A 288,358-nucleotide genomic window follows, 5' to 3' on the forward strand; every position below is an offset into this window, starting at 1 on the left:
ATTCACAATACAGTGTTTATAATGAACAAAATAACCATGACAACAGTTAGACAAAGAATTTCACATTCTGATGCTTTGTGGTAACTTTCTCTTTAATGTTTCTTCTTCTACGATTATATATCTATGACCATATCACCTTGACTGTCAGTGTTTAACGTTTTGTGTTGTTTGTTTGTTTGTTGAGAAGTCGGTAGGTGAGAATGTTGGGGTGGGGGTGTCAATAATCAAAAGTTCATGCTGGATGTGATTTCCAAACGCGGAAATACTCCCGACATAATCAACACCCCCATAGCTGCGGTTATCTTGTTGGTAAACCATTAACCTAATTAAAGGTACAAAGCGAACTTGGGGCAGTCTACCCATGAACCTTTGCGTTTTTAGCATGTGTTGTTATCGTCGCTTGGGACTCAATTCCCGCGCGTGCGCAGACGACGACCCCGCTTTATTATTTGAACAGATCAAATGCCAGATTCTTTGAGAAAGTCCGCTGCGTTCTATATTTCTTGTCAGCATTGTTTCTTATTGAAGTGTATAGTTAGCCATGCCGTATCAACCACTCTGGTACTCTCAATTGCATACTCATTTGTAACGGGAAAAGTTCAAAACAGCGAATATACACGACATCTGAAGGAATAATAAATACGGCTCTTTTACTTTCTTAGCTCTAATATCAATACTTGTGATAGGGAACATGGGAAATTGTTGTTGTTGTTGTTGTCCAGTGCCGTAGATGAAATCGGAGATAATGCTAACGTGGCGCTCTTGGAAATCGAAAACCAATTACTAGTACTTCGCTAACGTTTAAAAACGCTGGAATCGAATCAGCGACAGGTACTTATCCGATTACTGTAAAATACTTTATTTTAGCATAGATCCTCTATGATTTTAGCTGGAATTAATTTTGCAGAAAAGACCTTTAGGGTGTTTTGTATAGAACTTATTTTCACTGGTTTTATACAAATTGAATGTAAAATATAGAAAATAGGATATTCGCTGGATTTTATTTTCACTGAATCATTCCTTCAGCGAAAAAAGCGAAAATTAATTCCAGGCGAAAATAAAGAATGTCACAGTGTTCACTATCACGACCACGAACCCATTCCCCCGTTCAATAAATTTATCTGGAAGTAACCAATGCTTTAAGAAAGTTTTGTATAATATTTGGTCCATTTTCTAAAGTTTCAGTTTTGCATTTTGGGGGCTGTCTTAAAATAATACCATCAGGAGAGGTATACCAAAATTGACTTCAATCGGTGATGTATGGCAACTTATGTTGCCCTCAAGTCTGAAAATTGAAAGATTGGGTCGGTCGGTCGGATTTTTTTTTTTTAAACTCGTGAAAACTAAGAGTATCGTAAATAGCCGAGGTATATGGGAAAAAACGCGACCCTATATTTCATATTTTTCGGTCGGTCGCTGAGAGCAACAACAACAATTTTTGTTTGGCCTTATTGTCTGTCGATTCTAATCGTTATTCATGAGTACAGTTGTATTGTCATTTGAGGGCATCCGGTCACGTGGAATGGAATATACCCCACAGTCTATGCAAATCATGCCGTCATTCAACTCTAATGGCTGACAAGATCGTTGGTTACACGACAAAGATGAAGCGCACAACTTCAATACATACAGTACTGTTGGCCCGGGACTGTTGTGCCACGGTGTTGTGTTTACGCTCTCTCGTGTTCGCTTTACACTATTCTGTCCACTTCCTTGTATCCAAGAAACGAAGTTAGTTCCGCTCGTTTAGCGCCCCAACTGAAGTGTCTGGTTATAGCAAGAGCTTTGTATACAACAGTGTCAAAACAGGCGCCGTACTGCAGTCTTTGCCCCTGAGACCACTGGCATTCAAATCACCACGCGATTTTAACAAGAAACCCCGAATTCGAGATGACAAAACAATTATTAACTGTATGCTTTCGGGTACTAGTATATCCACAGTCCCTCTGAAGGCATATACCCGTCTGTTGCAGTCAATAGACACCTTTCATAAGTCAAGCGCCCTCAAACCCACTTCCTGTTTCAGAATGACTGAAAGCGAGGTTAGTAGGTATAAAAAAAAACTCCACTGTCTCAATAGACACACAGCAGCTATACAGGAAGTACTGTTTTAAAGGTAAGAAACGCCCTGAAGTTTGATTTTACTTCTATTTTGACCTAGTACTATACTGAAAGATGATGCACTATGTTTATGAAGTTTTCATGACTGGTTTGTGTGGGGTTTTTTTTCAAAAAGTCATACGAAAAAAAAAAAAACGTATCTGTAGACCCAATTTTGGATAATATCTTAGTTTTTATATTGGAAAATACATGCATATAACCGATACATTTTGTATTTAAGAGGAATTTAGGTATCTCTTTCTCTTTGCTTGTGCAGTCATTCTGAAACAGGAAGTGTTTGAGGGCGCTCGACTTATGAAAGGGGTCTATGGTTTATTGTGATCAAAGACACTAGAAAGAGTGAGTTTCCGTTCACTGCGAGATCTCGCGTAATGCGTGAAAGACATGGATCGAACGTCTGTCGCAAAAATCGAATGATTTGATTTTGAACTTAATTTTCTCTTCTTTTTTTCATAGCCCATTGACGAAATGAGGAATGTGGCGTCGGGATATCATTACTTCATCAAAATTGTCCATCATCAAATGTGTGAAGCTCATTAGGCTTGCAAATATTCAAGCTATTCTTGGTCAAATTTCACTTTTTATGGGAGATTTAGTTAAACATTAAAACTGACCATGCGTTTTTCTCCAAGAATGTCATTGTATTGTCATTGTATAGCAAAAATTAATTCCAAGCGAAAATAAAGTATTTTAGTGCCATCTAAGTCCAAGGTCACTTGTTTGAATTCAAACCCCAGATTGAATAAATGTGATCATCAAACTAATTGTCACACACACACGCACGCACGCACACATACTTGTATTGCAATATGTTCCGAGGACTTCATTGGATTAACTTTTAATATAGTTGAATTAACTTTTAATATAGTTGCGATATGAACTCGATTAAAACGCGTTCCTATATAGGGTTGCGTTTTAATTGGAGTTTAATTAAACTCAATTACAATGCAATACAATGGAGAATTGCATTTTAATTAGGTTTAATTAAACAAGAGTTGAATATCCCGTGACTGAACATAGAAATGTTTGCGAAGCTTAGGTTTAGTATCGGGGTAAGGTATGGTACAATTATATTAATATTAATATAACGTGAACCATACCTTCCCCCGATACTAAACCTAAGCTACGCAAAACGTATTAATAATCGAATTAACTATTAATATAAATTATGTTTTCCGAGGACTATGAAAAAGGTCCTCGGAAGGTGTGTATGTCCTCGGAAGTAGGTATATATCTGTATTTTTGTCCTCGCAACATATAGCAATCCACACACACGCACGCACGCATACACACACCCACACACACACATACTTGTATTGCAATATGTTCCGAGGACTTCATTGGATTAACTTTTAATATAGTTGAATTAACTTTTAATATAGTTGCGATATGAACTCGATTAAAACGCGTTCCTATATAGGGTTGCGTTTTAATTGGAGTTTAATTAAACTCAATTACAATGCAATACAATGGAGAATTGCATTTTAATTAAGTTTAATTAAACAAGAGTTGAATATCCGGTGACTGAACATAGAAATGTTTGCGAAGCTTAGGTTTAGTATCGGGGTAAGGTATGGTACAATTATATTAATATTAATATAACGTGAACCATACCTTCCCCCGATACTAAACCTAAGCTACGCAAAACGTATTAATAATCGAATTAACTATTAATATAAATTATGTTTTCCGAGGACTATGAAAAAGATCCTCGGAAGGTGTGTATGTCCTCGGAAGTAGGTATATATCTGTATTTTTGTCCTCGCAACATATAGCAATCCAACACACACACACACACACACACACACACACACACACACACACCAAAACATCCATGGAAATGGCTTATTAAAAAATTATATAAGTTCCACTTTTTTATGAAATATTGTTTTGTCCCAAATAATATTTGTCAGGCGTTCCTAACAATTCGGGAATTTCATAAGTGCCCATTTTATAACTACATATAATCCCTTCATTATTTGTACCCAAACGAAATTTTGATAGATGACGCAAACTTTTTACCACTGGATCCAATAGTAAATGGCTTATTTCCGTGGTTGTAACTGTAGTCGCTGTTGGTAACTGTAACTGCAGTTCTCTACGGGAGATCTCTACTCATTGATACTCAAGATCGAGTATGTGCAAAAGAAAGTGCATCATACTTACATATAGGTACGCGGGCAAATCCCCGAATCAGGCCCAAAGTACAAAAACCAGTTAACTCACAGCGAGTCTACTTATTGTTTCGGTGGCCCGTGCTTTGGGTGCCTTGAAAACAGTGTCGCTTACTGTGAACAGCCCGATATCCGCGAATAGGTGAGTTCAGGTAGTATAATTCCCAACTCAAATCGGTGATTGTTACTTCAGTTTGAACACAATCCCTCCACTGTGACCTAAGGTCGCATTTGAGCATTCGGTCTGCCTGTTACATGGAGGTGCATGGTTTGTTGTTGGGTCGTAGTATATTTGCATACTAGTACTTCATCATGTCCAATCTGCCGTATCTGTTCCTGTGTGTGCTGTTCAACTCTTCATGTGGACTACCTTATGATATGAAAATCAGATTTGATTTGATTAATATATGCTTTGCTCTACGTGTACCAGTGGCGGGAGGCAGAGGGGGACAGAGTGGGTGATCGCCCCCTCGAAAACTATGTTGGGGCCCCTCCAAAATCAAGCTGAAACCCTTTGTGTCAGAAAAATACGCCCCTCAAAATGCAGGAATTAGCGTTTCAGAGGGTCTAGATCTCCACATTTTTAAGTGGGAGCATGCCCCCGAACCCCTTAGTGAGGTCGCGTCTTCGGCGCAAAGTTGGTGAGCAGATCTCGCCCCTCATGCAACATTTCGTGCCGCCGCCTCAGTACACGTGACTTTATTGTCGGTGACTCAGTGTCATGTTGTTACAGAGGGGAGAATAAATATCACAATCAAACAACATGTCATAACGCCCACGTGAAAACACGCCCAGAAGCACTAGTAGACTGCGTCTCTCTTTCTGTCGTAAATATAATTTGTATATTCGGGTTTTAAAGCCAACATTAAGTTATATTTGTATTAAGGTCACATGATCGACATTTACTGGAAGTAGTTGGTAAATTTGTCAAAAAACAATAGTGCTCAGACAAATATAATATTTGTGTTATTGGTCCAGCGACGGCGTTTATTGTTATGTTAATACAATTTAAACGATTAATACTTTCGGCGCAACAGAGGCATTCCAACCTAATTTTCATTTTTTGCTCTTTTTGGGTCGACAAAACAAACACTTTCGTTATTTTTGTTTAACCTGAATGTGCAACATCGTTGAAATGTGCACTTCCTAATGAATAGGATCAATATTGACAACTTACGACAGACTGTGATATTGATATATGATAATAACATTATCTTTCCTTATGTATCAATAATAATTTTAGAAACATGGGAAATAACAGTTCACGTCAGTATAAACAGTTGAAAGCCGAGAATCGCTTCCTTCAGCAACGATTAACAAGTCTGGAGTCGAATAAACTACATGTAGTTCAAATTCTCAACGACTCTCTTAGTTTGATGACAATATTGCGAGAAAATCTTGGTACAGAGGGCCAAGAACAACAGATGGAAATCATACAAGCATGTCTTGCATCGCTATACGAGAGCATCCAAAAGTTGGTAACGTTGGCAACACGAGGGAATCAGCGAGACTGGTTAGCAAATCGATATTGATGACCGAAAACCAGTGCATGCATCAACGGCTAACATTACTGGGAAGCAAGCTACAGCAAATAGTGGGTACTCTGAACGACTCACTTAGTTTGTTGAGAATAGTGCGAGACAACCTTAGTGAAGAGGACCAAGAACAGCAGTTGGAAACTATACAAGCGTGTCTTTTATCTTTAAATGATGAAATTCAAAGAGATGAAGACGGATCGAATGGTAGCAAATCCCAAGCCTCTCGTCGAGAGACACGTGCTCCCCCTGTGGGGGAGGAGAAATGCGTGGTGTGCCTTGATCGAGAGAGAACCGTACAGACACGTCCATGTAATCACGTAGTTATGTGTGATGTGTGTGCATCGCTGCAATACGACGAGAATGGAACCTGCCCTGTTGATAGAACTCCGATAGAATCCATGAGTAATATTAGGGAAGCTGTGGACATAAACAATATTAATGTCTCAGTGATATGAACCCTTTCATGGACCAAGGATGTTTTCATTTTTTAATTTACGGACAAACTTTTAATTAGTTGCTTCAGCTTTTTTTTGACCCCCCCCCCAAAAAAAAATAAACGTTCCAATCTGCCGTGTGCGGTCATTCACGCGTGTATTTTTATACGTCACTGAAACACGAAACTGGTAAAGTCGGGACTTCTTTTTTGTTTTACAAAAAGAAATAATTAATTGTTGTAAGTCTTTTTAGCGTGAACGCGAAAACTAATGTGACCGCGAAAGAAATCCCGACTGGACGCATCTGCGGGCATTTGACTGCTATTAATTATTCATGATGCATTGATTATTCATGAGTGGGTGTGTTAAAATAAACATGACCTTTAAAAGTTTGGTCACTCTGATTCGTTGTCAATGCTAGTCAACAACTTTTAATTAGCATAATCACCGGAGTGATTCCGCTCCGGTTTTCACTCCAATGCAGGGGGTCGCCTGAAGATTCGTCCAGTCGGGATTTCTTTCGCAGTCACGCTAGTTTTCGCGATCACGCTAAAAAGGCTAAATTGACAATTTTTTTTGGTAAAACAAACTAGTAGCTTCGCGGTAAGTGGCTTTCGCGGTAAGTGGGTTTCGTAGAAGAGTAGGGCTTTATCGCAGTAACTCATCTGGTCGTTTCATCGTTGTTGAGGATTAAAGTTTTATGTTTCTTGCGCTATTCTGGGAATACCATCCTCAAAGACTATTAATTTCCAAGAAACATTATCATTATGATCTTATTGCAAAGGATACTAGTAGTTGAATATTGTTTATTGAAATAAATAATCCCCATAACCGTTTTCCATTTTAGATAAATTATAGTATGTAACAAATATATAACTCAGTCTAGTAGTTTAGGCGACACTATAGGCACGACCATGAGGGCGCTGTTCATGGGATGACGTCATAACGATGACGTCATATCGGGATAGGATGACGTCATCCCATCACAATATGACGTCATTATGGGATGACGTCATCCCATTCCAATATGACGTCATCGTTATGACGTCATCCCATGGACAGCGCCCTCATGGTCGTACCTATAGTGTCGCCTTAGACGGCGCTCACACGCACATGGTCGTACCTATAGTGTCGCCTTAGACGGCGCTCACACGCACACACACACACACACACACACACACACGCTAATCAGTACACGGCATTTTTGAAAACTAACAGAGTTTATTACACAAAAGATCGTTAAAACTACTAAGATTAGTGACATGGAATATACATTCATGGCGTGGTTGAGTTTTTTTTAACGCACGAAAAAAAAAACATACGATGTGAGTAAGGAAAATAGTTGCATAGCGTGTAAATGTTTAGCGATTAATGATTAAATATTTCTTAATACCTCGAAAAATACGTATATACATGTAAATGTGTGGCGTGGTTAAATTTATTTTAACGCCACGAAAAATACATACATAAAAGTACATAAACGATTCGATTTAAAACACGGAAGAGTAAAAAGTCAACAGTGAACAATCAAAAATAATTAATTCTATATATACATATGTTGTTCATATTTCTTACTTCTTATTTGCTTTTTTTTTCGAGTAAATTATTTTTAACGGCACGAAAACAATATGAGTACATAAACGATTCGATTAAAACACAGAAACGAGAAAAGTCAAAAATAGTAAACATTGATCAATAAAAAAATAATTCATTCTATATACATATGTTGTTAATTCTTACTTCCTTTCAATGAGTCAGACAGTTTGTACACTTTTTTTTTCTTATTCCATCCCTCTAATCAGAATCGCTCATCTGTCGTAGAAGAAAAAGAGAGAGAAAGAGAATAATTAAAAACCGATAGTTATATAAAGAGGGTTATGTGTTGGAAATTTAAAAGTATAAGTCACCCCGTAAAAATGCGGTCATAAACCCGCTAAAATGCACAGTATGCAAAATCGGTTGATCGACGTACAGTTTGGTTTTCAAAAAAAATGGCGGACTATGCTACTATGAGTTAAAATATATATTTACCTGATCGTTTCACAGAATAACTTTGACATACATAATCATCACACGGAATGTGTTTACGCTGTAACGTAGCGATTTTCGTTTTCCCACGACGAAGAAGATCTACGCAACAAGTCATACAGAACGTATTGGCCACACATGGCTTGAAAGTATTCGATGATTGTAGATTCACGTACGAGAAATCTTTTAAATTCCGTGACATGACTACCGTACGAGTAAAAATAGTCATCGGTGTTTGAGCGATGTGTATTACTCCAAAGTACACTCCAGTTGCCAGTTTGAACTAAATCACACGATTAAGTTTAAGGCATAGGGATTATTTATAACTCGCGTGTCATAAGTGTTCCCAACGTGAAATAGACCTCCCACGTAGATGATAAACAACAGATGTTGGTGTATTTGTATATTTATGTTATCTAAAACATGAACACTCGCAAGCAGGGATATTGAATAGGATTTCAAGTTTAAAGCGTTACCCATATGCATGGATTTCGACCTGCGTGTATTGAATCGCGCCTGGACATAACAAACATCGAGCAAACAAACCTAATCTCGTTTATGGCGATTAGTTGTATACTGTTCCTTTCGTGGCAGTGTGAATTACTACAGAGTTGAAATTCACCATGAATGAAAGTCGAAATACTCGCATATTTCTAACATCAGTCATTTATAACAGGACTTGACATTCTGTTGACCCCAGGCGCTATCAGTCAATTCACTTATTTTTATCGATTAGACTTTGCTAAAATACTACCATCATTTTCGACATATAACAAAAACACATGGCCCACAGCGGAGGGATTTGGTCTCCCAAATAAACGAAATAAAACACGTGTGTATGGACATTATCGAAGCGTTCAATCCCATCGTTTTTTCAGATTTGATAATAGACCTCCTGCCAAAATAATCTCGTAAATAAAATGACGCGTTCCCCATGCCAATGTTACGATTATACTCCAAATTGACTCTTTTGGGGATAAACACTGGGTCAACTTGATTCAGTCAACATGAATCTGACCCAAGCAGTATGATGATTCCAGTCCGTCCCCAATTCACTTGTCTGAAAAAGGCACACCCCAAGAGTGTATGACGCCTTGTCTCAATTCAGGCCAAATCAAAGACAGTGCACGCCGTCGATCTATATCTGTGATCGGTGTAAACAAGAAACATTCCACCACTCTGATCGTTTCTATATCATCGGTAATTCAGTGTACCGCTCGAATGTAATGCATCAATCATTAGTTTATTTTTGAAGATTTATTTTACAATGACTGGAAAACCGACCGAAATCGCGAAATTTTAGGATTCAATCTTTACTCAGTCAACCATCAAAACTATTCAGTTCATTCTCTTCACTAAGTCAACCTCAAAACATTGAGAGCCATAGCCGATGCTTCAAAAAACGAGTTTCTCTTCAAATGGTTCAAAACCAAATTAAATGAAGCACTATGATTCGTCACAAATTACGCTGACATTCTTAGCAGCCTGGAAAAAGAAATCACTCAACTAACCTCACCACGATCAACGACAAAAAAGAAACATTATAGGCGATCTCCTGTTCGAGGTAACGGGCTTGGCTTGGCTACAAAGAGACAATTGAAGTTACTAGCTCGCCAAATTGACCACTTTGAAACGAGACATCTAACCGATCATCATCATCAAGACATCGGCTCAGATATTGTATGCCTCAGCAAAACAACCGATTGACGAATTTCTAGACTCAAATTCCAACAAGAACAATCTTGACATGATACTTAAACTACGTTCCTTGCAAGAACGTGTGGACGTCAACACAACATTTCGGGAGACCCACGAGATGAAAGACACAATTTTAGTATATCTGTTAATTACTGTTGATAGAACACATTTTATGAATGAATTGGTTTTCCGATTTGAAAAACATTGAGTACGTATTCATGCGTTAATTAATAATATTCAACCCATTGAATTTGTGCCTCACCCCCAAAAAAAGTCAGAACAGCATTACTAGACATCTCCATATTTCTAAGACAAAATTAACCAAATTTCGAAATTATACATATTTTAATACCAAACTTGCTATTTTTACCATCAAACTACTGAATCACTGTACATATTATTACGTATACCATTGACAAATTCAGACTCCGCTTATAAATTATACTCGATTATGTCTTTACCAATCATTACTCCGCTTATCGTTCACGATTCGATTGACCACATTCTGAATAATTTGTACATACAGATTTTTGCGATATACATGTACTTATTGTTTTCAATACAAAACTTACTGCTTATTTGATCCCTCAATCAAAAGCTGTTTTACTTGGGATTGACGTTTCCACGTTTCCACGTTAAACTGATGTGACGACATGTCGGTCATCAACGATTTTCAGAAAAGGGTGACTGTCGAAAAGTAGGACACCACTTATTTAAAATAAACAGTTATATTGGAGAGAATGAGATGAAATTTTATTATTATCATTGTAGATTCAATAAGCAAACGGGAAGCGGGTCAAGAAATCGTAAATGTTTCATATTATAGAGATGGTGCGTAGTTCGTTCTTTGACGGTAAACACGTACGCATTGCATACAGAGCCTTTTCAATGGCGAACATCGACCAGTAATAATAGCATACACTTTGTATGCTAATTCATGTTTAATAAAATGCGCTAAGTTTTGATTATTGCCAAGATGTACAGGGAGCACTCGCTTATCCATTAGGCAGATTTCATTATACAATTATAATATCCTGACCGTATTGTTTACACTCTCGTAAATCGACTGTTTGACGTGTCTGGGGCACCCAGTGGACGAGGAATGCATGCGTGCACGTTACATTTCGTCAACACTTTCATTGACAATAGTATCATTTGCAATATGGTGTAATATCAATCGACGATCCTCTGAATACTGAATGTATGTATGTATGCACGTTGTAGTTCGAATGATTAGATATTTCTTTTATTTTGCCATTTTTGTCGATTCTTTCATTATGAACAGTGTTGACTTGCTCTCGAAATAAATACTTTTACACCGATGTTACCGTTTGTAATGTTTATAGTGTGTACGTGAAAGATATTCGCCTTTGAAATAATAATTAAAGACACAACTATATAGTCTTCAAATCAGCTGGGTGTTATTATTGAAGTAACGCATGAGGCGTGATATTGTTGTAATGGGGGTCTGATCGCGTTTCATAACTCCTGTATTGAATAATGCCATGAATCAAATTGTTCTAACAACATGGTAAACACGGGTCAGCAGTAAGTAGCTATTTTATCGGCGAGGAAAGATCTGCTTCTTGATTGCGATTATGATTATGTCTAATATAATGTATAATAATCTATTACTCTACGTACACAACTTGAAGCGGGCTTTTCAATTCAACTCACTGCGGCCGTACACAACATGGCTAGTTCCCCCTTCGAAAGAGTGAGTGCGTGTGTTGTGTTAGCAACACTATCTGTGACCACTGAGCTTGTCAAATATTTACAAAGCACGATGTGATAACTGAGGTGGTAAACTGACCATGATGTCAATATCCAACCACCTAATTTGCACAATAATAATTAAAATTGAAACCGTATTCATGCGAGGGATCTTGGTTGGAAATATAACGAAGTAACAAAAAACCAGCAAAGTGAAACAATAATAAAATCACAAACATGTGAATGTAAAGCAAAAAAAAAAATATGTTGTGGTTGGTTTAGGCATTTGGCATTTTAGGATTTTTTTTTCTTGTCGTAACCTGAAACAGATGTGGACGAATTTTCCTAGCTCAATGATTGTTTTGTCATTTTAACTTTTTTAGTATACCTGTTAGGTGTTCATCATCTGTTCATCATACAGAAAAATTAAAACAGAATTTGCATATGAAAAATATCTCACCACAATCAAAAATCTAAATCATAGTGCTGTGCTAAGGCGAAACTCGGAATAAGGGTTCATACTTTTTAAATCGAAAGGGGTAGACAAAATAACCTTATAGCTGAAGACTGAATTTGCTCAGTTTGTGACAACTAGAAAATTGAGAACAAAAAACAATATCTTCTCAATTGTAATGTATACAAGGAGAAACAAAAAAATCATGATTAAAATATTAAATACAATAAAATCAACTTTAGGACAGATGATGAACACCTAACAGGTATACTAAAAAGTTAAAATGACAAAACAATCATTAAGCTAGGAAAATTCGTCCACATCTGTTTCAGGTTACGACAAGAAAAAAAATCCTAAAATGCCAAATGCCTAAACCAACCACCACATATATTTTTTTTTTTGCTTTACATTCACATGTTTGTGATTTTATTATTGTTTCACTTTGCTGGTTTTTTGTTACTTCGTTATATTTCCAACCAAGATCCCTCGCATGAATACGGTTTCAATTTTAATTATTATTGTGCAAATTAGGTGGTTGGATATTGACATCATGGTCAGTTTACCACCTCAGTTATCACATCGTGCTTTGTAAATATTTGACAAGCTCAGTGGTCACAGATAGTGTTGCTAACACAACACACGCACTCACTCTTTCGAAGGGGGAACTAGCCATGTTGTGTACGGCCGCAGTGAGTTGAATTGAAAAGCCCGCTTCAAGTTGTGTACGTAGAGTAATAGATTATTATACATTATATTAGACATAATCATAATCGCAATCAAGAAGCAGATCTTTCCTCGCCGATAAAATAGCTACTTACTGCTGACCCGTGTTTACCATGTTGTTAGAACAATTTGATTCATGGCATTATTCAATACAGGAGTTATGAAACGCGATCAGACCCCCATTACAACAATATCACGCCTCATGCGTTACTTCAATAATAACACCCAGCTGATTTGAAGACTATATAGTTGTGTCTTCAATTATTATTTCAAAGGCGAATATCTTTCACGTACACACTATAAACATTACAAACGGTAACATCGGTGTAAAAGTATTTATTTCGAGAGCAAGTCAACACTGTTCATAATGAAAGAATCGACAAAAATGGCGAAATAAAAGAAATATCTAATCATTCGAACTACAACGTGCATACATACATACATACAGTATTCAGAGGATCGTCGATTGATATTACACCATATTGCAAATGATACTATTGTCAATGAAAGTGTTGACGAAATGTAACGTGCACGCATGCATTCCTCGTCCACTGGGTGCCCCAGACACGTCAAACAGTCGATTTACGAGAGTGTAAACAATACGGTCAGGATATTATAATTGTATAATGAAATCTGCCTAATGGATAAGCGAGTGCTCCCTGTACATCTTGGCAATAATCAAAACTTAGCGCATTTTATTAAACATGAATTAGCATACAAAGTGTATGCTATTATTACTGGTCGATGTTCGCCATTGAAAAGGCTCTGTATGCAATGCGTACGTGTTTACCGTCAAAGAACGAACTACGCACCATCTCTATAATATGAAACATTTACGATTTCTTGACCCGCTTCCCGTTTGCTTATTGAATCTACAATGATAATAATAAAATTTCATCTCATTCTCTCCAATATAACTGTTTATTTTAAATAAGTGGTGTCCTACTTTTCGACAGTCACCCTTTTCTGAAAATCGTTGATGACTGACATGTCGTCATATCAGTTTAACGTGGAAACGTCAATCCCAAGTAAAACAGCTTTTGATTGAGGGATCAAATAAGCAGTAAGTTTTGGAGTGAAAACAAGAAGTACATGTATATCGCAAAAATCTGTATGTACAAATTATTCAGAATGTGGTCAATCGAATCGTGAATGATAAGCGGAGTAATGATTGGTAAAGACATAATCGAGTATAATTTATAAGCGGAGTCTGAATTTGTCAATGGTATACGTAATAATATGTACAGTGATTCAGTAGTTTGATGGTAAAAATAGCAAGTTTGGTATTAAAATATGTATAATTTCGAAATTTGGTTAATTTTGTCTTAGAAATATGGAGATGTCTAGTAATGCTGTTCTGATTTTTTTTGGGGGTGAGGCACAAATTCAATGGGTTGAATATTATTAATTAACGCATGAATACGTACTCAATGTTTTTCAAATCGGAAAACCAATTCATTCATAAAATGTGTTCTATCAACAGTAATTAACAGATATACTAAAATTGTGTCTTTCATCTCGTGGGTCTCCCGAAATGTTGTGTTGACGTCCACACGTTCTTGCAAGGAACGTAGTTTAAGTATCATGTCAAGATTGTTCTTGTTGGAATTTGAGTCTAGAAATTCGTCAATCGGTTGTTTTGCTGAGGCATACAATATCTGAGCCGATGTCTTGATGATGATGATCGGTTAGATGTCTCGTTTCAAAGTGGTCAATTTGGCGAGCTAGTAATGTCGGGGATGGGTTCGAATGATCATTTATTTCCATTCAATATTGCTTTAGTTACATTTATTGCGTGTTACGCGACTCTTCGCTTACGAGTACATTGATATTTCGCTGCCTCGATTAAAGCGGACACTAACTATTTGGAGACCCTAAATCTCAAGGCATTTTCGAATAGCAAAACTGGGTATAAAACCATACCACGAACTACAGTCGCTCTCCTACAACGAGACGGCTATAAAAGTCCCATTGACTTGCTCATCGTTGATGAGATTTCTGATAATCTTGACAATAACGTTACTGGTGACCTACGTAACATACCACACTTACGAAACCTACCTCTAGCGCATCCAATCACAAGTGACACCACACTGACTATAGATGTACTTATTGGTGCGGATCGGTATTGGGACTACGTAGGAAACCACATTATAAGGGGAACCAGTCCTGTAGCAGTTTCCTCTGCCTTTGGTTATTTACTTTCGGGACCAGTCTATTCAACTAAGAGAAGAGGCCATAATACGAATACATTTCATATTTCCTCGATCAAAACACCAGACCCCGAGCTCGATAAACTTGTCGCCAACTACTGGGACCTCGAAACGGTAGGCATCCATGACACCATCAAAGTAAGCGAAACCAAAGCCACCCATGATGAACAACATCGCCAATTTGTTGATAATTGCTTGTCCAGCAAGGACGGAAGGTATATCGCTAAGTTACCATGGCGACCAGATCATGATATTTTGCCGACAAACTTACAGTCAGCCACCTCACGCACCAGAAATATGATCAACAAATTGCCAAGCGAACTTGTGAAAGTTTACGACACCATCATACAAGATCAACTTAAGCAGGGCTTCATCGAGGAAGTCACCGACGACGATCGAGAAATCGGACACTACCTGCCTCATCGATCGGTCTCGAAGGACAGCGAGTCCACTCCGATCAGAATCGTAAATGATTGTTCAGCAACTTCAAAACGGGATCAACCCAGTTTAAATCAATGTTTAGTCTCCGGACCGCCACTGCACAACTCGCTGACGTCGATACTAATTCGATTTCGCTCAAACCCAATAGCTATGACGGTAGACATTGAGAAGGCATTTCTGCAGATACAGCTGGATGAATCCGACAGAAAATTCACTAAATTTCTGTGGTTAAGCGACCCGACTGACATTGCTAGTCCCTTCAAGACGTACCAATTTAAGGCAATATTGTTCGGCGCAACCAGTTCACCTTTTATTTTAAACGCGGCACTGCGACATCTGACCGATTCATATTCCGATAATCCTACTGCAATTAATTTGCAAAAGAATTTATATGTGGACGACGTGGTTACTGGCTGTGAAACACCAATGCAAGCTTTGCAGTTTTACGAACAATCCACTGAAATGCTCGCTACACGTAAGTTTAACTTACGATCATGGAGTACAAATGACACCCTCTTAAAGAAAACTACGAAAATCGACGGCCGTTCAAGTGACAAAGAAACAGTCTCAATTCTCGGTATTCTATGGAATTCCAGTTCCGATTATCTTCAGGTAAAGAAAATGAAATCTCCCGATTTTGGAAAGTTTACTACCAAACGAGACGTCACCTCTTACAGCGCGAGTTTATACGATCCATTGGGATTGTATTCTCCGGTTCACGTCCGAGCAAAACTACTTATTCAAGCCCTATGGTTAAACAACAGTGATTGGGACCAAGCCATCGATTCTAAATTTCTCCTACAATGGCAAGGCATCGCAGCGGATCTCTATCAAGTAACAAAGAACAGCGAAATTCCACGTAAGTACTTTACAATACAACCTCAGAATGTCGAAATTCATGTTTTCGCAGACGCCTCAGAACGTGCTTACGGTGCTTCAGTATACTTGGTCTCTGAACACGAATCTACACTTGTTATCGCGAAGACACGTGTCACTCCCATTGGTGAACAAGCGTTGACATTACCACGACTCGAGTTGATGGGAGCATTGATCGGAACACGGCTTGGCCAGTTTGTATCTGAATCCCTTAAAGATAATTTCAATATTACCAAACGCCTTCTGTGGTCGGACAATCAGATAACACTACACTGGTTGAACGGGCGAGGGAGACAAGATGTCTTTACTAAAAACCGCGTTTTGGAAATCACATCCCACCACCAAGAGTACCGCTACGTACCCACTTCACAGAACCCAGCTGATCTCTTAACCAGGGGAATTTCTCCGCGTCAACTGAGTGAGTCTCGTATTTGGTGGTTTGGCCCCGATTGGTTAACTAATAGCGCATTATGGCCGAAATGTGAATTGTTTCCTATCGAAATAACTGAAAGTGTCAACGAGCAATTGGATCCTGCGACTGCGCCAAAATGTCTCACAGAAACTGCGATACATCATATGTCAACTGTCACTAAGCCAACTTTGCTGCAAACAGAATTCGGTGACATACTACCCGCTACAAATATGTGTGATACTCCAGTGAATACTGACAATTTTCCGCGCCAAGTTGGATTCAGTATTGACAGTATATTTCAAGTCAATAATTATCGCGATCTCTCTCATTTATTACGAATTACGGCTCTTGTACTATACTACGTTTCGTACATAATATTAAAGCAAAGCTAACTCGACGGCCATTGAACATTTCTAGTCTCCATGGAAACGCACCAACTGCGTCCGAGATCAATGACGCTGAGCACAGGTGGTTGAAAGCTGTTCAACACATTCACTACTCGGACGAAATACTCTATTTACAGCGCCAGGCGAAACAAGTTGGACCACTTTGTAATCAACTCAAGTTATTTCTCGATGATGACGGGATTCTACGAGCAGGAGGCCGACTCCAGAACACATCCCTTCCCTATGATAGTATCCATCCAATTTTACTACCAGGGAAACACGCTTTCACGTCAGCGGTCATACGTGATACCCACCGTCGTTTACAACATGCAGGACCAAATGCAACCGCAACCAGTATACGCGAACGCTATTGGATTATATCCATTCGCCGATATGTGAACATAGAACTCAATAAATGTGTGGTGTGTAAGCGAGTAGATGGGCCAGCCTATTCCAAACCGATCCCCGCTCCACTTCCTACTTTCCGAGTTCAAGAAGCAGACCCCTTTTCCGTGTGCGGTATCGACTATACAGGACATTTATTCGCCCTATCCTATCTCAAAATCAGTTGTGAAAGCCTATATTTGTCTGTTTACGTGTGCGATAACACGAGCAGTTCACTTGGAGCTTGTGCCAGACTTAACAACAACATCATTTATTCAAGCCCTCCGACGTTTTTCAGCTAGACGTAGTACTCCTAAATTAATTGTTTCGGACAATGCCACTACGTTTGTATCGGCCGCCAATGAACTCAAAACCCTGATGTCCGATCCTGCAGTTCAGCGATACCTGACAAATCAACTGGAAATTTACTCCCAAGCGATCTCCTTGGAATGGGGGATTTTTCGAGCGTATGATAGCCATCACTAAGACTAGTCTAAAGAAAATTCTCGGTCGCGCCTGTGTAACTTATATCGAAATGGAAACGATTGTGACGGAGATCGAGTCAGCAATCAACGATCGTCCCCTTACACATCTTTCTACTGACGACAACGATTTAAATCCACTTACGCCCTCCCACCTGGTCAACGGAAGAAATATTTGCTGTTTACCAAGGCAAACAGTCATCAATCCTAACTCCAATTTCGCCACAGATCACCAGTCAGCCAACTGGCGCTATGCGTATTTAACTACCTTGCTAACCGCATTTTGGAAAAGATGGGCTAACGAATATATCGTTTCACTGCGAGAACGACACCTTAATCAACACAGAGGAGTTAAAATCAACACTGTACGGGTCGGCGACATAGTACTTATTCACAACGATGTGCGTAAGCGGGTACATTGGCGTATGGGCCGTGTGACAAAGTTGTTACCGGGAGCCGACGGTATAGTTCGTGCTGTGGAACTTGCAACCAAAAACGGTTCCACAAATCGATCTATAACTCGACTGATTCCATTAGAATTGTCTACTGAATCTGAGACCGAATCACATCTAACCCGAGATTTGATGATTTCGAAACCCAATATGAATATTGATCAACGAGATGAACAAGCCGGAAGAAGGTCACACACAAGCAGTCCCGCCGGGGACGGTGACCAAAGACCACACGCAAGTAGCTCCAATGGGAGCGGTGGTGAATCCATCCAGCCACGACGATCGAAAAGGGCGACGGCTCGCATAGCTGAACGAAGAATTGAAAATCTGATCCAGCGTGATCTTGTGTGACATTAATAATAATAACTTTTATTTCATAATCGACTTTATGATGTACTTTCGTTCAAACTGCTTTGTATGTAAATTATATATTTGCGTTATTCATGCACATTGTCATTATCTTTATCGCTTTATTATCACGGAAATGAAACGTGTCTCATTCGAAAATTATGCTAGACGCATCTTTCGCGGCGGGAGTATGTCGGGGATGGGTTCGAATGATCATTTATTTCCATTCAATATTGCTTTAGTTACATTTATTGCGTGTTAACTCTTCGCTTACGAGTACATTGATATTTCGTGCGTCCGTGTTGGCGCCTGAGCGTTGTTACATTGTTTAAAATTTCTAGTTGGTCGCGTGCCGGTCGCGTGCGGCACTCTCTCTTTTCTGTCTCATCTTAGCAGCAGTGTATTTTTGACGTGTACGTTTCACCGCTGAATAAAGATCCATTGACAATAGATCTGCTTCCTATCTATTTCGGGAAACCATCTAGTGTTTTGTGGGACACACTCAAGCTTATATATTTTCTCAACCACAAGTAACTTCAATTGTCTCTTTGTAGCCAAGCCAAGCCCGTTACCTCGAACAGGAGATCGCCTATAATGTTTCTTTTTTGTCGTTGATCGTGGTGAGGTTAGTTGAGTGATTTCTTTTTCCAGGCTGCTAAGGATGTCAGCGTAATTTGTGACGAATCATAGTGCTTCATTTAATTTGGTTTTGAACCATTTACGTGTTTTATTTCGTTTATTTGGGAAACCAAATCCCTCCGCTGTGGGCCATGTGTTTTTGTTATATGTCGAAAATGATGGTAGTATTTTAGCAAAGTCTAATCGATAAAAATAAGTGAATTGACTGATAGCGCCTGGGGTTATAAATGACTGATGTTAGAAATATGCGAGTATTTCGACTTTCATTCATGGTGAATTTCAACTCTGTAGTAATTCACACTGCCACGAAAGGAACAGTATACAACTAATCGCCATAAACGAGATTAGGTTTGTTTGCTCGATGTTTGTTATGTCCAGGCGCGATTCAATACACGCAGGTCGAAATCCATGCATATGGGTAACGCTTTAAACTTGAAATCCTATTCAATATCCCTGCTTGCGAGTGTTCATGTTTTAGATAACATAAATATACAAATACACCAACATCTGTTGTTTATCATCTACGTGGGAGGTCTATTTCACGTTGGGAACACTTATGACACGCGAGTTATAAATAATCCCTATGCCTTAAACTTAATCGTGTGATTTAGTTCAAACTGGCAACTGGAGTGTACTTTGGAGTAATACACATCGCTCAAACACCGATGACTATTTTTACTCGTACGGTAGTCATGTCACGGAATTTAAAAGTTTTCTCGTACGTGAATCAACAATCGTCGAATACTTTCAAGCCATGTGTGGCCAATACGTTCTGTATGACTTGTTGCGTAGATCTTCTTCGTCGTGGGAAAACGAAAATCGCTACGTTACAGCGTAAACACATTCCGTGTGATGATTATGTATGTCAAAGTTATTCTGTGAAACGATCAGGTAAATATATATTTTAACTCATAGTAGCATAGTCCGCCATTTTTTTGAAAACCAAACTGTACGTCGATCAACCGATTTTGCATACTGTGCATTTTAGCGGGTTTATGACCGCATTTTTACGGGGTGACTTATACTTTTAAATTTCCAACACATAACCCTCTTTATATAACTATCGGTTTTTAATTATTCTCTTTCTCTCTCTTTTTCTTCTACGACAGATGAGCGATTCTGATTAGAGGGATGGAATAAGAAAAAAAAAGTGTACTAACTGTCTGACTCATTGAAAGGAAGTAAGAATTAACAACATATGTATATAGAATGAATTATTTTTTTATTGATCAATGTTTACTATTTTTGACTTTTCTCGTTTCTGTGTTTTAATCGAATCGTTTATGTACTCATATTGTTTTCGTGCCGTTAAAAATAATTTACTCGAAAAAAAAAGCAAATAAGAAGTAAGAAATATGAACAACATATGTATATATAGAATTAATTATTTTTGATTGTTCACTGTTGACTTTTTACTCTTCCGTGTTTTAAATCGAATCGTTTATGTACTTTTATGTATGTATTTTTCGTGGCGTTAAAATAAATTTAACCACGCCACACATTTACATGTATATACGTATTTTTCGAGGTATTAAGAAATATTTAATCATTAATCGCTAAACATTTACACGCTATGCAACTATTTTCCTTACTCACATCGTATGTTTTTTTTTCGTGCGTTAAAAAAAACTCAACCACGCCATGAATGTATATTCCATGTCACTAATCTTAGTAGTTTTAACGATCTTTTGTGTAATAAACTCTGTTAGTTTTCAAAAATGCCGTGTACTGATTAGCGTGTGTGTGTGTGTGCGTGTGAGCGCCGTCTAAGGCGACACTATAGGTACGACCATGTGCGTGTGAGCGCCGTCTAAGGCGACACTATAGGTACGACCATGAGGGCGCTGTCCATGGGATGACGTCATAACGATGACGTCATATTGGAATGGGATGACGTCATCCCCATGATGACGTCATATTGTGATGGGATGACGTCATCCTATCCCAATATGACGTCATCGTTATGACGTCATCCCATGAACAGCGCCCTCATGGTCGTGCCTATAGTGTCGCCTAAACTACTCAGTCTCGTCAATACAATAAAGAAATATATACATTATTACTAATGCATGGCAATACAACTAATTAAATTGAAAGAAATTGCAATATAAAATATTCCGTCAGTAACACTTCTCAAGGGTGTATTTCACGGGCAGTATTATTTACGAAAATATTTGTTTATAATGTTATAAATTGGCTTGGCAATTTCCACCCTAATTAGATATAATGTGTACATATTTTAATAAATAAAATTAAAGATACACTAACAAAAATGAAATATTAATTATTGGCGATCCGCTCTGCTAGGATTGCCCTTATAATCACTTTTAATGTTTTGTGTGTGATTTCCAGTGTTTTCACGTATTATTTCTTCTGTGATTTTTTTGGCTTGGCCGATTTTGCTCAAACTTGGCAGGTAGGTCACACCTTCACCCTAGTTATTAGGAAAAATCTGAAAAAATGGCCCACCGTTGCCATAGCAACAGGTAAAAAACTGTTTGTTTGTTTTTGGATAGCTTCGTGCCAAATGTATCTCCTCCTACAAATTTGGGATAAAACACGCGGCCGTCCCTCAGCAAATAATGAAGCAAAGGTATTTTCGATGCGGAAATCGCGAAACTCGCCCTTTTTACGCAAACTGGGAAGTTCGAATTACTAAACGAAGTACAGGACGACGAAGATGGAATATCCAAGAATAAACACATACCAAAAATTATATCTCAAAGGTGAATATTCGTGGTGTATTTTAAGTCTAACCGGACCATACGTGCTAATGTGCTAGTACTCTAATTATCCAAACATATTTTAGTATAAGGTACTAGTAGTAATAAGCACAGTCCCTCAAAGGTGTTGAGGGACTGTGGTATAAGGCAGTAAAAAGAAGTCCCGACTTTGCCAGTCTACTTAAACACATCAACTAATAAAAATTCATGGAATGTTGGTTGACCTAAAAACATGCCATTAATGTTAAGAATACAATTCGTACTACTCTCGAGAACTATTTTCTCATATAAATTGTTATTTTTTCGGGATTTTGTTTTTTATTCAGCATCTTGTTTTATGTTAGTTCAGATATGGGACCAAGTTCAGATTATGTCCATTTATTGTTCTGTTCACTTGCAACCCGTTACCTTAATACGCAACTCTTATTATTATGCCTAACTAATACAGGGAGCCTGTTTTTAGCGGCCAAACTGAGTGGAACTCTGCCTAAGTTGTGATAGATTAACATTTCAACAGTTTCAGCAAATTTTTAAGTTGATACCCGATAAAACACACTGAGTAGAATGTCAACCAGTCTTTCGATTGTCCAATATGTCTGACTATGTCGACCTTTTTCCTTGATGAATTCGATTGATTGTATTCAAGGTACTGGGAATTGTTCGGTGCATGCGTACTGTGGGGTCATAACCTCTGAATCAATATGGCGGATACATTGATTAATGTGAGTGGACCGAATCTCAACTCAATCTATCTCAATTAAATGTCTACAGTCAGTGCAAGCACTTAGTAACATGTTATTTGAAAAATATCACAAACTACGGAGCAAATATGACATGGAAAGTCATGATTTCCCATCTAAAGAATAGCGTACTAGTATTGTTAACGGGCATTGACATTTCAGTCAAAGATAACATTACAAATGTTGCCGCTCTTCGATAATAATTTTAAGATGATGCCAGAGTCGCCGTGTTTTGATGATTTGATTGGTGGAAACGTAGCAAAGTAACAGCCTTTACATTAAGCAAAGAAACGATAATCGTTTGCTAAGTATTCCCCTCCGAGTAGGTACAAGAATTTATATGTAAAGACATAAACACAGTTTTGTTACTATAAAACAGTAATGCTCATTTCGGAGAAAAAGAGGGCGCAACATGAGTTCAAATATTAGTTTCCAGAAAATTATCAGTACGATAACATCAGGATTTTTTTCAGTGCATATTGTTTCTAATAATTTAAAAGCTCTTGTGAGTTTGAACTTCGGCGACTTGTAGGCTCGTTCGAAGCTACTCATGACGCAGACGACCGCCGGCCCCGTCGTGTATACACACATTTTTTTCACAATATTTTGAATACAATCAAACATTCACCTGCCTATTTACCTGAGTAGTGGTACGTTACGTAGATATTTAGGGACTATTTTAGTGATTATAAGACGACTAGCTACGAACGAGGATAAACAAAAATAGCGGATATGATGAAGTAATCTGATAAAATGTCACATTTCACTGATTATTGTGACTGACTTCCAGGCGAATATTCAGCGGCCTTGAATCAATATGAAGTTGACGGAATGAAAATTATCTCCAAATATCAATTAAATTACACATACTCATGAAAACATACAGTGACTAATATACGTTACCAGAAAAGAGACGCGATATAATGCACTCAGACACCTAAACTTGCTTTAACGATCACTACACTATATAGATTTCCATCGCTAAGTTTTGTCGATTTTTTCTTAATTCTCGGAAAAAGTAGAATAATAATAATAATAATAATAATAACCCTGTTAAATAAATTAACAGAGGTTTCAAAGTGAACAAGTTATTACAATAATGCAATAACAATAAATGGATTCGAGAATAAATATAATTGTTATTTATGGCGATTTGGTTCTCCGTGAACAAAATCCAATAGGAACACTGCACTTAACAGCAACATTTTATCTTCAAGTTCTGCTCCGGGTTGAAAAAGTAGTTCCCACTTCGACGATAAATTTTCGGGCAGGATCACCACCTCGCTGTCACTTGACCAGGTCATAGTGATGTTACCAACGTGTCGGCGGTTAGATTTACGAAAAACATCGAACGACAACGGTTGAGAACAATTGCAGTAATTTGTTGTTAACCGAAACGCGACGACATCTCGTACATCTGATATTTCCCAGTCTATGCCGCAGCAATCAGTCTGGTCGATGTGTCCACCCATGTTGTCCAATGGACTCTCAACTCCCACCGTTAGAGGGCAGCATCCAAACAAGTTCCATCCAAATAAAGAGATACCACAAAACTGTTTCATACGTTGACGTTTTATCCTGAGAACAATTGCTCTGTTAGAGGCGTCCACGACTACAATGTCCCGTTGAGAGCCTAAACGTTTGTCATCGGACGCCACGAACAGCCGACCGTCGTCGCTGACGATTACAAATCGATTTGGCGGGTCCTTTGATGTTCTATGTGCCGTCGTTCGTATTTGTTGCACGACCAAACTATCGGAGTTAACCAGACGTTGCAAGCCAGGCGAAGTAAAGTTCTTAGTACATTCCGTGTGCTCATCACCTCTGCAATTTACACATGGTTGTGTTGTCACTACCGCGTCTTCGGTCTTCGTCGGCAGCGGCGGCGCTACTTTATTAGTTTTGATCGGTGGTAAGGGCGGAAGCGGCCGGGGGTACGGAGAAGCTGTCTTAAAAATGGCCCGTCCATTCCTTTCTTTGCGTTGAATTTTGTTCGCTGTGTCCTTCGTTGCAATCAGCGCCATTTTTGCAGTTTTTCTAAAGACGAAGATCTGCGAGCGTGGAACAACTTGTTTCCAAAATATAGATGGAATGTTCACATGAGAACGCGTACATAGAAACAAAGGCGCGACGTGTTCGTAAATACGTTCTTTTTTCTGGAATCCCATAGGACGCCCTCTCTGACGCGCTTATGTACTTCGCTCCCGACTCTGCCATACAACAAACAGGAAGTCGGCAATACCCGGTCCTTCACGTACAACGAGTCGAGTATATTGCTAGCTAGAGTTTAAATTAAAATTAACCAAAAATGATTAGGAGCACTCATGCGAGATATTGAAATTGAGTAGTAACCTCGACATAGGAAGTAAAGAAAGCAAATAACACCGAATAAACGGCAAGGTAAAGACTATGTCTAATTATAGTAAACACGTACTGCGTGCGTGACTCGAACCGGCGCTCGCGTACGGCACCTAATCGCCTAGCTTCACGCCACTACACGTCTTCCCCTCGGCCACCGGGCATCCCCAAAAAAGGATGCTTAATAACCGAGCTTATTACGTGCAGAGAACATGAAACCCGTCCACGCGATCCGCGCCACACAGCGTGATTGCGTTCGTCTCAGATCACAAGCGCCTAAACGATGTAAACAAATGTATGTGTCTAAAAAGCAAAATTTGTACAAGATAAGCAAAGAGTAGCGTATGTTAGCCGCTCGTACCCCCCCCCCCCACTGAACTTTGTCTACCCTGTTAGGTGGGGACATTCATGATTACAACCTCCAACGCCTACGGTGACTTATACCTATACGACCTTTCAAGAAAAAACGGCTTTTTTACAAATAAAAAAATAATTTACAAGCAACAATCTCAAGAATGTGCACTTCGGCTATAAAACAAACACAATAGCTATCTTAAACATCAAAAAATAGCAGAATACGATGCGCTGAACAGAAAATATTCTCTCGAATGTGCTACTTTTGGTTTTATGTGCCCTTTCAGCTATTTGAAAAGTAATGTGTTTAACACGACGCAAATCACGATTACGCGAACAGTTGTTGTCCAATTTCATTATTTTTTTTCAAAGATTTGACTCAAGATGAATTAAAAACAAAATGTAAAATCGTTTTTAAGTATCAGTATATTTCATGACTAATTGAACTGTGAAAACAGAGTACTCTAATTTATAACAGAATTCTTCTCCACCACTTTGTAAAAGAACTAAACAATTCTGAAGCTACTAGTATGTATTTTACATTATTGTTGAGAACATTGTAGTCTTCCTTCTCTCATAAAAATGTGTTGGCTAACTGTTTTTGTTTTCTAGTAGCAGTAAAAATAGCAGACCAATCGATTTTGTTTATTTAGCAGTCACGTGGCGTAATTAACATTGACGTTAGTGTTATCATAATTTTTGGATAGAGTTTTGCGAGGGCTACAATAACATGTAAAAATTGTTAGTTATTTATCATTATTATTTTTTTTATCAAGCTTTTTCTGTTTTGCCCAACATCCTTTAAAGAACAGTTTTGTAGAATCTCTTAAGTTGACGTGGTAATTTCGCCCCTGGTCTTGATTTAAGGGGAAAAGAAAGCTATAAAATTGCCACGGCTGGGCTGGTCTACTCGGAAATATTCAGGGAGAAGTAACCCATTTGAATGGTACATGTATTACGTGTAATACCATTTTTACGTAGGTATCTGGGTAATTCTTGACAACTTACAACTTGCTCAATTTCAAACACACGAGATATGTACACATCTGGTATAGTTTATTTGCGTCAGCGAAATGCCCAACAAATATTTATTTCATTTAGGTTTCCACGGGCAAGAAGCTTAAAGCGCGGTAGTCGTCGCGCTGCGCATGTTCGACATTTGTGTTGATAAACATTGATTTTCCCACAATCCAATGCGCTCTTCAAATGGAAATCACAAGCCTAGTATAAGGTTTGACCTGGTCGTGACTTGCACTGATTACCGCCGGTGATTCCTTCGACACCTTCCAATCACATGAAAATTACCTAATTAAAGCTTCGAAACGTGTCACTTCGTACTCGTTGATCTGCGCAACAGTCAAAGTCGCCATCTTTGTTTATATGAGACCCATATATCTCGCACATGTGCAGCGCGACGACTACCGCGCTTTAATTACAGAAACCAGAAGGCCATGAACAAAAGTAAAAAATCACGATGACATTACAATACCAACAATGATTGACTTATGACCAGGTAGTTTTGCTAAAAATATTAAAGGGCGGTGGTCGTCGCGCCGCGTCCTGTTCGATATGGGATTCATAGCGACGTATACAACTTTTGTAAAATACATTGTTTATTTACTTGATATTCGAACACGCGACCACCGCCCTTTAAGAACAGTGAAACCAGTAATAATGTGGATAAAATAGGCTATATGCCCACGGTATAAACGAACGCTTTTTAATATTTATTTGAAATTTTAAAATACAAAAATACTGAAAAACAGAGATGATGAGATGGTACATAAAATAGAAATTCGGAAATTATATATGAACATTTGTAAACATTATTTAAGCGTTTATGCACACAAATAAAATCAGTGACTTCGGGGGTTACAGCAAAAATATTAAAATGCTTACACAGATTGACATACTGGCTAGATACTGTCGTTATACACAACAGTTATATCTTCTAAACAATTGACACTATAACGCAGTCTGCGATTGTATGTTTGCTTTTAAACTCTGTACTCCACTGATTTTCTGCATATCAATTTATTGATATTATTATTTTTTAATTTAATGTGTTGGCATTAATTCAAATTGTTTTGTGTAAATGTACGGTAATCCAGCTTTTAAATCTCCGTTCCTGGTGTGCCCAGGCGCGACCCACAACGATTATATTGGTTTTAATATTCATTTGCGGGTTTCCTTTGCCCGTGATATTACTAGTATAGTGTCCGACTAGTCAATAACGTGTAGCCTCGTTCGACAACAGTTAAACAGAACCAAACTATAATCTTCGAATACGCGGTGTTTTACATCAAACATAATTTCTCATCCATGTATTGATATGCTACAACGATATTTGGATGACGAATTTAGTGATTATCGCATAAGTACGAACGAAAATGGTGTGTTAATTAACGTATTCGGGCAAAAAATCGTGCGTATACTGTAAAATACTTTATTTTCAGTAAAAATAAAATCAAGCGAATTTACCTTTTTCCCCTGATTTTACATTCAACTCACCAAAAATCAGTGAAAATAAATTCCATACAAAATACCCAAAAAGTCTTTTCAGCGAAAATTAATTCCAGTGAAAATAAATTATTTCACAGTCAGTCTATTCGCCACTATGACCGAGGGAAGCGATTTTTCATTCAGCAAAGGGAAATAAAGAAAAAGCAAACCACGATTAATGGAAGTAATGGAGGTAGCTCGTATAGTTTAACAACGAAAATACTATGATAATACGAAACATAGAATATTAACGCGATAGCTCCATGACAACTGAAAGTGTTTTGACATAGTAAGTAAGAACAATGAAAATGCTTGTTTGTTCAATATTAATAATCTGGAACGAGGGTTATGTTGTGCTCTTCAATGTACGTAATCAGTTTGTGTGCTCTTTTTTCGGTGATGTCAATGAGTTTGTTCATTGTCGATTTGCCTCCCGGGAGATCCCAGTACGTTTTGTCGAGATAGAGAGAATGTAACATCTTACATCGGAAATTCCCAGATTTCAATATAGAGATTGGTTCCACTGGGATTCTGAAACAAATAATAAATCAAAATAAATCGTTGCACAGTAAAAAAAAAGTACTATCCGTGTAGTTGTAGTGTCTTTAGTTAATCATGAATGGATCGCGAAATGTAATCCCACGATCTGCTGTTGAAAAAGCATCATGTCATAATGGCCAAAGAGGGCGCACAACTTTCACTTACTCGTCAATTCCTTCCAATAGTCTGTAATTTAGATGGTCAACACTTCCGTTAACGTTGATGGCGTTGTCGATGTAAACAAGTCGAGTGTCGTCATATGTATGGGTGAAAATGTGTACTAAATGCTGCCGATTGATATCAACACACTCATTCTCGTGAACACCATTGGTGAAGCAAAGCTCGCCTTCGTCTCGGTCGTAACCACAACAGCTCCTGTCGATGCGATCGTGGTTCTGGGGAACAGACACGGTGACAATTAGCACCTGGTAAGCATATCAGTCCTGCACAAAATCTTAAACTTAAAAATGTTTGTTTTTTTTTCGAGAAAGTAGGTACATACGTGACTCGTGCATAGAAATAACTGACAACTCTATCTAACACGTAACACAAATCGATGCAATCAAATTATTTTGTCTTCTTCATTGATATCAATTGTTATCAACTGAATCTATGTATGTACACTGATGAAATACAATTATACTTATCATTATTACTATTACTACGTAGTTATCATAAGTATTCCAAGTAACATCACACACACACGGCAACTAATTCCTGTGTTATGCAAAAAACGGCATCACATGACATACCTGCAGCAGGAAGTCGTAAGCAGCCAGTCTTCCCCACTCAATATGGCGAACATGATTCGAATTGCATTCCTCTTTTCGTCTTGACTCCTCTTCATTGTCTTTTGCATTGCATCGGGAAGCCAACTGTGTCTGGTAATCCAACCACCATAACGACATCGAATTTTGATCTGGTTGAAGCGAGCCCGAGTGACTGATGTGTTTATCCCACCAAACAAACGGTCGACTCTTTCCATCGGAAAACCGATTTCCGAAATTCTCGTATGCCTTTTCGCTAGTATTGCCGCCAAATGTACGAGCGACTACTGGTAAAGACCGGTTAAATCCTAGAACTCGATCTAAATGGAACGCATAAACTTCGTTGATGTCAGATGCGCTTTTCTGCATCGCGCACTCGTCGACACAGTCCTTGAAACTGTCGATGACTCTCCCCGATGTGTCGCGGAAAATTACTTCCTTCAATCGTGGGTGGCTGAACACAGAGAAAACGTGGGAGACGTTTTCATGAGACATCAGCTCCATCCGCAGCACGTCGTCTTTGCTTAGCCACTGCGGAAGATATTTAGCAAACCGCAAGTTTGGATTGTCCAATTTCTTAATGGCTTCCCAGAATTCTTTATCTTCGGCGGTGAGATCACGTGGTGGAATTTCTCCTAATTTTGTCGTTGGTGGCGTTGTTTGACGTAACGGATTGTACTTGTTCTCTACGCTCTCACCATATATAACGAAGGGCTTCCCTTGAAGTTCTTCTGGAATTGATAAGCAATTGTCAACGTTTCCGTTGTAATTACTAACTTTTATTTTCACCACACCACTAACACTATTATAGCGCACTTGAAGTAATATAATGCATACGAAAATTGCAATCACTACCAAGAGCCCGGCTTGTTTTTGGTGTAACGATGTCCAGGTCATTGTTGTTGCTATGGTGATGGAGTCAAAGTTCAACCAACTGTCAACAATACGTGTCACCTGAGATTCATCTGAATCAGAGAAGAAATTAAACATAGTAATACTACCAGACTTTATCTGACAAAATCACAAACACGCGTACTATTATGTGAAAATTAAAACGATTGTATGCATAGAAAATATCTCGCCACATACTAGTAGTGAGATCTCGTTAGAAACGAGAGAACAACGAGACTTGTTTTTGACCCACAATCACTGATCTCCGTAACCACGGTATTTGGAACAATCGACGCGACGAAAAGGGACAATGCTACTATTAGTGAGGGGCAAAGACAAGTCTCGTAACTCTGTCTCTCAACGAGAGCTCGGCGGCCATTACACTCGTGTGTCACTCTGATCACGTGACGCATAAATAATGCCGCGTATGCGGAGGTTCGCATATACAAAAAATACGTTTCTTTCTGAATTTGAAAATAAAATAAAACAATAACTACAAGTTCCATGCGATTTACACGCTATGAATTAGTAGTTATTTTATAATACTAATAACCACAATTTTGGAATTACTGAGTTTTCAAGTTGTTACAAACTTTTCAAACTTGAAAACATGTCAAGATACAGAATTCAAGTTTCAGTCAGACCATGGAGGTAAAAAAGTCTTTCAGACATACCATTGTATAAAAGCGCTACAGTCATCACGTGATCGAGTTTCGTGTATTTTAAAAGGTTACCAGAAGATTTCATTTAGATGTTAGTAATCAAGGTAACACATGTGTACGTCGCTATGGTTCGCGCACGACGCGACGGAGAGACGACTGTAGGGCTTCAACAGTGAGAGCGCACTCGCTATTTTACAGATTTATTACAACTGCGTGTCGAAAATAGCGTTTACTAGTATATTGTTGTGTAGCGGATGGGGAATCACTCACGGACAGGGACGCACAAACACCGATGCTAACAGAGCGTAAATTCGAGTCAAAAACCCATATGATCGGACTACGATCTATCCAGTTTACCCTGCAAATTTAATTATATGCTAATTTCACTGGTGTCATACTGTTGCATTTGCTACTTGGCATGACGTCGTATATTTTTAAAATAACAATGGGTTATTACCAACGTCGTAATAAACGATCTAATCAAATGACTAAAAAGGGTAATTGACCTTCGACCTGTATTGTTCATGCATTGGTCATGAGTGACACTTACGAAGTGACCTTGACCACCTTGCTCCATGCCTTGACATAACTATATTTTGAGCACCTTACAGTAATTTAAATTGTGGGACATTTTAAATTGTAAAAAAAAAAAACTTACTAAAAAAAAATGTTTTAGGTGACATTTAAGCGTTGCAAAATCATGAAGGTCACGGTGACCCCAACCCCCGTTATTATCCTGGCTGCGCTACTGTGACTTAGCCTCTGTGTCCGGCGAACAGTTTGCGACGCACCGATGAGCGTGGAAGATCGACAATCATATGTCGGTCCCACCATGGAGCTCCATGGTCCCACGATCACCATCAAACACGGGGTCGATCAGGACGTTTAATGACAGCATAGAGCTCCATGGTAACAGGCGGTATTCGGGTAGGCTGGTTACCGTGGTATTGGTATAGAATGTTGTAATAACCTTTGAATGAAAACGGAAAATGGCACAGGGACACTTGAGTCTGTGCGTAGTACATATGCTGTCCGACTCGGAGGTGAACATCGTACCATGGAAGATAGTACTTTCCATGGTGGTGCGGAAGTGTACGTAACACGGCGAAGATATAGGTAGATAATATGGGCGACTATCTAGGGTGGCAGATGTTAAGAAAAAAAATTACAGCAACATCGCCCTGATTTAATTTAACTATGAAAAATAATAATGGAGCTCCATTTTTTCTACCCCCCCCCCGTGTTTGTAATCGTCACCCCTTACTACGAATAGAGAGTTGGGTCGGTGAAAATTTGAATACAATGCGACTGGTGCGTCCATTCATTTTCGAGTTTCGTAAACAACTTTTATATTCTCGCGTTGTAAGACCCGCACGGTAAGACCGATTAGTTTTATACTAGTATATATATGATATGTGTTTATCGTGGAGACATCGGTGACCACAATATGAACGACCGCTGTTCCGTTCTGTCTCATCACAGTCCCTGTCTGATCACGGAGGGACTGTGGTCTGATATACCATGGAGCTAGAAAGCGAGCTCCATGTATATACATAGCGAGCGTGTGTGTTGTATCTCAGACTAGGTTGTATGTTGCATGTTGTGTGTTTGTATATGGCCGCGTAAGGGGTCCGAGACACTACTACTTGTATCTGGACGGCTACACGAGCAGATAAAATGTGTCAATGTACTACATGTTTTGAGTAACCGAAATATAAGCAGAGTCATAGACTAAAACAGTTTCACAAACATCATAGGTAACTCACCACAGTGTCGGAAGTCCGGTGCACATCGACAAATACACAAAGAAGACGGACGCTATGACAAGTTCGGGACTCATTCACTGTATGTACGTTTCACACATAATGGTCGATACCATTATGAGAGAGGGTATCACATAACCAGCTCAAATTCTTCATATTCCGAACAGCGGAGACTTGGTACATTATAATGATAATAAAAAGTCAAAAACATAACATTATCGTATTTAATACGTTATAATTTGCATGATTCGAGAATTCTGTAACGCGCTTCTTTCACCAGAAAATCGATAAGTCTTGTCGCTAGTATTCTTCCGCAGCTCATCATTACATTATTAAGTATGCGTGTTTAACTGTCACCGCATTGAAATGACTGTAGTTGTCAAACAAATGAAGTGAAAAATTGAAAGTTATAGAATTCAGAGAATATGTGCTACTGTCATTTATTTCATGACCTATCGGCTCACCCGTGTTGTACTGACAGGCCAGTACTCCTACCACCGGCCGCGACCACCCTGGAAAACCCATGACGGGCGCCCCTATTAAACTCTTGCGTTCTAGTGGATCGCAATAAATATAACTATACATCACAATCCCTCTATAGAGGGACTGTGTGTACACATATAATATACTAGTAGTAGTCGTAATTTGGTTGCCAAGGTATACTCGCACATACGGTCCGGTATTCAGACATTGACCCCCATACTAGTAGTCTGTATTTTCAGATATACCAATGAAATTAATCACTACCATTAGTACGTGCTAGGTGCCTTGTACTTTTTAGCCATAATTCGCTCAATGTAATGTCAGTGGAACTAAACCAAATATATTCGCTATATGCTGGAGAACGTGATTTAAATTATTGGATTTAAATTTTATTACAGTGTGGGCGGTGTTTTCTAAAACATATCACACGAAAAATACTAGTCCTTCAATAACATCTGTAATATTGTATGATAAGTATTGCCCCTCCGATAGAGGTACAAAAAATAGTGACCCTCCCTATCGGCAAATGTTGTGGAAAAATGTGATTATTTGTCAATCATGGTAATAGGGTTCAGTTATTAGTGTGATAGGTATTTTTGATGGTTAAAAACCTTTCACTTAGGTAACCGGGATTCGGTCGTTTCCACGCTAGGTTGACAAAAGACACACACAAGCTTCATTCATGTTCCAAACGATTCTCTGCCAAGTCCCTCGTTTTTCAACCGAGACAGCATTAAATCACTCTTTATTTCTTGTCACTCCTTAACCAATTACAATCAGTATAAGGGACTCCAAGGCCTTGCCTTCCAACAAACAACCAATCACATGAAAGTTTTACACATCATAATCAATTAATTACTCGTCAAGCTGTCTAGAGAAAACATTTCTATACATTGTCAACGCTAACTAATATTGATGGGGTAATAATCTCGCACTAACATTCCACAAAGATACCACCTTAGTTAGAATCGCAAACAAAATTGGTTTAGGATTACAGCTACTGTATTGTATCTTAAAAACTGCAGGCTCATAAGATGTTTTTGGTTGATTTCGACTAGCTCGCCATCTGGCCTTGTCATTAACCTTTATCAGTATATGTCATGGCAACCACTGTCAAACTGACTGAAATATAAATCATGACATTAGTATCAGTATTATCGGCACTATCAATATCATTGCTAAACTACTAATACCCAAATAACTGTTTTATCTAGTGTGTGGCTGTACGTCTTCCGGATCGTCAGCACAGTATTGGCTGAATGGTTTCAAAGCTATCATTATCAAGTGACTAAAACGTTACACTGTCTTCATCATTGGAATCGCCAAGGTCAGCGTCTTGAGGTTTGTAATACTAGTACATTGTACGTCCCGAAAACCCCACCGAAAACACTGTTCATAACTAAACTACCCCCGTGCGACTATATAATTTATAACGGTTGTTGTCATCGGTAAAAAGTTAAATTAACAATTTTAAAACAAAAGTAGTCCTCCGGTGACACACGTGGTGGTTGAGAACAAAGGTGAGTTCTGTCCTGTTGTACAAAAGGGGTCAGCAAGTCCAAAAATAGAGTGAATCAAACATCAAATATCTATCACATCATCATCACCATTATCATGACTGACATGTGATTGTCACCTGCCTGTCAAATATGCAAGATTACGGATCTATTGTCTATATATCAGAGGTCAGATGACTTGTTATAATGTTCTTCCAGTGATTGACACCTGTATGAGTCGTTATTAAGCGTCGTCTATTGCGATCCATGTAAGTACATGTAAATGTGAGATTGCGAAAAATGTTCACGATTCTCTTTCGCTATTTCTCGTGCGCTCGTACTGTGCACGTAATAAATTGGGTTATTAAGCAACCTTTTTGAGAGATACCGGTGGCCGGGTTCAAGTTGTCGATCCGGCCGGGGTGTTTGGGGGAGATACCCGGTTCGAGGATCAGGGAAACGTTCTGTGCCGTGACGTACTAGTGGCGATTGGGTGAGTATCAATCTCCTTCCCATAGGTATTTGCGCTTTACGCAATGATAAGTATTTAAACGCGTATTGAACTGTTCCGAGTTCGGATGTTTTCGTTTTTTTTACTTACTCCAGTACCCATGGTAGATGTTTGTCAGTTTATCTGACATATTATGCCTTGCCAATCACATTGATTTTCGCATTTAATGATTTATAGGCGCCGTAAACAGTTATATCACTCGGATCAATCATCATCAGTGGTTAGGTGAGAACCAATAAATCACGTCAATCCACGATAAGCGTCAATGTAATCTCAGAAACAGTCCATCTATCATGATAGAGGAACTGTGTCATATAACAATAATTGTTACCTAAGGTGTAATCGGGGGTGTAATGTACTCTGTTAACATGGACGTACACAAGTTGATCCATATTGTCCATCAACAAGAACACTTTATTATTTAGTTATAATTCAGTAAATATTATAAATATAGCCGACGAACTGGCAGAACTAATTGAGATGCACCGTGAGCACATTGACTGTGAATTTTACCGTGACAGCCCTGGTCCCTTATACAAGTACTGTTCCTATATCAGACTGTATTGAGATTGTATTGGGGGGTCACTAGAACCCCCTAGAACCATGGAAGGCGATAGAAGAATGCTCTGTCTGTGCACTTCTCTGCTGGGCATTTCAACGTGAAACTGGAGGGCGCTATTCAGAACTCACTCCACCGTAAGATTGCGTTGTTTCATAACAAACGGACGCTAATTTCTTACTTGTGGTTAGAAAAGAAATTCGCGCACAGAGATAATACGACACAGATTAGACTGGGTGGGTAGAGGTCGATGTGAGCAAAATTGATGAAGGACAGCATATGATTTTGTTTAATCTTTTTAACAGCAACTTCAAATTTTGTCATGTTGCAAAAAATGAATTAAAAATAAATAAAAAAGTTTCTGGCCAATTTGTTGACATGACGTGATGATGTAAAATTGTCAACTAAAAAACATAAAAAAAAACTGTGACGCGAATGTTTTAACTGCAGCATGTCGTGACCAAAAATAAATATTTTTTTTTTTCTGTTTTTCTATATTTTTCAAAAAGTTTACAAAAAATCATAAAAATGGGCAAAATGTTCCCACCAACATTTCTGGGTTAATTGATTGCATCCAATGGGTTAAGAAGTGATAGTCGTGTCGCGTTCTGTTCGATATGGGACCCATAGCAACACATACAACACATGGTAAATACATCGTTTGTTTACTCAAAATTCAAACTAGCCTGATATGTAGGCGTGAGTGGCGCCCTCGCAGAACGGCATTAGATCCTCGACCTTGTCAGCCTAAATTCGAACATGCTCCACGCGACGACTGTAGCGCTTAAAACAAACTTAAGCTGGGGTCAATAGGATAATAGTCTGTTTGCAATTGTTGCAATGCAATCGTTGCCATAGCAATCATTGCCGTAGCTGCATACATGTGTAACAGAGGTTTATGTTAGTCATATATCTTGTTGGATGCCTTCATTATAGCACTGGTTGCATGTTACTATCTGAAATAGCGCTTAATACATACAGCTATGAATATTAATCAGGTCACATGATCAAAAATGGCCATTTGATGTTATGCATAACTAATCATGCCTCTATCATAGCACTATTTGCATGTCCTTATCTGCAACAGTGCTGGAGGTATTACTGTTATGCATAATACACAAAGAAAGTAATTAATATGCATGTATTTCCTATTTGATAACAATCGGTTAAACTGTAAATAAAACATGTACATGACTTATTCCAGGGCACCTACGTACAAAGTTTCATTGAAATCTGATAAGTGGTTTTTGAGATATTAGTAGATAAACATTGTCGAAGAGCATCTATATACCAAGTTTTATTGAATTATGTTGAGTGGTTTTTGAGATACATGTATTATTGGGGAAAAATGCAAATTGATTAATTTCGTATTGTGCTCGAGCATTTACGTAACAAGTTTCATTGAAACGCAATGATACTTTTTGTGATATCGATTAAAAAGCTGAAAAATAGCTGATTATTATGTAAATTAGCTAATTAATATTCACTGATTTTAACCAAAAATCTGAGGTCTGTGCATGGATCCAGAACATCTATGTATCTAGTGTCACTGAAATCCATTGGGTAGTTCCTGAGAGAATGGTAGAAAATACATACAGACACACTATCGTTGCACACAGAATTCAAAAACAACAAATGAAATTATATTTAAAGAATATTTTATTGTTTGTTTGTTAAATATTAACAGTAAAAGTAATATGTTAATAGCTAGTTTACTATGTAACACTACTGTGGGGTGTCCACTTTTTTACACATTATGTTAAGGCCTTAAACAAATTTGATATTTCTGATGTGATCTTTTTCTTCCACTTATTTCACCACTGCGTAGTGCCCTCTGTTGATGAATTGATTAAATTTGCCAAATTTTTGCCTCACCACCCATTTTTAAGAAAGAAGTTTAACAATTTTTTTCTGCGCATGGCCTAAAATATTCCATATTTTTAGATGATGGTAATATACATCAGTTTTTCACACACCAAAACCAATTCAACATAGTAAAAATTGTGATATATTATTACTGTAAAAGGATTAATTATTCACTGGGTTTTAATTTTGCTTATTTCGCTGACGGGAAAATGCGCTAAATTAAAACCCAGTGAACATGTAAAATTTAGCATAGAACACATTATCTAAATGATAAAACCATGAATTTAAAACCTGCTGAGTATGCCTGAAATGGTAAATCAGTGAAATTTAAACCCAGTGAAAATTTGTCATTTTACAGTATTATACAAGATAATCATGCCTCTATCAAAAAAGTTATTCAAGAAAATGAAGAAAACATTTTTTTGATGGGAAAATTATGGTGATTAAAAGTCTATTAACTATTGTACTGTAAACTACATTTTAAAATTATAACTACTAGTATTCACCATTTTAGCGAATTCTCTTTAATACATAGGGCAGCACTTTAAATCCATATCAAACACTGTGTAGTTTACACGACAACTGTGCTGTTTAAATGTACACTTGCGTGTCACAGTAATCATTCTAAAAGTATAGCTTCAGATTTTTGTTCTCAAGTTAGGCTTCACAAAGACTTTTTGTTTCACCAACTATAATTCAAAGTGGCTGCCAATTTGGCCTTCAACTCTACGAGAAAAATATAATTATTGGAAAATACTTTATTTTAGCTGGAATAAATTTTCAGTGAAAATATTTTCTTGGTGTTTTGTATGGATTTTATTTTTACTGATTGTTTACGAGTTGAATGTAAAATATAGGAAAAAAGGTATATTTGCTGGATTTTATTTTCACTGAATCATTCCTTCAGCGAAAATAGAGAAAATTAATTCCAGTCAAAAATAAAGTATTTTACAGTACATAGAAAGGAAGTCAATTTTTATTTTTTCAACCTAACGAATGAATTATACTGAATAACGTGGCCAAGTTGTTGCACGTGACTGTCTTTGGTACATGGCGTCTGTTGGAGCATATCTACTTATCAAGAGTGCTGTATCGTTTGTTGTTGTGTATATTTCAACGATGGTTGGACCCTTGTACAATGATTAATACGAAATGACGACTTGACATTAAAAAGCACTGCCTCTGAAATGAGACAATTATTTACTTAAACAAAACAACAAAAACAAAACTTAAACAAAAGACAGTATTGATAACTTGAGTAACACATGGTCCTCAGACTCAGAACATACATGCAAAAAACACGCTATTATGTTTTCAGTTGTACTTTTCAGAAGAATAAATTGAATTTACTACAACTATCTAGGCACCATAAACGATCACTAATTGAAACTACTAGGACAAGTTTAGCATTATTATTGATTTAAAGTCTGAAAGAAATTAACATCAATGCATATAACTACCAAAATTTAATGAAATTTATAACAAAGTTATTAAAACATCATAAAATTGACATCAACACTTTCCATTTCTTTGATTATTGCTTAACTTTTTCACCGCCAGTTCTCTGTTTTCATCACAAATTCACAAAATAGTCTTTTTTTATAGTCTGCATTTTCCTTCAAAAGATTGAGACAAAAATAGCCACATTTTTTGTGTAAAAACTAAAAATTACTAAAATTTTGTCTGTTGGCTCCAAAATTAGGGTTCATTTCCAGAAATATTGAATACAAGAAAAAAGTGCAGAAAAATTAGGGCAAGAAAGTTTGATAGTAAAAATGAAATAAGTGTTTATGTTGGTTGCATATAAAAAAAAAAAAATGAAGAGAAAAAAAATGGATATTTTCTTGTATCTACATGTTGTTTGAACACCAGACAGTTCTGCAATTGTGCAAGAGGACAGGATGGTACATTGAATTGAACATTGTTTTACATCTGGTATGTAGTCGAGCTATTGATCCAATATTGGTAGTTAGCCAGCTGTCGCATTTCTACTCCTTGACGAATCGCTGCATCGGTTGTGGTCTGATTGGTCGTGTCTTCTGTTGTAACAGGCACTTCCCCTTTGTTTTCATTGATGCTCGAACCATGTTGAGTACAGACTGGCTGGATCACACCACTCATGTAGGCGGTATGCTGAGATGGCATGTCTACCGGTGACGTGTAGCCAGGTGTGCTGGCGACTGGTGGTGATGACATGTTGTTGCTTGCAGTCAGCCAGGATGCTGGATAAGGTGGAAATGGTGGTGTGCTAGATTCCATTGCTGCTGAAGAAATAAATAAACAAGTCATTGTCAATGACACGTCCCCGTTCCGTTCATATTTGAGTGACATATACATTCAAAGCAGATCATGACCGAAATGCACCTGCATATGTACAACACATTGTACTAAATCTGAACAAGTCATGAATGACACTGCCTTCGCTAGTTGTCATTCTAAAGTTGCATGGACATAAATTGGCAAACATGATTTCTATGGCATTTTCAAGTTTATAGCACTCTCCATCCAGGTCAGCATTATTCTCAGCAAGGAAACCAGATAGCACCAAACCAGTGCAACAGGTAAAATGACAAGGAAGTATACAAATCAGATCTGCAAATATGTAGAGTCAGTGTTGTGCCTGTTTGGATAAACTAGTTTGTGGCCCTGGATTAGTTTCAATATCTCTAATAAGGACAAGATTACTTCTCATACGACAATGATACAAATAAAGTGCAAAAATCCAGAAAAATATTATCAAGTTTTTATTATCATACATTAATATTAACAAATCGTGTGAAATTTTATGCACAGAGAAACACATATTTATGCTTTGGTTGACAGAACTTCTCAAAGTAAAAAAAAGAGGACCTGCGAAACTTTATACAATTGTCAGACACGCAGTGAATAGTACCGGTATGTTTTTGTAATACATGTAGTTCCAGTGGCTTTGCTTTCTGAGAAAAAAAATCTGGCTCTGCACCTGAAAAAAAAAAAAAAAAAAGAACATTTAGCCCAAAGTAAGCAGAGGTTGTAGCATATGTGCTCCCATTGGCTGTTAGATTTAATTAAAAAAGATATTTGAGTCTTTTTAGTACGAAAAAATATTACTTAATAAATTTATACCAGCCAGAAAGAAATTGCAGTTCACACTGTACTATTTTAAACATGTTCTACCAAAGTCTAGGATGAACTAATTCAACAGTCTGTTTCCACTCTACTAAGTTGTCAAATTAATATTTACGGGATTCTGCAAAAATAAAATATTAAGAATGTGCAAAAAGCCAGAGTACTTATGTTTTCAATGTCATTAAAATCTGACCAGGGATTTGCCGAAAATTTCACCTGAGCTGAACCAAATGGATGCCAAGTTATCAAAAGAAATAAAAAAAAACTATTGAGAAAAATACAAAAAAATACATTTAATATAAAAGCAGATAGAAGTGCATAAAAAACTAATCAGCAGAGGTAGTGATCATGTAGGCACGGTTACTAAAAGAGACGGTTAGGAAACGCTATTGTTAAAAGGTGTGAATCTGCCTAATCCCTCAAGGATGCGTGTCGCGCTGTGCACGCCCTCTATTGCTTGAGATTTCAAGGCCCACCATTTTGTTTCATTTTTGTGTCGATCACTTGATGTTCCGCGAATTTGAAATTTAAAGCTTGTTTTCGATAGAATATCCACGTTTAGTGAACAAGCTCTACGAAGAACCACACGTACATTTCGGATGAGTACTCTTTGTGACTGTGAAAACATTCAGAATCGAGAATCGTCATTTATCGTTTTCACTGTTGTCATGAGAGTAAGCTTGGGTCCCGGTAGAAAAAGTGACAAAAATTCTAACCCCTAAGTCACTATTTTAAAATACATTATATTATAAAAAATACTACCAAATGAATTTTTAGTATACTACTGTGCGTACTTATGAAGGTTGTGTGCGATTTGGGGGCTTATTAGAGTAAATTTTATAGTTTTTCTTTCGCGTCACTGTATCAGCCATTTTGTTTAAAGTCGTAACACTTTTTTTGTAGACGCCGTAGAAATTGTTGAAAATGTATTCAACATTTTCCGCCAGTTTCATAAAATGCCTGTTTAATTGTTCTTGTCCGTCCTTGTTTCAGTTTTTTGGAAAATTTTTCATGTTGCAATATTCAGCGTGCCGTTAAATGTGGTTTTAGTCAACGCTACAATTTTTGAACACATTGAACTGTCGGTACAACTTTCTAGCAGTCTCTTCGCCAAATCAATTTTTCGAACCCTTTTTAACCGTTCTTAATTTCATTGGAACTGCCTGTTGTTGCATATTTGGTCTGCTTACATGCATTTTGTAGAGCATGGGCGGGTCATTTCAGTTATCTTATCGCATATTTTGTTTATTTCCAACAAAATGTACGTGGTATCATGGCTCCTCATTAAAACTTTCGCCTGGCTGAAATATAAACACTTGTATGGTTTCTTTGACGTCTTTTTTTCTGATCATGTTTTGTTGGTTTTTTTATTTCAGTTTTCTGCCGATCTTGTTATTTAGAAACGAAAATGCCATACAAGACAGGCAAATTTGTATTGAGTTTAAACCGAGCGACAGGTTTTGTCAGGATTCACTGTAACAACTTACACTTTAGTATTACTGAAAGTATCGACAGAGACACAATAAAATGGCGTGCAGTTGTTGATTGTAATGAACTCTGGGGAAAATGACGTCATAATTGCGTGATTTCCTGTCTACATTTTATGTTAATGATTTATCACAGATTAGTACGTCTTTTGTTTCAAATGTTTACCCGCGACACGCATCCAATGAAAAGAACATGGTTCGTTTCCTAACCGTCTCTTTTAGTAACAGTGATGTAGGTAACCTAAGTGTATATCAAATTTCCTTTGAACTGGATTGCATTGTCTCAGATTGGCTGCTAATTTGCATATTAATTTGCATATTAATTTGCATACTAATTAACATATTGTAGTTGATTAAAATAATATACAAAATAATATCCGGAGTTTTGAAAAAAAAAATATGACTATTAAGTCAACATCATTAAAATTGAGGATTACGTGAATTTGACCCCCTCCCTAAAATTGTTTCACATATCCCTTAAAAACATGGCCGCCGTTAAATTCATCTCAATCGAGGTCCGTAATTTGTTTTCCTGCTCATAATGGAGATAAATTATGGTAGCTAAACATTGAAATTGCCACCCTGACTTCAGTACCGAAATAAATAGCTGATTGGGAAAATGTGTCTCTGTTGACAGAGGTTCGATTTACCGATAAACTTCAACACCGCATGGAGCATGGAGGTCCCGGTCACGAGTGTAGTAACGCACTCGGGTATCATATTTACTTCAAAGGTAATTTAAAAGTGATGATAGATTCATTGATATTGAATTACAGTACTTTTCAATTTCATCATTGCTTTCAAGCAGTCACGGTTGGCCGAACTTGACTTGTGTTTTCTCGATAATTCTTGTCTAATATGTCGTCACGAAACCAAGTTTCAATCTGCTAGCAGTTGCCAATGAACACCGGAAATAGCAATCGTACATAACAGAATCACAATCAGCGTGTTCTAAACTTTTACGTTTTTATTATTCCAGCATTTTATATGCCAAACGTTATTCCCAAGCCTCCTAAATGACGAGATAAACTTTCGATTTACACGTTTCATAACCAGTTCTTAAACTAATAGCAGGACTGTTTTTCTGGCAAAGTGTGACACTGTGCGATCGCTAGTTTCTCACTGAAGTCAGGACACAAAAGGATAAATCAAAGTTCATAATAAATACCATAAGCACAGTTTCTTACCTTTGAATTTAATCTATGTAAGCCTTGTCCAAACTTAAAGAAAGATACAGTCCCGGAATACAATATCCTCAGACGAAATCGACGGCGATTTCCTCAGCAGTTAGACTGGCGCATGCGCAATACGGTATGCCAGTTCTCTTGCGAGATGTCGTTAGAACTCGGATTTTTCCAGCAAATTTCGGCACTTGTACGAGTAAAATGTTGAAAATCACAGAAACACACAATGAAACTTTGGCGAATCAAAAAAATACTTGGCGTGCATATGTATGGCATTGAGAATTACATTTGCACCAACTTGGAAAAAAATTGGACAGAGCATATCAAAGTTATAAGAGGTAAAAGACGGACGCACGGACGGACGGACGGACGGAACCCAATCTATAAGCCTTCGGCAGACTTCGTCTGCGAAGGCTAACAAAATCCATCCATGCATGACTGAGATCCGGTTCCGGAATTGTGAAAATACGTGATTTTGATGCATTTTCGGCCTTAAAATGGCCATCATTCAGCTATTGTTAAGCGGATCATGAAACAAATGCACATATCTATTTGTGACATGATGTACCATGTGTGTATGAAGTTTGAACTTGATCAATCCAGACATGTCTTGGATACGAATCCAGAACTGAATTCTTTAAAACAAAATGGCCGCCAGTCGGCCATTTCAAACTTGATCTGAAAAAAAAAAAATGATGTGCATCAAGGTCCTATTATGTTTAATGTATGTACCAAATTTGAATGAAATCCGTCCATGCATAACTAAGATCCGGGTCCGGAATGGTGAAAATATGTGATTTCAATGCATTTTCGGCCTTAAAGCGGCCGCCATTTGGCTATCGTTAATGAGATCATGAAACAAATGCACATACATATTTGTAACATGATGTACCTTGTGTGTGTGAAGTTTGAACTTGATCAATCCAAGCATGTCTCAGATACGGATCCAGAACTGAATTCTTTAAAACAAAATGGCCGCCAGTCGGCCATTTCAAACCCGATCCAAAAAAAAAAAAATGACGTGCATCAAGGTCCTATTATGTTTAATGTATGTACCAAATTTAAACAAAATCCGTCCATGCATAACTGAGATCCGGGTCCGGAATGGTGAAAATGTGCCATTTTGATGCATTTTCGGCCTTAAAATGGCCGCTACTCGGCAATCGTTAATCGGATCATAAAAAAAATGCATATGCATATGTCCCATATAATGTGTGATGTATGAGTGAAGTTTGAACTTAATCGGTCCATGCATGTTCAAGATACAGGTGATCACGGACGCACGCACGGACGCACACAGGGCAAACCATAAGTCCCCGTTTTCGGACTACGTCCGAACGGGGACTAACAAGCAATGAGAATGCACATTCCCTGTTCTGTATTAAATGCAAAATCCATCACCTTAGCGATTCACAATTATGGAGATTATTTGTGGCTATTGTGATGTATTCTGTTGTTACAGGACCTTGATGCATATCATTTTATTTTTCAGATTGGATTCAAAATGGCCAACTGGCAGCTAATTTGTTTTAATGAAGGCGGTTCTAGAACCATACCTCCGACATGCTTTGACTGATGTTTAAATTTTATATACTTATTATACATTATGTCCTAGATATACAGATGTATTGATTTGATGATCCAGTTCAAAATGGCCGAATGGTGGCCTTTCTTGTGTTAAATTTAGTGCATTAGGCAATTCAAAAAAACCTGAAGTGCACTTTATACAGCGCCCTCACCTCCCCTCCCCTCCCACACACACTACAAGCTTGTATAAAACATGTATGTCTTTAATGTAAAGTCACATGGACATTTTAATCCTGAAATGACGTCCTGAATGTAGTTTGAGCACTGGGCTAACTTGTATCTTTATTGCTGCTAGTGTGTATGCAGTGAGCTGCCTTGTGAAGAATCTAAGTTGTATCAGAGGTACATTACTTGGGGTTTGCAACTACGGTGACATGATACCAAGATCCCGTTACAATCTTGCTCTCGCATAAGCGTTCCAACTCAGAAAAATGCGAATGCGCATGCCCGAGGTAACTCGGATACTGGGATGTCCAGGTGGATCAAAATAGCTGCCCACGATATGACGGATTACGAGAACTATATTTCCTTTACATTTTCGATGTATTACATTTTTCACTACGATCGTGGCAAGAAAATTTGTATTTTTTGCATTACAAACCTTTAACATTGATATATATCATGTCAGAAGTTCGTAGCCTCAGTCTCGCTATCTACGAGAAGAGACTTGAATGGGATCTTGACATGATGTCACCATACAGTACTATGCGAGTTGCAAACCCCAAGTAATGTACCTCTGGTTGTATATACAGGCTATGCTGGGGATGTCCATAACTTGCGAATCCATAACTGGGGCCAGCAATTTTGCAATGTAACGCCGAAAACTGACAACTTTTTTACTATCTTTCATCATAGCTATTGTCATGAAAATTATTCTTCTGTCGTTGACTTGACCTCTATGATGAAACACTAGTAGTGATGTCATTCTTAGCCAATCAGTAAAGCAGATGCTTAAAGGTCAAATATGATTGACAGACTGTTATCAGCTTTTATTCAAATTCATGTTTCATGATTGGCTCAAGAATTAAAACATGAATAGTAGTAATCCCGCGCCCGTTTGTCGCGCGCTCATCTCACGCGACCAGTGTTTTAGCGTAAAGGTGAACAAGTCGATTTCCGTTTCGAAAATAAATATAACGTACATTTGTCTTACGCTAACGCCTAAAGCCATGTAAAGCAATCACATTATGACAAATTCTGAAACATTAAATAGCGTGTTCCATTTTGTCTCAAATGATACTTTTGGAAATGCGACAATGTTCATGTTCGGAAATCTACATGGAACATTTTCATTCCACGTGTTCCAATAATTATTATGATGTACATTTCCCATAGTTGCGAATATTTTCTGTCATGAAAAATAGAATATTTAGTTGTTTAAATTTACCTTGTTTTGTCCGCCATTGTTGTACTGGTTCGTAAGCCATAGTATTTCCGTTCAATATGAGAAGTTGCTGGTGTTGCTGTGCCACTGCTGACCCAATCGCCGCCGCAGGTGAGAAACCTGAATTTGGAGCCACGGACGAACTAGGCGCTGGCCTTGGTGTATATACGTTTTCCGGAGGGTGGTTCTCTGGCCGAGTTACTGGCAATGCAGGCAATGGCCCGGTCCTGGAAATTCCGATTCTTCGATCCGTCGCCTGTCTTCTGCGAAGAGCCACTTGTTTCTTCATGACGTCTTGTCTCATCTTGGTCAGATTGCAGTCTTGGCAGGTACAATTGCGGTAGCAGCAGACTGGTTTGTGGTCTTTAATTCGGATGACTATGCCATGATTTCGACATCGAGCACATTTTGGTTTCGGCTTTCTTGTGACTGGCGAACGTTCCGCCGGCGGTGTTGAAATTGTCAACGCATCAGCACCTTCGTAGTCCGACGTCTCGTTTGAAGACATTGGTGACAATCCGAAAGTAATGAATCTTTAAAAACAATTATTTAGGTACAATTTTTCAAATACGGACAACAGTCGCGACACTAGTGTAAGCTGTGGTATCATGTAAATGCGTTAATCTGGTTTCGCGCGCCCGCGCCGATTTCAGAAGCATGATTGGTTGACACCATTCCAGGCGAACTGATACATAGTAGCAATTTTTTGGTGACGTCAGAGTATTTTTACTTTTTGTTTACTCTTGTCAAGTTGCTGTTGAGTAATGCACGCGTCACTCGAAAACTACAGATTATAATTTCTGACTATAACATCAGTATTATCTGCACAAAACGCATCCGTCTAACTAAACATACCAAAATATGTTCGAGCAGTTTGGGGACCACATAAATATTCGCTATGGATGGCCGAACAGTGACGTTTCCGTTCTGGAAATAACACCTTTTTAGAGCATGGTGTATAATTTCTGAACATTTTTCTTTTAATTTTCTTTATTTTAAAGCGGGGAAGTCGTCATCCGCGCATGAGGTAGACGGCCAGCGTGTCGTTGTTTACAAACAAGAGTTTACCCACGAGACTGTTGAGGTGACTCTGAATAATCCGAGGTCTGATTACTCTAGAGTTGAAATCCTCGCATATTAATTAACTGACATGCAACCAGTGCTACAATGAAAGCATCCGTAGAAAGATATGACTAATGTATCAAATGACTATATATGGTCATGTGAACTCAATAATATGCATAACTGTAATATCTAAAGTACTGTTGCATATAGGGAAATGCCATTGATGCTAAAATATCAAGTATATGGTCATTAATTCATTAAATATTTATAATTGTTAAACCACATTTACTTGGAGTCACCCTATTCCTTGAATTGATATAGTCCGTATAGAATTCAACTGCGAGCAGTTAACCTTATACTAGTAACTTTCATTTAACCTTGGTTCGTGTTCGCAATTTAAGGTCTCGCGCCACTAATTAGCCTATCAGCGTTCGTTCAAATCTTATGGTTGTTGTTTAAAAGCCGACTGCGCTTTACCTGAGAGGCGGTGTATGAGGGCGTACTTCAATTACTAGTTTTAGGAGTTTGAGTTTTTTACTGACCAAAATTCTGTGACATACATATGGCTTCAACAAATTAAAACAATATTTTAATACCCAACATTGTCGCACCGCGCATGTGACATTTGAGTTGATAAACACTGATTTCCCACAATCCAACATGCTCTTCTAATGGAAACTAGTTTTGACTTGGGCGTGACATGCACTAATTACCACTTGGTGACTACGTTGATGCCTTCCAATCACCAGAGAAAGTACCTAGTTGAAGCTTTGGTTATGGCGCCACGCACATGCATGTTTAAACTCACCTGTTTGACTCTCGTTTTTTCTTGAAAATAGTTTAAGAACGTTTAACTGTCCTCGATTATCTTTTTCATTACATCAAATCTGTCCAAATAAATTTCACGTTAGTACAATAGTATATGTACAGAGGTGGCGCCAATAACGATGTCAGCCCTAGTGGGGGGGGGGGGGGTTGTCGGGAATTACCACGGTAATTTTATAGAGCGCCGTTTTTGATACAGATGGTGTCAACTTCCTGGAAATGACGGACGCAAATATCCCACACCATCGTCATCTTTACTGTATTAGTGTCACACAGTATAGATATTGCACTTACACGGTATACAAATGTATTAAAGCGCGGCAGTCGTCGCGCTGCGCATGTGCGACATTTGTGTTGATAAACATTGATTTTCTGGCTGGTACATAACGCAGGTCGGGTCGCATCGGGTCGGGTCGGGTCACAATTTAAACAGGCCCTCGAGAGTAATAAACTATTCTATGAAAAAAATGTTGTAATTTCATTATTAATCATACAATTTTCCTCACATATAATTGTCGTTATAAATACATGAAAATAAACTGACGATCTGTTCTTCAAATGAATAAAAAGCTTCATAACCACGGGATTTATTACGTCGATTAGAATTATAATATACTGTATTAAACGACCAAGTTCTTTTGGGAGTTTTGCGTGAGCGACATCGCATCATGTCAGAAAGATATCAAGAAGCGTTTGTTGCGTATGTTATTTTAATAATCCGTAAAAGTAAATTAGGTAATTGCTTAGGTAATCTTCTATTAAAAGATGATGTCTAATAGAGAAAGTATGGTATGGCTGTTTTTACGATTTGATTATTACTGCTTATTTATTTATTTACTTCTTCTGTAATTCTAGTTTATTGTTTTACTTTTGACATAAGCTTATTAGGGTCCAAGTCAATTTGAACCCTATTGTTTTTGTTCAAGTTTTTCTTTCTTCTTCCGCCGTTTTTGTGTCGACCTAGAACTTGAACACCGTTGCACTTAGACTTCTGAAACTTCTCATGCAAATTGGGGACCATGAGAACTGGTGTACCTAACTTTCAGAATTTTGATTGGTTGATTGGTTTGGCCACCATCTTGGACTTGGAAATAAACCGGAAGTGACTATTTCGCCACTTTCTATAGGTCTAGGTGATTTGATTTTTTATGACATGTACTACATTTTATGTGTACTTGACACAGTCAGCTGGAGCACACGTGATAATAAAATAGATACGATATTTACTATATGGGGGCCGCCATCTTGAATGACGCATACAACTAAATAAGAGACAAGTTGTGAAACGCGTTTTTCAGATTCCTACAAATCAGGACAAAAATACCAATCTTTCACAAAAATACGGTCCGTTGGGGTTATATTAGGTCAACCGATAACAAAATTCGGCCTAATTCGTCGTTTTTGTGTGGAAAAATCCCTTGCATACGAACACCTAATTACGCGAAGAACCTAGAACACTAAGCCGGGGTATTTGAAACCTAAATTGTCATCTAATCGTTAGGCCGTCACTGATTGGCTGCTGAGCTGGAATGCCAATTTTTAGTTTCAAATACCCCCAGGTGGTCTATGGTACAGCCATGGTTCAACTATGTATTATTAATTCACGCAGTTGCGAAAACCTTTCAGATTTTGCTGGGTTGCATCCGGGTAGCACGTGATATCACTGAACCTCACGGCGTGTATTGGTTGGCGATAGTTATTGTGCTCTGACTGATGGATTCACTCGGACGTAAACTACGCCCGACACAATGCCGTACCACGATTACTAAATTTGTCTGCATAAACCCAAGGACTCAATTCAATGTTTCTGCTCGGACTCGGAGCTATTTTTTTTAATTCCGACTCAAGCTAGATATAGCGTTTCCGAAGGCATCCATGGTGATGTTAGAGCTAAGAAAGTAAAACATGACCCATATAAGCTAAGCCAAAAAAAAAGTGTAATTCCAAATTACCTAATTACTGTGAAATACTTTATTTTCGCTCGGAATTTAATTTCACTATTTTCGCTGAAGGAGTGATTCAGTGAAAATAAAATCCAGCTAATATAAAAGTATTTTATAGCACACTTTTGTCGCTCCACGGTCAGAAGCAGTCAACGAACGCGTTACATTATTATGTGTATTGTTTTAGAACTCGTCTTCACATTCAGTTGTCTACGATTACATTTGAAGACATTCTAAATGTTTAGAGTATGTTGTTAGATGTTAGTTTTTACCTCCTACTCGTTCATTTAAACAGTGCCTTCCCTATACAAAATCGAATGTCTGTCCATTGTCTTTTCTCGCCACCACTTCCCACAGCCTTTTATGGATATTGCGCCCCTACTGAAAATATCTGTTAACCAACAGTTTTTTTTATTTTTTGCGATGAATCTAAAATAAGTAACAATATAATTAACGTTTTGAGCAAAAGTTAATTAATTTTATATACCCATGTAACTACACATCACTGGTGGTGTACCCATGGCATAAAGACAAAACACAGTGCTATTTTCGCCCAACCTTCCGTGGATAAATATAGCTAGTAATACTAGTATAATAAAATAATAAAGACAAAATACAGTACTAGTTTCACCCAACATTGGTAGTTCAACAATTTGGATGTCAATAATCACTGTTTAGATAAGAACGACATACTATCAAATAACTCAACTAAAACACACAAAGAGATAGCACGTGAGAAACCCAAATGTTGTCAAGTGCGCCGTCAGAGGTGAATTGGGCAATACATTTCTTTTTGTTTAGTTCAATAATTTTAAAGATTCTGAAGTCAATGCGATTATGCCCGATTAGCTACCCAAATCTAACACCTAATAGCTAGTCCAATCAGTGAGCAGCTAGTTCGTTGACAGTTTTTTTTTTTTAGGATTGTTCCATAAGCACTAATCTGACATGTAGGCTTGACTTCAACTGAAGCACCGCGGAGGGCGCAACTCACGCGACCTCGGCAGGCTACATGAGCACTGGTCACAATCGTGTGCACAGGCTAAGTAGCATTGACTACCAAATCAGCTAGATGCAAACAACCCCTTAACAAATTACTGAACCAAACAAGGTGAACACTGTTTTGTACACAATCAGTACTGAGGGTGTATGTTAATTATATTTAACTACTACATGTAGTATATCTGTGCTATGTTTATAGAAGAACCTTCCCAAATAAAAGAAATTCTAACAAGCAGCCTTTCGGCTGAGATAGCTCCGCTGTTAGCAATGCATATAATAATTAAAGAACAGAAGATATCATTAGAAAATGAACAATATGTATAGTATCAAAGCAATCGGACGTGCTGTTTTCAACAAGAATTCGAAAATATCGCTTTTCACCAAAAAATGACAAAAATATTCATAAAAAAATAGATAATTGAATATATCATCAGAAAATGAACAAATCTGAGAGAGGTCTACCTGTAGTACCTATATGTAGTTTTTAACAAGAAGTCGAAAATATCACTTTTACCAAAAATGACAAAAATATTCACCAAAATAAGAGAATTGAAGATATCATCACGAAATGAACAAATCTGAGAGAGGTCCACATGTAGTACCAATATATGTAATATCAAAGCAGTCAGACTTGAGGTTTTCAAGAAGAAGTCGAAAATATCACTTTTCACCAAAAATGACAAAAATATTTACCAAAATAAGAAAATTGAAGACATCATCATGAAATGAACAAATCTGAGAGAGGTCTACCTGTAGTACCTATTTATGTAATATCAAAGCAATCAGACTTGCGGTTTTCAACAAGAAGTCGAAAATATCACTTTCTACTAAAATATTCATCAAAATAAGAGAATTTAAAGATATCGTCACAAAATGAACAAGTCTGAGAGAGGTCCACATGTAGTACCTATATATGCATATCAAAGCAATCAGATTTGCGGTTTTTAACAAGAAGTCGAAAACATCACTTTTCATCAAAAATGACAAAAATATTCACCAAAATAAGAAAATTGAAGACATCATCATGAAATGAACAAATCTCAGAGAGGTCTACCTGTAGTACCTATTTATGTAATATCAAAGCAATCAGACTTGCGGTTTTCAACAAGAATTCGAAAATATCGCTTTTCACCAAAAATGACAAAAATATGTTTTAACTGCAGCATGTCGTGACTAAAAAGAAATATATTTTTTCTATTTTCCTATATTTTTCAAAAAAAAATAACTAAAAATGTTCCCGCCAACATTTCTGGGTTGATTGATTGCATCCAATGGGTTAATGAGCGGTGGTCGCCGGGCCGCTTCCTGTTCGATATGGGACCCATAGCAACACATAAAGCATGTGTAAAATACATCGTTTGTTTACAAAAAATTCAAACTAGCCTGACATGTAGGCATGAGTGGCGCCCTCGCAGAACGGCATTAGATTCTTGACCTTGTCAGCCTAAATTCGAACATGCTCCACGCGACGACTGTAGTGCTTAAAAAAAACTTAAGCTGGGATCAATAAGATAATAGTCTGTTTGCAATTGTTGCAATGCAATCGTTGCCATAGCAATCATTGCCGTAGCTGCATACATGTGTAACAGAGGTTTATGTTAGTCATATATCTTGTTGGATGCCTTCATTATAGCACTGGTTGCATGCTACTATCTGAAACAGTGCTTAATACATACAGCTATATGCAGTGTGAGAGCTTAAAGTTTATTATTTATGCAAATTAGGTAATTAATATGCACAATTATTGAACCCAAAACTAATCAGGTCTCTGCATAGTCCTTGAGTATCTATCTATGTACCATGTTTCATTGAAATGTTATGCTTACTATTAATTTATTATGCAAATTAAGTAATTAATATGTACTGATATTACCCTAAAAACTACCAGGTCTGTGCAGTGTCCTATGACATCTAGGTACCAAGTTTCATTGAAATGTGATGATTGTTAGTTGAGATATTTTTGAGGTATATTTACTAAGTATTATGCAAATTAGGTAATTAACATGCACAGATTTTCACCCAAAACTAATCAAAACCTGGCATTAGTTCAGAGCATCTAGGAACCAAGTTTCATCAAAATCCAATGAGTGGTTCTCTAGATATCAGTGGAACAGTCGTGGAACAGCTAAAAATTAGCTAATTATCATGCAAATTAGGTAATTAGTATGCACAGATTTTTACCCAAAAATAAACAAATCTGCACATAAGTTCAGAGCATCTATGTATCAAGTTACATCAAAATTCAATGAGTGGTTCTTTAGATATCAGTGGAAAAGTCAGGGAACAGCAAAAAATGAGCTAATTTCTACCAAAACCTAATGAAATCTGCGCATTGGCCCAGAGCATCTATGCACCAAGTTTCATCAAAAACTGATGTATGGTTCTTGAGATATCGGTAGAACAGACGAACACGCACATGCACAAACAGATATACTAACTGCAACGACTCCCATTGTAAAGAGCAAAAAATGGCCATCTGATGTTCTGCATAACTAGTCATGCCTCTATCATAGCACTAATTGCATGTCCTTAGTGCTGGAGATATTATTGTTATGCGGTATTTCTTCCTATTTGATGAGTGGTACTCAAGGTATCTGTGGAACATATAATCAGTTAAACTAAATAAAACATGTATATGACTTATCCCAGAGCCCCTTATGTACCAAGTTTCATTGAAATCTGATGAGTGGTTCTTGAGATATTAGTAGAAAAGCTAAAAAATACATAATTATTATGCAAATTACGTGATTAATATGAATGGATATTAAATAAAAATAATGTGCATTGTCGAAGAGCATCTATGTACCAAGTTTTATTGAAATTGAAGTGGTTTTTGAGATATTATGGAAAAAACTTCAAATTGGTTAATTATTATCCATCTATTCAAACCGAAAACATTCACTGATTTTAACCAAAAATCTGAAGTCTGTGGATGGATCCAGAACATCTATGGGTCACTGAAATCCATTGGGTAGTTCCTGAGAGAATGGTAGAAAATACATACAGACACAATATCTTTGCACACAGGATTCAAAAACAACAAATGAAATTATATTTAAAGAATACTTTATTGTTTGATTGTTAAATATTAACAGTAAAAGTAATACGTCAATAGCTAGTTTACTATGTAACACTACTGTGGGGTGTCCACTTTCTTACACATTATGTTAAGGCCTTAAACAAATTTGATATTTCTGATGTGATCTTTTTCTTCCACTTATTTCACCACTGCGTAGTGCCCTCTGTTGATGAATTGATTAAATTTGCCAAATTTTTGCCTCACCACCCAATTTTAAGAAAGAAGTTTGACAATTTTTTTTTCTGCGCATGGCCTAAAATATTCCATATTTTTAGATGATGGTAATATACATCAGTTTTTCACACACCATCTCCCACTTCGTCTACTATTAAAGCTCAAAACCAATTCAACATAGTAAAAATTGTAATATATTATTACTGTAAAAGGATTAACTGGGTTTTAATTTTGCTTATTTCGCTGACTGGAAAATACGCTAAATTAAAATCCAGTGAATATGTAAAATTGAGCATAGAACACATTATCTAAATGATAAAACCGTGAATTTAAACCCCACTGAATATGCCTGAAATGGTAACTCAGCGAAATTTAAACCCAGTGAAAATTAGTCATTTTACAGTACATGCAAAAAACACGCTATTATGTTTTCAATTGTACATTTCAGAAGAATAAATTGAATTTACTACAACTATCTAGGCACCATAAACGATCACTAATTGAAACTACTAGGACAAGTTTAGCATTATTATTGATTTAAAGTCTGAAAGAAATTAACATCAATACCTACCAAAATTTAATGAATAACATTACAAAATTAATAACAAAGTTATTAAAACATTATGAATTTGACATCAACACTTTCCATTTCTTTGATTATTGCTTAACTTTTTCACCGCCAGTTCCCTGTTTTCATCACAAATTCACAAAATACTATAGTAGTCTTTTTTTATAGTCTGCATTTCCCTTCAAAAGATTGAGACAAAAATAGCCACATTTTGTGAGTAAAAACTGAAAAATTACTAAAATTTTGCCTGTTGGCTCCAAAATTAGGGTTCATTTCCAGAAATATTGAATTCTCGGAGGCGGACATCCGGGCATTTTCTACCGCCTGGCAACCCTCGCAGTGAAAACAAAGACCAAAAACTCGCAGAAAACGGTACTTTGCGATGGTTGTTGAGAGTCCCCTGAACAGTGTAACAAGATTAGCCCTACGTGTGTAACATATATGAATTTGGTTGTTCAGGATTACTTCAAAGTTGAGTTTGTGTTGTTTTCTCGAGTTTTCACCGGCTCCACCGGCGTTCCACAGCAGCGCGCACAAAGCCCATAGAAATACGTGGTACAGTGGTGCGCGTCTTAGCAACGTAGAACGTCCGTGACGTAGCTCCGCCCCGAGGATATAAGGAAAAAGTGCTAAAAAATTCGTGCAAGATAGTGAAGAAGTATTTATGTTGGTTGCAAAAAAAAATAAAAAAAATGAAGAGAAAAAAAATGGATATTTTTCTGTATCTACACTCCACTCATGTAGGCGGTATGCTGAGATGGCATGTCTACTGGTGATGTGTAGCCTGGTGTGCTGGCGACTGGTGGTGATGGCATGTTGTTGCTTGCAGTCAGCCAGGATGCTGGGTAAGGTGGAAATGGTGGTGTGCTGGAATCCATTGCTGCTGAAGAAATAAATAAACAAGCAATGAGAATGCACATTCCCCGTTCTCAGGGGTTTTTCCAGAAAAAAACTGCAAGAGGGAGCACTGCAATTCAGCGGCGCCACCAAGTGGGGGAGATAGAGTTCTGCTAACCAGGGTGTGGAGTTTTTCATAATCCGAAGTTAAAATTGAGCATTTTATGGGTTCCTTGGGGCAAAAATTACCAGGGGCGGATCTAGGATTCTGGAATAGGGGGCGGCCGATAAGTTGGAGTATTTGTGGTTCGTTTTTAGCTCCGCTGTCGACTTTGTCGAGCGGAGCTTATCATATGAGTGATTGTCCGTCGTCGTCCGTCGTCGTCGTCGTCCGTCGTCGTCGTCCGTCGTCGTCCGTCGTCCGTGTCAATGTTTTACTTTTTCGACTTCTTCTTGAAAACTACAAGCCTGAATGCTTTGATACTTGGTGTATATGTACCTTGGGTAGACCTCTCTCAGATTTGTTCATTTAATGATATCTTCAATTCTCTAATTTTGGTGAATATTGTTGTCATTTTTAGTAAAAAGTGATATTTTCGACTTCTTGTTGAAAACCGCAAGTGCAATTGCTTTGATATTACATATATAGGTACTACATGTGGACCTCTCTCAGATTTGTTCATTTTGTAATGATATCTTTAATTCTCTAATTTTGGTGAATATTTTTGTCATTTTTGGTAAAAAGTGATATTTTCGACTTCTTGTTGAAAACCGCAAGTCCAATTGCTTTGATATATTATACATATAGGTACTACATGTGGACCTCTCTCAGATTTGTTCATTTTCTAATGATATCTTCTGTTCTTTAATTGCCATGTGCATTGCTAACAGCGGAGCTATCTCAGCCGACAGGCTGCTTGTTTTTTCTATCCAATCATGGACAGAAATAACCGAAAAGGAAAAAAAACACATCCAAGACGAGAAAATGGTTTGGTTCGAGTGTAAATATGTGCGTACAATTGGCAGGTACAATTGCGGTAGCAGCAGACTGGTTTGTGGTCTTTAATTCGGATGACTATGCCATGATTTCGACATCGAGCACATTTTGGTTTCGGCTTTCTTGTGACTGGCGAACGTTCCGCCGGCGGTGTTGAAATTGCCAACTCATCAGCACCTTCGTAGTCCGAAGTCTCGTTTGAAGACATTGGGGACAATCCGAAAGTAATGAATCTTTAAAACAATTACACTGACAACTTAACAGTGGCGACACTGGCGTAAGCTGTGGTATCATGTAAATGTGTTAATCTGGTTTCGCGCGCCCGCGCCTATTTCAGAAACGTGATTGGTCGACAGCTTCTAGACAAACTGATACAGAGTAGCAATTTTTTGGTGACGTCAGATTATTTTTACTTTTTGTTTACCTTTGTCAAGTTGCTGTTGAGTAATGCACGCGTCACTCGAAGATTATAATTTCTGACTACATAATCAGTATTATCTGCACAAAACGCTTCTAACTAAACATGATGCCAAACTCTGTTCTTGCAGTTTGGGGACCACAGAAATGTTCGCTATGAATGGCCGATCAGTGGACAAGTCTCTGTTAAATATGCACTTCATTTTTTTTCCAGATCTGAAAATCATAAGTGGATCTTTTTCAAGATTTTCATCCAAAATTACCTCTCCCAACAACACTAAGAGAACAACTGAGCATGCTCAGAATAAATAATTATTCACTTTTTTCTTAAGAACAATTCTGTAACAGATTTCAATAAAACGTGACACATAGATGCTCTTGGATACTGACAGTTTTGGGTTGAAATCAATGTATCTTAATGACCTAATGTGTATATTAATTGTCCAACAATCGAAAACTTTTCCTCCAATATTTCAACCGGTCATCAGACTTATCGAACATTGGTACATAGGTGCTTACTAATTTGCATAAATTAACCAATTTATATGTGTTCCATTGGTCACAACACGGTTGTGGTGCCTCTGGATAATCCCAGATCTGATTACTCCAGAGTTGAAATCCACGCATGATCATGTGACCTCAATAATATGCATAACTGTAATATAGTATAATAGTACTGTTGCAGATAGGGAAATTCCATTGATGCTAAAATATCAAGTATATGGTCATTATTTCATTAAATATTTATAATTGTTAAACCACATTTACTTGGAGCCACCCTAATCAGTAGCGAATTAATATAGTCCGTATAGAACTCGACTGCGAGCAGTTAACCTTATACTAGTAATCTTCTTTAACATTGGTTCGTGTATCAGTGTTCGTTCAAATCTTAAGGTTGTTGCTAGCCAATGGATTTCGTTTCACTGCGTTTTACCTGAAAGGCGGTGTGTGAGGGCATACTTCAATTACTAGTACGTCAGCTGTTAGATTTTTGGCTGCTTTTCTGAGAATATTGATGGTGACAAATCTGTGTGTTTTACATTCATTTTTTAGTAGTTTGAACTGGCCCACATGTGTTTTATTGACCAGAATTCTGTTACATACATGTGGTTTCAACATTTTGGTCTGTTTTTGGAAAAAAAATCGCTCATTAACGTTGTCGCACCGCGCATGCGACATTTGAGTTATTAAACATTGATTTTCACACAATCCAACGTGCTCTTCTAATGCGTGCGTGTGTTGAATTGCAGCGTTCAATTGTTAAGTCATTGACCTCGGATCTCAGTATTTACGCAGATAGTGGCGATGGCGCAATAAATAGGACGTGTCTGTGGTAGGTATAGTTCTTGATTGTTCACTGTTTTTGCTTTTTTTTCCCTTGTGAGGGGATGTTTCTTTGTTCTTTGCAGTCACTGATGTGCAAACACAAAATATTGCTACATACACGTTATATGTTACGGGGACACCTTGTAATATATAGAAAATTGTAGTCCATGGTAATTATTCATTATAACCAGACAAAGTACGGGCAAACTATCCTTTCTCAATGATAGTTAACATAGCTGCGGATTGCGTGTGAAACTCAGCCTGAGATATCAGTATTTTATCATGTCATATTATTCATGGCTGGCATGAATTGGGTCAGTATGAACGGTACGTAAATCGACATTTCAATTAGCGATACAATACTTAGCTTTAATTAAATAAAACATAACAGAAAATGATAATTGTGAATGTTGAGAAATATGTTGAAAGAAAGCGAACAGTGCGCGTTATTATTTGATTAATATTAATTCTGCAACCGGAATTATCGAATGGCATTAAGACTGAGAAATCAAGTCATAGTATTCAATTTGGTCATTTTTGTCATTTTTGCTTTATATTATCTTGTACTTTATTTATATTTTGCGTGACATGTCAAATTGAAGTTGAAGTTCATTCTACTAAAAGGGACTACTTGGTATAAATAAAATAAACTGAACTCGCCTGAATACAGAGTGTCTACTTATAAACCCATTACATTATATTACAGTTCTATACAATCTGCTTTATTTCATTTTACTTTTGTCGTACGTATTTTTGTTCGTGTCACGGTACCATATGCTGCCATGCCGCTTTGTTGATGTGTCTTTGTTGTCACAGTCCCTGTGGCGGTGTACATGCCTCATTGAGTTGGCCTACTGAACCACGCGCGGAAAAGTACTAGTATATGTGTGACCACGCCACCAACGGCGAGCAATGTCTAAGACAGCCTGAGTGAGGCCTTACCATTAAATACTTTCATAAATCTGGCCACTGATACTTGTGAAGTTTGATACATGTCGTAGAATAGGGAAATGTTTGTTTTTCTGTTTAAGAAGCATTATATAATACCTTTTGAACATATATCTTGTTGTATTGAATAACCTTAATACAAAAAAAAAAAATTAAAACTCATCATTTTTCAATTTTTCTTTGGACGAGAAACAAAACCGTTTAAAGACCAGATAATATAAGACTTTAGTTTCTCCAGGCTTGATAATTTTAAGTGCATTAGTGCAGATAGGCACAATTTTTGTGTGTGCATACTTGTGTGTTTGTTTCAATCAAATACCCGACCTGACCTCCAACCTCCGGAGACTCGCCGTGCTACAGTTTGCAACCATGTATAGCAATAGTCTGTTAGTTTGTTGCGAACGAGGGTGTCAATATATGGAGTTGTCTAGTCAGACCTGAGGAGAGGGTTATATTACGTAAACCCAGTTAATTATTTATAGAGTAGGCGCGACTGACGATACAGTGTGTTGAATGATGTGTTTGGTTTTCATACAGTCCGCGGGGAGATTTGATGTGTGAAGTACTATACGAACAGCCTGACAAGTCACCGAGAACCGAAAGAACTTCGGCAGCCGGTTCGGCACACTGGGTTAGCGGAAGTTGTACTCGTATTTAAAGCAGCACCGGCGACTGAATAGTACGAGGTCATGAAATGAAATCATGTACAGAACAGTGTACGTATAAAGATCGACGTTAATTGTCTCAGTATTGGAATAAAAGGAAATATTCGTCCAACTATTCGTAACGTCGGCGATTAATGAAAAATATCTACCTGATCAAAGGTGAGTCAGTTTTCGCATGGGGTCAAATCGGGGTCAACTACGGCGTTCAGTCGAACAAAAAGGGTGCCCCGTTCGATGACTGTAATTGGGCATTCGTTTCTGCATACAACATGCATCATACAAGTTACAGCAAACTGCAATTGAAAGGTTTTCATTACTAGAACAGACTTATAATATCTTTAAGTTATCGAGTAAAATTTACTATTATTTGATCTCGTTAGATCCGCTGTCAATCTTGTCGAGTGGAGCTTATGATATGAGTGATTGTCCGTCGTCCGCGTCAACTTTTTACTTTTTTGACTTCTTCTTTGAAACTACAAGTCTGAATGCTTTGATATTTTGTGTATATGTACCTTGAGTAGACATCTCTTAGATTTGTTCATTTCATGATGATATCGTCAATTTTCTAATTTTGGTGGATATTTTTGTCATTTTTGGTAAAAAGTGATATTTTCGACTTCTTGTTAAAAACCGCAAGTCCGATTGCTTTGATATTAGATATATAGGTACTACATGTGGGTCTCTCTCAGATTTGTTCATTTTGTGATGATATCTTTAATTCTCTAATTTTAATGATTTTGTTTGTCTTTATTGGTAAAAAGTGATATTTTCGACTTCTTGGAAAAACCAGAAGTCCGATTGCTTTGATATTAGATATATAGGTACTACATGTGGACATGACATATCTTCGGTTCTTTAATTGAAATGTGTATTGCTAACAGCGAAGCTATCTCAGCCGACAGGCTGCTTGTTTAAATTCCCAATGTTGTTCTGGATAGTAGCGATAATATGCATTTACCAGCACTTTTATTAGCAAACTTTACCTGTAATGTTATGCAAATATTGCATGAATTGTTAAAATGTCATGATGCACTTAGACCTCGTGGGTCAGCATACGGTTCATTTTTATAGCGATAAAATCCGACTTGTGATATAAACTTTGACATCATGATTAATCTTATCTTATCTGCCCAAGTCAACATAAGAGTACACGGGGTTGGCAGGATAACCGGGTTAAAAGTCGCTTTATTCATGTTGATCAAAAAGGTACAAGACAATAACAACGCAGCACATACTAGTAGTCGATATGCATGTAACATACACTTTGCAACGCAGTGCACACATTGTATTTGCCATGTTATAATTGGGTCAATGTAATATCTAAATAAAAAAAAATGAATTGCCACATCAGTGTATTACGTCACAGTCCCTCTATCTATGATGTAGTAACCATAGCAAGTAATTATGAAACACCAGTTTTCATCTCAGGTGTACATTAAATAGCACAACATAAAGGGTTGGGCATTTAAAATAACATATAGGGAGATGGAAGCGTATGGCCAGGGTAATACTTTTCACAGTGTCTTATCTGTACGTTTTTATTTATCTTGAATGTCCTTCTTTCATGCATTTTCTTTCTCTGTGTCTAACTTGCAACTTTTTTTTAAAGAAATTTTCCAGCCACCCCTAAATATAAGAAAAAGGCAACACAAATAGCCGGTAGCAATAAACAGTGTCCCATTTTGCGTCACGGTGGTCTACACGAAAACACATAACAGGGGACGAGATATTTTACCGTGTACACTGGATATTTCAGCCATATTTTGTGGAACTATGAACAAAATACCAGTCAATACTTGATTTTGCTCGTTTACCTGGGAGCAATACTAAAACCGATTAATAACATACATTATTGAACATGACCAACTCAGATCTGGTAAATCGATTACCATACTTCCGGGTTTTTGTCATTTACATATTCTCGGCAGACGCGAGATCTCGAAATGCGTCTGCGTCAACTTGAAAATGTACTGTACATTTTGCGTCGTCGTCTTTAATAGTACTAGAAAATATGCGTCTGCGTCAACTTGAAATAAAAAGTGCAAAGTCTCCTAGGGGGACTCATTTTGCGTCGATAACTTAAAAAGTGCAAGTTGCGTCGTCTACTAGGGGACCCGTTTGCGTCGACATCTTTGAAAATGAAAAGTCGTCGTCATCTAGAAATTAAGTGTTAGTGGCGACTACTACAACTCGTTTTGCGACAACTGCTAATTATTTAGCGACGACTGTGAATAAGTTTATAGCCATGTATACCGGGTGTATATAGTACCACATTGGTTTCCATGCATGTGTCATAGTGTTGTGTTGGTTGTGATATGTTAAGAGGCGCGCGATGCGTGTCTGTGGGTTGTTGTGGGGTGGTCGCTGGCTATCAAGTTAAGGAGAGTTGTCAAAACTGTGTTGTCAAAAAGATCGAACCGATTTATTGCCCGTGTGTGATTGAAATTGGTTAAACAACTCCAGAAGTTTAAACTTTTTAGTCTGACGGGGTTCACAAAAAAATGTTCTATTCGGCAGCCCTGCCAGTAAACTATTACGACGTACGAAAGCGTGAAGTCCTCATCACACGCGCCCTATATACACTGGGGTACATACCATACTATTTTTTGAAATATACACTCTTGCTTCCGCTAGGAAAGGGGGACGATTTTTTTCTCGCACGTTTTGGATGAATCCATTTCGAAATCGTCATGGTTTACCTAGTTACAACTTTATATATTTTTATATTTTCAGCGCCCTCTATTGTTTTCAGTTTGATCTGTGGTCGCCCGTCTATATATTCTATTCTAACAATGACGCCCCAAAATCGCGTCTCCACAAAAGGGTGTTTCATTGGGACTCGTCACATGCAAAAATACAAGAAAACATTATATGAAAGTTTTCATAGCACAAAAAATTGAGAGTATCAAAATATAATGAACAAAACAAAACAAAACAAAAAGGAAAAGTACTTCACAGGGGTATGAATAAAAACACAGAAAAGCTTTTAAAGCGAGGGAGTCGTCACCTGCGCATGCACCAGATGGCCATAGCGTGTCATTGTTCACAAACAAGCGTCTACCTATGAGCCTTTGCGTTCAGCGAGTGTTGTTATTGTTGCTTGGGACTCAATTCCCGCGCGTGCACAGGTGACGACCCTCCCGCTTTAAAACAATGGATATTAGAAGTTCTCTTCAGATCTAACGGTAAGGAGCTCTATAGTTTACCAGAACCGTAACTAAAAGTTTCATGCCCTATATTGAGATTAGCTTTGAGGACATGGCAATCTGCCCGACTTGCTGATTACTGATGTATATCTTTCAGTATCTCTCATTCAGTCGTTTTCTGTTTTTGTTTCAGAAAGATGGGGAATCGACGGAAATTGGTTTTAATGATACTACTGTCAGTGTTGACGCTTCTAGTATTGATGTATATACAAACACGCCCTCACAGTATCACTGTGGTGAAGGCTGGTAGCAGAATACAAATATCGCACATTGGTGGCGATCAGAGCAATGATAATGCTCTCAATGATAGACATGGGTTGAACTTGAATGACGCAACAAACGAGAGATTCGCCATGACAACATTTGTAGCAGATGTGCCTGAGCGGGAAAAAAGCAATAATGACGCCTTAATAGCCGACAGTGGCGATAAGCTCGTAGAAATAGTCGGTAGAAACGTTACGAAAGATGATCGTACAACAGAGCCGAACGTTGTGGGTAAGCCGACTCGCTCGCAACATACATCACGTGATGAGTATGACATCAGAGCACGTGATGATAACGCAGTTCCTTCATTGGATAATAACACTTACCATGTGTCCAAACCTGGTATACTGTTGGATGAGGTCGTCAAAGATTCTAACGATTTCGAAAAACAAGTCGATATGATAGGAACTCGGCACCATGACGTCATAACGACCGTCGACGGTGCTCTAAATGTCAATATAGCAGGTGGACAAATCAATCCCGATCAAAACCTCCACCAAGACACCCCAGATAAGGAAGAAGATGGCGGTCAGCAAGGAAACGACTTACATGTTTTGGACGTTGGGGAGATGGACAATGGCCAACAAACAGAAGACCATTTTAGAAAACAAGCTTCAAGAGAATTTTTGGACCCGGATGTTAATAACGATCACGTTGCCAGGGAGATTGTTGATTTAGATGAGTACAAAGAGAGGAGAGAAAATCAACAGAACAGACGCACGTATGATTGGACGGTTCATATTCCTCGGTCACGTGGGTTCGCAGAGCCAGCTCGCACAGCCCTGTACAATAAGATTGAAGAAGATAGTGTGACGGAAACTGTACCAACTGCCCCACCTGCTCCGAAGTGGCTGAACTCCATTACGGAAGGCGAATTTAAAACGCTCGTTAACGAGTTCGGAAATGATGATCTTCGTTTTGGGGATGACTTTCCAGGGTGGTTTAGCCGTACAGATATCATTCGTATGGAGAAGCTGTCAACCAATGACGTCATTGATGCCTTTGAGAAAGAACATCACCCGCGACTGCGTTTATTGATATTCAATAACACGGGTAGTGATCCCATCCAGGTGTTCGACGCTTGCACGGACCAGTGCGCCGTACAGAAGAGCATCGAAGACTGGTACGAGATTGTCGCGTTTCACTTAGATCGGGTGCTCGGGCTAAACCGGTCATTGCCGACGGTGGCTCGCATAATTACCGCCAAGCCTGGTTCAATTTTGTCGGCGGACAAACGCTTCAGCGATGGGTTGCCACGGCCCGTTATTTGGTGGGACCCTGATATCCAACACGGTGGAGAGTTCATGTTTGATCAGAATTCGCTTGATTTAAGCTGGACGGACTACCAGAGAGAGTTGCGGTATAAATGTAACTCACAGACAAAAACGTTGCGTGATTATCATTGCCGAACCAAGATTAAGAACATCGAGTGGAGTAAACTTGCGATGTTTGATTTTCTGTTGCAGGTAGTGATCACGATTTGTGTCAATCGGCAATATAATTGCACGCAAATGCGCATGCGCATAGTTCATTCCAATATATGCGCGCGCGCATTTGTGTAGTTCATTATTTTAACAAAAGAATACTATATTTGTGTGCACAATGTTTAATACACTGTGAATCTCCACTCTTGGAAAAAAATCGTGAACATGGCCAAAACATTATCATGCAAGTATTTCAGGCTGAGTCGTCCTCCGTGTTCCAGAGTTTCGCATAATTATAGCACTTGCTGCTACATTGAAACAAGACGTTTTTATTTGTAATTGAAGAACTATGATTAGTTGTCGGGGTGGGAGGTATTGGGTATACTAGTTCAGAATTTGTTAAGGTGTTCGAGTAAAATTTACTTTTTTGCTTATTATAATATCTTAAATCTCCAAATGTCAGATTCACGATCGGCTTGATAGGAACTGTTGCGGATATGACGACGATGAGGGCGAACGATGCATGGTTAATGGGATGCATGACGAATGTGATGATGTTGACAAGCAGTACTTGGTCCACATCATGGCTCACAGATACGATGCTACCAGGCTTGTCTTCATCGACAATGCTGGACACATGAAACGAAGCAAAGACCATTTAAATTTCAGACTTTTAAAAGGAATACAAGAGTAAGAATTCAGTTTAAAGCGGGAGGGTTGTCACCTGCGCACGCGCGGGAATTGAGTCCCAAGCGACGATAACAACACACGCTAAAAATGCAAAGGCTCATGGGTAGACGCCTGTTTGTAAACATTGACACGCTATGGCCATCTGACGCATGCGCAGTCGACGATTCCCCCGCTTTAATATACCTCAGATACAAATGGCTGCCCAGGTCTCGCTGACAGTGAGAGAACCATGAGACTTGTTTTTATCCTTCAAATAGTTTTCTAGTCTCTCCGTCATCGTGCTTAACTGTTCCCTTGATCTATGTAAATACGGTATTTGGAACAGCAGACGCGAAGACGAATGAGAGCACTATCTGAGGGGTTGAACAAATCTCACGGCTCGCTCTCGCTTTTAACGAGATCTCGGCGTTCATTTGCATCTATTAATTATTTATTGTGATTTTGTAATAGCAAAATTATCTGTTATTGCAGCAAATCAGCTGACCATTCGACAGCCAGCCAAGTTTCTTCTGTTCTATGCATGGTCACTTTGTTGAGTGACCGTGTTCCAAGTTAAGCTTTGGTGTTATTCGGGAACATGCGGTTCCACTCGCTACACGCCACTCAACACACGCCTCGCTACGTTGCTAGTCAGTATTTATGCACACGTCACGCATCTACTGAGCATCTCGAAAAATAAAATACTCCTCGCTCATTCGCCAGTTTTGAATTCCCTGCAATCACGTGATCTCAGACGATTCAATTAATTTCACGTTTACGGCATTTTCATTCAACCAATCAAATCCCCCCCCCCCTTACAAGTGTGGCAGCTAGTGGAGTTGTACACAGCGAGTGGTACGTCGAGAATATTCTAGGATAGTTTGATGCGAGACTGTTTATAGATGATGATCACACACATTCTGTGCAAATGTGTACAATTTAATTCTACCTCGCATTGTTTTTTTTACTTCAATTTTTAGATTTCCGGATAACTCTATACATATTCTAAGATCTGGCAAGTTTAGAGAAATGATGAAGCGTTCACTCACTATTGATCGTTGGTTCTGGATTGCAGTCGGAGGAGAAGAAGGAGTTGGCACAATTATTGATAATCTTGAGGAACGAGTGAAGGCCTTGTTAGACTATATTGATTCGGATGAAAATATACAGATAGTGCCTGATTACTGAGGTTGGGAGCATGGCTTCGAAATAGTACTACGGGGCTGACCTTTGCTGTACCTGGCTTCATTGACAGTTTATACCGAGCACAAGACAATAATGAACTTTCAATGACTCGTTGCCCTAACCTTAAAAGGTCTGATTATTTCAAACATTTGAAGAATACGGCATTTCGCCGTTACCGTATAATATGCATGCTAAAGTAGTGTATACGTACTACTTTAAAGCGGAGGGGTCGTCACCTGCGCACGCGTGAGAATTGAGTCCCAAGCGACGCAACGCTAAAACGCGAAGGCTCATGGGTAGACGCTTGTTTGTAAACAGCGACATGCGATGGCCATCTATCGCATGCGCAGGTGACGACTCCTCAACTTTAACATTTTAATGCAACAAATCGTCAAAAACATTCCAGGAAAAAGTTTATTGGAGCTTCCAAATACGTCAAGTTGAAATAACCATCAATATTCTCAATAAAATCACGACATAGTTTACGTGGAAGCCAAGTGAGGGCGTCTTTTATACCCAGTCACTGCTTGAGCTGTAGCGTGAAAGTTTACTAAGAAGTAGATTTCTTCAACTAATTGCCAAGAATTTTAATAAAATGTGCAATATTTTGAATGGGTTTCCACACCCAAAATAGAACGTTTACGATACTGAGATGTGATTTATGTTCCATGTGGCATCGTGCTTCAATGCAAAGCAACTATATATCCAACTGTGATATATAAAAACGATTTCCAAGTTCTTTGTAAAAAAAAGTTTATTTCATTTCCAGCGTAAGCGGGCGCACAAGGTATGGGTCACTATACTTCATGTTTATCAGTATGTACTGGAGGCGATATGGAGAAACGTATTTAACAAACATTTGGCCTGTATCGTTGCACACTAATTGTTCATATCAAAATACTTTGTCGAGTATTCACAATAAATCACATTTTCGTTTTCTAATTTATTTGGATATTTTTGTGTTATATTCACCCGCCAAATCAGTATGTGATTACTTCTCATAGTTCGCAAAATGGAAGCCTCATCAACACATTCCGGCACTACAGTTCTTGAAAATCTTGCTTTCGTATTTATTTCATGAATATGCATTACTATTTTATAGCGTCACGACTGTGTATTCGTCTTAACATACTCTGAGATACAATATATAGTAAACAAGCAACCTCTAGGCTGAGACAGCTCCGCTGTTAGCAATGCACATTTCAATTAAAGAACTGAAGGTATTATTAGAAAATGAACAATATGTATATTACTAAAGCAATCAGACTTGCGGTTTTTAACAAGAAGTCGAAAATATCACTTTTTACCAAAAATGTATAAAATATTCATCACAATTAGAGAATTGAAGAAATGAACAAATCTGACCGAGGACTACTCCAAGAACTTATGTTTCAAAATATAAAACATTTGGTCTAACGGTTTTAAAGATGAAGACAAAAATGTAAAAAGTTGACGACAGACTACATGCTACAGACGCTGGACGACGACGGACAATCAGTAATATGAAGAGCTCCGCGTCATCGACTTTGTCGACAGCGGATCTAACAAAAATATATGTTTAAATGTAAAGGCTGTCACTTTGCTGAATGTCTACGAATCAAGTAATCAAAACACGTCGACTTCTGTGGGTTGCAGATATAGCAAGTCATGTTTGCACCATATTTTGCGATATGCTTAATTTCGCATTTCCATTGTTCACGTTTTATTTACGTATTAAAGTTATTGCAGGTGTATGACGTCATTTTTATGATCAACTCATGAATATTCATGACACATTGAACGTGATAAGGTTCCCGTCGCGCAATTCTAGTTCCGTTCGGCGTATAGACTCCGCAGAGCGTGGACGTTATCAACACGCCCATCCTCATTTGACACCAACGTTTCATTATGCGATTTGCCAAAGTCATCAAGTTCGTGACCGACAAGATAGAAACACACGGTTCCTGTTTAAGTCAATTTTCAATTAATGTTCAGTGAAACTCGCAAAGCAACGGACACTAATCGGCGTTAATGGAATGTCGAAATGCAACCTGATGATTGAATTTAATCATGAAACGATGCCGACAAACGTTAATCGTATATCACTTAGGGCTCCCTGTTTTACGACATTGGAGTGTGTTCTATTGACACTGACATCGATAAGTCAGGTTGGAAAACCTGTCCTGTTTTTATTTTTTGGTCTTACGTATGTCTATTTCTGAACGGGAATAAGAAGTTGAATTCATTGAAGTCACTAATTTATAACTAAACCTATCCGATCGAAGGTGAGTTCGTTCTCTTAAAACAAATGCTATTGAACCCTTAATGGAAATTTAACGGTCTTTACTCGATTATAACAACTGTGATCTTTGAAATATAGAAATTCTTGCGCTAAGACAATTTTAGTCAATCATACTAAAGTACAATTATTTCCACGCGTATTTGTTATATGTTACTTGTTTTGTGCTTTAAATGATCCGTAAGTGCGAACCGGTGTCACAGAGCATTAAGGTGTTTTTATACACAAAACAATACACATTATAAAACAAAATACTATAACAAAATATTTATGTGTAGCTAATAGACCATTTTCCGTACACTGCGAGAATCACGCGTTATGCGTGAAATCGAACGTAAAAACAGGACAAACAAAGGTCACAGCGTCGTAGTGGCGTCAAACATCGCGTGGGATTCAACAAACGCTTAATAATGTGCTGTCCACATTTGATGATAGGCAATTTCGATTAAGTGAGGGTATTCGAAAGCAATATTCCTCTGTCGAAGATCGGCCGGTCGATGTGAGCTACGAAATAAAGAAATTCGAGTTCAAAATCAAATCGTTCGATTTTTGCGGCAGACGTTCGACGCGCGTCTTTCATGCACTCGCGAGATCTCGCAGTTGAACGGAAAATCACCTATTATTATTGTGTTATTTACTTTGTCATATAAATGAACTAAAGAGCAAACTGCGATTTTCAGCTCGCATAAAAATTTCAGATTTAAAAGCTGAGTCCGAGATTATGCTGCCTCGCCTGCTCACATCTGGATCGGCTGATATAAAATGGATTTCCAATTATTTAATCTAATCTCTAATCTGATTTTATTTCAAAAATTCAATTGGCGTCCTAACCATGTAGCTCCATTCGCCTGAAGTTTGAACAGTCGTCGTTAATAATATTGTTGGTAAAGATATACATAATTCCTATAAATCGCGCCCTCTAGTGACGGGACGCTTCCGTGACGTAAACATACATACATCGGTGAAGCAAATGTCGTTCTAATCGACAACTGTGTTTGGTTATGTAGTCGTTCGTCTTCTAGAATATAGTAAAATCTGTTACAAACATAAGCTGTAATGGTGGACGACATGGGCACTTTCAACGGCCTTCTGTCATCCGTATATCCTCGGGACGGAGCTACGTCACAAGACGTTCCGCGTTGCTAAGACGCGCACCACTGTACCACGTATTTCTACGTGATCTGCGCGCGCTGCTGTGGTACGTCCAGCGAAGAGACTGTGAAAATAGCTAAATTCGAGAAAGCAACACAAACTCAATTTTGAAGTAATCCTAAACAACCAAATTTATATATGTTGCACATGCAGATGTTCTCTTGTTACACTGTTCAGGGGAGTTTCAACAACCATCCCAAAGTACCGTTTCTGAAAGTTTTCGGTCTTTGTTTTCACCGTGATTGTTGCCAGGCGGTGAAAATGCCCGGATGTCCGCTCCTGAGGATAGGTTGTTGAGCACTCGGGCATTTCTGAGAAGTGCAAACTTTGAAAATGCATTCTATCAGAACATTCGGATTAATTTACATGACTGTATAAATTTAGGAAAAAGTATAATCTTCATATAATTTACTGTAGCGAAGATTTTATAAAAAAATAAAAATAAAACACAGTAATAACCTATAAATCGAGTGTACAGGTCACCAGGATCTACGATTTCTGATACATGTTTAGAAAAGTGCAGTCACGTGGTGATTGCAAACATGATTCCTGAAAAACTCACACCCAAACAAAATTTGTAGAACAGTTTGTGCAAACAAAAATTTGACGGGATTTGACGTGTTTCAAAATATCCATGAACAGTTTCGGCAGTTTGTTAGAAAAATTACACAAAACAAAGCCTGGAATTAATTTGCAGCAATTAGTTTTTTTTTTAATCACAGAAATAAAATACTAGTAGTCGAGGCTATATTGTAAAACCATTTATTTTCACTGGAATTTAATTTTACTATTTTGATGTTTTGAGCAATTTCTGACTGGGTTTTGAATTCACGAACGTCACTAAGTTTTATTGTTATAATTTTATATTATCACATGAATTTTATTTAGCGGTTTTACTTATCTGTAAAAACTGTGACTAAAAATACCTTTACAGTATATTATAATTACTGTACCACCATCAAGGAAGATATGTTTTTGCCGGTATACGTCTGTTGTTTTGTTTGTTTGTTTGTTTGTTTGTTTGTCTGTCTGTCTGTCTGTCTGCAGGATAAAAAAGTGATAGATGGATTCTCATGATATTTTCAGAAGTGGCTGCCCTTGGAAAACTAAACTCTTATCGATTGGGATCTTGTTGTCTTAGAAACAAAAATGTTTTAATTTTATTTATAGCAACTAGTGGTTTTATATATTTTGAGTTTGGCGGACCAATTTGAAGTTTAATGAACCAATTGTTTTATAAAGCATGGTATGACTCAACTCACGTCATAAACTTGTCTGTCTTGTTTGTCGGAGTATATGGTAGTAGGAATATAGGTTTGTCGGGATATATGTTTGTCGGAATATAGGGGTATCGGAATATAGAGTTGTCGGAATATAGAGCTGTCTTAACCTTTTTAAGTAGCTGTGTTCATTTTTTCTACCGTTTCACAACTTTCATAAACATTTCTTTTGTATTTAGTTCAACTCTTCTAATTCAGTCATGTTTCTCTCTCTCTTTTTTTAGAAAACACATGTTGAGGAAAGATGGTAAATCTACGTAGACGGATGTTATTCGTTGCATTCGCCATGTTGGTGCCTTTGCTGTTCACTGTGTTGAACATTGATAAGGGAATAGAAATAACGCACATCGGGGTTGGTCAGAATAGTGATATTGCCCTCAATGGCAGATACGGCGAGTTTAGGGATGACACTATGAAAGTTGGATTTGACATTGCTGGACACACAAACAGAATTGCTGCAGATGCACCTGGGTACGAACACAGCACCAGTGACAATCGCGCAGCAGTTGACAGGGTGGACAAGCTAACACGAAACAGACAAGCCAACAGTAGCAATGCCACAATTATGAAAAGGGGGCATGCGATGGTTCCGAGTGTTGTGGGTGAGTCTGAACACTCGCAGCACACGTCACTAAAGCAGCTGGACGTCAGAGCATTTGATGATGATACAATTATTCCTTCATTAGTCGATAACTCTTCTTACATGACCAATCAGGAATCATTATCGCATGAGATCACAAATAGTTCTAATGCTTTCAAAAAACAGGTTGATCCGAGAGGAAATCCTGGCATAACCCTCATTCGGAATGTTGATTTGCCAAGTGGGCAAAACAATCTGAAACAAAATCAAGATATTCACAGAAAGAAAGAGAATGGCGGTGGTCATGGATACAAGAGAAAAAATGATACAAGTAGAGAAGTTTTTGGCGTTGGAAAAGTAGACAATAATCTCCATGCAGAAGAACACGCTTCTAGGGCGGAATTGTTGGACTCGGGTGTGAATAACGATCACACCGCCAGACAAATTGATAATTTACATGAGTATAATAAAGAAAGGTGGGGAAAACAACAGAAAGGTCGTGTGTACAGATTAAGTGAAACTCAACCGTATTCCGTGAATTGGTGGGACTTGATTACAGAGGGCGAATTCAAAATCCTCGTTGATGAGTTCGCAAATAAGGATCTTCGTTTTGGAGATGAGTATCCAGAGTGGTTTAGTCGTACAGATATAATTTGCATGGAAAAGCTGTCTACAAATGATGTCATTGATGCTTTTGTGAAAAAAGATCACCCACGACTGCGTTTGTTGGTATTCAATAACACGGGTAGTGACCGACTATTGTCGTTTAAAAGATGCACGGACCAGTGCGGTATACAGAAGAGTACGAGGGACTGGTTCGAGATTGTTTCATTTCACCTGGATCGTGTGATCGGCTTGAAACGAGCATTGCCGGCAGTGGCTCGCATTATCACCGCCAAACCAGGTTCGGGCTTGTCGATGGACACACGTTTCAGCGATGGGTTGCCACGACCCGTTATTTGGTGGGACCCTGATATCAAGCATGGCGGAGAGTTCATGTTTGATCAGAATTCGCTTGATTTAAGCTGGACGGACTACCAGAGAGAGTTGCGGTATAAATGTAACTCACAGACAAAAACGTTGCGTGATTATCATTGCCGAACCAAGATTATGAACATCGAGTGGAGTAAACTGGCGATGTTTGATTTTATTTTGCAGGTAAGAAATATTTTATTTGGAGATGCAGTCTTTGGTAACTTGATGATGTAAAGCGCGGTGGTCGTCGCGCAGCGCGTGTTCGAATTTCATTTAAATAAACAATGTATTTTACACGCGTTGTATACGTCGCTATGAGTCCCATATCGAACAGGACGCGGCACGACGACTGTCACCCTTTAAAAACATGTTGGTAACATTTAACAACGTATCAGATATATTGTAACCGACGGACGTGTAACATTTCTGGCTCCACTCATACCAAATACACAAATACATGTACTTTAAAGCGGGAGGGTCATCACCTGCGCACGCGCGGGAATTGAGTCCCAAGCGATGATAACAACACGCGCTAAAAACTCATGGGTAGACGCTTGTTTGTAAACAATGACACGCGAGGACCACCTGACGCATGCGTAGGTGACGACTCCCCCCCGCTTCAAAGCGTTTACTCATGAGCGCGTGCGCAGGTGACCCGCTTTAATTAATTTATCCGGAATAACATAAATTTGTGTCAAACCAGAAATGACATATAATGCAACTCTGCAATCTATTTGTCAATATAACTCCTATTTTCAGATTCACGATCGATTAGACAGAAACTGTTGTGGATATGACAGAGATGAAGGTGAAAATTGCGATTGGAGGCACGACGGTTGTGATGACATAAACAAACAGTTCCTGGTCCATATCATGGTTCATAAATATAGTGTATCAAGATTAGTCTTCATCGACAATGCTGGCAACCACAAACGAAGTAGGGACCATTTGAATTATAGACATTTAAAAGGAATAACAGAGTAAGAAATCTCCTTTAATGTACTAGCATTAAAGGGCGGTAGTCGTCGTGCCACGCATGCGCGAGATATATGGGTCTCATATAAACAACGATAGCGACTTTGATTGTTGCGCAGAACAACGAGTACAAACGTTACCAAGCTTTAAAGTGTACACTTTAATTCGGTATTTTTTAGGTGATTGGAAAGTATCCAAAGAGTCACCGGCGGTAATTAGTGCAATTCGCGCCCAGATCTCATACTTGTGATTTCCTCTAGAAGAGCACATTGGATTGTGGGAAAATCGATGTTTATCAACACAAATGTCGCACATGCGCAGTGCGACGACCACAGTCTACTAGACTAGGCTGAGCACCCTAGAAACAAACAACACGCAGAACATATGATTTTTGCACACGATTGTACTTGGAAACAATTCTGTCCACCTGCAGTGACAAGATCCAGGGTGGAAATCTAATTTACATGCACGTAATATTAACATAGAACACAGGTTTTGAACTCGAAACTACGTATTAAAGTGCACGTCGCTGATGTATGTAGACACACGCCCAGTTGCTCCATAATGCACCCCCAAAAAGACAGCTTAGATCCTGAATTGTTCGAGTTACGTACATAGGGTTACGAACATAGTTACGTACATATAGTTACGTACATATAGTTACGTACATAGATTTACGACATAGAGTTACGTGCATAGATCTAGAGTTACGGACACATAGTTACGGACATAGAGTTACGGACATAGAGTTACGTACATAGAGTTACGTACATAGAGTTACGGACATACAGTTACCAACATAGAGTTACCAACATAGAGTTACGTACTGTACATAGAGTTACGGACACAGAGTTACGTACAGTTACGTACATAAAGTTACGTACATAGAGTTACGTACATAGAATTACGTACATAGAGTTACGTACATAGTGTTACGGACATAGAGTTACGTACATAGAGTTACGTACACATAGTTACGGACATAGAGTTACGTACATAGAGTTACCAACATAGAGTTACCAACAGAGAGTTACGTACTGTACATAGAGTTACGGACACAGCGTTACGTACAGTTACGTATATAAAGTTACGTACATAGAGTTACGGACATAGGTTTACGTACATAGAGTTACGTACATAGAGTTACGAACATAGTTACGTACATAGAGTTACGTACATAGAGATACCAACATAGAGTTACGTACTGTATATAGAGTTACGGACATATAGTTACATACATAGAGTTACGGACATAGAGTTACGTACATGGAGTTACGGACATAGAGTTAATACATAGAGTTACCAACATAGAGTTACGTACTGTACATAGAGTTACGGACATAGACTTACGTACATAGAGTTACGTACATAGAGTTACATACATAGAGTTACGGACACAGAGTTACGTACACAGAGTTACGAACATACAGTTACGTACATAGAGTTACGTACATAGAGATACCAACATAGAGTTACGTACTGTACCTAGAGTTACGGACATAGAGTTACATACACAGAGATACCAACATAGAGTTACGTACATAGAGATACCAACATAGAGTTACGGACAAAGAGTTACGGACATATAGTTGCGGACATAGAGTTAATACATAGAGTTACCAACATAGAGTTACGTACTGTACATAGAGTTACGGACATAGAGTTACCTACATAGAGTTACGGACACAGAGTTACGTACATACAGTTACGAAAATATCGACTTACACAAATTTCGAGTTAAGGGCAACATAAATTTGTTGCTTTGCTTAAAGGGCGGTGGTCGTCGCGCTGCGCATGTGCGACATTTTGTTGATTTTCCCACAATCCAATGCGCTCTTCTAATGGAAATCACAAGTATGAAGTTTGACCTGGACGCGACTTACACTAATTACACTAAAGACTCCCTCGATACCTTTCAATCACCTAAAACACGCCCAGTTAAAGCTTAGTAACGTCTCAGTTTGTACTCGTTGTTCTGCGCAACAGTCAAAGTCGCCATCTTTGTTTATATGAGAATTTATATATCTCGCGCATGCGTGGCGCGACGACAACCGCCCTTCCGTTTTACGTTTCTCGAACTCGAAGTTCAGTAACAGTTAATTGAAATTTTCCCCAGTGGGCACATCAAAGGAAACCTTCTACTTCATATCCGACCTTTCCTGCACATACCATAAGGATGAAACAGTCGTAATCCAAGTGTGACAACAAATTACGATGATGAGAATTATCAGGGTGTGATTGATCGATGCATAAAACTCCCCCACTATGTTTGATTTCGGCCACGACAATGAGCGAGATGATATTGTGTCTTCTTTTCAGTCGCCAATTTTTGATTTCAGATGTTGTTCGCCCTTGATTTCCAATCAACACATCTTACCATATAATGGCTGTATTTAAAGATGCCAGTTGGATGAGATCACCTTTTAATCTAAAAAGTCGCATTTTGGTGATTATTTCAAATTCCTAATAATGAATCTAAATTACTTTCTTGATTCGAAACATTTGGAAATGTACATAATTTTAATAAAGCAGAAATTTATCATACCAAATACGAATCATTTGTTTATTTGGTGTCAGGAATTCTGGCATCAAGAGGTATGAATTAAATAAAACATAGTTGAACTTTGGTGACCTTGCCCTTTGTTATATAATATTATTCCCTTTATCATTGTATGTTTCAGTATGAATATGCATTGTCAAAATTAATTTTGAATACAAACAAGTTTTTCATTTGATAACTTTGAACTAAACAAAATTTCTATTAGCTTCAGATCTTGATAAAAGTTTGGCACCCAATTCATAAGAGTGCTTATATTGATTTTCTGACATCTTGTTTTCTGTAAATATTTTATAAATAGGTTTGCAAATGTGTATCAAACTGCAAAAAGAATGAGTTGGTTTTGAAACCCAGTATAGTATTCCCATGGTATGGGATACATTACCAAGGATATTATTACAAGATAAATGATTTGCTTCATTGGACACATACAACAATGCATATTTCCACTGAGATCAGTGACCTTTGAATGTGTATCACCAGTGATCAGTCAAGTAGAAACTGTCAAAATATATTATCAGATTTTTTCAATTTGTGCATGATATTTCTATACAGGACATCTGTCGTTCATACTCAAGGAAGACTTTATACTGATGAATAAGGTGACCAAGTTTGATAAAGTTTGGAATAGAATTAGTAAAGTTATTGTGCACACAATAACAATTATTAACGACGACGACAACACCGGAAAGAAATTTTCCCCTTAATATACATTTCCCTTCAATCTTTGATGTTACGGGCAAGGTAACAAAATGCATGTCATGTCTGCAGTAAATGGGGTTATATTTTACGTACATCCAGGACAGGAGTATATAAAATGATTCACATAAAAACAAAACAAAGAAAGACGTGCAAATATAATAAGTTCCTTATGCAAAGTTATTTCTAGTCTTACAGCCAGTCCACAGAAATTCATAGATATGACAGGCATATATTGCAGTGATTTTTTTTTTTTTTTTTTTAAGATTTCCGGAGAACTCTATAAATATTCTAAGATCTGGCAAGTTTAGAGAAATGATGAAGCGTTCACTCACTATTGACCGTTGGTTCTGGATTGCAGTCGGTGGAGAAGACGGAGTTGACACAATTATTGATATTCTTGAGGAACGAGTGAAGGCCTTGTTAGACTATATTGATTCGAATGAAAATATACAGATAGTGTCTGATTACTGAGGTTGGGAGAAGGAAGTAACATCATTTATAGTCACCAAATTAAATTTGATTATCCAACAAAGATTGTTTTTTTGCTTTTCTGTTAACCTAGATAACAATTACTATAGTGGCACAGTCAGCTGGTATGCATGCAATAAGATTAATTCATTGATATTTACTATACTGGGGCCAACATCTTGAATATGGCTTAAATCTTTAAGAAACAAGTTGATAAACAGGTTTTCCTACAAAATCTCACACAGCCAAACAATTTTCTTGAATAACATTAAAGCTATCGCTAATGAAATATGACCATAATCCTTAGCAACACCTCACTTTACAGGAAGAATTTGCATTTTCCTTTAAGCCAAGATTCTTGTTCAACTGTAAGGCCGCCCACAAATTGCCTCCTGATTTGGATGACGATTTTGGTTTCTCCCGTATATTGAGTATCAGCAAATTAATTTCATTTAATATCATTTTACGATACGTAACTGTACATCATTATGTTAAGTATCGATACTACTAATAATTAATTGTAGACATATTTTTGATACAAAATAGAACATGGTTCCCATCAAGAAATGTTTGAAATAAGTTTTAAAAAAAAATGAAAATGGCCACCAGTCCGCCAATAAGATCAGATGACGCAAACTATCACATGACCCATGCCGAGGACTTTCAGAAGCTGATGCTATGCTCTCTGACAAGGACAAGTTGAGTTCTTGGTTTGGGTTAAACTGTGAATAGAAATATTCATGTATCTTGCACATATACTTTACTTGAACCAAAAATAGACAACATGTAACAACTATGTACAAAATATGAGAAAAAGTTTTTTTTTATTATTATTATTTTGGCATGGATTACAAGTGGAAAATAACTCAGTATACAGTTTTTTAACAAAGTATGAGGGGAGAATGTTATTAGTTAATAAAATTCTCTGTTATTTGGAAACCTTTGTTACATTAAAATACAATAAAAAGTTGCCCAAACTTGGAAAGAGGAGCGAGTTGAGACCCATATTGCTAAAAAAAATGAACATTTAAAAAAAAAAAAATTCTCAAACACATGACCTAGTTTCGAATGTTCTTTTAAAATAAATTTTGCATAAAATTAACATACATGACATATACACAAATAAATACTATTTGCATAAAATTAGCATGCATAATTGTCATTGGCTAATCTGGATTTGCATGTATAATGCAAATGATTATCTTCATAATTTAAAAAACAAACAAGTTTATGGCGATGACAGTTATTACAAAGATGTCATTCAGCAACAAAGACAAAATTCAAATTAGACAATGACAAAGTACCGATAGTAAATATAAATTTCTGTTCATATTGAATTTGATTTGGATTGTATTGTCCATTTCACTTCCAGTGACAAGTCAGAACAACATGGCTGGAAGTCAGCTATTCCTCCACATTTCCTAGAAACAGCCCCCCCCCCTCCCTTGATCCCAAAGAAGATTATCAGTTTTAAAGTCCTTAGAAAATTAAGTCTTTCTCTGCTGACAAAACTCTTCTATTTAAATTTATAAAATTCAAAGCTTTTAACATTTCAAAACCACATATAAGGGGAAAACATTTGCTGACTTAGGGTGCCTTGTTCACCAACCAGTGACAATTGGCCGATTGTCATTTGAATAATTTATGCAACATCGGTCTCAACCAATAATAATATAATATGCTGTACACCTGTCTAGTTTGATATTACATAGCTTCAATCATAAAATGGATTTACAAAAATGGCAAACTGTTCTTTTTTTTTTAAATAAAATATTACAAACATGATTTATTTGCCAGCAGTATCAGTAACATCTTCCCACTCGTCCTCAGACTAAAACTCAATATAGTTAAAATTTCATTAGAACGCATTAATTTCAAACATCAGACACTGAAAGCAGTAATAAAAAGACAGTTGCAACATTCATCAAATATAGCAATGAATGAATTAAAAAAATTCACAGATAGTGGATTCGACAACTTGTCCAGTTCAGTAAAAAACTAATAACTGTACTAGAGTGATTACAAGGATTCAAATTAAAATACCATAAAAAATGATAATAGTGTTTTAGATCTTGAAACTACGATCCAACAAAGGGATCTTAAAAATTACAATACTGATTAAAATCTAAATGAGCACTTTTCCAAATATTACAATACTGTTGAACTATGACCTTCTCACCCACTGATCACAGAGAATTAAAAACAAAATACATTATCTAGAAGGAAAAAGGTCAAAGTTAAAGTTGAACTGCCAGTCTGTACAAAATAGTTTTCACAAGAAAAGTTTTACTACAAATTAATCCTTCAAGGCAAGTCTTTTTGCTTCTGATTTGTCATGGGTCAGATGCAAAGCAGAGACGTTTCATTTTATTCAGAACATTACAATACTTTGTACAAGAAACACTTTTTTTTTAAAAAACTACCAAAATGTCCGAGTAATACTCGTTACGTAACTAGAACAGAATTAGTGATGAAATGAAATATTATCTACATGAAACATGAACTATGACTGGTGGTCAACCAAACAGCAAATGTGATTGGCTAATGAAATCACCAATCACATTCCATGTTACATAAGTTAAAACTAATAACCACATAAAAATAATTTACATATTAACTTTTGCCAACAAATGGCAAGGTAATAAGACACCATGATACCAGACCAACCACCCACTGTCCCTCAAACTACACATTGCTACCTAAAACTAATAAATAATGTAACAAAAATGGGCCGGCTAGGTCTTGCTTTTCATCTTTTTATCAATATACTGGTTTCTGTCACTGTTTACAATATTGTTTTTTATTTCTAATGCTTTGTCTTCAAAGGAGGAAGAACAGGTACTTCCTGCAACAAAAACAAAGAAATGCAACAATATTGGTAAAGTGCTTTTATGTAAAAATAGAAAAAAGTTAATGACAATGATTATTACTACAAGCAAAACTAGACACACAAACTTTGAACTTGGCCAAGTATTTATATTAAATCAGAATATATAGTAAAATAAAAACAGTTGAATAAATATTTTTTGACTTATTGCACTAACAAGCCAGAGATAACATAACCGACGACAGACACGGCGGACAGAAACTTTCCTTTCCTATACCTTACCCTTCCTCATTTATGATTCGGGCAAGGTAAAGGTGAATGTTTCGACAAGAATACCTAATGTATTCACAAAATCATTGCAGTTATCGCAACCACTGTCACATAGTGGGGATTGAACTAACCCTGCACTGCTTAAGTGCAGACTTTGCCGTGTTCTTGTGATAACCTCATTATTATACATCGTTTTTCTACTTGTAGTACTAATTTAATGAGAGATGGCAGCTTAAAACATTTTACGCTGTGCAAAGGTTTACGGTCACCCTATAGCGATTATGTGTGTAATGTAAATAAAGAAAATTGTTGGAATGCCAGGTCAAAGATGACTGTTAGTGAAGTTTTGGAATGAATGCAAATTTTCACAGAACAGTGAATTCTGTTGTTTTCAATTCCCACTTCTCAGAGACGGAGATACATCACAGAACATTTAATGTTATTTAAAGGCGCACCACTGTACCATGTATTTCCATGGGCTCTGCTCAAGCTGCTGTGGAACACTGGTTGAAAAGCCGTCGAAAATAGCTAAATTCAAGAAAACAGCACTAACTCAACTTTGAGGTAACCCTGAGCAACCAGATTTATGTTGCACATGTGGGGGTAATTTTGTTACACTGTTCAGGAGAGTCTCAACAACTATCCCAATGTACTGTTTTCTGAGATTTTTTCGGCTTTTGCTTTCATCTGTGATGGTTGCCTAAAATACCTGGATGTCCGCCCCAAGAATACTGACATTGTCGTTATAAGAAACTCCTACAGCGGGAAATTTAGAAATAGATTTTGTGGAACCAAAATATGCAAAACATAGTTGCACAACTCTCTCATTCTAAAAATAATAGCTATTAAAACTCACCACCACCGTCACTGTTATCTTCTATTTGTTGAACTTCTAGTATTTTCTGTTTTGTCGTCTCCATCTGGTGAAAAAAAGACCATTTGTTGAATTGATAGATAATGAACAAACAAAAAACTCACTATCAGGGCTTGTGATTGGGTGATGAAGTCACTATCAGGGCTTGTGATTGGGTGATGAAGTCACTATCAGGACTTGTGATTGGGTGATGAAGTCACTATCAGGACTTGTGATTGGGTGATGAAGTCACTATCAGGACTTGTGATTGGGTGATGAAGTCACTATCAGGACTTGTGATTGGGTGATGAAGTCACTATCAGGACTTGTGATTGGGTGATGAAGTCACTATCAGGACTTGTGATTGGGTGATGAAGTCACTATCATGACTTGTGATTGGGTGATGAAGTCACTATCAGGACTTGTGATTGGGTGATGAAGTCACTATCAGGACTTGTGATTGGGTGATGAAGTCACTATCAGGACTTGTGATTGGGTGATGAAGTCACTATCAGGACTTGTGATTGGGTGATGAAGTCACTATCATGACTTGTGATTGGGTGATGAAGTCACTATCATGACTTGTGATTGGGTGATGAAGTCACTATCAGGGCTTGTGATTGGGTGATGAAGTCACTATCACGTCTTATGATTAGGTGATGAAGTCACTATCACGTCTTATGATTAGGTGATGAAGTCACTATCACGTCTTGTGATTGGGTGATGAAGTCACTATCAGGTCTTGTGATTGGGTGATGAAGTCACTATCAGGACTTGTGATTGGGTGATGAAGTCACTATTAGGACTTTTGATTGGGTGATGTAGTCCCAATTTCATGACTTGCGATCTGGTTAAATTATCATTTGACTATCTTGCTTATTAGTAGAATAACAATTAGAGGTGGTACGTACTTCGTACCTCGTGCTCAATCGTCGTTTCAACAACTTCTACTGTTCTTATAGACGGTTGTCCAGTTTTCTCATCAATGTACTCTTCAGTTTTTCGTGTTATTTTCTCGTCAATGACCTTTGACCGTTCTTTTCGCGTTGTTTCTCCGTCTCTGGCATTTATTACGAGTTTCATGTCTCTTTTATCACCTAATGAGATGGAAAATAAGTCAGTTATTTATTTTCATAATTGTACCTTTCATCGCTGCATCCCAAACTCTTTACTTTTTAAAATTTTAAACAAAGTTAGAGAAATTGTCGTCTGATCAAATAATTTATGAATACACAATCAAATCACATGTTGGGTCAGGGTAAATCGAGAATTTGAGTAGTGAAAATTTCTTTTCGATCTTCAGGAGTCTGTCGAGTGAAATCTTGTTTTCTCAATCGTCAAAACTATCACCAAGGACGTCACATTTTCAGGTTCTAATTAAAAATACTCTGGTTATCTCAGAAGAATATGTTATTTAATACAACAAGGACACTGATGTTTTTACAAGCACAAATGACAGAAAGATCACACAGAACTGACAGTTTTGTGTTCACATCGAGATATTCAGTTGCCACAAAATTGTGTTCAACATGCCAACTAGCCAGGAACATTTGTAATAGGTGATTTTCCGAACAATTGCGAGATCTCGCGAGATGCATGAAAGACGCGCGTCGAACATCTGCTGCAGAAATCGAACGATTTGATTTTCAACTCGAATTTCTTTATTTCGTAGCTCACATCGACCGGCCGATCTTCGACAGAGGAATATTGCTTCCGAATACCCTCACTTAATCGAAATTGCCTATCATCAAATGTGGACAGCACATTATTAAGCGTTTGTTGAATCCCACGCGATGTTTGACGCCACTACGACGCTGTGACCTTTGTTTGTCCTGTTTTTACGTTCGATTTCACGCATAACGCGTGATTCTCGCAGTGAACGGAAAATGGTCAATTATTTGTTATCTTTTGAGCATAGAACTGTAAAACTCAAGAAAACATATTGGCCTTTGTCTGAAATAATTGAACACCTTTTAGGACACTTTGAAAGAATATCATCAAATTTCTGGTGTCAGGTGAGCATCTGAGTTTACTAGAAGAATTGAATCTCATTATGGCTCGGTGGGCAGGCACACGAATCATTATGACATCAACAGAGCCAAAAATAAATAGACCAATGTCCAGAGATGAATGCCTGCGAACTGAAATTAACCAATGCAAAATAGACGAATGTCTGTGAATTGAAATGTACCAATGAGAAATAGACAAATGCCTGAGAACTGAAATCCAGCGAATATACTTTTTTTCCTATATTTCATATTAAACTCATCAAAAATCAGTGAAAATAAATTCCAAGCAAAACGCCCAAAAAGCCTTTTCAGCGAAAATTAATTCCAGCGAAAATAAAGTATTCCACAGTAGACAAATGCATGCGAACTGAAATTAACCAATGCGAAATAGACGAATGCCTGCAAACTGAAATTAACCAATGCGAAAAAGACGAATGCCTGCGAACTGAAATTAACCAATGCGAAATAGACGAATGCCTGCGAACTGAAATTAACCAATGCGAAATAGACGAATGTCTGCGAACTGAAATGTACCAATGAGAAATAGACAAATGCCGGCGAACTGAAATTAACCAATGCGAAATAGACGAATGCCTGCAAACTGAAATTAACCAATGCGAAATAGACGAATGCCTGCGAACTGAAATTAACCAATGCGAAATAGCGAATGCCTGCGAACTAAAATTAACCAATGCGAAATAGACGAATGCCTGCGAACTGAAATTAACTAATGCGAAATAGACGAATGCCTGCGAACTGAAATTAACCAATGCGAAATAGACTAATGCCTACAAACTGAAATTAACCGATGCGAAATAGACGAATGCCTGCGAACTGAAATTAACCAATGCAAAATAGACGAATGCCTGCAAACTGAAATTAACCAATGCAAAATAGACGAATGCCTGCGACTTGAAATGTACCAATGCGAAATAGACAAATGCCTGCGAACTGAAATTAACCAATACGAAATAGACGAATGCCTGCGAATTGAAATGTACCAATGCGAAATAGACAAATGCCTGCGAATTGAAATGTACCAATGCGAAATAGACAAATGCCTGTGAAAATCCAAGCAACAATACCCAACTATAATTCAAACAATCAATGTCAAAAGGCAATATTTACAAATCCGAGAACACACAGGGGACGCATAAACAAAACAAACAACACACTGTCAAATCGGTGAGAGAAATACATGGACCTCAAGGCACAAACCAAGAGGTGATGTCAGGTGTTTCGAAAAGAGTGAGCATATCCTGCTCCACATGTGGCAATCGCCATATATCTCTCTGAGTCACAATCGTGAATTTTAGGTCATGTGACTTAACACTCGTAAATTAAGTTACCTGAGTTTTTGCCATCAAGCATGGGTTCTGGTGTTTTTCTACCAGTACCAAAACTATTCAAACTAGATTGACTACTTTTTTTAATAATTTCTTGTGACTTCGCTATCACCATCTGTGCCTTCATAGCGTCCTCGTCAAGAGATTTCATCCTATATAGAGATTTAAACAAAAAGCATTTCAATAAAAAAAATATTGTAATTGTATAATGAAAATCTAATACAAGTGAAATCTGCACAGTGAAAACAATCTCCAGTCTGTAAAATGAAACCGAAAACATGATACGAATGAAAAAAAAAAATGCATTAATGTCAGGAACAAATTATGGCAGACTGAACCTAATATTTCATTTCTGGAACATCATTATGTAAATGCAACAGAATCAAAGTAGTCGGTGATAAAGGTATGAACCATGCATGGTGATCTACAATGAATATCTTTATCCTCGTCAATTCAACATCAACATCAAGCATCAACCAAACTTGTTCCGACCAATAGAATCACATACATTGGTAACCATTGAAAGGTGGATTGGGGCAACACAAATGAACGATGTTATTGTATATTTTGAAAATCAGGGTACTTGTGTAGAATCGTTTAATTAAGCCATGGATCTAACTGAGACGAGTAATGGTAAAAACTGGCAATGAGTACATTTCAAACAATTGCACGAGATAACTGGTCGGAAAACAATAATATGTAAATTACTTCCAATACTTGACTACGACCTAATAATAACAATGAGTCTTTTTTTTTTTTAGTTTTGATTATTTTTGTTTCACTTTTTTAAAAAATTTTACTTCTGGCCTATAACACCCAGCACTTCAATATTTGCTAACAATTCTTAGAACTTCTTATGCTTTTGCACAGAAGTAACATAGCAGTTTTACGAACAATCAAAACTGGAGGGAATAGAACTGGATAAACATTGTAATAATATTTTTGTTTTCCGACCAGTTATTCTAGAAAGTTGGTTTGAAATGCATTCGCTGCCAGTTTTTATAATTGTTCAACATGATTGGAACCACAGTTGTAAAGGTCCACAAAATATGACCCTGGAGCCGCTAAATCACAGCTAGGTTATAGACCCATTAAAGACGGCAAAAACAGGCAACACATAAAGCCTCTATATATAAAAAAAAAAACAGATGAACACAAATCATTATTTTCACAGATTCACTCATTTATAGGTTAGCGAATTTTAACAGCCATGTCATTTTATAGATTGTTACTCAATGATTGATTAGCAAGAGCAAATGACAATTTAAGCTCCCATAAGTTAGTGATTATTTAACACATCACATGACCAATAAACACAGTCACATGAGTGAAACAGTAGTTAGTGATTTGCAGTTTTACCTAGCAGCTCTCCATGCAGCTTTCTTTTCAGCTTGTAAGGCCCTCATTTCCGCAGGAGACAGCGACCTTTCACATTCTTCAGAGGTCACTGACGTCATACTACTATTACTCGGACTGACTGCACCTTCGTGTTTCAAGCGCTCAAAATACCTTTTTTCTGCTTTAGCCGTTCGCACTTCACTTGGCGTACTAGAGATTGAGCTAAAGCTACAAGAAATCAACGGTGCAGAGTTAGAAGCGGCAACGACTAGGACTGTTGCGCACACAAACATTGATTTACCACCTAGGCAGAATTGTTAGACACAAACTTATGCAAGAAATTTTCAGCAATCAAAGAGCAGTGGTCGTATTTTACACACGTTGTATACATCACATGGACGCTGTAACGAACATGAAACATTGCATCGACAAATAACTTTTAAATTCCAGAAGCCATGTCACGAATGTTACTGATTTCATGCATCAGAATAAAAAAAAGATTTCTTTGCTTGTATCAGAAGTGCATCTTTAATAGCTGTACAAAATTATTAAACATTCCATGTATGGTATACTGGATTATTAAAGATCAACTTATATTAATTTGGCTGCAGATACATTTGTCCTACTAATAGAACAAATACAGTTGAGCACATAATGTTTCAATTGAAGTTACTTGCAATTTATGCTGCAAAAAAAATTAAAAGTACAATAATTGGTGCAGGTTTCACACTACAGTAAGAATTTGTATTAAGATGCATCCATCCACCAAAATAATTCTCTTTATTTGAAAAAAAAAAAAAACTTTTTGCAGGGGATGGCAAACTTTTATTTCGAGGTGTTATTTAATATACAAGAATATATACCCAAGCCTGGAGTTTCTGATTAGAATTTTAGTGAAAACATGATGTTTTGAAATCGCGGACTGATAAAATTAGAGTGAGTAGTCAGCTAGTTCAACTTCATAGTTTCAATAGTATAGTAGTTTAATCAGCATTATTTTGGGAAATTTCATGACTGTGGGTTGTATTGATTTAAAAAAACTAGACAAATGATTCCTTTTAATTTATGAAAATTTGGAGTACTTGTGAGGAATCTATACATGTAAAATATCCCTACTTTCAAGTTTTACATTGTCATTTATGGGCAGTTTGATTGTACCATAATTGTGATACTTTTAGACATTTCACTTTGCTGGTTTAGTCGTTTTGATATTCAATTTGACGCTAAGTTTAAAGCAAAACTAAAATCTTATCACCCAGCAGTGCTCTTTAACAATATAGTGTAAGGTAAACTGAAAACTGTCTTCGAGAGTACCTTATCTACAAGGAACCAAGAATACACACCCATCACATGACTTGAATGCCAGTAGCTGATTGGCTCTTACCTAGTTATAGATGCATTAAGGCTATCTCCAGATCTATTAAAGGAGTTGTCTTCATTCCTCTCACTGGGTGTCACTGGCGATTCTATATCCCTCTGATATCGTAAGAGTTCTTCCTGAGACATTGACATCATTTTTTTATCTTCCTCTTCTCTCATTTTCGCGAGATCCTCTTGGCTGACTAATGCTATTTTTTTGGCTGAGATACAAAATCAGATTTAATAAGATTAGATCGCTGAGATACAAAATCAGATTTAATAAGATTAGATCGCTGAGATACAAAATCAGATTTAATAAGATTAGATCGCCGAGATACAAAATCAGATTTAATAAGATTAGATCGCCGAGATACAAAATCAGATTTAATAAGATTAGATCGCCGAGATACAAAATCAGATTTAATAAGATTAGATCGCTGAGATACAAAATCAGATTTAATAAGATTAGACCGCTGAGATACAAAATCAGATTTAATAAGATTAGATCGCTGAGATACAAAATCAGATTTAATAAGATTAGATCGCTGAGATACAAAATCAGATTTAATAAGATTAGATCGCTGAGATACAAAATCAGATTTAATAAGATTAGATCGCTGAGATACAAAATCAGATTTAATAAGATTAGATCGCCGAGATACAAAATCAGATTTAATAAGATTAGATCGCTGAGATACAAAATCAGATTTAACAAGATTAGATCTCTCCCATGATGTGGAAAAATGTGCAGTTACAGTCTGGTTCACACACACTGCCAGAATAAGACATATTTTATCATATTAGTTTTGTTGACTCAAATTAATCTTTAATGCATGTATTCAAAAGTATTATAAAATAAATGTTAAACTTTGAAAAACAATTTAAAATTTTTGTTCTGGGTGTGGTAAAACTTTTTTTGGGGCCTCATAAGATTTCCTAAATATTTGACGTTTTGATTCTCGTCAAAATAATTAATCTGTTGGTGCCATATGAGGATGTATAATCTAAACTTGTATGTTCTTTTTAAACTGTTATTGCGTAAGAAATCCATTTACAGAAATATTAGCTTTCACAGTTTAAGCACCGTTATCAAAATCTGTCACCTTCAAAAAACAAAACTGCAGGGCTTTCCTGAAGATTTGGATCAGAAGACTCCATTCACAAAAGTCGGTGGCTGAATGATATTATTTCTCACACAATAGTCAGCCAAAAAGTCATAATGGACAAGAGTAGACAACTTATTATAACTGTGTTCATAGGAAAACTTTGATGTCAAATATGACCACCAAATATTCTTAGCTTTGTACATTTTTAATATTTTCACTACCAGACTTTCTTGCCCAATTTTTTTCGGCAGTTTTTTTCTTTTATTCTTCAATATTTCTGGAAATGAACCCTTATTTTGGAACAAACACACAAGTCAATTTTCAGTTTTCACTCAAAAAATTTTGATTTTCTGATGAAAAAATAGAAAAAGTGGTGAAAAGGTTTACACTGATCGAATACAAAACAGCTGTGAAGATGAAGTGCATTATGGGATAGCAATGCTGAATTATAATAACCTTACCTTGTGTGTCAAGTGACTCTGGATGAACTTGTTGTTCTATTTTTTTCTCAAAATGTTTTTGTTTTTGTCTGAATGAAAATTTTTCTGGTATTGGGTCATTTTTGTTGTCAATTGGAGGCTGCAAAAAATTTACAATAAAAATAAGCATGAGTGTTGGAAGTCATTCTTGTGTTTTGTGCATATTTATTATTTTTTTCAAAGGAAAGAAATTCCTGATTTTGCATGTACATGTACTACGGCTAGGCATAATTAGAAATATTACATGGTACAAATTAATGTGTTCCCAGTATACAGGCTATACCAGACTGAATCTGATTAAAATCATAATCATAACTTTTCATTGGCCGGACAAAACTAATATCACAAGATTTAGCAAATCAGGGAAGAGCTTATTTTGTTACGACTTATCGCTTATTACTACAACTGACCAAATACTCAAGTATCAGTGACCAGAGACCAGAACTTGCATTCTAGAAAGAAAGGCTCTAATTGGTTTGCATAGCTATTTGGTCAGATGTAGTGTAATTTCACAATCAGTGAAAAACGTGAAATTTTCAGTCAAATTTTCTCTGGGATCCTACAACACAGAGTGTCAGTGACTTTCAAAAAATTTGGTTTTTATACAGAATACCATAGGACATTTTTATCAGTGAAAATTAAATTGGTTTACAGTATTCAAAAGTGACACATACTGTTGAAAAAAAAACTGAAAGCAACTGGACCTGCCACTTGCACACGATTTTAATCAGATTGTACCACACTTTACAATGGCAGACACATCTGGTGCTAGCACTACGAATTGCACCTCGTTATGTTGGGAAGGGCTAACAATAATCAGCCATAATACAATTATTTTTCAAAAAATAGAAATATGCCCGACTTTTACCACGCATAAATACTAGCACAAGCTTTAGTTTGTGTTGACCTTTTCTCATGATATAATGTATACCAAACAGAGTGAAAACATAGCACATGAGACACAGAGTATCAGTGGAGGAGTTACCACGGTGACGCAGGCCACTCGTGTTAATCATTGATAATTATACCCCAAGAAAGGTTTCAGTGTTTTTACTGCATCAATCAATAATTTTCCCAGAGATAACTTTTAGTTGCTGAGTCTAGGAAATATTGTAAACATTTCATTGCGAAATTTGATACCAGCAAAAATACAAGTACAAAGTCTGTCGTAGATATCCTCATGCATTTTCACGCTATTTCAATGATGAAAAATGTAACTATGGCAGTCACAGATCCTACATCAAACCCTCTCTTTCTCCCCCCCTCCCTTAACACTCCCCATTCTTGACAGAACAGCAAGTAGAAAATCATTGTAAAGATAATTATACACAGATATGCAATATATATCAATAACAATTTGTTTGCAACTGTCGTTGGCTTGAGACATGGCTACTGAACAAATACAGCATGCATTTAGTTAGTATGTAGCATGCAAACAAATAAAAAACAAAAATGTGTTATTTAAAACCAAACGAACACATGCAACAAAAACAAAACATATGAATGTTGGTTATGCAATAACTGTAAAATAAAAATGTCTTATTCCTGTCATAGGACTAAATGGCAACTGAAATTAACCTTGAACTTGTCCTGAATGTCACTACTAACCAGTTTGGAGGAGAGCGTGTCAAGGATGTGAATATTTAACTTAGAAAGGCGAGAGATGTGTCCACAACAGATAAGAGATAAGATTTAGATTTAAAGATAGGATTTAGGTGATTAATTAATGTTAGGAATGATCTCCACCAGTTCACATCACACTGTCAGATATATAGTTAAATTAGACTATTAATTGGAGGGATTCAAATTAATTCAGAAATTATAATACTATAATTTGAAGCCATGTAAATAAACCAAATAAAACGAAATGTACATTTTTATGTTCATGATGATTGAAAATGAATCTTTCTAATAGCATTCAAAATCCATGTATTACTTCATTATTAACAAACCAAAAAAAAAAATTATAATTTATTTATGGTTATATAATAAATATTACTATACTGAAATAGAAACATTAACTTTTCTATATGGTTGTAACATTGCTATATCTCACTGTATCTTATCTATTAAATCCAAATACATAAGTTTTAAAAATGATATGGTATTAACTGGTTTTTGATTTTACATTTTGGACATGTTACGTGCCGTACTGTTTCTGATATACTTTTTTTAACCATGTCATTTTTCACAATTAACCTACATAAATGTATTCTTTTTTTTTTTTTTTTTTAAATTTCAACCAAAACATTTACTGTAATGAGAAATTGTATTCATTTGGTCTGAATTAAACAATGATAATAATAATCGAAAAAAATAAACAAAAATGTGCAAAATATTTTTAGAAGTTTCAAGCATTTCTCAGTCAGTCAATTAGATGTTTGAATAAGTATTACAAAATATTTGGGCCCTGCATTCTAAGAGTATAGTTCTCAGGAAAGTTGTACTTTACACTTTTTCAGCGATTTTCATACTGACAATAAAAATGAAAATGTTGAGAAAGTAAGATGTTAAGAATAAGCGCAACCCACAAGAAAAACAAAACCTTATAAAATAATAATAAATCAAAGACCAAAAAAGCAATTGAGACAGAATCACCAGCACCAAAAGAAAAAAAGAAATTTAAAACCAAAAGAAACAGCTGCTAATAATCACCACCACCACGTTACAACGAGCTGTTATCACAGAGTACATATAGTGAGCAAAGACGCTATTGATATCGTTACCTCTGGTGAAATAGGAGGGCTAAGTGATGACAATGTTGAGGCGGTGGACAGACGACTAATGCGCAAAGCTTCTTTACGAGCGTACTCTGGATCGTCTTTCCAATATCCCGCGTATGAGGTACCGACCGGTCCCAGCAGCGGCCTGGCCGGTTTTGGCATGACGGGAGGTCCTTGTTTTCTCTGTATGCAGATGAGTGATGAGGAGTGAAGTAACCAATGTATGAGATGATTTGTTGACAATGAACCAGAAAAATGCTTATAAAGGAGAAAATGTAAGCCAAATGGAGCAGCGATTTTAGAAAGAATGCCAGTGACCCACCCTATGTATATCATATCTTGTTGTACGAACAACTAATAATTTTTTGACATTATTTGTTTTGAATTTAACATGAACAAAATATAATAAAGATGCATATTTTTAAAATTAAAACAAAATTCAATAAATCGGATAAAAGCAATAAAGACCCACACTCAGACAAGATAATAATAATTTTGTTGAAAAAGCAAACAAGTCAAATCAGTACATCTTAATACCTAACTTCTCATTGGCTGCACAAGACTAATATCACAAAATTTAGCCAATCAGTGAATAGCAAAGTACTTTAAAATAAGGAGAATCAATCCCATCCATTTCAAACTCAAACATTACAAAAGAAAAACATCAGCGTCTCCAAAAACAGCAAATCCTCAAAACAATTTGATGTAAGATTCTCCAAAAATGTTCAAAGAGGGCGCTATTGAATTAGTCTATACATAGCTTCACATGCTTGATTTTAATAATGGGGGAGGGGAAGTTATTGGTATAGTACTAAAGTTACAGGTATGTTGTACCTCTGAATATTGAGGGAAATTGATGTTATCCGTCCTTATGAAAATATGGAATAACACAGCATTATTAGACATGTAATTAGTGTAACAGTTTTTGAAACAAGACGGATATTATTTTTTATAATTACAATTACTATATATTAGATACACACAGTGATATTAAACAGGTTAGAAATGATAATGTTTATGACAATTACTGAATTTGGATTCAGTTCAAAATCGAAACGACCTCTGCTTGGCAGCACACCACTGCAAACAATGCATATTAATTAGCATAATTTGAAATCAATGTAGTTTTTTTTTTAGGTTACCTTGGCAAGTGGATCTTCTGTTCTTCGATGGTAAGTTCCATCCTGGTCAGAAAAAAGAAAGCGAGTAAGAAAGATGAAGAGAAACTAACAATGACTGCACTTCAATATACCGGTATACTGTATACTTTTGCTTGGAATTAATTTTCACTATTTTCGCTGAAGGAATGATTCCGTGAAAATAAAATCCAGCGAATACACCTTTTTTCCTATATTTTACATTCAACTTGTTGTAAATCAGTGAAAATAAATTCCATACAAAACACCTAAAATGTCTTTTCAGCGAAAATTAATTCCAGCTAAAATAAAGTATTCTACAGTAGTAGCCAGACCATAGGCTTTTGAAAATAACCTGGGGGCTAATAATGACTTTCCTAAGCACTCTAAAATAAATGGTTCCCTAACTGCATTATTAAAATCTCTTCAAGATTGGATGAATTGGGAGAGTGATAATCAGCTTCTCGGAGTCTTGTTATGGGTGAGTGATAGGCGAGGAGTGATCACTTGTCTTAAAAAAACAAGGCCTGCCATGCATGTAACACCTTATCGACATCTATTAATTTCCATGCACAATTATTTGAATAATGATCCATTTTTGACCAAATATCCATATATATATATACACAAACAATGTCAGTTGCAAGGGTCCCATATACAGATGAGTCAAAATATATATTATATATGTTGAAAAAAACTGTTAACAAACTGCTCTCTGATTGGTCTGACTGTTAAGGGCTGGGTAGCCAATCATACGCAACTTTGTAAAAAGCTTCGTAATGACTCGCACCATATCGTCAACATGATGTGCTGCCACAATTGTAGCGCTTTAAAATGAAAACTTTTGAATCACAATAAACAAGTCATTGTCAATGACACGTCCCCGTTCCGTTCATATTTGAGTGACATATACATTCAAAGCAGATCATGACCGAAATGCACCTGCATATGTACAACACATTGTACTAAATCTGAACAAAATCCATCCATGCATGACTGAGATCCGGTTCCGGAATTGTGAAAATACGTGATTTTGATGCATTTTCGGCCTTAAAATGGCCATCATTCAGCTATTGTTAAACAGATCATGAAACAAATGCACATATCTATTTGTGACATGATGTACCATGTGTGTGTGAAGTTTGAACTTGATCAATCCAGACATGTCTCGGATACGGATCCAGAACTGAATTCTTTAAAACAAAATGGCCGCCAGTCGGCCATTTCGAACTTGATCCGGAAAAAAAAATGACGTGCATCAAGGTCCTATTATGTTTAATGTATGTACCAAATTTGAACGAAATCTGTCCATGCATAACTGAGATCCGGGTCCGGAATGGTGAAAACGTGCGATTTCAATGCATTTTCGGCCTTAACGCGGCCGCCATTTGGCTATCATTAATGAGATCATGAAACAAATGCACATACATATTTGTGACATGATGTACCTTGTGTGTGTGAAGTTTGAACTCGATCAATCCAAACATATCTCAGATACAGATCCAGAACAGAATTCTTTAAAACAAAATGGCCGCCAGTCGGCCATTTCGAACCCGATCCAAAAAAAAAATGACGTGCATCAAGGTCCTATTATGTTTAATGTATGTACCAAATTTGAACAAAATCCGTCCATGCATAACTGAGATCCGGGTCCGGAATGGTGAAAATGTGTGATTTTGATGCATTTTCGGCCTTAAAATGGCCGCTATTCGGCTATCGTTAATCGGATCATGAAAAAAATGCATATGCATATGTCCCATATAATGTGTGATGTATGAGTGAAGTTTGAACTTAATCGGTCCATGCATGTTCGAGATACAGGTGATCACGGACGCACGCACGCACAGACGCACACAGGGCAAAAATAAGTCCCCGTTTTCGGACTACGTCCGAACAGGGACTAAAAATGCACTCAACCTAATACTCACCAAATTCTCAGCGCTACTTCTATCGTCAAATTTCACAATCATTCCTCGGTCTGCCAATGCTTGGTGAAATGCATCCTGGGAAAGAGTGGAAACGCAACATCAAATGAAAAAAAACTTTTAGTTCAAACTTTTGACCTTTAACCCAAAGTAAACTTTGGTTTCCATTCACAATATACCCAAACTTTCTAAACTGTCTGAAAATGGGTCATTTACTCAGTATTTAAAATAAAGGCTACAGTGACTAAGCGTCAGACTGTAATGTAAAATATTGTCAATAATCTATCACCAGAATGGAGCAAAAACAATGGCTTGTAACACAGTTACCGGTACTAGAACTTGAAGTGCTTGAAATAAGCGCCATTTGAAACAAAGTTGCTCAAATTTAACCACAAATAAGCGCCACCGTGACATGAAAGTGTAACAAAGTGGCGCCTAATTGAAGGCAAATACGGTAAACATGAATCATTGTTTTAAACGAAAATATCAAAGAAATTATAATAACTAAATAAAGAGAAGCAAAATGTTATTGCATAACAATTTTTATTGAACAACTCATTGAGTTCCAGAGTAGAACAATATTTCACCTCCAGTCAAATTTTATTCATTTCTTTTCACAGTAATGTAGTATACCTCCAAGCCCCACCCTTCTCCGACTATGTCTCCCTCACACGATTTATTTCATATGTTTTTATATCACAGTCCATCTTTAAAATAACAGCGAAATTATGCAACATCCCATAATAGTTTAGCCTACCCCTTCTTTTTCTATCTTGATTGTATCTTCTTCTCTTTGACGTCGAAGCGCTTCCTACAATTCAAAATGAAAATAAAGTTTGAAAGTACGAACAAACAGGACACAACACGCAGTACAACTAAAGCTGCAAGACAATTGACCTTCGACCCTTTCACCGCTATTGTCCACTTTCATCAATCTTCTCAAACAAAACAAATATGAAAGTTCAAAATTGAAGCAAATGTACATTTCAGCAAAATATTAGAATGATCATATTCAATCAGCTGGATGCATAACTGAATAAATCTTAATTCAGGAAATCATGAATAAGTGAATTATCTGGACGAGAAAGGGTTAAAAGTTCAATGCACGCAGCTGTGCACAGAATATACAGCATCACGAGTGCTGACGCAGAGGAACACGGCCAAGACTGTCTATCTGGGAAAGAGGTTATTTGGTACGTTCATACACCTCATATCCCATTCGGTGTTGTGTACAGCATACCAATCACAGAGACGACCAAATATGGTCACAAATACAAAATCTTACTAGAAATAAAACTCGCGTTATTGTAGAATAGTACTCAGTTCTTGAAACAGATCAAATGTGCATGACAAGCACAAGCGACAAGGACAATTTTCACAGTGCATTGGCAGTGCTTTGTTGTTGTTTTTTTGCGATTTCTCAGAATCACAAAACGTTCATTGTCTGAACAAACCCTGTACAACATTATTTCAACTCCACAACGTTTATAAATATGTCAGTCTCGTAGGTTTGTGCGAGTTAAATACCTTCATGAATAATTCGGTCATGCTTTGTGACATCACTTGAAACGAACTCCATTTCAGCTGTAATTTATTTTAACTGAGTTGGTTAATTTTTTTAAAGCGGGAAAAGGAATTTTCACTAGATTTTATTTTCGCTTCAGAAATAAATTTCAAGTGAAAAAAAGTGAGTATTCTATAGTATTTGAGGGTCAGCGTATTTTCCCCATTATTTACGAGAATCTGTTAAAAGTTCAGTGACCTTTAGTTATTTTGCTGCTTTTGAATTCGAGATGAGTTTCTGAGATGCAAATCTGCCGACGATAGTACGCAAGTCTTCTTGTATAACTATCTATCACATACAGGAAATCCACAGAAAAATCTCTACATTCACATTGACATAGTGAGGTTATTAAAACCTTTTTGAAGCATATTAACCCTTAACGCTGGTCAATGTAAAAGTACATGAACTGGGAAAATTTGGGTTAATTCGTGCCCAGTGAAAAACTGATTGGAAAATACATTTTCATTATTTTGATGTACGCTAGGAGCTACCAATAGTGAGCACAGGGTTACACTGAATACACAGTGAAGTGCAATTGATACGATAGACTGTTTCTCTGTGATACACAATATAACAGGTCATTTCCCATAACCCTTGACCTAGAGGTCGTACTTCCTTGTCACGCAAGAAAACAATTTTAAAGCTTTATACCAAATTTTTTCAAAACAATCTTGTATGTTTTCAGCTCAGAAACAAATAATGGTGGAAAAAAATTCTGAGAAAATAAATTTATACGGGCAAACATTTTGTTGTAAGAAAAAATTACGACGAAGTTGAAGGCGAAGAGAGTTTAACATGGAACCATATACCAGAAAGTGTTCCAGGATGTTTGACCTCTGCATCATGGAAGGAAATGAAACCCAAAATATATATTATGAGGTGACAACAGTACAAACAAAACCACAAGTTGGTCAAAACATGGAGTCAATAATGAAATTTGGTCCAAAATAAATTTTGAAAAAAAAATTTTTGCACGGCATTCAAACATTAAAAGTACAAATTTGATACGGAAGCCAACAATGTCAAGTGGTACATATGATTTAATTTGTTGATTGAAATGTGAACTTTCGTTTGTTCACAAATGATTAACGATTAACACCGTCACAGCGCCATTTGCATACACTGCGCGAGGCACAATGTTGGCGAGAAGTTGCTTTGTTTGTAGTGACATCACAGCATGTCATTTATTTACATGATAGTAGACCTATCAGGGAGGAGTAACGTGCAAGATGCCTAATATTTACAAAACACTTTTAATCAATGTAAACAAATACTACTCTCTGATTTTGACGATGAACTCGTAAACACAAATATCAAATAAATGTCATTTCGTTGTATTTTACCTTCACGTAAGTCTGTGTGTAATATACGTAGTAAAAGAAGGAAAAATTACGTCAGATCATGTTATTGAAATACGAACGACACCAACACTATACCAATGACTAAATTAAAAAAATAGTTGCATTCCTTATGACAGCTACTAAGATTGGGAGAGGGTACTACTGATGATGAGTGTAGTTTTGAAAGCACTCAGGATTGAGAGTTTCTGGAATCACAAAGGAGGTAATTTGCATGTCCAAATTGGTTTGGTACAACATACGGTGCACTCACATGCAATACTGCAAGTCTATCTGGGATACATCACAGTTTGGAAGGTTAGAAAAGGGAGTAGGGGTGGGAAGGTAGGTGAGAGGAGGGATGCAGCAACTGTTCATCATGTGGCAGCATGTATTCTGAGGAGAAAGGGAGATTTTCTTGCATCATCAAAAATCATGCATGCATCAGTCAAGTGCTATAGTTTTAGCAATATGGAAATTGGTTCATACCAAGTATAGAATTGGTTCATACCAAATATAGAATTGGTTCATACCAAATATAGAATTGGTTCATACCAAATATGGGAATTGGTTCATACCAAATATGGGAATTGGTTCATACCAAATATGGGAATTGGTTCATACCAAATATGGGAATTGGTTCTTACCAAATATGGGAATTGGTTCGTACCAAATATGGGAATTAGTTCGTACCAAATATGGGAATTGGTTCATACCAAATATGGGAATTGGTTCATACCAAATATGGTAATTGGTTCATACCAAATATGGGATTGGCTCATACCAAATATGGGAATTGGTTCATACCAAATATGGGAATTGGTTCGTACCAAATATGGGAATTGGTTCGTACCAAATATGGGAATTGGTTCATACCAAATATAGAATTGGCTCATACCAAACATAGAATTGGTTCATATCAAATATGGGAATTGGTTCATACCAATTATAGAATTGGCTCATACCAAATATGGAATTGGCTCATACCAAATATGGAATTGGCTCATACCAAATATGGATTTGGCTCATACCAAATATAGAATTGGTTCATACCAAATATAGAATTGGCTCATACCAAATATAGAATTGGCTCATACCAAATATAGAATTGGCTCATACCAAATATAGAATTGGCTCATACCAAATATAGAATTGGCTCATACCAAATATAGAATTAGCTTATACCAAATATGGGAATTGGCTCATGCCAAACATGGAATTGACTCATACCAAACATGGAATTGGCTCATACCATATATAGAATTGGCTCATACCATATATAGAATTGGCTCATACCAAATATGGCATTGGTTCACACCATATATGGCATTGGTTCACACCAAATATGGGAATTGGCTCATACCAAATATGGGAATTGGCTCATACCAAATATAGAATTGGCTCATACCAAATATGGGAATTGGTTCATACCAAATATGGAAATTGGTTCATACCAAATATGGAAATTGGTTCATACCAAATATGTGAATTGGTTCATACCAAATATGTGAATTGGTTCATACCAAATATGGGGAATTGGTTCATACCAAATATGGGAATTGGTTCATACCAAATATGGGAATTGGCTCATATCAAATATGGGAATTGGCTCATATCAAATATGGGAATTGGTTCATACCAAATATGGGAATTGGCTCATACCAAATATGGAATTGGCTCATACCAAATATAGAATTAGCTCATACCAAATATGGGAATTGGCTCATGCCAAACATGGAATTGGCTCATGCCAAACATGGAATTGGCTCATACCAAACATGGAATTGGCTCATACCAAATATAGAATTGGCTCATACCAAATATGGCATTGTCTCATACCAAATATGGGAATTGGCTCATACCAAATATGGGAATTGGCTCATACCAAATATAGAATTGGCTCATACCAAATATGGGAATTGGTTCATACCAAATATGGGAATTGGTTCATACCAAATATGGGAATTGGCTCATACCAAATATAGTATTGGCTCATACCAAATATGGGAATTGGTTCATACCAAATATGGGAATTGGTTCATACCAAATATAGGAATTGGCTCATACCAAACATGGGAATTGGCTCATACCAAATGTGGAATTGGGTAATAACAAACATGAGACATGTACCTATATAAAACAAATCATTTGACGAGTTGATGCTAACCATTTGGGGCAAACATGATCTGGTTTTAAAAAATTCTTCTTTCCCATTTTCCATGAAAACTTTATTTTTTTATTTTCAAAATGCTTTCCAGAAAACCCTGAATACTTCCAAAAGCTAAAGAGAAAAGACAGCTCTTACCAATTTTTTGAGATCTTCTCTTTCCCAAGTAGCAGACACCTCCCTCTGGAAGTCAGCATCCTATTTATAGAATAGCATGCAAATTATCAATTATACATGCAAATTACAACCTTTCACCTCTATCCCATGATTCCAAGTAAAGATGGCTGAAGTGCATGGTGTATTAAAGCCATATTGGAAATGAGAGTGTGCTCTAGAGTGAAAATACAGCGTGAGCTAAAAAGTAAATAAAAACTTTGCAACATCACATGCAAGACAAATATCACTGAACAAGCCCCAATTCACTGACACCTAGCACATGCTGAAAAAATATTTAAAAAATGTCATTTATAATTTTGGCCAGTACCAGGAGCCATGTAGCTGTTACTGTAGTGAACATAATCATCATGATTATAAGCCTGGCCATGGCGCCGCCACCTTTCCAACTCGATTTCTGGAGGAAAGAAACAGCATGCAAATAAATGCTTGGCTGTGGATAGGAAAAACAAATTTGGAGCAGCCGTGATTAGTTTTCTGTATATAAAAGTTCGCAACTTTGCAAATATGGGAGTATGGGAAAATCACGACATTTTGTAGTAGACTGGGGTTTTCTGACATTTCGTCTTGCGAATGTTCAAAAATTATCAAAACACAAAAACTGATCAGGGGTTTATCCTGTGTGTCAAAACTTAGATTTTTATTTTGTCTAATTCTATGAAAAATATGGACCAGGGACAGACTGTAATTTAAACAATTTGTATTCTATACTGAGTGGAACTATTACAACGTCAATTTCTCATGTCGGCGATAATTTCATGGTATTCGTGGCGAATTCCGACTCCCAAAAATAACAAATATTTGTCTTTCGTGTTCATTTTTCTTGCTTTAACTTAAATATACATGTATACACTGGTACCTTAAGCAGATGAAACAGCCAAAATATTTGAAAACTTGACCTACACAGAATTGGAGTTTGCATAATGTGTGAATGAAATTCTTTGCACGTTTCTCGTCATCAAGTTGGTTGGAAAAAAAAGATATCATTAACGATTTATTCATGGTGAATGAAAAAGAAATCATGGTGTCAAAAAAATTGCTTTGCTTACTTCACACCTGGGCAATCACATGGACATAAAAATATATCATGGCTACTGACAGTTTTGTTTTTAATATTGTCCAAAGTGACGTCTCCACATACGCAAGATATTTATTCTTGTACAAGTGTTTGCATTATTGAGGCTTGCTCACTCAAAGCAAAAAAAATCAAATGATTCAGTATGATAATATTTGCCCCCAATGCCAGAAAATAACAACATGCAAACCCAGTCAAATGAACGGCTACAAATGAGAAAATAAAAATAAAAATAAATGCATTCAAAAAAAGAGTTTCCACTAAATGTTCTCAGTCAAGGTGGTGCTCAGTACATGCAAATATTCATATTAAAACATTGGGGTCCAAAAAATGACACTCCAAGCGTTATAGCCAGTATAATGCACTACGGCCGTCGAGTCTGCACGTTGTATCAAGCCTTGAACAATGATAAGCATTACCAGTTATAATAGGCAAGAAACAAGCAAATAATTCAGTTTGTGACGATAGTAATACTTGAATTTTGTGTATTTCTTAATAATTTTTACAGAATTCCTGGAAATATTCCGCAAGCTCAAATGAATGATCTTGTCTTGGAGGAAATTTCATTTTAGTTTTTGCAGAGTCTTAACATAACATGAATTCCCTTTTCTTGCAATGTTGTACGTGTGATGCATTTCAGTTGAGAGATTGCGAATAATTTTGCCGGCAGATGGCCAAGAGAACCACTTTTTGTCCGAGTAAAGAAAGAAATAGGATGGGTCAATCAGCAGAAGAACAGTAAATGGAATGTCTGAGAGTAGGTTGGAGCAAACCTTATTCATTTGAGTGAAGAAATATCTCTTGAAAGAGGATGGGTCATCCTATTTTTTGTGCAGGAGAACAGCTAGCATAACAGTGGATGGACATCAGAGATATTTTCATGCATGAAAAGAGAGAGGAGGGTGAAGCAAAACCAAACTTACCTGTTTCATAACGTGGAGATCTTCCTGTGATGTGTCTCTGTCTATTGAGCATATACTTTCTTGGCTTGTTCTGGTTGTTAATGGGTTGGAAATGACTCCAGCAGTACCGTGTAACTCAGCGACTTTGATGGGATCATACCCATCACATACTAAAACAATAAGTTTCTCTCCTGCACTGCGAAGTGAACGAACAGCTTCTGCGTGTGTGGCACCGAGTAAACTTTGATTATTCACCTGCAAATTGATTTAAGAAGTCATAAGATAATGTCATTTGTGTTTGGGTCACATGATAGCATTCAGGTCACATGGTAATGTTAAGATAATGTCATTTGTGTTTGGGTCACATGATAGCATTTAGGTCACATGGTAATGTTCAGGTCGTTTGGTCACGCTCAGCTCATAAGAAAACTGAATTAGTAATTGTTTCTTACCTCTAAAATTCTCATTCCTACTTTCAATCGTCCGTCTCGGCCTGCAGCTCCCTGTGAATTGACCTGCGAACGGTAAAATGCATGCATGATCATGCTGCTCAAAACAGAAGACACTATTTTTTTTTTTTGCATCACTGGCATCCAGCGAATCATGTAAAACGATTATTTGCACTTTCCCGCAGTGATGTACATGTGTGACATTGTTCAATAAAGTACAAAATCAACAATATGGGAAAATGGTTTGTTACTTCGTTACTATAGAAACGCAAGAGATGACAAGTACGTGTATGTACTGCATATGCGCAGCTGACTCTACAAAGGTCACAAAGGTCAAGCAGATATTTACTCCAGCGCATGTCGAGAGTTTATCGTATAGAAAGTTAACACTGTTCATATCATCAATGCAGTTTTGATACTCTAAACGCATTCATTATTGACTAGCTTTCTTCATCTTTGCTGATACGTGTAATCCATGTGAACATAACATCAGAACTCATTGTTTCCCTGCCAAGTTTGTGAAATTAAAACCCAGTGAAATTGCTCAATACATCGAAATAGTGAAATCAAATGTCACTGAATATAAATGGTTTATGGTATATGGGTCGTTCACCAATAAAAAAAAAAAGATTTGCTATGTTCTAAAAAACTTCATGATCAGTCACAGTCTATTTGAGCAATATACATTAACATCATGAACACTCTGTCATTTCCGTGATCACAGAAACACTTTGCTGTTATTGAGCACAAATGATTGGAAAGGTATAGTAACTACCTTTGATATAAAGATACCCTCGTCACTCTTGTCTAATGGGTTGCCAGGGTGACCTTTACTGTTGCCAGGGTGACCTTTACTGCCGCCACGGATACTAATTCCTAATTTGTCGCCTGGAGTCTTGTGAATATACACTTCCTATAGAAATAAACAAGCATTCATTATCATTCACATTTGTAGTACTATGCATTGAAACAAAATTTCTAGTCAGAATAGTCTTCTAAGATTGTTTGTCCTCGTACTAGTATATTACTCTAACATGACAAAGAAACCGAAAATATGCCATACGGGAGTGTCTGCTCAAGTTATGCAATGCGTCCATATCTACCATGCCTTGTATTTAGCTATTTATATGTTTTTAAAATATAAAACTTGTTACAAATATGGCAATTCAGCAATAGTATAGAGCAAAGCGCATTTTACCTCTAGTCCTTCCGGTGGTGGGTCGTGTCTTACTCGCAACACTATCCTTTGTCTGTTCTCGAGCAGTGCGGACACGGCAAACTGATGTGTCGCTGCCCTCATATCTTTGTTATTCACCTAGTAAACAAAAACAACAACAATTCAACATTTTTATGTTATATTTTATTTTTAGGAGCCAGCCAATCATAATTATTATCTTGGTATGCAATGACAAACTTAATCAACCCTCTGAACGTCAAAGCAAACTTTCATAATATTTCACAGAATAAAGACCTCAGCAGTTGATGCGTTAAAATGATCCAAATATGAATATTTCTGATGAATATTTCTAAAAGTAAATTTACTTACCTCAAGTATTCTGTCGCCTATCCTGAGTGGCGTCTTAGCAGCAGCACCATCAGGCACAATCTGTTGATAAAAAAAAAATGTATAATCACACTGTTACAGGTACAGTAGGAAATAGCAGAAAGAGAAATTTTTATTGAAAAATACTGTATTTGCTCTACTGTAAAATACTTAAACAATAAGCTTCTGCATAATAATTTTCGCTATTTTCGCTGAAGGAATGATTCAGTGAAATTAAATCCAGCGAAAATACTTTTTTTCCTATATTTTACATTCAACTCAGTGAAAATAAATTCTATATGAAACACCAAAAAAGTCTTTTCAGTGAAAATTAATTCCAGCTAAAATAAAGTATTTTACAGTATTAGTTGCCCAAAGTTGTTTCTGTGGTCAAAGTAAGTAATATATTGATGACTCACTACACAGCATATGTGTTTTTTGGATTTATAAGCGCATCTAATAGAGTAAATACGGTAAGCAAACATAGAACTACATTTACATACAATCGGTTTCAAAAAAGTACACAGAATGACAGGCTTGACTCTCCGTGAATAACGGCCAATAATTATCTTCCAACATTGTTTTGTAATTTAAGCAGAACAAAGTGCATTTGAAAGTTGAAAAGTCACATGTTCAAAATTAACAGGTACATGTGTATGTATTATGCTTTTCAAGATGGCCGACGTCACACAACAAGAATTGCAAAAATGAGCTCCCCAAGCTACTGTTAAAAAAATCCTGCTAAACTTTGCTACAGGTTCACATAATAGTTGAAAAAAATTCTCTGAAAATGTTGAAATGTAAATAATTATGAACAGATAAATCTACACAAGACAAAATGTGTCAATGTGCAAATCTAAACAAAGCAGAAAACAGATCAGTCATCTGTGAGAAAAAAAATACACGGTTGATGTTTCATACCTTTGATATAAATATTCCTGGCTCATCTTGACCGAACGGATGACTTGAGTGGTCGCTACCGCCAACGATACTTAACCCAAGTGGACCGCCTTGTCGAACTAACACAACCTCCTGCGTGAGTAAAATAAAACATTGAAAAATAAAGCTGATCACCACAGAAAGACAGTTCGCGGACTCATCATTAGCGTTTGCAAAGATACGTTGTCAGAAAATATTCTTGCAGTGGGAGCGATAAGATTACCTCTTCTTCGAAAACTGGCGTCTCAGGTTTCTCATCTTCATCCTCCTCGTCCTCCTCTTCCTCATCATCACCATTTTCGATATGATTCACCATGGCAACCTCAACTGGTTGTGATTGTTTAACTGGTGGGGAAACAATAATATTAATGGTAAACGAAAAAAGAACATCAACATATGATGATCAAGCACAATCATCAATATATATAAATGTTTAGCTAAGCTCATGCAATTGCATGTTTACTGCATAGAAATGTTGCATACTGTAATATATTAAGAATGACAATTATGCTAGGGAGTCAGTAGTTCATTGTAGTATGTTATGAATGACAATTGTGCTGGGGAGTCCGTAGATTTTGGGAGTACGGGCAGTCTGGAATAAAGCTTGGACGTGGCCACACGTGTTGCAACAGTGTTTGTCTTTATTGACTCACAAACATTACACATACCACAGAAAATGGTTCCCTCTTTTCATTACAAATTTTATTTATAGTCTGCACTTTGTCACAAAAAGACAAAAAAAGCCCAATTTTTTGTGTAAAAACTGAAAATTGACTCAAATTTTGTCTGTTGGCTCCAAACTAAGAGTTCATTTGAAGAATATATAAGAAAATAGTGCAGAAAAATTAGGGTAAGAACCTCTGGTGGTGGAACAGTAAATCAACCGATCAATTAACAATTTTTCAGCTGGGGCGATGTGCAAAAAAATTTGGCCGAGAAAGTCCGGTAGTGAAAAGATTAAAGTTAACAGCTATATAAAGCATGTATAAATGCGAAAGCGCTGCATGTTGGGAAGGATTATGTAATAAATTAGGTTCACAACATTAACGTAATGTATAAGGATGCATACATAATGAGCCGTCATGTCAGCAAGACTGCACAAACCACACAAGACAATAACTCACCTTGAATTTCGGGTTCTTTGACTTCAACAGACTCCCTCAATATCGTCAACGATATTTGATTTGATGATGTCAGTAAGGAAACGACTTGATCGTGCCTGGCATCGGTCACATCAACGGAATTGATCTATCACAAGAAATTGAGAAAATTGCTCCGATTTAAAAAAAAAAATCGACAGTTTCATGCACTGGACACCACAACTTTCATAGTGATTGCTTGGAATTAGATTAACATATTTGGAAAAACTAAAAAAATTTAAAAATTACTTATTTTAAAGCGGGGGGAGTTGTCACCTGCATATGCGTCAGATGGCCATAGCATGTCATTGTTTACAAACAAGCGTCTGCCCATGAGCCTTTGCGTTTTTAGCGTGTGTTATCGTCGCTTGAGACTCAATTCCCACACGTGCACAGGTGACAACCCTCCCGCATTAACAATGGAAACATCTATGGTTTTGTCAAACATAGCTATCTTGTCTTTTGCTTAGCAGTTTGCGTCTACAAAACAAAGTTATCACCGTGAACAACGTTGTTTATACCTGTCATTTTATTTCACAGTCAAAGTGGCAATTTTTGCAAAAGGGCATACTGTAGAATACTTTATTTTCGCTTGGAACTTATTTTCGCTGAAGGAATGATTCAGTAAAAATAAAATCCAGCGAATATAGCTTTTTCCCTATATTTTACATTTAACTTGTCAAAAATCAGTGAAAATAAATTCCATACAAAACACTCAAAATGTCTTTTCAGCGAAACTTAATTCCAGCTAAAATAAAGTATTTTACAGTAGTACATATCAGATCTGACTTAGATGTACCCAATTATGATTTCTAGTAAAGATCTAAACACATTATGGTTTTTATGGTTGGAAAGAGAGGCATATATAAATGCGCGTAATGAGCCATTTCCAAGCATATCTGAGAAATATAGCTGCATGTTTACACAAGCAGGAAGAAAACAACATCATGCCCTTATTTGGAAAAATGTCGAACATTGGAGAACTGTGAGAATGATTGGACACTGATGAACTGGAAATAGAAATGTAACAAGCAATCAGTTAGGCTATACTTACTGCAATTATTTTGTCTCCTATTTGAAGTATGCCCTCAGTGTCAGCTTTACCACCTTCTGCAATTCTTGATATATAGATAGCCTGCAGAAACAAAAATAAATAAGATTCATTCACAAAATAATCGCAAATGTGTAAGGATGGCCGCAGAAACGTGAATACCAGAAATAAGATTCATTCACAAAATAATCGCAAATGTGTAAGGATGGCCGCAGAAACGTGAATACCAGAAATAAGATTCATTCACAAAATAATCGCAAATGTGTAAGGATGGCCGCAGAAACGTGAATACCAGAAATAAGATTCATTCACAAAATAATCGCAAATGTGTAAGGATGGCCGCAGAAACGTGAATACCAGAAATAAGATTCATTCACAAAATAATCGCAAATGTGTAAGGATGGCCGCAGAAACGTGAATACCAGAAATAAGATTCATTCACAAAATAATCGCAAATGTGTCAGGATGGCCGCAGAAACGTGAATACCAGAAATAAGATTCATCCGAGTTACCAATATAGCGTTACTACAATCACATGCGTGTCTCATTTACACTCAAAATAATCATAAATGTATTTAATGTAACAGTTAAAGAACCCGTGTCTCATCATTAGAATCATCTCCTTACAGCAAATATTAGGGCTTGCTCTGTCACGAATTTGACCGACAGTTTGTGAATACCAATTCTGCACTTTGCTGTAACACAACTGCTTGGCTGGCTTAGCAATGAGATTTGAACTCCTAATCTTCCACATGCAAAGGCCAAACACTCTACACTATGAAGTTCCCCAACAGATATTATATACACTTCAAAAATCACCAAAAATACATTTTTGGAAGATCAACTCTGAAATCTATACAGGCCAACTATATCTACAGATATATACAAGTTTAATAGCAATTGACTAAATATTAAAGGAGTTATCGTGCCTACAAGAAAGCTTACGATGACAACGATACTGGATGACAGAAATGTTACCACTACTATGACAAAAAAGTATTGGTGGATTGGGATGTTTTCATTTCATTTCAAGACGAGTAAATTAACATTAGATGTAAAGTAAATTAAATTAGTAAATGTCTTAACAATGTTGACCTATGATACTTTATTACGGTAACAATATATTCCAGTTACTACTCTAACTTGATATCACTTACTTCATCATTTCCCCTGAACGGCGTTGATCCAGTGCCTCCAGCAATACTGAAACCCAAACCACCTTTCTCATCACGATTCAGCGTGATGGTTAATTTCTAGAAAAATAACATAAAGATTATTTAGATATTACTTTTAATTAATCCTGTGACTTTGTCTTGATTGATTGATTACCTTATTAAATCTGGAATTCAGGTAACAAATATTTATTTGACAAAAATTAAAAAATTTAAATCGTGTTTGAGCAGAACAATATAGATTGAGGACAAGAAACACAAACTTATATAACAAAATATGAGTATGAAGTAAGAGTATTAATTTATCAGAGAGAAAATGATCAACAGGCACAAGTAAACTAAGTTACTGTAAAAGCATTTATATTTCACTGGCAATTCAAATTTTAAATTCAAAAATTTTCTACTTAAAAACTTTGTTTTATTGTAATTTGACATTTTTTACATGGATCTAATTAAAATTTCACTTATCAGTAAAAACTAAATTAAAATTTAGTGAATAATTAAATATTTAAATCAACCATAGTCAAATTTTTGTCATGACTAAAATAAAACTTCATATGCAAATATGCCGTTAGTTTTTCAAAACACTTTCTGAATTCTAACATTTCTACAACGGATGGTGCAGATAATTTGTAAAATAACTCACGTCCATTACAACCTGCACCTCTGGTTCCGGTGCAAATGAAACTTGACTTTTTTTCTCAACAGGTGGCTACAAGTTGAACAAAAAACATCCCGATCAGTTAGACTTTGCTTCATAACATAGACTCAATGGAGGATGCATAAATTTACATCCGTATCATTAATATCCGACTTACTTATGACCATGACCAACACCAATCCATTCAAAAGTGCAGTTTTTCGACAAACAATTTCATTCTCACTGTTTCTGTAACTTTAACTTATTTTAGCTTAATATATACTTTATATTTATCACATAATTTTAAAATATTCAAATTTAGACTCTGAATTTGACAAAAGCTGTGCTGCGGCTATACGATATACGAGAGGAGGAAACTTTATCTGTAGCACTCTCGTTCATAGTATTTTTCTGCTGTACTTCCAATGTACTCTGGAAAAATACTTGTCTAACATTAAAGTTATTGATTACGGTAAAACTTGAATAAACTAATGTCGCTAGACTCACCGGTTCTTCAGAGGGTGTGTAAACTTCCCGAGACACAGCCATTCTGACGGTGTTACCACTCTTTCGAAGTGCATCAACAGCAATCAGATGGTCGGCATTTAACAAATTTACATTATTTACCTGAAAAATAACAATCATAATAAAAGGTTAAACACATCCTTTACTTTAACATAACATGCAACATGCATGTTTTCACAAATACTATTTGAACTGTCAAAATATCTTAACCTTTACACCACCAATCCACAAAATAGTCATGTTTATACAGTCTGCACTTTCCTTCAGACAATTGGGACAAAAATAGCGAAATATTTTGAGTAAAAAATGAAAATTTACTCAAATTTTGACTGTTTAATTCCAAAATTAGGGTTAATTCCCAGAAATAATGAAGAAAATAGATAGCTGAGATAGCTCCGCTGTTAGCAATGTACATTTCAATTAAAGAACTGAAGATATCATCAGAAAATGAACAATATGTATCGTATCAAAGCAATCGGACTTGCTGTTTTCAATAAGAATTCGAAAACGGCGCTTTTTACTAAAAATTACAAAAATATTCACCAAAATTAGAGGTACATATACACCAAGTATCAAAGCATTGATGCTTGTAGTTTTCAAGAAGAAGTCAAAAAAGTAAAAAGTTTACACGGACGACGGATGCCAGACGATGGACAATCACTCATATAAGCTCTGCTCGACAAAGTCAACAGCAGAGCTAAATAAAGTGCCGAAAAATTTGGGTGAGAAAGTCTATTAGTGAAAAGGTTTTTCTGGCATTAATTGTTTAATCAGTGAAACACAAACAAGAAAGCAGTAATTCAGCTTGGTTTATCCGTTTGTTAAATTGAACAGCATATGAATAAATTTTTCAAGTCATACTCACAGAAATCAGTTTATCTCCCATCCTCACACCAGCTTTAGCTGCGGGACCATCTTCGGCAACTCTGGATATAAATATACTCTAAAGACGAGAATAAATAAAACTAAAATTAGGAAATACTCAAAATATATGATAAGTGTGGGTTTGAAATTTTTGTATTTTGCAGGTAAAATCTGATCCAATGTTGTTAATGATGGTTATTGTGTACTTAACCAACACTAACTTTGACTCGAGTGTATCTGATAACAGTGTACTGATCACTGTCAACAGTACTCTGGCAGTTACAGTAAAGTTTCACATTCAGGTAACAGGACACATAACTATGCTATGCTATTCACCGTACATGAGTACACTGATTAAATTCCAAAAATGAAAATTCACATCACGATTAGTTTCATTCCCAATAACAAAGCAGGAACAAAATTCATGTCATTCACAGTCCAGTCATGTGATGTTCATTTGTCAGGATAACAAAGAGTTGAGTGAAGTACTGTAAAGGGGGTAATTATTCACTGGGTTTTAATTTAGCTTATTTCGCTGAATGGAAAAATGCGCTAAATTAAAACACAGTGAATATGTGAAATTTAGCATAGAACACATTATCTAAATGACAAAACCGTGAATTTAAAACCCACTGAATATGCCTGAAATGGTAAATCAGTGAAATTTAAACCCAGTGAAAATTAGTCATTTTACAGTACCAGTCATCACAGAGAGAGCACATATTCGGTTGTTTGTAAACAAACAAACAATGCACTTCACACACGCTGTAAACGCCACGATGCCCATATAAGATACAACGCAATGCAATAAACTCGCTAGCATTATCATCCCTCAAGAGAACAAGCACTGGCATTATAAACAGCGCCCTCTATTGCCAGCTATCACACTCACCTCGTCATCTCCTTTGAATGGTGTTGACCCTTTGCCACCAGCTATGCTGATTCCCAGGCCACCAGCTTGCCGATGAATATTGATAATAACCTACAGAAATAAACACGGTGGTCAGAATTTGGGTTTTCATTTTAAAAGATAACTCTACCAATTGCCAAATTTGGTTCGGTTTACCTACCAGAGGTATACAGCAACATTACTACAATAAACACTGTATGACGACGAACATTTTTTTTAAACAAGTTATGATAACTGTTGAACTTGCAAATACAAATTTTATCAATTGGATGCTTGTGAATGTGGATGAAATTTCATGAAAGTAAGAAAGACACTTTCGTTTGAAGAATGGCCGTGAATGTTGTGGAAACATACAATGGATCAGTCGCTACAGCAAAATGTTAAAATTTCTTCATTTTGCCCGACTTGCGAAAAACACACAAATCTACCTCTCTCGACATTAAAAGTTTTACAGTTTTCTCTCACACAATTAATGCGCAATGTTCTTTTTAAGATTTAGTAAAATACTCATGTCGATATACACATAGAGGTTTTCAGACATGTATGTTTGACAATGAGATTACAGCGTACACGGAAGTCCAAATTGTTCTCAATTTGAACCAGAACACACATACTGTGTGGATGGTTATTTGATCTAGTCTGCGATCTGAAAGTTAAACCTTGTTATAAATTAACATAAAGTAAGTATAGCTCTGAACTTGACGACACCATTTTATTGCCAGTTTATCGCCTTTTCTGCATAATATCACAGTAGGTCATCAAGATAGTAAAGGATGTGAATATAATTCCATCCTCATTTCAGCAGCAAAGTCCCATTGCAGAAAATCAGCAACTTCCAGTGGGTCTAATAACCAACCAGCTGTTCCCAGTAATGTACATGTGCGTAGATTTCAGTAATATCATCAACATTACCCATTTTGGAAAACGCATAAAAAACATTTGGCAACTACTCTATAATAATAGTGCAATCTATTTCTATACTATGCTAGTTCTAGTACTAGACTTGGTGAATGACACAGTTACATATGGCTGGACATGAAGGTTAACCCAGATCCAAGGCCAACAGACAATATGTAAATGTTACCCACATATTATTTAAATATATGCAAATGATATGCAGATTTATGCAAACATTTGTAAGTAATCATATGTATGTGAATTATATGTAAATGAAATTTATACTTATGCAAACGATGATACGTTAATTAATCAAATGCAAATATATGTAATAATTTAAGTTAGTAGCATGTATGCAAATCATATGCAGATTTATGTAAATTATTTATGCATAGGTCTTGGATCATTTTACTGAAAACATATAATTATGAATTGTTGTATACGCAACATGTCTTTTGCTAATTACTGAAATGAAATGAATGACAATGGAGTGCATGATGACGGCAATAATGAAAAGATATCATAATATGGATGTGACAATGAATTTGAATTCGAAAGCAGACAGATAGGCAATTTTAGCATCAACTTTTAAAGTGACAATAGATGTGATTTTTGTTTGTTTAAATAAAACAACATAAAGATGAGAAAATCTTAAGATATTTTGTTTTAGACACAAGACTAAAGTCATATAAAATGCGATGTGAAAACTAAGGGTCGAGTAGTCAGCCATTTGGTGGAAAAAAATTATGATGCACGACTCGCTATTGTGACACATTGGAACTTTACTGCTCTGACTGAAAGCATCTGTTGGACAGCAGTGTGTCATTACAGGTGCTATACTGGCACCATATTTGGAAAATCAGCCATAGTACATTAAGAGATAGAATCAAATGCAATTGCTGGAAACGATAGTAGTCATGGAAACCATCAAAAATGTCCACGATCCGTAAGCAAAGGTGACACAAATTAGGCTAGGGTTAATTTAATTTTCTTATTTCTCGGGTTTCCATGACCACTTTCCAAGGGTTCTTGTTTTCGGCAATTCCTTTGTACGCTTAGATAGAGAGACCATACACAGATTTTCAAATTCGTATAATAATTATGCGACCCATTTTGATCATATTTGGATGATTACATTCGATTACAAAACTAATCAGACCTTAAAATTCTTTCATCGTACATTACTGAATCCATATTAAGTTGAAAAATTGGTTATTGAGACAAGATTTTGTGCAGACATACAGCTGTCCAAGATAAGCTCCTGTCTGTGTTCTGTATATTAAAATGAGCAGCAAATGGGGAAACAAGTTCTTCAGGATGAGAGGTAACTCACCACGCTACATTGTACAGTCTACATTCCCCAAGTGACAGAAGGAAATATGACAAATGCTACCAAATATGGAAACGGCTGATTAACCCCTAGAACGACCAAAGTCAAATTTTTACACAAACAAACCTGCTTTTTTATTTCAAAATTTTTAATCAAGATCTGTAGGTAATTGATGCAACATCGAAATTATAGAATGTCACTTAAAATTATGAAGAATTATGGACAAAAACTTGGGTGGAAAAAAATGTTGGCATATAATGAATTAAACAGTAAAACATCAGAATATGTGGCACTACTTCCACAAATACTAAACCTATCAGATGTACTAACAAATTCTGACACAGAACAGGTTTTGCAACATAATTAGTTATAGCAAATGTTTGGGAATGAAACAGTGAAGCTGATTGGTTGATATTTTCTAATGCATGACATATTAGCTGCAGTCAGCCAATGGGAGACAGTGAATAAATGCAAAATAAACCTGAATAAATGAATAAATAAAAACAAAAGTTTAAGCCATTGCAGGATGAGATGAAATAAAGCCACCACCGTTATGATGAAAAATAGTGCAAAATGATAACAGAAAAAGAGAGATACCTCGTCACTGTGGACATCGTACTTGGGAAATTGAGGGGTTAGTTTACGTCGCAAGGCTGATTTAGTCCCAGGGGAAGCCGGGGTTGTGGTGGTGACGGATGGATTATTCTGTATAGCAAAATGAACAATGGACAAGAGAAAAAAAAACACAGCCATGTAGCATGCGGTTGTAAACAAGACGAGATGGTTGCCATGACAACTGGATTACTCAAATGGAAGAATAAAATATAAGCGGGTAGATGTAGCAAGATGCAGAATAAAAAGCCTGTTTAATTACTATACAGAACAGACACGAGAAAGACAGAAAGTATTTGGGGATGAATTAGCTGCTAAATGTAGAAACGCAAGCTACTGCTTCACCTCCCATATGGGACGCCCTCTAGTGACACACAATTACTTTTATTTTTAATAACACAGAATATATACAAGAACTCTGCCAAGAGTAATGTTTACGTTAAACTATCGACAGTCGTCACAAGAAACGAGTTTTAATTTACAGTGAATACAGACGTACATTGTACGTAACTCATACTGACCACGACTTGATATGATGTGATGGGAAACAACGACTGTGAAGATTTAAGGTCTTTAAAAGTATGCACACTATTAACATATTGGTTCGTTGCCATTTTTATCTGCAACTTTTCCAGGTCAGGTCGGGTGGGGTTGATGAATCTGGATTTCCAACATAGTATGAGAAATACAACAAAAAATCATCCTCATTTTTAACATCATTCAATGAAGTAATTGAGGAAAAGTAGAAATACAAAAAGGGCCCTCATAGCTTGAATTTCCATATCAGATGATTGAACTCATCAACAGGAGGTGGGATGCAGATATTAAATGGAACAGCCACAATATGGGGGGGGGGTTAGTAAGAACACGAAGAAGTGGAGTAAAGTCTGCTTTTTGTAAAGCATGCAGATCTATATTAGATTTCACAATGTTTTTACTGTATTAAGTACAAAAACTACTGAAGATGATTTCAATTTTTCACGAATAAATTTTCTAATGAAACAACAATTTGGGGGGGGGGGGCAAGCGCAATTTATTTTCACAGGTATATCACAAGTAAAATGAAAACAATACTACCTTTCTTTTTGTTGAGCCCTTCAGCGAAATGCTAACTGCTTTTGTTTTTAATTTGTTTTAAGGTAGTAAGTCAAAGCGTCTTTCACAAAATTTCATGGGCACTTCAAATCACTAAAGTTGCCAGTTTACTAAATGAAAATAAAGTTTTCTACAGTAATCATGTGAAATCAAACCTCTGCATGCATTTCTACTGCATGATCACAAGCAGCCAAAGCTTTGCTAAGAAATAATTGGCTTAACCAGTCACATGACAGTCATGTGACAGTCACATGATTGACGTACACATAACACAAAACAAATACATTTTGTTTTTAACTGATCAAAATAATAACTGTAAAAGTGAAGATGTTAAAACGAGATATGATTCAATGATTTACAAGATTATGAAATGATTAGAACGATGATTATGATGAAAAAGAGAGTATTTGAACAACATACATTTATCAAATTTTTTTAATTAATTTTTAAATTAATTATTTGGACAAAAACATTTTTGTTAAAATATAAATTTATGTTATGTTTGGCACTCCAAGATAATTTAAATTTAATGTGGTTACTATAGCAACTTACAGTCTCTTCTTCTGATGACGAGGGTTTCTCTGGTTGAGTCTGTGGCCGTGGTGCTACCTGTGATAGGATTGATATCATATTATCGTCAGGTTCAGATGCCAAATTAATTCGTTTATTTTTTAAATGATGCGGCGTATCTCTCCTCCGTAGCCTGTTCAGTTCTGGTTTCTCATCGAGTTCTGCAGCGAATCCCACTCGCTTGCCACTGGGCTGTGAACGAAAGGTGAAATCAGTAAATCATTGGATGTTTAATGATCCAGAAGAGAGATAATCTTGTCAACCGCTACAGAGATTGCAGAAAAAATAGTTGTGCATTATTCAAATTCTGTTGAAACTGCAAAAAGTTAATTTATACGTGTACATGCTATTCTGGTATATAATTACATCCTCTTTAAATCAGTACCCATCAACCCCCCCCCCCCCTGAAACTCCCTCCTCCCAAAATAATGAGGATGAATGTCTACTTCATGTTCATTTTCATCGTCACTTTCTTGGTTTTCTTCATGTTCATCTTTCTCCTCGTCCATTTTATGATGTAAATCCATGGTAACGGAACATGTGGGGGATGTGGCTCTTGCATGCGTCTCGCTGGCTGATGATTGGTCGCTGGCTCTTGATGATGTACTGAGTCGGTGTTCCTGAAATATACGTGACAAGGAGATTCAGTGCTGGCCTTAAAAATTGCAAAGATGCTCACTGAACCAAAAAGTTCATTACTCAAACACTTTTTTTTTAGTATTGAAAACGATTAGCTAATTTGTAATTTTATTATTTGTCTAACTTGGGATAGGAATAGTTTGCCTAAATTTGGCTATTGTTTCATTTTTCAATTCATGTGATGCATCTTAATTAGACCAGGTCTGATTACGGTATATCGAAGACAAAGCACCATAATTATAGTTTTATATCCCAGTCTAGCTTCTCATTGATTTATGAAAGGCTGCTTTAAGCCATCAAGATTTTCCAATGAGTGACAAATTGGATTCACATTGAGACTATAAAAGTCGCTAATTACATCGTTCATCATCATCGTCATCGTCCAACTGCTGATGTTTGACAAGTATTTTCTTAAAAGGTTGAACTAGAACGACAGTTGGGTAGAACAGCGATAGAATAAAGGTGAATTATTTTGTTACAAATTCTCAATACACACACCACTCTCACTCAAAATAATGCGTTAGCTGAACAGTGCTCTCACCCAGACTAAGCTCATCAATCAAAGAAATGCTTACATGATCTGTAAATTGCAAACTTGATCTGTAATTCATTTTTGCAATGTTTTTTTTTTACAGTCAGTACAATAGTAGAATATGCAACGACTGAACACACAAGATATATTACATGTATTATTTACTCAAAACATTTTTTTCCCCCACTAATTAGTTAAATTTGCTAAAACCTCATGGCGAAGCCGAAACATACTGGACTAGACTGCCAAATTTCTGAAGTAGTAAGTCATTACCACAATCATTCAAGAAATGGTCAGTCAGGCTACTGTGAAGTACTGTAAAGAAGTTAATTATTCACTGGGTTTTAATTTTGCTTATTTCGTTGACTGAAAAATGTGCTAAATTAAAACCCAGTGAATATGTACAATTTAGCATAGAACACATTATCTAAATGATAAAACCGTGAATTTAAAATGCACTGAATATGCCTGAAATGCTAAAATCAGCGAAATTAAACCCAGTGAAAATTAGTCATTTTACAGTACTTTATGTTCACCCAGAATATATTTACCGGTATGCTGAATTAACAAGAAAAATAAATAAAATCCAATCATGGTTTCCTACAGTTTAAATGGACCAATTGACTGTTGATAAATAATCTAATAGTGCAAGCCCTTTATAATGTGTAATGCAAGACGTCTATGGTCAAAATAAGTCATGTCTCATTGATGATGGAGATACAATTAACATAATTGCTGGTTTATGTGCGTTTCTATCAAAGCAAATTTATCAAGCCAATCAACACATCCCTTGCTGAAGCCATTTTTTTCTCCATTCAATTCCGTGTAGAATTGCAAACAGTTTTAAGAGGAGTATCCCACAGTATTTGGGCTTATAAAACTGTTTAATACCACTTGATGTACATCGTTACTTTTATACATGTATAGGAGAAATTAAAACTAAAAAGTAAATCAACGCAGCCTTTTCTCATGCTTTATGTGACAACGCAGCAACTGTTAATGTTTTTTACTGGAAATGGTAATTCAAGCTTGGCAGTACCATCATGCTTTAACCTTTTCACCACTAGAATTTTTCTTGCCCAAATTTTCCTGTACTTTTTGTCTTATATTCTTTAATATTTCTGGAAAAGAACCCTAATTTTGGAGCCAACTGGCAAAATTTAAGTCAATTTTCTGTTTTTGCTCAAAATATTTGGCTATTTTGGTCTCAATCTTCTGAAGGAAAGTGCAGACTATAAATGAAACTATTTTGTGAATTTGTGATACAGACAGGGAACTGGTGGTGAAAAGGTTAAAAGTTATTAACAAAACTTAGTTGAGAGCCCTCAACCTTGTGTAACTAGGGCCAAAAATCAAATCAGAAAATTGCGGTGTTGGCGAATTATACTAATGGGGACAGAGTATTTGTGCAATTTGATAGCACCCTAAGATGGTGACAACTCAATCACAATCAACTCCATGAAACTGCTTGGTAATGTTTTGGCTCTTGGCAAAAAAGATATCTTGCAAATCATGTAGCTGTTGCATTTACCACTGAACTTGACATATATCAAAGGCTTCAAACTAAATTTTACTAACAAAGCAACTTCAAAGGCATTCAGAAGAACTCTACAACGCTTTCACAGTATTATTAGAACAAGAAAGCCGCCAGTGATGGCAGATTACCCTGTTGCACTTGTCTAAATCTGCAATAGTGCTTCAGATATAATATTTATGCATTTTAATGAGGTCAAATGACCATATATGGTCATGATATATGCTAATGAGGTCAAATGACTATATATGGTCATGACATATGCCAATGAGGTCAAATGACCATATATGGTCATGACATATGCTAATTAGATCCAGTGTGCAATGTCTTTAATATAACACTATGAGATATCTGTAATAGTGTTCCAGATATGACTTTATACAAACAGACAGACGTAGGTAACCACTATATCCTGCTACCCGCTTTTACTGCTTGGGAATAATTAAGGACAATGATCATTGCCACCGTAAGTATTTGATTTTGTAAAAATAACACATTTAACCTAAATGTGGATGTTGCCACACATCACATGGGACCCACACTGAATGTGCATGGTTGCGATGACCAGTGTCCTTCAAACAAGATTCATGCATCGGAATAAGATGAACTTCATTTGAAAAGCGTTAGTTTAAAAGTGATGTGCAGTGCAATGTGCAGAAAAATAGCAAATTAATTCATTAACCAACAAAAATTTAGTTGTGAATGTTGCATTATTTCTTCGAGGTGTGATGGAGGGTGAAATGTGAGGGGCAAAGAATGTAGAATTACCTCTTTACTGAATCCATCTTTATGCGTCGGACTGTCTATTGCTTTCCCGCGCAACTTGGCATGACGTGCCTTGAGTTCTCTGGGGTGAGGTGTGTCATGGCGGACAAAATTACTCTGTTTCAAAATGTGAAAAAATTAAATTAAATATACACAATGGAAATTAAATGAAAATTATAAGAAAGAAATTAAATAAATGCTTTTTTTTTTCAACAGTCTTTATACAGTCCAACTCCTCCCTCCCCCCTAATCGTAATTTTGAAACACCTCCTACTAGGACGAGTCATGTGATTTGCGGAAATGCATGCATTCATATATTTACACAGCCAGTCTCGGGTTACCATGGCAACAAAATGTTGTTTGTTCCCTGCGTTATTTTTTTCAAAACGAGTACTTGATAAAACATAGCAAGTGCTTATTAATCTTTTTCATCTTTAATATTCTGTAATTTCTTTGTTAATTTTGAATGAAATGAACATAATTTTCTAACGGCCACATGTACGAATCAACGTTTTGAAGTAGGGAGGTTTATTTTGCGAAAAATTTATAAATTTGGGGGGGGGGTCAAAGTTTATCACAATCATGAAGAGCAACACAATTGTTTGCCCCTTTGAGTAAATAATGGAATAGTCTGAAGCAAATACGACATAATGGGACTATTCCAAATGTGGCAATAGCTGAGCTAATTCAGCTCTTATTAAAACAATAACTGTAACAGCCGTATATACCGGTCGTAACTTGGGTAGTATGGTAGCCATTGTGTTAGTAAGGACAGGAAACAAACATTATTGCGGGCACACAGAGACTGGCCGTAGTGTGTACGTGGTGTGGTGTAAACAAAATACGATACTGAGCGGCTCGTATCACATACCAATTTGTTACTGTCAATTTCTCCACCATCTGTGAATTGCACCCTATCGGCACCATGATCAGACCAGCTGAGCCGACTGTCGCCACCAATGCTGTCCCGCAAAAGATTCTCTGTAACGTATATAAACAACAAATCGCATAAAATTAGTACGATTACAAACGATGAAAAAAAAACACAAATAATAATAATGATAATTAAATATATGCGCCATTGATATGGAATGATAGATTTCTTACAGTAACACATGTCCATTATAAACCACACACTGAACAACCTGATGTAAGCAACCTTCTCGCTAATTTAAACAAAAAGGCACACTCACTAAAATGACAGAAACCTATATGATAATATGCAAGTACAGTGACCACACATCTGTTTAAATACACGGCATCCAACAAAAGTAGTTTCAATTAAAATTATAAAATAATTGAATGACCCCTCCCCCATTCTAGGTAGCTACAAAAAACTAAATTGTGTTTGAGGACGTTGTACATAATTACTTGCGTCAGTCTGCTATTTCTAAGAAAAACGATTTACATCATCTCAACTTTCCAGGGTGCATGTACAGGCTACGGTACTGACATTAGTTTAAATGACAACCTTACGATTTTCTCCTGAGTGAATACAGGCAGTAAATATTTAGTGCCTTGCCCGAGGATACATGGCGTAGCTTAAGATTGTGAAATGACTGTTAGTCTAGGAGCGGTATAATATCGCACAGCAAAATAACTCAGCAAATCATTTTGGTAAAAAAAGGCAGCCATATTATAGGTCTGATTTGGGGAAAAGTTTACACAGCAGTGGTAAATAATTATTTAAATACTGATGACTTAACTATTTAAATGTACTAAACCTTATATCAACTAATTGGAACGACCATGGATAGCAATGCCAGTATATATATTAATATGAATTTTTAAAAGCATAAACAAAAAAAATTAAAATAAAATAAAATAAAAATGCAGTGAAGCCAAATAATGTTGGGTCTTCTACTGGCTTGCTACGTCACCTGTGGTATGCTGTTCTAATGGCTCGTGCAAAACGATTTCCTGTTTGGCATCGTCATCCGAGTGATAAGATGGGGGGCCTTGTGAAAAGAAACAAAAGCAGGGTGAAGACGTTTCCACCCAGTTTTGATAACCGAGTAATTATTATCGTTCTCTAGAAGAAGTTAGCCATGAATAATTAGAATAGATCAATTTCATGCTAGAGAAGATACAGTATAGTATTGCAAACCTCTTAATAGTTGATTTGAGAAAGGTTTCAAAATTATTGATTGGATAAGTGCTTACCAATTAGTAAGGTTAAGTCTTAACGATATTTACATCCGTTATGATTAGTTATTGTTAGTAACGTAGCAGTACATAGCGAGTCTTAACTGTAGCTTGAAAGACTAGCGGACAATGACATTTCCCAATGACCACTTCGTAGGTCACTTTCAAGCACCCATAACGTTTCGGTATTCATGCTGACGTCAGCTTCATTGCAGAGGTAGGAGCAACACCAAATGCACTCGTAACCGATTTTATTTATACACCAATTTATTACACCCAGTATACAAATTTACAAAAGATGTTTGTGCTTTGATCAAATTTGAATTAAAAACTGTTTCGTCCATGCTCTCACAATACGATGAGTAGAACTGTACAATCTCGCAAATATGCAAAATACAGCGTAGTTCTGGGAAGTAAATTGAAAGCTACATGATATGGTAGAAACTATCTACGAGAGAAAAGAGATTACAGTTTTCAAAAGAAAAAAAAGGAGAGAAGTTCTGGAAATACATTTTATCGTAACTAGAGATGATTTTGAAATTGTTTTGAATGCTGAAATCGGAACCAGTGAAAGCTACAAACCGAAAAGAAATGATGCGGGTCTCAAAAATCCAGTCTAAAATGATATGATCATTACCGATCAGCCCACATAGCCACCCTGAACTATGTATTTGATTAACCGTAGATATGTGCATGAGAAGCTTTCACTGGCACTGGTTGGCAAGATTACGTAAATGTCATACATTTCAACAAAAATTGCAGTTCTGGGACACCATACTCTATAACCTCAATGAAGTATATAAATATATGGTTCCAAGATGGCAGTCATCACTGCACATGCAAATACCCATATCCTAGAATGCACCTGGCATATCCAGATCAGCCAACATGCAGAGTAGCCACATGAATAGTGCCCTCTAGTGTTGGGCATCTCAGACAGTTTTTTCCACTTACCCATACTCTCAGACGGTCCTCTCTGTGGCAGTAAAAAACAAGTCAAAACTTTCTTCTTTGAACCTTCTAATTCTTCTGTTTGGAAGTTTAGCATTGGCTGAGCCTGAGTTACAAACATAAAATGAATTAACTAACTCGCGATAAAGGGTCGCAAAATACAACTCTTTTGATTACACAATTACTGAAAATATATTTTTGACGCAAAAAACAAAAAAAATCGTGAAACAAAAGATCGTGATTCGCAATTTAAGGACATGTGCAAGGACTTGTGAAATTTACAGTGAGCGAGTCTCATAAAATTACAATGAATATTGATCGAAATTTACATAGAATACGGTGACATTTACTATGAAGCCTCGCCTTGACGCCCTTCAAAATGCTCAGATATTTCTTCACAATTTTAACAAATTCGTCCTTGAACTTGGCTGTCCACAAAATACTCAAGTAAGCTATGTTGCATAATACAACAAGTGTTATTTACAGTACCGTCATATCTGGCATGTTTAACATAACTAGTCATTTTTTCACCAAAAAGGCTATACTCAATGGTATTTAGAAGCCACTCATACCTTACACCATTGGGTGCTATATTATACAGTTCAGCCAATCATGTAGTCTGATACAAACAAACTGTGACCACAGCAAAACAGTTCATGTCAACGACGACAACGAGAACGACAGACATAAAGCATACCTGGTTTTCTGATAACCACAATGCCTTGAGATTACACTGCGCAATTCTCAGCGGTAGATATTCTATTCGGTTTCCAGATAAGTCGAGAACGTGCAGCTCTTTTAAACTTCCTATTTCTGACGGAATTTCAGTCAACATGTTTTCCCTTAAAGACAACACTCCTAATTTGTGACATCGCCCCAGCTGAAAAATAAAATGTGATTAATCAGTTTACCATTTCACCACCAGACTTTCTCGCCTTAATTTTTCTGCACTTATTTCCTATATATACTTTAATAGTTCTTGAAATGAGCCCTCATTTTTGAAGCCAACCGACAAAATTTGAGTCAATTCTCATTTTTTACTATTTGGTCCTAATCTTCTGAAGTAAGAGCAGACTATAAACTATTTTGTGAATTTGTGATGAAAAAGGGAACCGGCGGGGAAAAGTGCAGAGAATGTCATATACACAATGGAGCCATGAAGTCAGAGCTAACTAAAGTTTTCTAATTATGGTAATAAGAGAATTTTTAAATAAGAATTTAATAAGAGAATTAACCCTTTTAAACACCATAATTTTATGTTTAAGTTATTTGATCCAAAATTAACATAATTTCCATTTTGCCAACAATTTTGATCAAAACAAAACAAAACAAAAATGATGAGCGTTTATTTTTGTAAAAGATGAAAAACAGTTTACTTTGAAATTAAATTTGCATTCCAATTTAGAAAATACGTGAAACACAAGAAAGCTGAAAACATAAAACGTGTTGAAATGAAGCCGTTTAGCTAAAAATTTGATTATTAAAAGTAGACATATCCTGGCCTCACTTTCCACACATTTCATTTTGGGAGTACTGGAGGTTCCTATCCCTCAGACAACCACATCTACGATCTACCGTAACTGACAGTCAAGTGCAAAAAAAAGACTTCTAACTTAGTCTTTATTCTTATTTACTCATCTAACTTCATTTGTGAAACCAATCAAGTTAATATTCTGCATTTCTCATCCACAATCTTGACATGTTATGGTGTATATATTCAATTTATAGTTTGCGTTTTTTCACATAAAATGTTGACAAAAATTTCAAATTTTTTGATCAAAAATTTGAAGCAATGTCACATTTTGCCTGTTTGGTCACAAATTAAGATTGAATTCAGTGAAAATTATGAACAAATTTACCTGAATTCGAGAGGGAATAAAATTTGGCGCTTAAGGGGTTAAAGGTCAAAGTGCGTTCATTGCAAGATTGAAGCATGTTAAAGAGTGCATAGATGTTCTATTGGTAAGCTTCTTAAGAATAGTATGGTAAGACTATTGGTTGCTATGGAGACAGCATGTACAATGAATGTCATTCTATTCTTGGGGTGGAGCTACGTCACAGACGTTTCCATGTTGCTTAGATGTGCACCACTGTACCATGTCTTTCCATGGGCTCTGTGTGAACTGTTGTGAAATGACAGTCGAGAAGCTGGTGAAAGGACGAGAAAACAGCACAAAATTCAACTTTGCGATAATTCTGAACAACCAAATTGATACATATTACAAATGTAGGGGTAGCCTTGTTACACTGTTCAGGGGAGTCTTAACAACTATCCCAAAGTACAGTTTTCGGTTACGGTTTACATCAAAGATGGTTGCCAGATGACGAAAATGCTCGGATGTTCACTCTGGAGAATTAATGACTAAACTACAATACCTCAATCGGGACTGATTTGAGTCGATTTCTGTCAACATTCAAGTTATTTAATTTTTTCAGGAGCCCTATAGTGGCTGGCAGTTCTTGTAAAAGATTCTCCGTTAAAATTAACTCTTGTAGACACTCACAGCTGGAAGAAAGAAAAAAAAATACAAAGAAAAGTTAGTTGTCTGCAATTTTCAATAAAATTTTGGGGGTACTTGCCTCTGGGTATATACTCCCCCCCCCCCTCTCCCCCCCCCCCCAATGAGTCACAATGTGCATTGAATTTACTAAGAAACCCAGATTTGTTTATTACGTTGTTAGTTACACTTATGTTGATGCTATTTTCCATCAATGATTCACAAGGAGACTGTAACTGCATACAATTGACACCGGGTTGAGCATCTTTGTCAGCCATAATTCATTTATTTATGCAGCCATCGTCTCACTTCTATACCTTGGTAGATTTTAGTCAGCAAGTACGCATTGAATAGCTCTTTCTGGCGTTTTGATATGCAAATTTGATTGGGTCTATCCAATCATATCTTTCTATTTAATTTAATCAAAGTCCAATACGCGACATCACAGTAGAATCATGCACGGGTCCATAGAGAGTATGTTTACATTGAAGTTGCGATTTGATTTGATGAGATTTGTCACGTTTGAGGAGAGAGTCGTACATTCTACTCTCTTTCAGCATACTGTAGAATACTTTATTTTCGCTTGGAATTTATTTTCGCTATTTTCGCTGAAGGGATGATTCCGTGAAAATAAAATCCAGCGAATATACTTTTTTTCCTATATTTCACATTAAACTCATCAAAAATCAGTGAAAATAAATTCCATACAAAACATCCAAAAAGCCTTTTCAGCGAAAATTAATTCCAGCGAAAATAAAGTATTCCACAGTATATACATTTGTAATAATAATAATAATATAATCTTTATTGCATAATCCTATTCTTATTTGGATATCGATATAGAACAAAGAAAATTACAATAAAGATGAACAACTACGTTAGTGGATGTAAAACAGAATAAAAACTTTACCTTCCTATTGCCGCCGTCAAGGCAACAAGTCTGTTCTGGTCAATTTTCAATATCGTCATTTGTTTAAGATTGCCTGTATGAAAAAAAATACAAAAAATTGATCAATTAATCAAACAATAATCAATCACTCAATCAATATCCAAGACTATCGTGCTTGCTCTATTAGTAGTGCACTCCAATATAAGTGGATGCTATAATTGCATACTGGATCATTCAAATATTACATCTTTCGGCCGTTGATACACGACTGTCATTTACGTAATTGAATACGCTACTAATACGGTATGCAGAAATCATTTTGTGGCAATGCTTTATTCAGAAGCACATCTCCAATGGCGGCACACATGAACCAAAAATACATTAATACTAAATACTAAACATTATGACCATACATACCTTGGTCATTTACATAAGCTTATGCAATACTAATAGAGCAAATACGGCACTGTAATCATTACATTTTTGCTTGTACTAATTATAAATTAAGAGTGGTCATAAAAAACTGACCGACTTCTTGTCATGATTTCAGGACCCCCCCCCTCCCCACTCCCCGATTCCAGAAAATTTGTTCAATCATCATGAAATGAAAGCTAGAAAGAATAATAGAATTTAAAAACTACTTTTTTTTTTCAGTATCAGCTGTAATGTCTATTGTTATTGGTTACTATCGGCAACAGCGAATGTTGCCAGCAAATAGATATGTGTAACGAAGTTTCAACTTTCCCGTTACTTACCGATTCCCTCAGGTAGTCTTTCTATACAGTTCTGTGAAAGATGGAGGTCTGTCAGATTTCCTAAGCCGCCAATCTCCTCTGGTAGGCTTTCCAGTCGGTTCTCAGAAACATCTAAACACATTAGCTTTGACAAATTACCAATTTCCTGCAAGCAAAACGAGAGGAAGAACGCTGCATTAAAAACAAACGCCATGCAAATACCAAAGGGCATTTCCACTAGCAGCTTGGATTTCCATTCTTAGTTTTAAATTAATAAAATAATTATCCTGAGCTGGATAATGTTTTTAAATCAGGACTTGGTTGCGTCTAATAACAGCAGACGCTTGTGGTGCGCGTAAAACTCAGTTTTACATATTTGTGACATACATAATGTACCGCTTAAAAGTGCACTTATAATGACAGAGGACATAAATAAAAAATTGCATTAACTGTGAAATTGGATTGTTATAGTAAGGGGGAGTCGTCACCTACGCATGCGTCAGATGGCCATAGTGTGTCATTGTTTACAAACAAGCGTCTACCCACGAGTCTTTGTGTTTTTAGCATTCATGTGTTGTTATCGTCGCTTGGGACTCAATTCCAGCATATGCGCAGGTGACGAGCCTCTCGCTTTAAAATACGCCTTAATATGACCATAGACACGCATATAACATAATGTCACTCATAACAAATACAGTGATGTTTAAATCAGTTCTTTTAACTGAAATTAATTTTCCCTAAATTTGGACGAGTTGAATATAAACACAGGAAAACAAGAATTTTCACTGGTATTTATTTTAACTGATTCATCCTCTTAGCGAAAATAAATTCCAAGCGAAAAAAAATGACTTTACAATACATTGAATCCCTAGAATATGACTTATTTTAATCGCCACTGTCATGTACGTAATTCCACGCATTAATAAAGTAAATACAATACAATACAATATTGTATACTGTATGACAAATATGACTTATGACAAAACTGTATTTCACATAATCAAATATTATTATTATTGATTACTATTAGAGCAAATATAGTAATTACAATGTCTGCCAAGTACCTTAAAATGACTACCGGTAATTTTCACTGGGTCTAAATTTCGCTGATTTACCATTTCAGGCATAATCAGTGTGTTTTAAATTCACGGTTTCGTCATTTAGATAATGTGTTCTATGCTAAATTTTACATATTCACTGGGTTTTAATTTAGCGCATTTTCCAGTCAGCGAAATAAGCTAAATTAAAACCCAGTGAATAATTACCCCCTTTACAGTATGCATTTATTTACAAAAGAAAAATTAAGGTCTATTCATTATGCTTTTAATTGAATGCACACGTTTTAGGAAAGAAAATCCAAGGTTTTCTCTATTCTGCAATGATGTTTGCAGACTCTGTGGCTTCATAGGAAAGTCTACGAATGTTCGGAAGAGTAAATGTCACGTTCTTCAGCTGATTATTATTGCAGTGAAGGCTATGAACAACAAGGTTGCGAGATTTATTCATATCACCAGTGGTTTTGACAAACCAGGGAGAAGAAAACAACATATTTGTAATTATAGCTGTCTGAATAATATTCTGCTTAATAAATTGAGTAGTTGACAGTTACGTTAATATGCGAACACAGTGGACTGGTTAAAAATATCCATTGTAATAATCTACACAACGAAGTGGCGGCAATGCGTACATAGACGATACTTTTCCGTGCAATAGAGCGTGTTAATACATTGACCCCAAGATATCATTTATTGAAAAAATCAATCTTATACAGATTCAGCAAATCAATAATGTATACGCTCCAAACTGACACTGCCCTCTGTGCCTTTAGTAGGCTAGTCTAATAATAGTCTAAGGTAGCCTTGACCTTGAAATAAAATGCTTCAAAGCATATTAATGAAGTTCTACACCTTCATTGAGAATATGACAGCGCTGTGCTCTCGCTGTCGCTCGCAAATGTCGTAAATTACGAAATTTGTACAAGATTTACGAACAAAATAAATATCTATTAGTAAAATTTACGAACACATTTTGTACAAAATACCCTCGCAAATCGCCCTCATTTAATTGTCAAGACTCGACTGTGATCATCACGCGTGTTACGGTTTGAGTGATTGCCATTTTAAAGTTAAACAATGTCCCGTTACTTCTAAGATTGCAACAATTGTTACATGGTGATCGCGATCAACACGGAACTGCCACTGAATGTATTTTTCCACTCTAAAGTTATTTTGGTGTCATCGCACATGCGTAGTTTAGTCGACGTGTGTTTCAAGATACCCCGCGACATTACTCTCAGTATGGAACGGTTTCATGTCGCCCTTATCAAACACGTGATTTGTTTATTTATTGAAAATGGAGACTACGTCAAAAAGGAGCAGACAACTGCTCGACGAGTATTTTTCACGACGAGATGGAGAAACCGCTAAATCGTGTTCAGAACCAGAAACATATAGGTGTCCTAACCCTGACAGCACCAAGAAACGGAAAGTTGATCGTACTGCAGCACGATTTCAGAAATAATGGAAGGTTAGCTGCGGTTCCGTAGCGCTTTGGTGCGACATACAATCTAATTTTGCCCTACCAATTTCATTCGGACGTCTTGTTTTTATTTTTGTTGTTGTATGTCGAACCATGGAGCTCTTTTTTTAGCTCCATGGTCGAACATGGGCCGGCCAGTGTCTGTCACGTAAATAATGCGGTCGGCAACATAGGGCTATTATTCCACAGCTAATGGAAGGTGAGACAATGTTAGCGAATCGATCGAAAAATACTATAATTTGTGTAACATTCTTACCGGGCATTCTTAGCATTGAGATCGAGTTACAAGACCGAAAGTTACTTTAGTTACTTTTTCACTTTAATTCAGAAATTTCGATGAAAATAATAGTCATTTTGTGTCGTCATAAACGTCAACATGCGGGTTTGCATGATGAGCACGGGAGATTACTTCATAATAATATTGATTGGCACAGAGTTTTTTTCTGAGAAATTTCCCGTGAAAATTTATTCACAGACTTGTGTTCTAGGCAGTGAACTTTCGAATGATGACTATTTTCTCCACTGTTAACAATGTGAGCTTATCATGAATATGTTTAATTAATACTGAGTTATTCAAATAAAGGTTCTGGTGTCTACATTTTATATTTTGTTGTGATGTTTTGTTGTACCATCATAAATGGTACATTTTGTGGAGCAGACTGCCTAATTTGATGTCATGAAATTACACACAAAATTAGAGCTCAGGTTGCACTAGCAAGCACCATTTTCAGCATGCTGTTCTTGTTTTTGGCTAACGACAGAGGGGACACCTCCCTCTCCTTCTCTCTTCCCCGTTGTGCTCGGTCGCGGAAAATGCTCCGCAGTTTCCAGAAAAAGTTTACTAATACTTTTTTTTCTTGATTAGTAAATTTACTATTACCTAGCAAATTCCAGAGAGAGCCCAGCAGCGCATTGTTGGTGAAAAAATTTCATTGAATGTAAAAGAAAAATTAAATTTATATTTATTTAAGAATTGTGTAGCTTTACTAGGATTCTTTTTATCAGCTACTCAACAATACTGTGTAACAGGAAACCTGGTACAACTGGTTATCAGTATACCTGGTACAACTGGTTATCAGTATACCTGGTACAACTGGTTATCAGTATAACTGGTTATTAATTATACCTGGTACAACTGGTTATCAGTATAACTGGTTATTAATTATACCTGGTACAACTGGTTATCAGAAAACCTGGAACAACTGGTTATCAGCATAACTGGTTATTAATATACTTGGTATAATTGGTTATCAATATATTTGGTATAACTGGATAACAGTATACCTGGTACAACTGGTTATCAGTATACCAGGTTATTAATATACTTGGTACAACTGGTTATCAATATATTTGGTATAACTGGATAACAGTATACCTGGTATAACTGGTTATCAGTATACCAGGTTATTAATATACTTGGTATAACTGGTTATCAATATATTTGGTATAACTGGATAACAGTATACCTGGTATAACTGGTTATCAGTATACCAGGTTATTAATATACTTGGTATAACTGGTTATCAATATATTTGGTATAACTGGATAACAGTATACCTGGTATAACTGGTTATCAGTATACCAGGTTATTAATATACTTGGTATAACTGGTTATCAATATATTTGGTATAACTGGATAACAGTATACCTGGTATAACTGGTTATCAGTATAACTGGTTATCAATATATTTGGTATAACTGGTTATCAATATATTTGGTATAACTGGATAACAGTATACCAGGTTATTAATATACTTGGTATAACTGGTTATCAATATATTTGGTATAACTGGATAACAGTATACCTGGTATAACTGGTTATCAGTATACCAGGTTATTAATATACTTGGTATAACTGGTTATCAATATATTTGGTATAACTGGATAACAGTATACCAGGTTATTAATATACTTGGTATAACTAGTTATCAATATATTTGGTATAACTGGATAACAGTATACCTGGTACAACTGGTTATCAGTATAACTGGTTATCAATATATTTGGTATAACTGGTTATCAATATATTTGGTATAACTGGATAACAGTATACCAGGTTATTAATATACTTGGTATAACTGGTTATCAATATATTTGGTATAACTGGATAACAGTATACCTGGTACAACTGGTTTATCAGTATAACTGGTTATCAATATATTTGGTATAACTGGTTATCAATATATTTGGTATAACTGGATAACAGTATACCAGGTTATTAAAATACTTGGTATAACTGGTTATCAATATATTTGGTATAACTGGATAACAGTATACCTGGTACAACTGGTTATCAGTATAACTGGTTATCAATATATTTGGTATAACTGGTTATCAATATATTTGGTATAACTGGATAACAGTATACCAGGTTATTAATATACTTGGTATAACTGGTTATCAATATATTTGGTATAACTGGATAACAGTATACCTGGTATAACTGGTTATCAGTATACCAGGTTATTAATATACTTGGTATAACTGGTTATCAATATATTTGGTATAACTGGATAACAGTATACCAGGTTATTAAAATACTTGGTATAACTGGTTATTAATTATACGTGATATAACTAGTTAACAGTATACCAGGTTATTAATATGTTTGGTATAACTGGTTATCAATATATTTGGCATAACTGGCTAAAAGTATACTTGGTATACCTGGTTATTAATGTACTTGGTATAACTGGTTATTAATAATTATACGTGGTATAACTAGCTAACAGTATACCTGGTACAACTGGTTATCAGTATACCAGGTTATTAATATACTTGGTACAACTGGTTATCAATATATTTGGTATAACTGGCTAACAGTATACCTGGTAAAACTGGTTATCAGTATACCAGGTTATTAATATACTTGGTATAACTGGTTATCAATATATTTGGTATAACTGGATAACAGTATACCTGGTACAACTGGTTATCAGTATACCAGGTTATTAAAATACTTGGTATAACTGGTTATCAATATATTTGGCATAACTGGCTAACAGTATACCTGGTAAAACTGGTTATCAGTATACCAGGTTATTAATATACTTGGTATAACTGGTTATCAATATATTTGGTATAACTGGCTAACAGTATACCTGGTAAAACTGGTTATCAGTATACCAGGTTATTAATATACTTGGTATAACTGGTTATCAATATATTTGGTATAACTGGATAACAGTATACCTGGTACAACTGGTTATCAGTATACCAGGTTATTAAAATACTTGGTATAACTGGTTATCAATATATTTGGCATAACTGGCTAACAGTATACCTGGTAAAACTGGTTATCAGTATACCAGGTTATTAAAATACTTGGTATAACTCGTTATCAATATATTTGGTATAACTGGATAACAGTATACCTGGTACAACTGGTTATCAGTATACCAGGTTATTAAAATACTTGGTATAACTGGTTATCAATATATTTGGTACAACTGGATAACAGTATACCTGGTAAAACTGGTTATCAGTATACCAGGTTATTAATATACTTGGTATAACTGGTATCTGTATAATTGGTGACTTTAATTTTAGCCAATCATCATGTTGATAACAGAAGAGCCAGAAGTTGTCATGTGACTGCAATTTTAACCAATCACCACAAGCGATTCAAGATATACTTACTGCTGGCAGTTCTGTTAATTCATTGCAATCCAGCCATAGTTCCATTAAATTGGGCAGAGCACCTAATGTTTCCGGCAATTCTTCAAGTTCATTGCTTCCTAAATCTAACTGTTCCAGCTTTACCAGGAATGACAGCGAAGTTGGCAAAAATTTCAACAGATTTTCTCGTAATTCTAAAGTAATTAAATTAGATAAACTGGAGAAAAAAAATAAAATAAAATGCATTAATGTCAGTCAAAAAATAATTATATATTTATATTTATTTTCCTAAGAAAAAACATAAATTCCAAATCCTCATATATAATGCAGTTGATTAATCGAATAAATGCTGAAGTCAACTTTTTCCTTTCACAAAATAAATCCACATAAATTTGTAAACAAGATAAATAGAAACAAGCCATGCATGGCACAGTCCCCGTTAGTTATCAAATTTATTTAAGATATATAGTTTTGTTTATAGTAATATAGCTGGAATATAAACATGTCAGGAATATGATTATGATGATTGTTTAACATTAAAATGATTGACATTTGTATCTGATCGTCAAACAAGTACTTGTCCATATTGGGAGATATTGCTCTGGAACAGCATTAATTAAAACAGCCATTTTGAATACATGTATATATCTATAACATGGTGTATAATGAATATTAAAAATTTGAACATAATCAGTCGAAGCAAGTCAGAGATATGGCTCTAGAAGCCCAATCATTAAAACAAAATGGCTGCAAGTCAGCCATTTTGAATCCGATCTGAAAAATAAAATGGTGTGCATCAGGAACCTGTAATGTGTAATGTATGTACTAAGTTTGAGCGAAATCCATCCATAAATGCCAGAAATGCTTAATATTTGATGTTTTTTAGCACAAAAATGGCCACCATTCGGCCATTTTGAATAGAGTTGTCAAACCAATATATCTATGATATGATGTATAATGAATATTAAAAATTTGAACATAATCAGTCAAAGCAAGTCAGAGATATGGGTCTAGAAGTTCATTCATTAAAACAAAATGGCCGCCAGTCAGCCATTTTGAATCCGATCTGAAAAATAAAATTGTTTGCATCAAGGTCCTATAATGTCTAATGTATATACCAAGTTTGAATAAAATCCATCTGTAAACAGCAGTGAAATGCTTGATTATGATGATTTTTTAGCACAAAAATGGCCGCCATTCAGCCATCTTGAATCAGATCGTGAAACAAATTGATGTGCATATGTATAATATCATGTATGATGTACGTGTGAAGTTTGATCATGATTCGTCCATGATTCTAAGATACAAAGACGCACAGAAGCACGGACGCACAAGGGTCAAAACATAAGTCCCCGTTGAGAATACAGTTCCCTGTTCTGTATTTAATGTCAAATTCCAACACTACAAGCAGTTCAGAAGTGTGGATGTACATTTCTATAAATAGTACTGTCATGTGATCAATTGTTACTAGCAACATACTGTAATGGACTGAGCATATTTAGTTGAATCACACACAAAATGTAATGTGCAACCAAAATCCAGGATGAACAAAATTAAAATGACGTTCACCTGCAACCCAATAGAAGTTTAGCACAATTAGCAACCCTGTATTTTCATATGTAATGCAGCTACATCTACGAAGCCAAAAAGTGATGTTAGACCGTTTTTGAATGTCATGCTGAAAATAATTACAATTGACATAGCAAAATGTTGTATTATTGAAGTATCCTCGTAATAACCTCATACTATATTCAACTGACCTTCCTATATCGGGTGGTAACCTTGTGAGGGAGACGTCATTTAAACAGAGGTGTGTGAGGTCACGGAGCTGCGTAAAACCGTCTGGTAACCTGAAAAATGCATAAATTACCGTGTAAATAGTAGAATTAAGAGTAGAAAATCTGCAGAAACATTTGACAGAAAAACAAATCAAATCAAATCAAATCAAATCCTCAAAGACAAAATTATATAAAATATATTTTCTAGTTATTTGTATATTTTGTATATTTTCTAGTTATTTGCATTGCATTCTACGCTTGAAATAGAATGGGAATTTCCAGTTGTGTTGTATTGTATATGTAAATGATATGTGATATGTACATATGCCAAAAATAGATTGGAAAATTACGGGTTTGTAACTCCTGCATATTAGAAAACTGAATTTAGTGAGCGTGCAGTGCTAGTGTCAATGGTGTTTGCAAAGCAGTGAAGACAAGAAAACAGTTATCATGGGGTTAAAGATTATGAGATACACAAGTCACAAGTTCACGTTCCCTTGTTAATACGTAACTGAGTGCTTATTCATGATGGAAAGTTTCATAAATTACATAATGTGTTACATGAGCTGAAAAATTGATATATACCGGTATATGTATATATTTATTGATGAATGACACTTGAGGGCTTCATAGATTAAAAAAAAAAAATATTTGACCATTACATTTGATTTCACTTGGGCAGCAATGATTTTGTTACATGTACATTCAAATCAGTAAAATACGTTTTCATAGGCTAAAATGACTTTTGGTAATGCCTTGTACCCAAGAGTCTCTGTTTTTTTCTCAATCAATGGAAACACTTCAAACTAAAGCATTCACAGATATGTATTGTGAATATTACAAATAGTTTCATCATTATAGTTTGGTACTAAACGTGTTCATCTGCCCACATGTGATTGGCCATTTCAACCATCATTTGAACTTGGAAATGATTTATATTAAAAAAAAAAATGCACATGCCATGTTTTGAGAAAATCAGTGTACCTGCAATGCAAATTAATTATGAGCAAATTTTGAAATAAGTTTCAGTAAGTAAAACAGACTATCTGGTAACTTGCGGAATATTCACCAGGATAAATACCATGTGACACAGAAACTAAAACCAGCACATAAAACTGACATTTACTTTAGTATTATATCTATTGTATTTTATTACACATTTTATTTCTGTCAACCAATGGAAATTATTTCTAAGGATGCAATAAATTCGTTATTATCATATCATCTACATGTGGATGACAACATTGGAACATTATTTACATTATGCAATTAAATTAATTGTTTCCATTCTTTAGAAACAAAGCTCAAAAAATGCTCCCAGGTGATGTCGTGTGTGTCAAGGATCACCCAGACCATGACGAGTATGATCACTGGGCTCTCTACGTCGGCGATGGTCAAGCTATACATTAGTGTCGCACTAAAAATGAAATAGTTGTGGAGCCGATAGAGAATATCTCGTAAGGTTGTCGTCTGGTCATATGTAAGAAGAAACTGGACAACAGCAAACGTGAAAAGATTGTTAGAAAGGCATGGAAGTTTGTTAGTACTGACGGCCTTCATTTGAGACAATGTTCTACTTGCCGTGATTTTGTTGAATTATGTAAAAACGATACATTCTCCACTATAAGTCCAAGCGAATCTGACACAGGGTGTTCATTTCGGGGACCTGATGAAATTCTTTTAATTATTTTAAATATTGACAATCATTAAAAAAAAAATTTGTGTCAGCGATCGGTCATGCATGTAAGGTGTCAGTCATAGTAAAGCTTATGTAATACTCTTCATTATCCTAGAGTTATGCAAATTGTTTAGTTTGACTAGGAACCTATCAATTGTGGTTTTGGCGCAACAAACACCATTCATTTGGTGATCAGACAGCTCTTAACTTTTTCACTACCAGACTTTCTCACCCAAAGTTGTCTGCACTTTTTTCTCATATTTTTCAATATTTTTGGAAATGAACCCTAATTTTGGAGCCAAGAGACAAAATTTGAGTCAATTTTCAGTTTTTACTCAAAATATTTGGCTATTCTTGTCGCAATCTTCCGAAGGGAAGTGCAGACTATAAGTGGGACTAGTTTATGAATTTGTGATGAAAAGCGGGAACTGGTGGTGAAATGGTTAACCCTTTTGAGAGCCCAAGTCAACTTCAGGCACCACCATCCACAGATCAGTTCCATTTATAGTCTGTTCTTTTTCCCAAAAAAATGTTGGAAAAATTTAAAATTTTGATCAAAAGCTGGAAGTAAAGTAACATTATGTCTGTTTGGTTCAAAAATAAGATTGAATTTACAGAAACTGAACAAATTTACTCGTATATGAGCGGAGAAAAAACTTGGCACTCAAATGATGGGTCAAATAGGTCGGCTTCTCTTTAAAATTAAGAACAGTAAAAGCTGAAACTTTATGCTGACCTGTGAACACTACAAAACATATGTTCCACCCTGGTGAAGCCGGACTTGTACTTACTTTGAAATTGGGTTTCCACTAAAATCGCAGACTTGTAATTTTTTACAGAATTTTATATTTTCAGGAATCTCCATAATATCTGTGTGAAAAATTGAAGAAAGAAAACAAAAGTGAGAAGTACATTCATGAAATTAATTCCACTGCATGTGAAAACAACACTGAAAATAAAGTATTGTGCAAAATGATTTTCACGATATTGTTATTATTCACATGAATTTTACAAGAACACATATTCCCAGCGGAGCAACTAAAAAAAAAATATTTGAATATGAATGATCCCAGTTTTGTCTCTTGTGAAATTAAAACAGCTTACAATTATACACGTAAGGAAGCCAAGTTGGCTCTATGGCAAGAAAAGTCAGAAGCCTGGGAAAATCTTCAAGGATTTCAAGTACCCATATTGAACACTGATTCAACATTAAATAGGAACTGAAGACACATTTTTCATGATATTTTCCTAATACAAGGCTTGAATGTCACAGAGTCATTTAAAGCGATTGTCTTGACACTCATTCACATGGAAGCCATGCAAATATCAACTTGTAATCCAACCCGGTAGTTTCTACATTAAACACTAATATAAAAACACCCACAGTAATTTCCACATTAAACACTAATATAAAGTCATCCACAGTAGTTTCCACATTAAATACATGTACCCAAAAAAAGTCATCCACAGTAAGTTATTACTATCATAGAAGCAAAATAAACGCACAACAACAAAAAAGCCTGGGGGTTTTATTCAAAGTGTCACACTTAATTGAAGTAGGGATAAAACCCTGTAATAAACTGGAGAAAGGATTTTGAACTTGAGTAGATTTCATACGCTTGACTGTGCTTTACTGCTTACTTTTAAAGAAATGTGACAGCATTTTACTGTTTCAGAAGACATTTAGTTGTCCAGCTCCACAGGGAATTGTAAAAGTGTTGATGGCTTTATTTACAATGCAATATCAACAATAATAATAGCAGGTATTGCTCTAAAGTACTTCATACATGAAAACAGACTAAAGAGGAGCCATACAAACCTTGGGGAGGGGAATAGAAGAAAAGATGTACCAATTATTGTTTTTCTTCTATCACTTAGTCTTGGGCTAAATTTGTGCTGAAGTTGCTGATCTCAATAGATCAAAAACAACACTTGGCAAGTGTAAAAATAAAATCATGGAAAATTAAATTGTTACCATGACAACAAAAAAAGCAGCATCCTTGTAAACAAGCTATGAGATCCATATTGAACAGAACTCGGCGCGACGACCACCGCTATTTGAACTAAAGGCGTAAAGTATCATTAAAGAACAAATTGTGCCTTCCATCAATCAGAGTTCATTTCTCACCTCAGAAATTCAACCTTTCAGCAGCATGGGGCAAGCCTTAGAATTAAAGCAATACAAACCAGTGTGATATGATTTTAATTTCTTTTTTTGCAAAAGAAAATTTTAGTCTCTCTTGTAGCCGCTGGCAGCCAGCTGTGGTAAATCTATATCTTAATCTCTATTCGCAAGGTGCCCTGTGTTGCTGGCTACATCTTTAAGTGTATTGTGTAGTATGGATTGAGTACACAAAAACACTGTCCCTGCAGCTCGATTCACAGGATTCCAGTATCAAACCAAACTGATTTTGAATAATTCATACGTGTATTCTAAGAAAAAACTGCAAGTTCTTGTAACCGATGTCAATGACAAATGCATGCTGGGAAGAAGAAAAAATGAGTAAGTCACCATCAATACAAAATATCATTTTTGAAGTATTAGAAGTGCACCTTTTTAAGTTCACATAAGCAGAAAACAAGGTTTATTACAGCTCCAATAGGGGGGGGGCAAAAAATTACATTTCCTACTTTTTTTAAGCGATGCTTTTATTGTATGCAAAAATATGTAAAATGACTAATTTTTATTGGGTTGAAATTTTGCTGATTTATCATTTCAGGCATATTCAGTGTGTTTTAAATTCACAGATTTATCATTTAGATAATGTGTTTTATGCTAAATTTTACATATTCGCTGGGTTTTAATTTAGTGCATTTTCCAGCAAATAAGCAAAATTACAACTCAGTGAATAATTAACCTTTTTACAGTAGTAGGCGACTGTATAAAATCTACTATAATAACCAACTGCAACTGGTGGTCATTATTTCTTTAGTCAGAACTAATCATTGCGAGAGAAATAACCTCGTAAATATGTAGTTTAATAGGACAAGAATAAAGCAAAATAGAATAAATTGCTAAACCAATATTTCTGGAAACACATGTTTTTTCTTTGCCTCAGAAGCATGACAGCATAAAATATTGTTTTTCTGGCTTTTAGATGTTGTTTGAACAGTTTGCATCAACAATTTCTCATTAAACATGATTTTTTTGTGTTTAATAAAAGCGTATAAATTTGAGAAAGAAAAATGTCGAAAAATAGCTTCGACATAAAAGCACACCCAAGACATTCATGTAGGCACATCCGCTTGGAATTTAGAGCAATTACAAATGTTTTGATTAATTTAATTAATAGCCTAATAAAGTTTGTTAATTAATTAAAAACAAATTAACAATCAAGTGAATATAAAGTGTACATTCGCAACTGCAACGTTCTCTATGGCTGAGCATTTTTTGTACGTTTGTTTCTTTATATTGATTTTACACTTTTCACCTTATAATTTTGTTCGTTAAGTACCCTGCCTTTTTTAACAAGATTAAGTAGTTAACATTTATCATATTTATTAAAGGGGTCGTATTGAACTGGATCAGCGAAAATATCTGTCGCTGTAATTTCTTGTCTCCGAAATGGTGAATTCATGATGAGATGGGTATGTACATACATGTATCATTGAAACAAGCTTCGGAATAGTAAATTGTAACTAAAAACATTTAATACATAGCTCTTCTGTAGGTTGCTTGGATACTATGTAAGCTGAAAAGCTCTTGAAGAAGGGCTGAAATAAGAATCTGAACTAACTAACAAAAACAGCTTTAATTTACTGTAAATGCCAAAATATCATCATTGTAGTTTTCAAGGTTATGTAAAAAAAAAAGTGCTTTTTTTTTATTAAACGTAATAATACTCCCACGCTCAGAAGTAGCGATGGATGAACGAACCTAACGAGGGAGAAATTACTTTGCTTTTAGAATAAAAACGTTACGAGACACGTCTACACACAATCACGTACAACGAATTGAGATGCAGAGAGCTTCCATCTTCAATCAGTTATAATGGGTCTATCAGTTTCCTAGTGATGAACAGCGCCATCTAGTGACAAGCACACACAAGGCTGTCAATGTCTTATGGAAACTAATGACTCCATTACAACCCATCAGTTGTTTTTCACAGCAATTAATTAGATTAAAAATGCAAACAATGTCACTTATCTTGTCTCACATCTTTCGTTTATATTACTTGTAACTCCTGTCTAGCGAGATAATTGAATTACAACTAAACAAACAAAAGTCTGAGTTAAAAAAAAAATATCGATTGCTCAAAGCGGAAAACTTTGCTGCATGAACTAGTCTTGAAGTAGAAAAACCCGACTTAAAATGTTTTGGTATTTTTAAAATTTTTTTTTTGAGAAGTGGTTAATTTTTTTTTGAGTACTGTGAAATGCATCTTTTTAGCTAACATTATTTTACCTAATTCAGCTAATGTCGCTAATTTAGAATAAGGTATAATCTCATAAGAAGGTATAATAATTAAGAATCAGTTAATCCTAAAACTATTTTTATAGTATTTATTGAGAATGTTTACTTAATTTTGATTGAAATTATGTCTTGATAAAAATAGTAGGATTTATCTTGAAATATTAACATTATTTTAACAACAAACATTTGGTTATTTGAAGTAAACTGCAAATGCCACGTACTGTAAAATACTTTATTTTTGCTTGGAACTAATTTTCGCTGAGGTAATGATTCAGTAAAAATAAAATCCAGCGAATATACCTTTTTTCCTACATTTTACATTCAACTCGCCAAAAATCAGTGAAAATAAATTCCATACAAAACACCCAAAAAATGTTTTCAACGAAAATTAATTGCAGCTAAAATAAAGTATTTTACAGTATGCATAAATGTACATGAATCTGGAACATATTTGGACGAGTATTCCCATTACTCCTCTGATACAGCTACGGAACCACCCAGCTAATAAAAAAATAAAGCATCAATGTTCTCGCACCAGTTACGAAATGCGTTGTTTACACAATATTCAAATGTGCTCGACTACTCTGATGCTTTAAGCACTACACAGTAAATCACTACTGCACGTACTCAGAGAACTGAACTTAAAATCCGCTGTAGTTTTTCTGTTTATAGCAATGATTTCAATACATTTTGTGCGAAAACAAAATGTGAGCTCGAGTTCTCATCTAGTTCTGATTGAAAGAGAGACAAGTCGTTTATTATTTCACCATTCTTTCACCACTATCACCATCAAGTCACTTTCAAATTTGATGTTGGCATGGTAACACCATCAGAATAGATGATATTTGCAGAATATCTTTCACTTAATCCTGTCGGGATTGAACTTCTTCTGAGTTTTGAATATTTTGTTAAGAAGATACAACAACCAAAAGTATTTTCAATCAATGTATGGTGTTTGCTTTATTAGAAGCACATCACTAAGACCAAAAAGACTTTTACTGTATGCTAGATGATCGAAATAGTTTTATTTTGGCCATAGACATACCTCTTGTCATTTACATAAGAATATGCACTACTACATGTATTTAAATTGATCAAACACGGTATTAATTTAGAAGTGCACATGAACCCAAAATCACATTTGTACATGTAAGCCAGATTCCATGAAATGCGTTTTATTTCAACCAAAGACTGTCATTGATACACGCATAGATACACAGACATGGTTTACGGCTTGAATATATGCATATTCATGACCTGATTTGCATAAATAATCAATTATAGCTTTTCCGTGGGTATCTCAAGAACCATTCATCAGATTTTTAAGAGACTTGATACAGACGTGCACACAAACCACAGACATACAACGAAACACTCTTTTTTTTAGTTCAGTATTATCAACTTATATTTGAAAAATCTGAGTTTCAATTATCGCATTGACTGCTAAAAGACAGACAACAGAAATGTGATGAAGTTAATTAATTTTAAACAATTCCTATATCTATTTCATACCTCCGATTCCCTCAGCACATGCAAGTTCTTTCTATAACGCTTCCTTTGTTTGCTCTAATAAAATCAAGCAAAATTTTATTCTCGTTACGTGACTGTCAATTCTTCTTGCAACACATGCTGTTAAACTCTGATGAGCAGGCCCCCAGTTTAATTTTAACTGACAAGCACAATTTTACATCAATTCTGTGCATGACCTTGGCACCCCCAACCCCTCAAAGGTCACACATAAGGTTTAAGGGACCCTGGATCTGGGTCACAACAAAATGAAGGGGGCTGCTACATATACATGTACATCATGAAGGCATGCACCGCTACACGCAGCCAAATCGAGGACCAATCCAGCTTTCAAACAAAGAAGCCAAACTAGGATCCTATTTTAACCAGATTAGAAGAAAGTGAACTTAAAGATAAGACAAGATTGCTGTAATTCAAGTTGCCAAAGATTCCACATTCAGATTAGTAATTTCATTAACCAAGCGATTTGTTGAGTGTAATTCACCTTGATGTCCATCAACTCCAACGGAAACACTGGAGTCTGAATCGAACACATGAATAAACGTAGAAATTACTTCTGCTGATACAAGCTAAATTTAGACAGACAAGTATAGGAAATGAACATAGATAGTCGTAATGTACAACTGAGAGGTACCAAAAAGGGAAACTATAATAATCTGTGTAAGTAGTGAAACTACCAGTATATACGAATGATATAAAGATAGAAATGGCACATTTGCGTACTAAAAGCCTCCGTGAGTAGCAGAGGCGATAGCCGAACAGCATCAGCACGCGATGTCGTGCGAAAACTGAATTTGAATTAATGCAGTATTCCAATCATTATTCCTCACATCACAAACGCCTAGGCAATAATATAAGGAGTCTAGGTAAATGGTTATCATAATTTTTCTAATCATTCTTATTCAGTATTTTGTTGGATTTAATTTAGCAACTTTCTTAACCAAATTTTGCTAAATACAAATTTTACTATATTTTGCTAACTGGTTTACCAACCCCATATACAAACGCATTCAGATTTAGACAAACTTCACATAAACGAGGATGTCATAAGAAATTTCATACTGTAAAGGGGGTAATTATTCACTGTGTTTTAATTTAGCTTATTTCGCTGACTGGAAAAATGCGCTAAATTAAAACACAGTGAATATGTAAAATTTAGCAAAGAACACATTATCTAAATGACGAAACCGTGAATTTAAAACCCACTGAATATGCCTGAAATGGTAAATCAGTGAAATTTAAACCCAGTGAAAATTAGTCATTTTACAGTAGTATGGAATTTTCAACGATTTGATGGTGATCGTCGTGGTAACTATATATCTCATTGTAATTTTCAGTGCTTCCATAATTTTGTGATTTTCTCTGGCTTGTAAGATTTGGAAAATCAAAATTAACAGTTCACAGTCATCTGTCTATTGATAAGTTTAAAAGATGCACACATGATAACTCCACATAATCACGTTATCTCTACGTGATAGACAAGACTTACATTGATGACATTTTGAAATGCTCACTCATTCAATCAAGTACTATTACTAGTACATACGTTCATTTATTCCTTTTTTACATACACTAAATTATAAAAACAAGTTTATCGCACATGGCGACAGCTAAGCGTTCCTTCCGACTTAACAATGGCTTCAACCGATGACTGTGACACTTTTAATCAGGAAATTAATTCCATATGAACATAAATGTCTAATAGAACAATAGAATGTCTAATGTCTAATCGTTGAATTTTAAACTCAGTGAAAATGCTCAAAATATTCAGATTCCACTGATATATAAGATTCTACAGCAACCAGACTTTATCAGCGTTCTCGCAGTTTCAGTGTTTCATCAATTTCTAACCTTATTTATATTTATAGTTAAGTGTTTTTAGGACAATTTTTTTTTAAATTCAGGTCCTGTTTTAGCGACATGTACAAAGTACAGTGTAAACAGTAAATCAAGCTTGGTAGCTTTTTAGAATAGTTGTTACAAAAGACAATCAACATCATTGCTAAAATGGCCTCAAGATATACACAGTCAACAACGGGTCTCAAATTGCAGAGTAAAAATATAAAATATCAATTTTGTCCTCCGACCACACAAAAATTCTCATATTTTAGATTATTAAAAGAGTTATGACAATCCAGACTTTTGCAGGAACTCTGTAGATGAAACAACAGTGGGTACAACACAAGAACCTCTCATGCGCTAACAAAATGAAATAAACTAAATCGTCAAACCTGGAAGGAAATGCAATGCATTCAATCAATCAAAGATGATAACAAATTGCATTTGTGACACAATTATAGATACATGGGTGTCACAAGTCATTCAGGTAGTATCCCTCTAGGCTGTAATAGATATCATTCACAGCTCTCAGTAACGAGACAAATAGCGAACAACGAAGAAACGTAAACAACCCACAACCCCATTTCACATTTCAGGCTTTAATTTTTCATGTGATGGTGATACATGATAGGGGAGTAAAAGGGGAAAAGCTTTGTTGCGGCACAAGGAAGCACTATAAAGACCGAGACTGCCAAGCGTTCTTAAATACGATAGCAAGATTTCCCCCGGCTGCTGAGTAGATTGCAAGAAGTCAGCAACGTATTCATACGGATCAAGAAATTGCAAGACTGCCATTAATTTTAAAAGTGATGTCTTAACACCACAGTTGCCATGGTAATAGACAGATATTACGATCCAAAGCACTCAGCTGTTGAAAATACCCTCAGAACACTTTTGTTTTCCCAGACAAACGCACGTACACAGAACCCACTAACTTTTACCTGAATTGCTACAATAATAGACATTAAAATATTGTGTTTGTCTTTAGAACATTTACCCATCACCTATCAAGATATTTGATGGCAGTTTTTTTGGTTAAATTTCCATGTACTCTCCATTAACCTTTTGTTAAAGTCAACTTTTATAAACTCTCGCATAATGTTTCACTTATTTTCTCAAAACTTTTGAATCAAGACAAGCAGCCAATGGGAAAACTAGGAAAGAAAAAAACAAAACAATACAAAAAAAAAATGTGAAAAAAGGTTGGTCGCCTGATATTGTAGCGTCACTCGTACAGAAGTTAGTACCGGTAGTATGCTGAAAAGGTTAGTTTGGCCATAAAATTTGACAAAGTTGACAAAGAACAAAGGAAAAAAAAAAAACAGAAAAAAATAATAAACTGACAGGTAGCAGGGTAATATAGTCCATGTATGTACACAGCGTATACCATATTTTATGTTAGACATGCACATAAAAAAAATTTATATTATTATTATTAAAATATGACTTCAGTTGGACCATAGATTTATATAAGCCTGATAGAACAAACACAGCTGTGCGAAAATATCATTTTATGTGTACCGATATGACCTAATGGCATCACTGATTACTGTGGAATACTTTATTTTCGCTTTGATTTAATTTTCGCTATTTTCGCTGAAAGAATGATTCACTAAAAATAAAATCCAGTGAATATACTATTTTTCCTATATTTTACATTCAACTCGTCAAAAATCAGTGAAAATAAATAACATACAAAACACCCAAAAAGTCTATTTAGCGAAAATGAATTCCAGCTAAAATAAAGTATTCTACAGTATTGCACAACTGGATCAGTTGAATTGCAAGTCAAATTCCAATTAAGTATGAGTTCCGTCCGTCAAAGTTTAGCTTAAAAAAAAGTAAAATATTAAAGTCATATTTATTTAATTCAAATAGAAATTTCAAAATTTAAATTGTTCTTGAAATTTCTATTTTAAAGGGCAGTGGTCATCGCACAGCGCGTGTTTGAATATCATGTAAATAAACAATGTAATTTACATGCATTGTATACGTCACTATGAGTACCGTATCGAATAGGACGCAGAGCGACGACAACAGCCCATTAATAATTAAATTAGAATTTTCAGATTACATTTTTGTTATAATATTTTATATTTTTTTTGCTGTATTGAGAATTGTTTTATTATGTAAGCCTATTAAAAAGCTGTATCTTCAAATTTAAATATGATGTGTTTGAACATGGCCTCTGTGATGAATTTTGACTTGGAGAACAATAGCAACAGTTTGAAATAGAATGTGACCAAATTTATTACCCTTTTAAATGTCAATATAGACCCTTTCACAAAATGGACTCCCATAAAATTGACTATATGTTCATCATTTCGAAAAGAAAATGTGATTAACACATACAGCCGATGGGAGATTATGTTGACTCGGTCCAAATTAACAAAGAATTTACCGAAAAATAAAAATGTACCAAAATATTTCACCAAAATTATACAACATGGTTGTTAAAACAAATTCAGGACACCGGAAATGAAGAAGGAATTGTCGCCGCATATTTTTTTCCGAAAATGTCAAGGAAAATTGTCAAATCTGTCATTACTATACTTTTCCATAGTGGGACTGTATCTCAAAATGTTAGATGTGGTAACATTGACTGAAAAAGTCACATATTGTTATAGATACAAATCCTAATACTGTTAAAAAGAATTTCACAAAATTGTAATTTAATTGAGCAAGTTTAGAGGATAATAAAAAGTGTCCATTACATACTAAAGTTCTCTCCCATGATGCTTTGCTTTATAATGCAGTGACATGCTCAGTAAAGCAAAATTTTAAGTTATCTCCCATAATGCAATGCGTACATGTGCAGTGACATGCTCAGTAGTGCAAAATTTGAAGTTATCTCCCATAATGCAATGCGTACATGTGCAATGACATGCTCAGTAGTGCAAAATTTGAATTCAACTCGGGGACAAAATACTCGAAGACTCAGCTGCCACGAGAAGCGCCTGATGCATATTCAGCAATTTCTCATTTCAACACGTGCAGACAATTAAAATATGTCAGCAGCTGTCAGACTGTGTAATCAATAACGTCAGATATGATATAAATATAACATGGCACGAGAGAATCACCGCAGCTGATCAATTCGTCACACCTGATTAAAATGAAACCTTGCTTAGACATTATTAAAATGTTTATATTTACATTCTTACACAAAATATTTATTTTTCTTATCAGCATGTACATCAGGTTGAAATTTATCAAATATTTTTTTTTAAATCAAAAATGGAAGCGCAATTTTTAATAAAAATCAAAATAAAAAAGTAAAGCACAAGCACATTACTTTTGGAAAACATTCTGCCCAGAAACTATTTCATTTTTTTTCTAAAGCATACAAACTCATGATTATTGGGCGGCGAAATCAGTATAATAGCAATAGACCATTTTCCGTTCACTGCGAGAATCATGCGTTATGCGTGAAATCGAACGTAAAAACAGGACAAACAAAGGTCATAGTGTCGTAGTCGCGTCAAACATCACGTGGGATTCGACAAACGCGAAAGTATTTCGGGGACATTTCCATGCTTAATAATGTGCTTTCCACATTTGATGATAGGCAATTTCGATTAAGTAAGGGTATTCGGAAGCAATATTCCTCTGTCAAAGATCGGCCGGTCAATGTAAGCTACGAAAATAAAGAAATTCTAGTTCAAAATCAAATCGTTCGATTTTTGCGGCAGATGTTCGACGCGCGTCTTTCATGCATCTCGCGAGATCTCGCAATTGTACGGAAAATCACCTATTATACATCTGTCACCGCAATGCCACAAGTTTCAGCGTGCCGTTTTGCGGTATTCTACAAGGTATTTTCATCATACCATATAAGAAAATGCGAATTCAAAATATGAAATGATTACACATATAAGCGTCCTCTTCTCTAATAATAAAAACAAATATGGCTGCCATCAGGGCTTGACTGACTCCACACAAAAAGGTTCACTGATTCTGTTCTAAACTTTTTGGATTTTGACATTCCCATGATGTATCCTTAGAAAGAAAAGATGTATAATAATAAGGTTATCACGAGGATACCTCAAAGTATGCACTCAGACAATACGCCGTCGCATTGACCTCCGCTGCGCGTTGGTCAGTACTCCTGCTGTCTTCTTGCATACTTTGAGGTATCCTCGTAATAACCTTATATTATTATTAATTTCTGGTAATGAATTATTACGTTTTTCTACAACTTGATTAAAGTCAGATGCAAGTATGGGTCCCACCATATCGGTGTTTGATGACAGGAAAATACTGAATTTCCCAAATCTATAATATAATCAAGTTGAACGGCTAACATTTTCCAAAAATGTTAAAATCAGATAATCGATATGCACAGATTCATTACAATTTCAGAAATGGTTCCTGAGATATCAGTGGCACAGATGTGCATCTAAAAACATGCAGGACTTTGTTACAATGTTTTGTTCGGCGTCAAAAATGTGAAATACATTTATCAGCCAAAAATTTGTCTTTAATACATTATGTATGTACATAGGGACTTGAAGCAGTCAATCAGTTCAATACAGGACCCACAGTGACCATAGTGAAATTACTTTACATCAAAAGAATTATAAAAAAAAATTCAAAAAAATCTTGCAAATTGCTGCACCAAAATTTTTTGGCAAAAAAAAAAAAAATATGACATTCAAAAAATTAAACTGAAAAACCTTACAAAAGATATTGCTAATGCTATGCAAATAAATTCCATCTTCTAAAAGTTAAACCAGTTAATATCGAAATAATGGGCATTACCATGGCGAAGACGGATAACAGATTGATCTCGGCTCAATTAGGGCTTAGCTAATCGATAAATGTATGAAATATGTTGCTATGACAGCCATTACAAAAGATTCCCATCATCACTCGTATTAAGTGCATACATTCTTTTTAACTCATAACATTTCAAGTTATGAAGAGGTGTACGTTTCTTATAATTCAAAAGACACTGTTAAGATGTTCTGATTAAGTGGTTCTTTTCGATGAGCAGGCATTTCAGCAAGAATACTCCATCCACTCAGATAGTATTAATAATCAAAGTACAGTTAAACGAATAAAGACGTGCTCCATTGAGAGAAATTTGACCACTGACTAAGATCTATCATCAACAGTGTTGTAGTATTTCTTATGACGTCACTAAGCGTCACTTCAAGTAATTAGTTTTCATGAGGATAATCGATTCGGACACATAAAAACTAAAATAGTGACAGACGTATTTGTAACTGTTATGCCGTTAATAAACTTCCATGGAATTCACGACAAATAACCGAAATGTTGAAAATGACTTTATCGACTGCGAACTTTGACCTCATCTGAATACTTTATACGCTATACCATGTTCTATGATTATGTTTTATTTTTAATAAAATGTCGTAATGTTGACAAAATAAATGATAAATGTAAATTAATAAACAGAAAACAAATTTGTTTTTTACGTTTCTTAAAGGGCGGTGGTCATTGCGCCATGCATGCACGAGATATGGATCTTGTATAAACAAAGATGACGATTTTGACTATTGCGCAGATCAACGAGTACAAACCGTGAGGTTAACAAGCTTTAATTTGGTATTATGTTTTGGTGATTGGGAGGTATCGAAGGAATCTCCAGCAGTATTCAAATTAGTGCAATTGAGGTCAGGACAAAACTCGTACTTGTGATTTCATTAGCAAAGCACACTAGATTGTGGGAAAATCAATGTTTATCAACACAAATTACGCACATGCGCGGCGGCGCAAAGACTACTGCCCTTTAAACATTTCTGATGAGTTACGCCCTCTAGTGACAACTACTTGCTACTTGCTTCCACACAACTTGTGAAAGTACCGCACTTTTATTAATAACAGAACAACAAAAGGTGAACTATCCAAATTGGAAAAATAATCAATTTCTATTTACATTTAACCCTTTGAATGCCAGTAAACTTTTTAAAATAAATATGTACAATTTTTTTCATGTTTTCTCAAAAATGTTGATCAAACCATATAGCTAAAGGGGAAATTGTCCAATGGGTCTAAAATTAATACAGAACAAAAAATTCCAAATGAATGTTGCACAAAAATGTTGGTTGGGAAAAATGATGGTATTCAATCATTTGATGAGCGTCTGTTTTGGTGCTCAGATGTCCACAATGTAGGTGTTCAGGTGTCCACAATGTAGGTGTTCGGGTGTCTACAATGTAGGTGTTCGGGTGTCTACAATGTAGGTGTTCGAGTGTCTACAATGTAGGTGTTCGGGTGTCTACAATGTAGGTGTTCGGGTGTCTACAATGTAGGTGTTCGGGTGTCTACAATGTAGGTGTTCGGGTGTCTACAATGTAGGTGTTCGGGTGTCTACAATGTAGCTGTTCGGGTGTCTACAATGTAGGTGTTCGGGTGTCTACAATGTAGGTGTTCGGGTGTCTACAATGTAGGTTTCGGGTGTCTACAATGTAGGTGTTCAGGTGTCTACAATGTAGGTGTTCAGGTGTCTACAATGTAGGTGTTCAGGTGTCTACAATGTAGGTGTTCAGGTGTCTACAATGTAGGTGTTCAGGTGTCTACAATGTAGGTGTTCAGGTGTTTACATTGAGGTGACTGCGACAAAATGTTGTACAGTATTGATAAAAACAAATTATGACATTAAAAGAAAATGTTTAGTTTAACACAAAATAGTAGGTGCTCTGGTGTGTTTTATGTGGATACATCGAACATATCAAACACAATGAGGTGACTGCGACAAAATGCTGTACAGTATTGATAAAAACAAATTATGACATTAAAAGAAAATGTTTAGTTTAACACAAAATATTTTCCATACGGCCTATTCTGATCTAAATGCACGTCACGTTTCTCCACAGAACGAGCAGACAACACCAATACATTTTGAAGTATCATCGCACATATGCAGGGTTTTCAATAAAACTTGAAGTAGGAGCATGCAGTTCGTAGCTTATGAAATTACAAACAAAAATTAATCGTATGGGTAGTTGGCTAGACATGCCATTAGCAACACCAGCAGAAGGCTAATTTTGACGCGTGCCATCCTTTCAACACTGCGTAACTAGCGATGTCAAATTCAATTATCTTTACAGCAATCTGTTTTATTCATGATGCATAGACATCAACCAAACACAAGAAACGTCCGTTTTGTTCCTTCGAGCAAGACAGAGAAGGATACATCACATGACCTTTTCTGGGTAATGATTATCTTTTGGCTTACATTGATATCTTTCAAGGAACACAAGATAAAAGGATACAAAATGAATCACTATCATTATTCGGCATACATGTACAATTATCTTGTAGAAATGAGATGCGGGCTTTTTTTTATTCAGTCTTCCTTAGTGATCCTTGAAAATCACAGCGTGGCGCTCCTCCACGTAGGAAGAAAAATATTCAGCATTGGATGCCATGTCTGTAGTTGATAATTTCACCACAAGCAATGACAGACATGATAGAGTGTCAGTCTTCATGTAGATTTTTCAACACAATTACCAAACCCATTATATAGTTCGGTTGATGTCACGTATACAAGCAACCGGCAATATTAATAATCACTTATGATTATGTTTGAGCATTTCTACAATACCATCTCCCATGAAGTGATTACACACAAGCAGCTAGACTATTAAGCATCCAGCAATTTTTAAATTACAGTCAAGTACTAAAGTTTTCTCAAAGTTGCTATTTTCACCGTATTTAGATTCAGCTAAAGTTGGCAATTCTGTGACAGTGATGCGAGTCTAATATTTTCGTCGCTATTAATTTTCACGAAAAGTGAACTGCAACACACACTTTTAGATTTCCCACCACCTCACGAAATTTACAGAAATTGTCTCTTGTGAAATTAGAAATAATTTTCTTCCATACAATACATTAGTTGTCATAGCAACCTAACTAGAGTGTATACAATCATCAAACTTTGTTAACCTAAATAACTAAGTAAGGTTCACTCAACATTCCAGTTGTAACGCATACAAGCAGGAGTAGAAATCAACAAAATCAACCCATGGCTATATTGGTTAGTCCATCTAGGTTTGGAAAATATTGAGAACCTTGCAAATAAGTAAGTAAATAAACGTCACAATTCTCAATAAAAAAAAAAAGTGCAATTATTTTGTAAATTTATAGTAGATGAATGTGGAGAACAGTAGCCCTAAAAGTCTTAATTTGTGTGCTTTGGGGCAACTACTAATTTTCAGCCCTGTGTAACACGTACAGCCCCAAGTCTAAATTGTCAAATATTTTTTTGTGCAAGTTTATCATCACAGACTGACTAGATGATTTAAATTATATTGGTAAGTTACACAGTTCAACTGTCAATGTGGAAAGCTTGGTAAGCGCATTGTAAATACAGAAAAGTGCAGAAAACCCTGGGAGTAATAAATTTGATAATTACTGCTGACAAAACCTATAAAGTGTATACCCGGTACATTTCTTTCAGACTTTCACTACAATACACAACTACCGTTTGCTTCTCCAGTGGGTAATAAATACGAAATGCACACTGAAAAATAATTAATATTTCAAGGAAGACTGAAATATTTATTCACACAAACTATTTTTGTGTGGACTCTTGAGGAGGTAGGTAAATTGGACGATTGGCACTCTAGATTCCAGCACCGAGAACGCAAATTACTAAATGGTTAAGGTTATCGACATCGGCCCGACTTGATGTATGCATACTCTGTACAACAAATGCATACAATGCATAGTTTTCATGAAATTTTAATGCATAAGCACATTGGCACTTCAAAAAAAATAATTTTATAATAGAACAGTTGAACACTTGAATACAGATAGGGCAAGTTTAGTAATTCAACCTTTGACCTCTATTTTGTAACAATATTTTACACATTGTTTTGTAATTTTCTATAATTTCTTTGTAAATTCTTTAGCCAAATAGGGATAATTTTACATTGGCAAAATTTTAGAAAAAAAAAAAAATATGAAAAAAAATTTATCCAAGTTTCATTTTTTGAATGTTGACAAAAGTTGACATTGGTTGTCAAAAAGTTAACACCAGTTACCGATGTGAGGTTACTACTGGAATAAAGCAAATACATGGCAGAGCAGATAGATTACAAAACTACACACCAATACAAGTTCTATTAATTCCTTTCTATTTTAAAATTAATTGCTTGGGACAAGTAGGTCAAAATATTTTTAGAAATCCACAAGCGTACATGCTTAGGTATTCATGCAGTTATCATCTTTCATGAAATAATGAAACACAGAATGCTGTTTGTGAGCAAGGAAATAAGATTTTCTTTTTAACCATTTGGGAGTTGGCAAAAAAAAAAAAAAAAGTATCAGCAAACTGGTCTGGGGTTAATATGTACTGGTGACAGAAATATTATTTATGATAAAATGATTATTAAGAGTATTTAGCATTCATAGTGAAATACAGCTGAACAAAATCAACATTTTCCTAGTATATAATAAAAATTTTTCAAGTTTTTTCAAACAGTACAGGGGCGCAATATACACCACATGGGGGGGGGATGTTTATAAATAGCCCCAGTTCTTCAATAACCGAAAGACTGCCTCATACACACCCTCAGAGAAAAGACTCACAAATAACTTGTTTGATAATATTCATGTATATATTTGTAATTGTCGTCAATTTTGTCAAAAGTGTTTTAGGAAGAAACCAAACATTTGGATTTTTCTGTAACAATCTTATTGCTTAAAGCGGAAGGATCGTCACCTGCGCACGCGCGACAATTGAGTCCCAAGTGACGCTTGTTTGTAAACAATGACACGCTATGGCCATCTGACGCATGCGCAGGTGACGACTCCCCCGCTTTAATGCGGTGCGCTCGACATTCACTATATAGAAAGAAGGTATATGAAATCAAAAAAATTGGTTGGAATGACCTTAGCTAATTTACATAGAAATAAATTATTGTGAGCTCATTTGCATAAAATAAATATTTCGACCTCCCCCACCTCTCCCTGATAAAAACGAGTAGGTGCAGTTATCAAAAACACAGAATTTATTTTATTTGGCATAGTGTACAAAGTAAGCAGACATATACTTTGTCTCTTGCCTACAATTAGGAAATTTACAATCAGCCGTTCTAACAATGGCGTATACCCGCCAAGTAGCAATGCCAATTACGATTCACTACATAGTTTATAATCTAGTAAGGAGGTGAAAGGTCAAATAAAACTTGCTGTGAACTTTCCCAATAGTTTTCCCATGGTGATACTAATTCAAGAGCAAATAGAAATTAAAGGTGAAAACACCAACTTAGAATTGTTCTCACCTGCAAGTGAAATAAACATGCGCAAACAAAATTGTAGTTTAAGAGTAATGTATTGAATTGCTTTCCAGTTCACAGAACCTGTTGTAGAGTTTTTCCATCAAAATCAAAGACATTGACAACCCTAGCAATAGATCTTGCAGATACAGAAGCAGTGGGCACACTGGAAAGCATAGAGAATTCCCTGAGGTCTTGGATTCCTAGACTTATTTAATCATGTTTTCAAGCGAGAGATGAAAAAGGAGCCAACCAGTCTAGAAGAACACACCAGGGAAATTCGAAGACGACTGTTGAAAGGGAAAGTGAATTCACGAATGTAGGAAAATGTTAGTTAAAACACAGGATGATACAAATATATTTGCATGTACTTTTTCACACATTGCCATGGCAATGTATACATGGGATTAACGCAAGTAGTAAAATACACAATGGATCGTTAAATGACAAATTGGCCAAAATGTCACTTGACAATTTAACAGGAAAACTGACCTCATTATATGTGTAAGTAAATTACACCATTCTCACATGCCCAGTTTTGTAAAAGTGAAAGAATAGCAAAAAAATGTATCCAGGAAAGGACAAGATATTAAACAGAGGTCGAAATAAGGGGAGCCCGGGATTCTGATATTTCTAGAGAAAATTGTCAAGCAGCCTGCATATAGAGGCTCCCCACATATTCTTATTTTCCACTATTGTATTCTTTTTTTCATGTCTTGTCTCTTCAGTTCATTGCCAGACTTTTTAGTTTTTTGTATAATTATTTAACCATTTTGCCTTATCTTATTGCTTTGCATTGTTATATTAATTCCCTTGTCTTATTAAATTCTTTTGTCTTGTGATTTAATTCTTTTGTCTTGTGATTTAATTCTTTTGTCTTGTGATTTAATTCTTTTGTCTTGTGATTTAATTCTTTTGTCATGTGATTTAATTCTTTTGTCATGTGATTTAATTCTTTTGTCATGTGATTTAATTCTTTTGTCTTGTGATTTAATTCTTTTGTCATGTGATTTAATTCTTTTGTCTTGTGATTTAATTCTTTTGTCTTGTGATTTAATTCTTTTGTCTTGTGATTTAATTCTTTTGTCTTGTGATTTAATTCTTTTGTCTTGTGATTTAATTCTTTTGTCATGTGATTTAATTCTTTTGTCTTGTGATTTAATTCTTTTGTCTTGTGATTTAATTCTTTTGTCATGTGATTTGATTCTTTTGTCTTATGATTTATATTCTTTTGTCTTATTTTATTCTTTCATACTTGTCCTAGTTAATTTTTCTGTCTTAAATTATTTTGTCTTATTACTTTATTTCTTTTAATATTGCCATTTTGTTCTAATCAAAGAATAAGGATCATAAACGGTCTCTGGAAAGAGAAGGATTCTAAATGCCGCCTCATAAAATGTACGAGGGTCAAGTTTAACACTTATAAATTATTTATGCCCACATTAGAGTTGAGTGCATTATATAGAACGATGTCATCAGTTCTTATCAGGCACTTGATGGTACCACCATCTGAGACACTGATAGCAATCATAAAACAGAGGAAAGCAATTTTGGTAATCCATGATAGAAATGTTTTTCAGTGATTGTTATCATCGTGGATTGATCCGCCTTTTCTTTTTTGTTTAATCTACAATGTACTTTCAACAAATCCTTCATAAATGTAGCATGATTTGATTGGCTGTATGCATATGTAGTATGTTCAAGGCTTGATTTGATTGGATGATGCACATATGTAGTATGTGTAAGGCTTGATTTGATTAGATGATGCACATAAGTAGAATGTGTAAGGCTTGACTTGATTGGATGTTGCGCATATGTAGTATGTGTAAGGCTGGATTTGATTGGATGATGCACATAAGTAGTATGTGTAAGGCTTGACTTGATTGGATGATGCACATAAGTACATGTAGTATGTGTAAGGCTTGCTTTGATTGGATAACGCAGTATAACTCTGCATCAGTTTCTCAGGGCTTACACTTCACAGACGCATTGAAGGATATTGCCACGTAGCCCAAGGTGTGCCTTGGTGTCCTTCAAAAAATACAGATTTTCTAAATACTAAGGCAATTTAAATTTGCCTTAGTATTTAGAAAATCAATATTTTAACAAATTTCACTTTAAAATGGGTGTCTTCTCAATTTCATAGGTTCAAGCCATGGTATCTGATATCAAAATTATTTGGGGGTGTAGGGTCAAGGTCAAGGTCAAGGTCAAAACACACAAAAAAGTTTACTTCTGGTAACATATTAGTTTGAACCTGAATCATTTTTTTTTTTTAAATTAATTGAAGCAATCTTATTCAAGCAACTCTGCAAGCAGACATCCTAATAAATAAACTAATTGGATTCTTGAAATATCCTTAATTATATTTTTATCAGAAACATATTGATTGTCAAATTATTGACGGAACCTGATCAATAAACAGATTAATGGTAAATGCCAGATCAGATATAGCCAGATTGACATAGCACCAGAAAATCCGGCAATTGCTCCCAAACTACGTATTCATTAAAGGATGCGATAATGAATATTTAAACAATACATAGTGTGAATGTACATATCAGAAAAAAGTATGGCATCATTAGATACAAGCACTTTTTGCAAGTGAACAGAGAAGACAGATGTAAAAAAAAAAACTTTTTTTCTCTTGAAATTTATTGACGGCATCTAAGACCTGTTATGGCTTTGAGAATCTCAACCTCTGCTACGGTTGCTAAGAGCGTTAATTGATCGCATTTTTAGCACTACTTATCTAAATGACAAGAGTCGCTACATTCAAACGTACTGAGATGTATATCAACAATTCTCTCCATATTGACAACAATGGCAAGCATTGCTAAATTATTGACATCTGAGTTTCCAAAGGGTAGTAGTTTATTTTCAATCAATTACTCCTCAGATTTAAACCACAAAATGCCATAGCAACTGCCAAAACTAAATACAATGTATCTGTACAATGACCGGGAAATATGACCAAGTCCAGTATTATAATTCATTTATGTCATCCAGGGCCTGAGAGATAGTTAAACCTCCAAATATTAATATCACGTTAACTGTTCCAGAAATCTATGTAACCATGGTGATTGTCACAGTGGAGGCAATGACGAAAGAAAATATAACACTGTTTGAGTAGTAAAACAAGTTCCCTCACTCCCAACGAAATCGTGCGGCTATTTGCATCTCAGGATCTACTACAAGTACAATGTAATTACTTGTATACTGTAAAGTGGTGTAGCTTCAGAGAAATGAATCAGAGTACAATTCTAGCTCAGGGAAATTAGTTAGGTTTATAGCTACACAGAGATTTCATCCTTGTAAACAATCATTAAACCCCAAACCACAAACGTTCCTTAGCACTAACGTAATATTTTGAGCGCCAAACTCAACTGTCGCCATTCACAAAATGAAGTATTTTACATTTTTAACATATTTGATATAGACATAGCATTCCAGAGCATAATATTTTAAAGAATCATAACAAACATAAATTAAATTTTAAGTGGTGAAAATTAAAGATTTTGTAACGTTTTTGTAAATCTTTTCACTCACTGCCCCTGGATTTTTTCCATGACGCAGTTTTTTTTTTTTTAGCTTTTGCTTGAACAATAATTATATATACATACTCACACATAGTATGACTAAGATTACAACATGACGCGATCGAAAAGATACATCATCCACAGTGTGGCGCCTAGCTTTTAAATCGGCTTAGGGCATACTAGAGTAAGTCTTAGTTTTAGTGCATTGACAACTAATAGCAAACTAACAATGTTGGCTGCGGGAAAACTGTCATTTCTATAACATATCAAATATATGTAAATGTAGGGACTCACTATGCAAAACAAAAACTGCTTTACATATTGTAATCTTGGCAATTTCATGAAAGACATAGTTTTGTGAATTTTCCAGTTCAGCGAAGATAATGAAAGTTTGTAGTAGTAAAAATGTGACTGGGTTGCAAGGATACTTTATAGGAACTTCGTAAAATGCTGTCCCTACAAGCACAATCAAATCATATTGCAACAACTTGCAGTGAGTGGCCACATATAGCATGCCCAGAAGTGGTTTTTATTTGCATTTATAGATTAAAAAGCTGATACATAGAAAGTGTATGGCACAGAAATTGATTTCTATTCACTCTCAGTATCAGTGAAAAAAATGGTTAGTTTCAAAAGCTATACACAGCAACATATATGTGGAGTTGCGAGAATTCAACAATAAATCATGGAAAATCATGTACCGGTAATTTTGCAGAAGCGGTTTTCATAAGATTTCATCCAATGGAACATAACACAGACTTTGTTAAGGCCGAGAAAAAAAATATCTTTGTTTCTCATTTCCGCGTGCATCATTTTGAACTGTGCGCCTCGAACGTTTTTTTTTCCTTCTAAAGCATTCCAAAATGCGCTTGTACTTGCACTTGTCTCAAATTTCCCCCATTTTAGCTCAGTATTAAAACAAGCAGCCTATCGGCTGAGATAGCTCCGCTGTTAGCAATGCACATTTCAATTAAAGAACTGAAGACATCATTAGAAAATGAACAATATAAATAGTATCAAAGCAATCTGACTTACAGTTTTCAACAAGAAGTCGAAAATATCACTTTTTACCAAAAATGACAAAAATATTCACCAAAATTAGAGAATTAAAGATATCATTACAAAATGAACAAATCTGAGAGAGGTCCACATGTAGTACCTATATATGTAATATCAAAGCAATTGCACTTGTGGTTTTTAACAAGAAGTCGAAAATATCAGTTTTTACCAAAAATGACAAAAATATTCACCAAAATTAGAGAATTAAAGATATCATTACAAAATGAACAAATCTGAGAGAGGTCCACATGTAGTACCTATATATGTAATGTCAAAGCAATTGCACTTGCGGTTTTTAACAAGAAGTCGAAAATATCAGTTTTTACCAAAAATGACAAAAATATTCACCAAAATTAGAGAATTGAAGATATCATCACGAAATGAACAAATCTGAGAGAGGTCCACATGTAGTACCTATATATGTAATATCAAAGCAATTGCACTTGCGGTTTTTAACAAGAAGTCGAAAATATCAGTTTTTACCAAAAATGACAAAAATATTCACCAAAATTAGAGAATTAAAGATATCAACATGAAATGAACAAACCTAAGAGAGGTCTACCCAAGGTACATATACACCAAGTATCAAAGCATGTAGGCTTGTAGTTTTCAAGAAGAAGTCGAAAAAGTAAAACATTGACACGGACGACGACGACGGACGACGACGACGGACAATCACTCATATGATAAGCTCCGCTCGACAAAGTCGACAGCGGAGCTAAAAAAAAATAAAATAAAAAAATTGCCTGGGCGCCTCATTTTAAAATTTCCATGAAACGAGAAACAGAATTTTTTCCCCGGCCTAATACTTCTAAAATATTTACCATTTCAAGGAAGAAAACCAGCATGGGCAATCGTTTTGGTTTCCTATTCAGTGTGCTTGATTTTTATTTGCTGATGATTCTGAATAGGATTCAAACACATGTGGATTCATAAAGATTCAATCCTGTTTCAAATTACTACATGCCTTAGCGACAAGTCATCAATCATTTTCAGCAATTCAGACCATCAAATAGTACACAGCCCCACAAATGAAGTCTTAGCAATGATCTCAGAGAGAAATTTCAACTGTCAAATTATGATGACATGAATGAAGTGTTATAATTACATTTCAAAAACATTAAATTTACAAATTAAATAATAGTCTTTTGATCCAAACTCTGAAAACAGACACATGTCATACACTAATTAATTCATGACAAGTTATTGAAAATTGTCATCGTTTGACACATCTTCATTATTTATACATTTCTCATATTCTATCACGATTATACTTATAAATCCTGCATAAGAAATGAATGTGACTAGTCCCGTTCGCATGAACAGGTAAATTTGAACCAAGTGTAATGTTCAAGTAATACTATACGATAATAGTCATGCAATACGTGTTTTAATTCCGTGTAAACAACGCGTTTGAATTCTGTGTAAACAACATGTTTTATGCATGTGGCAGTGTTGTATATGCAGCAGCACTATGAGGACCAATTTTGAACGTGACGCTGCACGAGAACTAGTGCCCTTTAACGATTGGCTGCCATGAGCAGAATTTACAGATTTTTAATTTATTTATGTATGTGATACTGTGCCAAAAAAAAGGATCTTTGTAGAAGACCAAATGTACACACGAGGTAAAAGGGTAGAGTATGTGCGTCACCTATTGCAAATATACACGAGAATAGCGGTCTGAAAACTGGACAATTAATCCTTGTTAAAAAATTTGCAAGTGTAAACTTGTGTATTTTCAAGACATCTGACATCACGTTATGTATACCATGGAGTCAATATATTAAATCCATCTCTTACTGATTTGATTACGTAGTGTAGTGTTTTGCTTTATTTTTGTGGCTTTTTTTGTCAATTCTTGTTGTATGTGTTCTTTTTTTATGACTTTTGTTCAGGGATCTGTGGTTGACTCAGTATTAGAAGAAATAAAAAAATACAAAAAAAAGAAAAATGACAAACCATTTACTACATGAATAATAACAACTTTATACCAATAGTGTAAGAATTTTTACATTTCTTATTTGGCGTTTAAAATTAAAAGTTAATAAAATGTTAAAATAAACTATCATACAACATGAAGCATGGCTGAGGTGTACTGTTTTTTCATTCAAGTACAAATAGAGAGCTAGAAACATGTCTATGTTTTGGGTGTAGTATATATTTAAATTGTATTCCTTCATCCAAATTCATAAAATTTGCATTTACTCTGATGATAATTTAAAACATAATGTCTATTGGTTTAGTATAAAATTTACGATGTATGTAATGATGTTCCTCATCTTCCACTTTATAACAATGGCAACATAATCTTCAAGTTTTAGTACTACTGTAAAATCTGTATTAGAAACCACGGCTTCTATTAAAACGGTACAATGCAACAGAGGGGATGTTGCTACTATTAGAGCATCTACACATATGAGAAATGATGAATTTTTAGTTCTCAATTATTCAAAAAGAATGAATGAGACTTCCATTAGGGATGTGGCTACTAATACAGATTTTACGATAATCAAAAGTATATCAACTTAATTCTACCAATCTGTTTTTTGATAGTATTTTTCATAGACAGCAATGAAAATACTTTCCGTCATTTAAAAACACTAAAGATAATGTAAATGTTTTAATACTTTTAGATATGAAAATGGTATGACATTGTCAATCATCTTTCCATTTCCATCAAATCACAAACATTTTGATTTCGCACAAATCAAAATTTTGTGATATTGTAATCTGTCTTAAAAAATAGGAAACGATGACAGACAACATTTATTTTCACGGCATATTATTTCATTTTCTTAATCTTTATGACAAGAAATTTTACATGTGTAATATAAAAAAAACTTAGAATCCTATCCAAGTGTACGTAGAGATGTAATTATAAAGTGAAATGAATGTGTAAGCGAGCAACTGAAGAGGAAGCTCACATGGACGATGTGATCAGATAACAAGGTGTGATGTAACTAAGGAAACGAGAGGAAATAGAAACCATGGAGTTCAAATCCTATTAATACCGTAATTGAAACACGATATGTGATGTAACCACACAAAGCAGCTCCCATAGGAACCATTTTTTTTTTTTTTTCAATTATTTATTGACTAACATTGTACAACATAGTCATGACAAAATTTCAACTATTACCACAGATTGTCGGATTATGTAAATTAATCCATTTTTGATATTCATCATTGTTTGTGAAAAAAATAAAATAAATACTTTTTCCTTCATGTTTTGCACAAAACCTATTAAAATTCTATGTCGATTAAATTAACGCGAGTAAAATAAATTATTCTACAGTACTGTTCGGGTAAAGCAATGCTCATATTCAGATTAATTTTGGTTTTAAGTGATAAAAGAACAAATAGTTATTTGTAATATGAGGTTATTACGAGAATACTGCAAATTATGCACAAAGGTAGTACGGTTATTGTATTTACAAATGCACAGCGAAGGTTGATGTGTTCCTGTACTGCCTGAGTGCGAACTTTGCGGTATTCTCATAATAACCTTATTATTATAAATTTGTTCCCTTGTTGACATAACATCCGAAGTAAACAAAAAAAAAAGCGTACGAATGTGACACAATTGTGATGCACAATTTCCATATAAGGAAGACATTCGAACGCGACCGTAACACTTTCCCGCATGTCTGAACGGCGATTACTGGATGGGTAAATTCTATTTTTTCCCATTATCAGATATCTAATAATACACTAGATGCAGCAGAACACATTTGAATAATCAGATAATCGGGAAACCAGACCATCACTGGTAGACCAAATTTTACTTTTCTGCCACTGTATATTTCTTTCATATAGCGTGTATTATTGGGTAATTTTTTTAAATAAATATATTAGTAATGTTAACTTACCTCTGGCAATAATAATAACTGTGAAAGACAATTTGTAAATATTATTACAAGGTTCTGATTGATTAATTAATATTCATAATATAATTAGCATAATTTTAGACAACTAATAATTTTGAAAGATTATATTTCACGTTTTAAAGAAACTATTTCATAGAAAGCAGAATCGTGGACAATTACTTTAAAGACTCGTGCTTGTGTAGTTTATTTATAGCTCTGCAGGTAATCCTACCAGCTCAGAGCTAGAAACCCCAGAGAGATGTGTCCGCCATCAAAATGTACTAGTTTTTAAGCAGATGTGCACACCGACCTCTGAGCATTTATAGTTAAGGTCATCTGGTAAATGGAAACATACAGCTATTTATAGATATGTGATGGAGTCAATGTAAATCTGGTATTGTAAAGGCATTCATTTTCAGTATCACTTATTTTCACTATCCTGAACATACCCACTCGGTTTTACGTTCACAGGATATTTGCCAGGACACTATTGGAGTTCTATTGTAATTTAAAGGGTGGTGGTCGCGTCGCGTCCTGTTCGATATGGGACTCATAGCGATGTATACAATGCATGTAAAATACATTGTTTGTTTACATTGAATTCAAACACACGCTGCGCAACGACTTTCGGCTTTAACATTTTCACACTAAAATTAGTGATAGTCATTTATCAGAAGAAGAAAAATAGCGAAGATAAAACCGAGTGAATAAGCAATACGTTTACTGTAGTAGATTTGTGACTACAATGTAGCTGGTTAGCCTCAGAGTATTTTAATAGTGTTCTCCCTCAATAGCGCCCTCTAGTGGCATTTCAGCACCATCTTGTGGTGAGAATCGCATAGAACAATATTATCCAATTTCAAAAGAAAACATATAGGTGGCTCTATATCTGTGTGTATACACATATATGTGTGATATATATCATATAACAACATTTCATAGAAAGCTGCTGCTTTTGGGGGAAAGTTTGCGAAAATAGATGCATGGGTTCTTTAACGAGCATGGAGGACAGGAAATGCACATATGACCATCAAATAGAATGGTAGTCTCAAACATTTTTTAATGTTTAGAACAGTACTTTCCCAGGTACATGTAATTTTGCGATCAAGCAGATTACCTCATACTTAGTGGTCACTGAATATCAATCATTTAGAGGCGAAAGTTCCTTTTAAAATCAATTAAATATCGAACACTATATACCATTCTCTATCAAATAAATAATTACTTGTACATTTAGAAGAGAGAAAAAACGTATAATATTTCACACGCAAATGAAATCAGATACATTCAAAAATATTTTCTTTCTAGCTCGCGCATTTTAAAATTTAGTGATGATAAAATGCATTTAGAAGCATTTGTGGTAAGCACATTGAACCACATATGGGTTAGGCACTTTAAAACTCTGAAGTAGAAATGACATCCAAAATAATTCACGGATTCATTTGGCTTGATGCCAAGCGTTTTCAAGACAGGCGGAAACCATGACTAAATCAGCCAATATTTTTCCACGAAAAGCTCCATAGCGGGTAGATATGAATATAATATAATATGAAGTGCCAAACGACATTATAATAAATGTCTGTTGTGCATATTTATGTTTATATAAAAAGCAGGAAATAAAAAAAAATTAAAAATAAGAACACCATATTGTGTATATAGTTTTCTATACATTTAGGCATTCAATGGTTTTGAAGGAACTATGAATACATTAATTTTGGAATCAGCATATTTGAAATAAATAAATGAAATACCATTAAATAATGTATGCAAAAAAAAAATTATTCTATTCTATACTATTATGGGTGTACTGGTATATGTTTTAATAAAGCATCAGTCAACATTTAAAAAGGCAACTATTGAATATGGTGTAATCGACAAATACAACGATTTAAATACTATTGTTGACAAATGTTTCATTCAAATACAGGATATTTGATCTTTTATGGGACATACCTGTAGAGTCTATTAAAGTCGTATAATCAGTAACATTTTGTGTTTGAAGGAATATGTGTACTGCAATAAATGCAACCGCTACAAGTTTCTCAAGAAATCTGATATTGCATGCCAATAGCCGAATATCACATCTGAGGGTTTTATCAAGTCACCGAATCACACACAGGATTCCCTGCCCGGCAATCAAGAATAGACTACTGTAAAATCTATATTAGAAACCGCGGCTTCTATTAAAATGGTACAATGCAACAGAGGGGCTTCTATTAGAGCATCTACACATATGAGAAATGATGAATTTCTGGTTCTAAACTGTTCAAAAAGAATGGGTGCGACTTATATTAGGGATGCTGCTTCTGATACAGATTTTACGGTATATTATAAAATCAATATTCGATATGAAGCATTTTCCCCTAAGATTAGTCCGAGACACACCCCATTATTGAGCTGTTTCCTATACAGCCCTGACACTCCCTTTTGAATCTATGGGATGTCTATTTTACACGATGTTATCACATTATCCGAGTGAATCTGAATAGCAATGCACGGTGGAATTTATGATAGTGAAGACATGAAACAACGTAGTCGACGAATGGCGTTGTACTCCAGATTTCGATCGGCACAAAGCCGCAACTTTCAGATTTAATTTTTAGTCAAGTTACTCAAAACTGGAAGGACTTTCAACTAAGTTTTGCCAACAACACAACTTCAATATGTGCAGCAAATATTTATGTAAATTTATGTAAATAATGTACTTTGTATGCATGTGATATATATAACATAAAAACAAAATGTGACACAAAATAACATCTGTGGAGTTTTGGATAATGTATTGTATTATTTTGTGTGTAGTAGAATATTATGGGTGTATCGTTATTGCCCAATTGATTTTGAAAAACCAGAAACTGAGAAAACCCGATGCAGTCATTTTACACATACATCCTCTAGCAAGGCAGTACAGATTAGATAATACATACTCTGCTGAAACCATGAGATATCAGAATGACCAGAAGGCACAGAAAATGGCAATCAATTCTGATAATTCCAAAAATTAAAAGAAAACCCACGGGTATTTTTTTTTTTATCTGAATCAGTCAAACTTGTAAATTGTTTGTCCATCTATATGTTTTTGAGATTCGACTAGAGTATGAATCTATGGAATGTGTATCCACACTCAGCCATTGCAGTAAGCAAATAACACCGAATAAACGGCAAGGTAAAGACTATGTCTAATTTATAGTAAACACATACTGCGTGCGTGACTCGAACCGGCGCTCGCGTACGGCACCTAATCACCTAGCTTCACGCCACTACACGTCTTCCACTCGGCCACCGGGCATCCCCAAAAAAGGATGCTTAATAACCGAGTTTATTACGTGCAGAGAACATGAAACCCGTCCACGCGATCCGCGCCACACAGCGTGGCCAGAATGCGGCAAAGGCCTTCAGATCTGGCTGTAGTAGGATGGTGAAAGTAATGGTACAGCATTGTAACAGTGAATAAGTACTGAGAAATAATTTTAAACTCATAGTTGCTGTCGACATAGGAAGTAAAGTAAGCAAATAACACCGAATAAACGACAAGGTAAAGACTATGTCTATATATAGTAAACACATACTGCGTGCGTGTCATATCAGTATTGCTGTGAAGGAACACGTTTCTTCTTGTTAATTAAATACACAATGATAAAGAAGACAAATTTTCATCACAAAATCTTCCCAAGATATTTGTCACTATGCTTCCATCATAATAATCCCCAGTTCACTGCCAGCTCTACTGTAATTTTTACTTACAAAATTCAAGTAAATGTGTGTCTCGTCTCACAAATTAAAAAAGTTGACAGCAAAAAGGATGGCACATAAAAACCATGTTAAATTATTTTATTTTCACTAGAAATGTATTTTCAGAATTTTTTTGTGTGTAAAAAAAAGTGATCTACAGTAGCATCTCCTGTGATTAATTCTTGACAAATCTTTATCACGGATATCTGTATTCACTTAACTCATGTGAAACAGACTGTTCTGACGGTTAACTAACTTCAGTAGAATTGTTGACTATTTTTACTTACTCCGGGTCAAAGGTCAACATGGAGGGCGCTGTGGCAAGAAACAGTTTTGAGCTTCAAGAGTGATGTCACACGAGCATGTGGTAAGTCTCACTCAACACAAATGTTTACATAGTAACCAATTTTAGATTGCTACCAAAACCGCTTTTGCACATTTACAGGGTAGCTAACAGCGGATAGACTAACTGACGATTGACGAGAACTTGAGCGTGAGGGAGTTACGAGACTCATTGTTTCCCCTCAAATATCGTTTCCCCTTCATCACGTCCACTGTTCTACATAGTTAGACAGATCAATGGAATAGTAGTTGTTGACATGACAACGGGAGAGAGTAGAACGCTAATTGAGGGACAAAAACAAGTTTCTAGATTGTCTCGCTCTTAGCAAGATCTCAGAAACTACATGTAATTGTTTCTGAGACCTAAAGTACAGCTTAGCACGGTTACTTTTTTAGAAACTGTGTTTTCGAGGTCAATTATAGCTGAAGGGTTGTCTTGATACCATTACATGTGTTAGATAATACCACCCTGGCTCATGAGGTCACCATGTGTTCTAATAACATGCATAGATCAAGCTACATAGAAAATGCAAATGAGCAATAGGGTAATAGTACAGTAGGATCGGCATCTGCACAGTTCGGAGGAAAGTGCATCTTTAAAGTCATGTTGCCATAGGAACACAGTTATTGACAATGAGGAATAAGTTAGATATTCATTTGAAATAAAAAATGATGATATGGTAATATTGTCATTTTGAGAGACATGTATAAAGGAAGCCACAAAACTCATTAGTAAATTAATTTAGTTGAATTCAACTATATACAGTAAATTGAGCCATAATATGAAATTAGTAGTTATGGTATCCATGAGTTGTGTTAACCTTTTCACCAACCTTTTCAGCAAAAATTAATTCCAGCTAAAATAAAGTATTCTACAGTACCAAGGATTTCAATATTCGTCAACAGTAAACGAGTATTCTACATGCACCTTAAAAACAATGACAAAACAGTAATAACAAAACCAGTTGACCATTTTGTGAAAAGATTGTAAAATTTGTAATCCATTTGTGTGGGGGATCAAAGAAAAAAACTTGACTAGCGATGAAACAGAGAGATGTGAAATTTCAATTTTTTTTTACAGCTAGTCTTGTTTTCAGGTTGAATCTATTATTTATGATGATGAACTGAGAAGATTGGCTGCAAAGGTCTGAGGTTAACACAAACATCATCAAGCAGAGGATCATTAATTACTCAACCACCTGCTCATCAACTTTGAGTTGAAGGGAATTCATATCACATGTTACAGCACATATGCGGAATGCATTATAGGAGAGAAATTAAATGTCAATTTTTCTTTTTAAATGTTATAACAAATATTAGGATTCATATCGATAACAATATTCCATCCAATTTCACTAAGCAAAAATTTTGAGATATGGAGAAATAATTTCACTATGAAAACCGATCCAAAAAGGCAAATTATTGCCATTTTCATGACATTTAAACTCTTTTTCGAAAAATTTCCTGGTGACCCGGATTTCTTTTCTTCATTTTTTATATCCCAATAATAATGTAAAAATATGGAGAAGATGACATATAATCTTCAATATGAACTGAATATGCTCGATATTACGGCAACAGACTCTGATTTGACAATATCATTTTTACTTTTTTTACAATCAGGAGGCCCCCAGACTGATATATATAATTAACGACTCGCGTGTCTATTCCCATAATTTCATAAGGTATTAGGTAAACCATTACATATATGTATGGTTCCAGAAAACAATATTCAACCAGTTAAAGAATTGTATCTGTTAAAATGTAATCTCATGAAAGTTCTTTGATGTGCGATAAAAAGAATAGATACTCGTATCTCTTTTGCGTCACAGAGCTCACACTAGCTTGAGAGTTAAAAAAAAAAAAAAAAAGAGTCATTTGTAGCCATCTTGACTTCATTTTAGAAGGATTTATTTTTATCTGGGATAAGTGTTTGATCATGCGTGATTATTTTCAACTTCATCTGCATTCGATGGTAATGTATTGTCTGTCTCGAGAGATGTTGCATGGCAACACAATCATAAATCGCAATAAGCCAACAGATGACTATATGGATAGCTAACATGTTCACCGATGATTTTCTTGACATGGAAATCATAACATAATTTTCTTATTTGAGAAAATATCAGTTGAGTACAATGAAGAATAATGGGTTGGTTTTATGAATATACTAAATATACACCATGCTTTGAATAACAAATTATAGTCGTCATAATTTCTATTAATTTCCAAATCAAAGTAAGAAAGAGCTGTTACCCAGACCAAATACTGAACTCTGCCCACAGGATAGATATACACGCATACTGTAAACCAACTTTAATTTCAAAAGACAAACTTTAGTGAATTTCGTTAATGATTTTTTTTTGATTTTTTTTTCCACAAATGCCATAAAATCATCAAATCTTGAAAATTTATAGCAGTAAAAATTAAGCAGTTTACAGTACCCCCCCCCCCCCACCTTTGTGTTTTCTACATAATGTAGTATATACATACATGTACAACACTGTGATTCACTATTATTGGTAATCTCCATGATGATCAAGCACCATTAAAAATTTGCATAATTAATTACCTTTGGCTAAAATGATTTTTACAAGTCCAATTAATTAATAATCACAGCATGGAAATGATTTTTAATTAAAAAAGCACCAAGTGTAAAGTAAGAGCGTCAACTCCGCAGGGGCCAATACCGATAATTAAGACAATTGTATCTGATTACAGCAATTAGCTATGCATGGTTAAAAAAAAATAATGGCTCAAACAATCGATGATGACATCCAAGTATAAGAATTTAATTAATTCCCAAGTATCTGAGCTGAGAAGTTTGATGTAAATTGGTTATAAAAGCAAACCAGTTTATCCATTAGAATCATCCCCTGGCCAAATTTTTTTGATGTTTTTTTTCTTTTAGACTGTCATTGCAACACAATTACAATTATTTTTATTTTTTTCTGTAATTTTTATTAGAAATTTTCTATGGTAAATTTTGAAATAAACTTATTTTGAATAGAAAAATTTAGCGGGAAGTGAAAAAGAATGAAGCAATGGTTATTTAGAGTAACTGACTTCATTGTTATGGAACTTGGGATCATTTTTTTATGCATACATGTAGAGTTAGTGGGAGGAAAAATAATGGTAGTGTATATTTAACCCTGAATTGTTTATTCAATGCCAAAGTTATCTTTGTAACTTTTCAACCTGTATGGCTTTTTTATCCATATTTTCTTTTTCAACAATTGTGATCAAGGATGGTTAGAAAAATGTTACTAGGATTTTTTTATTTGCCCAATTTCTACTACTTGCATAAGTCCAACTCAGTTATAATGTTGTGTAACTAGAAATTTTCACTTACTGCCAACATAAACCTTAGAAAGATGGTAGCAACACTAACAAGTATGTACATCTGCGCAACACCAAGGCAAGGAAACTCTGAACTCTTTGCCCTCAAATGTTTCTGCCTTTCCAGGGATCTCATATAAACAACAATGTTTAGACATCCCCCTTTTAAATAGATTTCATTTGGACATGTTATTATTTAAGCATCAATGGGTGGCAACGGCAACCAAAACTCTGTTGACCCCAACTGACCACAAAAAAAGAGCCTCCAGCTGTTGTCACCATAGTAACCTCACAGGACTGGGATGACCCACAAATTACAAACCTTTTCAGCCAAAACATAACCGAAATGCAAATTGAAGTTATTTTTCTAGTTGAGTATTGAATGTGCATTTCTTGTATACATGTATATAGACATACTATAGGAACACTTCTGATATCGCAGGGCTTGAATTTCACAGAGACGTCAAAGGCAATTGCCCCAATGCCCTAATAATTTACTTTTAGACTATTTAGGTAAGCTAAAACAATTTTTACAAATTTGAAATCAAAAATGGGTGCTTTTTCAACTCTGAAGTTCATACTCTGTTACCAGTATTTAAATAACAAATAAAGACAAGCAGCCTCTCGGCCGAGATAGCTCCGCTGTTAGCAATGCACATTTCAATTAAAGAACAGAAGATATCATTAGAAAATGAACAACATGCATAGTATCAATGCAATGGGACTTGCTGTTTTCAACAAGAATTCAAAAATATCATTTTTGACCATAAATGATTGTGGTTTTTAACAAGAAGAAAATATCACTTTTTACCAAAAATGACAAAAATATTCATCAAAATTAGAGAATTGAAGGTATCATCATGAAATGAACAAATTTGGAAGTGGTCCATATGTAGTATCTATATATGTAATATCAAAGCAATTGGACTTGCGGTTTTTAACAAGAAGTCGAAAATATCACTTTTTACCAAAAATGACAAAAATATTCACCAAAATTAGAGAATTGAAGATATGATCCTGAAATGAACAAATCTGAAAGAGGTCTACCCAAGATACATATACACCAAGTATCAAAGCATTCAGGCTTGTAGTTTTCAAGAAGAAGTCGAAAAATTAAAACATTGACACGGACGACGGACAATCACTCGTATGATAAGCTCAGCTCGACAAAGTCGACAGCGAAGCTAAAAATACAGGAAATAGACTTGCTGAATGTCTACTAACAGTATATAATAATGACTGAGAGACTATTTCATTTTGTTTACGACAAATTAGATAAATTAGTCAATTTTCATGAGCCATGAAAAATTGTGAAATCAAGAAGCAGAGAAAATAGTTGCAGTCGCTTTTGTGAAATTGGTTCTCACGACATAATCAAACTATCCCCCCCCCCATGAATATTTTATATATGTTAGAAAACAAACAAGCAAAGGCATTAAGCTCAAGATTGGTGCTGTCAGCAAAGTGACATCTACGCTTCTGTTAGTGCTTAAACTGACAACACTTCTCAAAGTGTGCAGATAAATACAGGAAGTTAGACTGGGATCTAATTTTGAAAAAAAATTCTTTGTGGCTTGAAGTTTGCCTTTTTTTAAAGTTTCATGTATGTAATTTAATTTGATTTTCATTTAAGACAAATTTCTGGAAGTCATAAAAAGAGATTATAACTAGCATTTTGTCCCAGCATCAAATTATCAAACCGTATTACAATTTGTAGCAATGAAAAATTAACAGAACATGCATCTACTACAGAGAAAATAAATACTGTTTTCTATCTACGTAGAAAAACACAGAATTACTGACCCATGGTATTCCGTTACTATGGAAACATAGCAAGTTTTTTTTCTACAAAATTGAGCAAATTGCGAGAATTGACAATATATACAGTCCGATTGCTTGGATAACAAGATTTTGAATTGAAAACATGATCCGGAAATATTAGGAAGATAGCATCGACAATTGCAATACTTCAGAAAATCTGCGTAGTTAAAAATCAGTCCACTGAAATTGACATGATTTGTATAGCAGTTTCCACCTGGTCGCTTCCTCTCAAAGAATATTCCTAGACAGCTTTATCATCCTGACAGTTTTCAATACTCGATTCACTTGCGGCCATTGTCGTTTTCCCCCTGAGCGACACAACTACTTTGGGTAACCAAGTATTACTTTTCATTTCTATCTCTAAAGAGATAAACTTAATGTTGAATGGAAAGTGATTGATTTACAGTTGACAAGTCAATTCGGCGACATAGCACGACTCAATGACTGCGCTAATATCCACCTCCTGGTAAATAAATTTTTTTACAGAAGAGTGAAGACCCCCAAAAAAATCAGTCACAAACAAGTTCAGGCTTAAATCTACATGTACGGTAAAGTATGTTTAGACAAGGTGGCTAATACTAGATTGTTTTGAGCCAAATAGCGATACGTTCGTCACTTAGCAAATGATGGATAGATAACATTATGAGTGATCACAATATTTTTCAGCTTCGTGTTGCAAATAGTTTATTTATTAGAATGTTACCTATAGGGAAAGACACGTTATTACAGGGTGTGGGTCGGCATGCTGCGTCATGTTCGATATGAGACCTGTAGGGTATACAGGGCAAGTAAAATGCATCGGTTGTTTTAATGAGATATGAACACACACAGGATGCGAATAATTTTGAGTTTGGAATTACTTTTAGCCATTGGGAACATAAAACGACATAATTTGAGAAACCCAAATGAAAAAAATTAATTCGCCATTGTTTAATTTTTTTTCAATGGAGCACGAATATAAGCGCATTAAAATATAAACGATTATTGTCTATTCAATATTTCAGGACACACTGATAGAAAGCAGCAATAAAATTTACAAGAATGAAACTGAATGAAGCTACCCAAACATTGGTGCTGTCAGCAAAGTGACATTCAATCTTCTGTTTGTGGTTAAACTGATAACACTTCTGGAAGTGTTAAGATAAATACGAAAAGTTGCACTGGCAACAAATTTGAAGATTTCTTTTGTTTTAACAACCAGTTCATCAAAAGAACTTGGTACTGTAAAATCTGTATCAGAAGCCACTACTTCTATTAAAATGATACAATGCTTACGGCTTCTATTACAGCATGTACTAGTTTGTGAAATCGGGAAGTTTTGACACTCAATTGTTCAAAAAAGAATGAGATACAGGGCTTCTAATAGAGATGCTGCTTCTATTACAGATTTTACGATAACTGATATGCATGGATAGTTTTTATAAAGCCAGAAGAGATTTTAATCACCTTTTCCCAAATACACCCTAAATACCCAATACACCATAGATACAAAATATATTAAGTAAATTACTGTAAAATACTTTATTTTCACTTGGAATTAATTTTCGCTGAAGGAATGATTCAGTGAAAACAAATTCCAGCGAATATACCTTTTTTTCCTATATTTTATATTTAACTTGTCAAAAATCAGTGAAAATAAATTCCATACAAAACACCAAAAAAGTCTTTTCAGCAAAAATTAATTCCAGCTAAAATAAAGTATTCTACAGTATAACATTTTTTGTCATGATATATCATAGGATAAATAATATGGAGTCAAGCTTGAGCTACTTGTAAGATTGTGTCTGATTGGCTACCAAACCCCAACACCTCACAGTCGGACCAATCAGTGAGCAGCTTGTTTGTTGACGGTCTTTTCTCTTACATTTGAAATGGTGAATCTTTTAACATGTTTTGAAAGAAAATTTAGCCCACGATTTTACAATAGCAATTCTTCAAAACTAGTAACTTGCACAATTGTGCACGTCATCTTTTAACCAATCAGCAACCCACAGTGCGGTCATCAATATCTATTTACATAAACTTGACAGGGCATTTATGTTAATGCACCACTTCAAATAGAGCACATACCTTTCTTTATTGAGCTGGTACACGTTTAATCAAGTGAAAAGGGGACATGAATTGTGGTTTGTATGTAGAACACTGAACTCCACAAGGTAATTATAGAATAAAGGTATCTGTGGGGCCCCAAGGCGGCCCATGGTTGAAAAGATATTCTGACCTGGACAAATGAGAAATTAAGTCTCCATTATAAAGTAAACAAAGTAAATGAACTTTAATACATACTACATCGGTGTAGTACGAGGATGATTGGTTTGTGCCTTGTGGAAAAAGCCAACACTAATGTCAAAATTTGGACAATGGTATCTTCCAAAATACAAGAATTCAACGGAGCACTTGAAGGGCAGAGGTCATTTGACAATGTCCTGTTCAATATGGGCCAATAACCATGTACACAATGCCTGTAAAAATACACAAGTTTGCTTACACGAAAATTAAACACTGTCCTTCAAGAAATCTTCATTTTAATCATCATCTACCAAGCCCTTAGTAATTATACAAGACTTTACTGATATTTACATCAAAACTAAGTGCAGTACGAGTATAATTAGTTCAACAGAAATGAGTAACGAGAGGTTCCTCAAGTACATGTACTTCTAAATCACTGCGTACAGATCAGAACACATTTGAATCACATTCGAACATTTATCAATTACTACGAAAACACATCCTAAAATCACACACAATTCTAAAAGGTCAGAATTCGGCGGAGAATCACTATAACAGATAAGAGCATTTTTGTTTTAATGGTTGTCTGTATAATTGAACTCATTAGAAATTCTTGAATCTTAAGTAGAACAAAGATTGAATTGCCTGGGGACAATGTTTGGCTGCCCTACATCTTTGCACAGTAAAAGGGTTAATTATTCACTGGGTTTTAATTTTGCTTATTTCGCTGACTGGAAAATGTGCTAAATTAAAACCCAGTGAATATGTAAAATTTAGCATAGAACACATTATCTAAATGATAAAACCGTGAAGTTAAAATTCAATGAAAATGCCTGAAATACTAAAACAGCGAAATTTAAACCCAGTGAAAATTAGTTATTTTACAGTATGCAATCAAGTCAGACTACCTTTGAAAGACACTTTTTTTTCACCAATCCCAAAATAAGCCTGCTTATTATTTTATTCAAAAATAAATTTGATGAAGATTTATAGCTAAAAGAAAATTAAACCCATTTGGCCCAAAATTAACAAAGAATTTACAGAAAAATATATAAAAATGTCTGAAATGTGGCTTAAAAATATGAGTGGGTGAAATAATGGTGTTAAAAAAGTTATTCATTAACTTGGGGGCAAGCCTTTGTTAATACAAAAGTTTATACCACACCGATGACTGACATCCAAGTGATTGATAAAAACACGCCTCGGTAATTCGCAACAAAATCCTATTACTACAGCAATCCTCTTTGGTATCAATTATTTTAGGATTAATTGAAACAATTCATATTTTAATTCAATACATTTTGTTAGCAGTAGAAGAAATGTTAAACATTACAAATATTATCAATTTTAAAAATCAAGACGCAAATTTAGTTAAGTACTACTAGTATCATGTTTTTTTTGTGTGTGTGAATTTACTCATTATAAATCTTATGTTGAATTTCAAACACCTGATTTTGCATAGTGTTGTATCAACTGTTTGTTGACACAAAATTTGAAGACCAGATATGCTGTTGATAACTGCCATATCAGTCACCGCTCAAAAAACTACAGCCACGTAATATTAAAAGAAAGAAGGAAGGAAACCAACATCTAAATTTCCAGTTCGGTTCGAACCTCCTTATTGACGGTGTATTACAGTACTAAAATAATCACACAAGAAGTTGTGATTTTAAAACCTGTTGCATAAACATTAAACAGTCTAATATAGAAATTAGACAATAGAAAAACACTTTGCAGTCATACATGTAATTTAAAGTTGGCAGCCAGCTGTAGTAGCCACCAGTTCTCTCTATAATTTAGTTCCTATTATATAGTGTGCAATTTCCGTTAGAAAATTGGGACAAAAATATCCAAATTTTGTGAGTGAAAACTGAAAATTGACATAAAATTGTGTCTGTTGGCTGCAAAATTAAGGTTCATTTTCCAAAAAATATTTAAGAATATGATAAAAAAAGTGCGGAAAAATTTAGGTGAGAAAGTCTGGTGGTGAAAAGGTTAAACAGTAGACATGGTAAAGCCAATGATTTCACTCTCGTTTGTTGGAATTTTATTTTCATTTTGCTCTTGCAATATTTCTGAACCAATATATTAGAAACTGACGTTTTTAAAGTAGCACTATAAAATAAAATGAACTCTGATTAAAAAAAATCAGAACAAAAATCTACAAGTCATAAAGCTAAATGTTATTCATTGCCGTAAATCAAAGTTACTTTTTAAAAAAACCAGCTCGCAGAATGTTTCACTTGAATTGCCTAGTATGTGGATGAATATTATATTTAACAAAATAATGCAAAACATTAACTTTTTGCACTCACATTTTTTCAGAGATCATGGTACGTTCATGCCTAAAAGCGCAAATACCGTAATATCAAATTTTAAATACATGTCTGTCGACAAATATTAAAGCGGGAGGGTCGCCGCCTGCGCATGCGCGGGAATCGAGTGCCAAGCGACGATAGCAACACACGCAAAAAACGCAAAGGCTCATGGGTAGACACTTGTTTGTAAACAATGACACGCTATGGCCATCTGGCGCATGCGCAGGTGACGACTCCCCCGCTTTAATACATCACCTGAATATGAATAACTGGCATGATTTCAGAGTATGCCTGAAAAAGTTCATAATATCGTGGGTACATTCATCAAAACATGAATCCACTCATGGTATTTTCAGATTGTAATCAGTGCGCGAATCTATACAACTGATCAATAAGGAACGATGACATATAATCTTGATTATAACGAAAAAGGAAAGTAGGTAGGCAGTAAAGAATTAGAGTGGGTGAGAGGGCAAATAATTTATACGATAATGTACATTAAAACATTGATGGAATTTAAGTCTACAAACAGAATAATCAAGGATGATTTTTTTTCTGCCATTGACATTTATCCCCAAAAATATATGTAGGTGTAATTTTTGTAGTGCTGACTGTAAATACACTGTAGCTCATAAGAGTAATGAGTTTCCTGATATAGAATGTGATGTACATGTAGTGTAATGAACATACCCAAACCAAAAATCTAATTGTATACTGAATCATTAAATACAACTTATTTTGTCTATAGAAAGACCTCTGTAATTTACTGGGTATATACGCACTAATAGAACAAGTATGGTATTATAAGTGTAATCATATTTATGAAGCAATATTACATTAACAAATGGAATATAGACAAGGGAAAGGGAAAGTGCCAAATTACGCACATACAGGACATTTAAAAACTCCTAGGAACAAGAAGAATACATGAAAGTGATGAACAACCCACATTTCAAAACAATAGCTCAATTTAGATTAAGTTGCCATAAACTTGCCATTGAAAAAGGTCGTTATACTAAGCCAAAAACACCAGTGAAAGACAGGTTATGCTCCCATTGTAACAAAGTTGAAAATGAGGAACATCATTTAATACATTGTAAATTATACAAAAAACAAAGAGACACAATGTTTCACACTATCAACAGGTAAATGCAAATTTCCTGAATTTGTATAAAGAAAAACAATTTAAACATATCTTACAATAAAAAGATAAAGACACTATTATAGCCCCCCATATGTGTACTTGAGTAACAGTAAATGAACAAACAAAAGAATACACTCAATCACACTTATTTAACTTTTTATTTACTCAACTTTTGCTTATTTACTTTTTAGTTAATTCATTATTAACTTTATTACATTTTAAACACCAAATTATAAAATGTAAAATTTTCTACAGGGTTGTAATAAAGTTGTTATCTATCTATCTTATCTATATTATCATATTTCATTTGCAGCCTTATTCAGGTACTTTTTTAAGGTACTTGATTATAACTTAACTCAAACATCAGGAATTCTGTTTTTTTTTGGAGATTTTGCACAGTTGCACCCAATGAATCAATTATAGAGTGACACTTGGGGGGGGGGGGTTATGTTGAATTCTGTAATATATTTTTTTTTTAGTTTGATGCAATGACCTCTATAATATATACACGTAGGTTTCGTTTCAAGTTTGTTTTCATTCAAAAAGTCACTGCAGTGAGACGTAACAGCTATCAGGAAAATTTGGCTCAATGAACTCAAACATGAATTTTACCCATTTTTTTTTTTGATCATGACAGACATCACCGGACACAGAAACCAGATTTTCTTCATTTGTTCCTGAAGCATATACTTTTGTAGTTTAGTATGGCATACCAGAACTAATCAAAAATGGCTTTGTTTAGAAAACAAGCAACCTCAAGAGTTTCAATAAAGCTAGTGTTTATTCATACGTTGTTTTGTATAATGAGATAATAGATATTTACCTCGGTGTTGTTGTTATTACAATATTCTTGCCATATGACAACCATGGTAATTTATATGGTTGTTATATGACAATTATAGTTGTTAGCAACAGGTTTAACATATCTCAGAGATTACCAATCAATGCTAGTAGTTTTCTAGAAGTCGATAATGCAGTTTGATTGAAAATATTCACACGAAAAAAAAAATTTATAACAAATCTGACAGACGGGATGATGTCTTTCAAAACGATGTTTATAATATTATTTTTACCAAAAATGCCATAAACATAGGCTAAAAATACAAAATTAAAGATACATTTACTAAATGAACAATCCGACAGAATCCCACCCAGTATACATGCACCTAAAAATACAGCAACAAAGCAATAGGGCTAAAAGTTGCTGCAGACACAGACGTAGAACAGATGTCAGCTCTGCCGACAAGCTGTCTTCTGAATGAACAGCTCTGCTCTGTCATATCGTGGAGCTAAGCATTGCAGATAACCAAGTCACACAAACTACATACTGTTACCACCAAAAAAAAAGCTTAACGCAATGAAAAAGAAGGGCAACATCGCAGAAAGAAAATCAGGCTAGAGGACACATGCGGAGAGTTTTTTTGCATTACTATTTGAAACATGTGGATATATACATTCAATCTCTCGCCGGGGCGAGAAAACCACACGCTTTAAAAACATGGGACACACACAATGTTGTCATGTTAACAGTATGCGTAATCGATACAACACACTCGAAGTTACTGTTGCCATAGAAAAAAATCAAGCTGGCAGTTTGAATTCTGGTCAATTAATTAATCAATATGCCAGCCATAATAGACGCATGCATTGATCCCCATTAGACAACCTGAAAATAACTATTTTTATTTTCTGAGGGCATATATTAAATATTCAAATTACTGTGATGTGTAGCAACGCATTGGTCTGTTTTGCTGGGAAATGATACACAATTCTATGGCCTCTTTTTTGGTTACATACAAGTCCAGTTTGGGTTCATAACGAAAAAGAAGTTCACAGTAAGACATCGCATTTTATTTTACATGAAAACCACGGTGCACTCATGGAATTCGTGGTTCAAATAAAACGGCACAGAGTCGGCGGCGGCAAATCACCGACTATCGGCTCCATACAGAATCTTAGATTCCATACATAGCAGGAAATACAGACTGATGAAGATATTTCCATGGCTACAGTGACCAAGGGTCACAACAAGAACGGTTAACAGTGTACGTGTTCATGAAAGCCGTGGAATAAAACTGTTTCAATTTAAACAGCAGGGTTTCCATGAAGCAAGCTGGAATGAATTTTCCGCTGAGAAAGGATTTTTAATATACACCAAAGCTCATACTTTTCTGAAGTGATATGTATACAAAGAAAACTAACACAAAGATTTCACAGCAATTTGCGAAGATTTTAGTTTATTGGTTTTCCAACTGCACAAATATTCTATGTGTAAAACATACGATTGTGATTACTTGTATGACTCAAAAAAAGCATCCTGTATTTATTGTATTAATATGTACTTGTATAAATTCACAAAATAGTCCAGTTTATAGTCTGCACTTTCCTTCAGAAGATTTGGACAAAAATAGCAAACTGAAAAATGACTCAAATTTTGTCTGTTGGCTCCAAAATTAGGGTTCATTTCCAGAAAAAAAAAGAAAAAAAAACGCAGAAAAATTTGGGCAAAAATAGCAAACTGAAAAATGACTCAAATTTTGTCTGCAGAAAGTCTGGTGGTGAAAAGGTTAATGAAGAAAAAGTATTGAGATGACCAACTGTATGCATTTTAAAACAGAAACAGAACCATCATGCATTGGTGTGATGCTGGCACTGATCCGGTAACACTCAAAGTAGTGAATTACATTTGGAAATCGATTTTTGGGAAAAATCCAACTACATGTATCAGATGAAGAGACTTTCTTAACACAACTTTCACTTACAAAGCCACAAACTGTCAAGAAATGCCAAATAAGGGAGGTCACCAGATAGACATGCTTGATCCATTGAGCCTGGCCTATGTGGCCTCTATAACCATCTTGGCAACAGAGGTCAAAACATTGACAATATTACAGTCACACACAACTTTTACTTCAAAGTTAACCAAAACATACTGTAGTTATGATACTAATGAATTCAACCATAAATGTAAATGTTGCAGGCATTGTCCTGTGAAAATGACCTAGGATCTAAAAATGGCTCTCAAAAACACAGCTGTATTTTAAAAATCTCTTCAAAATATTTTGCTTGAACAGAACAGGATATTGGTGCCTGGTACACAAACCATATATCACAATTATTGAATTTAGCTTACACAAACGACATGCAGTCAAGTCAACAAGGAAGTACTTGTGTAAACCATATAAGCAAGACAATCAAAGCATTATAACATGTGTTTGTGATAACTGCTCCATTTTCAATTTATCGTGTATAATTTACATAGCCCTATAAAACTTATTACAGCGAGCACTTTAAAAGCATTTTATTTTTACTGGTATTTCATTTCACATTTTTGATGGTGGATCATATTAACTAGGTTTTTAAATTCTTCTGTAATTTTGCATGCATCTAGTTTAGGAGGTTTCACATACAGGTAAAAATGGCGAAATCAAAATCTGGACCAGGAGTCATTAATGAGGTTACAGTACAAGAATCAACTTCAATACAAGGACTACTGGGCTCATATACTGTAAAATAATTTAATTTACTGGAATTAATTTTCGCTGAAAAGACGTTTTGGGTATTTTGTAAGGAATTTATTTTTACTGATTTCGACGAGTTGAATGTAAAATACATGTATAAGAAAAAAGGTATATTCGCTGGATTTTATTTTCACTGAATCAGTGCTTCAGCGAAAATAGCGAAAATTAATTACAAGCGAAAATAAATTATTTCACAGTAATAGCTTGTAGATATGCAACCGTCAGGGAGCAAGGTAACGATCAGGCAAAGTAACGATCGCAACACTACACACATGTGTATGACATTGCCTTGGTAATGGAACAGTGAATATATCACCGACATGACACCTACACGTGTCTCGTTTCACAGGATACGCCATGTTAATTGCACAAGTGAAATGTCTGACAAGTTTTCAGCAATCATTTCACGTACATGAACAGTCCAACCATAGGCGTAACTTAATTCCCAAGCAGCCCTTCAGCTGGTTTCAGCTTTTCATGAAAGTCTTCAATTTTTTAAGTGAGTATTATTTTCATTAGTAATTCCCCAAAATTCTTTGTAGTTATATTTACAAATACGAGATGTTTTTAGACAGAATTATGTGAAGTTATGTTTTAATCATACTGTAATCAAATAATTGTATGGTGTACCCACTGTTTGGGAGGCAGACATTTTGGCTAAAGTTACAAAGGTGAATACTATAATTTCTACTGGCATGTCTTTTCGGGCTGTTCTGATTTTAAAACATGAGCAATTACATTCACTGCGACAGGACGTGGAATGCGCCTTTGCTACTGAATTGTGGTTTTACCAAACTGAAATGGACCTTTAACTCAGATCTTTCGGAATTTGGGATAAAAGGTTTATCATTTGTGCTGTCATTTAAATATATGTATTACAATATGAATTGATTGACTGAAAAGGTCAAATGCCCGTGGCCGATATTGATAAAAATGTAAATGTAACTGGAAATAATTTCTTCATTCTAACAAAATTTAATCTTCCCATTGTCTAGGAACACCCGTTTGGATTTAGCAAACCAAAATTAACAATACTATGGCCTAACATATACTGAAGATATATATCAATAACGATAATACATGTAATCTCCTCATCCGCGGACCGCCATATTAGATTTGAAGTTGATTCTAAGATGCTTAATAGTATGCTCACCACAATATCTCGTATAGAACCAGTTCATCATCCAAGATTGTGCAGTAGGTCAATCACTATTGATATCATATTGACATAAAAATAAATCGTACATAAGTTTTAAAGATTTTACGATATATACGAGAGGTGTACCAGAGAACTTGCGAGATGTAAAAGAGAGGTCACGAGATGCGTACATACATTATAAAACAAAAATAGGCAAGTGAGTAAAGATAATTTAACTAAAAAGAAATGGGTCAGGCTAACTATGATTGCAGAATGGATGAATTGTGGTTCTATACTCCATGAAAGACAATATTGTCAAAATCAGACATACATCACTGATATACAGCATACATGGACGAATAAAAACAAAAGAAATGCCCTAAAGCTCACCCACAGCAATCGATCAGCAACTGAGCGACCGACCAACAACTGAACTTAATTAGGAAGCACCTGTGATATATACAACCTGGGTATTAATGCGGTGTGTGTACATAGGTGTTACTAACATACAGCAAGAAACCCACAGTGAAAATAAAAGAATACTTGGCAGAGTAAATGAGTAAAAGTGTATTTTACTGCATGCAGTACTAGAACAGAAACGCAGTCACTGTGACAAATCACACAAGTATATAACTCTTTCATTTTTCGGGATGCCTGTTGGCTGTCATACAGCGATATGGTTTGGGGCTGTATGTGCCAGTTCAAGTCACGCACACATTACTTTGATCACCGGTAACCTAGTATTTACCCTGCCAAATGTTTGTTGCATTTTTTTGGATATATATGCAAGTGCTAGTGACGACACATAGTGTATTTTGCTACAGAAGTCATATTCATGTTTGGGACTACATGACAGGGCTGTGTGGCTATCTCTCTGTCAAATGGCAATTTGTAATGCGCTATCCTGGTGTCAACCAGGCCTGGTCGAACACAAGCACCTGCGGACCTTAACCAAGGTTCCCCCAAAGTCGCATTCGTTAGTGAATGAATGGTTATATCTTTAACATCCTGTCTATCAATGAGGCTATATTACCTTGGTGGATTTGCCGAAACAGAATGTATCAGTGTTGTCCTCAGAAGGTAGAAGAAAATAAAATTAACCACCCACTACTAGCATTTTTCGTCAGTACATAAAATGACAAAATCAGTTTTACAGTTCAAGTTCAATATGTTGTTCAAAACGTCATTGACAACATGCATATATTTGTGTTATGAGAGGGGGCAGGCAATACCACAACACCTCCATGTTCATTATATTGTTGATCCATTATTTTTTTAAGGCAGAGTTTTGATAAAACTTTATTGCTGCGTTTAACTTTTATGGGACCAAAGGGTTTGAGTGTTGTGCCTTTAATTATGCTCGTAATAGTTGTAAGACCACTGAGTTGGTGTAGAGTGGTTCAAATTTTATGGGCAAGAGTTCCTCAGGGCCCCCTCACCTATATGTCTAATTCCCTCCAATGCCGCTCCCCTAGTTTAATTGCATATGTCTGGATGGGGCATATACAGTTACATTTGGGGGACTGGAATGTTGGGGTACAGGATAGGGATGGGGGGGCCTTAAGGAAGTTTTTAAAAATCATGGTTGTATGACAAGCACTTGGCATATATGGGTGTACTTGTTCAAAATGGTCATCGCAACAACCTTTTATCGGGGAATGAAGTTCACATCACAAAGTCCATTGATAAGGACACCTGACTCCCAATCAGATGAATTTTCTTTCTCATATAATCTCGGTCACTTGAAGGTTTTTTCAGTTTGGATGAAATTCATCAAAACACAGAAGTTTAATTCCTACTAGTTAAGTTAAGACCAGACACAAAGAGGAGACAATAATGATAACAACAAATTCAAATTTTCATTCTGTGCTGTGGTCAGTTGGTGGGAGGAACCATATAGCACAATACAAGGATACAAGGCTATTAAAAAAGATAACACTCTATAACTGACACACTGCACTTCAATTAATCCCTGGCCTCACATGACCTCATTTAACACGCACAGACCCTATCAGTATAATAAGGTATATACCACTAAATGAAATACCTACAGTGTCACGAAATTAACTACTTCAAGTACCCATCTGCATTAAGATGTGATAAGTATAGGGTTGGAGAGGGGGGTGGGGCACATGCGAAAACATAAAAATACAGAAAGGTGGAACGTGCAAACAACTGAGTGGTCGGCCTATGTGGCCTTTTACCTTAGGGTACAAAGTTCAATTTAAAATACAAAAGTAATGGCACTACTGATATTTTCACAAATTCTAAAGCAGTTATTAACTAGACAGGACCTGAGTTTTCATTACAGGTGAATTAATCACCAACTTCATTAACTGATTATGACCTTTTTTATAACAAGAATGAATAGTGCAGATGTGGATCTGCCAAGACACTAGTTAATTATGCGTTTAAGCATAAAGACCTAACCCTAAATTTCCATGCGTCGCTGCCAGAGTCCAGGGGAACATAGATAACACTATGTAAAATAAAAATACAATTTTATTATGACACACTACAGAAAACCAGAGTTAGCACTGATGGGAGCAGACCATAACTGGGGCACAACTCCATGTCAACTACAGACAGCTTAGACAAAACACAATAGACTGCATAACTGAGTTATCTTTCGCTGACAGCATACCTGAAATACCTAGTCTCAAAGGTCTATATAGAACACAAGGGTTGAATTCGTGCATAGGTCAATGGTCAATGCAATTCAACAGGGATACATTTGCTTGATCAGAAGAGCAAAATCTTAAGGATTAATGACCCACAAAATACATGGCAGATAAAAAACGAGACTTCTAAGAGATTTGGGTTACTGTTATGGGGGGGGGGCTTACTTAGAATTCGATCAACGTTCCTTTTAAATATAAAGTATAGTCATTCACTCCATTGAAAGAAATACATGAAATACAACATTACTGTAATGACCATAGCTAATTTGCATAGAAATAAATGATAGTAAATGCATTCATAACTTATTTGTCCCCATCCCCACAAGCGTCATTTGCAGGCAATTTAGTTTAGTGACCTCACAAAGTTGTGTCGTAAATGTCTTCATCCGAGCAAGAAGTTTCTTATTAATGTTACTCGTCACATTTTTTATCTTAACACTTCATTTCTTGACACTGATAGAAATGTTATTTCAAAAGATGCAATAAAATATTATTATTATTAATAATATTAAACTTGCTTTTTTGAGGTGATAGTAGATTCAACAGCCAGGTACACCAAATTGTTATAACTTTGTGTCATCATGGGTAAATAGTTTTACAAATTAACAATAAATCATAATACTGTGTGCTGCAACATTGTGTTTTTATTGGTGATCGGGACCATTTATCCAGTTATCAGACGATAAAAGGGCAATGTTTGGGGTCAACGTATGAAAGCACAAACAAGATTGCATAGGTTTCCACATTTTAGTTTGTTGATGTTTCAAGGTTTTATAATTGAAATAAAAGACTCTGCGCTGTCCATTATCTAGGGAGTAAAAGACAAGACGCTGCCCATTATCGCAATTTATTAATCACCACTATCGGAATTAGAGGTTCATATGACGTCATAGCTTAACATTATCGGCGGAATCGGCCCATCCTGTAATATTGACCATCATGTATGAGATGTGGCCGAGAGGAACTGGAATATTACCACCAGTCAATACAATGACATGCATCAAGTTCTATTGTATATGTATCAAGTTTGAACCAAATCCATTCACACTGAGAACTGAGATCCGGTGAAAATGTGTTATTTTTGGTATTAAAATGGCTGCCAATTGGAAAACTTGAACCTGATCATGGAACAAATGCTTGCGTAAACTCAACTTTGTTCACCTTTTAAAAGTGAACCTATATATTTTTTTCTGTATTTTTTCACAAAACCTGTAACCAATGAAAAAAAGCGATAACTAAATCGGCTCAGTTTCACGCTAAAAATACTAAATCTCTATGATTCCATTCCACAGCTCTTCACTTTTTTATAAGTATAGCTGATGGCGTTACACTTCTTACTTTGGGGGATAGCTCAGCTCTTCACTTTTTTGTAAGTATAGCTGATGGCGTTACCCTTCTTACTTTGGGGGACAGCACAGTCTCCTTAAGATTATATGATTATGTTTCAAAGTCAGCAATGTAGGCATGAAAACACTCACACCTGCCACTCAAAGACTATCAGTTTCAGTCACAATTACATCAACCGTAATTCTTGAAACCTATTTTCCTGGAGAGAATACAGTCTATTTTAATGCAGCACCAAAAAAATCATTAAACATTCCCAAAATGTGTTCAGATAATTAAATATTTTGTTACAAATAAAATATAGCATTTACCGTAAATTTACATTATTTTGACTTATTTATTTTTACTTAAAGGCTAAATCAGCTAAAAAAAGCAAAATTTTTTTTTTACAATAATTTACATGCACAATATTCACTCAATTCGAAGCACATCTCCAATGGAAGCATACACAAACTAAAAATGTTATTTAGTGTATACAAGATCATTAAAATATGACATATTTTGACCACAGCCACAACTGTGTAATCTACATAAGCACATGTGCTATTAATATATCAAATACAGTAACATCATTTCAAATAAACAAATCTAGATTACTGTAAAGGGGTTGATTATTCACTGGGTTTTAATTTTACTTATTTCGCTGACTGGAAAATGCGCTAAATTAAAACATAGCGAATATGTAAAATTTAGCATAGAACACATTATCTGAAATAATAAAACCGTGAATTTAAAACCCACTGAATATGCCTGAAATGGTAAATCAGCAACATTTAAACCCAGTGAAAATTAGTCATTTTACAGCATAGCCAATGCACGAACACATTTTTAACAACAACAACAAATTCCATAACACAAGCTATGACACAGCACAGAACATAAATATGATAACGATTTGAAATAAACTATATCAAGTTTCCTGTATGATAATGTCTAGCGCACAGACTAATTTGAACAACCCTCTAGGCCAAATAGGAAGAATAAAACAGTCAGATCGTTAGCACAGTGGGGCTACCTATACTGTGTGTAAGCTATTGATTCGCATATTTATTTACATAAAAGCAAACTGCAGGAATTCAAGATCTAAATTTGCACAACAATAAACAGCCCTAATTGTCCTTCCCCGAATAGCCTTTGAGACCCTCAAGCTATTGTCATGCAAATATCTTTGGTCAATTCTGGAGTTCAAGGGCAGGGGATTTTATAGATGGCATATAAAAGTGCATGTATAGAAGCCATGTACATCTTAGGAATGGGGGTGATGAGGGTGACTAAAAACAAAAAGTTGAAACTGGGTTAAAAGCATTACAAGACATTTATCAATATATACAGTATTTGTATACAGAGAAGAGATCTTTTTAGGAAGACAATATTCCGCCACACTGTGATGATATAGTCTATTGCAGCTTTCTGATTAATAGCCCTTTGATAAATCATGGCATCAAACTGTCCAAATAATAAATGAAATATTAATTTACTCAGTAAATATACTGCACATTGTTGATGAAACTGAGAGTAGCACAGTGCGATCCTTTGAATAAAACATCCATGCAAAGCGACTGTGTTGTTACAAAAAAAAAAAGTAATATAATTTTGGAATTAATAAATTCTATATATAAATACAAGACCTGTATTATATGCCAGCAATCAACACATGGAGAATATTTTTTGTGGATCATCGTGGTGGTAAAAAGTTCACAAAGGTCATAAAGACAGAACAGTCACAGCATCTTTTACAATATAAAATCATGAGAACACCAAGCAGTCGAAAAAACACACTACGCACTATTCCATGATTCATAGCATTTATGTGATGGTGTAAGTATTAGATATTTTTGAAAGGGTTGTGCCATTGATGCTGATATCCAATATTAGGTGTTCTTTCTAAATCAGGAATGACTATGATTCTTTTAACAGAACACGCCGCCTGCACATAAATGGTGTCATAATAGTACTGTAAAAGTGAACACATCAAACCAATTATTTTTATAGATCTCTTACACTTAGCTTACATAACATAGCCTTGAGGTGATAAAATAAAATCGGTAATTTACATAACCTAAGAACATAGTGTCATCCATCATATACCATAAACAGTAATGTTTCATTTTGTCCATTTTCTGATTACAACACACGATTTCTTTTCCTCTACTTGCCATAATTATCTTTCACAATAACATTCCTTCAGTTGAGTAGGTCAGTCAGATTTGAAAGTGTATTGATCAACAATGACATATTTTTACAGATATGTCTTATCTCGTGTTGACCTCGATTTCAACATCAAAGGTTCAAGACCCAAGGAAAATTACAACAAGATTACGAACAATATTTATTGTATTGTAGTATCCTTTTTTTTTATGAATCAAAAGTGTATAACTCACTGCCATTTCATTACCGGTAAATATTGTTGATACCATTACACTGTGTTCAATACAACATGTTACAAGTCAGGACTTCAAACAGTTCAACCTCAGCTGCAACGTTGGTTGGGTGGTGTTATTACTATAACTTTATTGATTATGCTGTTGTTTTCTCGCCCCAAGTATATTGCCCCAGATGGATTAGAGATAAAAACCCACCCACACATTCACATCGTAATTAGTTTACGTGGAGCGATGGATACAACCAGTCAAAACATGGACTGGGGAATGCGCTAATTGGCGCTCCATTGCCATGCTGAAAGGGGAAAACAAGCGCTTGTTTACAAAACTTACCGTTTCGACTTATGTCAAGCTCGATCAGGTTCATGAAGTTTCCGACTTCAGGGGGCAATGCTTCAATTTCATTGTCACTTAGTCCGAGTTTGCGGATATTCAATAAGCGAAAGAAAGGCTGTAAAAATGTGGGAAAAAACAGTACAGTAAGATACGTAATTATATGGATCAGCGGAAGCCCACACAACACATGTAAGGGCGTAGACAAATGGACGGCGTCAAAAAATGAATTACATTTGTTAGGTTGCAGAGGGCAAATGAAATCGACGCACACGTAAACCGGTCATACATGAATTATATTTAATTATACAATAATTAATTATAGCAATGTGACAAACCCGGAAAAAAACGTAAAAACGACGAAGCGATAAGCGTAACTGGAGTGCATCGATACAGTGCCTGATACAATAGCAGACAGGAAAAGGACTCGATGGAGCATTTACTGACATATTTGCTTTTCTGTCACCGATTCTAGCCAAGTTGTGGCCCAGTTCATATTCAGTGAATGCGTACTCACCCTATTTAATTCCCTGAGCTGGTTGGCATCGAGGTAAAGTTCTTCTAAACTCCGTGCATAGCGGTATACATCGTCCGGTATCATGGTGAGATTACAGTGTCGCCGCTCAATAATATCCACCTGCCTGTTGCAGGCACGGAATAAAGGGATACAGCGAAACATGATTGACGAAATTCCGGTGGCAAGTATTCCTAGGGTATTTCCTCAGACTCACATGGGCTCGATCGGCGCGCAAAAACGATGCAAAAACAAGACACAAGTACTGTTTCCCCTCGAAAGTTTACGTACCACTCCTATGAAGACATAACTGAGGACTGCAAACCGACAAGATGTCCGCCCGTATGACGTCAGAATTACCCAGGATGCAATGTGACCCGGGAAATGCCGGAAGTGCAAGGCAGATGCTTTGCAGTCTCAGCTGGTAATCTCGTGTATTTATTTCATAAATTTCCTAAATTACCAGGGGAACAATATTCCGGATTTGTTTCAATTTACAATAAAATTGCAATATAAATTCGGTTTGGAATTTCTGCTATTTGAAACAAGAATGCTCTGCAGTATCAATTCTATTCTATTCTATTCTATTCTATTCTATTCTATTCTATTCTATTCTATTCTATTCTATTCTATTCTATTCTATTCTATTTAAAAAAATATTCTGGCAACTTCGTGTTTTATTTAAAATTCCTAGAACAACTAACTGCCGCTCACAAGACCATAACACATAAAAGGTCTGTTGATACTCGGGTGGAGACATGATGGTAGATTTCTGGAGCGGGTCTTCACTGAAAAAATGTGTTTTTATAAAACACAGACTTATTTAATAGAGGAAAAGCAAAGCAAAAATGCTCACAGCTACACCTGGAACCCCTAAATCTAGCTCAAGATAATGTGGAAAAACATAATTCAAACCTTTTTTTCTACCAGACCCCTTCCAAATGTCAATCCTTTCACATTCATATTTTTATTTTCTTTAACGTGCAACACTTTCCTTTTATTTTCTTCTCTCGGTGACTAGCTTGTATTTTTTTAACAAAGCCACCCCAAGGATTTTAAATGGTCAACCCCTTAATTATGAATCACTGGGAAATTGTCCGGAAATTTAAAAAAAAAAAAATTAAAGTTTTTAAATCTTGATATTTTCCTGGCCATTGACGCGTATACGAGTGTATCGAATGTAACTTAGAATATACAGTAATAATATAGTGTGAAAAAGGAATCTCATGAATTCATATTACGTCAACTTGGAAACAGTGTGATTTTAGTATGTATATAGGGTAGTATCTATTTTAAGTTTCTGCACTTGAAAAGGGGTATAATTTCCTAAAAATAAGTACGTGTTTTTGAAAAGCTTTACTTTAGCATGGGTACCAGGTCTGACTTGGAGTATCCCCCCCCTCCGACATGTGATGAATCAATCAAATTAATCTTGAATTACAGTAGACTGGTTTGTAGCCCAACAAGATGTTTTAGAAGTTTCACAAACGCAAAGCAACTCGCGCTGAATCGTGCAATGTATGGTCGTATGATGGCGCTGTCATATTAAAACATGCATACGTGTTAAAAGGTTCCATGACTCACGGAAGGTCACATGATATCAAGTATAATGTACTATTCCTCGCGCTCACAATGAGATACAACCGGAAACAGGAACAACTTATATGTATTCCCGAGTCAAAGACTGAATAACGATTAGATGATCGTTAGAAATTTTTAAAAAATCGAGATCATAACACATTAAAATGATACAAATCATATTACATTACGCAACAATACCAAAAGTACATCCCACATTACGCATATATTACATAGCCCTACATGATACTTATCATTTTATAAATACATTACGTAGCTCAAATTTGACCTCCATTGTTTACCAAGGACGTAAATATTTATACCATTATGTAATACTATCACCCACACTCAAACGCCAATCTGATTAAAATCGTATGTATTGTGTCTGAAAACACGTCGCTGAAAACATACGTTTTTTTGCGTGCGACGATAAAGACATTTTTATTGATTGATTGATTGATTGATTGATTGATTGATTTATTTATTTATTTATTGATTTATTTATTTATTTATTTATTTATTTATTTATTTATTTATTTATTTATTTATTTATTTATTTATTTATTTATTTATTTATTTATTTGTTTATTTATTTATTTATTTATTTATTTATTTATGAATCAATTATTAGAAAAGACAATAAGTTAATCCATATTAATCCGGCTTTACTAAGTACCACTACACTGTTCCAGGCATGAAAGTGGTCTATACTGTATGATTCGTTTATACGTTTGTACTTAACTGAAATATTTTGAAACAGAGTATCTACAAATTAAAGTACCGAACAGTTCGAAAAAGTGAACGTCATGATAGCAAGCACAATAATTGTTTTTGTTTTTTTGTAATACAAATTTTCTTTAAATGCTAATGATACGTACCAAATCTTTTTGAATTTGGACAATTTCCTTAAGACTACAGGAGAATGACCACAGGTGTTCGGAATACTGCTTACTTTTTACTGTATTATATATATGTAAGGTACATGTATGTATTTTATAGCATACCTTAACACATTCAAACTATCAGGCAGATGCTTTAAAGCAGAGGCCATTGTCAATAGTCGTCCTCGAACCTCATTAATGCAAGAAATCACGTGCACCAGCTGCAACGCGGTCACTAATTGGCTACTCATACTGCAACTTATGAATATAATATGAATAAGGCACCTAGGCAGGTGGTTCAAACTAGGGAGTCTGAATTTGATCCGGTGAAAGTGGTTTTAATCAGTTGATATAGGTTCCCATCAGTGTAGGTGAGAGGACGACTATTGACAATGACCTCCCACTAATTCTCAGAAACTCATCATTTAGTCGAGGACCATGTGTTGTTAAGAGCGGATGGTGTATTTTTTGCTGAAATCGGTCTTTCCCATACGCCACCATCTTCAACAATTCTTTTCATACTTACTATCTGTATTCATTTCAAATAGTACCATCGTCAATTCTTTCTGCCCCCCCCCCCAGTGAAGTTACTTTTTTTCTCCGATCAAAGTTGTCAAACTGGACCATAGATGACAAACAAAGTGGTGGTGATAGGCATTTAGGAATGAATCAGTGCTCAATAAATATTGCTGCAAATGTATTGCTCATGAAATCAGGCAAGTGAACTGCGTACCACATCTTTTAAATTCACGTCGTTTTTCGTAATCACAGCACTATACTTGGATGAAGGTGCAGGTTCTATTCTATATGTTGGTAGATCTGCCATCTTTTGATCTTCAAGTTGGTAAACTTCACGTAACTTACAATATGTAACACGTTTCCATACACATGACATGACAGTAGCTCTAGAAACAACAACACAGTAACCAGAAGTGCAGATCTCATTCAATGTCATCCAGAATCCAAATGATAATTTTTTACGTTACATTTGTAACATGTCCATGTTTATGCAACTGTACAGAATGGGAGATGTTTCTTGCATGGTGGATTGGCTCTTTGATCTTTGCGGCTCCAATTCCGAGTGTGTGTCGCCAGAATATGGATCTAATCGGGAAATAGTACCAGTAATCTTCTTCAGGGCGTGTTTATTCACGAAATCTGTTTTGCCACTTTGATGGTCTACGCCAAAAAGAATATCATGATCCTTGTTAAAGCGCGGTGGTCGTCGCGCAGCGCGTGTTCGAATTTCATGTACAGTAAATAAACGATGTATTTTACACGCGCTGTGTACGTCGCTGTGAGTCCAATATCAAACAGGGCGCAGCACGACGACTGCCACCCTTTAAATGTCCCCACTTTATGCTCTCTTGATTATTTTCAGCACTTTGTATTTGTTCATTTATTGGTGCCATATATTGTCTTCACAGCTTCTTCCAGTGACTCATATTTTTTAGAACTGGTGTACAACTCTGTTTTGCAATTTCTACTAGAATCAAAAACATTGCTGCGGTTTTTGTTGCCTTATGTCAATCAGTCAGGTTTGACTTATCTGTTCAATGCACTCTCTTAACTTCCTATAAGTCCTATAATGCAATCTCTTGTTGGCAGTAATATTTCCACTGTTGACAAGAAGGCTTGCCCGTTCAACTATGAAGAACTCTGAATCAGTTCTCTGGCAGGGATGCCAAGTCTGCAGGATTGTCACCAATGTTCGCATGCCGAGTAATCTTTGGTTTGCTGTAGTCTTATAAAACTAAATAAGAGACTTATTTAGTTTTATGCGTCATTCAAGATGGCGGCCACCGTATTGTAAATATCGTATTTATTTTATTATCACGTGTGCGCCAGCTGACTGTGACCACGATGTACGTACGATTAGAGTGATGTCACGTTGCGGTCAACGATAAAAAAATATATTCACTGCACGGCGCTCACACTTTTACTCTCATAAATACTGCTACTGATATGTGCTAATAGCAAAGATAATAAATTTGAGAAAAAATTGTTAATTTGAGATTATCGTCTGTTACGCGAGTTCGCGTCTGCGATTGAACAATCACATGATGCGTTGGTGAGGGAATAATAAAGCCGAGAGTCTCGAAGATCACAGACTGAAAGCCAAATGTTCTTGTTAACAATCTGAATTGGACGACAGGTGTATTATGACTCAGAAACATACAATTTTTAACATTTAAATCGTAACAAGTGATCTCAGCTCTTCATTTTAAAGATTTTATGGTAGGTCTCTTTAAACTAAAAACAAAGAATGAAGAATATATATTAGGATTTAGATGGTTCATTATCATCGTAAAAGTCTCGAAAATCACTGGCAAACAATCTACGTTCCAGTTTACTATATTATATTGTCAACTATATAATTTGATGACACTTCTTACCAGAAACAAAAAATCGTACGATTTAAAGCGGTGGAGTCGTCACCTGCGCATGCGTCAGATGGCCATAGCGTGTCATTATTTAAAGTGCCTGTGAAATGGCTTCTATTTTCACGCCTAAAATTATCAATTGATACATAAATATTATTAATTTTTATGTTTCTAAGCATGAATTATTATTTTTTAAGTGAAAAAATGTGTTTTAAACTCAGTCTACCGCAACTTTATTTTTGTGTATTTTAAAACGAGGCTCCTCATTAGCTTCTCATTTGCATACAGAAATTCCCCTTGTGACGTCAGAAGGGGAAGTCGCATGGCAGCTTTCATTGCCGATACGTGTAAATAAGGCAAATTTCTTGTGCAGTTTTCTCGTCTTTGACTATATTGTCACTTATGTACTTGTTCGTCGAGGAAGAATGGACCATAATGAACACATAGTATCAATTTTTGTTGCATGGGGTTGAGTTAGATGCGAAATATGTCCGTTCTGGTGTAGCTGGTCACCGGGATCGTCACCGACACCGGCGCACGTTTGTACACTGTTGCTGGACAAAATAGAATTTGACGTCGGAATTATCTCGTTATTTAGCAGGTTACTAGGCATGTCACTACACTGTTTTATTTCATCGATCGTCTGAGTAAAACTTTCAAAATCAAAATAAAAGAGAACATATTTTGACATTCTAAACATTAGACTATAGTGATCACTATAAAATAATTAAAAAAAAACGACAAATCACAGTTACTAAATAAATGACAGCCGCGTGGAAATAAATTGACATTTTGTTGAAATAGATGAACGCGTCGGGTCACGGCGCGGGCAAGTGCGTTAAAAGCGGCGGATAACAAAAATAATCGAGATCAACACACATACAGAAAAATTGAGAGTGGATTCGAATTAGCTTGATCCATGGCGTGATTGTCATAATTATAACATCGTATTAAAACTTTATTTGGTGGAAACACATTGACCAAGCCCGGATTCTTATTTCATAAATTATTACGCAGATCAAGCTGCAAGCATGGAGGTAAAAAAGAACAGAGGTGTGAATTCGACATTCAACACCAATCACCAAACAATTCAGAAACTTTTAGCCTTCCAAAATGAAAACAGTTAGCAGTGTGTAAGGGCTGTGTAATTTCCTGTTTGTCCGACGCTTCGTTTTCGTGTTACTGTCAAAATTATTGCTACCTTTTACTTAACAGGGGCTAAATGGTCTCTATAAAACGATAATCAGGATCGCAAAAAATTCAACTGATTTGAAACACTTGCCGGACGTCTCTCTCTCTTCTGAAATCCGCCTCGGTGATCATGGGCTGGTCCGGAATCTATTTCTTTCAAAAGTGTTGCGCCAGGTTCACGTTGTCGGCGTTTCTCTTTAAACCTAGTCGTTTTTTTGTTTTTTATGGACGGGGACAGTTGAATGAATCTAAGGTTAAGTGATGTCGCACCTTCGGATCGATTAGAAACGTGTGAATACATACACTATGGCTATATGTTTCACTGCAACTGCCCACAACACAACATCTAAAAACTCTCTCTCTCTCAAAAAAAAAATAGACAAAAAAAAAGAAAAAACACCGACCGAAAAATGTATATCGTTTAAAAGTATACTGAACGACCAGTGTTATTACGGCTCAGGGGGATGACTTCCTCTCACATTTTGTCATTTGGTGGCGCACTTTCGGCGAGAGTCGGAAATCCGGAAACAGTCGACCGTTTCACGATAGGTGGGCGTGGCTACAACACGAGAAATATCCCAAATTTACTTGGATACGAGTAATCATTTTCAGCAAAAAAATCAATAACTGCCCTTTTCAGTGGAACACAGATCTAAAATGGAAACGTGAGGGTGGGCATTGCACAGGCACTTTAAAAACAAGCGTCTACCCACGAGCCTTTGCGTTATTAGCGTGTGTTGACGACCCTCCCGCTTCAATTCACAAAGTGTCCTTCCTTCTTTGCTTTGAAGACACCCTTCTATGGCTGATTATTGAGGTATAAGTGCAAATGACGACACCATTTATGTATGTATTATTAAACTCTGAAAGTCAAACGAGAATTTGAAAACAAAATCTACCTAGTTCTGTAATTATTAATGGTGGTATACACATTATGGTATTTTCATGGTATATTGTCTTATAAAATATTGCCCGTCTTGGTTTACAAGCCGCTCTAATTAAAATCTTTAATAAACACAACAACCGACAAAAACACAGTTTACGTGGGGATATGTTACACTGGGGATTGCGAGTAGATTAGACTATTGTTTATTATCGTCACATTTATCGTCAGTCACCCAATCCACAGACATAAATCCCCAATTAATGCCGATCGTAATGCCATATCATTAAAATTTAGTATGAACAGATTTACTAGAGGCTCTGAATATTGAAAATTAAATACTGGCTTATAAGATTAAAATTATAAAAATGTAATAAAACATACAATAAAAGATGCAGTAAGTTACTATAAAAACATTTCTGTCAAACGAATATTGATATACATTGTTAGGATAACAATTCGAGAAGTTTCAATTAAATGTGCAAAAAATAAAGCAAAATTGGCATAAGGAAAAACAAGAAAATCTACTAGTAGAAAAAAACCATTAAGAGAAACTGAAACAAAATTGGATAAGCTGGGGCGTAACAATGGGAATCTGGAAAAGGAGTATTTGGAACAAGAAAGGAAATTGGAGAAGTTGTATGTGAATAAATTACGTGGGGTTCAAATTCGTTCCTGAGTGAAGTGGTATGAAGAAGGGGAAAGAAATTTATTTTATGGGATTAGAAAAAATATATATACAGAGGCAAGCAACTAAACAAGGTGATAAAAATGGTAAAATAATCCAGAAAGAAATATTGCAAGAGGAAGCGAAATTTTACCAGGAATTATATACTTTTAAAGATGTGGAGCAGGCCAAAATACAAAATTATCTCAGTAAGATTAAAATAAAAAGCAAACTGAATTTTAATGAAGCAGATGAGTGCGAAGGCCTCGTTACAGAGGAGCAATGTCGTAGGGCAGTGTTGAAAATGGAAATAAATGAAACCCCAGGACTGGATGGCATTCCAGCCGAATTTTATAATGTATTTTCGGAGAATATGAAAGATATATTAGTTAATGCATTTAATGCATTCTGGATTTCAGAAAGGATGTCTAGCGGATCACGATGCACTGTAACAATAATTTACAAAAAAGGGCCAAGAATAGATTTACAAAATTGAAGACCGATCTCATTATTGGACCATGAATATAAAATACTGCCATGTGTTCTAGCAGACAGGCTTAGTAAAGTGTCGCCACACATAATTAGTTGCGATCAGGTTGGGTATATGTGCGTCTCATCGATGACGTAATCCGGTTTACAAAAAAAGAGAGCAATAGAGGGCGCTATTCTGTTACTGGACTTCTGCAAAGCCCCTTTTAAAAGTAATAATGAAGATTTAGCTCGAGTATTGAATTTTATTGATGAATATGGCAAATATTCAGGACTTAGACTCAACAAGGAAAAACAGAAGGTTTAAAACTGGGTGGATGGAAAAACAGGACGGATTGAGTTTCAATGCATGGCCAAGAAAGCTATTAAAGCTCTGGGTATTTTCTTTGGACACGATAAGAAACAGAAAAATTGAATTGGGGATCAAAACTAGAAAAAATAGAGGGAAAAAAATAAACTGTTGGAAAAAAACGTTTCTTGTCAGTCTTTGGTAGATTACAGTGCTAAAAAGTTTCATAATGCCATTATACAGCAAAAATTATAGTTACGCCCAAACATATTTCAAAAAAGTTTAACATTTATGTTATGAATTCTTGCGGGTTGGAAAAAGAGGAAAAGTAAAAAGACAAATAGTAATCAAAAATTTTGAAAACGAGGAACTACAAATGATGGATGTCGAGACAGTGATAAAGGCACTGCATTGCTCCTCAATAGATAGGTTTAGTAAAGGGAGAAACGAAACGTGAAACGCTGAATGCTACTTCTATGACTTTGGGGGCTGTAATCTGGTTTTCAAATACGATTTAGAAAGGAAGGGTCTGAATTACGTAACTCAAACTCTACCAGAATTTTATCGGGAAATATTGAATAGTTGGTATGAATTAAATGAGAAATATGAACATTTGGAACAAAGCTCTGAAACGATTAGCAAACAAATACTGTGGAGGTAAGGCCACACTGATTTAATTTTATGGATGACATCCTCTGAAGACCCCAAAAGTAATGCGAGAGGGCGAAAAAAAAAATCGGCCAAAAACAAAAAATGCTGCTAAAACCACAGGACTACGGAGCTATTATTACGAATTTAACCACAGTGTATCAAAAAACAAAACAAGTCTTTATTTGTAGGAGGCACATGTTGATGTACACATTTCGTACTGTATTACTGTCACAGGTATCATCACCTTTGATTTTGAAAAGGCAAGAGGATAAGGCAGATGTTAGCTTTGCCAAAGGCATACACATCAACTCAATAATAAAGAAAAACTTACTGTGTTGTATTGAAAAAAAAAATAATTAAAAATGAACAATAAGTTTGTCAACAGCAACCTGGAAATTAACTTCTTTGACATTCAAACTACAGCTTTTAAAGTGACACTTCAGATAGACTAAGTGTAGACACAAATGCTCTAGAACTACTTCAACTATGTAACAAATTATAAGAGGCTCGATATTGAAAAAAAACACCAACAGAGAGTCAACAAAAATTTGGATGCAGAAAATTATGTACATGTATCTTGATGAAAATGCGTCATATGATCAAAATATTACTGAATGTGTGTGCAAGCAAATTATCCGAATCAGAAAATGAAAAAAAAATAATAAGAAACTTTTCTTCACCCCGTAAGGGGACTTCGGCCAAGGAGCTTCTGCTGCTTTCGTTGCAGTTTTGTCGACTTCAATGCGGACAAAGCAACCGAAATTATTTGTCGCCTGACCGACTTTTAGGCCACCATACACCTCCACTCCACTCCCATTTCTCTCATCGTTGCAGAAGAAACGCGGGACAGCCACTCTGGACATGTCAATATGTTCTTAAAATTGTCTGGGCGAAACTCGCTTGCCGCTACCGACCTTTCGTATAGCTGTGTAAACGTCTCCCTGGCTAACGTCAATTGCGTACCAGTCTACAACAATCCCTCCGTTTCACCTCTGAACTTTTATGCTCACGTATTTTGGTGGTGTGGTCGCTATGTTGGATCATTTATGGCAAAATTTGCATGTTTTGAGGCAATCTCTTTCCCATGGGTCTTTTCGCTTTACGTAACGCGCATCTAACTGTGCGGAGTTTGGTTTTGAGGTAGTCCAAAACGAGTTTTACGACAAGTCGGCGCTTTGCGACAATGTGAGTCGGCAAGTTCCGGGCAGAAAACCGATCTGTGGAGACTCGTCGTCGGAGATTTTTTTTTTTTTTTTTTTTTTTTTTTTGAGAACAGGCGAAAACTAATGCGCGCGTGGATGTCATCCATAAAATTAAATCGGTGTAGCCTAATAAATACATAAAAAGTAGGAGGGAATCGTTATTCTTATAAAGAGTGGATCAGTTCTGGACTCATTTATGTTAAAGGGCGGCAGTCGTCGTGTCGCGTCCTGTTCGATATGGGAATCATAGCGACGTATACAACGCGTGTAAAATACATTGTTTATCATTTACATGACATTCTAACACGCGCTGCGCGACGACCACCGCGCTTTAATAAAGTGTTTCAAGATGGTGACATTATACAAGTGGATTCCCTATTAAATAAACTTGCAAATAAAAAAGAATGGATTACACGATACAGTGAATTAAAAAGTGCAATTCCCCTACAATGGTTTGATATTATGAATACAAATAAAAATGCAAGCAACAAAAACAATAAAAAAAACACAAATTAAATAGTAATGATTTTTATTGGCGTTTTGTGAAAATATACGCAGAAAAATCCTTTGCTCATGTGATCTGGGAAAAACATGGGATATTTAGTACAAACTGGTCAAGAACTCGCAATATAAAAGTAAAATAGATGCCAAGCAAGAAAATGTATACTTTAATTACATGTTGTTGTATAACAAGATTCCACATTCCCATAACTTGCGAAAGTGGAAAATCTCTAGTACAGCAATGTGTGTTTACAATTATAAACATTTTATTTTTTGATTGTAACATAGTAAAACATTTTTAATATTCTTTTGCAGAATTGTGCAACCATATTGTAAGAACTAAATATACCATGGAGTTTAGACATATCATTCTCGGATTTGAAAAAAAGATTGGCACGAGTCAGACCTATTTAATTTTATTATATCATTAGCTACTTTTGCAATATACAAGGCACGAATAATTAAACAAAGGAATATTCATAGATATTTTTGGACGAGTTATTAACTATAAAAAACAGAATGAAGTTTTAAAAGAAATTATTAAATGTATATAAAAGAGTAAACATAGACTTTATTTATGCTCCTATTCAATTTGTTAAATACAACTTCAACTTGGTAAACATTGATAAGGCTTGTTTTGAGGAAGGTAAAATTGTCTGACGATTTCTTTCGCAGTACCATTGTTATAGTTTGTATGAGAGCATAGTGGTTTGAATCTCATCTAAAAATGTGTGTGAATGCGAAATTGTATGCTTATTTAGATTTCCAGAACGGTTGTGGCCGTATTCAAACGACGACCTCTATCGGCGAGTTGACGTAGGGGCATTCTCTGGCTGATCATAGATAAACGGGATGTCAATTATAACCGATTAGCCACTAAGGGGCGCGTTCCCAACAAACAAAATGGCTGCCATTTTCAAAACGAAAAAAAAATCAACACAAAACAAATACACATAAGACACATACTTTCACATGAGAATACAGTTTAATTACAAATGTGTGTTCATTATTTTTTATGACATTACAAATATAAAAATTAAGAAAATGCATTTGTTGCGAGCAAGTTTTTCTTCTTCAAAATTTAAATCTGGCACAGTTGGAGGCGTGGCTTGTTCAAAATTTGTTAACAACCAATCATAAGACTGGTTACGAACCACATCGAGGTTACGACTCGGTTCGTAACCAGTTTTGTGATTCTTCCCCTCAAAGTGTGCGATGCGTTCGGGCCAACCGTTAATTATTCAGAAATTGAGCCAATTTGTGTAGTTTTCTTGATTTATTTTGCAGATATAAGTAAAATATAGGTAAGGCTTTTGCGAAATTTGAAAAAGCAACTAATATTCTTCAACCTTGTACTTTTTATAGATTTTATTTTTCATTCTGTTCGTCTGTTTTTTCCAGTTTAAAAAATATGAGCTCGCTGGAGCCTTCATTCCCCGCCTCATAGAGACTGCATACAGTTGATCATAGTTCCTGGGCTCCCTGTGCTAGTAAGATCTAGTAAGATGTCAAAAATTGCCAGAAGCCTTGTCCTATTGTTTTTTTTCATTTGTTTACCTCCCTAGCGGATCTCAAATCAGCCTACCGACTTGATGATCTAGTGTGTGGTATTAATAACTGGCAATCACGAATGATAGAATGTATGCAGTTGCATAGTGGCCGTGTACATACATACATGATAAACAAACAGGTTTAGACACGTAATACGACTCACGTCTTGTGGGCGTGTGTTTAAGCCACTATCTGTCGGCACTGTAATTGTTTCTGCCATTTGTAGGCTAAATATGTTGCAGCCATTTTGGTTTTCAGATATTTGGGAGAAGAGGCAAAGGTAGTCTGAGGTAAAACACAACACACAATAACACAAAAAATAAAAAAAGACGATACATTTTTTTTATTTGTATATATATTGTGTTCTTTGTTACCGATATATGGCAATCGGCCCCGAAAATTCACCCCCTTCTCAATTTCATAGCATAGGCTGCACGTTTTAGCAGAATTCCGTTTTCTGAGGACACACAGAGTATTGAACATCGTGATGTCTTGTTTCCAAAATCAAAATTAACAACATTTAAAATTGATTTAAATAAATAAATAAATAAATAAATAAATAAATAAATAAATAAATAAATAAATAAATAAATAAATAAATAAATAAATAAATAAACAATTAATTAATAAACGAATAAATAAAAGATCGATTGTGTTGGAGAAGTGAAATGTACACGTAGACATACATGACATATACGACAGTTCATAGTTAGCATTTGTCAGAACATGTCTGTACTTGTTTGGTTTGTGTAATTATGAATATTAAACATATAAATACCTGAACGAGCAAATCCCCCTTTATTCTGAAAGCATTATCTATCCATTACCACACTTAAACTGTTGCACACTGCGATCATATCCGAAGCTGTATCGGAGTCTTGGAAATAGTTGATAGGCTGAATTTGTAACTCGCGCCCTCTAGTGGCGAAGCTCTTCTATGATGACGTAAATGAAGACCACTCAAAGCATCAATATCGCTTTGATCTGTAATCGTCCATTAATGAAGATTGTATTATTAAGGTATTCGACTACATGCATATTAAAATGACTTAAGACAACACAACCAAATACACACTGTCGATTTCAAGAACGCTGCCTTCCGCCAGATACGTCATTTTGACTTTAATCCGTCTCTAGATGTTGATATTGCCAAAAATAATAACAGCAATAACAATTTCATTTTAATCATCGAGAATACATTGACATTTTATTTTTATTTTTAACTGGTTATACTGGTATATAGCCTGTAGAAGCTACTCTCATCGATAAAATGTATAAAATATATACAAATAGAGCATTCGGTAGAAAAAAAAGCTAAAATAAATATTTTCAGGACTGTTGTCATGACAACCATGGTTATCACCGTTACATATATGCACAGTCCCTTTATCCATATAGAGGGCGTGATATATGCTACCATTTTTCAACCAATTTGAATTGCTACTTTTAAAGTTATGAAAAAAATAATTTTCTCAGTTTGTCACAACTTACTGTGGCTGAAATGTCATAATCATTTCGTCTATTAATTCCCAATGCCACGTACTGTTTGAAGGGTTTTTGAGTAATATTCGTTACTATGTATATATTGCTACGATAGATTATAATATTTTAATCAGGTTGACATGTTTTAGTTCATTATTTTACAATCAAAAATTCTTGTATTTCATGTACGTACACGCACACGTTAGCGAGGATAAAGCACAGGATGCGATGTTTTGTTACATCTTTGATTGAATACTATTCTGGGACACATTGTCTCTTTGTTCTTTGGCAGCTGGTACGTTTAACGCAAGTTCACTCGCAGTAAGTTTTATTTGTTTTGTTAGATGAATTTATCGACTTCAAGCGTTATACTATAAAATGACTAATTTTCACTGGGTTTAAATATCGCTAATTTACTATTTCAGGCATATTAGTCAGCGAAAAAAGCAAAATTAAAACCCAGTTTTACAGTAGTGTCGCATCGAGCGTTTGAATTTCATGTGAGCAACTTAAACGATGTATACACGCGTTGTATACCTCGCATGGATCCAGAACACGACGCTATGCGGCGACTGTGCGTTTTACAACTAGTAAGTCACGTTGCTAGTTGTTGTGTATACATCCATATATATATATATATTAACCATTTTGACTGGGCACTTAATGGTCTAACGCCTAAAATACGAAGTTCGAGAATTGCCCGTTCTGTAATAGAAAGCCAGGCAGACAACTAAAACAGTATTTTATGGTTAACTAGATTTTTTAAATAGAAAATTCATTATGAAAGCACCAACGAACTTTAATTCCTACATACTGTAGTACGAAAGAAAAACATTCTCAGAATTGTCTCGTGCATGTTTTCCATTAAAAACATTAAAAATGGTACACAATATGTGATACTGTAAAACTATTTATTATCACTGGCATTTAATTTTACAATTTTTTTAAAATATTTTTAGCATATTCACTGGGTTTTAAGTGTGTACACAAATTTGACACGGAGTTCTATTGTAATTTAGCAGACATTACTAATCTGCACGCGAACACCATAAATCGCACTTCAAGTCATGTAAGTTTTCAATGTTTCGTTCTTTATTTTGAAGTTCTAGGACCCTGGACACATCTTACACACCACTTTGTGATAGTGTGGATTATCCGGTTTATCAGTGATGCAGTCGTCATAACAACTAACAAACCCCGTTTGGTAGAGGCGTGTTTTTTGTTGCATGAGACTGGAATCTGTTGAATATTGTTTTTATCCTATATATTTGCTTCCCATTGGTCGGATTATATATTGGAAACATACAAACAGTATCGCGGATATCACATAATTGAAAATTAATTACCAACGCCACAATGAGAAATAAACGATTCATGTACGGTAAAGTAATTCTCGCCACGTCGATGATATGGTTCATGTTCGATGTGTTGTTGTTACTTTACTACACTGATGATGGCAACAGAGGTTCCATAACCCAAGAACATACACAGTCAAGACGAGGTATGCGATTGTCTACAAATAAAATGTAAAGTAAATAATGATTGTAATAATAATATTAAAAATGTGACTATTACTTTTCTTATAAAATTGTTGTACATTTCAAAGTTCTGCCTGCTCGGCCAACAATAAATTGTAATTTCATTCATTGACAGGGGTGTGGTCTTCTAGCTTACATCTTTCACAACCGATTCCGTGTTATATACATGCAGTGTATAGTCAATATGCACATATTAAGAAGTTCTCGCGAGAATACCGCTAAGTCAGTGGATTTGCCGAAAACCCCAAAAACCACAAAATCCTTGAACGTAAAGAAATTTAAGCGGGAGGGTGGTCACCTGCGCACGCGCGGGAATTGTTTCAGGCGATTTCGTGACATACAGCTTCTAGGTTCCATGAACGGGTTACAAAACAACAAAGTGGTCACTATATATCAAGTTGATAAAAAAAATGAAAACCAGATATTGAAAGTAGCGCAATGTTCACTGACAGTACGACGTACTCAAACAGTAAAACGGCACCTATTCTGAGTGTTCTTTATACATACAGTCATTATAAAATCAAGTTGATTGTCTTCTGTTAGTATTAATTAGGTTCGTAATATTTGTTATACATGAACGTAAGCTTGTAAATTTCGTGCCACTGATAAGGCTGATGCTATTCGGCCTAATCGCGAAATAACAAATTAGCAAAATTCTTGACAGGGTATTTAAAACACCTCGTAAACTTGAATGCGTGTTGCTTATACCGACCTAAACGGGGCGTGTAGTAAGTAACGAATATGATCGGATATTGTCAAGGCTTGCAAATCCCGTAGCTGTTATTATTATGAGGTTAATACGAGGATACCTCAAAGTATGCTCGAAGACAGCACAGCGGAAGTATCGACCGACGCGCAGCGGAGGTCAGTGCGACGGCGTACTGTCTGAGTGCATACTTTGAGGTATCCTTGTAATAACCCTATTATTATACATCATTTCTTTCCAAGAAAATCCAAAAAGTTTAGAACAGAATCAGCGAACTTCTTTGTGTGGAGTCCGGCCAAACCCCACACTCCGAACACTGGCTGCGGCCGCCAGTGTTTGGAGTGTGGCCAAACCCTGGTGGTAGCCATCATTTGTTTTTATTATTTACGCACGTAATCATTTCATATTTAGAATTCGCATTTCTTAATATGGTAGGATGAAAATACCCCGTAAAATGCCACAAAATTACGGCACGCTGTTACTTATGGCGTTACGGTGACAGATGTTTAATAATACTAGACAGTACTCAATATGTCTAAAGTCTCGAACTTAATTATTCCGATAATACAACTTTAAGGACGATCGACAGAGCTTCGTTTAGTACAGTCCACGGTTGCTATAGTGGAGACTAGCACGAGTCGTGACATATTTAAGAATTTTTGAGGATTTTCAATCAGTTATATTAATTTTTCTGGCGACTTATTTGAAAAAATACCGTTTATTTATTTCAAGAATGACAAATATGTTATAAACCGAAATGTTAGTACTAATTCCCATGACCACTTTCTATGTTTCCATGGTTTCCGGGAAGTCCACTAACTGAAATCGATCTATTAATTCCTGGGTGCAAACTTTGTGGTATTCTTGTGATAACGTTGTTTTATTATACATGTTTTCGTGATGTAGTCATGTTCTAGTAAGATATAACATCCCGAAATACCACTGGCAGCAAAATATTAAAGGGCGGTAGTCGCCGCGCCACGCATGTGTTCCCACAATCTAAACGTGTCAGTTTGTACTCGTTAATCTGCGCAACAGTCAAGGTCGCCATCTTTGTTTATATGAGACCCATATATCTCGCGCATGCGTGGCGCGACGACTACCACCCTTTAAGAAATTCGTGCGTTTGCGGTTGTTTGCGCTCAGTCGCGTGGATTCACTTCACCATGACGCACAAGTACATTGTTACCAATTCCCATTACATGTAAATATTCAACTGTTACGTAAATATGGAGCGCATTATGCTAATTAGAGTGCGTCTATAACACTTTTGAACACGTCTGTTGGAGTTTTAAAGGACTGCTAAAGTGTAATGTTTTCTCAGCAAAATGTATGATAAATAATTCTTATTATCATACAAAGGTGAAATTTGTGTATACTAGAAATGTATATTTTTTGCCATCTGTGTGTGTTTGTGACTCAAATGGTTTCTTGCACTTCACTTTTAAAGCGGGAGGGTCGGAATTGAGTCCCAAGCGACGACAACAACACATGCTAAAACGCAAAGGCTCATGGGTAGACGCTTGTTTGTAAACAATACACGCTATGGCCATCTGACGCATGCGCAGGTGACGACTTCCCCGCTTTAAATTGGAAAATATATCTCGCCGTCTCAACTGAAAAGGGTCTAAAGATGCATATTTATTTTTATACGCTTAATTGATATATTATACATGTATGTGCACTTTCCAACAGTGCCTAGTTACATTCATATTTTATTCGTGTTCTAGTGGATCTCAAAGGCCCTGGCGAAATGGGCCAGCCGGTCATTATACCACCGGAGGAAGAGGAACTTAAAAAGGAGATGTTTAAAATAAACCAATTCAATCTTTTAGCTAGCAATAAAATATCCGTCAACCGAACTCTTCCAGATGTCCGAATAGATGGGTAAGTGTGTTTATTTGTTCTATTATCACTTGCCTTTTAACCCCTTTGTGATCTGCATAATACCAACCGATAACTTGAATATTATGAAGCCATATTTTAGTGATGTGCTTTTCATTCAAAATCTTGACACAATCGATCAGTGGCGACGGCAGGGGAAGGGGGCATGCCTCGGACCCCTTAGAACCCCCCCCCCATTCAAAATTTCGCGCCACCGCCTCTGTCGATGGTGTTGAATTAGAATTTTTCATCGGATAGAGACAGTGAACACATAGTGGACTGGGATGCAAATATATTTTAATGCAGGGTAGTGCATTGTAATTAATGGTTATTATTGTTCGCTTAGAAAACAAAGCATTTGCAATTATACATACATGTTGATGAGAAATTATTACGCGAGTTACGGGATGGTTGTATTTCGAAGCTCCTATGAAAACACCGTACATTCTTCGATACATAAATCAGGAATACTCGATACTCAACCTGTAAGTCGACTTACATACCTCATGAGTACGCGTTCATGGACATTTCTCAGCTAAACTGATTTTAATCAGCTATATAAATACACACTCACTCATTATTTATTTTCTAACAATTGTTTTCCTTTCTACATACTTTAAGGTGTAAAAAGAAAATATACCCGCCTTCCCAGAAACTCCCTACGACTAGTATCATTATAGTATTTCATAACGAGGCTTGGAGTACGCTTATACGAAATATACATAGTATTATTAATAGGTCACCCAGAGAGATCTTAGAAGAAATTATTTTAGTAGATGATGCCAGTGAACGAGGTATGTTTTAATCAAATAACAGTTATAGCCAATATTTGTTGTCATTATTATGTCATTATTATCTTTATGGTTGATTTCAAAGTTTGATTCAGGTTTGCGCACAATCTGATTAAAATAAGATCCTAGTTTTGACTTTTTTTTATATTTTTATTTTATTTTGATCTAATATTTATTTTTTGAAGTTTTGGTATTTGCGAAAGCCAATGTGGGCGGAATTAAAAAAAAATCACAAAATCAAAATCAAAGTAAAATAATAAAATAAAAAGGCATTAATAACGAAAGTAATAAAAAATAAAATAAAATTAAGTTTATAGCCAAAATAATTAAAGCCCGTACACTACATCAGATTTTAATCAGATTGGTTTGCGCACAAATCCGCCATTGTTGCTATGTCACCATGGAAACCACTGTGCGCTTTAATCTCGTATAAACATACAATATACATTATACGTAGACGTCGCATAATGAGCGTGACGTGACGCGATGTCTAGGCGCAGATTGTATCTTGCATATTTGTTACTCAAGGCATCGTCTTTAAAACTTTCATGAACAGATTTTCTTGGCAAACAACTGGACGATTACGTCAGAGGTCTTTCCGTTCGGGTCAGAGTGGTGCGCATGGCGGAACGAAGTGGTATAGTCGGTGCGCGATTACGTGGTGCCGCGATTTCCACCGGAGAGGTGCTCACCTTCTTAGATGCCCATTGCGAGTGTACGAAAGGATGGCTGGAGCCACTCATAGCGAGAATAGCGGAGGATCGGTGAGTATGAGTTAACGCAGTGTATGTAAGTATATGCAGACGTACAGGACATTGATGATAATGGTGTTAACTTGAACATTAAAGGGCGGCAGTCGTCGTGCTGCGTCCTGTTCTATATGGGACTCACAGCGACGTATACAACACGTGTAAAATACATTGTTTATTTACATGAAATTCGAACACGCGCTGCGCGACGACCACCGCGTCTATAGTTGATAAGAATACTTCCATAACACTTGAAAAGTTTAGCAAAAGATTGGTCTCGAATCAACGAATTTGCAGCTGGAGCCTTTACTTTCTACGCAATATGAGTTCGGTGGTTCCTTTTATTAACCAAGTTATTAGTTCATTTCAATCCAAATTGAGTAATGTACTCGCGCGAGGAAGTGTCGTAATGTGACAAGCTTTTTCTATGGTTTAACGTATTACAAGTCGGTAAAACTCTGAGACTTACGTATACGAATACATGCTTTGGTTGCAGAACCCGAGTGGTGTCTCCAGTTATTGATTCCATCAGCGATGAGACTTTTGAATATAATTCTGTACCAGAGTTGGGTTGTGGTGGTTTCAACTGGAGACTTAATTTCCGGTGGTATCCGATGTCGAAACGGGAAAAAAAGAGAAGAAAAGGAGATGCAACCATTCCTATTAAGTAAGTTTTTAGATGAAATATGAAGCTCATTTTGTAATCATTTAGAGCTGATATGTAAAAACGTTAATTACGGATTCAAACAGTTAATACAGAGTCCAGAATTTTTCTGAATGTGCGTATTTTACAATTTCGGCATTGGCCTTCGAAGCAATGGCCGCTGAGGTCTCGTTGACAGTGAGACTGAGATAGTCACGAGATTTGTGTTTGCCTCCCAAACGTGTTTCCATTCTCTGCTGTCATCGCGTCCACTGCTCCAATTACCATGGTTACACAAGTCAGTTAAGAAGTGGGCGCGATGGCGGGAGAGAAAGGAACACTATAAGAGAAAGGGGCAATCTCCCACTGGAGGCAGAGTTCTATTTCTACGAATATATACTTTCGGTGATCTAACCGCAAGGAATACTGGGAAGGAGAATGGGAAAGGGGAACAAAAACAAGTCTCGTGGCTTTCTCGCCTTCAACGAGATCTTTTCGGCATTTATTTATTTATTTATTAAATCTATTCTATTAGATTTACATATAATTATCAGATGAATATTGATACTTTCCGTTAAATTGAAACGATAAATGTTTGAATGTGAAACAACATATTGTCGACGTAACACAAACTATAAATACGTCACTGGGCGTATGCAAATTTATTATATGCAAATGAGTTGTATTGCACGCTTCGTGTAGATTCGGGTTTGTTCGCCATATTTGCTGCAACTTGTCAAATTAGGGATCTATGTATAGATGCATAAATCAGAAGGAAATAGTATGGAAGTTTCAGAGTACGGTTTATATCGTCAACCCCCGTGTATGTTTCACAGGCCATAGTGTATGGCCACGAGGCAGGATGATAATGGCCGTTTATTTTCTTGAGGCACTGGCATCTCTCAACAAAGTGTTTAATCTACAGAGGAAATAAACATAATAAATAGGATCAAAATCATGGCCTATCATCAAATCCACGGCGTCTGAAGAGATTTACAATTTGTTTTGAGTAAAAGATTTAGGTATAAAACACAAAGTACCGTTAAAGATCTTACAATGCCGGAGCAATATCTTCAGATATTTTCATTCTGTTCAATTCAACAGCACACCCACAATGGCGGGAGGTCTTTTTTCAATACATAAAGAATATTTTTACCGGATTGGTACGTATGACGAAGGTATGGACATCTGGGGAGGTGAAAACATAGAGATGTCGTTCAGGGTATGTATCTCATTTGCATATCACGGGTATTCTTTGTATATTTCTCTATCTTCACTGTATGTGGATGTCAGTCAAATTATGATTGACACCGTATGTATATATCGTCGAATTCGTTTCGTGTTACAACATTTCATTCCATACTTGGAAACTAAATAATTTTATATTTTTCCACACTATGATATGACATATCTTGCATAACATGTTACGACATGTAATTCCAACATACAACATGCAGCTTGTTGTTATACCAAATTGTACCGTCGAAACCTCCTCATATATCCTTAATTTACCCTGTCTATAACCCTCCCCTGCCCACACGAACATCACAGATAACGTTCCTGCAGCTTGTATTTTACATGTACATGTCTTTTACAATTTAAAAAGTTGTCACGAGATTTTAAATGGTAATTACTGTAAATATTTTATTTTAGTTGAATGTAAAATATAGGGAAAAATATACATTCCCTAGATTTTATTTTAACTGAATCAATCCTTCAGCAAAAATAGCGAAAATAAAGTATTTTACAGTATCAGTATTTAAATTCTCTGACATGGAATTAGTTAAAGCGGGAGGGTCATCACCTGCGCACGCGCGGGAATTGAGTCCCAAGCGACGATAACACACGCTAAAACACAAAGGCTCATGGGTAGACGTTTGCTTGTAAACAATGACACACTATGGCCATCTGACGCATGCGCAGGTGACGACTCCTTCGATTTAATATAATTTCACGTAACGAAACAATTAACGTTCAGTAATTTGAATCGATTTTTTTCCTTCATTGCTCTTCTGTTATTTGTATCTCCACTTAAAAAAAACTTTAACCTTTTCACCACCAGTTCCCTATTTTCATCACAAATTCACAAAACAGTCCCGTTTATAGTCTGCATTTTCCTTCAGAAGATTAGAACAAAAATAGCTTAATGATTTGAATAAAAACTGCAAATTGACTTCAATTTTCTCTGTTGGCTCCAAAGGTTCATTCCCACAAATATTGAAGAATATAATAAAAAAAGGGTAGAATAATTTGGGGAAAAAAGTCTAGTGGTGAAAAGGTTAAACACAAAGATAGACAGCGGGTTTTCGTCTTCGTAATGGACACCGAGATTACGTTGGGGTCCAGAAAGAGCTACGAGACTTGTCGTTCTTTTGAGGATTTGAGGGGCAAAAACAAGTCACGTGGTTCTCGCAGACGACGAGATCTCGGCGGTCATTTTCGCCTAGGTCTATTGAATTTCCAGTTAATGATAAAATTGTTATTTATAACAATTCAAAGAACCTCAGGCACTATACTTATGGTGTATGCCATGTACATTCTGAATACGATTGTGTCGAATAATGAGTCGCGCCCTCTGCTGACAAAGCGCTTAAACGAAATGTATGAATGAAAAGAAAGTTTTTACTTGTGATCGTCCGTCGATAAAAAAAAATGTTTTAAAAGATATTTACTATATTGTGAATGATGAATGACTACAATCAAAGACAGCTGTCGCCTCAAAGGACATTGATTTCACTCATGTACGTAATTTAAATGACGGTGGTCGTCGCGCTGCGCATGTGCGACATTTGTGTTGATAAACACTGATTTTCCCACAATCCATTGCCTTCTTGTAATGGAAATCACAAGTATGAGGTTTGACTTGGGTGCGACTTGCACTTATTACCACCGGTGACTATTTCGATACCTTCCAATCACCTAAAAAATACCTAATTAAAGCTTGTTACCGTCTCAGTTTGTATACTCGTTGATCTGCGCAACAGTCAAAGTCGCCATCTTTTATATGAGACCCATATATCTCGCGCATGAGTGGCGCGACGACTACCACTCTTTAAACATCACGAAAGCGCCTTGTCACTAGAGGAATTATGTTGATTTTTGAAAACCATTCATTTGACAAATCTCACGCTCATTGGAGTATATGCTTGTTCATCATATGAATAAATTTGAATAACTAATTATTCTTACTGTCCTGTAGATTTGGATGTGTGGTGGCACGTTGGAGATCGTACCATGTTCACACGTGGGCCATGTTTTCCGCGGCAAATCGCCGTACACATTCCCTGGTGGAGTAGCTACAGTTGTTCATAACAACAACAGAAGGTTGGCAGAAGTATGGATGGACGAATATAAATCATTTTATTATAAGACAGTGCCAAGTAAGCGTGGCGGCCCTTTTTTTAGCTCTAGTGTTCGCATCTTTGCGGTTAGTGCGTCTATGTGTATGTTCCACTGATATCTCAAGACCCAATTATCAGATTTTAATGAAACTTGGTACATAGATGCTCTGGGATAATGCACAGACCTGATTAGTGTTTGGTTGAAATCCGTGAATAATATTTGTATATTAATTAGCCAATTGTATACAATTTTGCTTGCTTCTCGTGTACCATACAACAGATTTGAGTGAAGCTTGATACATAGATGTTATGTTATGTTATGTTATGTTATGTTATGTTATGTTATGTTATGTTATGTTATGTTATGTTATGTTATGTTATGTTATGTTATGTTATGTTATGTTATGTTATGTTATGTTATGTTATGTTATGTTATGTTATGTTATGTTATGTTATGTTATGTTATGTTAGTAAAATTTACCACTCAAAATGTAGGGAATAGCGTTTCATAAGGGTCTTGGTTTCAAAATGTTTCCAGGCGAGCCTGTCCCGACCTCCTAGTAAGGTGTGATAGGTATTTTTGATGGTTAAAAACCTTTCACTTAGGTAACCGGGATTCGGTCGTTTCCACGCTAGGCTGACAAAAGACACACACAAGCTTCGTTCATGTTCCCAAAACGATTCTCTGCCAAGTCCCTGGTTTTCACCCGAGACAGCATTAAATCCATCTTTATTTCTTGTCACCCCTTAACCAATTACAATCAGTATAAGAGACTCCAAGGCCTTGCCTTCAAACAAACAACCAATCACATGAAAGTTTTACACATCATAATCAATTAATTTCTCGTCAAGCTGTCTAGAGAAAACATTTCTATACATTGTCAACGCTAACTAATATCGATGGGGTAATAATCTCGCACTAACATTCCACAAAGATACCACCTTATTTAAACTCGCAAACAACATTGGTTTAGAATTACAGCTACTGTCTTGTATCTTAAAAACTGCAGAGTCATAAGATGTTTTTGGTTGATTTCGACCAGCTCGCCATCTGGTCTTGTCATTAACCTTTATCAGTATATGTCATGACAACCACTGTCAAACTGACTGAAATATAAATCAAAATCATGATAAAGGTAAGAGAGATGGTGAGCAGACCCCCTCCCCCATGCAAAATTTCGTGCCACCGCCTCTGGTACTGCACTGAGCACTGCGGAAGATAGTTGCATGCAGATGACTATATATGGTCAGGTGACCTCAATAATATGCATAACTGTGATATCTTAAGTACTGTTCAGATAGGACCATGCATCTCCGCATCTCCTTGTTCTAGATGCCAGGAACGCAGAGTATGGTGACATCGAGAATCGCAAGCAGCTCAGGGAGAAATTACAATGCAATAGTTTCAGATGGTATTTAGAGAACATTTTTCCCGATTCTCAGTTTCTGCTGGACAATTATTTTAGGTTTTGTGAGGTAGGTGTATGCCTTGTTTGTTTATTAGTAGAGTTTGGATCGAGTTCAAGTTTAGCTACTACTGAGCATGTCACTGCGCATACCAACATTGAATTGTGGGAGGAAAATGTAACTTTGACGTCATGTTGTTGCGCATATGTAAAACGCATTATGGGAGAGAAACTCGAGTTTTGTATTTGCTGGACATGTCTTCAGAAACATTTCAATTGAATGTAATGGAAAAATAGTACCACATTGGAAACACATTTTTGAATATTTGCAACGATATTATTATTCATATCAATAACAACATATGACAATAAATATTCAGTCTATTGATAACATTTATAGATGTTATAGTATAAATAAAGTTATTTTATTTTTTACTATGTCAATTTTATGGTTCCATATAATTAAGAATATACAATAAATGTAATTAAGTCGGACGGAATCCCCCAAGTGTTTTAAACAGTTCCTAGTCAGGGTGTGAAGCTGAAATTTCTAAATCAGAGGTAAATCTTCAATTTTTTTGCTATGTTTCAATAATTTGTTCTATTTCAGGTCCGTAATATGGAAACTAAGCAATGTTTGGACAATATGGGACAAAAGGAGAAGAGCAAAGCTGCTTTATCTAGGTGTCACGGGCAAGGTGGACATCAGGTGATATAACATCATAGCCTTACTGAAAATGAGACACGACTACAGTGCAATTTTAAATTATCAAATATCTCAACATCAGTATTAGAAAATGATGATGTGTTCGTTTCCTTTTTCAGATTTATGCTTGGTCCAAGTTGAATGAGTTAAAACACGACGACTTGTGTCTAGATGCTTCTGCGCCGAGTGGTTTCAAAGACGTCGAGCAGTCGCGATGTAACTCTCATGGTGGAACTCAAGAATGGAGATACAATGAAGAGGTATTTCAAGTTCCGTCAACTGATTAGCCTGACAAGTAGGCGTGAGCGGCGCCCTCGTCGGCTGAACGGCATCAGACCTTACTCACTAATGTGTTGGGTTTGGAGCACCACGGAGGGCGCAACTCACGCGACCTTGTCGGGCTATCAACTGATCTGTGTAGACTCTTTGTCATATCTAATTTACATAAACAAAAGTTGTTTCCAGAAGTAACCGTATACTATAGACTGTCGCAATACTGTGACGTCATATGTTTACATTTTTGCCAACCAGCAAGCGACTATCTGATAACAAATGCCTCTCACTAATCAGCACTAGATCACAAGCTTTGTGACAAGACTGTCCAACACATATGTGTATATTTAAAGCGGGAGGGTCGTCGCCTGCGCACGCGCTGTAATTGAGTCCCAAACGACGATAGCAACACACGCTGAAAACGCAAAGGGTCATGGGTAGACGCTTGTTTGTAAACAATGACACGCTCTAGCCACCGCTTTAAAAACAAAGAAATTGTTCCAGGCGATTTCGTGACATACAGCTTCTAGGTTCCATGAACGGGTTACAAAACAACACAAAGGCTCATGGGTAGAAGCTTGTTTGTAAACAGTGACACGCTATTGCCATCTGTCGCATGCGCAGGTGACGACCCCCCCCCCCCACTTTAAATACATCAGTATTGAACAAACGACCTGTTCTTGCCAACCAGTCACTGCGAACGAACACAAAACGTAGTACGACGACCTATACTATAGCAGCGAATATTTGAGGCAGTGTGTGAAAGGTTCACCCTGTAAATAACAATGTATCCTTTCGCGTTTGTAAAGTCTGGGCGAATATAATATGTACCCTATTTTTAGTGGATCAATTTCTGGTCAAACCAACGTAATTAGACGAACAACTAAATACGATATTTAAGAACGAACGTTAAAGAGCGGTGGTCGTCGCGCCTCGTCTTCATCAATATGGTACTCACAGCGACGTACACAACGCGTGTAAAGGACTCATAGTTGCTGTCGACATAGGAAGTAAAGTAAGCAAATAACACCGAATAAACGGCAAGGTAAAGACTATGTCTAATTATAGTAAATACGTACTGCGTGCGTGACTCGAACCGGCGCTCGCGTACGGCACCTAATCGCCTAGCTTCACGCCACTACACGTCTTCCCCTCGGCCACCGGGCATCCCCAAAAAAGGATGCTTAATAACCGAGCTTATTACGTGCAGAGAATCGCGTATCGCGTATCGCGTATCGCGTGGCGCGTATCGCGTGGACGGGTTTCACGTTCTCTGCACGTAATAAGCTCGGTTATTAAGCATCCTTTTTTGGGGATGCCCGGTGGCCGAGGGGAAGACGTGTAGTGGCGTGAAGCTAGGCGATTAGGTGCCGTACGCGAGCGCCGGTTCGTGTCACGCACGCAGTACGTATTTACTATAATTAGACATAGTCTTTACCTTGCCGTTTATTCGGTGTTATTTGCTTGCGTGTAAAAGACAATGTTTATTTACATGAAATTCGAACACGCGCTGCGCGACGACCACCGCCCTCTAACTTAAAACCTGTTAGTTGTAGTAATTGTTTGCAATAACACTCAAGAGTACCTCAGTCAAAAAACTGCGCCCTCAACTCGTTAAAAATATTTATCTGCTTGAATGTTCCTTGGTCTGGTATTGAAATCGACAACTTTCATATCTTTCTAGGCAATAACATGTCATATTATGAATATCAATATGACATGTCCAAACTTCTTCATATGTTTTCATCAAATTATGCGTGTCTGAATAAAACACCTATTTATGTGAACTAGCGAAACCGGCTGTTTTTTAACACTTTTTTTTTCTTTGCTTTCAGTTAAAATCGATAATGCACGTGGTGAGCGGCTTGTGTCTCGACAAGGCAGATGCTGATAGCACCACACCCACGCTGCATCAATGTGACAATCGCCTATCGCAGAAGTGGGAGCTGGTTGAGATATCAATGTTTGACATCAATGATGAATAATTGTATCATAATGGCACAGAGCTCCCGAATATGTAAAAAAAAAAATCTTTAATACATGTATGTAGTCAATGTCGCCTTAAAATAATTCACCGCTTGCGTTCAACCCTGAAATAGCATCACGACAATGAGATCGGTGGTTGTCTTCCCTGAATTACTTCGGTGACACAAATTGTTAAAAGCGTAATCCGTGATCAAAGGGCCGCAGCGTCGATATAAATACAGCTATTCTCAATAAGCATTTGCAATAAAAACCAAAAACGTCTGTCAATTTTCGTTTTGATCGATGTATTCTGACTGGTACTTTTACAGATTTGTTGCAGATTATCGATGTTGGACCGCGCATGATTTCAAATTTATTAAACAGGACTGTTCTTTAATTTACATATTTTGGATGATCACAGATGATTGGTTGGTGCACGCCGTTCTGTTTTATTTATGTTTCGTATGTCTTTCCAAATGTCCTATTTCTCTTTTATAATTCTCTTCGAATATTTTTTTTCATCGTTGTTGTACTGGTCTTCGTTTCTGAGTTGCCAATTCCAGCAGATGGTGGAAATTAGAGAATAATTTATCAATTGTAAGTTGACTTTGCCTAATACTTCAAATTAAATTAGAGCAACCGGTTTATACATGGCTCATACTACGGGACATCGGGAAGTTGTTTCTGTCTACGCTCTCACAACAAACCTTTGTCCTGTTGTGTTTCATACATTTTAAATTCCCTATAAATATTGTTTTTAAAATATAATTAAAATTCCTTATTTCTTTGGCGATTTTGGTACGAGTTGTTGGCGAAAATCGGTCGTTACTTAGCACCGACGTTTTTTCTTTTCTCTGAAAGATAAGGGCGACTCGGACAAAACCCGATTTTCGGAGACGTCGGTTGTCTTGACGTGAGGACTTTCTTAGTTCTCAGTTCATTGTATGTATATAAACATGGAAACGTTGGGTTTTTAATAAATACTTTTAAAATAAGACATTATACATGTCGATGTAAAAAAATTAACAATTTTCTGTCGGAATGGTTCTCGTATATAGAGTCTTCAACTACCCAGCATTCAATAGTGGTACGATCCAAAAAGATCCTCCTTATTTTGCGCATCCTTGATTTGTACAGTTGTAGATAGAAACATGCAACCATCTTTTGAAACAATATTGATGTCGCTGTACGTAAAGACTCGCGAACTTGACAACTTGTGACATTCACTTGATTTGCACAGTTGTAGATAGAAACATGCAACCATCTTTTGAAAGCATTGTGGCTAACATAAGAGATGACCTTATATGGTCATGGGACCATTAATATGCAGACATGTAATATCTATGTATCAGATAGGGACATATATTTAGCTTTTCCACCAATATCGCAACAACTCGTCAGATTCAATGAAGTTTAGCACATAGAAGCTTTGGCATAAGCCACATACATAATATCGCAACAACTCGTCAGATTCAATGAAGCTTAGCACATAGAAGCTTTGGCATAAGCCGCATACATATTAGTTGTGTTCACGTTACACGAAGTACGGGCTAAGATTTAAGCTGATTTAGGCTTATCTAGCATATTTGCATTTCGACTAGACCCAATTGCGTCCACGCACAGGGAGGGCCAGTCGTTAGCACGGGCTAAGGGGCGCCATCAGTTGGTGACCTTTGGCAAGCCGCTATTTACGAACGAAAAATGGATGACACGCGCGAGGTTCTATTTCTGCTGCTGACATGTTTCGTTCTAATTTTGAAGCGTCGTGCACAGGAACGCGAGAGAAGACGGTCCCAACTTATTTGGATGCACAGAAACAGTATACAATGGCGTAACAGAATACAGAGTTTATTAATGCATGTCGTAGACAGCGAACCAAATTTATTTTGTCTAGGATTGGAGCTGCTGTACGCTCTACTACAGCGACCCGATCTGTGTGGAAGCGTGTACACTGAGCTCGGTTGCCATTTTGGGAATGAGAAAATTGGATATATTTGATCACGTGCATAATGTTCACACCCAAATGTCGCTGCAGAGGGCGCTTAGCCCGGGGCTAAGCGTTCGCGCACACTTAGTTAGCCCGTGCTAAGGGTCTTAAATTCGGATCAGATTTAACCCGTACTTAGCATTCCTTAGCCCGTGCTAAGCGTTCACGCACGTTTGCTTAGCACGGACTAAGGAATTTGACCTCTTAGCCCGTGCTAAGGAGCTGTGTGTGAACGCAACTATTAAGCTTAGGATTAAATCATGTGCTTACTAATCATCAAATTATATATAGTTTTACACAGTTTTATAGTTTTGAATTTTGGGGAAGTGGAATAAATGCCACGTGTCGTTTGAAATTCCGACAATACACATAAAAGAGGTATGCAAAATAAAGAAGCAGTCAGGACTTCAGGAGTCAGGACCCAAAATGTATAACGATCGGTGAAACCAAGCTGGTACCTATCTTCGGGCGGGAGTTTCACCGCCTGGCAACCATCACGGTGAAAACAAAAGCCGAAAACTCCCAGAAAACTGTACTTTGGGATAATTGTTAAGATTCTCCCGAACAATGCAACAAGATTAGCCCTACATGTGCAACAGGATTACTTCAAAGTTGATTGCATTCAACAGAGAACAAAAATTAATGCACACATTTGACGAAAATTTAAAAAAAAAGATAATCCACTGTGTGTGTGTTACAAAAAAAAATGGGTAACTGTTTCAAAATCTATTGGTCCGTCCCAATGTACAGGATGGAATTCTTCGGCTAGAAAACCCTTTCTTTGTTGTCTATTGACGCATGGATAGTCTCCAAGTGTATAATATCGCCAGACACGTGAATAGCTCTGCGTGGTTTGTATTTGCTTTTGCAACCTGACGCGACACAAGAGGTAGAAACCACGGCCTCACAGAGTCTCTTGGGGTTTGCTAGTGTCTAAGCGCAGGCGCTCCCACGGTGTAGCATATGCCACACTGTGTTTCACGCCTGCTGGCTTCTAAATCGACTCCCTCCTCGCTGCAACATCTCTTCTACCTGTTGGCTTAGCGATGGAGACATGCACCGGTTTGTGAGGTGTAACAGCGACCCGGAACTCTACTCGTTCTGGGCCTCATCCATGAAGTGAAATAGCTTCCCCTTGAGGGCATGTCCATGTGATGTTTCGTTTCCCATGGGTTCTACTCACCTTTTTGACTTTTAGGTTTATGAAGTGGGCTCCTATCATACTCCCCTATCCATTATCAGGGTTACAGAATGAGGTGAACAACTTTCCTCACTCGCAAATGACTTTATGTAATTCTCAAAATTTCTTTTCCGACTTTCTAAACAACTGATCTTTCCTGCCTCCCAAGCCACATTTTGAACTTTTTACACAACCTTTTAGTACAAAGTTCTCGAATGTGCAGACCATTTTAATTACTTTTCGGACATTTCAAACGTCTTTTCCTACTTTCTGTACTACAAAACGTTCTTTTGGACTTTTTTTCAAAAGTTTCCTATCCTTTCTACTAGTTTGTGTAATTATCAGAAAACATTTCCACCTCCTCAAACAACTATTCTAATTTTCATAACAAATTTTTAGCCTTTTCAATCGACAACAAGTTTTCTGAAGTAACTTGTCCGATTTTTGAGACTACTCTTGCCTGCTCAGAGCAATTTTCGGTCTTTGTGTGAGAGACTAATTTGAGTGTTATTAACCCTCACGTCAGAGGTACCAAGTTCGGGGAATTCTCCACCTTTCTATCGAACAAAGACACACAGAGAATCGAATCGTTTCAACCTCTCATCTCAGCGCCACATCGGATCTCTCTTAAGACCGCTTCAAGACATGTGTGCCTTGTTGTGAGCTTGACACAACTGAGATCAGCTTTATTCACTTCTTAACTGTTAGCCAATTACAGAAAAGTTTAAGAGCTCGAGGCATAGGCCATGCACATATAGCCTCTACACATATAGCCAATCACGCAAAGTAGTCAACACGCCGTAATGTTAGATTAATTGCCCCCGATGTCGGGACGTAACTCTCATATTTATCGGCGCCTCGTTGACTTAACCAACTTCCATAGTCGACCATTATACCAGCCAGTTGTTCCATTTACTAATTCCCTAACATACGAATGAACCTGATCATGACAAGTTACGAGCAGGTGTGGATTATCCAGGGGTCATCAGTGAATGTCGCTATGACTACAAAAAAACGGCCTCATCTAAACACATGTAAATATAAATCATGACACTTTCCTCCTCTCAAACTAGGTTTATGTCTCCTGGCATACACGTTCATACGTTCGGCAGTCACTCCACACTCGTCATGCAGATAGAATACAATACTAATAGAAGGTATGAATCAAAAGAGTAAATCACACTGATTAAATACAATAGTTAAAAAGTCACAAAAATCAAGGGTTATAAATCTAAATATCCTACTCTTCCAGGTTCGCTAAGGGTAACTCTTCACTACACTGTTCTCTGTTACTAAGGTTACAAACTCTATATCAAAAGGTCAAAAACTAAGGCGTGGCGGTGTAACCATGCGATCAGCCAATCGCTGCAGTCGACAGCATGATCACGTGATTACCAGGGATGCGTCTCTCGTTTAAAGCATTGCAAGCGATCACTACTAATCAATAAATAAACAATTTATTAATCAAACTCCTGTCATATATGGTTATAATCTTCCTTCAAACTGAACACACAAGTCGTTAATCTAAACAAAGTCTGACGTCGTTGGATTGTAATGTGAAAAAGAAGTCCCTATCACAACACGTTTCTCCTCTGACAATCAAGATGGAAAAGTCTAAAAGCACAAAACACTACTGAGTTACATATAATACTGCCAATCATGAACAAAAGCTTGCGTACGTGGGCACACCACTCCTATTTCAAAAAGGGGTTTCAAAGGGGTTCATTGTTGTTGTAACAAACCGCTGTGTCAAATTTTTGACGAAACTTCCTATTTTTCTGGAAGGTAAAGTTAAAACGCCTAGCCGACGGTTCCCTTGCAAAATGCACGGCTGTACAACATTCAACGAATTCATGGCAACTAGACCATCTTGCGAGATGTAGTCCTTCAATACCAACAAACTCCCATGCCTTCTTAACGACCTCTGCACGTCTGATATCATCCATTTCCTCGTTCTCGACCGTATACGAACAGCCCTTTGTAATATTCTCCATCCGCTCCACAACTATTTCATTTGTAGAGTGACACCAATGTACACCTTGACCTTCTCCGACGTAGAGGGCCCAGTGATCACACATGTCATGATCTGTAAGGGAAAGTCTGATCCCACATACTAGGCACTCCCATTGTACCCGGCCTACAAACTAAGTTCACTGTGTTTATTTGAACCTCTATGGTATAAGATACCATAATTTGTTGGTGTGCTCGAAAACAGTTATTGCGGTGACCTTCAAATCCAAGATGGCTTCCAAGATGGCGACCAAACCTGTACAACCTAATATAGCTGGTTCCATTTGTGATAGAATATTTGTGAAAATGGCTAAATATATGTTTTTGTGAACGAAAAAGTTCACGAACTAAAATTCCATGATAATAAAAGTATTGTTTCTTATCAAACTGTAAGATATTCAACCAACATTTGTAGCAAACCACGTTTTATGTATATAACTGATGATTCATTTTGCATGGCACCAGTAAATATCAATTCCACATTTGGTGACTTGGCAGGAACTGTGCTAAGGTTGATAATGAGACAGGTTCCCATGAGATATACATCATATGTAATAATAATAATAATAATAATAATAATAATAATAATAATAATAATAATAATAATAATAATAATAATAATAATAATAATAATAATAATAATATTATTGCATCTTTAGAAATACAGTATTTCTATCAGTACAGTAGCAATAAAAGTATAATAAATAAGTATAAATAGTGTAAATATATACATTCCTTTATTTCATTGTTGAGACTGGGTTATACAGTTTGTTACGTACTACAATTTATCTATATTGGAAAACGGTTATGGGGATTATTAATTTCAATAAACAATATTCAACTATCCTTTGCAACACCAATAAGATCATAATGGTAATGTTTATTGGTCTTTGAAACTGGAGGCATTATCAGAGCATGGGTCTTATTTTGGAACTCCTGCTAGGATGGTATTCCCAGAATAGTGCCAGTTCTCAACAAGGATGAAAGGACCAGTTATTGTGACAAAGCCCTACTCCCCGCAAAACCCTACATATACGAAACCCAATTACCGCGAAAGCCACTCACCGCGAAGCTACTAGTTATTTTCATAACAAATGTTCAGCCTTTTCAAACTATTTCTCGACAACATTTTTTTTTCTGTTGTCTAAAGTAACTTTTCCAGACTACTCTTGTCTGCTCAAAGCAATTTTCGGACTTTGCATCCAAATTTCGTCTAAAAATACTTTGTACTTCACTTTTCCCAATCACGAAGCAGCTTTCCCATCTCCTAAATCTGCTTATCAGACAATTTTTCAGTCTTTCATTGAGATTCATTCATATCTTTGCAGGCAATACATTTTGTGCTTGCATTTCAAAATATATTCCCAAATCTTCCCCGCTGTTTCTTCTCTTCTTCCTCTCTATCCAGAATCGTACACACCTTTTTATTGTTCTTCACAGCTTTTTGTTATGCAACAAGCGTGACGATTGGTCAATATCATTGTGACGTATGCCTAGATGAATTCGATTAACTTTTTGTTCTTTTGAGACCGGTGACAAAACTTTCCGGCTCTGTAGCACATTAGTTACGACTATGCACACAAGTTTCTTGTTACCCCAAACTAATTTGTCAAATTGCAAGACAACTTCCTGGCATTCTCAACTACTTTTTTGGACTTTAAATTAAATTTAGATTAAATTCGGTATGGACAGGATATTTTTATATCTTATTTTTAATATATAATATTTTAGCTAAAACAACATCATTTGAAACCATTTATGTTATGCTTGTTCTGGTAGTGGTGTTTAACAAAATATATGCAAAGTTGGAATGCAACTTTAACAAGTTGTAGTCAGCCCACTACAGCGCGCTGAGAAATAATATCTACACTGCTTCTCTCATCCCCCACCCCCACCCCACCCCCAGTATTAGCAGCAATTAACATAATGTATTATCTTATTTTGTGAATCGTTCATTTATCTGAGATATCGATTTGGTATCCGTTCAGAAATTCCTGTTTCTCACGTTCGGAAACGCTGTGTCAATTTCTTGAAGAAACTCCCCAATTTGCTGGAAGGTAAAGTTAAAACGCCTAGCCGACGGTTCCCTTGCAAAATGCACGGCTGTACAACATGCAACGAATTCACGGCAACTAGACCATCTTGCGAGATGTAGTCCTTCAATACCAACAAACTCCCATGCCTTCTTAACAACCTCTGCGCGCCTGATATCATCCATTTCCTCGTTCTGGACCGTATACGTACCACCTTTTGTGATATATTCTAACGGCTCCACAACTATTTCATTTTTAGCGTGACACCAATGTATACATTGACCGTCTCCGACGTAGATGGCCCAGTGATCGTACCGGTCATGTTCTGGGTGGTCTTTGATGCGTAATACGCTGCCTTGACACGGTACTTTATTTCTATGTGAGCATAACAAAAATCACCTTAGTATGAGAAGCGCCTGGTCAGATTTAAAAAAAAATGTGAATATAACTTGAAATACTGCCAACAAGATTATATTCAATTATATAACTGTAACAAGAAACAAAAAAATAAAGGCTTACCCCATTATATCGACAGAATAAAATCAGCACACCTGCAGAAAATAAGTATATTTACACTGAAACTAGAACGAGACTGGAATTCCCCGGTTTATTTCCGGGTGTCTTGGGTGTGTCATGAGATCTCAGGAAAAGCGAGTCTTGTTGAATGACGCCCTCTATGGGGGTAAGACGTCTGATTTTGTTATGGTTACAAATAATATTCAGTAATTCAAATCGGCTTCCGGTTTTCTCGGATATCAACTGAGCTATCATTCGAGGAATTCGCTGAATACATTTGTATGTCGCTGTAATAAACCATGGCCGAGACATGTTAAGCCAACATTAAATATCCCTCCAAAGCGAATATTTATAGGGCTAAATTTTAAGAATATTAGCAGTGGGTTTGTGGATATTCGAGGTAGGACACATCCAAAAGCCCATGTTACGGTGTTATTTTGCTGCCATAACCCCGTCTTAAAGCGTGAGAGTCGTCACCTATCCATGAGCCTTTTTTTTTTTTTTTTTTGCGTGTGTTGTTATCGTCGCTTGGGACTCAATCCCCGCGCGTGCGCAGGTGACGACCCCCCTGCTTTAACTTTCATAACACAATAAATCAGTTAGTTTAGGTGGAATCGATAAAAAAAATTGCGAAACAAGTTAAGATACTTAACTGTCATTAAAACAAATGATCGGATTTCTTCGACGTATTTGTAATGCTGTTGTTCTTCGCCATCTTTAATCACGACAATCACGACCCAGGGCGTGGTTGTTATGATTACCCTGAAGCATGATCATGATTTAACGGAATCAAACACACAGTCACGATGGTTGGTTTAAAGGGCGGTAGTCGTCGTGTGGCGCATGTGCGACATTTGTGTTGATAAACATTGATTTTTCCACAATCCAATGCGCTCTTCTAATTGAAATCACAAGTATGAGGTTTGACCTGGACGCGACTTTCACTAATTACCGCCGGTGACTCCTTCGATACCTTCCAATCACCTGAAAATACCTAATTAAAGCTTGGTAACGTCTCGGTTTGTATTCGTTGATCTGCGCAACAGTCAAAGTCGCCATCTTTGTTTATATGAGACCCATATATCTCGCGCATGCGTGGCGCGACGACCACTGCCCTTTAACCACAATCATGATTGTACAAAGCAAACATGCCCCTGACCCCACTTGCTCGCAGAGCTGGCTGATACGAGTGACGCCATGAGCTGGTGTTATACACACATCGAAAGTGAGTGAATAATACAGCCCATGACTTCACGAGGGCTATCATGTGATAGCCTCATAACCACCTTGTTATCACATGACCAACTGTCAAAACAGTAAGTATGTACGTATGATATTTAGGGGTATTATCACAATCTTTGTTACGCGCTAATGTTACACTATTATGCAAATTTTAACGCGCGATGTAGACACACCCTATTATAGTAAAATATAGGAAAGAGTGGTATAAACAAAGATCAGTGATTACTTGAAACCGATACCAGGAAGGAGGGGTAAAAGAAAAGTTATATAACATCTTATTATTTAATAATTTATTAAAATACATAAGTTTGTCCAACTCCCTATGGTAACACTTGCATTTTCATAGATACAAAGGCACCAAGATACAAATGCTAAATCGTTATCTCACAAACAAAATTTCAAATGATGGAAGGTATAAATGCATGCACGTCGACTTTCTCGCGTAAAAACGTGATATATGAAATTATATGCACCCGCCGGTAATATCGAGGCGAGTACCACTATCTTTCCTCTAAATTGGCGGAGCGCTTCTGTGACGTCAAATGACGTATATTGTTGAAGGCAATGTCGTTCAGATCGACAACCGTGTTTGATTGTGTAGTAGTATGTCATCTAAAACATAGTAAAGTTGATCTAAAACGTAATCTTCATTGATGGAAATCTACAGAACAAAACGATATCAACGTTTTGAATCACCTTGGTGTCGTCATTTGACAAAGCATTGACTGGACCCTTTTGTATTTATGTAAATTAATGTTATGCCATCATCAATGTATCAATGGGTAAAGTATCAGACGGTACTATGCCGGACTTTCACATATAAATGCCGGAAGTTTCAAGGAATTGAACGTTCTTGTTGAGCTGGGTGAAGTAGTAGGGATAGTCGTAGCCTGTACAACTTCCAACGAATTCTTGGCAAGTTGACCACCGTGCCAGATGTAGTCCCTTGATACCAATAAACTCCTATGCAGTCCCGACGACCTCTGCACGTCTGATATCATCCATTTCCTCGTTCTCGACCGTATACCGACGACCTTTTGTGATATTTTCTAACGGCTCCACAACTATTTCATTTTTAGTGTGACACCAATGTACACCTTGACCTTCTCCGACGTAGAGGGCCCAGTGATCACACATGTCATGATCTGTAAGGGAAAGTCTGATCCCACATACTAGGCACTCCCATTGTACCCAGCCTACAAACTAAGTTCATTGTGTTTATTTGAACCTCTATGGTATAAGATACAATAATTTGTTGGTGTGCTCGAAAACAGTTATTGCGGTGACCTTCAAATCCAAGATGGCTTCCAAGATGGCGACCAAACCTGTACAACCTAATATAGCTGGTTCCATTTGTGATAGAATATTTGTGAAAATGGCTAAATATATGTTTTTGTGAACGAAAAAGTTCACGAACTAAAATTCCATGATAATAAAAGTGTTGTTTCTTATCAAACTGTAAGACATTCAACCAACATTTGTAGCAAACCACGTTTTATGTATATAACTGATGATCCATTTTGCATGGCACCAGTAAATAGCAATTCCACATTTGGTGACTTGGCAGGAACTGTGCTAAGGTTGATAATGAGACAGGTTCCCATGAGATGTACATCATATGTAATAATAATAATAATAATAATAATAATAATAATAATAATAATAATAATAATAATAATAATAATAATAATAATAATAATAATATTTATTGCATCTTTAGAAATACAGTATTTCTATCAGTACAGTAGCAATAAAAGTATAATAAATAAGTATAAATAGTGTAAATATATACATTCCTTTATTTCATTGTTGAGACTGAGTTATACAGTTTGTTACGTACTACAATTTATCTATATTGGAAAACGGTTATGGGGATTATTAATTTCAATAAACAATATTCAACTATTCTTTGCAACACCAATAAGATCATAATGGTAATGTTTATTGGTCTTTGAAACTGGAGACATTATCAGAGCATGGGTCTTATTTTAGAACTCCTGCTAGGATGGTATTCCCAGAATAGTGCCAGTTCTCAACAAGGATGAAAGGACCAGTTACTGTGACAAAGCCCTACTCCCCGCAAAACCCTACATATACGAAACCCAATTACCGCGAAAGCCACTCACCGCGATGCTACTAGTTATTTTCATAACAAATGTTCAGCCTTTTCAAACTATTTCTCGACAACATTTTTTTTTCTGTTGTCTAAAGTAACTTTTCCAGACTACTCTTGTCTGCTCAAAGCAATTTTCGGACTTTGCATCCAAATTTCGTCTAAAAATACTTTGTACTACACTTTTCCCAATCACGAAGCAGCTTTCCCATCTCCTAAATCTGCTTATCAGACAATTTTTCAGTCTTTCATTGAGATTCATTCATATCTTTGCAGGCAATACATTTTGTGCTTGCATTTCAAAATATATTCCCAAATCTTCCCCGCTGTTTCTTCTCTTCTTCCTCTCTATCCAGGATCGTACACACCCGTTTATTGTTCTTCACAGCTTTTTGTTATGCAACAAGCGTGACGATTGGTCAATATCATTGTGACGTATGCCTAGATGAATTCGATTAACTTTTTGTTCTTTTGAGACCCGTGACAAAACTTTCCGGCTCTGTAGCACATTAGTTACGACTATGCACACAAGTTTCTTGTTACCCCAAACTAATTTGTCAAATTGCAAGACAACTTCCTGGCATTCTCAACTACTTTTTCGGACTTCAAATTTCTTCTTGAATGTTTCAGACAAATGTTTCAGTCCTCACAGATTAAATTCGGTATGGACAGGATATTTTTATATCTTATTTTTAATATATAATACTTTAGCTAAAACAACATCATTTGAAACCATTTATGTTATGCTTGTTCTGGTAGTGGTGTTTAAAAAAATATATGCAAAGTTGGAATGCAACTTTAACAAGTTGTAGTCAGCCCACTACAGCGCGCTGAGAAATAATATCTACACTGCTTCTCTCATCCCCCACCCCCACCCCACCCCCAGTATTAGCAGCAATTAACATAATGTATTATCTTATTTTGTGAATCGTTCATTTATCTGAGATATCGATTTGGTATCCGTTCAGAAATTCCTGTTTCTCACGTTCAAAACGCCTAGCCGACGGTTCCCTTGCAAAATGCACGGATGTACAAGATGCAACGAATTCACGGCAACTAGACCATCTTGCGAGATGTAGTCCTTCAATACCAACAAACTCCCATGCCTTCTTAACAACCTCTGCGCGCCTGATATCATCCATTTCCTCGTTCTCGACCGTATACGTACCACCTTTTGTGATATTTTCTAACGGCTCCACATCTATTTCATTTTTAGCGTGACACCAATGTACACATTGACCGTCTCCGACGTAGATGGCCCAGTGATCGTACCGGTCATGTTCTGGGTGGTCTTTGATGCGTAATACGCTGCCTTGACACGGTAAATCATTTCGGTCACAGGTCAACTCGCATCAAAACCAACTCGCACCATACCAACTCGCACCAATGCCAACTCGCACCACCACTAATGTATTGGGCGATTTAAGAGGCATTCAGCTTTGCAGTTAAAAATAAACAGGTCGATACGTCTAACTATTCTAAATACCTTAACTGGAAGCAAAATTACATAAGATTTCCCACCAGGGTCGATAAAATCGACAATTTCCAATGTCAATCGAAAACATACGTCGCCATCTTGTTCTTGGCGTAAAACTAGTTCCAGTACTGTAGGTTCATTTTTCGGCCAAAAAAGGTATTTGTGGTCGCTAGATAGATGTTTTAGCTGGTTAAAATTATGAAAACTGCAGAACGCCATAAATTTGTAGGCGGGTGTCGAATCCTCGGTCTATGCGACTTTTCAGGACTGTGGGAACCGAATGAACAGCGGAAGGAGGCAAACCTACAGGACTGTACTCGGGGCTATTGCTATATATATGCTAAAACTACGTAATCCTTGTGTAAGTCGCGCATTACCAAAATTGCAGTTTCAAATACCGACGCCTGAGACGATCTACGCCAGTTATGAATGCTACACATTACCGAACCGGCAGGTTCAAATACTGACGCCTCCTACAATGGTAAAATAGCGCAATACTTGCGCAAGTCACACATTACCAAGTGGCAGGTTCAAACGCTGACACCTTGAACAATAGTAAATCCACACCACGTTTGGTGCCGGGTTCCCTCGTACGTATTGTGGTGCCAGGATCTCTTGTGACCAATCCGAATTCAAGTAGGGAATAGACTTCAATGTTCAATAAACACATTAACACATACATATATTTTTTAAATAATAAAGATGCAAAAACAATAATAGAAATAGCAAAATACAAAGAAAACTGTTTCAAAACAAGAGAGGTAAAACTGAAAACAATATAGTCAGCTAACTCTAGATAAGGTCATGTACATGTACTAGTACTCAAGGAAGCAATTGTGGTTAACCAAAACATTAAAAGTAAATGGTATCTAGAAGTGACATCATTATTAAACAATATCCAACAATATCATTCAGTTAACAACTGTGATAAATTAACCTCGGCACAAATGAAACAAATTGATTTGGGCATCAAGGATTTATTTCTAACAAGATGGAAAGGTGAGGTCCATAATGATAACCGCACCAAAGCAAATGAGAAAAACAAACTAAGAACATATCGGCTAATCAAATCAGATTTAAAACTTGAGCCATATTTAGTCAAGCTAAAAAACTTTGAACTGCGTAGTGTGCTTACCAAATTTCGTCTTAGTGACCATAGTCTCAAAATTTAAATGGGTCGTCATAAAAAAATCCCATTAAACAACAGGGTTTGTGACATGTGTAACAAAGGTCTAATTGAGGATGAAATGCATTTTCTGCTGGAATGCAACAAATATAATGAGTTGCGTTCCAAACTGTTCAATAAAGCTAAGGATATGATCCCAGCATTTGAAAATAAACCTGCAGAGAAAAAAATCATGGAATTGTTACAGAATGAAAACATTATTATACCAGTAGCACAGTTCATAAGTAAAAGCTTTGAAGTCAGGAAGCAGGGTCTTACTTGACATCTTAATGCCTGCTGTCAATTTTGTAATTTTATATTAGATTGTATTTTAGAGATTTTGTATTATTTAGTAATTTAGTGATTGTATTTGTTATTTAGTATACTGTGTGTTTATATATATATATATATATATATATATTTCTCCTTGTACTTTGTGACCATTTTCTTTCCCTGTGTCCCTGGGACTGTGTAAGAGTCAATAAGTAAATAAATAAAATAAATAAATAAATAAATAAAGTAAACCAAACATTCACCAACACAAATATGGAAAAGATTCCAAATTACTTTACCATTCATTTTTTTCTACTTCTATTTGCTTGTTTGATTGTGTGTATTTTTATTCTCATTTTAATTGTTTGTTTTTATCCACATCTGTATTGCATTTTAGTCAAAATCCCAATAGGGATACGCAATTATTATTATACAGCGTTGCATAGACTAAGCTTATTTCGTATTTTTCATGATCGGCATGAGGCCGATTGGGTGGACGAACGTGAAGCTTTGGACAGCTTATCCCCGATATGAAACTGTCTAGTAATCATGAATGTTGTATCAGAGAATTTACTCCGTTTTCATACACTCGTATACTACAAGCAGAGCAGGAAATCAGCAGAGTAAACTACCGTGCAACCTGTGAGTAATTGCTCTTGCCGCCGTGATAATGAGATGCGTTTTGAACTATATACAACGTAAGTCATTGTTCTATGTGTAAATATTTGAACTTGCTGGTGTGATAATCCGTTCTATTCATAACTAAACGCAGTGTTAGTCATTGTTCTACGTGTGATCTTTCCATTACTATACCCCAGACCATTCGTCCCGGTGTTATCGCTATCGCCACAGAGTGACGCATTATAAGGGACGACGTCAAAAGATCGATGTCGGATAAAAAACTTATTTCCTTTAGCTTGGGGGGTGGGGGGGGTTGACCTCAAAACGTTTCCATCCTACAAAAACAAATTTATTTTTTAATGAAGTCAAAACAATCTTGGAGTATTTGTAGTTTGTTTGTTTTTCTATCCGATCATGGACAGAAATAACCGAAAAGGGGAAAAAAAAACAGAAAAATGGTTTGGTTCGAGTGTAAATCTGCGTCAAATGAGGTGCATTTGTAAAGTCTTTTTACACCCACCCGACAACCAACTGCTATGCAATACTACTGTCGGATTATCAATTTGTATTTAATGGTGAATTTAGTCTGACGCCATGACCAATATTTATCAATTAAGTTTCAGTGGGGGGTAGGGGGGTTTGGAAAAAAAACTAAAGGAATTAAGTTTTTTATCCGACATCGATCTTTTGATGTCGTCCCTAAAACTTTCATTGTTCCCTGCGACAAAGCACCACGCTAGCATGTTTATACTGGTAGGAGTGTGTCGTCAGCAACCGGTCTTTCTTTGTCAGTTACCGCTAGTGGTGTCACGTTTACTTATGATAAGCATTTGTCATATTCTATTTACAGATATCACAAAAGATCACGAGTTTGGGGCCAAGCTTATTTAATGAAATGGATCTGTTTTTTAAAGGCGACGGCCTTGGGGGTAATGTTAATCCTCCGTTCACAACGTACACAAAAATGCACACGTACACGTGATTTTTAATAAATATTAAGTACAGACTGAACAAAAATTATTTAAAGGGGAACCGCTCAATCCCATGGATTGCACCAAAGAATCATGGGACACTATTGTTTATGTTGTTTACAATGTTAATCTATCTTTTGTTATCCATTGTTATTTTAATCCAGAAAGTAAATTTGATGTGAAATTAATCTTAACTGGAAGGTGCCCCTTTAACAGACATTTGAACAACATCAGTTCAATCCACCAGTAAGTATATATGTCAACATGTTCTCCAAGAATGGATCCCCCCCCAAATCTATATTTGTACAACTATTGTCCGTATCATTTCCTGTGTACAAATCTCACTTGGTACGTTCACGTTACGGAATTTCGGAACGTGCCGACATTTTTAATTTACGTGTGTAAAACGACTAGATAACACAATTCACTGCAAAATTCAATTTTCACTGTAAACTGTAAAAACATCTTTTTTTTCCCTTGTAAATTTTGAAAAAGCCCTTTTTATTTCCCGTAAAACTGTACCAGCTACCCCCTTGCCCCCCCTGTACAACTTCCAACAAATTCTTGGCAACTTGACCACCGTGCCAGATGTAGTCCCTCGATACCAATAATCTCCCAAGCAGCCCCGACAACCTCTGCGCGCCTGATATCATCCATTTCCTCTTTCTCGACCGTATACCGACGACCTTTTGTGATATTTTCTGACGGCTCCACAACTACTTTATGTACTTTATTTTCGCTGGAATTTATTTTCGCTGAAAAGGCTTTTTGGGCGTTTTGCTTAGAATTTATTTTCACTGATTTTTGATGAGATTAATGTAAAATATAGGAAAAAATGTATATTCGCTGGATTTTATTTTCACGGAATCATCCCTTCAGCGAAAATAGCGAAAATAAATTCCAAGCGAAAATAGAGTATTCTACAGTATTTCATTTTTAGTGTGACACCAATGTACACCTTGACCTTCTCCGTCGTAGAGGGCCCAGTGATCACACATGTCATAATCTGGATGGTTTTTCACACGCACGACATCGCCTGGACCACAGTCAGCTGGCGCACACGTGATAATAAATAAATACGATATTTACTATATGGGGGCCGCCATCTTGAATGCAGCGTAAACCACAGTCACTTGGGGGCAGAAAATCAATAAATACTAATTTTTAAAAAAAAATCATCCGCTATACGTATATAAATAAACAAGTTGTGAAACACGGCACCTAGTAAATCGACAGTCTGTCGGTCTCAAATGTCGATTTCTTACCTTAAAATGCGAAACAAAAATTTTAGAGGGGGTCAGGTGTTACGTTAATAACCATTGTTCATAATCGCTAACTTGGTTTTATTTAAAACTGCACAAATCCCGCTTTTTCTGATGATATCCGACGATTTCATGAACGAAAATGGCCAGCAGCCAGAATCAAGGGGGATTCGCACAGAGTTCAGTTACAGTCAGATGACAATTTCGGTTTCAAATACCCCAGGAAAGTGTTCTAGGTTCTTCGCGTAATTAGGTGTTCGTATGCAAGGGATTTTTCCACACAAAAACGCCGAATTCGGCCGATTTTTGTTATCGGTTAGCCTAATATAACACCAACGGATCGTATTTTTGTAAAAGATTGGTATTTTTGTGCAGATTTGTAGGAATCTGAAAAACGCGTTTCACAACTTGTCTCTTATTTAGTTTTACGCTGCATTCAAGATGGCGGCCCCCATATAGTAAACTAAGCCAACTGATAACAAAATTCGGCCTAATTCGTCGTTTTTGTGTGGAAAAATCCCTTGCATACGAACACCTAATTACGCAAAGAACCTAGAACACTGTTTTGGGGTATTTAAAACTAAAAATTGGCATTCCAGCTCAGCAGCCAATCAGCGACGGCCTAACGCTTAGATGACAATTTCGGATTCAAATACCCCGGCTTAGTGTTCTACGTTCTTCGCGTAATTAGGTGTTCGTATGCAAGGGATTTTTCCACACAAAAACGACGAATTAGGCCGAATTTTGTTATCAGTTGGCTTAATATAACCCCAACGGACCGTATTTTTGTGAAAGATTGGTATTTTTGTCCTGATTTGTAGGAATCTGAAAAACGCGTTTCACAACTTGTCTCTTATTTAGTTTTATGCGTCATTCAAGATGGCGGCCCCCGTATAGTAAATATCGTATTTATTTTATTATCACGTGTGCGCCAGCTGACTGTGGTTTGAGGTTCAACGAATGTAGGATGTTTCTAGTCGGCCAAATCGATGGAGTTCCTGAAACATAACTAGCCGTCATTTATTTATTTACGGGTTATTGGTACATTACAAGTACGGCATGTGTATATTTATTAACTTATAAGTTTTTAATTACAAGCAAGACGTATTAATGCATTATTTCGCTGTGCAACTCAAGCACGTACAACACTAATACCTAGCACCTGTGTATGATGTAGGCTGAGAGGTCACAAGTAACACTTCTCGTCGTTTCACGATATTAATTTTCTTTTTTTTATAAGTATGTAATTTACTATTATTTGTAGTGATCCCCCTCCAACAACCGAGCCGAGCGTTTAGGCGGGCATAAATCGGTATGTGTCGAGGATTGTTCATGCGCTTCAATTATATTGTGGTCGTTTTCGACACGTGCCGATTAGCACGTAACAAGAGCATTCGTCTAAACGCAGTATATATTTTCTGTGCCATCTTGACATGTGCGATTATTTCCCGACTCCAATACTTCTATAGGGATAAAATGTGTTAACTCAATTTCGGATTTTGCAAAGGATTGTGGGATAGAACATTTATTTATAGAAGGCGTTTGGGGGGGGGGGGGCTCGTATCTTTTTCATACAGCCTTGTACAAACATCAAATGCAAATCTCTCCTGTTTTTAAGTAACATGTTGGTGGTTTTTAAATAGGTGATTTTCCGTACAATTGCGAGATCTCCCGAGATGCATGAAAGACGCGCGTCGAACGTCTGCTGTAAAGATCGAACGATTTGATTTTCAACTCGAATTTCTTTATTTCGTAGCTCACATCGACCGGCCGATCTTCGACAGAGGAATATTGCTTCCGAATACCCTCACTTAATCGATATTGTCTATCATCAAATGTGGACAGCACATTATTGACATAGAAATGTCCCCCAAAATACTTTCGCGTTTGTTGAATCCCACGCGATGTTTGACGCTACTACGACGCCGCACTGTGACCTTTGTTTGTCCTGTTTTTACGTTCGATTTCACGCATAACGCGTGATTCTCGCAGTGAACTAAAAATGGTCTATTGTATGTTTATATTGTTGGACTTTCAGTTAATTTAACTGGGTAGAATTTTTTAATATTTTTTACTGTTTTGGCTGCAAGCTGTCTAACCGTAAGTACACATTTTAACGACGCCCTGTATACAAGGAATGTCACTGTCTGCAGTAAATACACGTTTGTTTTTAACCAACCAAAATAAAAAATATTAGTAGTACAGTAAATAAAAAGACAAATGTTTCTAATGTCAAAGTGGTGAGTGATTACTTTCGTTGGTTAGATGGACTACTATTCATATCCCCCTAACGTGGCGACTGTGGTGCCTTTAAAGTTGAATTCACGCTTTGCAAATCTGTGAGGTATCATCCACTGACCAATATTTACTACATAAAACATTGCAAATTTAAAATGTAGGAATGCATCTTAACATTACACGTGCTGTTTAAGTCGCATGGAAAACATATCGAATACAGTGGCATTTTAAAATCCATATGACAGGACGAGTATTAGTTACATTTGAGTAAATACAGTTCAAACAAACATGTAAACAAACTTACAATGTATTTTACTCGCGTTGAATTGTATCCTCGGGCATTTTCACCACCTGGCAACCATCACGGTGAAAACACAGACCTGACGCTCTTAGAAAATGCGTACGGTACTTTGAGATGGTTGTTTAGACTCCCCCAATCAGTGTAACAATATTACCCCTGCGTGTGCAACATATATAAATTTGGTTATTCAAGATTATTTCAAATTTGAGTTTTTGATTTTCCTCGAATTTAGCTATTTTCGCTACTATTAAAGGGCTGTAGTCGTCGCGCCACGCATGCACGAGATATATGGGTCTCATATAAACAAAGATGACTACTTTGGCTGTTGGTATCGAAAGAATCACTGGCTGTAATCAGTGCAAGTCGCGCCCAGGTCAAACCTCATACCAGTGATTTACATCAAGAGCGTATTGGATTGTGGGAAAATCAATGTTTATCAACATATTTATCATGTTACAATATCCTGCGTCGTCTAAGATTGTTATTTGAACTTAATTATCTTATTTATTTATTAATTAATGTATTTGTCCATCACTGAGTTTACAGGGTTATATCGGTTCCGCGAAACTGCTGCGCGATTGGGCGGACGTACTGAATGTGGTTTTGCGGACTGACGAAAAGGAAATCCGTTTTAATTATTGCCCAAACATAAAAAACAACACACACACACACAAAAAACCCATAAACAATAATTTCGTTTGTCTGGTACAAATATTATTTTGTCTTCTAAACTAATCTACAATTGTGTCTAATGCAACACCGAACACGCAAACGAATAATTTATATGTGGTAATTTCGGGCTGGTGTTGAATTAGCGTATTCGTTAATTGGGACTGCGATGGCTGAAGTAAAACGAGCAGGGGCAAATATTGTGATGACTATATATTGTGAAATAGAGAGCGCTTGGCGGCATGTAGACGTGAACAAATAATTTGCAGAGTATCAAATTTCTCCAGTCACCCTTCATTTCATTTATATACGCTTCGAAAAAGAATTAGATACAAAAATGGATATAGTCACAGTTCTGATAGAGGGACTGTAATATAGTTAAAGGGCGGTAGTCGTCGCGTCGCGCATGTGCGACATTTGTGTTGATAAACATTAATTTACCCATAATCCAATGCGCTCTTCTAATGGAAATCACAGGTGTGAGTTTGACCTGGGCGCGACTTGCACTAATTACAACCGGTAACTCTTTCGATACTTTCCAATCACCTGAAAAATATTGAATTAAAGCTTACTAACGTCTCAGTTTGTAATCGTTGATCTGCGCACAGTCCCTGATAGAGGGACTGTGATCTGCGCAACAGCCAAAGTCGCCATCTTTGTTTATATGAGACCCATATATCTCGCGCATGCGTGGCGCGACGACTAACGCCCCTTTAACGGTTTACTCCGTTGAACGCACATTGTCATTCTGCAGTTAAAATGGCCCGGCGCATATGTAATACAAACACCAACGTTTAGGTGGAAGCTACTAGCTAATTATCTGAACAAAAAAAAAGTCTTTGTTTTATTTTTGATGCATCATTCCTTCCCCTGAGCTGGTTACCCAGCAGCTGACTCGGTTCAAAGGTTGCCTTCTTTATCAGTTGACTTCCTTATATAGATGCCGTGACGTCACTTGATGTCACGTGATTGAAAGCGGGAGCGAGGCACATGTCGGCCGCCATTGTTCACAAGAGTCACGCAGTGCAAAATTCTTGAATTTTACCGCCGGTTTTAGCCGCCGAAGCAGCTTTTCAGCAACAGACTATATATTAAAGGACTTCTTTGGGTCTTTAATTTTGATTTTAGACTATTTTTGTATTGGACAATTCCTCATATCTGGAGAAATCGTGCGATGTCTGCAAGTGTAGATCAGGTAAAGTATGGGTGTATTTTTTCAATAGCGGAGAATGGCTTCTGTCGTTGCCAACATGCACTTGGAGATATTTGCTAATTTTCCGTCTTTTTCTATTCCATTTCCATGCTTGTCATTGTCCATTCACCGAACAGCGACCCAAAGGCCAATCAAATCGAGGTAAGTGAACTCAATGTTCGTCAAAATTGCAATGTTATGCTGTGAATTGCTTACCGTACGGGTGGAACCAATTTTGACGCGAGTGTGAAGCCGTCTTTTTCAGAAACCAATTTGTAAAGTGCACATTCCAATCTAAATAACCCCTGCTTCCTGCTTCTATTTTTCAGTACAAAATGGCCCCTTAAACCAGAAAGAGACTGTCACGGACGAGGATTTCGACGCTTACCTGCAGAACAACCAAACTAGTCAGGTTTGTACTGAAAATATGGGACGAAATTGCATTTTAGGCCGCCACGCACGGTAACTTGTGTGCCGGCCGACCATGCAGTTTGTTGTACACAAATGTCAGTTTTGCTGTCACCATAGTGTGTTTAATCACGTTTGATTTTTTGGGGGGAGAAGCCAGGTATTCGAGCCAAATACTTTTGAGGGGAATTCTAGTTTATTTTTGGGCGATGATACTTAATATTTATTGCAGTTTTGGGGTCAGCATACTTGATCCCAGTCAAGTCAGTCCAAGATAGCATTGTTTATCAAGCGTCCTGTCGCCATTCCAGCGACCTTGTCGTTTGGATTTGCCATTGTCTTTTTTTCTAAATAAAAGAATGCCTTTCATTGATGAAATTGTATTTTGAATAAAAGAACTTTATGATTTGGTCGAAAATAAACCCTGGTTTATATGCATGGAAGGCTTGAATGTATTGCCGGCTTCATTTGCATTGCAGCTGCACCTGGCAAAGTTTCAATTCTTTCCAATCTGTCATCCAACTTTATTTTTTAGATTGTCTTGCAATTTCATTAATACAATTTAACCAAAGACTTATTTATTGTTATTTAGATAAAATTCATAGAGGGAGTGTTTATACATAAAAAAGAATTTTATAGGTTATACATGCGTAAAATATTCAGTAAATCCTAAAATTTAAGCATAGTTATAGTGTGAAGTTAACTTTTGAGCTAAGTGTAGTAGTGTTCAGCTTTGTGTATTAAGCTGAGCTCTATTAAATGATGCAATGGACTGATCAACTCTTGCATCTCAATACAAGCTGGAACCAAAATTGTCCACTTGATGTTGTTCAAGAGCCATAGCTGAAGATGAGCTTGACACTGATTAAACCAAAACTGCAATGATTAACCAGAGCTTATCAGCTGACTGTGGCGAGCATTATGGTCCCCACCATATGGCTGCTGTGAATACTGTCAGAGGACAGAATCCCATTTCTGTTTGCTTTTTAATTAAAAAAAACCTTGGTTATTGCAGTTAATTAAAATAATTGTAAATCTTTTAGCAATTAAAAACCAACATGTTTGTTCTATGAAGCATTTCTTTCGTGATAAATGGGGTTGGTCTTGTGCATGTTTGTAGGAGTAACTGAGGTTGTTGGCTGTAGATCTGAAAATGTTTAATTTTTTCTGTTTACTTTGAATATGAGAACTCTTTTGTAGACTGAACAAATGAACAAGGTTAGCTTGACCTTCACATAAGAATAAACGTGTCAGTTTTGGTTGCCTTGGTAATGCCAATGTCTTTTATGATGATCATGAATAACAATGGCCATTCTATTCTTTTATCATCATAGGTGATTCAAATCTGAGTTACAATGCAACATTGAGCCGAATATTTAATAGAAAATATCAAATTAGTAAATTACTTACAATGGTAAAAAATTAATCTGACTGAAATTTCTAATCGTAACTGAACCAACTCAGTGAACACAAGTCAAGCTTTCATTCACTTAAAAATAACAGCAAATAGAGAACTCTAATTCTTTCTTTATTTCCTGTAAATTTCCCTATAATATTCATTTTTTCTGATACATTGATTTTGGAATGGGAATGGCCCTGCATTCCTATGTTAGATTATATCCATTTATTTTTCCTACATTAATTATCCCAAGGCCAGTGAGGATATTATGTGCACTCTGCTTCACTATCCTACATATCTCTGACCTTGAGTTGTGACTTGTTTACAGCATGTCCTAGAGTACATGATTTTACACTAGACAGTATTGAATTACATGCAATTAACCAGAAGGATTACACATGTACTATATATGGCTGTTTGTAATGTGTTGTATGGTCCTTGGGTACCACAATGAATGTCGTCTTTATACATAGCTGTTGCTGGGTCACTGTGTACAGGGGAATTCACCTGCTTAAATGATGACTAGAAATATCGTTTTTAGTCACCAAAAAGTATTTGAATCGTGTATTTAATTGCTCATTTTTTTCAATGAAATTGTCAATGAGTACTATTTGAATGTTGTATATTAACAATAATTGGAAGGGCAGGTCAGAGTGAGTAAAGTCAATGTGCAGTATATTAGCATAATGGGACACCACACCCAACTATGTCAAAGGTCATGTGCTTTTGTATGGCTTCCCTGAAAGCAGGAAGTGTAGTATAGTTTTTTTATCCAAATTCAACTAGGTAGAGGCTAAATATTGAAAAAATAGATTTTTAAACAACCAACTTTTTAAAAAGTCGGTCTATCCCAGTTTTTGTGAAGTGAATGAAAATTTAATATTAATAGATAAATGGAACACTAGTCTATAAATTCCCTGCAAGGACAATCAAACCCTCCCAACTTGTTGTATATTGTATACAAATCGGGCTTAATGGAGGTTTGCTTAAATTCTGCAGCTAATTTTCCCATCACTTGTTCTTAATCTTAACATTTGATGGTACATATGTTGTCAGGGATGGTGCTTTGCAGATTTGCATAGTGGAATGCCTCTAACTTTCCCCAAGTCCAGTTTACTGCTATTTTGAAGAGGTGATTCATAAATTAGCATAAAATATTATAGGGCAGAGCAAATTAAGTGCAGTTTTACTGAATACAAGAACATTAGATATTCATTACAATTTATCTCTATCTGGGTAGTTTAAGGCCTTGCGTCTTCACAGAATTTTCTTGTATTCTGACTTATATTTGGCTGAATTTCAACCAGGGTATTAGCCAGGAAAGTGCAAGTTAAAAATATGCTAAATGGATGATTTTGGGGCTTTTTATCTGACCAGATGCCTGTTGAAAGGCAGCTGGCTAATGTATGGATTTCAACAGGTATGACATTTCTTTTATCGTGGGATACTTGTTGCTGCAATTTGTAAATAGTCTATATCGGCACCAATATTTCACCAGCAGTAATTTAACTACTAGTAAGAAAAAACATCCATGCTTGACTGATATATGCCTTGAACTTTAAAGAAAACGTTGTTGATATTGAAAAGTTATTGATATGTTAATTAGCAATATTCCAACTGCATGCAACATAGTTTGTATAAATAGAAGTTGTCTATACCGAGAAAAATATTCGGTATCTGTAACAAAATGAATTTGCAAATTACATTATTGAGAAGCGAATAAAAAATGCCATTGAGTTTTCTGAGAAGAATGCTGACTTGTACTGCATCACTTATTTATTCACCAGGTTTTAATTTCACTATTTTTGATTATACTGAAAATTTGCCATGTTCAATTCACAAATGAAGTAAAATATGATCAAAAAAGTGAAATTAAATAGTGAAAATGAATTGTTCAACAGTACACACTATTGAAACTAAAAGTTAAATTTGTTCAGTGTCAGTTTAGAGAAGTAGTGGACTTAATTTTTTTTGTGTGGAAAGTTTCCAAGTCAGATAAGCATATCTGCATTCATCAATTTAACCCTTCTCCTGCCAGCCCCATGTACTTGAACACTGGGGTTGAGTTGGAGGGGAGGGGGCAGAAATTGTTATGTCAAAATATTGTTTTGGCATTTTATTGCTCATTTCATACACTTCAGTAAAGCTTTGAGTGATCTCAAATGCAAGTTTAATAATAGGGCTTATTTAGTCAATGCACTCGTTCACCAGAGATTTAATTTGGTATACCTTCAACGCTTTTAAATCTTATTTCCTGTGGAAGTGTTTGAGGTGTGGGGGTCAGTTGTATGACGTACTTAATCCATCACTAGTTATTACGTAAGAGACTTTTTAAACTACAAATAAATTTGGACACCTGTATTCTTTTTTTTTTTTTTAGAAACAAGTGTTTTAATAGACTAACACTAAAAATGTATTGTCTGTTAGGTCAGTATAAAATGGTCAGTTCACTTACTGGGCCACTGATATATTGTGGGATGGTATTGGGTTGCATGCTGCAATCTATTGCTTCTTTGATCTGAATTATTCACTAATTAAATGTTTTTTTTCTTTCTTCTTGGAACATTGCCATGTGGAATGACTAGGCTTACAACTCCGGACCGAACATGGCACCACACAGTGAACCCTACATGCCGAGTTACTATTCATCCATGCCATTTCCTTATTTGAACACTGGTGGTGAGAGCACCTGGTCAACAGGAGATAACTTCAACTTCTATGGCGGTTATGGACCTGGGGATAGTGGAAATTATCTACAGGAGAGTAGTAATTTTTATAGCCAGCCAGGTACAACCCCTCCTTATTTGAACCAGTCTGGATTTAATTTCTTTCCTGGAAGTGCCGACTTTTCAGCATGGGGTAATACAAGCCAACCCCAGGGACAAGGAAGCCAACGGAGTACAGGACAAGGACAAAGCTCTTACTATAATGATTATTCAAGATATTCAGGAACACCTATGGGAACTAACCAGCGTTATCAAGACATGAACGGTATGGATAGTGGTGATAACAAAACATCAGGAATGAAAACTGTTGAGCAAGGAATTTCAGGACTGAACATCGGATCTGATACTAAGTCTGGTATTAATGCGGGAAATGCTGGGTCTGCGGGTGATAGTAAGGTAGACTCAGAAGTGGCTAATTCTCCACCACAAACTTCTCAAACTGCTGCAAACACGACATCTGCTGTAAGTTCGGCCCCAGCTCCCGCAATCACTGCAAGTAAACCTGTGTCATGGGCTTCTATTGCTAGCAAGCCTGCAAAACCTCAACCAAAGTTAAAACCGAAAAGTGCTACCCACGCCCCAGTTCCAGCTCAATTGCCTCCCATGAAACATACTATGGATATTGGAACTTGGAATGGAGGAGCCAAGTCTGCTCCAAAACCTGTACCGGCTCCTCAACAAGGACTGCCTCAGCAGCCGCAGCATCCGCAACCCCAACCTCAGCAGCAGCAGCAGCAGCAGCAACAACAGCAACAGCAACAGCAGCAGCAGCAGCAACAACAACAACAACGCTGGACTCAGCAACGTGGTCGCGGGGAATCCAGTTATAGCAACCCGTCACCTTCAAGCAATGCTGGACTTGCTCCTATCTCTGCACCGGTCAATGCAGCCAACAACACGTCGTCTCTGCCGCACCCGGTTCTTGAGAAACTGAGATCTGCAAACGAGTATAACCCCAGTAACTTCAATCTGAACGCTAAAGGAGCTCGCTTCTTTATCATCAAGAGCTATTCTGAGGACGACATCCATCGATCTATTAAATATAGCATATGGTGCAGCACAGAACATGGTAACAAACGCCTGGACTCTGCATTTCGTGAACGCCAAGGAAAGGGACCTGTATACTTGTATTACAGTGTCAATGGCAGTGGTCATTTCTGTGGCATGGCCCAAATGATGTCTGAGGTAGACTACAACACGACCACAGGCGTTTGGGCTCAGGATAAATGGAAGGGGAAATTCGAGGTGAAATGGATTTATGTAAAGGATGTTCCAAACAGTCAGCTGCGACACATAAGACTGGAAAATAATGAGAACAAACCTGTGACTAACTCGCGTGACACGCAGGAGGTACCTGTTGAAAAGGGTAAACAGGTGTTGAAGATAATGCACAACTACCGCCATACCACCTCCATTTTTGATGATTTTGGTCACTACGAGAAACGTCAGGAGGAAGATCATTCTCGCAAACCGGTAAGTATATATTGCAGTCTGTTAATCAATATTGTAGTTTGTCAAAAATGTTCAATTTATGCACAAGCTGGATATTTTGGAGGTATATCATAAAATGAATATCTTTCAGTCATGTGTTTTTTTCCACTTTTTTTTATATATTCAATATTTTTGGCTGCAATTGCCACAATAAGTGCAGCCTGCACTAAAAATTTGTTATCATGACATTTTCACATTTGGGTGCACACATTTCTCTGCAAAATTTGGCAAACTGGAAAACAATTTTAGTAATTTCATGTATTTTCTCACTTTGTCAGTTTTATGTTTACATTCAAAAATTTTGACTACTAGTTTCAAATTTACTGCAGTACAGTAAACATATTACTGCAAATAATTGTAGCAGAAACAAAATTTAAAGTGACTTTAGAGCGGATTAGTAGTGTACAGATTATTTAATCATACATGAATTAACTTGCTATACCAACTCTAAAAGCGATAAACAGCTGTAAATCTGAAGACAAAGCTGACATCAATTTGTATGTTAATATTAATATCGGTAAAAAAAAGCATTTTGGGCCAAGATTTTTAAAAACAATTGTGTTGAAAGTGCCTTTTTATGCAGTATTTTGGTAGAAATCAAAAGTCACAGGTGACCCATTTCAAACTGATGTGTGCTTTGACCAGAAACAAATATTGAAATGATATTTTGTCATCTATTATTTTCCCCTCAAATATTTCCACCATGACCTGTAACCAATAGAATTAAGTTCATTTGTTTCCTGAAAGGTGCAAACAGGTTTGTAAGCTGTTACACTCGTATTTTGGTTATGGTTCCAAAAGGTAAAATAAATTGATGTAAATGCATACCTTAGTTTATTCTATTGAAGTATGCATTTATGGATCAATCCAAATCAAACCGTGCATTGCAAATATACAACTCGAATTTCCAAATTTGAATTGAATGAGTTGTGCATGTGCATTTAATAGTTGTATGCACAACTGCAGGACGTACCAGAAGCAGTACTTTTTGAAAATTACCGGTACATCCTTTGAAAAATTGTATTTTTTTTTTATTTTCTATTACACATGCAAAAGCATGTTTACTGGTTTTGAGATTTGGTTGTTGGAATCCATAATTTTATTTAATTCATCGCTACAAATCAAAGCAAAATTACTGTTTTCAATGACCTACCTTTTTCACCCATTCATGTTACAGAAAAGTGTTGTTACTGTGGAGTATGTCATAGTTTACGAGTCATTATGTTCACCAAATTGTTATCTTTTATCTTCTAGGCGAGTAGCAGCAAGAAAGGAGCCAATGATCGTAATTAAAGAGGCGTCATTTGATTTGATTTTCAACAAACTAGTAATATGAGGCGGAACCTTAGAGATATGTGCCTATTTTAAGGAACAAAAATCATCTCAAATTTGGAACTGTAGTTAAACATTATACTGGATTTTTTTTTCCCTTTGAACTGTGATAGGACCCTATACAGCCTGAAAATAGCTTGAGTGTGTGACTCGTCAGCTTCAAGAAAATTTGACTTCGAAAAATGAAAAACTGATTTTGTGAACAAGTTAAGACTTCGTTTAAAAATTCTGTGTATTTTAGACGGCTTGTCGGTTTAAACCAACCCAGCACTTGCTGTGGATGCTTTTTTACCTACATCGTTAAATAGCACGCACTTTGAAAAAACTCTGGTTATTATGTCTCTCTACTCAGATAGTACAGAATCTTTTGACTTACCGGTAATTGCTGCTGAATGAAACTGGAAGTAGGAGCAGCTTCGTGTGGTATCGATTGCACCTCTACAAGAAGAACCCAGATTCTAGGATTATCACGTTTCAAACTTAAAAAGATGGCAATGTCTTTATATAAAACGCAAAGTTGCATTGCTAGATAAACTTGAGATACACCTCAAACTACTTGGTGGAATTCTCTACAGTGCTGGAGGATTTTACCTATCTGAACACCTTGAGAACGGGACAATGTAATATACAATCATATGACTCGAGTGTGTGCCGTCTCGGCAGCACGAAACAATCCCAATGGAAAAAAAAAAAAAACATTGCGAATTTGAAAACAGTATCACATGCTAAAGACTCTTGGATTCGTCCATACCTAATGATAACTAGCCTTGGTTTTTTTTTATGCGACTTGTGTGCACTGGGGTGTAACAGGCTTTGATGTAATAGGTGTACGAAACGACATTTACATATGCCTCGGTTGATACCCAGGAACAGGCTTCACCAAATAAGACTGGGTTTGATTTTAAATTGCTTTGAACTTCCTACGATTAACTCTGATAACAAAAAAAAACTCTGGAAATCTAGTTCCAAAAATTTGTAGAACTATGCTTCTGTGGATTTCGACAAGGCGACGGGAGAGAGGAATCGAGAACCATTGCACTTAAAACATTCATGTGCTTAGTGTTTTATTCTATTTGAAGTGACCAGTAACTGACCCTGTGGTTTATAAAATAGTTGACAATCGCTCATTGACACCCTTTCCCCTCCAAATACCATCATGTTTGTCATTTGTTTTCTATGATTTTATGTCCAGCCTTGTCGGATTCATTGCATGTTTAGTTGAAAATAAATGCAAATCATACTGTATACCTTATCTCGTCTTGGAAAAAGATATTTTATTTACCTCTTTTGTACTCATTCCGGTCGTACTGTAAACCATTTTATTTTTATTGCAAGTCTTTTTCAGAATTTTACAGCATTCATGAAGATAAGATGCTATGTTGGATGACCTCTGTAAATTTTGTTGCACAAAATAAAACTGGTTTACAGTATTCGTAACAAGTGAGGGTGGGGTGCCATTTTAACTCGACATTCTGCTTGTTTCCTAGTGTTGAGCACTATTTTCAGTGCAATTTTCAATTCCTCATTGGGGCAAAAATGCTAATGCAATTTCGTGCCAAGTGTTGTGAAAGTTTTAAGTATCTGTTATGTATGTAGGTTTTCTCAAAGTGAAACTGCTTAATCACATGGATTGCACCACGTGTTCATGGGTAATTAACTCCAGCTCTGTCCATTAGGTAAATTAATGCTTATTGTGCTCGCTTACTCAAACTGATTGACGGGCATTTTGCATACATTATTGCATGATTTTTAATTATCGCGGCATGCTTGAGCGAAAACGTTTCTACATCCAAAGACCAACCGGATGAGTGTAATCGCTGGCGGACATATTCATGCCCCCGTAGAAATGTATTTGGAATCACAGCTTGATCTCTAAACATCGTAAATGGCACGTTTCCCTGCATCAATGAGAGTGTCTTGGTTCGGATTAGCATACTATAGTTGTGGTGGCCCATATTTATAGTATCTGTTCCTCTAGAAGAACCAGAATAAGTGCCTTTGACTGTTATTAGAGCAAATACGACTTAAGGCATCAAAGTTTTCTGGTTCTGTCAAAGCACTATGCCTCTGAATTTAAGCTAAGTTTGTCACGGAGGAGATTTTGGGTGGTGTCAATATGTTGATCTTTCTACAGCATTTGCTCCATTAGAAGGGCATCCACCATGTATTTGTTGACTATAAACCCATCGGTCATTAACATAAATAGAACAAATGTGGTCTGTACAAGTAGTCTTGACTTGTAAAAATTAGAACAAAGAAAAAATTACGGCAGAGGCCATTGTTTGCAAGGTCAATAAATCATTTTCATTCATGCATTTCAGTGTACATATCAAGATGACCAAATTCATGTGCATCTGCTTAGTGTTTAAATAATTTTGCTGAACTGATTATTATTGATAATTGATATGTTAAGGCCCAATTCACTTGCCCCAGGAAAGTGTGAATTGGAGGTGTGGCTATGCCAATGAGTGTTAATCACCTGCATAGCCTATGACTCATCTTGTTTCAGCAGTCCAACATCACGTGACTTTGATTGACAGTTATTTATGATTAGTAGCGTGTCCCTTTCCCCGGTTTGTGTTTTTGACTTTTATTTGCCAAAATCTCGGCTCATACACTATTTACTGTCATAAATACTAGTCTCTACGGTGATATTCATAGTTGCATGCAACCAATTTGGCATGACATAATCGACCTGTAAGTTCGAGAAAAGGTGCTTTTACCAGAGCTTGGCTGGAGCTGTTTACTACAGTGTGACAAGCAAGGAAATAATCCCTATTGTTTAGAAGCATATTTATAGTATACCTGGGCCTTTAATGCTATTGCTCGCATACTGAACTATTAAACCAGTCTATTGCCTTTTTACCTTGCCTGTACCATCAAAGATGGAAGGGAAAGGTATATTAAGGGAAAAATTTTGTCTGGCGTCGTCGTCGTCGTCGTTAATTGTTATTGTGTGCATAATAACTTTACTAATTCTGTTCCAAACTTTATCAAACTTGGTCACCTTATTCATCAGTGTAAAGTCTTCCCTGAGTTTGAACAACAGATGTCCTGTATGAAAATATCGTGCAAAAATTGAGAAAATCTGATAAAATATTTTGACTGTTTCTACTTGACTGATCACTGGTGATACACATCAAAGGTCACTGATCTCAGTGGAAATATGCATTGTTGTATGTGTTCAATGAAGCAAATGATTTATCTTGTAATAATATCCTTGGTAATGTATCTCAGAATCCCATACTGGATTTCAAAACCAACTCATGGAGAGATTGCACAGTCTGAAACACATTTGCAAACCTACCAATAAAATCTTTACAGAAAACAAGATGTCAGAAAATCAATATAAGCACTCCTATGAACTGGGTGCCTAACTTTGATCAAGATCTGAAGCTAATAGAAAATCTGTTTAGTTCAAAGTTATCAAATCAAAAACAATACATAAAAAATACATTAAAAGCAAAACATTTCATCCACATATTAAAAAAGAAAATTATTCTAAAATATATGTATTTGACAAACAGTTCATTCGACAAATGAAAACTCACAGGAATATGTTTCAGCTATTAGAACAGAATGATAGTTTTTATAATACTAGTTTAAAAACGCATTTCAAAGATTGCAGTGTTTGAAGATGTAGATTCTCAGGAGGCAACAGTGCTGTTGACTTCTCCCTCCACTAACTATTTAAGTTGATTTGCATACAAAGCAGAGCTTGCAACATGATAGCTATTCATAAAGGGTGTTTTTTTTTACTTTCCATATAATACAGTAGTCACACAATGAGGCAGTTCATATTTGTCTCAGTGAATCATTAATTTTTGACAGACACCTGTACAAAATACTTGGACTAAAGCCAGCTAAAATTTTCTGATATCTTGCATGTTTTATGAATCTATTAACATCTAAATGCAGCACTTTTTTTTTGCAATGAGACATTTGTTTTTATACTAAAATATCTGAATTACTTTGAATAAAGCTGGAAATTATGTCCCTTAAAATAATTAAACAAATAAGGCACCAATGTTTTTGTAAGATATTTAAGGATCTTTTAAGGACATTCGGTAGACTGATTCCCCACTGTTGGTTCAACCCCAAAACTTGTGTGTATTCAAAATTTATTATGACAATGCATATTTATATTGAAACAAACTATGATAAAGGGAATTATATTATATAACAAAGGGCAAGGTCACCAGAGTTCAACTATGTTTAGTGATTGACAGTGCAAGTAGCCAATCTTGCATAAACACCAGAGGAAACTGCTTTGGAGTTGGAGTTGGGCTGCTGTTGCAACAACCCTCTCTTCTTTGGTGTTTTATACATGTATATCAACTTTCTGTTTTTTAATCAAATACCAGTACTTATGGTCAAATCAACCATTTTGTCAAGGTATGACATATACTGTGGAATACTTAATTTTCGCTGGAATTAATTTTCGCTGAAAAGGCTTTTTGGGCCTTTTGTATGGAATTTATTTTCACTGATTTTTGATGAGTTTAATGTGAAATATAGGGAAAAAAGTATATTCGCTGGATTTTATTTTCACGGAATCTTTTCAGCGAAAATAAAGAAAATAAATTCCAAGCGAAAATAAAGTATTCTACAGTAGTAGATAATATTTGGTAATCGTAGTCCTAAGGAACTATTAAAAATAGCTAGACGTTACAAGCAATGGCTCTTTATCAATAGCATAGAAGTAAATGGTAAAACGTATAGGTATAACATAAGAAAATAGAATCACAAAATGATTCCACAATAGAACATGTTACGTGCATCGTATTGAAGATTCATTGTTCTTTACAATTGCTCTCTTACTATTGATTTAGCTAGATCCAGAGTCAAAATAGACCCCCCCCCCCATCTCCCTAAATAAAGTCACTGCTTAGGTCTTCAAACGAAAAGTGTGTACTGTATAAGCGATTTGAGACTCAAACTAAAATGTCTCCTAATTCCCTTGTATTTTTACTTAATTTGGTCATAAAATGTGTTCTTGAATAACTAATGTAGAACACTCTGAAATAGGTGCACTGTAGCCTCGCTATAACGAACTCTTTGGGGGACATACAATTAGTTTGTTATAGTGAAATGTTCACTATAATGAAGCACATAATACATTGGGTTTGTTGTGAGCGGGAGACACGCTATGTGTTCATTATATCAGGAAGTTCATTATAACGGTGTTCATTATACTGAGGTTACAGCATGCAATTTTAGCAGATTTGACTCATGGCATGAATTAACTGAATCCTAATTTAGCTAAAGTGTCGACTATCTCCCTGTGAAAATAGACTTTCTGGTAAATTAGCTGCATCTTGAATTAGTGGTATTACAGATTAGTGAAATTAGCTAAAATAACATACTCGCTAAAAAGATGCGTTTTAAAGTACCGGGAGGGGGGTATATCAATGTATGATTTATTGTTGTCAACTAAGTGTTTGAAAATAAGCATAACTAGTTTTGTCGCAGCAGCAAGTGGCATGGCATGTCATGGCTTTGAGGGCACACACATTCTACTTAATTGCTCGTAAATTGTATCCCTTGAAATGTCAGTTGCCTTGGGGCAAAGAAACTTGTGCATACTAGTGAATCATTTTGCTGTCTATGTTGTATCCAAATTTATCCACCACCCCTACCCTAGTTAAAATGGTGATCTAGTTTTGACTAGTTGACCATAGTTATCGATGTTAAAATTTTGTCAATTCACAAATTTTTACTACCTGGTTCTTTATTAGTTCTACCCAGCGGTTGTAAATTGAATATTGGTTATTGTACACTTTGGAGTAAGATACAACTTGAGTGGACAACAAAATGTTGGCTATAATTGCAACACTGCTGATCTGAACACCACCAAGCTTCCATCAAAACATTGTTCACAAAACCCTCCTAGATTGTTACTGAACTATTTTGCCGCACTAACACTGACAGATGGTAAAAAAATCACCTTTTTTGAAAAACAATAAATTTGCCTAATTTGAGTTGGATTAACTTGCATTGATCAACCAACCAAATTCATAACGGCTCAGACATTAGAACCCAACCATTGGTTGAGTTTTTCAGCTGTTGACCTCACACCTTCGTAAATTTGCAAAATGCGGTTAATAGCACATTTCCCGCTCAGTGCAAGATCCTGCGTTATGCGTGAAATATTGGTTACGTCGAAACATCGCGTGGAATTCAACAAACGCGTAATCATGTGCTATACACATTTGATAATGACCAGTTTTGATGAAGTAGTGGCATATTTTCTTTTAATTATATGCATTCAGACATTGAACTATAAAAAGAAAATTAAAAATCAAATAATTCATTTTTTTGCGGCAGACGTTCAAACCGCGTCGTTCACGAATTTCGCAATATCTCGCATTGAACGGAAAAATCATCTATAGACAAACTGCTTAAAAACAATTTAGATTTACAAGTTTCTTGACTGAGCTCAGCTAAGGTTAAAAGGCGGTAGTCTTCGAATGTCATGTAAACAAACCAGCGTCGCTATGAGTCCCATGTCGAACTGGACGCAGTGCGACGACCACCACCCTTTAAGAGTCTCAATAGTTGCGACAAACAGTAACTTGTGAACATGCAATCAATTGAAATATCGTAGGTGAACCCCCCCGGAATTCAAATGGTTCACTCCTCAGTTTACTCCCGGGTCGCTGTAAACTTTTTTAGTCCGGGAGAATCACACCATTTTTGTAGAAGTGAAAATAAGCACCGACACATAGATTAGAAAAAATACAGGTGATACAACTTTCATTACAATGTATCCTTTCCTGGTTGCGCTCTCAGGTTGCCAATGTAAATCGACCGATCGCCCATCTTTTTGATGTCAAAAAAGCGCTTCGTCACTAGGGGGCGCTACGTATTGTTGTCGAGCGGAGAGGAGGGTACTAGTAATTCGATAGAATGCGGGCTCACACCCACATTTTCCATAAATTACTGAACACTTTTGTAACCATTACAATGTATTTATGAATGAGAATATAACTGTGTATTCTTTGAGTTCTTATATTAAGTTGTGGAAACCTATGATTAATCACAGTCCCTCTATCTATCTAAAGGGACTGTGGATTAATGAACAGCTGGCCCGGGTGGAACTTGAACCTGCCCGGCCGATCATTCGCCCTACAATGCCACAGTCACGGTTCTTTTCGAAAGTATTACACAAGCCGTGTCTCGCTCGAAACCCATGGGAGTGTTCATATCCTATTTCCGGACATGTTTGTCATCTTTTCCAATAAATCAAAGACAAATGCTAATAATATGATAATTCGAAGACGTGTCAGTGCGTAGCAACGTGTCTTGCGAAACAAATTTTAGTGCCATGGTTTCCGTGGGGTTTCAGTAATGTCTGCAACGGCCTTGATAATATTGAGCGGGGGGTTTACAAAACATAATACGTCCAGCAAATCAAGGCACGGACTTTGTGAAGCCGTGTTCGTCCTGCACTGCTCCTGCGTATTATCAATTATGCCCGGGCTGTAAAGAGCGCCCTCGCATTCATAGTAGTAAACATACGTGTCATTGCCTCGTTATCACGCGATTACATACCGAAAATAAGTTGGGAATTTCCCAGGCAAAACCACAGTTTTGTTGTACCACAGGCTTGTCGTTTCTACTTGTGGTGACTTCGTTTACCTATATAAATTGTGACAGCTATCACGATGGGGTAAGATTATGTCTTTATCTGAATATTTCTTGATCCGGGTCCTTTTATAGCTGAACAAAAATGCCGATTTCATTCCTCGACATCGGTTTGACGTAAAGCTAGACTCGTACTTTGTCTAATCAAGCGTTTGCATGAAGCTGTTGGGACAAGCTACGAGACTAGATTAAAAAAAACACCCGAGGCTACTGTTTTAAAAATCATTTGCGATTTTACTGGTTAAAATTTGATGAGTAAAATTGTCGTAAATGGTGAGCAAAACTTCCTTTTGAAACAGACATACATTTTGTAGTAAATAGTTGGGTAGAAGAGTCAGCTAGTATTTAATATTTGAACAGTCATTTAGATCTGCTCTTTGAAATATCAGCATATTTTTAATATTTCTTCATTCATCTTTGTTATTACCATTATTACTATAAACTAATATCGAACTAGTGATTCTGATGTGAAATTTTGCGAGTTAAAAAAAAATGTTGTTTATGATCATTGACTTAAGGGGTCGTTGATATTCTCATTATCTGTATGCAACTCATGACTATGAAGTGTGAAAACCATTAACTGCGATTTGTAATACAGTGGCGGTCACAAAGCTAGGATTTTGTTTACAAACGTATTTATACAAAAATATGTAAATCCCAATAATCAGCTTTCATTCAAATTCAAATAGTTAATAGTTATTGGCTCGAGAGCAAAATATTTCTGAGATAATGTTGATCTAATTCATTAATATTAATCAGAACTAACAATGATGTCACAATATCATTTCTGGATTGGTCAATTTGAATTCTAGCATTTATTTATCAAAATGTATAGTTATAAATCAATCACAGCTATCTGCGCTTCACTGTATAAAATTTATAATTTACCAGAGTGAACAAAATATTAACACGCACATAAAAGTCGCGAAGCGTTCAAATGGCGGTGGTCGTCGCGCAGCGCGTGTTCAAATGTCACGTAGATAAACAATGTATTTTGCACGCGTTGTATACGTCGCTACGAGTCCCATATCGAACAGGACGCGGCGCGACGACCACCGCCCTTCAAGTTGTCAAATTCCATGATCGCGTATGTCATAAATCTTTGTAAAAATCATAGAAATCGTTTGTTTTTCTTAGATGCCACTGTACTGTTCCAAAGGTTCCGCGTCCAGGAGATGTACTGCGCGTCAAAGACCACCCAGAACATGACGTATATGATCACTGGGCCCTCTACGTCGGAGACGGTCTGGGTATTCATTGGTGTCACGCTAAAAATGAAATAGTTGTGGAGCGGATGGAGAATATTACACAGGACCGTTCGTATACGGTCGAGAAGGGGAAAATTGACGACCACAGGCGTACAGAGATATTAAAGAAGGCGAGGGAGTTTGTTGGGGTTGAGGGACTGCACCTTGCACAGTGGGCCAGTTGCCGGGAATTCGTGGAATTTTGCTCGAATCACAACTACTGTCAGCGTAACACCAACCGACGTAGAGAAATAGACACAATTGTGCGATACAGCGCTAGACTAGAAGATCACCCCCTGTTTCAAACATTCGTTATTATATCATTAATTCTATTCTTCTTCTTTATCTTCAAGTTGTTGACTACTTAAAACATGTTGAAAAAGTGGCATGCAATTTTAGCGAATTGTGGTAAAATGACGTAGCGAACTGTTTATTTAGCGAATCTCTCTTGTCATTGTTGATTTCTTTGTTTGGCGGCCATTTTGAATTGATAATAAAGTCATTAGCGACATCTTGAATTATCGAATCAGTTCTCTCGCTAAATTCGCGAAAAAGACATGCTCGCGAAAAAGACATGTTTTACAGTAATTTTTGTAACGTTCGAAAAAAAAACAGCTGTGTAAACCACAACGGTATCTTTATGCTAGTTTTACTTGATTTCTACGGCATGTAATACGTTACACTTCTTCTAGCACGTATGACCAATACTAAGGAAGTAAAACACCATCCCTCGTTAAGTCCTATTTCAATGACAAACAACAACTTGTGCGTGTAAATAAAACAACATCAACACCTCAACAATTACAGTGCAGAGTCCCCCCCCCCGATCCGTACTTGATCCAATAGTGTTCATTTCAAACACATCACCAATTAGAAACATCACCCAACATCATACCATCGATTGCCACCTATATGCCGACGATAGTCAACTCTACTCTGTTTTAGGCGTATTTAAATTCAGATAATATTGACAATAATATATAATAGTATACTAGTATAATAGGAATGGAAAGCGCCCTCTATGACATTCATGGTTGGATGGATGGATGACGACGCATCTCTTAAAGGGGAGTCGTCCTGCGCATGCGTCAGATGGGCATAGCGTGTCACTGCACCGGTCAATGCAGCCAACAACACGTCGTCTCTGCCGCACCCGGTTCTTGAGAAACTGAGATCTGCAAACGAGTATAACCCCAGTAACTTCAATCTGAACGCTAAAGGAGCTCGCTTCTTTATCATCAAGAGCTATTCTGAGGACGACATCCATCGATCTATTAAATATAGCATATGGCACGGGCGCTTGCAACAGGATTTATGGTTAAGGGAGATAGGCTTGGGTAGGGTTATATACTAGTATAGAAATAAAGACAGGGTATGAAACGTCCGCACTTGGAATCGCTGTACACCAAACGAATACGGCTGGTTTGTGAATAAACTCGCACACTACACTCACCAAAAAAGCAATCCACTTGACTATCAGACTCTTATTTATCCAATTTTGCCATACGTTTGTAATAATTTGTCTGTAAATTCGCAAAAAATGATAATTACTGGCGCTATGGAGCGTCGCGGCGTGAAAAACACAACTACTCCCTGACAAGTTCCGCCCATCGAACGCTCATTGGTAGAAAGGGTTCGGGTCAAAGGTCACACTCTCGCTCACCTCACCGGGGGATATCACCCTATATAATCAAAAGGTGACTCGTTTCGTTGACAGTGGTTGGTGCTCTCTCCGCTTCGTCGCAAGTCTGGCATCTCGCCGTTGATGCTTAATGGTGTCAATGTCATTGAATTCTTCGCCCAGGTCAATTTCACCGACATATTGATTTTTGCCGCCCTTATTTTCAAGCTGCAAATCTTCTTGTATGCTCATTTCATCCATTATTATATTGTCGTACATCCATTCAACACATCTGGGTTGAATCCAGGCCTTTGATTGATGACATTTTTATACATCATTCACAATCTCGTGGACGGCAGAATCAAGTACTTGTTGTCAATGATATCCTAGTAACCTTTGAACTCCTGCACCAAAGTTGAATTGCAAACTGGATTACTGCCCTGTCCCAACTACTGGGTTGCACTTTACTATTATTGATTATTGGAGTCAATAACGAAAGCATGTTTGAATCATCGTTCGGTGCTATTATGTTTAACACATCCCTTACATTAATTTCCGAAACGACACATTTCTTCCTATCAGGGCTAGGCTCATCTAAAGTTTTTGGCTGGTAGCTTTTCTGATAGCAGAACTTTGCTGACAGCCACTACAAATATCGGAAGCAGAAGGCTATGATAATATGCGACAACACTTTATATCACGCACACTTTGAACAGTTTTACTATTTACTGGATTAGATTCAATTAATAGGTTTTGTGTGACAATAATATTACATGGTTTGGTCACACCAGTGCATAGTTTTATCCTGTCTAAGAAGAGTACTAGAATATCTAAGTTATATTCTGTAGAAAACATGGCTGTTGGAAACCCATACTGTTTCAAATCAACTGCCGTGTCATTTATCTTAACACTAAAGGAGTCATCACTGGTAAACGTTACAGACATAATGTTGATACCAATCAGCTTCTCTCGGATAATGTGCTTTCACAAGGTTACAGTGTTACTGGTAATATCAATCTGATTAAAATCTGATGTAGTGTACGGGCTTTAATTATTGTGGCTATAAACTTATTTTAATTTTATTTTTTATTACTTTTGTTATTAATGCCCTTTTATTTTATTATTTTACTTTGATTTTGATTTTGTGATTTTTTTTTAATTCTGCCCTACCTACATCTGATCCGACGCCTATGTAAGTCCCGTTCAAATCTCGCGTAAGTAACAGCCAATCACAGCCCCCCTTTTATACAGGCTGTCGGTTGCTTACTTTTCAGTGTAGCGATACTCTACGGGCAATCTTTATGCACATTATATTTTGCCCACTTGAATAAACCATTAATAGAAAATTGCTAGTATATTTTTATTTGCAAAAGAAATTCCACAGCATTTTACAATTTTTGTCATTACATTGAATATTTTTTCACTTCCAACAAATGTGTACACTTCCAGATAAATCTTCGCCAACCAAGGTTCGTTCATTCAGTCATCGCTTCAATTTTACATCACTGAGCATAATTATCTAGAATGGAAGCAAAAAAATAAGTAAATCGTAATGATTAGAATACTGTAAACAGCTATAGTAAACAATGCAAACTGATTTTAAATTGTATAACGGTAATCGGCCCACGGCATCGACGCAGAAAATTGGAGCAAAAAAAATATTTCCTGATCAATTGCGATGTGTTCCAATAAAAAATATTTTATTCCAGTCCAAATCAGCTCAATTACTTTAATAAAGATTTATTGTATAATGTACAAAATGATGATACAATTTGATGAATATTTACAGCTACGGTTTCAATACCGTAGACGATGTTGGCCCGATCTTCAACAAAACATCACCCGTCTCCAGGGCAGGCGACTGGAAAAAGACACTGATGTTCGGTCGAAACGGCGGAAACAAAATCGTCACTCCCAGAATAACTATGCAAAATAACGATCTAAATTCGAACCATTCGAGCCATAATATTAACATAAAAATGACTTTCGTTGCATTTGACAATGATAAACTTACTGAAAAGCCGTGTTATTCTCGGTCGCTAACGTCGGTATAATCCGCCATTTTATTTGAGTGTGTTTGCCACCCGACTCCGCCCGGTGACGTCATCATGTGCGCTATAGAAGGAGGTCTGTGATTCGTTGACTAAAATCGTCGATAGTGGGTCTCGTTGAAATCTCGTTACATAGGCATCGGCTCAGATGTAGGTAGGGCGGAATTAAAAAAATCACAAAATCAAAATCAAAGTAAAATAATAAAATAAAATAAAATAAAAGGGCATTAATAACAAAAGTAATGAAAAATAAACTTAAAATAAGTCTATATCCAAAATAATTAAAGCCCGTACACTACATCAGATTTTAATCAGATTGTGGTAATATCAGACTGAAAGAACCTTTTATTCAACATTAATATTGCGATTTCACATATATCAAGTGATTCGTTATATCCATCCTTATTGTGGCACCATGTTATACCTCTGTATATTTCTGAAAAGAAAATACACATCATACTCAACTAGACTGAAATACAGTCAGATTATTATGACAGGGACCATGAAGAAAATTTGTGAAAGCCTCAATCACTTGGAAAAATATACTGCGAGTAATAATTGCGTATAATAAATTACAAATTAACTGTATAATAATTAGCCACTGCAATTATTGTTTAATTAACGAAATACCCGATTGTGATTTCGCATTGGAATTGTGCACGAAGAAGGATGGGCAAATCAACGCGCACGCATACTAACCGATTGAATACATTGATTTCTAAATTAGCTACAAAGGCTTGCAAAAATGACGACGATACAAGTTTAATATAAACTCATAATATTTCAATTTCACGAGGGACCGGACACCTTACAATCAGATTATTTTGTGTATGGCTATGCAATGGCATTTTCTCTTTCCATATAAAAATGCTGAATTTGGAACCCCATCTGGTGGCACATATGTGTATATCTTTTCAACGGGAGTACCCCCTAGAGGCCGAACAAATCCAGTGACGTTAACGACTCAGTCACGTTGTGATTGGAGTTTGACTGGAAACACAAGCTAAGGTAACGAGGGTGATTGTGACCAGTCGTAAGCGTGAACAGTGTGACCGGTTTGTCTACGTTCTTTACACACCTTCAACGTGTCTTTTTCACTTCTCGGTATATATTCTGTCTTATTATTTCCAATCACAGCCAACTGTTGTCTATTGTGGTTAGACCTATATATTGTTGGTACAAGACATTTCAGAGCTCTAGAAAATATCTGCCATTGAAATTGGAAAATAATGATATTATACATTACTAAACAAAAAAAGCCCTAGTCTATGTACCTTTTTACTGACAATCTTGTCGCTCCCAGTGGTGGCCGCAAATGACGTAGAACACGCTTTGTAAACTGACCCACACACAATACAATCACTCTCATTTGCACTTCTCAAGTTTGACAAAATCCTGTATATACATATACATGTAAAAACAGAATTTCAGTAAAAGGAGACAAACTAGCTTGCAGTGTATATACTGTGTAGATTGATGTATACTTATGGTGAAAAATAAATTCTAATTTATTCATATTAACGATTACAGTCATATTCGATCATCTATTCATTATAAGATATACATGTAATAGCGTTTTAAACGTGTTTTGCAAGTGTTGTTTTAACTTTAAAGCAATTGGTACAAACGCGAGACCGTGTTCGACGAAATGCTACTTTAAGAGTATCACCCCCTGTAAAGCAGCGAATTTTCGAAAAAGCATTTACCAACGCGTTGAGATTGGTGTAAAATAGTTGATGTTATATGCGATAGTACCTACCAATAACTATAAAATGCCATCTTCCAGCTTTCATAAGAGATGAAACGCCCATTTTTTCCGGATTTTGGCTCCCGTATTTACATTCGTAGTGACCGCTATTGTATTTGAAATCAGGGTAACCTTTTGACCCGAGCCCTTTCTACCAATGAGCGTTCGATGGGCGGAGCTTGTCAGGGAGTAGTTGTGTTTTTCACGCTGCGACGCTCGATAGCGCCAGAAATTATCATTTTTTTGCGAATTTACAGACAAATTATTACAAACGTATGACAAAATTGGATAAATAAGAGTCTGATAGTCAAGTGGATTGCTTTTTTGGTGAGTGTAGTGTGCGAGTTTATTCACAAACCAGCCGTATTCGTTTGGTGTACAGCGATTCCAAGTGCGTACGTTTCATACCCTGTCTTTATTTCTATACTAGTATATAACCCTACCCAAGCCTATCTCCCTTAACCATAAATCCTGTTGCAAGCGCCCGTGTGTCAGTGCGTAGCAACGTGTCTTGCGAAACAAATTTTAGTGCCATGGTTTCCGTGGGGTTTCAGTAATGTCTGCAACGGCCTTGATAATATTGAGCGGGGGGTTTACAAAACATAATACGTCCAGCAAATCAAGGCACGGACTTTGTGAAGCCGTGTTCGTCCTGCACTGCTCCTGCGTATTATCAATTATGCCCGGGCTGTAAAGAGCGCCCTCGCATTCATAGTAGTAAACATATGTGTCGTTGCCTCGTTATCACGCGATTACATACCGAAAATAAGTTGGGAATTTCCCAGGCAAAACCACAGTTTTGTTGTACCACAGGCTTGTCGTTTCTACTTGTGGTGACTTCGTTTACCTATATAAATTGTGACAGCTATCACGATGGGGTAAGATTATGTCTTTATCTGAATATTTCTTGACGCAATGATCCCGGGACCCGCCGTAGGCGGCAGTATTTTCATGCGAGGTCAATTTTGAATCAATTTTGGGTGCCAGAAATCATCCAAAGACGCCTATTTGGGTATTTTTTTTTTTTTTGTAACTTATTTATTTTCTTGGGCTTACAATACATTTCATGAATACACATTTAAAAGACACTTCAAGTAATCCGTATGAAGATGTTACTTTAAATATGGTATCAGGGAAGACCACTTCTTTTTGTGTGACGTTTCTTTCTCTTTTTGTTTGGCGATCGCACTCTCAATTTGAAAATGATGTTTAAGTAAATTAATAAAATTTGCATAGTTAGGTTTCTGTTTTTTCCATTTTGAGTAGTATATGTGGTTTCTGATCAGTGAGCAAACAAAGTTCACCGGCCAATCGTACTCCGGGTCCCCGAGTATCACACAAAGTTTACCAGGTACTTCTGTAATTTTCAGTGGTCTTCCCAGTTCCTTGATAACATCATGCCAGAGGGATTCAGTAAATTTACATGTCATAAAAAGGTGTTCATATGTTTCACTATATTCGTTACAGAAAGTACATTGGTATTCAGGGAAGCGTTCTGGATTTACTTTGTGTAAATGGTCATTTGTATACAGTATGTTATGTAATAACTTGAAATGAAATTCTCTGGATTTTGTGTCAATTGATAACCTTGTAATCATTTTATACATTTTCTTCCATTCAATTTCCAGATTAAGTTTTCTCTCTAAAGAACATTCACTTATTGGTTTCACAAAAATTTTGCTGATGAATTCTGTTTTAAGCATATTTTTGGTCAAGTCTTCCAACAAAATTTGCTTGTTTTTTATAACGATAGTTGTTTCCCTATTTTCTAGTACTTTACAATGTTTCAGTTCCTCCGGAACAGTATTGCATATTCCAATCCATTTTAGTTTATCAATAAGCGATAGGCCCTTCTCTTTGTATTCATTCCATGGTTTCAGTATACCATCAATATACAAATCCGAGATAAATCTAATTCCTGAATCATACATGTTTTGGTAAAATATTGATTTTCCGCCTATCAAAATTAATTTGTTGTTCCAGAGAACCTGATCCATGTTGTCTTGCATACCTTTGTTTTCTGCCCATGTATCTAAACAATCTGTCATGAATGCCGAAAATTTCACTGGAAGCAGTCTGGTGGAATAGTTACATTTTAATAACATATCTCCCCCTAGTTTGTTTAATTTTTCTTTCACAAAATATTTCCAAGGGTGATCTGTCTCCTTGCTTATTGTATGTTTTAGCCATAATATTCTTTGTATTTTCTTTGTTACATACAAGTCTACCATTCCTATACCCCCTTTGCCCACCCCGTCTATCATGGTTTTCCTTGCAATACGATCAACTCCTTCCCATATGAAATTATATACTATTTTGTGCACCTCTTTTAAGACACTATTTTTAACATACGTATTTGCCAGAATATAAGTAAACTGGGATAATCCAAACGTTTTGATAATTTGAGTTTTTCCAAATATTGACAGTTTTCTGCTTTTCCACTGATTTAAAACTTTCCTCAAATTATTTAATGGTTTTTCAATGTTTATCTTTTGCATTTCTTCTTTGTCATACGAAAAGTGTACTCCCACAATTTTGATAGGCGAGGTGGGCCATTTGACCCCAAACTTTTCCTCATTTTTGTTTTTCCATTTTCCCAACCAGACTGCCTCAGTTTTATCCCTGTTAATTTTTAACCCCCTACATTCATGGAACTTTTTCAACACCTGCATTAAATTGTCAACTGATTCACTATTGGATAGAAAACATGTCATGTCATCCGCGAATGCAGATTCTTTGACCTCCTTTCCTGCTATGGTGATGCCAGCAGTATTTCTGTTACCCCGTATACTGATGAGCAGGGTTTCCAGTACCAAGATAAAGAGGGCTGGTGACAGTGGGTCCCCCTGCCGTACACCTCTTTGGACTGAGAAGTAACCTGTGCCGTAGCCATTATTTATTACGCTACTTTCAACATTGGTGTACATTGTTTTTACCCATTTTATAAAACTTTCTCCAAAGCCAAAATTGTGCAAGACTTTCAGTAAAAAACTCCAATTAACCATGTCAAAGGCTTTTTCGAAGTCCACTGCCATTAATATGGCTGGCAAATTCTGCTCCTCTGTATAGTTATAGATTTCATCAATTAGCCGAATGTAATCACCTACTTTGCGTTTTTTTACAAACGCAACTTGTGTTGGGCCTATTATTTCCGGTAATACTTTTTCAATTCGCTTTGCTAAGCACTTGGAAGCTAATTTCATGTCTACATTTAATAAAGTTATTGGGCGCCAGTTTTTAAGGAGCCGATGGTCCCTTCCTGGTTTTTCTATTAAGGTTATAATTCCCTGTCGTTGCGAAGGTGAGAATTGTCCCTTTTCAAACGCAAAATTGAGTGAATCAACCACCAATTGTCCCACAGAAGGCCAGAAGGTTTTATAGAAATCCGATGTCAGACCATCGTTACCCGGACTTTTGTTTTTCGGCAGTGTATTTAAGATTGTATGAATTTCCCCTTTAGAGAACAGGCCCTCGCAATGTGCTTTCGACCTTTCATTCAGATTAGGTACCTTGTCATTTAGGAAATCATTTAACATTCGATTTGTTAACTTTTTTTCTTTGTAAAGGTTTTCATAAAAGGTTTTAATTTCACAGTGGATTACCTTTTGATTTTCTATAATTATATCATTTTTCTTAATTTTTTTAATTGATGATTTGCTTGTGTTTATTTTTATTAAATTAAGAAAGTACTTATTATTTCTCTCCCCCTTTTCAAACCAGTTAGTCCTTGATCGTATAATTTGCCCCTCTGTGATGTAGTTGTATTCTTTATCCAACTCCATTTTGGCTTCCTCTAGTTCATTAAAATTTATTTCATTCGGCGCCTCTGAGCATTTTTCTTCTAGACTTTTAACTTTGTTTTCATATTCTTTTGTCTTCTCTTTACGATTTTTAGCTTGTTTCTTACTGTATTTAATTGAAAACTCTCTTATTTTAAATTTAACATAGTCCCAGATGAGGCCTGGATTTTTCCTTTTATATCTTCCATCCAATTCTTAATTTTTTCATTTATACTATTCACATACATTTCATCCTGTGTGAGACTCGCATTAAATTTCCAATGGGACGGACCGCGTCTAGTTTGCGTAAATTTTAATTTAAGGTGGACTGCGGAGTGGTCTGATTGAATACCTGGAATTATTTCTATTTTATCCACATCATTTTGTAGATTATCCCCAATCAAAATATAATCAAGTCTACTCTGTATAACATATGGCTTCCTTCTTCGCCATGTGAATCTTTTTTGGTTTGGATTATATAACCTCCAAATGTCTACCATGTTAAAATGTTCCATAATGTCATTTATGATATCAATAGATTTTTTCCAACTTTTAGGATTCCCTCCATCTCTATCCCAACTAATATCAAGGACACAGTTTAAATCACCTCCCCAGATAATTGCACTTTCAGGTTCAAATAAGTTGTTTAGTAGCAAGTGGCGAATTTCTGATACAAATTTACTGTGATCTATTTCTTGGTTTGGCGCATAAGTATTTAAAATTCTGTAAGGTTTTTCATCAATCACGGCATGGAGCAGAACATACCTTCCATTTGGATCATGTACGCATTTCTTAATAGATAAATTTAGATTCCTGGCTATCACCATAACACCCCTGCTGGACCCTGTTCCATGGGCAAACCAGCATTGCCCTTTAAATTGCATGGACCAAAACATTTTGTCCTTCGGTACACTATGTGTTTCTTGTAGGAAAATCAGATTAGCTTTTTTTCTGTTTAACCAAATAGACATTTTTTTCCTTTTGTTATACTCTCATAATCCCCTAGCATTAAATGTTAGTACATTAATTTCCATATATTAACATGTATATTGTACATTACACCTCGTTTGCAGTGTCCCACCATCTGTTTACCCTTTGCCCATTTTATGACCATAACAAAATTAAATAAGGAGTAATAAAAACACAAAATGAATATTGAAATAACAAACAGGAAGGCACATCCTGACATACTACTACCCAAAACACAGAAAGGATAAGGGGGAGTCGCAATCAGGTGCCAACCAACTCCACAAACAATTTGATTTCGATTTGTTCAGTTTAGAGTCTCCTCAACTGGGCAGTCTCAAGTCCTGTACCGTTAATTACCGATATATACATATGGAAAGAGAGTACCTTTACTTAAATGTCTTTGACTGTCATGGGTTGAAGCTTTCCTTGGGCGTCTTCGACCATTAATGTGGCTGGGATCCTCCATGCTACGAAGCAGGTTTTATCAGGATTTTTAGCTTTGAATAACTTTTTGTACTCAACCAGCCGCCTACGTTCAGCTTGTACCACAGCGCTCACATCATCAGTTACAAAAATGTGATTTCCCTTGTATGGGTGGTTTCGCAATTTTCGTGGTGCCGCCATTAGTATGTTCCTTGCTTCTCCTGCACTTACGAAGGCTACCTTTATGGGTCGGTTTCTTGCTACGTTTCTTCTCGTTGCATCCAAAAATGGCGGGTCTCTGTGTGCCCTCTGTATTGCTACATTTGCCGCCTCTTCAATTCCCATGTGCTTCACTATAAATTTACGTATAAAGTCCACACTTCCGTTGCTTCCTTTTCCCGCTCCTTCTGGTATATTTCTGAAGTTTATGTTGACTCTTCTTCCTCGATTTTCCTGATTGTCTTGTTTCCATTTCATCTTCTTTATTTCTATTTCAGTTTCCTTGAGTTGTTGTCTTAGTTCCATCACTTCTGTTTTCATAGCGGCGTCTTTCATCCCTTCTTCTATTTTCTCGTGCGCGTTTTCAACTGATTTCTCGATATCCGAAACTTTCCCTTCTATTTCTTCAATCTTCCGAGCTAATGGCTCTATCTTTTCTACCTCTGATTTAATTTCGAATATCTTTTTCAAAATAATCGTTACTTTTTGATCAGTGGGTAGGTCCAACATCACATCAATGTCGCCTGTCTGTCCGCCATCTTTATCTTTTTCCCGGTCAGGTGTGTTCCTTCTCGTTGTTCTCCCCGTTGCTTGTATCATCTGATCGAGTTTTCTCTCTTTCCCTTTGCTGCTAGACCTGTTACTCGCCATACTGCATTCAAACTTTGATGTTGGAGAGATATTCCTGTATAATTATTCAATTCTTGTGGAGCCGATCGGCTTCGATAACTCATTCACTCGCGCATGCGCACCTCCCTCTATTTGGGTATTATTTGCGCTGTCAAGACAAAGTTCAGGCTAATAAAATAAGATTGACGACGTTTTCCCTGAAGAAAAAAGTGAATTATTTGTTGAAAAAAGCGGAGAAAAATTGATACGCAAAAATCGTGACGTCAACTCTACGCATGCAATGCAGCGTCATGGAAATTGTCTACAGTACACGTACACGCATCTTTCGATGACGTAGATTATTTTGCCAGCCAGCCCAGGACGTCGTACAGATATTGTGCTGAAGGTAAGAGCCTTTGCCCTTTTCCACAAATTTTAATATATTCTTAACAATTGCTTTACCTCTAAAACTCTGCACACCATGCTATGATCATTCAGTGTTTTGTACTAAACGACTCATCGCTTAACAAGGGCGATTTTCAGGATTTATTGGCATGTCATGAATCAGGGAATCTAATGGCCAAAAATAAATATTGCATCGTATATAAATGATGACAGCGATTTACTCGGCCTATGGCCTGTGAACTCATATGATGTGTGTGCACGGTGCGACGAGTAACAATTACCAAACCTACCGGTCCTTCACGGCCACAGTTGTCACGATGCCTCTCAATAAAATAGCATCTAAAACCAAATAAGGCCGATATGTGTAAATACTTGTACATTAATCGTCTAGTCTATGCAGCCAGCAATAATGAAATTGCAAGAATGGCATTGGCAAAATGATGACCTCGGATGTAGCCATGTCTAGGGGCATGGATATGATTACAGTCTTTGCACATTAATGTAATGTTATAGTGTATATGAAGTATGTGTCATGATTAATCTTCATGATCATTTGTGACCACACCATTGATTGTTCGGCATAGGCTACCACACACTGTATAATATTGAGCAGAAAGACATGCAAGAAATTGCATTTTATTCACCACATTGACATGGCTGGCTGTATTCATTCTTACTTTTTCATGACCATTGTTTGACCCACTACAATTTTCTTGTGATTTAGGTGGATTTTTGTCACATGCAAGAAACAGCAAGAGCTGCAATGTGTACATCAGAGTGCTTTTATCATGCTTATGTTGTTGCTATTGTAGGTAAATGGCCACAGCAGGAATGTACATAACTGTCATTTATTAGGCAGAAACTGATAGGGGCCAATTCCTTGTGCTCACTACATACACATGTACATCAGTGAAAGTTTTTCTGTCGCCAGCTGCCATTTTTGAAATGGTGCCACCGATTAACAGTTCCTGCCACTCACCTCAACGCTAAACAATGATATGTGTTGTCATTTGTTATTAATTTTATTTTTATGAAAATGAGTTACCTTTTTCTAAAATAAACAAAATTTGATAGTAATATCATCATCTAAAAAAACAATTGTTTAAAATGACTGTATTTGATATAGACTGAACATGTTGGGGAAAAAAGAAATCTAAAATAATAAAATCCCTGCCTAACTACCCAATATTTTTTATCCTAATACTGGAAACACCAAATTTGTTTTTCATTGGCCTTATCATGGTTTGAGATCTTTTCAACATGGTCCACATAAATAATGAGGGATAAACTGGTATTCTGTACAAACAGGCCCATGGATTTACAATCTATGTTTTTGGTTTGATGTTGACTCATTTACAGCCCTGTCATTGGTGACACAAGGATTTTACTCCTTACAGCATGTGTGTGGGCTGTCTTATGCAAACCAATAATGCTGTTTTTGCACATGGTCAATTTACTCGGATTATATGTCAGATGGCACATTGTCATTGCCATGCGATAAATTCATTACTTTTACGGGTTATATCAGTCTGATGAGATTGATATCATTGATATCTCTATGAAGTACAATTACATTTCATATAGTCTCTTTGCACCTACTTTATTTCTTATTCATTCTGAATGGACAGTTGGATGAACATACAATAGCCTAAAAGTAAGGGGGATATATTTGAACACCCTGTAACTTTGCATGATATGGGTCTATCATATTGTCTTGTGCAATGTTGTAAACAGTTAACTACTGATTTTGTACAGTTTATTGTTGCTGCACATATACTTATTGAAAACAACAAGATATAGTATTTTTGGCAATATGACTACTACCAAATTGGTTGTCGGTGATGATACCTATCATTTGAGTCTTCCGTCAACACTTGTGCGCTTTTGCACTATGAGTCGTTCATGCACATCATACCAGATTTAATCATGACACTCCGTTTACAACACTAATTTACCTCATTATAATGTAAATGTGCATAACCTGTGTTTATTTTCAATGAGAGGATGCTTGAATGCACGGTAGTGCTTTCAGCATCCTCTCACTAGTTATTTACAATGTGCCTCAAGATTTAATTATGGAAAGTCCAATCATTTCCAAAGCATTATCTATTTCAACAATGTTCTTCCTATTGAACATTCCTCTACTCAACACCTTACTCAAATCATTCATTACAATTATATAATCCTTACCACTTGTTTTTTTATTTTCTTCCAGGCGAGATAATTCAACTATCACCTGTATCTCCTATTGGTTCAACTTTTTACTTTATTCTTACTCAAAATATTTTGTAAACTTGTATATTGTTGGTTAAGATAAAAAATAAAACCTTTATTTTGTCTTTGTTCATTACAGACGTTTATTTTATTCACACTATTATTTACATAGTTGTCTTCCAACTAGTCAATCAAGTGGTGGGTGGGTCACAGTCAAGTACAAATAAGTCATTCACTGCCAAAGAACAAATATAATCATTCTTTACGATCAAGTACTTTAATCTCCCCTCTTGATTCAAATGACATAACCAAAAGACTTAAAACATCACCTACTTGTATAACACACAACACCATATTCACATAATTGTTCATACATGTATACATTGTCACAGCAAAATCAATTCCATAAATTTACCAATGGCTCCAGCAAATCATTTGCCCATATTAACTATAGCCTCTTTTGTAATCCATCTAATACTTTTGTCTTGTTACGTAACGTTAGTCCCAAAATGTCAGCTTCTATTATTTTGACACAATCCCATTATCAAGGTCACGTTTATATTGCGCTGGTCCGGCTAACTCTGGATCCGGGTCCTTTTATAGCTGAACAAAAATGCCGATTTCATTCCTCGACATCGGTTTGACGTAAAGCTAGACTCGTACCTTGTATAATCAAGCGTTTGCATGAAGCTATTGGGACAAGCTACGAGACTAGATTAAAAAAAACACCCGAGGCTACTGTTTTAAAAATCATTTGCGATTTTACTGGTTAAAATTTGATGAGTAAAATTGTCGTAAATGGTGAGCAAAACTTCCTTTTGAAACAGACATACATTTTGTAGTAAATAGTTGGGTAGAAGAGTCAGCTAGTATTTAATATTTGAACAGTCATTTAGCTCTGCTCTTTGAAATACCAGCATATTTTTAATATTTCTTCATTCATCTTTGTTATTACCATTATTACTATAAACTAATATCGAACTAGTGATTCTGATGTGAAATGAATGAGTTTTGCGAGTTAAAAAAAAAATGTTGTTTATGATCATTGACTTAAGGGGTCGTTGATATTCTCATTATATGTATGCAACTCATGACTATAAAGTGTGAAAACCCGTAACTGCGATTTGTAATACAGTGGCGGTCACAAAGCTAGGATTTTGTTTACAAACGTATTTATACAAAAATATGTAAATCCCAATAATCAGCTTTCATTCAAATTCAAATAGTTAATAGTTATTGGCTCGAGAGCAAAACATTTCTGAGATAATGTTGATCTAATTCATTAATATTAATCAGAACTAACAATGATGTCACAATATCATTTCTGGATTGGTCAATTTGAATTCTAGCATTTATTTATCAAAATGTATAGTTATAAATCAATCACAGCTATCTGCGCTTCACTGTATAAAATTTATAATTTACCAGAGTGAACAAAATATTAACACGCACATAAAAGTCGCGAAGCGTTCAAATGGCGGTGGTCGTCGCGCAGCGCGTGTTTAAATGTCATGTAGATAAACAATGTATTTTGCACGCGTTGTTATACGTCGCTACGAGTCCCATATCGAACAGGACGCGGCGCGACGACCACCGCCCTTCAAGTTGTCAAATTCCATGATCGCGTATGTCATAAATCTTTGTAAAAATCATAGAAATCGTTTGTTTTTCTTAGATGCCACTGTACTGTTCCAAAGGTTTCGCGTCCAGGAGATGTACTGTGCGTCAAAGACCACCCAGAACATGACGTATATGATCACTGGGCCCTCTACGTCGGAGACGGTCGGGGTATTCATTGGTGTCACGCTAAAAATGAAATAGTTGTGGAGCGGATGGAGAATATTACAAAGGACCGTTCGTATACGGTCGAGAAGGAGAAAATTGACGACCACAGGCGTACAGAGATATTAAAGAAGGCGAGGGAGTTTGTTGGGGTTGAGGGACTGCACCTTGCACAGTGGGCCAGTTGCCGGGAATTCGTGGAATTTTGCTCGAATCACAACTATTGTCAGCGTAACACCCGGCGTAACACCAACCGACGTAGAGAAATAGACACGGCCTGCACGGTGTCGTTCCTTTCGGATTGTCCTCCCTCTACAATACCGTGCGGTTATTCTATTCATAACCGTTTATGTCACGTGGTTGCGCGATAGAAAGTTTACCGACCAATAGAAAGCTTTGTTACAATGACTGCCAGAAACGGCCGGAGCTTTGCATTTCTGATGTCTTCGGCTTCATTTCTGCCGATATATCTTGCAGTGACATCATGAACTTTGAGGTATAACACTTACTCTTCTATAATACTCAACAGTGGTGACAACACTATTACCACGCTCGATGGTCGCAAGGCCGGTAAAGCATAATAACATAAGGATTTACTATTTCCAGTGCGACTAAAAATGAACACATCAGACACGGCACTAAATATAGTTTGAATAACTTTAGTCTGAATATCTGTAAGTTGCATGATGTATGGATATTGTCGCTGTATTGCCTTGACATCCAAGCCAACACAGCTTCCACTGTGCGCAGCGACATTTGTTCTCGGGTCAGGCATTTTCACCGCCTGGCAACCATCATGGTGAAAACAAAGTCCAATAAATTCTAAGAAAACATATGCAACATATTTAAATTTGGTTGTTTAGGATTTCTTCAAAGTTAAGGTCGTGCTTTTTTCTCAAATTTAGCTGTTTTCACCGGCTTTTCGACCGGTACTTCACAGCAGCTTGCACAGAGCCCATAGAAATACATGGTAGAGTGGAGCGCGTCTTAAGTAGCAGCGTGAGGCGTCTCGTGAAGAATTTGATAGCTTGGCCAAGCGCATTGAAGAAAGAAGCAATACGATTGGCTGTTGGTAAATTGATTCTAAACTGTGAGGGTATTGTCACATACACATATTCCTTCGCCGGAACATTCACCTTGAAAATTCAAGATGGAGATATGGCAAGCCACAGGGGTCTTAAGTCTACAGGTGATATGCTATGTAATAGCTTTATTATTAGTTTATATTCAAACACTATTATATTATGTACATTCGCTATTGTATTATGGTCAAACACTATTATATTATGTACATTCGCTATTGTATTATGGTCAAACACTATTATATTATGTACATTCGCTATTGTATTATGGTCAAACACTATTATATTATGTACATTCGCTATTGTATTATGGTCAAACACTATTATATTATGTACATTCGCTATTGTATTATGGTCAAACACTATTATATTATGTACATTCGCTATTGTATTATGGTCAAACACTAATGTTTTATATACATTCGCTAATACATTATTATCAAACACTATTGTTTCATACACATTGCTTATTTTATTGTATTTAAATGCTATTGTTTTATATACATTTGTTATTTCATTACTAGCAACCGATATTATTTTATGTACATTCGTTGTACTACTAATACAAAACGATATTACATTTTGAGCATTCGCCATTTTATTGTCTAACACTATTCTTTTATGTACATTCGTCATTTCGTTATTTTTAAATACTATTATTTTATGTACATTCACTATTTCGTTATTGTCAAATACTATTGTTTTATGTACACTTGCTATTTCATTATTATCATATTATATTATTTTATATAAATTCGCTGTTATATAATGCGCATTCCATTATTTGTTGTTTATCCATCAGTAAATTATTCACTCTTACTAGTATATGATTTACTCATTCTAGTATATAGAGGGCGTATGTTACGTTTACGTGACGACAGAGTATTATATTATGGACAAACAGTAGTTTATTATGGACAAACGGTAGTTCATTATGCACTTCCTCGCTCTGTTTCTTCACGGGAGGGCGCATTTCTGTTTTCATTGAGGTTGGCGGCCATTTTCTTTTGGTTCTTTTGCGTGTGTAACGGGCGGGCAACTTCATGAATATGAAGATAATCCTTCAGCACCTGGGGTTAACAACTTTATTGCAACGTTTTGTAACGGAGGGAGTTGAACCTGATACCGTTCTGTCTATGACTGACGGCGAGTTGATAGGCCTCGGAGTAACGCGGATTGGTGATCGCGTACGTATTCGCGACCTTTGCAGAGAAACAGTGAAAGATGGACACGCAGGTAACGTTTTAAGTATGCCTCGATCAGAAGGTGCTGACAATTTTGCCCGTGACATCAGAACTGAACGAAACATGTTATTTCGCCCTCAGTTAGGTCCTTCAAGAGTACGACCCAGAGATCGACAGGGACAGTCAAAACGAAAAAGAAACAGTCATACTTGGACAGGCCATTTCTTGTGTCTGTCGGACCGCTGTGCGTCCAAAATACCAAACGCAGCTGAAAAACAAATCCTTCACAAAGCGGGATTGGGATATAAGAAAATTCAGTTTAATGCAGAAAGCAGTGCCAAAGAAATGATTGAAAAGTTGACTTCCAATGAAAAACCACACGACGGAAATGGAGAGTATGTAGGGTTTCCCCAGTTGCGTGAGTGTGGGGGCTTTGAAATGCTACATTGTTCTGGGGGTGGTATCAGAACTTTGCAGATAATCCAGTGTCCATGGAATGTTGCAGACTTAAAAGCAAATATAGTCCACAAAGTAAAATATACCTGAGACCAATTCAAAAGAATCTTTCAACTAAACCTATTGTGCCCGAAAATGACACTTCCATGCTAATCAAAGAAACATGCCAGGGTTGTCTGAAAGAGTTTGATGTACGAGAACTTCGCAATCACTTGTGGAGCTGTGTGCCATATTCCAGCAGTGAATCCGAAACTGAAAGCCCTCCAGCACAGAGACATATGAGTGACACAGATGTCACAGTGGAACCAGTAGCAGAAACTGAAAGCCTTCCAGCAGAGAGACATGCAAATGACACAGACGTCACAGTGGAACATGTAGCTGAAACTGAAAGCCTTCCAGCAGAGAGACATGCGAGTGACACAGTGGAACCTGTTGAAGAAAGTTTCGTGAGTATTACATTTATTTTTCACTTATATCCAAAGAAGTTAATAACTTATTAAAAAATAAAAGAATCATCACTGAAATAAAAAATTTGCATCACTGACAAAAAACGGTGATCTTTTTTTCTTGTTTCAGTCATCATTAGCAATGTCCCAAGATAATGCTTAATGTCATTATCAAGAGTGCAACAATTACACATTCCATTCCTTCTCTCTTCTCATTGATTTCAAACCCGCTACCCTTTATGGATGGTATAATACAACAAACAATTCCAAAAGTTACTTTCATCATTTGTTTTAAAGCTCAAAACACTGCTTGGGGAAGGATTTTAATTGGATTTATCTTGAAGTAAAGATATTACCATTACAATACAAAACAAAAGACTGACACTCGCATACAAATAAACATCAAGTTGTGATTATATTGAACTATGGTATATTTTATTTTTTAAGTAAGTCTGTGCATCATGTACTCTGTATGGTTATGGCCTGATGTTCAGAAGGTCCGATGTTCAGAAGTTTCCTTGTCCAAAAACGTGAATTCCTTGTATGCATAGACTGTAATTATGATTCTGTTAGGTTGCTAAATGGCATGGACATGGTTACTAGGGTAAACTATTGATGCATATGATTCAATATATTATTTTCTTGTGAAAAATTAAATGTAAGGGTTGTTGCTAAGGGGTGTGCTTAAGGTTGCTAGGATGAAATTAGGTATGACCACGATTAACGCAGTTAACAATTATTGTGTTCACATATTTTCAATACAAGTTAAAAAACCTAACTGTGCCGCATAAACCACGTACAGGTATCATTACTCAAAAATATAATCATTTATTAAACCAGCATGATCCCCTGACTGAAGTTATATACATGTTTATGTATATTATATCCATTTAATCCGAGTGCTTGTGAACAATCCGGAGGTAGGACTATGGCAGATTCTCGAAAGTATTGGACGAGCGTGAAGTTGGCGAAGGATTCATAAGTGAGATTGTCATCAGATTCAAGTCAGATTCACGTCAGAGACAAATCAGATTCAATTGATTCAAAATAATACAAAAAACACAAAGTTGGTTTACACATAAAAGAAATACACAAAATTATAGATTTTATAAATGAAACTCCATTTACAGCAAACAAAACTTTTATTTTAAAAGGCAAAATTAAAAAAGTCATACAATTTGCTGATCGTTGAGAAAAATAATAATAAGTTTAAAAGACTTTCTTTTTATTTTTATGTTATGACAGTTATAAATATAAATTAAATTGTATGAAATAATATTGATAATCCAGAGAGGTTATATTTGAGTTTTGACTTAACAAAATATGCTTCAATACATAATGTAGTAGAGTGTCATGGTGTTATAATAAAACGAAAATGACTCCATTTGGTAAAACTTCCTGCTGACGTTTGTACAGCAGGCCAGTATTGGCGAGCATGTCCAAGTCATTTCGTACAAGATAATAATGACAATTCAAAATCAATTTAATATGCTAGTGAGTTTATTAATTATTCAAATTAAAAATCAAAACTATATCTCTCATAGCTGAACACCTAGTACATCTCTATTAAATTTGATAATATTTACAGTTCAGATAATATTATAATTAAATATGCAAATGAACGTGTTAATTGAGTCGAAACTTGAAATTGCAGAGCGCATATTACAGTGACTAAAAGTAAATATAATATTAATCGCATAGGCTTATGCTTATTTACCAAGCAAAACTCATTCTATGTGGGGTCAATTTCCATATGGGCATTTTAACAGAATTGGCTACAATTGTCTTAAAAATTTAAATATGCATCTTTGGATTATATTTTCAAATGTGCAGTTCGCTATTCACAATTTGTATAAAACAAAACATTGAAATGTATAGTCTTCATACAAAATAACGACAATTCAATTAAGGGTTATTGTCGCAAAAATATCTTCGTGATAGAATTTAGACCAACGCAAGGAGATTGCAGCATTTTTCTGTATTGCATTTTTTGTTTCTTGGTTCAATTTTTATTGGCCTCGTTTTTTTTTATTCTCCTTCTTCTCGTTATTTTTTCTTCAGTTTTTATTAGGGTTTCGAGCCCATTTGGTCGAAACCCTTTTTTAATTGTTCCGTTTATTATTATTATTCTTCCTCCGTTTTTTCGTCAATCTTTTTGTCAAGACTAGGTATTGGCCCGGTCAACTTCATATTTGCATACCGGTATGTTTTTTCACATTTTTTATTCTCATATCCTGCAAAGCATCATGCGAAACAGAGGAGGGCCCAGTATTCTTTGTCTAATTTCTCAAGCACTGTTACAGATAGGAACATGTAACTAATTCAGTATTGAATACATGGGACAGGAGACGCGACTATCATATCAGATTGCCATATATGGTCATGTGATCTCATTAAATATGCATAAATGTAATATCTCAAGCATTGTTACAGATAGGAACATGTAACCTGTTCAATATTGAAGCTATGGACAAAAAATGTGACTAACATATCAGATGATCATATATGGTCATGTGACCTTATTAATATGAATTACTGTAATATCTCAAGCACTGTTACAGATAGGGACAAGCAAGCAGTACAATATTGAAGCTATTGCACTAAAGATGTGACTATCATATTAAACGACCGTATATGGTCATGTAACATTAATATGCAAAACATTAATATCGTCTTTACTGTTACAGTCACGGACATGCAGCCAATGCAGTTAGAACGGTGTCTGACCAGGGAAATTGCTCACATTTCTTTTTGCCATATATGGTCATATGACCTCATTATTATGCATATCTGTATTGTCTTGCGCACTGTTACAGATAGGAACATTTAACATGTTCAGTAATGAAGAACGTGCAATTCCATTGATATATTCTTGTCAATGATGCTAATTTTACAACGCTGCTAATAAGTTACTTGGGCTCGAAACCAGACATTGCTGAATTTTTATTGCCCTTGTTTGTTTATTTATTTCATTTATTTATTTATTTTTCAGTCACCCATTTTTTTAAATAATATATATGGATAACCTATACCTAGGACCAGTAAACTACATAGTTTATAACATTTTTGAAGGTCTTGCCTTGATTTTAATTTTTTTTTTCAAATCTAATTGTCACTGACGGCTGAATTTACCGACATCTGTTAAATGTATATTTTTTGAGGAGATGTAAATACTATGTTAAATGTATTTTTTTTTTGTTAAATAAAACTTTTTGGCAGAGGAGGCATAACAAATAATTTTCAATTTTTCTGAATATAGGGATGTCACCACTCTGTATATATTGAAACAACCCCATTTACACGAATGTAGTAAAGCTGATGTCAGTTTCTTTGGTGCAACAGCAACCTGATGAAAAAAAGCTGACAACCAAATAGTGTTTGTTGACATTTGAATTTACTACCAGTGATTTTCTTTGCAGTTAATGCCATCTGATATTGAAGAAACAAATCGTGCCACACCAATTGTTAAAACAGTTGATGACATTGTGGAAGATGTTGTGCAGTATTGCAATGTTCACAATTTTAGCAACAATCCAATTGAAGTTTTACAATATTTTCAAAAAGTCATGGTAACAGGAAGGAAACTAGATGTTGAGAATGAGGCTGAAGTACTTGAAGGGGAGACTAATTTTATCATGGTGAACAGGGATGATATAATTTCAACAGCATTTTCAGAAATCAGAGATATCAGTGATCTGCGTATCACACTTGAAGTACAGTTTTATGATGAGGTGAGTTGGAGATAAATCTATGAAACTACAGTATTGTCTAAAAACGGGATATGCTGGGGATATTGACAAATTTCTGATGTAAAATCTGTTTGTGATGTCATAAAGTGTCTGTATGAATTCTCGCCAGGAATTCTGTGAAGTACGGTACTATTCAGGGTTCAAGGACTGTCAAGTGCTCAAAACCCTATTGTTTGTACATATAGTTTTGTCTAAATTTTCAGAAATCCCAAAGTGAATGAACAGGGTGAAACGACATTCAGACATGTTGGGCAATTGAGTGGGCGAGTTATATCCATCATGTATTGCAGGCCAGTTTCTGTCTGTTCATACACCTGCCTGTCTGAACCCTGAATAGTACTTCACAGAATTCCTGGCGAGAATTCATACAGACACTTTATGACATCACAAACAGATTTGTACCTCTCGAAACTTGGTGTGGTGGACATTACAAGTGAAGAGAGTTCTAACTTGTGTATTTTGCAGCACTATACATATTAGATCTTAATTAATTTCTTCTGTCAACAGACAGCTGCCGACTATGGCGGACCAAGAAAAGAATTCTTTGTGCTAGTTTTAAGGGAAATTAAAACTAAATACTTTGATGGTGGACTAAAAGATCATCTCTCTGGTGACTACTATTGCATTGGAATCATAATGGGTAAGTTGTTCCTCACACTTTATAGTCTGAGAGTTCTAAAATTGACTAACTGTTGACTTTGAACTAATAAATCTTGTATGTATGATATGAAGTAAATCAGTTAACAAACCTGGTACCTGTTAATAGCAATGCCATTCATACCTTTCATAGGTCTTAGCATTTTACAAAATGGGAAATTGCCACAGTTCATGGAAAGTGGTATCTTAGATGAATTCATTAACAGCAATGACCCTTCAGAGTGTGTGCTAAACTTGCGAAATGGACTTTCCAAATTGGGAATATACCAGGTATTTGCATTTATTAACTCTTCTGCCTGTAACACAGAACTGTTCATATTATTGATTGTCCATAATTTATCCATCAGACCTGTTGCATTTTTTGTCTTTGTCTCTGAAAATTGGTCTGATTTCATTGTTTCATATCAACACTGCATATTTACTATATCATATGATTATGATTATTTTCATATTTCTTGGTTAATTCATCAAATTACTTTCATATTAAAAGTACATTTTTACTGGGGAATTTCTCTGTGACATACATTCACCCCTTCAAAATGCCATGAGTAATTTAATGGTTTTTTTTTGTGATTTACCGTATTACCCCAGGCACGCGCCCAGGGGCCTGAACATACAAAATTGAGAAAAATTGGGGGTGGGCGCTTAACCGAGGACCACCCAAAAAAAGATTTTAAAAAGTTGTTTTTGTGATCGTATGATAAGGTCAAATAAAGGAATGCTTTCGTACATTTTGTACACGAACTTATTTCTTGATTTATGCGAGGTTTCAATAAACGTGAGCACTCGGCCAAGAACTGTGGGAACACTAAGACACGGGGGTCGAATTTCAAGAATAAAACTTGTTTTATGTCAGCGAATGAAGTTGTATTACTCACTGAAATTGACTACAAAATATGGTAAGTATTGTAATCAATGCACGGTTACTTTTTTAGTACCGGTAACCGTGATCAGTGCAAGTCGAAACGGCCGGGAAAAACTACCGCTTGTAATCCAAGATGGCCATGACCTCATTAGCATAATTTTGTTCACGCACGTATTGATACATCGCATCGTAATTACTGAAGAATAGCAGACAGGGTTATGAAACAAATAAACCTTTTATTACTGATGTGAAATGTTTACAAACTATTGTGAATACATAAACATATCCAAATGGCGATACATAAATAACATACTGAAAATAAACTCTGGTCGACCTCATTAACATGATTTATTCACGCACCCACACACGTGACAAAATTACAAAAATAACGATGATGCAACAAGTTCCCATCGTCGGCATGCCTCATTATGGTTATCGTAATGGACTTGAGGTTGGCAAAATGTTTTTTCTTCAACGACAGAAAAATAATCCACATGCTGTGATGAAGGATGAAAAGAAAGTAGCAAGTTTACGACGTGATGTCTCAAAAGTGCTAGCTCCCGTTATGGATTCACAGTCAGCGAAATGCTACGTTTTGAAACCAAAGCTAAGTGCTTCAAACCACTCACCAAGGTATGGATCGTTGCAATATTGCAATATTGGATTCATCGTGAATGAAGAGAAAGCAGAACGTGTGCGCCACATGCTGCGTGGTTCATCTTACGTCGTTAAAATCCAATGAGTTTTTACGTAAAAACACAAACAAAGCGGCCCTTTTCAGGGCCACCACACACTCCAAAAAGAGAACTATCGTAACAAACACACTATTTAAATAAATCGAACGCGTTCGTTTTTGACAAATAAAACTTTTTTGTTGACCCCGTTCTTGGTTAAAAATCACCCTGGGCGTTTAACCGAGGATGTCCCCAATATGTAACTTTTGTGAAAACAGGGGGTGGGCGCTTGCCCAGGGAGGGGCGCGTGCCCGGGGTAATACAATACATACTTTGACATAATAGTACATGTACTCTAATTTCCTGTATGAGTACATCATCATGTAATGATTTATTGTCTGTTCAAGAAAGGTCTGAACAGGATATGTTATGAACTCAAACAGTATGCCAGAAAGTCAGCTCACTGTCAATGAATATTATTTTGCATAGCTCTGCTGTAAACTGCCTACATTTGTACATCTGTTACGTCCAAGTCAATCTGCTGCTTTAACAGTGAAGAAAGTGAAAGAATTACTGAGACCTGAGTACGCAGGTGAAGAAGGCTCAAATACTAGAATGTATGAGAAGTCAATATATGCTGTATTTTTGGATTACGTTAGAGAAGTTGGAAGTAAGTTTTGGGCATTGACAGTGCACTGAAATGGAATGTAGTGCAAGGAAACAGTTCTACTAACCAATTAAATTTGCGAGTTTGTCATACACCATAATGATTATTAAATCACAACATAGTGATATATATGTCATAGTGGTATATAATTCATGGGAATATAAATATGCATATTCATATGTAGAATTTTCTATTTTGGGGGGATCAGGTTACACTTTATTTTAATACTCGCATATTTTTAAAGTCAACTCTGTCAACCACTTTCAGTAAAGAAAATGGGGCGAGTTTTGTATGTGTCTCAAGTTTAACAAATGTTATTGTTACATATTTGTTAACAGGTGGTAGAAGAGGACAGATATCATTGTCTCGCGTGTTACAGTTTATTACTGGAACAGATGAGGAACCTCCATTGGGCTTTGCACTTCACCCAAAGATTCTCTTTCCTCAGGCTGAAAGTTCATTTATTCCATTGGCAAACACATGTGTAAATTGTTTACATCTACCAAGACCAAGTCCCACTTATGAACTTCTCCCAAAAGTTAAACTTTTCGAACTGTATGATCATGCATTTTCTCAGAACTTTTTTGGAAATGTTTAAGAAATGGGATAGTGATCACATGGTTCAATATTGTTAGGGGAACCCAAAACAGAACCAGTGTGTCTAATATTTGATAGGGGTGTTGTTTAGGAAGAGTAGATAGCAATGTGTGTACAACTTGGTGGTCTGATAATTGATACTCATTGTTTTAGGTTAGAGGAATTGAGTTCATAGTATTGCCAAGCAAATCCAAAGATAGATTTGGAATTACATGCATATCATTTACGACTGTTGTAGAACAGCTAGACCACTTTACAATTGATATGTATTTGATTAGACAGTTGTATTCGTCACACAAAGTATTTAGTTAGCTTTATCACCATTGTTGGTATTTTAGTTTGTATGCTTAAATTCTGCATTCATGATATTTCAATAACAATTTTCAGAGTGTTCACATTAAAATGTTGTCACCTTTCTGTCACAAAGACCAATCATATCCATTATGTTTCTGAAATGATGTCAAACCCTCTCAATTCTCAAGTGATGGTGAACAACTGAAGGTCATTTCCTTTTTGATATACGCGTATTTTCATCAGTATTTTCCCTCTAAGGATACCATAAGACTAGGACTGTTCTAAACCAGACCTGTTTTCACCCTAAAAATGTTAAAACTTGCATGAAATATATGGTTTTCTTGAAGACTTTCCCCCCGGATGATGTCATACTTTCACATTACCAATAGAGGGTGCTATTAATGAAAAGCTTACATAGCCAAAATAAATTTTGTGATTACGATTTGCAGCAGTACTAGTATTTAAAGCGCGGTAGTCGTCGCATTGATTTTCCCACAACTCAATGCGCTCTTCAAATGGAAATCACAAGTATGAGGTTTGACCTGAGCGCGACCTGCACTGATTACCGCCGGTGACTCCTTCGATGCCTTCTAATCACATGAAAATTACTTAATTAAAGCTTGGAAACGTGTCAGTTCGTACTCATTGATCTGCACAACAGTCAAAGTCGCCATCTTTGTTTATATGAGACCCATGTATCTTGCACATGCGCAGCGCGACGACTACCGCGCTTTAAAAGTACGAGTAATTGTCTCATCCAAACTATCCAGGCCCGTAGCCAGCACTTTTGAATATGGGGTTCGAAAACAACAATAAATGATATATTTGATGTGAAACGTGTGAATTTTATAATATTCAAAATGTGTGTTTGAGCTCTGTTACATACATTTTTATATTCTCGGTTTTAAATTCAATTGGTTTACTTTGTGTTACGTTGGTAAGTTATTTTACATAACATTTTTGAACTATTTTATCATTTTAGAGAAGGGGTCCTAGGCCATTCCCCACCCACAGACAAACACACCAAGATCCTTGATCCATTACGGCAAAATGTTGTACACAAAAAAGACAAGACTGTACGTATCTTAGCATTATTGTCTAAGCATTTTAAGGTAGAATGCTACTCATACGCTTTTTCGCTCTTCACAGATGTTAACGCACATATAAAGTGACACAATTTCATGTCGAAATCTGTCTACAATTAGTCAATTATGTAATTTTATTTCTGTAGAAGACCTCACCACAACGTACAAAATGTAATGGGTGGAAAAGTGCATACTGTATCACGTTTTAAAAACAATACAACATCCATGTAAACATGTAGTACTAAGTTAAGCTGGATTCATATTTATCTCGCCGCTTGAAAACTTTTAAAAGATACAGAGCTAGTTGATATATGGTGTGGCAGTTTGTGTAGCGACGAAGTAAGCCCAGACTGTCAGTATAGCATAATTGCATAAAATTATTTACAAAAGATCAGCCCTTAGATCATTATAAAATGAACATATACATGCTAAATTCAAACGTATCACTGCAAAAACTAAAAATTTATTGATCTAACTGTATTTTTGTGTGTCTGCCTAATTCAACATTATGTTCATGGTCAAAACAGCAAAAACTCGACAGTATATGTTTTAGTCTATAATTGATTGCCAATAAATCTCCCAGGTTATAATACTACATTGATTTTTCCGAAAGTACACAGTCTGGATGATTGTGAAATTGAGGCATGCCGTTCTTGCTGACAACAATTTTTTTTATTTTTTAAGTAAATATCCCGAAGAAATTTGCAGTAAATGTAACTTGTTTTCCAAACCAGGCAATGCCGAAACCACATTTGAACAGGAGATTTTTATGTGGGTTTCCCAAGTAAGTTTGCCGGTCTTGTTAAATCGTTTAAGCATGATATAACATGTTTTGGGGTTCCAGCTATTTGTTATTTAATACACCAATATAAGATACAACGCTTGAAATAACCACAGCATAATGACAGCCTTCCACATTCGTCCAACATCGCTCCATTGTTTGTACAACTATTAATTACATTATTTGACTACTATTACATTATTGTTTCAATGTTGCTTTAACATTTAACATCAGCTGCTTGAACGCGATCTTCATTACACCATCGCGGAATCACCGAATAAAAGCTTGCCCATTTATAACAACCTGTTTTGATTGGCTGCTGTTGAGCTGAGACGGCGTAACTTCACGATTGACATTTAAAGCTCGTTTCAACCTAAATGCTCATTACTATGCAATTTCGACCGAGTCTGATAGTTACCTAACTGGGTCAAGTGATTTAAACTATGATAATTATTTTAAAAAATACTGTTTGTTTTATTATGTTCTAATCTACGACCACAAATCTATTCACTTCCAAAATTTAGGGGGTTCGACCGAACCCCCCCAAACTACGGGCCTGCTATCCCTACTCATCAAATCATAAATTTATTCCAACATGGAAGCAGCGTGATCTCCGCTCCAGTCTTTAACAAATCCAGAGTTTATTACTAAAACTAGTAATGTTGATCCCATCACTGATATTGTACATGCAATTTACATCGCACATCACTACAAATTATCCATAATTCTCTATGATGTGTACTCTTCTTGTTATTAGTACAATATTTTAGACAATGATGCGTTGTAATTGTTTTTTAAAAGTATGTTTTACAATATGTCATCGTAATGTTTAGTATACTTGAATGTATAACTAAGTTTTTAAATGATGGTCACAAAAATCGCTACTCTTCAAGGGGGGAAAAACGATAAGATAATTTCTTTGTAACATATATGTTCTTAGCAACATTTCCACAGACTGATATGTACTGGTGACATAGACTGGGGTGCAAAAATACTCCTTCTTTGTCATGGCAGAGGATACAAACATGTCAGTTTGCTAATAGTCGATTGAAGGGAATTTTATTTTTGTGACGTCGACTGGTGCACCCAGAAGCACAATATCTCGCGCGAAAGTTTACGTTACACCCCAAAACGGCATGCGCGCGCACGCGAAACGCCGTATCTTCGACTTCTGGGAAAGTCGTCTATCCTCGGGGGCGGAGCAACGTCACAGGACGTTCCACGTTGCTACGACGCGCACCACTGTACATGCATTTCTATGGGCTCTGTGCGCGCTGCTGTGGAACGCCGGTGGAGCCGGTGAGCCGGTGCAAATTCGAGAAAACAACACAAACTCAACTTTGAAGTAATCCCGAACAACCAAATTTATATATGTTACACACGTAGGGCTAATCTTGTTACACTGCTCAGAGGAGTCCCAACAACCATCCCGAAGTACCGTTTTCTGTGAGTTTTTGGCTGCAGGTTGCCAGGCGGTGAAAATGCCCGGATGTCCGCGCCCGAGGATTGATTAGAGTGGTACAAACACATAGGATTGTGGGTAATTTCATTTTTTGATTATAAGATTTGACTGATAAACTTTATTGTAATTCATGATACCATATATTAGTTTACATATTAGTAACGTACTGACACTTTATAAACTAGTCTGTAGTCTGCCCTCTGACAATAAGCTTTTATTAAATACACAAATAACACCGAATAAACGGCAAGGTAAAGACTATGTCTAATTATAGTAAACACATACTGCGTGCGTGACGCGATCCGCGCCACACAGCGTGGCCAGAATGCGGCAAAGGCCTTCAGATCTGGCTGTAGTAGGATGGTTAAAGTAATGGTACAGCATTATAATATTCTTTATGGACTGGATACGGCTTTTGCGGCCCGAGGTCGTGCGGCGGAAGCGCCCGAGCTTGCGAGGGCGCGTTAGCCGTACGGTCGAGGGCAGCAAAAGCCGTAGCCAGTCCACAAAGGTTTTATCATATACCTTATATGAAAAAAAAAAGTACTTAGTTATGTTATTTTTCGCTCGTCTGGCCCAAAAAAACCTATTCGATTTCATCCGGGTTTCGATACGGGCCTTTTTACTGGTGCGGATTTATACGATGGATTCTAAATGACGCAAACGCGTCAACATCTCTCACACAATAGACCGGTACCGCATGACGTCAGTGACAGGGATCTATAGACAAACCACAGTCCCTCAACACCGTAGTCCCTCAACACGGTGTTGAGGGACTGTGGACAAACTAATGTCACCAAATATATCCACAAATTACGTTTTAATGAAACAGCAAATGAAGATAAATTTATAACAATATTTTAATGGTAATAAATACGAACTCATTATAAACTTTCTTTCTTAAGAATGGACACTACAGTCCAGCTAAGTTGGTCATTTACTGACCGTCCGACAACGGACGATTTCTTGGAGCTGATGTTGTAGCCACAGGTAAAGACGGGTAAAGACACGTTAATTTCACAGTTGTTAAAACCTTAGTCGGTGAACGAGAAACAATTGCTTGACAAGAAGCAGTTTGGTTTACAGTTCCAGATTCTGGCGTAACCAAGAATATCTGAAATGCGCCGACGATCTTCCGTTCGAGATACAGTATCGTCAGACAGTCAGCTGGCATTGGTGTCGCTGGGTGTATCCCGCGACACCGATGCCAGCTGAATGCACAGGGGCTTGTCGACTGAGCGCGAAAGCCCCTTGGCGAGAACGAAGTTCGAGAAGGGAGGACACTCTACCACCAGAGTGACGTCATAGCTTTACAATTATTCGAATTTAAACAGTAATCAATCATTTACCTTAGAAAAAACAACACAAAAACTGAATACAGTTAAGTGCTAATCTATTCAAACCACCATCACGATCAAATTCGGCAAATTAGCGACAAAATACACGTTTTCCCGAGTCTGAATGACTACCGCTGTACGTTCTCGACAAGGGGCTTTCGCGCTCAGTCGACAAGCCCCTGTGGCTGAATGTGAGTATCGTAGTGCTGTAAACTTGACACGTTTTTGTGACCAGTTGTATTTATGATTGGTTGTGGTGGAATGACGGCTTTCGTCAGGTTAATAATGAGTCCAACTTGTGTTTTCGGTATATTTTCCATCCACAGAATAATATCGTCAGCCATTATCGAAGCGCAGACGCAAATTACGCGCGTTGTTTATATTCAGAAAGTAGTTCCAGGAAATAGACGCGTTTACCAAATATGGTAAACGGGGCCCGGGCGTGATATGGAAAATTATTGCACGGCTCGCGCATCGGGATTCCCATAGCGTTACGAGGCCGGGCAATACGAGGTATATGATATTAACAGTGAATAAGTACTGAGAAATAATTTTAAACTCATAGTTGCTGTCGACATAGGAAGTAAAGTAAGCAAATAACACCGAATAAACGGCAAGGTAAAGACTATGTCTAATTATAGTAAACACATACTGCGTGCGTGACTCGAACCGGCGCTCGCGTACGGCACCTACACGTCTTCCCCTCGGTCACCGGGCATCCCCCAAAAAGGTGGCCAGAATGCGGCAAAGGCCTTCAGATCTGGCTGTAGTAGGATACATTACCATAGTATGTCCATGAATACACCAACAGTTAACACAATTACATTGGACAGTGTGATATTTCTTATGCTGCTCTCACGTCATGGAACGATCTACCACTTGGTGTAAAGTAGTGCAACACGGCAATTAAAGTTAAAAACCTTTTTGAAAAAACAAAACAAAACAAAAAAACTCATTGTCATTGAAATGGTGTTATTAAGCGTATTTATTGTTTTTGAGTACACGACACTATACATATGCCTACTAATTAGTATTATTATCATAAATATATACTAATACGACACGTTTAAAATATGTATTAAACATTTGTCCTAGAATATCCTCGTGTTTTGTTCAAATCCAAGAAGATGCATTCATTAGCTATATAAATCATACGGTAACGCCCATTACCCAGAAGTCTTTGCTGGGTTTCTTCAATCATTGCCAAAGTCACTGCCGTGAACCTCGGACTATGTTATCATGAGCAAGAATGCCAAATACCCCATTAAATGCTCGAAATTACAGTGATTCGTTCGCTTGAATAAATGTAAAAGAATGCAGGTACCAGTAGTACCACTATTGTTTGGCGCACATATGTTCGGTGAAGTGAGCCAGTGTAAAAGAAGAGGTTAAAGGTTAAATGACCGCCGCGGCAGTGGAATTCTATATGGGCAGTATTCATTTACTAAGGTGTGTGATTGGCCATGTTGATTTTAATTTCTATTTGAAATTTATAAATCATTTACAAATCATAAATATTTTATATAAAACAAATTCATGCCTTCATGAAATACAATGTGGAAATATATGTATTTCTAAAGATGCAATAAAGTTCTTCTTCTTCTAATTCTTGGGGATGCAATATGAAGTTTGCCATGAATGACGTTATTCAAAATGGCGATGCCCAAAACGAAACATTTAAAATATTCGTACACAGTACCTCAAAGAACCCTAGTAATGTACATTCCATGTAGTTTAATGTTACTATTATTGCAATTGTCTTTTCTATAATAAATTATAGAAACTAGTCCCTTCTGAAATCATTTTATCTTTTGATATTATAGTTATGATCCCAGAGTCACTTACTAGTACAAACAAGATTGTCAAGAGTCATGAGATAACTATGCAAATTAGTCACGTAGGCCATGTAATAATTTTGTTATTTTCACGTCAAATTATGCAAATGAGCCGC

At 36.2% G+C, this 288,358-nt stretch overlaps 9 protein-coding genes and 3 long non-coding RNA genes across 17 annotated transcripts; 7 read left to right on the forward strand and 5 right to left on the reverse strand.

Moving 5' to 3' along the window:
- Positions 1 to 2,033: 2,033 nt before the first annotated feature.
- Positions 2,034 to 2,825, forward strand: LOC144359870 (uncharacterized). Its single transcript, XR_013422093.2, has 3 exons — positions 2,034 to 2,116; positions 2,378 to 2,460; positions 2,578 to 2,825. It is a non-coding gene; the product is annotated as an uncharacterized LOC144359870 (long non-coding RNA).
- Positions 2,826 to 11,686: 8,861 nt separating this feature from the next.
- Positions 11,687 to 17,897, forward strand: LOC146734470 (uncharacterized). The gene is made up of 3 exons (XM_085507470.1): positions 11,687 to 11,710; positions 14,770 to 17,116; positions 17,209 to 17,897. Exons 1-3 carry the CDS (start codon positions 11,687 to 11,689, stop codon positions 17,895 to 17,897), a joined length of 3,060 nt encoding a protein of 1,019 aa, XP_085363596.1.
- An 8,833-nt stretch (positions 17,898 to 26,730) lies between these two features.
- LOC100370275 (Golgi-associated kinase 1B-like) lies at positions 26,731 to 32,916 on the reverse strand. Its single transcript, XM_002738927.4, has 4 exons — positions 32,820 to 32,916; positions 29,486 to 30,465; positions 28,899 to 29,128; positions 26,731 to 28,724 (listed from the first exon to the last, which is right to left on the reverse strand). Exons 2-4 carry the CDS (start codon positions 30,395 to 30,397, stop codon positions 28,520 to 28,522), a joined length of 1,347 nt encoding a protein of 448 aa, XP_002738973.2. The 5' UTR covers positions 30,398 to 30,465; positions 32,820 to 32,916; the 3' UTR covers positions 26,731 to 28,519.
- Positions 32,356 to 68,017, forward strand: LOC100370428 (uncharacterized). 2 transcript variants are annotated; one of them, XM_085507929.1, is made up of 6 exons: positions 32,356 to 32,429; positions 34,514 to 34,640; positions 60,200 to 60,486; positions 63,667 to 65,263; positions 65,685 to 65,911; positions 66,871 to 68,017. In XM_085507929.1, exons 4-6 carry the CDS (start codon positions 63,671 to 63,673, stop codon positions 67,076 to 67,078), a joined length of 2,028 nt encoding a protein of 675 aa, XP_085364055.1. In that variant the 5' UTR covers positions 32,356 to 32,429; positions 34,514 to 34,640; positions 60,200 to 60,486; positions 63,667 to 63,670; the 3' UTR covers positions 67,079 to 68,017. The 2 variants fall into 2 exon arrangements, with proteins under 2 accessions (XP_085364055.1, XP_002738974.2); XM_002738928.3 differs by lacking the exon at positions 34,514 to 34,640 and having other exon boundaries at positions 32,358 to 32,429.
- On the reverse strand, positions 40,453 to 43,635 carry LOC146734471 (uncharacterized). The gene is made up of 2 exons (XR_014931609.1): positions 43,514 to 43,635; positions 40,453 to 40,693 (listed from the first exon to the last, which is right to left on the reverse strand). It is a non-coding gene; the product is annotated as an uncharacterized LOC146734471 (long non-coding RNA).
- Positions 68,018 to 72,029: 4,012 nt separating the features above from the next.
- Positions 72,030 to 78,106, forward strand: LOC100370575 (uncharacterized). Its single transcript, XM_002738929.3, has 3 exons — positions 72,030 to 73,523; positions 74,100 to 74,320; positions 77,838 to 78,106. Exons 1-3 carry the CDS (start codon positions 72,030 to 72,032, stop codon positions 78,043 to 78,045), a joined length of 1,923 nt encoding a protein of 640 aa, XP_002738975.1. The 3' UTR covers positions 78,046 to 78,106.
- A 734-nt stretch (positions 78,107 to 78,840) lies between these two features.
- On the reverse strand, positions 78,841 to 190,341 carry LOC100370729 (protein scribble homolog). Of its 5 annotated transcripts, none has more exons than XM_085507930.1 (41): positions 190,005 to 190,341; positions 189,488 to 189,605; positions 137,459 to 137,537; positions 134,972 to 135,061; positions 133,233 to 133,428; positions 127,077 to 127,221; positions 126,343 to 126,415; positions 125,311 to 125,440; positions 123,632 to 123,814; positions 122,938 to 123,040; positions 121,719 to 121,796; positions 120,710 to 120,819; positions 119,842 to 119,955; positions 116,815 to 116,988; positions 116,351 to 116,560; positions 111,847 to 111,936; positions 110,956 to 111,033; positions 110,073 to 110,192; positions 109,572 to 109,637; positions 108,911 to 109,006; positions 107,757 to 107,837; positions 106,688 to 106,811; positions 105,787 to 105,908; positions 105,546 to 105,656; positions 104,628 to 104,687; positions 104,280 to 104,396; positions 103,857 to 103,994; positions 103,085 to 103,147; positions 102,654 to 102,887; positions 100,620 to 100,679; positions 96,171 to 96,224; positions 95,417 to 95,491; positions 93,495 to 93,536; positions 92,356 to 92,535; positions 89,612 to 89,729; positions 88,070 to 88,265; positions 86,707 to 86,913; positions 85,351 to 85,499; positions 82,911 to 83,089; positions 81,996 to 82,059; positions 78,841 to 80,887 (listed from the first exon to the last, which is right to left on the reverse strand). In XM_085507930.1, the coding sequence occupies exons 1-41, from the start codon at positions 190,164 to 190,166 to the stop codon at positions 80,778 to 80,780; spliced, it is 4,899 nt and encodes a 1,632-aa protein (XP_085364056.1). In that variant the 5' UTR covers positions 190,167 to 190,341; the 3' UTR covers positions 78,841 to 80,777. The 5 variants fall into 5 exon arrangements, with proteins under 5 accessions (XP_085364056.1, XP_085364058.1, XP_085364057.1 ...); XM_085507932.1 differs by having other exon boundaries at positions 82,904 to 83,089; XM_085507931.1 differs by lacking the exon at positions 121,719 to 121,796.
- A 14,765-nt stretch (positions 190,342 to 205,106) lies between these two features.
- Positions 205,107 to 217,772, forward strand: LOC100370867 (polypeptide N-acetylgalactosaminyltransferase 1-like). The gene is made up of 11 exons (XM_002738931.2): positions 205,107 to 205,251; positions 207,725 to 207,881; positions 208,500 to 208,672; positions 209,226 to 209,433; positions 209,915 to 210,085; positions 211,166 to 211,283; positions 213,261 to 213,441; positions 214,736 to 214,878; positions 215,419 to 215,517; positions 215,634 to 215,774; positions 217,623 to 217,772. The coding sequence occupies exons 1-11, from the start codon at positions 205,107 to 205,109 to the stop codon at positions 217,770 to 217,772; spliced, it is 1,686 nt and encodes a 561-aa protein (XP_002738977.2).
- Positions 217,773 to 224,441: 6,669 nt separating this feature from the next.
- On the reverse strand, positions 224,442 to 225,556 carry LOC146734472 (uncharacterized). The gene is made up of 2 exons (XM_085507658.1): positions 225,482 to 225,556; positions 224,442 to 225,337 (listed from the first exon to the last, which is right to left on the reverse strand). Exons 1-2 carry the CDS (start codon positions 225,484 to 225,486, stop codon positions 224,914 to 224,916), a joined length of 429 nt encoding a protein of 142 aa, XP_085363784.1. The 5' UTR covers positions 225,487 to 225,556; the 3' UTR covers positions 224,442 to 224,913.
- Positions 225,557 to 238,802: 13,246 nt separating this feature from the next.
- Positions 238,803 to 246,569, forward strand: LOC100371022 (YTH domain-containing family protein 3-like). The gene is made up of 5 exons (XM_006821707.3): positions 238,803 to 239,005; positions 239,140 to 239,164; positions 239,332 to 239,414; positions 243,395 to 245,008; positions 246,281 to 246,569. Exons 1-5 carry the CDS (start codon positions 238,985 to 238,987, stop codon positions 246,317 to 246,319), a joined length of 1,782 nt encoding a protein of 593 aa, XP_006821770.2. The 5' UTR covers positions 238,803 to 238,984; the 3' UTR covers positions 246,320 to 246,569.
- A 7,322-nt stretch (positions 246,570 to 253,891) lies between these two features.
- On the forward strand, positions 253,892 to 256,053 carry LOC146734473 (uncharacterized). Its single transcript, XM_085507659.1, has 2 exons — positions 253,892 to 254,030; positions 255,143 to 256,053. The coding sequence occupies exons 1-2, from the start codon at positions 254,026 to 254,028 to the stop codon at positions 255,618 to 255,620; spliced, it is 483 nt and encodes a 160-aa protein (XP_085363785.1). The 5' UTR covers positions 253,892 to 254,025; the 3' UTR covers positions 255,621 to 256,053.
- A 1,913-nt stretch (positions 256,054 to 257,966) lies between these two features.
- On the reverse strand, positions 257,967 to 259,147 carry LOC146734474 (uncharacterized). The gene is made up of 2 exons (XR_014931518.1): positions 258,888 to 259,147; positions 257,967 to 258,392 (listed from the first exon to the last, which is right to left on the reverse strand). It is a non-coding gene; the product is annotated as an uncharacterized LOC146734474 (long non-coding RNA).
- Positions 259,148 to 288,358: the final 29,211 nt, after the last annotated feature.

This window comes from Saccoglossus kowalevskii, chromosome 14 (genome assembly GCF_978046115.1).
Source record: "Saccoglossus kowalevskii chromosome 14, keSacKowa6.1, whole genome shotgun sequence".
Classification (NCBI taxonomy): domain Eukaryota; kingdom Metazoa; phylum Hemichordata; class Enteropneusta; family Harrimaniidae; genus Saccoglossus; species Saccoglossus kowalevskii.

What these genes read in the sequence shown, in the direction of transcription:
- LOC100370428 (XM_085507929.1), top strand. Translation starts at nt 63,671, where the DNA reads ATGGGGAATCGACGGAAATTGGTTTTAATGATACTACTGTCAGTGTTG. An exon ending in TGTTTGATTTTCTGTTGCAG is followed by an intron (nt 65,264 to 65,684) that starts GTAGTGATCACG and finishes TCCAAATGTCAG; the next exon opens with ATTCACGATCGGCTTGATAG. An exon ending in CTTTTAAAAGGAATACAAGA is followed by an intron (nt 65,912 to 66,870) that starts GTAAGAATTCAG and finishes TTCAATTTTTAG; the next exon opens with ATTTCCGGATAACTCTATAC.
- LOC100370729 (XM_085507930.1), bottom strand. Translation starts at nt 190,166, where the DNA reads ATGTTTCGCTGTATCCCTTTATTCCGTGCCTGCAACAGGCAGGTGGAT. An exon ending in TCAAATCAGTCCCGATTGAG is followed by an intron (nt 123,815 to 125,310) that starts GTATTGTAGTTT and finishes TTTATTTTTCAG; the next exon opens with CTGGGGCGATGTCACAAATT. An exon ending in GAGAAGATCTCAAAAAATTG is followed by an intron (nt 96,225 to 100,619) that starts GTAAGAGCTGTC and finishes TTTGAATTGTAG; the next exon opens with GAAGCGCTTCGACGTCAAAG.
- LOC146734470 (XM_085507470.1), top strand. Translation starts at nt 11,687, where the DNA reads ATGGCTAGTTCCCCCTTCGAAAGA. An exon ending in CTAGTTCCCCCTTCGAAAGA is followed by an intron (nt 11,711 to 14,769) that starts GTGAGTGCGTGT and finishes CTAAATCTCAAG; the next exon opens with GCATTTTCGAATAGCAAAAC. An exon ending in AGTTGGATTCAGTATTGACA is followed by an intron (nt 17,117 to 17,208) that starts GTATATTTCAAG and finishes ATAATATTAAAG; the next exon opens with CAAAGCTAACTCGACGGCCA.
- LOC100370275 (XM_002738927.4), bottom strand. Translation starts at nt 30,397, where the DNA reads ATGACCTGGACATCGTTACACCAAAAACAAGCCGGGCTCTTGGTAGTG. An exon ending in CTTACGACTTCCTGCTGCAG is followed by an intron (nt 29,129 to 29,485) that starts GTATGTCATGTG and finishes TCTGTTCCCCAG; the next exon opens with AACCACGATCGCATCGACAG. An exon ending in CTATTGGAAGGAATTGACGA is followed by an intron (nt 28,725 to 28,898) that starts GTAAGTGAAAGT and finishes TATTTGTTTCAG; the next exon opens with AATCCCAGTGGAACCAATCT.
- LOC100370867 (XM_002738931.2), top strand. Translation starts at nt 205,107, where the DNA reads ATGAGAAATAAACGATTCATGTACGGTAAAGTAATTCTCGCCACGTCG. An exon ending in AGATGATGCCAGTGAACGAG is followed by an intron (nt 208,673 to 209,225) that starts GTATGTTTTAAT and finishes TTTCATGAACAG; the next exon opens with ATTTTCTTGGCAAACAACTG. An exon ending in ACGGGCAAGGTGGACATCAG is followed by an intron (nt 215,518 to 215,633) that starts GTGATATAACAT and finishes TTCCTTTTTCAG; the next exon opens with ATTTATGCTTGGTCCAAGTT.
- LOC100371022 (XM_006821707.3), top strand. Translation starts at nt 238,985, where the DNA reads ATGTCTGCAAGTGTAGATCAG. An exon ending in CAAAGGCCAATCAAATCGAG is followed by an intron (nt 239,165 to 239,331) that starts GTAAGTGAACTC and finishes TCTATTTTTCAG; the next exon opens with TACAAAATGGCCCCTTAAAC. An exon ending in AAGATCATTCTCGCAAACCG is followed by an intron (nt 245,009 to 246,280) that starts GTAAGTATATAT and finishes TTTATCTTCTAG; the next exon opens with GCGAGTAGCAGCAAGAAAGG.
- LOC100370575 (XM_002738929.3), top strand. Translation starts at nt 72,030, where the DNA reads ATGGTAAATCTACGTAGACGGATGTTATTCGTTGCATTCGCCATGTTG. An exon ending in TGTTTGATTTTATTTTGCAG is followed by an intron (nt 73,524 to 74,099) that starts GTAAGAAATATT and finishes TCCTATTTTCAG; the next exon opens with ATTCACGATCGATTAGACAG. An exon ending in CATTTAAAAGGAATAACAGA is followed by an intron (nt 74,321 to 77,837) that starts GTAAGAAATCTC and finishes TTTTTTTTTAAG; the next exon opens with ATTTCCGGAGAACTCTATAA.